The sequence below is a fragment of the Schistocerca nitens genome, chromosome 6, assembly GCF_023898315.1.
Source record: "Schistocerca nitens isolate TAMUIC-IGC-003100 chromosome 6, iqSchNite1.1, whole genome shotgun sequence".
Taxonomy (NCBI): Eukaryota; Metazoa; Arthropoda; class Insecta; order Orthoptera; family Acrididae; genus Schistocerca; species Schistocerca nitens.
Window position 1 is genome coordinate 187,853,667 of NC_064619.1, and position 288,358 is coordinate 188,142,024.

The following is a 288,358-nucleotide window of genomic DNA, read 5'->3' on the forward strand; positions in this document are numbered from 1 at the left end:
CGACTGATGAACAGCGTTCTCGCCGACCGGCTGCAGTTTCAACTCCCTCACTTGAAAGTCGAATTGGTAACATTATTCGTGCCGACGCCCGTGTGACTGTGGAAAAGTAGTTGATAAGGTTCAAGTTAGTACTGGTACAGTTGATAACATTATCTGTAACAATCTGAAGTACCGTAAAACATGTGCAAGACGAGTCCCAAAGGAGTTGAGGCGGCTACACAAGGAAACAAGGATGAGAGTGTGCACACTTAAGGAAAGTTATCAAAGAGAAGGTGAATACTTCCTCAACACAATTTTGACTTTTGATGAAACTTGGGTTCACTAGGATGAGCCAGAATTAAAAAGACAAAGCGTGGAGTGGAAGCACACCCGCTCGCCTGTCAAGAAGAAATTCAAAACCCAAGCATCAGCAGGAAAAGTCATGTTGACGGTCTTTTGAGATGCTGAAGGTCCAGTTTATTGTGATTATGTCGAAGAGCAGCATACATTGAACAGCCAACACTACTCGGATTTGCTTTGAAACAAGTTGAAGCCAGCCATGAGAGAAAGACATCGTGGATCTCAGAGGAGAGGTGTGTTTCGCCAGAAGACAGCGCACGTCCACACATTGCTCAACTAAACCGTGAAACCAGCGACAAAATGGGCCGAGAAGTACTGCCTCAACGCCCTTGCAGTCCTGATTTAGCACCTAGTGATTTCCATTTGTTTGATGCACTGAAGGACGCGTTACGTGGGAAGAGGTTCCGGGACAACGAGGAAGTGAAAAAGTTTGTGGGAAACTGGTTCAAACATCAAGACAAAGCTTAGTTCCCATCTACCGCACCCAGCCATAGTAACACCAGTTTTATACGTGCCTTTTGTCCAAAGCCAGGTGACCAATACCGCACCCCCCAACAAGAGCGACTTACCCCAGACGTCGCCCAGCCCCAGGAGCTGCCCAGACTACGAGATGTCACCTGGTTATCAACCACGAGTACTTCCGGATGAAAATTATGACATGCCACTGGCTCCCTCTGTTCCACCGGCTCCGCTGCCGAGGTTCATACCATACAACCTTCGTCCCTGGCAGGGGCGATTTCGTCCGTATGCTCCTGTGCCCCGAGTCACCAACGTCGCTGAGGACTCGGAGAAGGACCACATAGATGTGGCTTTCATTCGCGGCAGATGTTTCCCCACTTTTGTAAGAGGGAAGGTGTGTGATATCCACCACTATTAAATCTCCGCACCGAGCAGCAGCGTGCTCCATTACGCGTGGCCGACAAATGCTAACATCGCTTCAAGAGTGCTTGCTTCAAAACACAACAACTGGCCATCACTAACACTCAGCGATTGCCCTCCCAGAATATACAGCGGCTGCAGCTGTCGGCTCCATTAGCTATGGACCTATATTTAACGCCGCTCCTAACGTCTACAAGCCAGTTCGCATCGTGCTATGTTGCTACTCGACAGCTGGGAAGTGCTACGCTGCGGTGGATCTGCTGCTCGAGGTTGACTCGGCTGCGCTCTGGACTCAGAATCCGATTACTATACCGGAACTTCAACGTTCACTAGGCTTAGTATGTCAACGGACTTGTGATTTTTGACGGAATTATGCATTTTACTTTCACTTCCTGGACACTGGTATAACCACCATCAATGTATATAACTTTCCGTAAAGTGTTCATCTATAACCTTATGCTTGGTAACGAAATTATTTGTATCAGTGTTGTGTCAATAAACCGTGGAACGGTGATTTATTTAGTTTGTCATTCCTAGTTGTAACAACTATTGTCTTATTCCTAGTTATAACAAAACTATGAAGTGATGAAGTTTCAAATTAGCCAAGCAGGCTGAAAAACAAAAAAAAAACACGTTGTTGTTTCGTCTAGAGGTTACATTGAGATGTTCGTTCCATATAGTTTTATCTGCCTCACGCACGCAGAGACAACAGAGATACTGATCGTTACAGGGCTGAGTTTTATCGCCGCTATCATCACACAGAACGGGGGAACACTGCTGAGTGCTTTATATATGCACAACAAACGTTCTGTAGGACACTTAACAGCTGTACCAGCCATCGCATTCTGAAAGAAGAGACGTTGCCTTCTGGTCATACTGGCTTGAAGACCTTATTATTTACATGACGTAAGTGCATGAACATTTAGATTTTTAAAGGGCTAATTTTATAGACGTTGTCTGCTAGTTACTATACACGTATTCCGCAGTAATCTTTGGTCAGAATACGTTTTTATGAGTTATCCAGTTTTGCTTGTCACGTGCTACAGGGCTTCAGTCGACAAAAAAACCTTACTTTCGTTTTCGTCATCCACGTTTACCATAATGCATTTGTAAATTGGCTTTTCTATCCATTATAATAGTTTCTAAAGGTTAAATATGTCATCCCCTGTCAACGTTACAACGTACTCATGTTTCTATACTCTCAACACCTGTATTGGATTAATTGTAACTGAAATTCCTATTCATCATGTTGTGAAGTAATTGCAAGTAAATAGTTTTCTGATGTAGGGCTTTCATACTACGTTATTGAACCTATTCTAAGCATGGTGCTATGTGAGATAGTACATGGTTCTTTTCCACCCTTTCTGGGACGGGTGCAAGCGGCCAGTCATACAGCTCAGTGTTAAGGTACGGCCACAGTGCACTGTTGGAGGAGACTATCTAACTGTCAGCGAAGATCCAGGAAATGAACACTGACTCTCAGATTTTGCGGTCTGCCACCTGCTTGACTTTCAAGCCGCCAGTATTTATTTACCGCAATTCGGAAGTACAAGTATACACGTTCGTATATTACCCGAACGTTAGCTACTACCTTCTTCAGAACTTACTCAGGTAATCTGTGCTGGTGAATACTGTTACGTCGTGTACCTATTACTCGACATGCATTATTATTTACACGAACGGAGGATGTTGTCTGTGTTTAATGTGATATGACTACGATGTTTCATGAGTGAGAATCTGCACATCAGTTTTTAAATGTTCCGCTCCAAGCATTCACTTCTTCAATACACGTTCTCTATGACATAGAATACGCCATGAGCCGGCAACATTAATTCGATCGCATCAATGTGCTTATCTTTATTTGTTACCTACCTCAATAACACAATTTTAACATTTTTTTCTTTTATGTATGCTCTCACATTCTACGTAAGGGTCACTTTGTAGTTTTCTGTAAGTAATCCCTACTCACTCCCGAAACATATGTATTACATATTTTTTGAGTACTAAATACACCACTGAAACATTAAACTTTGGTTTTGGAGAAATTTACTGTTAAATTTGTTGATCATGAAATGTGATGCTTCTATCAGAAACCATGTCGAAAAATAGAGAATGGTAGTAACCATATTAATTCAAATGTGGGCAACCGGGGAAAGAAGGGTGTTGGTGTTCAACAACGACATTGCCAAAAACGTAGAAAATTGTTTCGCATAATCTCGGCAATGAATATAATTTTCATTGAAGGAATTTTTTCAAAGTGTATGTATTTTTGGATGATGTCAGTAAGGAGACTGGCTTGTTGGAGTTCTCCACGCTGGCGCGCCATGTTGAGCTCTCCTACACCATACATAATTACTGCAACTTGCATAAACCTTGAACCAGCGTACTTAATTCCCGCCTTTGTCTCCCTCGACTGTTTTTCCCCCGGACACTACAGTCAGTTAGGAAATTAATTATTCTTCAATGCATCAGGATGTGTCCCATCAGACTATCCCGTCTCTCTGCCAGGTTGCGCTACAAGTATCTTTTTCTCTCCAATTATGTTCAGTGTCTCCTCATTATTTACTCGACATACCTAACCAAAGCTTCTGCATTCTCCTGTAACGCGACGTTTCAAAATCTTGTAGTCTCGTGCTGTCTGTACTTTAGCTCCTCGTCCCTTCATGTCTGTGCAAAGTATGTTTCCTCGATTCACTTGCGCTTCCGAAGTAAAGAGGATATAAGGTAACATAAATTACGTCGTCAATCTTTAAAAACTCTGTTGTGGATTGCACACATTCATGTTGAAACTGTAATCAGCATTAACGCTGTGAACAGGTTCACACCACGCAGAGTTGGTCGCTGTATTTCACCAGCAGCTCAAGGCCGAATACGAAATTTTTCAAACATTCTTGTTAATTCTTCTTTTACTGACCACAAGTTCCGTAGTAATATTGTTAGAAGCATTTTTATCTTAGAATGGTAGCTACGTGCATGATTGCCTATTTCTTAATACTGTGACTGAGTTATTGTTTTCCTACAATATTTAATAGCACTTCCCTTTAATTCTGCCTGTGGCGTATTTCATTTAGTGATTGTTGTCCAACATTCGCTACGTGTGAACTTATGAACAGAAGAGCTCATGGCTGGGCGATTTGGAAACGTTTGATGGCAAAATCTTCTAGATAAGATGGCCCTTTTAGCGTGGAATTCCTCATGGCTTATCAGTGAAGTAACAGCGCCGTCGCATTTACACGTTTGATAACCAGATAACATATCATTGGTCAGATCCATCGAGAAAGTTTTATTTGACATACAATTCTTTTGGTATGAAAGAACATTTCGTGCAGCATCTTATTACTCGTTCATATTTTTATTTGAGAAAAGGGGAAACAGTTTTTATTTTGATGTCCCTGTAGCAGATTGCGTGCCATGTACTAAGTTTTCTTTATTTTGTTGTGATTTCCTCACGAGACTGAGAGGAAGTCATTGGAAACATATACAATTAGTTGCACAAGAAAGTGTAGACCGTTATCAGTATGAAATAAAAGACACTATTATAAATATATGTTTACATGAAAATACATATTATTGAACTGTTACCTAATAGTTAATCAAATCGTGGCCATTATCGATTATAGCTTGCCCTCTCTCCTCTAAATCATCCACGTTTACAACCTTTAAATACTGTCTGACCCACTTTGCAACGAATGTCTTCGACTTTGAACGAATTTTAGCAGCAGCTCCTAATAAAAGTTTCGGGCCTTTTGGATGATTTACAAGGAACACAGCTTCATGATGCTTCAGATATCTTGCAATCACTTTAAACTGCAACCGAGAGAACAAAACATTTAATTCTCACAGGCCGGCCGGTGTGGCCGCGCGGCTCTAGGCGCTTCAGACTGGAACCGCGCGACGGCTACGGTCGCAGGTTGGAATCCTGCCACGGGCATGGATTTGTGTGATGCCCTTAGGTTAGTTAGATTTAAGTAGTTCTAAGTTCTAGGGGACTGATGACCTCAGATGTTAAGTCCCATAGCGCTCAGAGCTATTTGAACCATTTGAACTCTCGAACTGTTGGTCTATACACTGTGCTAAAGCGCATTGCTTAAAGAATCGAGACCACTACAAGAGTTGCCGCTGAAGGCTTTACATTTAAAATTATGGACTACACTTTCTTTTGGAACTGTCTGTATATTGATTTCGTAGCTAAAACTATGTTGTCACCGAAAGAGATAGAAAAGTACATGTAGCTGAAACAATAACACTGTCATTAGTGCTCAGTTGTTAGCTCTGGATCCTGTCTTTATCTGCACTGGCGAGTGCTCGTAATATTCAGCACAACGATTCCTATTTAGTTTTATCTGAAATAACGTATAGTCTATCTAGTATCTCTTCATGCTTCACACCGCCTACGTTCTCAATAATATACATCAAACAAGATGTCACGTAAAACTTCCTGGAAGATTAAAACTGTGTGCCCGACTGAGACTCGAACTCGGGACCTTTGCCTTTCGCGGGCAAGTGCTCTACCAACTTTTTTTTTTTTTAATCTCATTTTGTTCACTTTCGTTCGTTGCATCTGCTCGGGGCGGATGTCGTAAGACATCCGTTTAAGTTCGTTATTGACCGATTAACTCAGTTTTTTTATTACAGAGGGCAACTAACCCTCTCACCGAACACGCTGAGCTACCGTGCCGGCATTCAACAGAGGTACCGAAGCACGACTCACGCCCGGTACTCACAGCTTTACTTCTGCCAGTACCTCGTCTCCTACCTTCCAAACTTTACAGAAGCTCTCCTGCGAACCTTGCAGAACTAGCACTCCTGAAAGAATGGATATTGCGGAGACATGGCTTAGCCACAGCCTGGGGGATGTTTCCAGAATGAGATTTTCACTCTGCAGCGGAGTGTGCGCTGATATGAAACTTCCTGGCAGATTAAAACTGTGTGCCCGACCGAGACTCGAACTCGGGACCTTTGCCTTTCGCGGGCAAGTGCTCTACCAACTGAGCTACCGAAGCACGACTCACGCCCGGTACTCACAGCTTTACTTCTGCCAGTACCTCGTCTCCTACCTTCCAAACTTTACAGAAGCTCTCCTGCGAACCTTGCAGAACTAGCACTCCTGAAAGAAAGGATATTGCGGAGACATGGCTTAGCTACAGCCTGGGGGATGTTTCCAGAATGAGATTTTCACTCTGCAGCGGAGTGTGCGCTGATATGAAACTTCCTGGCAGATTAAAACTGTGTGCCCGACCGAGACTCGAACTCGGGACCTTTGCCTTTCGCGGGCAAGTGCTCTACCAACTGAGCTACCGAAGCACGACTCACGCCCGGTACTCACAGCTGTACTTCTGCCAGTACCTCGTCTCCTACCTTCAAAACTTTACAGAAGCTCTCCTGCGAACCTTGCAGAACTAGCACTCCTGAAAGAAAGGATATTGCGGAGACATGGCTTAGCCACAGCCTGGGGGATGTTTCCAGAATGAGAAGTTTGGAAGGTAGGAGACGAGGTACTGGCAGAAGTAAAGCTGTGAGTACCGGGCGTGAGTCGTGCTTCGGTAGCTCAGATGGTAGAGCACTTGCCCGCGAAAAGCAAAGGTCCCGAGTTCGAGTCTCGGTCGGGCACACAGTTTTAATCTGCCAGGAAGTTTCATATCAGCGCACACTCCGCTGCAGAGTGAAAATCTCATTCTGGAAGATGTCACGTGGTTCACGACAAATGACTCACATTGTAGAACGGGGGTTTCTGCTACCTCCCAAAACCGATTAGGTTAATTACTGAAGCGGTTGCTTCGAAACGGATATGCCTGGCTTATTTCCTCATTCTAGTCCAATTCAAGCTTCAAGTCTGTGACAATCGCATCATCAACAGAACGTTACCCTAACATTCCCTGAGGGTTACCTGCGCCACATATCTTGTCAGTCTCCATCGATATTGCCCTCCCCCTCCCCCCCTAGTCATTGATGACAGAAATTCCCACTAATGTCTTCGAGTTGTGGGGAGACGGTGCGTGATATTTTTATTAGTATCTCTTCAGGTCTTAAATTATCGAATGCAAACGTTTCCGCTTATACAGGGTGGTACATTGATTGTGACAGGAATAAGCGTCAAAGGAAAAAACTACATAGAACGAAACTTGTCTAGCTGGAACGAGGAACCGCATGGCGCTATGGTTGGCCCGCTAGATGGCGCTGCCATAGGTAAAATGGATATCAACTGCGTTTTTCTAACTAGGAACCAACATTTTTTATTACATAGTCGTGCAATACGTAAAGAAATATGAATGTTTTACTTGGACCACTTTTTTCGCTCTCTGATAGATGGCGCTTTAATAGTCACAAACATATGGCTCACAATTTTAGACGAACAGTTGGTAACAGGTAGGTTTTTTAAATTAAAATAAAGAAAGTAGGTACGTTTGAACATTTTATTTCGGTTGTTCCAATGTAATACATGTACCTTTGTGAACTTATCATTTCTCAGAACGCATGCTGTGACAACGTGATTGCCTGTAAATACCACATTAAGGCAATAAATGCTCAAAATGATGTCCGTCAACCTCAATGAATTTGGCAATATGTGTAACGACATTCCTCTCAACAGCGAGTAGTTCGCCTTGCGTAATGTTCGAACATGCATTGACAATTCACTGACGCATGTTGTCAGGCGTTGTTGGTGGATCACGATAGCAAATATCCTTCAACATTCCCCACAGAAAGAAATCCGGTGACGTCAGATCCGGTGAACGTGCGGGTCACGGTACGGTGTTTCGACGACCAGTCCACCTGTCATGAAATATGCTATTCAATACCGCTTCAACCGCACACGAGCGATGTGCCGGACATCCATCATGTTGGAAGTACATCACCATTCTGTCATGCAGTGAAACATCTTGCAGTAACGTCAGTAGAACATTACGTAGTAAATCAGCATACATTAACCCTTTTAGATTGCCATCGATAAAATGGGGGCAAATTATCCTTCCTCCCATAATGCCGCACCATACATTAACCCGCCAAAGTCGCTGATGTTCGACTTGTCGCAGCCATCGTGGATTTTCCGTTGCCCAATAGTGCATATTATGCCGGTTTACGTTACCGCTGTTGGTGAATGACGCGTGCAAAAAACGTGTCATCGTCCCGTAATTTCTCTTGTGCCCAGTGGCAGAACTGTACACGACGTTCAGAGTCGTCGCCATGCAATTGCTGGTGCATAGAAATATGGTACGGGTGCAATCGATGTTGATGTTGCATTCTCAACACCGACGTTTTTGAGATTCCCGATTCTTGCGCAATTTGTCTGCTACTGATGTGCGGATTATCCGCGACAGCAGCTAAAACACCTACTTGGGCATCATCATTTGTTGCTGGCCGTGACTGACGTTTCACATGTGGCTGAACACTTCCTGTTTCCTTATAACGTAACTATCCGGCGAACCGTCCGGACACTTGGATGATGTCGTCCAGGATACCGAGCAGCATACATAGCACACGCCCGTTGGGCATTTTGACCACAATAGCCATACATCAACACGTAATCAACCTTTTCTGCAGTTGGTTAACGGTCCATTTTAACACGGGTAATGTATCACGAAGCAAATACCGTCCACACTGGCGTAATGTTACGTGATACCACGTACTTATACGTTTGTGACTATTACAGCGCCATCTATCACAAAGCGAAATGTGGTCCAACTAAAACATTCATATTCCTTTACGTATTACACGAATATGTAATAAAAATGGGGGTTCGTATTTAAAAAAACGCAGCTGATACCTGTTTGTCCTATGGCAGCGCCATCTAGCGGGCCAACCATAGCGTCATCTGGTTTCCCCCTTGAAGCTAGACAAGTTTAGTTCTTTGTAGTTTTTTTGTTTGACGCTTATTTTTTGAGGTATTTGGTCCGGTCACGATCAATGGACCACCCTGTATATCAAACAAGATGTCACGTGGTTCAGGACACAGGACTCACATTCTAGAACTGGGATTTCTGCTACCTCCCAAAATCGATTAGGTTAATTGCTGAAGCGGTTGCTTCGAAACGGATATGCCTGGCTTATTTCCTCATTCTAGTCCAATTCAAGCTTCAAATCTGTGACAATCGTTTCATTAACAGAACGTTACGTCGTAACATTCCCTGAGGATTACCAGCGCCACATATCTTGTCGGTCTCCATCGTTATTCCCCCCCTAGTCATTGATGACAGAAATTCCCACTAATGTCTTCGACTTTTTATTAATATCTCTTTAGGTCTTAAATTATCGGACGAATGCAAATGTTTCCGATTACATAATCATTTGTTTAATCAACTTTCTTCCCCACGCCATGATGCTAAGAGTAACACAGGTGTGCCTATCCAGAACATTAGGAGAACGAAAACTCGCCATATTCGCCAACGATGGACATAGAGGGAAGGACACAATCGCAGTTCATCTCTGGATACAGTGTGACACCATCCAACGGCAATCCATGCTCACCGGCCACAGCACCGTTCCAGACGCAGCCGTCTGTGTTGTGATGTTAACGGCTGCCTAGCCGCGCGGGGTAGCCGCGAGGTCTTGGCCACCTTGCCACGATTCACGCGGCTTCTCCCGTCGGAGATTTGAGTCCTCCCTCTGGCATGGATGTGTGTATTGTCTTTAGCCTAAGTTAGATTAAGTAGTGTGTAAGCCGAGGGACCGATGACCTCAGCAGTTTGGCCCCACAGGAGCTTACCGACTCTGAACAGCAGCCTACGCGCGGGACGATAATCCCCTGGTCCCGACTGTTCCCAGTCTCTGATAACTGATACAGAACAACAGAGAATGTTGGGTTACTTGTTCTCGGATGGCAGACCGAGATGTGATGGGGTTACGGTGTGCTTGGTGCACAATACGACGACCCTCCTTTGTTGTGGTCAGACATACTCGAGGAGAACCTTCAAGAGTGTGTCTGCTCTCATGATCCGAATCCCTTAAAAACTCTGAGTATTGCACGATTAGACTACATGCCAAATGGACACCCACAATGAGGCACCTTGCAAACTCTGTCGTGTGCTGGTAACGCCTGTAACGTTCTTTTAAAGAAAGCGTAACATTGCTTAAAAATGAAATAATGAACTTCACCAATACGTTGAATGAATGTCTGATCTGTGGAATGAGTACTGAACTCGAATAGGTGTGTTGTATGTTGTAAGTGCAAGTGTTGCGCTTACCCTGTGTTATTTTTAGCAAAACACGAATTGATTGGGCAATGCAACTCCCAATAACAATAAAGAAATACAGTCACTGCAAAATACTACATTCAGCTCCTTAGGCACTGAATCATCAGTGCCTGTTCAAAACTGATAACTTTGGCCATCCGCACATAACAAATAAATTAAATTATGTTACCTCTAGAGCAGCAAAAATGGGACGTGATGTAGTCTGGTTCAAATGGTTTAAATGGCTCTGAGCACTATGCGACGTAACTTCTGAGGTCATCAGTCGCCTAGAACTTAGAACTAATTAAACCTAACTAACCTAAAGACGTCACACGCATCCATGCCCGAGGCAGGATTCGAACTTGCGACCGTAGCGGTCGCTCGGCTCCAGACTGTAGCGCCTAGGACTGCACGGCCACTCCGGCCGGCTGTAGTCTGGTCCCTCAAAAAAAAAAAAAAAAAAAAAAAAAGTAAATTATGCTAGCTACAGGCTCAGCAGTGTGCAATGTTTTCCATAATACTTCGAAATGCACGAGAAATTCTTTTGGCTGATAAACGAGAGCATCTAAGAAAATCCAACTTCATTAAAAAAATATGTGACGTGGACCGGAAGGCGGTACTGATTATGGTGAATTACTAACAAAAATTTTTTTTAGCAAAAATATATTGCAAGTTAAGTTTATCTTTTCAAAAACATCTGAAAATTGAAGTTACATTTATCACAATTGATTCACAAACAATGAGTTTTAAACAGCAAGTACTATCTAACGTCATTAATCCAACGTAAATGCAAATCATGAAATTAAATATAGCTCTGTTGACAAATCTTAGAAACATTACAAAAGTGAAATATCTAACTAGCCCTTCCATCAAAACAATTTACGTACATTCTGGGGCTACTGAACAATTACCGATTATCAGCCAAATGTATACTAACGCGTTGGCAAAAACACTAATCATAATTATGTAACATCTTTACCTTGCTTGCATGAAGAAATCTGCTTCCATGTTCAACAATATTGACATACCTAGATTAATCTAACACTTGGTGGCTTCACATAGCACACCACAAAAACTGCCTACTCCACCGTCTTTCCCTCACAGACAGCCACCTACAACTGTGCACCAAGCGCTCTCTTACCCCAACACTATAGTTGAATTCTTTTATCTTGGCGGCTCGCGCATGCCCGCCCAGACGCGGGAGATTGCTGCGTTGCCAGTTGCACACGACGCACGCGCCAAGAGAAACAGCGCCATAGTACAGTATAGTTCGCAAGCTTACGTTTAGGGGGGAGCGCGCAGTTTATGAAGTAAAGCCACCACGGCCGCATTAACCCTTTCGCTGCTACAGAGACGTGCTCCCCGCATTCCGCGCTGTGCGCGATTTTGTCACTGCACTGATCGCCTGTGCTGACACATGGTGTTTCCGACTGCTTTGACACACTTATCATTCGATTCCACAACAACTATATGGCCCAAAAATTAGATTTTTACACATATTCTTGACTGATACCTTCCCCCCACTTCCTTTGACTGACTGAAGTGCTTTAAAATAAAGCCAAACGCGCCCGGTGTAAATAAAACTTTTATCACAGTCGCGAAAGACGGAATATTTCTTAATATTACATACGACACCTATGTGGTACTTAAATTAAATGAGATATTGTTATACAGTAAATTTTATATGAAATTTAGGTACCTTGTCCACATTTCATTCTCAACATTGTGACAGCTAAAATCGACCATACGGAAAGTATACGCTATGGACTTTTACCTCTGCAAACTCTTCAAATTTTCGTGCAATGGTTTACTACATTTAATGCTGCACAATAACTGGGTTGAACATCGAAACAAAATTAGGTCATTTATGGGGGGAAGGTATCAGTCAAGAATATGTGTAAAAATCTAATTTTTGGGCCAAATAGTTTTTGTGAAATCGAATGATAAAGTGTGTCAAAGCAGTGGAAACACCATGTGTCAGCACAGGCGAGCAGTGCAGTGATGACAAAACCGCGCACAACGCGGAATGCGGGGAGCACGTGACTGCAGCAGCGAAATGGTTAATGAAGAGACAAAGCACTAGAAATTTCAAAAAACTGCATTCAAACGAATAAAATTCGTGAAGTAAGACACTTCGATATTGTTTTAAAATAAAAAAAATATTTATCATCGCACAAGGTTTGAACTCGTTACCTATCGCCTTCGAGTCCAACGCCTTAACCATTACGCTAACGTAGCTTACCATGCAATATCGCTCCACAAGGACTCTAACATGTCACGCAAAATTCTGACAAACACTGTTGGTACGCCTATGAATTACTCGCACTTCGTCGAAGTACAATAGGAAATAAAGAATTACCGCTGTTCTTTATTGCGAAAAAGCGGTTCGTGAAATTGATACAAACACCTTTCCTTGCTATCGCCTGAATTAAGAGTGTTATTGCTTGTTTGGTTTAATTAATTAATAGAAACTGAAGCAATTGGCATAAAGAATGGTTTTTCCAAAGTTTCAAAAAACAAAGTCTGCTATCAAGACATTGCTTTTGTTCTATTACTTTATTTATGACTGAACGTTTCTAAAACTGAAGACACTCGTCCGTGCTCTGTACTACAGTCGAGATCTGGCAACGTCGTTCTCTGTTCATTGGCTGACTGTATGTTTTGACGTCAGATGCGCAGAACGAACCTAAACTCGGCCGCCAAGATATACGACGCGCACTTTAGCAGTAGCTCCGGGTCTGCGATGTAAGGCCTGTCAAAGACATACATCGTTTATAAAGTCATATTCATGTACCACATACAAATGTGCATCAGTAGACTCCTGTCACGCTACCTCGCGGGTGTGCGCGGCATTTTCGTATGCTTGACAGTGATCACTCAACATCTCACGCCGTTCGCGCACTTCGTATGTTCTACCAGGCCTGTTGACAACACTAAACACGAACAACACTACTGCTCTATGGGGGTCGTTGTACCTACTACAGACATTTTCTACTCTAATAATTTACATAACCGCCCACGACGTGTACATGTACAAAGTTACACTGACATCCGATCATGTCTTCTTGGTGTTTCACTGTTCTGTCAGCCAGTGTGTTCTGAATAATACTTGTGAAAGGTGACAACTTAGTCTATGGTCTATATTTCCATCATCTCATGTCAGCTGAAAAACCTGTGCTAGCCCAGTTCTAGATATATTCCGTTTACATGTGGTTTTAAAGACGCTAACATATTTTCCATCCATTAACTTTAGTTGGTTTGCTATCCACAGTTTAATGTTTGCAGACGGTCACACAATTTTTGGTAGGTATTTAGAATACCCCGCTGTTTGTTGTTTAACAATAAACGGAGTATACTTTAAGGGTCATCTAGTCCCAAACCATCTCTGATCTTAGTCATACACCTTAAAATCATGAATTCTACGTCGTGAAAATCACCCACAAAATTTAGATTACGAAACAGTCGCGTTCAATACCGTATAATTCACATGCACTTCTGTTTTGTTTCTTTATGAAGACTTTACGTCAGCGAATTTCCACCCTAATGGAACTGTTTTTCATTTAGAGAACTGACAAATAGTAAAGGTGTACAGGTAAACTTCCTGGACTTTTGGAGTTGTTATTTTCTTCTGTACCCCAGAAATACGTTACACTCTTACTTCTCGATAGTTCTGACTTACCACCTGTAATTCGTAACTCAAGCCTTTGAGCTCTATCATTGTTTCCTTTAATAAGTAATGCTTCCGCTCTTCGATGTCCATTTTATCAATTGTAAATTTTCCGTCGTTTTATTTTCTTTCTTTTCAACTTCATAAACGTTTTCCATACAGTCCTCGGTCGATAAATACTACTGAGTCAGTTTCATTACATTTCTGACCCTAAAAGCTATCTTTTGCTTAATCGTTGGAGCTATGTCCTTGTTTCCTTTAATAGGAAAAGCTTCCACTCTTCAATGTCGATAGTATCGGTCGTAAATTGTTCTCTCATGCTTGTTTTCAAGTTCCTTAATGCTTTCCATACAGCCCTCGGGCGAGGAATAAGGCTGAGTCACTTTCATTAAATTTCTGTCCCTGAAAGATTTCTTATGCTTTTCGTATTACCGTCTTCACTATGTAGCACTATCTTTCATAAGCATGTCGGTATTGTACGCGTTACGTTCTTTACTGGTGAGCTCAGAGAAACATACATTTATTTTTTCGTAACTGATGAGCCATGATGGACACGTCACCGTTCAACTTTAATTTCTCGACGGCGATGTCTAGCGAGGCAAGTTGGTTGTTATCGTCTTGGTTGTGGTGGGCGGATACGCGCTGCATGTAGAGCCTTCTTTCGCTATAGTTCAACCGACAGTAATCAGCAGAACGGCGAACTCACAACTCACGTGAGGGCGTTGGTGCGCGGGACGCTGACTGCATGCTGTGGATTTCCAGGTGTCTGCGATGAGGCCCCAGCATGTTGTTGGTTTCCTCCCGCGCTGGTTACAAGTACAGTAGATCGGTTTTTCTTCGATGACGTTCTATTGTTTTAAGTCGTTTCCGTTGTTTCGAGACATGCACCAGTTACAATGCGCTCTTAAGTAGGTTTCTTGCTGTAATATTTTCCTGGCAGAAGCTTGTTCATGTCACTGCTGATATTTCTTTCTTTTAAAATCTGCGATTAACTCCTGATATCGTTTAGTGCCAGAGAGTTATTTATTGTTAGATGCTACTGCAATTGTGTAAGAAAAGCACATTTTGATTTGTTTTGGTTATGAGCAAATAAAGTCGGTGGGGATAAATATTTGATTTAATTTTGTAATGTTTCTAATGAATAATACATCAGTTACTGATTATTTTAAAGTACGTTGCACACATCAGTCCAGTTCTCGGGCTCCCCATGTGCCCAGTATCACTGATGTCCTCTTTCATCCATCTTCCATTGATCGGTGCATAACATTCGCAATCGAGCGATGCGGTACACTGTTTAAGACACTGACAACAATATAATATGGGATAGTATTATGGACAATACTATAAAAGTACCCACATTCAGATAAGTTTCCCATGTACCCTAAATCCCGGAAAGCGGTCTACTGCCCTTCTGATCGTGGTGCCATGGAAGGAGAGCGTCATAATGAACAGAGCTGTGTGAAGCAAACCGATAATACCGTGCGTCATCGCAATTAGCCGCGAACCAGAAGCTGCTCCTCTCCTGAATATCATCTGCTACATCAATCTGATCCAGAACTGAATGTGTGGTAATTATGATTTCGCGATCTGCAAAGAAAAAAAAATTCGGAATAACTTCTATGGGGGCCTTGTGAATGGACAAGTGCATCAAGAACACAAGCAGATCCGTTTGGGCCTATGAAAACGTACACATTCAAATACTGTATTTCCGTAGCATATCAGCTCGTTTACTGTTACACAACAATTTTAACGTAAACTAATTGAGCGCCGTTATAAATTGTGTAATGTTTTAACAACACAACTATGTGCACACAATGTAAAGAGTTCTTTAAATTACGTAAAGAGCCAAAGGCCACTGCTTCTTTCACCAATACTTCCCAGTCAATAATACAAGGAAATATTTTACGTGATATATGATAAGTCATTCTCACAACAAAACTATGAAACTGCTGATAGCATGTGTTTAAAGAAATAGACATTGATTCTATTGTATTCTGTTTACCTTACCGAAAATAGTTTAAAACAGGAGTAAATAAGATTATTAGCTTGAAGTGATAAAATTGTACTTACACAGGGAAAACACATGTTGGCCTATTTTTCACAACCTTTTATTTCACTTAACATATTTTTCGATTTCGAAGTCCATTCTCAGAGACGTAGTTCGTGCAGTCTGCTGTAGTATGAAAGGACGAATCTACAAGCGCCAACTAAATTAAATGAGAATTTTAGATACATCGATTCCTATAATATTCAACAAAACATTAATTTATTATACGAGACACTGATAGTTCCCTATGTGAACGAAATTACGGGTTAAATTTATAGTTCACACTACAATAAATTGAAAATGCAATACTATTTAGTACTCATAGGAGTATTTGAAAAAAATGGCTCTGAGCACTATGGGACTTAACATCTATGGTCATCAGTCCCCTAGAACTTAGAACTACTTAAACCTAACTAACGTAAGGACAGCAGACAACACGCAGTCATCACGAGGCAGAGAAAATCCCTGACCCCGCCGGGAATCGAACCCGGGAACTCGGGCGTGGTCGGAGTATTTGAGCATGGAGTTTTCTTACAAATATTAACTGAACAGCACAGGGTGATTGAAAGGAAGGACGAACTAGGCTTTCCTTTAACTACGAGGCCGTGCTGAAAAGTAATAATGACTCCGAATTTTGTTATGTGAAAATTCTTGAATCTTTTTAAATAAACATCATTAATATTCCAAATGTTTATTCTTCATTTATATATACTTATTCCTCAAGAAAGTCACCCTAGCGAGAAAATTAATCCGAACGAGAGATCAGTTTGTTGGTATCAGCATTGTAGAATGTTTGACTTTGTTGACGGTGCGACAACCTCACCAATGCTTGTGCCGCTTCATCTGTGTCAAGTGAGATCCTCGAAGGTATCCTTTAAGTGCTGGAAACATGATAACCGGATGGGGCCAAGTCGGGAGTGTTATGGAGGGTGTCCCACGACAGAGAGAGTATAGCGTCGGATTGTTCAAGATGTTGCTGTGCTCGTATGTTTTCCATTGTCATGCTGAAGGAGACGGTGCTACATCTGCGGACGAGCTCTTGGAATTTGTGCTTTCAGTTTTTTGATGGTCGCGCGGTACATCGACGTAGCTACGTTACACACCGCCATGTTACATGCTAGAATTCGGAGCCCTCCAAGCGCAGAGGGTTGAAAATCGATCGAGTAATATGCACGACATGTAATACCTCAACCGATCTTCAGAACAGAATTAAAAACGCGGAGGCATTATTTTTCAGCACACCCCCTTATTTTGTTAGTATCAAAGAGCAGTGAGAAAGCTAATGCTTCGTGGTCGTTGGGTAAAGTTTCTGGATGGCCTTAAGGTTTTTTTTTTTTTAGTCATCTGTCTTCTCACTGGTTTGATGCCACCCGCCATGAACTTAACTCCTGTGCCAACCTCTTCATCTCAGAGTAGCACTTGCAATCTACGTCCTAAGTTATTTGCTGGATGTATTCCAGTCTCTGTCTTCCTCTATAGTTTTTATCCTCTACATCTCCCTCTAGTACCATGGAAGATATCGCCCGATGCCTTAACAGATGTACTATTATTCTTTTCCCTGCTTCTTGCCATTGTTTTCCATGCGCTCTTTTCCTCGGCGATTCTGCGGGGAACATCCACGTTTCCTACCTTATTATCTCACCTAATTTTCAACACACTTCTGTAGCACTACATCTTAAAGGCTTCGATTGTCTTCTGTTCTGGTTTTCCCATAGTCCATGACTCATTTCCGTCGTACAATCCTGTACTGCAAACGTACGTCCTCAGAAATTACTTTCTGAAGTTAAGACCAAAGCCTAATACTAGCAGACTTCTCTTGGGCAGTAATGCCTTTTTCGCCAGTGATACTTTACGTTTTACGTCCTATTTGCTCCGTCCTTCATAGATTACTTTGCTTCCTAGGCAGCAGTATTCCTTAACTTCGTCTACTTCGTGATCCCCAATTGTAAAGTTTCTCGCCGTTCTCGTTTCTCTTACTTCTCATTACTTTCGTCTTTCTTCGATTTCACTCAATCCATATTCTCAACTCATCACATTGCTCATTTCCAACCTACAGTGCTGCTTCACCTTCGCTGCAGAAAGCAATGTCATCATCCAATACTATCATTGATAGCCTTTGGCTGGAGTGGCCGTGCGGTTCTAGGCGCTACAGTCTGGAGCCGCGTGACCGCTACGGTCGCAGGTTCGAATCCTGCCTCGGGCATGGATATGTGTGATGTCCTTAGGTTAGTTAGGTTTAAGTAGTTCTAAGTTCTAGGGGACTGATGACCACAGCAGTTAAGTCCCATAGTGCTCAGAGGCATTGATAGCCTTTCACCCTGAATTTTAATCCCACTCTTGAACCTTTCTTTTATTTCTGTCATTGCTTCTTTGATCTACAGATTGAACAGTACAGGTTAAAGACTACATCCCTGTCTAAAACCCTTATTAATCATAAAACTTCGTTATTCGTCTTCGAGTCTTATTGATCCCTCTCGATTATTGTATATATTGCATATTACACTTATTTCTCTATAGCTTACCCCTGTTTTCCCATAAGTTCGAACATCTTTCACTGTTTTGAATTTTAGACCGCTTTGTCCATGTCGACAGATCCTATGAAGTGTCTTGATTTTTCTTCAGCCTTTTTTTCATTATAAACCTCAGACGTCAGAATTGCCTCCGCGATGCCTTTACCTTTCCTAAGGCCAAACCGATCGTCGTGTAACACGTCCTCAATTTTGTTTTCTATTCTTCTGTATATTATTCTTCAAAAATGGTTCAAATGGCTCTGAGCACTATGGGACTCTACTTCTGAGGTCATTAGTCCCCTAGAACTTAGAACTAGTTAAACCTAACTAACCTAAGGACATCACAAACATCCATGCCCGAGGCAGGATTCGAACCTGCGACCGTAGCGGTCTTGCGGTTCCAGGCTGCAGCGCCTTTAACCGCACGGCCACTTCGGCCGGCATATTATTCTTCTCAGCGGTTTGGATACATGAGCTGTTAAGCTGATTAGGCGATAATTCTCTTACGTGTCCTCTCTTTCCGTCTTCGGAATTGTGTGAATGATGTTTTTCCGAAAGTTAAATGGTATATCGCCAGTCTCATACATTCTACACAGCAAACCGAGTAGTCGTTTTGCTGCCACGTCCGCCAATGATTTTAGATATTCCAGTCGAATGTTATCTATCCCTTCTGCCGTATTTGATCTGAAGTCTTCCAAAGATATTCTAAATTCTGATTCTAATACTGGATCCCCTATGTCTTCCCTGACGACTACAGTTCTTCTTTTATCACATTATCAGAAAAATCTTCCGCCTCGCAGAGGCCGTCAGTGTAGTCTATCCACCTATCCGCCCTCTCTTCTGCATTTAACAATGCAATTCCCACTGAACTCTTGCTGTTACTGCCCTTGCTTGTAATTTCACCGAAGGTTGTTTTGACTTTCCTATATGCTGAATCTGTCTATCGATAATCATTTCTTTTTCAGTTTCCCCATATTTTACACGAAACCTCTTTGCCTTAGATTCCCTGCTTTCCCTATTTATTTCGCTCCTAAGTGATGTGTATTTCTGTATTCCTCAATTTCCCTGGATATTTTTGTTCTACCTTGTTTCCGCGATCATCTGAAGTATTTCATATGTTATCCATGATTTATCATCTGAAGTATTTCATATGTTATCCATGATTTATTTGCAGCTGTCTTCCTTGTATCTACTGTGTTCTATCCAACTGCTGTGATTTCTCTCTTTGGAGATGTCCATTCTTCTTCATCTGTTCTGCCTACTGAGCTCTTCATGATCGCAGTGTCTACAGCCTGAAAGAGCTTCAAATGTACTTCTTCACTTCTTAGTATTTACGTATTCCACTTCTCTGGACACTGATTCTTGCTGACTAATCTCTTAAACTTCGGCCTATGCTTCATCACCACTACATTGTGACCTGTATGCTCCTGTGTATGCCTTAAAATCCAATATCAGCTCTTGAAATCTCCGCCTGACAATGATGTAAATCTAACTGAAATCTCCCCCATCTCCTGGCTGTTTCCAAGTACACCTGCTCTTCTTGTGATTCTTGAAGGAGTATTCGGTATTACTGATATTTATTGGTGAACTTTTTCTTCCCTCTTTTCTCTTCTACCGAGCCCACATTCTCCTGTAACCCTTCCTTCTACTCTTCCCCTCCAACTGCATTCCAGACTCCCATGACTGATTTCCATCCCCATTTACGTACTGAATTATCCGTTCAATATCCTCATATACTCTACTGCCCATTACAATTGCTACACCACGAAGATGACGTGCTACAGCGAAATTTAACCGACAGGAAGAAGATGCTGTGATATGCTAATGATTACCTTTTCAGTGCATTCACACAACGTTGACGCCGGTGGCGACACCTACAACGTGCTGATGTGAGGAAAGTTTCCAACCGATTTCTCATACACAAACAGCAGTTGCCCGGCGTTGCCTGGTGAAACGTTGTTGTGATGCCTCGTGTAAGGAGGAGAAATGCGTACCATCACGTTTCCGACTTTGACAAAGGTCGGATTGTAGCCTATCGCGATGGCGGTTTATCGTATCGCGACACTGCTGCTCGCATCGGTCGAGATCCAATGACTGTTAGCAGAATATGGAATCAGTGGGTTCAGGAGGGTAATACGGAACGCCGTGCTGGATCCCAATGGCCTCGTATCACTAGCAGTGGAGATGACAGGCATCTTATCCGCATGGCTGTAACGGATCGTGCAGACACGTTTCGATCCCTGATCAACAGATGAGGACGTTAGCAAGACAACAACCATCTGCACGAACAGTTGGACAAAGTTTGCAGCAGCATAGACTATCAGCTCGGAGACCATGGCTGCGGTTACCCTTGACGCTGCATCACAGACAGGAGCGCCTGAGAGGGTGTACTCAACGACGAACCTGGGTGCACGAATGGCAAAACGTCATTTTTTCGGATGAATCCAGTTTCTGCTTACAGCATCACGATGGTCGCATCCGTGTTTGGTGACGTCGTAGTGAACACACATGGGAAGCGTGTATTCGTCATCGCCATACTGGCGTATCACCCAGCGTGATGGTATAGGGTGGCATTGGTTACACTTCTCGTTCACCTCTTGTTTGCATTGACGGCACTTTGAACAGTGGACGTTACATTTCAGATGTGTTATGACCCGTATCTCTACCCTTCATTCGATCCCTGCGAAACCCTACATTTCAGCAGCATAATGCACGACCGCATGTTGCAGGTCCTGTACGGGTCTTTCTGGATACAGAAAATGTTCGACTGCTGCCCTGGCCAGCACATTCTCCAGATCTCTCACCAACTGAAAACCTCTGGTCAATAGTGGCCGAGCAACTGGCTCGTCACAATACGTCAGTCACTACTCTTAATGACCTGTGGTATCGTGTTGAAGCTGCATGAGCAGTTGCACTTGTACACGCCATCCAAGCTCTGTTTGACTCAATGCCCAGGCGTATCAATGCCGTTATTACGGCCAGAGGTGGTTGTTCTGGGTACTGATTTCTCAGGATCTATGCACCCGAATTATGTGAAAATGTAATCACATGTCAGTCCTAGTATAATATATTTGTCCAATGAATACCTGTTTATCATCTGCATTTCTTCTTGGTGTAGCAATTTTAATTGCCACTAGTGTAGTTTCTTTATTTTTTTATCTTCCGCTTGTGACGTCCGCATGTATATCCAAAACTTTTTCACATTTTCTAACATTTCATGCGCAGAAATTACTTATTTTGGCATTATTCGAATGTACGATATTGCAGTGCCCGTATTATTCTGATTACGACGCCAAGTTCCTTAACACATGAATGTATGACGTAAGGAACAGGCATTGCGGTGGCTACAGCTCTTATGAAATACATTACATGAATTCACAATTGCGAATAAGGACAACCATTAGCTGTGGAATGGAATGCCGACAATGAAAATTTGTGCTGCACCGGGACTTGAACCCGGATATCCCGCTTGTTGCGAGAGGTCGCCCTACCATTCCGCTATCCGTGCATGACTCACTGCCAGACCCAATGTCGCCAACGACGCATCTACGACGTGTGCTCGTACATTCACTACGTGTATTCCTCTACTGGTCAGGCGTTGTATTTGAAAGTCGCTTGGCCGTTATCGGCAGATAAATACGATACTGCAGTGCCTGTGTTATTCTCATTACGATACCAAGTTCCTTTGGACTTTTAAGTAAATACGTCTAGGAATTACTCAATTGGCAGATTAGCCGGTTAACACTAAAACAATATACACGTACTATAAATAAGAAAAGAAGGAGAGATGAAGTAGGATTGCTATGAGACCCAAATAAATACGTAGACTTGCTATAAAAACCTGTCTTGTCAAGGCTTAGTGGACTCGGAAAGATTAAGTGGTGCAGGACCGAATGCACACAACTGGCCGTTCGCCGCGCGGGATTAGCCGAGCGGTCTCTGGCGCTGCAGTCATGGACTGTGCGGCTGATCCCGGTGGAGGTTCGAGTCCTCCCTCGGGCATGGGTGTGTGTGTTTGTCCCTAGGATAATTTAGGTTAAGTAGTGTGTAAGCTTAGGGACTGATGACCTTAGCAGTTAAGTCTCATAAGATTTCACACACATTTGAACTCTGACCGTTCGGTCGAGCCCACGCCTGGTCCACAAGTCACACAAAAAAAAAAAAAAAAAAAAAAACGCAGATGGTTTCCTAATTAACGGAGAAATACAGTTTTGAGTACAGGATTTGGGCCGGACCTCTAAATAAACCAAATGCCCCGCATGACAGTCAAAATTACAGCAACAACAAGAAAACCAAGTAAATCTTCTTTCAGTGTGTAAATGGAATCAAATCAACGAAACTAGTAAGCTGACCAAATCTGAATCTGGTTCCTAAAACACTTAGCGAGCAGGAAGTTCGACTGCCAACCACAAATTGTACAAATCTCCCGCCGCGTGGATGAGGGTAAACAAGCAAAAGCCACGCGAAGCGGAACACAAGACCCCAGTTTAATGCGGGGTGTCAAATTAAACATCTTTCAGCCCTTTAGTTTCCAAACTTGTTTTATTTGGCTGCCAGTTTCAGCGTCTTACTACGCCATCTTCAGGCCCCTGACCGACTTGTAGGAAGAATCCACCTCGGTTCTGATCAAAACAGGGGCCAGAAACAATGGTATTAACAGATTTTTGCTGTAGCGGTCACTTCAACCATGGTCTGCCATCATCTTAAGAGTCGGCAGGTGAAGGTTCAAGTGATCACTGTAGCAAAAATCTACTAATACCAGTATTTCTGGCCCCTGTTTTGATCAGAACCGAGGTGGATTCTTCCTACAAGTCGTCCAGTGGCCTGAAGATGACGCAGTGAGACGCTGAAACTGGCAGCCAAATAAAACAAGTCTGGAAACTAAACGGCTGAAAGGTGTTTCATTTGACGGCCTGTATCGAACAGCCGAGTCCCGCAACCATCTCTAGAAATATAGAGATACAGTGGCCAATATAATGCGTTCGGCTGGCTGACGAATCCATGACTAGCAGCAGATACTACATAACCTTTGGAATAACATTGGAGCAGTAACAAACGAGACTTAATGATCGAGAGGCCCCATCTTTACAAAAAAAACAAAAACATGTTTAAACTTGATAGTATGAACGCCCAATAACACGACAGATGAAATTGTGCGCTCCGGTAATGGTACATGCAAGACGTGAGACTTGAAACGCGCGCCGCCACAAATCCGATGGCTTACAGCAGCCAACCAGGAAATTGAGACAAAATCTGGCAAATAACACTAAGATTGGAGCTTTAAATAAAAAAAAAACGAATTCAGTGTGTAACACCATGGCTCTAATGCTGTACTGATTTATTTTGCCTTTTGCTTTGGTTTAATGTTACATCGTTGAGCTTCTGTAAATATTGATTGAATTGATAACACAAAACTGTATACTCCTTCCTTTGTTAAAGCTTTGATGTCATGATTTGATTGTATGCAAAGTAGTGTATCTGTCATTTAAATTCTTTGTCCCATTTGGAGGGAACAAAACATACTGTATATAATTGTAATTTTGTGTGAATAATTTTTGGTAGAAATGTCAATATGTGTTAATGTTCTGTTTTGGCTCAAATGGCTCTGAGCACTATGGGACTCAACTGCTGAGGTCATTAGTCCCCTAGAACTTAGAACTAGTTAAACCTAATTAACCTAAGGACATCACAAACATCCATGCCCGAGGCAGGATTCGAACCTGCGACCGTAGCGGTCTTGCGGTTCCAGACTGCATCGCCTTTACGGAACTTAGTAGCGCGCGCAAATTGTGGTTGGCCTAGGTAGAAAAGGTGGAACAAGAGTCAGTCGGGGACGAGCTACGAGTCGGGGAGGAGCTACCTAACTGTGAACTGCCATGTAACAGTTGCATATTGTGCTGGTCCCGAGAGAGGCTTTTTCTGCTACTTTCCAATGCCTCGGATGGATGGATAAATATCTGGAAGTATTCTGGAATTTGTATCTTTCATCGCCACAGAGAAATGACAGAGTCCAGCAATTGTACCTGCAATTCCACCTACCAACATGCAATCGCCACCTCATTGCGCAATCACTGTAATGGAGCACTATAGTAATGTACAGTGAAAGCTCAGCTTAATGGATGTGTTAGTGTGCTCAAATATAAGGTAATTTATAACTGAATTTATGTACCTACCTTGATTTTTCTCCTTATCATAACACCTCTCAGGTTCCTCTCCGTTTGAACTAAAGTGATTTCCGACTGTCCTTACTGAAAGAACGTTAAAGCCCAGTGTTTTTCTAATTGATGCCTCTTGAACATAGTAAAAAAAGGAAGTTAAAGTTAATGTGGCAAGAGAGTGAGTTAAAGTTAATGATGCTTGCTGAAAAGGATTTTCCTAGTAAAACTGCTTATTAATGTGTTGTTGCCAACTTCAAATTAAAAGTTCTTGAGACTGAGGCTTATAAAGTTTTGCTTAGTAAATGATCACATTACTGCCTGTTGTAAATCGCAGAAGGCGAGTCAGTATCTTACATATATGTTAATTTTGTCTCACACTGTAGTAAAAGTGGTAAACTGCAGTTGTGAAACGTTATATACTCATGTTTGCTAAGTGTTTGTCTCTCTTGTGTATTAGAAGTGCATATTAATAGTATAACAGGATCCACAGTTTGTCTATTGTGTTAATGCTCGGTACCAACTAACGGAAAGACCATTAATTATGAAACCATAATTTCTTTATTCAAATGATAGTGAGAAGCAACCTGTTAGTGGATTTCAATTAATTTTCATTTTAAATAGTGAAATATTTAACTGAGAGAGACTTAACCTATATCCAATTAATGATTCTGCAGTGAATAGTAATAGTAACGTTATAAAGACCATTCAGTTTCAACAAGTCCTGAAAGTAATAGAGTGTTTCTGTATCTGTTATATGTTTGCAAATAGTTTGTGCTGCTCTAGCTGCTAGCTTCAATCTTACCGTAAACATACGTATGTGTCAGAGTTTTTTGCACTCGCGTGTGACCAAGTATAGGTTATGTTTATCCGTTAAAGTTACTCATAATTACTTTCTTAAACGAGAACGTTAATCTTTCTCATGCCTAATTAGGCTGGCGACCGTTTTCGTTATTCTTTAAACAGCATAGCTAGGCAAAAATATTGTTTGCTACTGTTCGAATATTTACGTAATTCTGACTTTCATTTCCGATAAGCCATTTCCGTTAGGTACAACACGGTCAACCTAGCAAAATTCCTCTCAGAGGGTAACACTGTTCTGTTGCGTTATACCATAATTGCTTTAAGATTGTTTTAGTTCACTACCTGCCTCCAGCTTCGAAGTTATGGTGTAGCAGTAGCAGACGGTAGTGTTATAAGTAGTTTAATAGGAGAGCACACACAACTTAACTGCCTAGAGACATAAGCGACGGCAAACCTCGAACAGACAACCAGACAACTACTGAACTAAACAGTCGTAGTACTGGTACAGGAAACGGCAATTACAGCTACGGTTACTGCCGATGCTCGGCTCACTCGCACTCGATAACCCAAATCGGAAGCTTACCAGACATATCCGTACAACGATCGAGGAAGGCCAGCGTGGAGCCGACGGACGACTTCAACACAGCGGCGGTCTGCCGTCCGCCTTCAGTCGGAACACACAACCCGTTCCTTCCCTCTGTAAGCGCACCACACGTCCTGAGGTTTGCAGCCCGCCGCAAACGAAGGCCGAATGATTCGCAATCCAGGAACCGGCCAGAGTGTCTCTTGCTGGTACCACTGCTACGCTCAGAGCCAGTGACTGTTAACTGCCGAACTTGCACCAGCCATAAATTGCCGGCACACTACTCGTCTCGCCTCCTGGTTCCAACTCGGCCGCTACACCCAGAGCGAACTGTGTCACCTTATAGTTCCCACTATGAAACGTCCCCTTAGAAAAATTTAGTCAATTACTGTGCTGATAAACCTCTTACATTATTTGATTTTCAAACAACTAAGCAGAACTGAACGTACTCAGACATTTCTCACTTTACTTATTCCGATCAACACTAAACTGACAAACAATATTTTTAGCGGAACGCAATCTGACTTTCAACAATCCCTACAAAAGACTGGCCCTGACTAACAATAACCTATACCTTTAATGAATCACTTACCTCACAAAAATCTTCGTTACTCGAATCACTGCAATGCAGCGAGCGCCAATACTGCCAGCTAAATAAAAGATTCTAACTACTGAAGTCACTAACTACTGATAGGCATACTTAGCAAATGAAAGATTTTGATAGAGAACAAAAAATGTATTTACCTTAATAGTGTTCAAAAGTCATAATATATATATCAGTTCATGGCATCCAGTCTTACAAATTTACTATCTCTGATAGACACACGTCCAGATCATCCGCTCTCAAAACTCCGCCATCTCTCTCCCCACATCCACCACTGCTGGCGGCTCACCTCCAACTGCGCAACGCTACGCGCTGTTCACATCCAACTGCCCAACACTACAATAGCGTATACTCCAACAATGCAAACCAACCACAGCCTTCACACAGCACAGTCAGTGATTTTCATATAGAGCGCTACGTGGCGTTACCAACATTAAAACCTAAACAGCCTACTTACAACACTGTCACTCCTTTCGGCTCCCATCTCTCCGCGAACCACACACCCCTACTGCGAAGATATTCTACTAGACGGTGGCGCAACCTATTGATCGCGCAATGGTTCACTAATAATAACAGCTACACCTTGCTACGCCGTGTGGTGTTTTCTAGCTTTGCACCGCCTTCACCACCTAAGTTCACTGTTACTCTGTTCCGAAAGTCACTTTCGGTGGCCAACAGTATCCAGTACCAGGTCAAAGTACGCGCAAGTAACTGCTTTTGGATATTACCAGTAGACCACTGAACTCGGGCTGTGGCAGCATAGACCTGTTTCTAGAGTCATGTGAGCATAAGAAGCAGATGCAGCATAGGGCAAACAACGCTACGGTCGCAGGTTCGAATCCTGCCTCGGATATGGATGTGTGTGGAGTCTTTAGGGCAGTTATGTTTAAGTAGTTCTAAGTTCTAGGGGACTGATGACCTCAGAAGTTAAGTCCCATAGTGCTCAGAGCCATTTTTGAACCTACGTCACTGTTTTACCTCCCTCCCTGGCCATTTACTTAGGTAGTTATTTTTCCGAATAATTTCAGTCGACTACCTACGACACTATCCTCACGGGTTGCGTCACCCGCCAAGAGTGTTATTACGTTCATAGTAACGAGAAAATGATGATTTGTGTCATTTAGCGTTAATTTTTGGATACCTTGTAATGCTGAGTGAAATTACGAATATACTGATTGTCTGATATTGTCTTCTTACAGATAAACATTACAGAAATTTCCTGCAGATGGCATTGCGGACAACGGGCTGTTGGTGGAGCAGGGATCCAACCGAAGACCAGCAGCGATATTACGAACTGCTGGGTGACGTCTGCGCGTATGAACCCAATACCAGCAGCGGACTGTTGATACTGCGAAGGAAAGTGGGTTACGCCATATACGGGGTACCAGACGAAGAATCGAAATGTAAGAATGCCCACACTGGGTACAGTGACAAAAAGTACGATACTATCAAGGATGTCGTGGAATCAATAAGAGACGTAAACAAGGAGAAGACAAGACACAGAAATCAACTTGATATGGCCATTATATTTGTCTTTGTGGAATGGGAGAAGCAGGTGCTGCAGTACCCTGTGTTCAGAATAGTGCTCACGAAAACCTTGTGGAAATTCGTAGATACTAATTGTCGTGTTTATTCATCATGGGATGATTACTTGACATTTAATGAACTACCGGAAGGAAAGTTCTGCTACCCTGTCAACGGCATCTACATTGGTGGCTACGGAGACAAAGTGGAGCTTCAGTGGGGCAGAACACCTGCAGCAGAACCAGCCAGAAAGGTAAACATATTGATGTATTGTTTGTGCTTAGCTGTTATAGTTAGATTACTTATTATGTTGTCAGATTCATCTACTGGTAGTAAGTACACGACGTTCGCGTCCATAAGAAGTTCTTGCCCATATACGCATCTACGTAACTGTAACATGATTCAGTACGTAATACCCTTCGATTCCATAATGTGGAACCACACGTTGTTTAAAACGCGTTTTACCTCCACAACTTCAACTATGATAATATCAAGTGACGACTCTGTCTGGCATATGCTGTTTCAATCAGGTCAATCAGGCTTAGCTACTGTCGTTACCCTCAGTGGCATTCAAACTAGCACTCGCCAAATTAGATGAAGCGTATTAACGTTGTGTTGGACTCCGGATCGGTGCTGTTTCTCTAAACCAGATCTGTGGTTTTGCCTCGAATGCAGCAGAAATTACTTTCCTTTTTCGACGCCAGTCCCTGATGGATTAATTTACTGTGGGAAGAATCCGAACTATGTAGCCCCCTCACCCCCCCCCCCCCGCAATTGTTTACAAATTAGTAGTTGTTTAGACCGTCTGTCGTATTTCAATTACAATAAAAAGCTCTGGAGTAGTAACCCCTGCTTAACAGGAAAGTTTCCTTGTTATCCACTCCTCAAATTGCTTTTTCTAGGATAAATACTTCGTGCGTCATCCACCTTGCTCATCAAACTTGAATAAAGCTGTTCACGAAAGCCATGCAATTGCAGTGGCCAGATATGATGTATAGTTTCACTGATGAGTCGAAAATAAAAGACAAACCATTGCCTTCTTTTATTTTGAGCTTCAAGAGTGCTCTTCCCGCCCACAGAACACGTTAGTTAAACGCAGAGGCGTCGTCATTCAAGCAAGCTGCTCAGTTCTTCAGAAGTCTCGGAATGAGCACGATCTTCGTCGTAACTGCAACGTTCATTGTACATGGGGGTTTCAGTACCTCAACAGCAGTGACGGATAACTTTCACTGTAAGAGAATGAAGCAGAAAGTGGTTTAGCTGCTGCGCTATGGAACTTAAGCGAGCTTTCTCTAGGTGCCAGCGCCCTAAGAAAGCTTACGGTTGATTATCCGTGATTTAAATGCATCCAATGACATAGGTCTACTAAAAGCAAAGGCATGTAACGCATCGAAAAATCTTTTGCCTGATACACTCATTACTTCTTTAACGCTCATTCATCTACCAGTGCAGAATGGTTTGTCAGCTAGAAATTATTCTTGCACCTAGTTATGTCGCGACTTGTCTTCCTGAGAGCTCAAAGGACTTGCGCCATCAGTGTGTTTGTTTGTTAATGACGAGAGCGTGAGATCATTTGAATAAACAAAACTTAACTTATATCAAGAACCTAAATTTCCTGTTCAGCAACTCAACTGAGACGCGATCATCGAAAGCACGTGACATAATTTTGTTCAGTGATACGGTATTGCAAAACCTGCAAATAGTTTGCAGAATATATTGCGTCCCAAAAAGAGTGCACGATATACATTTGAATGTTACGTGGATCTGTTCAGTAACTCCGCCTCTGAGTGGGTGCTGGTTATTCTTCAGCCTAACTGTTGACACCAATTTTGATATTTACTGAAGTTCTGGGCCTTTAGCTTTCCGGTATGAACACCTGTCCCTGTAGCAGAGAAATAAAACCCGAGGATCCCTAATGGTTAAATTACCAAAATGTATCTCCTACTGGGTGGTGTGATGATGATGTTTGGTTTGTGGGGCGCTCAACTGTGCAGTCATCAGCGCCAGTACAAAATCCTAGTTTTTACACAGTCCAATTTTTTTCACAGTCCAGTCTAGCCACTCTAGCCACTATCGCGAATGATGATGATGAAATGATGAGGACAACACAAACACCCAGTCCCCGGGCAGAGAAAATCCCCAACCCAGCCGGGAGTCAAACCCGCGACCCCGTGATAAAGAGGCAGCAACACTAGCCACTGGACCACGAGCTGCGGACACAGGGATGTGTGATTGTTCCTGGCATATAACTGAAACATTGGGGGCAGTAAGGTTCAACAATGTTAAAAATAAACTAGAGATGGTATTAGGATCATCTAGCACCTTTAATTTCAAGTAATTTGGATTCATCCGATGACCCTAGCAATGAAACCGAACGACAACCTTATCGAGAGTAGTGAATAACGCTGCTGTAGGTGATTACCTGATTCGTTGCCTACTGCAGGTACTACTGCGGTTGTTTCTGACAGAGAGTTAAAAGTTGCTTCGCTCAAAATTCGGACAAGAATTGGGCCAGTGTGCTGAGGACGATCGCTTAAAACGGCCGGTAGCGCTCACGGCGCGAAAAATAGCATTTAGTTTCGTTGTCGATCCGAACACGGATTAACCTAAACATTTCTCCCTGAAAATTTTTTGGATCGACAGGTCCGGCACGCTTTCTTTCAATCTGCCTAACCTCCACCACTCCAGGTATGTGTATTGTGTATGTCAGCAAAATACTGACCAAACCAACCGTTTCTAATTAAACAGCCGTTGTAACGTCCGCCCAGCATACTAATTAAATTACTGTTTAATAATCTACGGTGCTTATTTGCCAGAAATTAAATATCCAGATCCTACAGCGCATAGTGACCGCGTTAGTAGCTCACCTTTCTTTCTCGCCTAGTGAGAAAATACATGTATTTATACATTAAGATTAAAGAGTCGTCAAATAATTACTTACTAAAAATCCAAATGCTGTACAGCGTTAAAGTGTATCTCACACTGTGGGATCAAAGGTAGGCGGATATCTATTAGACCCCGCCCGAACAGGCCTCGTAAATCCCAACGGCACGGACCGACCGCCGTGTCATCCTCGGCCGATATGCGTCACGGGGTGTGAATACGGTCAGCACAACGCTCTCCCGGCCTTTGTCAGTTTTCGTGAACGGAGCGTTTACACAGTCAAGTCGCTCTCCTATTGGCTTCACAATGGCTGAGTGCATCCCGCTGGCCAACAGCGCCTGGCAGACCCTGAAGGTGACCCATCCAAGTGCGAACCAAACCCGACAGAGCTTAACTGTGATTTGCCGGAACCTGTGTTAACACTAGGACTGACGACATTTTTTTAAATTATCAGGATTCCGATATATCTATATTTTTAAAAAAATACTGTCGGCTCTCGAATTTTAGTGAAGAAAATTATCGATATATCGACATACCGACGGAAGAAATATCGACATACTGGCCTATAAAAATATCGGCTGCACATTGTATATTGAAGTATTGATTTATTAGAAATTCTTCCAATGCATATGTGGCATACAGCAAACCAGTGTGTAACAGTATTGGTTAAATACAGTGTAACAGTATTGGTTAAATACAGTCTTGGTTGCAATTTTATTTTTTTATTTTTCAAAGACGCGTTTCGCCTTATTTAGGCATCTTCATGTGATCTTAATTTGGCATTTCTTAGAAGAATCCTTTAGTCAGTGTAGCCAAAGGGCATCGTCTAATATATCAGGCCAACATCGCCATCGTTAAACTCAGTAAAACTTTTCAGGTGGACGAGAGTGACACCAAGATCTGCATAACGCGTCCTCGGTCACAGGAGGACAGTTTTTACTGAGTTTAACGAAGGCGATGTTGGCCTGATAATTAGACGATGCCCTTTGGCTACACTGAATAAAGGATTCTTCTAAGAAATACCAAATTAAGATAACATGAAGATGCCTAAATAAGGCGAAACGCGTGGTTGAAAAATGAAAAACCAAAATTGCAACCAAGACTGTTTTTAACCAGTACTATTGATTTATTAATGGATATTCTGTATATCAACAAGCTAGCAGACTTCTTCTACATCTACATCTACGTGGACACTCCGCAAATCACATTTAATTGCCTGGCAGAGAGTTCATCTAACCACCTTCACAATTCTCTATTATTCCAATCTCGTATAGCGCGCGGAAATGACGAACACTTATGTCGTTCCGCATGACCTCTGATTTCCCTTATTTTACCATGATGATCGTTTCTCCCTAGGTAGGTCGGTGTCAACAAAATATTTTCGCATTCGGAGGATAAAGATTGTGAATTTAATTTCAAAAAATGGCTCTGAGCACTATGGGACTCAACTGCTGAGGTCATTAGTCCCCTAGAACTTAGAACTAGTTCAACCTACCTAACCTAAGGACATCACAAACATCCATGCCCGAGGCAGGATTCGAACCTGCGACCGTAGCGGTCTTGCGGTTCCAGACTGCAGCGCCTTTAACCGCACGGCCACTTCGGCCGGCGAATTTAATTTCGTGAGAAGATTCCGCCACAGCGAAAAATGCCTTTGTTTTAATGATATCGACTCCAAATCCTATATCATTTCAATGACACTTTCTCCCCTATTTCGCGAAAATACAAAACTTGCAGCCCTTGTTTGAAGCTTTTCGATGTACTCCGTCAGTCCTGTATTGTAAGGATCCCACATCACGCAGCAGTATTCTAAAAGAGGACGGACAAGCATAGTGTACGGCAGTCTCCTTTGTAGGTCTGTTATATTTTCTATGAGTCCTGCCAATGAAAGGCAATCTTTGGTTAGCTGGTTAGCCTTCCCCATAACATTTTCTGTGTGTTCCTTCCCATTTAAGTTGTTCGTAATTGTAATTCCCACTTAGAACAAGAACTGAAAGGAAAACGATGCACTTTCATACTTGACGGTAACCACTTCGCTAACGATGGGAACTGCATGTAAGTGGCACAATGTATGGTGTCCTACGGGTCCGTCGTAAGGTTTCGCCACAAGTCGGATTTGACTGGAACACTTCATGTCGACTTCCCAATTTTTTCCATTTCTGCAAACGCCAGTGAACTTGCAGTTGTAGTGTCAAAACTGAGTGGTGAAGTTAAACGTTGGAGTTTCTGTTGGAAGCGCCGAACGCCTACTACGGCAGCATTTCCCCTCACACGTCTCTGCCCACCGCAAAGAGCAGTCTCGTCATGTAGATTTTTGTGCACCAGTTTCAGTAACTGTTTCTGAAGAATGTCGATTTGAAGAAATAACACAATAGCTGAGTTAAAAATTGTTTTTTAGAGCAACTGGTGTGCTATTTCTTAACATAGGAAATCTTGGTATCCATTCACCCCGCCACCCCGAGTGCAATCACACTTCTTCTTTGGGTGACGTATACCTGCTGCACACACTCAAAGAGAAAGGATGGACGTGATGGGAGCTCCAAAAGTAGTAAGGCTCCTTCACATAGTGAAAGCAAAATTATGTTCTACTACTATTTAAAGAGAATAATTTCAATTATTTGCCGGTAATTGCGAAAAAAATGTAATATAAAAGAAAAATATCGACATTTGATATCGGCGTTTCCATATTGATATTTCGGTAATTCGATGTATCGGTACTTTATCAATAGCCCTAAACTCGGGTGTTGCTTTGACTTTGCTAAACAAGTGTGTGGCTTATGAGGAGCTGTTCGTCATTTGTACCTCACTCTTTTTAACTCCACGCTCTTCCACTGTCTGGCAGCACCATGGAGCTCCCGGCTGATCCCTTCCGGTGATACCGTGCGATTTCTTACAACCACCCTGAGCAAGGCTCGACGGACGCAGCACGCCAGGTCTTCCTGTTCCTCGCCTAGCTGCGGCTGTTCATTCGCATTTCCACTTCACTGTCACATAATGAACAGTCGACATGGTCAGCTTCAAAAGGATTGAAATGTCTCTCATGGATTTGTTACTCGGTTGGGCTCACTGAGCTCTCCAGACCGACACTTGTTGCTGTTATTTGTTCTCTCTTGACAAACTACTCCCAGCCTCCATTTGGACTAGTGGGTCCAACACTCATGCCATCTAGTGGTCATTTCTGAATTATACAGTAATGTCTAGATATTTCCGATCAGAGTACAATAGACGTTTCATAAGCAGTCTGCTACATTACACGCTGTGGCCTGAGTGTAAAGTGTAATGCCACAGTACCGTGTAGCCAGAGTAAGGATATTCAGCATCCACGAAGAAGGGCAGTGGAAACGATCAGAACCGTAATCTCAGGATCTTTGGAGAAAGATGCTAGTTATTATTTTAAAAAAAGCATTTTCTGTTTAAATTAAAATGTTCAAATGTGTGTGAAATCTTATGGGACTTAACTGCTAAGGTCATCAGTCCCTAAACTTACACACTACTTAACCTAAATTATCCTAAGGACAAACACACACACACACCCATGCCCGAGGCAGGACTCGAACCTCCGCCGGGACCAGCCTGCACAGTCCATGACTGCAGCGCCCAAGACCGCTCGGCTAATCCCGCGCGGCTGTTTAAATTCCTTGGCATACTTTGCAACTCCTTGAAAATGATGACTACCAAATAAGGTTACTTGTAAATGGAGCGGAATTTTATAAACTGTCATTCCTTACTTCTGTAAGCGAGCAAGAGGAGTACCTCATAGAAATGTGGCAAGGAATGTTTGACAACTTTTTAATTACTCCAAATTTCACAGCGTATGACACATATCCTCTGTATCGTAATACATTACTTTTTTATAGTACGATTCCAGTCAGCTTGATCCACCCATTGTACTACATACCCAAAAGCCATTACAAATCCAAGAGCTATTCCATTTATAGGAAATAGGTATTCTCTTAGTCTTTCCTGGTGGCGGAAAGCCGAATGATGTGGATCAGAGATAGGTCTTCAGCGGAAACGATGAAAGAAATGGAGGTCCTTTGCAGGCACGTTGAAAATGCTCATATTTTATTGATTGGCTACTCCATGGAGTGCTGTGTGCACAACGACCATATATGTTAAATTAAAAGGGAGGTCAGCGTTGGCCGTAATATTGATGTTTCATTGTTAGCAGAATCGATTTTCGATCACATAGTCATCATCTCCAGTGCTGTACAAATTAAACTCAGACACTGGTATCAAGTTATCAATAACCAAAGTGAGAAGCGATCACAATAACTCAATATTGTGATCGCTTCTCAGTTTTGGTTATTGATAACTTGATACCAGTGTCTGAGTTTAATTTGTACAGCACTGAAGATGATCAATACGTGATCTAAAATCGATTCTGCTATAAAAAAAATAAAAAATAAAAAAAAATCAATATTACGGCCAACGCTGAACTTCCTTTTAATTGCTCATATTTTGTCTGACTGCTAAGGATTTTCCTTCAAAGCCAATGCAGCTTCTACGTTTGGCGGATGGTCTGAAGCGCCTCTCCAACCTGATGAACTCATTGTACTGATCTGGACACTTTGTAGTGCCTGATCTCTTATAGTCCAGTATCACATGTTGCATCACTAACTGTATATTGAAAAGAATATCTGTTTTTTCGTTTACATTTATTTTGAGGATGCTTTGAAGCGAAACAGTCTTGCTTACTAAATTTTTCTTTATTTACAGGCAATGATGCGTTTCACCTTTTTGGGGCATCATCAGATTGAGGCAAAAATCAATGTGGGAAACCAGAATTTGTCCATTAATGCCTATATACTTCATTAAGATAAAATTTTATCAGTGTCATCGTCCTCTCGTTGGTTTTCCACATTGATTTTTACGTCAATCTGATGATGCCCCAAAAGGACGAAACGCGTAATTGCCTGTAAATAAATAAAAGTTTCCAACCAAGACTGTTTCATCTGAAGAAATTCATAACCGGTTGCTCCACCAGGCGCCTAGCATGGAAAGGAACCGTTTTTACTTCATTTTCTGAGGATGTGCTGGTTGTTGTTGTTGTGGTCTTCAGTCCTGAGACTGGTTTGATGCAGCTCTGCATGCTACTCTATCCTGTGCAAGCTTCTTCATCTCCCAGTACCTACTGCAGCCTACATCCTTCTGAATATGCTTAGTGCATTCATCTCTTGGTCTCCCTCTATGATTTTTACCCTCCACGCTGCCCTCCAATACTAAACTGGTGATCCCTCCATGTCTCAGAACATGTCCTACCAACCGATCCCTTCTTCTAGTCAAGTAGTGCCACAAGGTCCTCTTCTCCCCAATTCTGTTCAATACCTCCTCATAAGTTATGTGATCTACCCACCTAATCTTCAGCATTCTTCTGTAGCACCACATTTCGAAAGCTTCTATTCTATTCTTGTCCAAGCTATTTATCGTCCACGTTTCACTCCCATACATGGCTACACTCCATACAAATACTTTCAGAAACGACTTCCTGACATTTAAATCTATACTCGATGTTAACAAATTTCCCTTCTTCAGAAACGCTTTCATTGCCATTGCCAGTCTACATTTTATATCCTCTCTACTTCGACCATCATCAGTTATTTTGCTACCCAAATAGCAAAACTCCTTTACTACTTTAAGTGTCTCATTTCCTAATCTAATTCCCTCAGCATCACCTGACTTAATTCGACTACATTCCATTATCCTCGTTTTGCTTTTGTTGATGTTCATCTTATACCCTCCTTTCAAGACACTGTCCATTCCGTTCAACTGCTCTTCCAAGTCCGTTGCTGTCTCTGACAGAATTACAATGTCATCGGCGAACCTCAAAGTTTTTATTTCTTCTCCATGGATTTTAATACCTACTCCGAACTTTCCTTTTGTTTCCTTTATTGCTTGGTCAATATACAGATTGAATAACATCGGGGATAGGCTACAACCCTGTCTCACTCCCTTTCCAACCACTGCTTCCCTTTCATATCCCTCGACTCTTATAACTGCCATCTGCTTTCTGTACAAATTGTAAATAGCCTTTCGCTCCCTATATTTTACCCCTGCCACCTTCAGAATTTGAAAGGGAGTATTCCAATCAACATTGTCAAAAGCTTCCTCTAAGTCTACAAATGCTAAAAACATAGGTTTGCTTTTCCGTAATCTTTCTTCTAAGATAAGTCGTAGGGTCAGTATTGCCTCACGTGTTCCAACATTTCTACGGAATCCAAACTGATCTTCCCAGAGGTCGGCTTCTATCAGTTTTTCCATTCGTCTGTAAAGAATTCGTGTTAGTATTTTGCAGCTGTGACTTATTAAACTGATAGTTCGGTAATTTTCACTTCTGTCAACACCTGCCTTCTTTGGGATTGGAATTATTATATTTTTCTTGAAGTCTGTGGGAATTTCGCCTGTCTCATACATCTTGCTCACCAGATGGTAGAGTTTTGGCAGGACTGGCTCTCCCAAGGCTGTCAGTAGTTCTAATGGAATGTTGTCTACTCCGGGGGCCTTGTTTCGACTCAGGTCTTTCAGTGCTCTGTGCTGGTAGCCCACTGGAAATCAGGCAGAGTCAGAGAGACTGTTTCGTGTTTTTCCGCTGTGATTCATTACAAGCAGCGACAGTGTGAATGAAGCACCCAGTTGCATCCCACGTGTCTGTGCGTGACGTCCAGCAATCTGGCAGAATGCAGCGTGGCCGGCAGTTGTTGTAACGGTACTACGGCCATCAGCGATGTCCCCGTACTCAGCAGCAAAGGTGGCAACCAGTGACACAGCGACGGGGGCGCACCACAGTAGCCCAGCGGCCAGCGCTCTGTGCCCTGGGGCTCGGCTGCCCACTAGGTCGCTCTGTATCTCGTGACTCAGGACGGCATACCCTGACACAGGGTCAAACTGCAGGTACCGTACAGAGTTCTGGATGGCGCCCAAAGTGCCACAACCACATGATGATAGTGCTGCGATAACTAACACAGAATGATTCCACTACAAAAATGGCTAACTGTTTGTACGCTCACGGACTGCACTTGCTTGGACTTTGCTGTGCCTTGAGACATAGCAGGCATACTAAATATTTCCAGGATTGCTGGTGAGGAAAACCTTCCACCTTTTTCTGCTTAGGTACAACTGTGTCAAGTACTTCCACATCTCTCCTGGCAGGCTCGCCTCGCAACGTGCAACAGCTGTTTTGTGTTCTGTAAGAACAGAATTATTGAAATGGAATAGGACGTACATGAAGATGAGATGGGAGATACGATACTGCTCGAAGAATCTGGCAGAGATCTGAAAGAGCTAAGTCGAGACAAGGCCCCAGGTGTAGACAACATTCCATTAAAACTACTGATAGCCATGAGAGGGCCAGCCATGACAGAGCACTATCGTCTGGTGAGCAAGCTGTACGAGACAGGTGTAATACCCTGAGACTTCAAGAAGAAGATATTTGTTCCTATCTGAAGAAAAGCAAGCGTTGACACCTGTGAAAATTACAGAACTGTTAGTTTAATAACTCACAGCCGCAAAATACTAACACGAATTCGTTAGAAACGAATAGAAAAATTGGTAGAAGGCGACCTCGGGGAAGATCAGTTTGGATTCCGTAGAAATGTTGGAACGCGTGAGGCAATACTGACCCTATGACGTATCCTAGAAGATACATTAAAGAGAGACAAACCTACGTTTAGAGCATTTGTAGACTTAGAGAAAGCTTTTGACAATGTTAACTGGAATACTCTCTTTCAAATTCTGAAGGTGCCAGAGGTAAAATTCAGGGAGCGAAAACCTAGTTACAATATGCACAGAAACCACATGGCTGTTATAAGAGTCGAGGGACCCGAAATGGAAGCAGTGGGCGAGAAGGGAATGAGATAGGGTTGTAGCCTAGCCCCGATGTTAGTGAATCTGTATATTCAGCAAGCAGTAAAGGAAACAAAAGAAAAATTGGTAGTAGGAATTAAAATAAATGAAGAAGAAATAAAAACTTTGAGGTTTGCCGACGACATTGTAATTCTGTCAAGGACACCAAATGACCTGGAAGAGCGATTGAGGGGAATGGACAGTGTCTTGAAAGGAGGATATAAGATGAACAACAACAAAGTCAAAACAGGGATCATGGAATGTAGTCGAATTCAATCGGGTGATGCCGAGGGAATTAGATTAGGAAATGAGACAATTAAAGTAAGAGTTTTGGGAAGAGAAATAACTGATGAAAGTCGATGTAGAGAGGATATCGAATGTAGACTGGCAATGGCAAGAAAAGCGTTTCTGAAGAAGAGAAATTTGTTGACGTTGAGTATAGATTTAGGTAAGTCTTTTCTGAAAGTATTTGTATAGAGTGTATCCATGTGTTGAAGTGAAACATGAACGATAAATAGTTTAGACAAGAAGAGAATATAAGCTATCGAAATGTGGTGCTACAGAGAAATTCTGAAGATTAGATGGGTATATCACATAACTAATGAGGAGGTACTGAGTAGAATTGGGGAGAAGAGGAATTTGTGACAGAACTTGACTGGAAGAAGGTATCGGTTGGTAGCACCATTCTGAGGCATCAAGGGATCATCAGTTTAATATTGGGGGGGGGGGGGGAAGGCGGAGGGTAAAAATCGTAGAGGGAGGCCAAGGCAAAGGTCAAGGCCAGGGCCAAGGCCAAGGCCAAGGCGTGAATATACTAAAGGATGTAGGCTGCAGTAGTGACTCGGAGATAAGGAAGCTTGCACAGGATAGAGTAGCATAGAGAGCTGCATCAAACCAGTGTCTGTGCTGAAGACCACAAGAACAAAAACAAGGCTCAACATCTCCGCTCACATGTGGCTGGCTCTGTTTCACGCGTTTGTGGCTGAATGTGGTCACTGTGCTACATTTCCCTTCCTCATAAAAAGACAGATCTTGGTGGCTGTCCCACCTGTCTCTAGTCTGTTGTTTCAACAAAACTTTTACCATCATGTTCGTTTAAATACTACTTATCCTAAGTTCCTTAGTTTTCCCCTCGACTTAACTTACTGTTAAAGTTCTCTCTACTGGCTCCTAGGCTCTGGGAATCCAGGTCTCTAGAATCTGAACAACAACTAAGTCAGAACGTGTATTCCCCTTTTCGCTCATATAAACAAGGACTATGCTTAGCACAGTAAGTGTCGCTGCAGAGGGAGGTACGACAACAGTCAATGTTGTTTCACTCCGGTACTGATTTTACTTGTATTGACTCACATGCTTCGTCAACGTCTCCACGGAAATTCGACCCTCATTCTTGCTAACGAATATGTCTGTGGACTGCAGTAACTCGGGTTCAAAAGTCTCGATTAACATAGATTTGTAGCTGGTAAAACATCCATGCGTTTTTCTGGCCAATACAATCGAGGTCGCGAAATGCGTACATAGGTTATCACCAAAACTGCGGCAGGTAGAGGGAAAGTAGGTCCCACTATTTCACATGATGTCCCGTGTGTTAATAATCGACTCCCGTCTATAACCTTTTTGCTGTCGTGAGTTTACCACGCTCGAAACAACTGTCTACTACTACTACTTTATAAAAGGTAGAGTACAGCCAATGTGCATTTAATCTGCTGGGAGTGCAACTCAGATTTAACCACCTCGTTCTCGCAATCCTCCTCTTTCTGACCCAGCAGTATCTTCACCTAGCAGGAACTTCAGTGTCCGGGAATTCTGACCCTCTTCACTACCCGTTTGAAAAAATCGTGAGCTCACTCCTCTAACACTTCTGTATCTCCACTTCTTCCATTTACACATGCATGCTTTGTAACCAGTAACAACCGTTGTATATTTACTCTGACAAACTTCTTCAGCATCCCCCACTTAATGGGATGTAAGTAGACTACACAATATTGGTACTATCCCTGCTTTTCTGCTACTGGAAACTACTTAAATATACACGTTTGCTCCATCCTTGCTACTACTGTGGCTATGTTAAAACAAAAGAGTAAATTTTGGTGATTAGTTTCGAAGACTAACAGTAACTCCAGTGGTAGCTGTTTTTGCACTTTCTGTTGCCCCGTTTCTGTTGTTCCGATGATGACAAGGTCACTCCTTGCTGACCGGCGCAGCTTGTTACATCCCTTGTCACAACAGTGCTACCTTTCTTCAAACTTCTCACGCACTGTTGTCCAAGGACTGTGGCTACTTTGTTACCACAACTTCCACATCCAATTTTCCTACTTCAGTTTACAGGCTCGTAATGTTCTGGTTCACTGATTCAGCTCCAATTTCGGAGTAGCTAATCATTTCCCCAGTCAGCTCACATAGTAAACCAATATTTTTCAACATGTCTTTCTTCAAAGACGCGTTTTTTGTTGTATGCCACTCACTTGCTTCTTTGTTTCCTTTCACCAATTGTTTCATTACTCATACTGTGTCATTTACCCTCCTGACGTTCTCCTTGTTTGCTGTCCCACAGCTAGCTGCTGTGGCCGAGCGGTTCTAGGCACTTCAGTCGGGAACCGCGCTGCTGCTACTGTCGCAGGTTCGAATCCTGCCTCGAGCATGGATGTGTGTGATGTCCATAGGTTAGTTAGGTTTAAGTAGTTCTAATTCTAGGGGACTGATGACCTCAGATGTTAAGTCCCATTGTGCTTAGAGCCATTTGAACCATTTTTTAAATTCCTCTCCACTAAGTTCATTTGCCTTGAAGCATAGGCTACCAAGTACTCTATGCCCTCTGTTTCTTGGGAAAAAAACACAGCCCAGTCCATGGTTGGAAACATCACAACACAGGATGAATTCCTTACTGAAATCTAGAAACACTAAGATCGGACGTGATGTTAAAGCATCTTTCAGTTTTTCAGAGGCACGTTGACAGTCCTCTGGCCAAATGCATTATGAAGCTTTATTCATTAATTGCATCAGTGGTGAGGCAATAGCTGCAAATAATGATTGTAGTTCCTTCAGTGACCCAGGCAGAGAAAATACACATATAGCTTCAATCAGTATCATGTCTGTCTCAATTGCATCATTACTAAATATGTGACTAAAATATCCCACCTCTTCCATCACAGAATTACACTTTTATTTAATCAAAGTTAAATTGTATGCCCTCTGTCTCAGCAATGCTTCCCTCAAGTGTTGTATGTGCTGTTCCATATTGCTCGCATAATCGACTATCATCAAGATAAACCAAGCATTGAAATGGTTTCAGTCCTCTGAGAACTCCATGTAACAACATCTGAAACGTTGCAAATGTGTTCTTTAGTCCAAAAGCTTCCTCCTGTCCTGATAATGATCGAAAGTGGAAGTAAGATAATGTTCTTGGTCTATCTTCTGAAGCGACTTCTAGTTGATTGTAGCCACTCATAAGTCCATCGTTGAAAAATACTTTCACTGGACCAAATAGTCTATGGTTTCCATAAAGTTCGGCAAAGAGTAGGCATCTGCTATAGTCATGGCATTAAGATGTTTATAACTGCAACGAAACCTGTACTTCCGTGATACATATGCTGTCTTTTTGTGCATGACGACATTTCTAGCACTCAGATGTCGATATTCGCAACGAAACCTATGTTCTTTCGGACATGAGACACGACAAATATGTAACTGAGGCTAGGACAACGTACTGATCTCTTCAGTGCAGATACACTCCACGATCGAACTCTGAAGGGAATCTGCGAAGTGCCGACGCTAACGAGGATAATGGGCAAGGGCGCTACCTTCGTAGTGTGTGGCTAAGATGAGAACTTGGGTCTGACAGGAGGCGTGCTAGGGTTGTCCGTGCGTTTGCGATGACCATTGTGACGAGATAGCTTAGTGGTCAGGGCGTCTGTCTAGTAATCAGGAGAACCAGATCCGAATCCTGGTCTGTCACAAATTTTCAATTTCCCATTGATTTCAATCGAAGCCCATTCCCAGGCAATGTCTGTAATCCCTTTGTGCCTTAAAATCTATACTTCCGTGATCCATCCACTGACTTCTTAGGCGTGACGGCAAGTCTGGCTCACCGCGGGCTAGTACTCTCTTCAATAATCCCATCTTTCAGCTGCTGACAGATAAATGTTTCCAGAACCAGTAGGAAAAATTTCTGGGTTACATATATTTTGTGCTAAAGTGGTGGTTCATTTCCTTTTGGTATCCGGTACTGCATAAAATGTGTGGCTGACAGTAGCCTTTTTGGAAAAAATAAATTCCTAAATTTCCTGTGACTTCTCTTTAGGTGCTTTGCCTTCTCTAGTAATGTTGTTCCAGTGACTTTTGGCTAATGCCTGTTACCAACACCCCTTGTGCCCCAGTTTTCCTTCTCCAGGAGATCCACTTTGGCGATCAACAACCACTTCATTAACCTTAAAACCTTGGCGCTGAAATTTTCCACAAATACAGGTACCATTTTCCCACCGTTTACTCTCATACGCTCTCAGGACTTCTCTTCAGTGAGCACCCTGCCAGGTCGAATATTTGATTTACTTCCAACGTTTCCACCAGACATAAGCTAGACTCAGCATTAACTCAAACCGATTTCCCAGTACCCACAGGTACACAGTTGTGTGAGTCGAGTCTTAGTGTGATCGTGGTATAAGTGGTCTGTCATTCGTGATAGGTTCACCTCACCGCATCCCTACACTGCAAGCGGCTTCACCCAACTTATAAGGGTACTTTGAGGGCAGGCGTGTCAATTAGCTTCATATTAATTAAAATGGGGGGATAAATAGACTTTATTTAGGAAGAATTAAAAAGGGGAAAGTAATACGAAACTTTAATAACTGCACAGTATTACTAAGAAGCAAAATAATGAAAAGTAATATAAAGCAAAGTAGCAAAGACCAAGCGGGACAGAAAGATATAGGGGCGCGTTTGTTTTTTAATACATATAAAAGAACATGTAACACATTATTGAGCTCTCTATGGCTCTGACCACTAAACGACTCAATTTCTGAGGTCATCAGTCGCCTAGAACTTAGAAGTAATTAAACCTAACTAACCTAAGGATATCACACACATCCATCCCCGAGGCAGGATTCGAACCTGCGACCGTAGCGGTCGCTCGGCTGCAAACTGTAGCGCCTAGAACCGCACGGCCACACCGGCCGGCTATTGAGCTCTGTACCTTCAGTTATCGCGATCGGGCTACTCGATGAAAAAGTGGTACACGACTGCTAAATTCGTTATGGAGATTATTTAAAGACTCTTCAAGCGCGTTTAAAATACATTATGTGTGACGACACGATCAGAGACGTTTATTGTAGGGTGGAATGAAAATGAATCCGACAACATAATTCGAACTTTGTGTTAGCTGGGAAAAATACTCTTGGGAAACTATTATGGTTGTGGAACCCACGAAAGTTGTGCGCAACGGAAAACTATAGTTTACGTAATTCTGCATTTTATAAAATGGTGAAACGCGTGTGCGCGGAACGTTAATAGAATCTTATCCTTGGACGGTTCCGGGGGTAACTGAAACAAACAACGTGCCAGCATAAAAAATAGTTCTCTTATTAACTACCAGATACTAATTAACGGGGACCTAAAATACTAAAAAAGAAGGATAGGATCATCACCTCCAATCCCGATTCATATTTCATATTTAATTAGTGAAAAGAGAAGTGTTAATAAACTAACTACATTTCAATTTTATCCACGATTTTGGCTTCATTACGTAGTATTGACTACATGATAAACAATATCTGTGGAAGTTGTATGCAACGTATCGTCATAATAATTAGCCAACCGATATTGTAGGACACAAAAAATGTAAATGCATGAAATTGTTCTTACAGCGGATGTATAATGTGTGAGTGCGACGAACTATATTGAGAAACTGAATATCCATTACGTGCTTGCATGTTTATCTGCGAAAATGGTCCTTGTCGGTACATCAGCATAGAGTTCGAATAGAATCGCTGGAACATAGCAAACCATTCAGATTAATCGAACATCTAAATACGCATAATGCTGGTACCACCAGGATGTGTTCTTTCTCCTCACCCCCGTGGCAGCAATTGGATCAAGTCAGCCGGGAAATACATTTAAATCAATTGACGACCATTGAGCTAGCGTCACGAATTTTCAAACGTCCACTGCCATGTATGAAGGCGAGTGACACCACGAGTGTTAACGTCGATCGAGGGGTGTCGTCGTGATCGTATTGAATGACATTGAGCGGTTACAAACTGAAACATTTTCCTGTCAGGGTCCATCATATGGTACCAAAGGTCGATTTTGACACAGTGCTGATACAAGAAATCCAACCCTCACTCACATGTGGCAATACCTCTTGATATTGTTTGAGCTGAACCATACCCAGGCAAAAATCGAAGTCCACTGATCCCAACTGTGTGACACCTTCATCCGCTAACACGTAATCTGTACCATTGTGGGTTCTATTACTTATGTTCCAGCAGAACAACGCTGGCAGCCGACACATAGGACCCTGTGTCCAACAACATTCTACAATTCCCCTTTCGTTTTATCCTTCTGACAGCAAAATCCACCTCTGCATACGACTTCATAGCATTTTCTTACTGGGATTGACCATAGGTGGACCTATGGTTTCCTTTGACGTTTAATGTCTAGTTCTTACCCGGTTCTCTACCTCTGAAACTACTGAAACCTGTCGCTCTACTCCCTTTGTCCCGAGGCTGGCAGCACTGCCTCCTCATACGCCCTGTTTTGCCACATCTATAACACCTTATATTGGTTGAAAACAGCGTCTCCCTGACGTAAACTCTGACTGACATGTCAGTTTTTTCAAATTCTATTGCTAATCTGATATCTGCTTACAGATAAGTCGCACATCCTGTCCGTCTCTTCTAGACGTTTTGAAGGTCATCATCATCATCATCATCATCTAGAATAGTTTCCAACCCCAGACTGGGTATGTTTGGGACACGAGCCTCGCCATCTAGTTCTGCTTTTCCACTGTATTTCCGTTTTCATTCTGGTCCAGTCCTCGCGTCTTCTTTTATTTTATTTCTTTTTTAGCACACTCCTCCACACCATTTAGCCATGTATTCCTTGGTCATATTCTTGCTCGTTTCCTTCACGTCTCCATTTCGAGTATTTTCTTTGAAATCCTCTTGTTTTCCATTCTCTGTAAGTGCCAATACAATATTAGCGTTGAGGTTTCTGTCCTGCTATGCAATGGTTGCTCTTTCACTACGTCTCATACCCTTTCATTCCTTATCTCTCCTTGTTACTACTATCCTACATCCAAGGAACTCCATTTCCCATGCCTGTAATCTGCTAACATCTCATTTCTTCATTACCCATATTTCAGATGTTTGAGGCAATACTGGGATGTGGTAATCTATTTATAAGACATATTTTTCGTTTTGTGGGACGTCTTTGTTCCAAACCAGGCTCCTAACACTTCACAGAAAAACACTCCTGGAAATTGAAATAAGAACACCGTGAATTCATTGTCCCAGGAAGGGGAAACTTTATTGACACATTCCTGGGGTCAGATACATCACATGATCACACTGACAGAACCACAGGCACATAGACACAGGCAACAGAGCATGCACAATGTCGGCACTAGTACAGTGTATATCCACCTTTCGCAGCAATGCAGGCTGCTATTCTCCCATGGAGACGACCGTAGAGATGCTGGATGTCGTCCTGTGGAACGGCTTGCCATGCCATTTCCACCTGGCGCTTCAGTTGGACCAGCGTTCGTGCTGGACGTGCAGACCGCGTGAGACGACGCTTCATCCAGTCCCAAACATGCTCAATGGGGGACAGATCCGGAGATCTTGCTGGCCAGGGTAGTTGACTTACACCTTCTAGAGCACGTTGGGTGGCACGGGATACATGCGGACGTGCATTGTCCTGTTGGAACAGCAAGTTCCCTTGCCGGTCTAGGAATGGTAGAACGATGGGTTCGATGACGGTTTGGATGTACCGTGCACTATTCAGTGTCCCCTCGACGATCACCAGTAGTGTACGGCCAGTGTAGGAGATCGCTCCCCACACCATGATGCCGGGTGTTGGCCCTGTGTGCCTCGGTCGTATGAAGTCCTGATTGTGGCGCTCACCTGCACGGCGCCAAACACGCATACGACCATCATTGGCACCAAGGCAGAAGCGACTCTCATCGCTGAAGACGACACGTCTCCATTCGTCCCTCCATTCACGCCTGTCGCGACACCACTGGAGGCGGGCTGCACGATGTTGGGGCGTGAGCGGAAGACGGCCTAACGGTGTGCGGGACCGTAGGCCAGCTTCATGGAGACGGTTGCGAATGGTCCTCGCCGATACCCCAGGAGCAACAGTGTCCCTAATTTGCTGGGAAGTGGCGGTGCGGTCCCCTACGGCACTGCGTAGGATCCTACGGTCTTGGCGTGCATCCGTGCGTCGCTGCGGTCCGGTCCCAGGTGGACGGGCACGTGCACCTTCCGCCGACCACTGGCGACAACATCGATTTACTGTGGAGACCTCACGCCCCACGTGTTGAGCAATTCGGTGGTACGTCCACCCGGCCTCCCGCATGCCCACTATACGCCCTCGCTCAAAGTCCGTCAACTGCACATACGGTTCACGTCCACGCTGTCGCGGCATGCTACCAGTGTTAAAGACTGCGATGGAGCTCCGTATGCCACGGCAAACTGGCTGACACTGACGGCGGTGGTGCACAAATGCTGCGCAGCTAGCGCCATTCGACGGCCAACACCGCGGTTCCTGGTGTGTCCGCTGTGCCGTGCGTGTGATCATTGCTTGTACAGCCCTCTCGCAGTGTCCGGAGCAAGTATTGTGGGTCTGACACACCGCTGTCAATGTGTTCTTTTTTCCATTTCCAGGAGTGTACTTCTGTCTGTCTGCCGTGATCGCTAATCTTTTTCTCATTTCTATCACTTTCCTCTATCCCACTTCCCAAATACTTGAAACTTCATTAGTTCACCTCAATTCCTTATTCTGCTTTCTTTATTTCTTGTTATAATCAAGTTCTCTAATTTGTTTGGACTAACTTTCATCCCATACTGTCTCATAGTTTCTTTCCAAGCATCCAGCTGTTACTGAACCCCTTCTTCCTTGTTACCCAGGTTATCAAGTTATCTGCAAACACAGTTGTTATCATCTTGTTTTCTCCAGTTATTTCTGCCACCTTAGTTATTATCTGATCCAACACCACAATGAAGAGGAGAGGTGGCAATGAGCTGCCTTGTTTCACACCATCTGTTTGCTGGAACAAATCCGTCCTTACATATCCCACTTTCGCACTATTGTGTCTGCCCACTCGTCTAATATAGGGTGCCTAGGAAGCTGTTTTCTCAGATCGTTAGACAATGATTCAAGCAAATCGTATTAATGAATTTATTTAGTTAAATTGACAGTACATAAATTTGTGTATTCACAAAGGTGTGTCGCAAGCAAATAGCGACATGCAAATAATCAATGTACTTTGGTATATACAATATCAATGCACGCAAAACAATACAGTTCGTAAGTCACTGTTCAAGCGTTTGTACGACGGCTCGTCTTCCACTCTGGCCAGACTAGGCAGCGCGGCACCTGTATTATCTTCGAGTAGAGGCCGCTCCTGTCTTGGTGTCATCCTAGAGAGGGGCCCGTCAGCGTTCTATTGGCTGACGTCGTCTCACAGCCCTGTCTGCTCTTCCGTCCTTGGTCGTCGTGCCGGCGATTGTCGTTACGCCGGAACGTTCCTCCCCTCCGAAGCGACGGACCGTCGTTGTGTAGGGAGCGCGACAACGGCGAGGGAGGTCGGAGTGTGGACGCTTCGCTGGACCGGAAGCTGAGGCTGCAGGGGACGTCAAGCTTCCGGTCGTACCCCGCCATACAGCCTTCGCTCTGGCGGAAACGTCCCCTGGAAAACGACCAGAAAGGTACGCATCCACCTACTGAGACCAATAACCAGATGTAGAAGGAGTCGGCAGCTGCCGTGTGGGTGGGTCCGACTCCATCGGTAGGACGTTAAAGTAACCTCTGGCGTGCCACAGGGGAATGTTAGGGGACCATTGCTTTTCACAATATATATAAATGACCTAGTAGATAGTGTCGGAAGTTCCATGCGGCTTTTCGCGGATGACGCTGTAGTATACAGAGAAGTTGCAGCATTAGAAAATTGTACCGAAATACAGGAAGATCTGCAGCGGATAGGCAGTTGGTGCAGGGAGTGGCAACTGACCCTTAACATAAACAAATGTAACGTATTGCGAATACATAGAAAGAACGATCCTTTATTGTATGATTATATGATAGCGGAAGAAACACTGGTAGCAGTTACTTCTGTAAACTATCTGGGAGTATGCGTGCGGAACGATTTGAAGTGGAATGATCTTATAAAATTAATTGTTGGTAAGGCGGATACCAGGTTGAGATTCATTGGGAGAGTCCTTAGAAAATGTAGTCCATCAACAAAGGAGGTGGCTTACAAAACACTCGTTCGACCTGTACTTGAGTATTGCTCATCAGTGTGGGATCCGTACCAGGTCGGGTTGACGGAGGAGATAGAGAAGATTCAAAGAAGAGCGGCGCGTTTCGTCACAGGGTTATTTGGTAAGCGTGATAGCGCTACGGAGATGTTTAGCAAACTCAAGTGGCAGACTCTGCAAGAGAGGCGCTCTGCATCGCGGTGTAGCTTGCTGTCCAGGTTTCGAGAGGGTCCGTTTGTGGATGAGGTATCGAATATATTGCTTCCCCCTACTTATACCTCCCGAGGAGATCACGAATGTAAAATTAGAGAGATTCGAGCGCGCACGGAGGCTTTCTGGCAGTCGTTCTTCCCGCGAACCATACGCGACTGGAACCGGAAAGGGAGGTAATGACAGTGGCACACCGTTGGGTGGCTTGCGGAGTATAAATATAGAATTAAATGTAGACGAGATGCGGAGGAGGCGAAGGCTCCGTCTCCATGGGGTTATCCCGCGGTGTTGAGATGACACCCTCTGGCGGCTGCTGCGGCTGCGGTGTCCGCGGGATCCGTGAATCTGGGGGAGGAAATACGGAAGGATCACCGTGCACGTGGCAGTGGCCAAGTTAATTGTGATGTCGACGTTGCAGTCCGCCTGGACCTGAAATGAAATTCATGGAAGCGCCAATTCGACGGATGATCTCGCCTCGCCCCTACCGTCAAAGTATCATACGGCGCGAAGCGATACTTGCGGCCTTCCTTCGGCGCCGGATGCTGAGGAGGGTGGCCATCCTGATACAATTCCGCCGGGGGATGATCCATCTCGTGTGTGCGAAAAATAGGAGGCGAGAAACAGTTGCAATGCTTGATCCCTGGTGTGTGCGGAGCAAAGATTGGCCACCTGCTGTTTGAAGGTTCTGACAAAAAGTTCCACTTCTCCGTTTGGCTGTATCCCATTGCGTTCACCGAATGTTTCAAATTCATTTCACGAGAACTGGGGGCAGTTGTCCGACACTATGACTTCAGGTAGACCTTCGAGGCAAAAAATAGAGGACAACACCTGAGTTGTGCTACGTGATGTCACCGAGTTCATTGGAACAACAAAAGGAAACTTGCTAAACAAGTCAATCACAACCAACCATCTAGTGTTCCAAAAAGGTCCCGCAAATTCTATGAGCACACGTTGCCATGGTGATTGCGACTTACGCCAAAGAGAGAACTTTTGTGGCGGAGCAGACTGATTTTCCACACATATATGACGCTGTGCGTCATCTGCCCTCTTTTGGTGTCCATACCCTGCCAAGTACAGTGTCGACGCGCTAACTTTTTTGTACGAACAAACCCCCAGTGTCTTTGGTAAAGTAACTGCAACACTTCTTTTTGCAAAACATTAAGGATCAACACACGTGACTGTCCACTTCCAGTCTGTACAAAAATCACAACTTTCTGTAGAGCGAGGCTATGCCGATGTGCAAAGTACCGGTGCACTACAAAGTTCTTCATGCTATGCAAGGAACGAGGTGAAGATGTTCAAGTCTGAATCAGCTTCCATGGCTTGTGCAAACTTCCTATAGTCCAGAGTAAAACATTGGACCAATTAAGAATCCTTAGTATCGATGTGACAACAAGATGCAGCAGACGCGTCAAAGGCTCTATCAGGGTCTATATCTACATCTCCATACATACTCCGCAATCCACCATACGGTGCGTGCCGGAGGGTACCTCGTAGCACAAGTAGCATCTTCTCTCCCTGTTCCACTCCCAAACAGAACGAGGGAAAAATGGCTGCCTATATGCCACTGTACGAGCCCATATCTCTCTTATCTTATTTTTGTGGTCTTTCCCCGAAATGTAAGTTGGCGGCAGTAAAATTGTATTGCAGTCAGCCTCAAATGCAGGCTCTCTAAATTTCCTCAGTAGCGATTCACGAAAAGAACTCCTCCTTTCCTCTAGAGACTCCCACCCAAGTTCCTGAAGCATTTCTGTCACACTCGCGTGATGATCAAACCTACCAGTAACAAATCTAGCAGCCCGCCTCTGAATTGCTTCTATGTCCTCCCTCAATCCGACCTGATAGGGATCCCAAAAGCTCGAGTAGTACTCAAGAATAGGTCGTATTAGTGTTTTATAAGCGGTCTCCTTTACAGATGAACCACATCTTCCCAAAATTCTACCAATGAACCGAAGACGACTATCCACCTTCCCCACAGCTACCATTACATGCTTGTCCCACTTCATATCGCTCTGCAATGTTACGCCCAAATATTTAATCGACGTGACTGTGTCAAGCGCTACACTACTAATGGAGTATTCAAACATTACAGGATTCTTCTTCCTATTCATCTGCATTAATTTACATTTATCTATATTTAGAGTTAGCTGCCATTCTTTACACCAATCACAAATCCTGTCCAAGTCATCTTGTATCCTCCTACAGTCACTCAACGACGACACCTTCCCGTACACCACAGCATCATCAGCAAACACCCACACATTGCTATCCACCCTATCCAAAAGATCATTTATGTAGATAGAAAACAACAGCGGACCTACCACACTTCCCTGGGGTACTCCAGATGATACCCTCACCTCCGATGAACTCTCACCATCGAGGACAACGTACTGGGTTCTATTACTTAGGAAGTCTTCGAGCCACTAACATACTTGGGAACCAATCCCATATGCTCGTACCTTAGTTAGGAGTCTGCAGTTGGGGAACCGAGTCAAAGGCTTTCCGGAAGTCAAGGAGTATGGCATCCTTCTGATACCCCTCCTCCATCGTTCGCAAGATATCATGTGAAAAAAGGGCGAGTTGCGTTTCGCAGGAGCGATACTTTCTAAAGCCGTGCTGATGCATGGACAGAAACTTCTCTGTCTCAAGGAAATTCATTATATTCGAACTGAGAATATGTTCGAGAATCCTGCAGCAAACCGATGTTAAGGATATTGGTCTGTAATTTTGAGGATCCGTCCTTCTACCCTTCTTATATATAGGCGTCACCTGCGCTTTTTTCCAGTCGCTCGGGACTTTAGGTTGGGCAAGAGATTCGCGATAAATGCAAGCTAAGTAAGTAGCCAATGCAGTAGAGTACTCTCTGTAAAACCGAATTTGAATCCCATAAGGACCTGGCGATTTTCAACCCATTCAGCTGCTTCAGAACCCCAGGGATGTCTATGTCCTCCATACGGGAATCTGTACGAGACTCAAACGGCTGTATGTTTGTACGATCCTCCTGCGTGAAAGATTTCTCAGACGCTAAATTTAAAATTTCAGCTTTCGTTGCCAGGCCAGACTGATCAATGAGTGATTGGATGGAAGCCTTCGACCCGCTTACCGATTTTACGTAAGACCAGAATTTCCTTGCGTTTTCAGCAAGATCTTTTGCTAAGGTATGACGGTGGTAGTGGTTGAATGTTTCGCTCATCGCTCTTTTTACAGCAGCACGAATCTCTACTAACTTTTGCATGTCCTCACTCTCCCAATCTTTCTTGCACCGCGAGTGCAACTGCCTTTGCTTCCTGAGCATTCTCCGAATTGCGCTGTCAAACCACGGTGGGTCTTTTCCGTCCGTAACCCACTTTTTCGGCACATACTTGTCAAATGCTTGATTTACAATGTGTTTAAAATTTGCCCATAATTCTTCCACGTCCATCGTACCGAAAGTAAATGAACTCGATTAGGAATCGGAAGAACGTGAAAGTGCGTCCGCATTGCCATGTTAAGCTGTCGGACTATACCCAATCTCGTACCGGTATTGAGACAACAACAAAGCCCATATTCGCAGTTTTTGGGCAGTTCGTACAGGAACCGGCTTCGCGGATGAAACAAGGACTGCAATGCCTAGTGACCCGTCACTAAGTTACTCGGGACAACACTTTTGATGAGAAATCGATAAGCCTGTCTTTATCGCCAATTCAATACGAAAGTACTGCATCGATTCAGTAAGAAGAAGCGTTAACTTGCAATACAACTGGTTTGTCGGGATCAAAGTGAACTAAGCGTCGATCACTGAGCAATGCGTCTTTAAGTTTTTGAAAAGTTACTTGGTACTCCCCCCCCCCCCCCCCCCCATGAACCATATACCTTGCCGTTGGTGGGGAGGCTTGTGTGCTTCAACGATACAGATAGACATACCTTAGGTGTAACCACAACGGATGGTTATCTGTTGAGAGGCCAGACATACGTGTGGTTCCTGAAGAGGGGCAGCAGCCTTCTCAGTAGTTACAGGGGCCGCAGTCTGGATGATTGACTGATCTGGCCTTGTAACACTAACCAAAAATACCTTGCTGTGCTGGTACTGCGAACGGCTGGAAGCAAAGGGAAACTACAACCGTAATTTTTCCCGAGGGCATGCAGCTTTACTGTATGGTTAAATGACGATGGAGTCCTCTTGGGTAAAATATTCTGGAGGTAAAATTGTCCCCCATTCGGATCTCCGGGCGGGGACTACTCAGGAGGTCGTTGTTATCAGGAGAAAGACAACTGGCGTTCTACGGGTCGGAGTGTCGAATGTCAGATCCCTTAATTGGGCAGGTAGGTTAGAAAATTTAAAAACGGAAATGGATAGGTTGAAGTTAGATATAGCTGTTACCTCCAGCGTTGCCTGGCTGGCGGCAACAGGTGATGCATCGCCAAGGAGTCACCACAGTAAAGCTGTGGCCAGCACGCTATGTCCAGCGTGCTATGTCCCAGGGCTGGGCTGTCCCTGGAGCAGTCACGGTTCCGTGTCTAGTGTCTCAGACCAGGCCGCCTTGAAGCGTAGTCGAACTGTGGACCCCATACAGTATTCCTAATGGCGCCTCAGGCGTCACAGAACCAAGGTGGTGGTGCTGCGATAACCAATACAAGATGATTTCAGTGTAAAAGTGGCTAGCTTATTATTTGAACACGGGCTGTGCTTGCTTGGGTTTTGTTGTGCCTGGTGACACGGCACGTATATTAAATACGCGGTTACTGGTGTGGAAAAGCTTCCACCTTCTTCTGCATAGCTGCTACTGCGTCGTCTATCTCCTCACCTGGCCAGTTCACCTCGGAATGTGCAATGGCTATGTTATGTTTTGTAAGGCATAACCTCTGTGCTTGCCTGGAGGTGGCTCTGCTGTAATCTGCTTTCTACTTGGCATTTATGACCAAATATGGTCGGTATGCTTCAGTGCTCTTGATGTAGTGGGTTGTATTATTGTGTTTCATATAGTAAAATGGGAAGTGGCTGAAATTTCGGACCAACGTGGACCATGAAAGATCCTGCCAGTCAATGAGATAGAATAAAAATGGCGTCAATAATTTCCCGTAATCAGGATTCTGTTTTTAAACTTTACTTCATTACAGCACTCTCCAGACAGGTATGTGTACTCGGCGGAGGTTCGAGTTCTCCCTCGGGCATGGGTGTGTGTGTTTGTCATTAGGATAATTTAGGTTAAGTAGTGCGTAAGCTTAGGGACTGATGACCTTAGCAGTTAAGTCCCATAAAATTTCACACACATTTGAACATTTTTGAAGCAATGTGTACTGACAAACGATGATTTGTGATCGAAAAGAGATTGTTCGTAATGATACTAATTTTCTTGTGGTTACTTGATCTAAATGATTTCCTTGAGTCATGCGATCTCTGTCTGGTTCGAGAGTATCCCTGTCCATTTCCATTTCTTCTCGTTTAGCAAAAACTGAGAAACCAGCTGGCCATCAGTTACTGTTGGTAATGGACAATACATTTTTTTTTAAATTACCTGGTGCATTGTTACAGCAGGAAGAGATGTGAGAGCAGTGTGAGTTCTTAGGATCGTACTGCTAGCGACATGTTATAATCATTTTGTAATTTAGTGCGGGGCACAGGTAGCAGCGAAGTTGTCTGCCAGGGGGTTGTGGACTTGAGTGCAGTGAGCAATTTCTTGCAGGCAGTCATAAAAATATGCTCAAAGGAAGCAGGTTACCTCCGTACTGGAAGCAAGCGTGAGTCAACTTGAAGGAGGGCAAGGAATACCATCCTTACCCCCAACAGAGGACAGGAGGCGGACCGCTGGCTGGAATTAACGAAGTGTTCTCCGGCATGGCTGGTGGCCAACTTACTTTGTACGATTAACGCCAGCGCTCGCACGCCGGCTGCTGTGCAATCTTTCGCAAGTAATTTTAAACAAACCAATGAGAGGAAGAGATTCATTCTTACGCATCTTACTGGCTCATATGTAAGATTCACTGCGAACTTCCTATGTTTCCGTTAATGGTCACAGTTATTGTGTTGTTTCAGAGCTATCACGGTTTTGCATATTAACCACATGGCAAAATACTAATCTCTTTGTAGGCTATTTTTAACAAAAAACTAGCTTTTATCTAGCAGGAGTGCCACCCCTCAATTTAAATAATTAAATCCTCTTACTACAGATGTTTGGAAAGTTAAATTGCCATCTTCAGATCTGAAAAAAATATTAGAAAAAATTTTACTATCTAATAATCGTTGCTCATTAAAAAATGAAATTCTAATACATATATTACATACCTACAGAGACCATTGTGTCTCTCTTTGTAGTGCATGGTCATTTAGTCATGGGCGTATACAGTCCTAATGAAGATAAAAACGGTTATGGAAAATCAAAACTAAAAAATATAAAACGTAACATGCCTGAGATGAACATACCTCGTTGAAGATCACGCTCCAGTGTAACGTTACACCTTATACAAAAAACCATGGTTGTGGCAAACACGTACAAAAATTTCTGGTAAAGTATACTGTTTACGGCTCATAGGATATTGCCTAATGATTCCATGTTCACTGCTGACAGCACAATGCCAAGCAGTAGTCGAACGGACTATGTGGTGTTCAGGGATAGTGTCAGGTGGCAGCATTCTTGTATACGATTACTTAGAAACATAATAAATAAATGTTTTCAGCGTTTGTACAACACACAAAAAGATGGCGATAATCTGCGATTAAAATGTTTCATGATTACAAACAAGGGACATGCATTTTCCTTCTATTAGAAGATAAGAAGTGACAGTGACAATCAGATACAATAGGAATACAATTTGAAAGTATTGTACAGGCAATACAAGTTACTCAAAACATTATCATTCCAACAAATCTGAAGATTAGAATCACAGGATAAGGTGGACTATGCAGGTGGAAACAAGGAACTTGTCAGAAGGCGGTTCCTCTCCATGAACAACGAAAGATTAGCATACATTAAAGGGTAACATAGGCAAATATTTAAAATGTTTGTGAATTACATCGAAAGTATAGCGATAAAATAAAAGTAGGGTTCACAATTGCTTTTGGGTATTATATGTACAATAGACCTATACTACTGAAACAGTCAGCAACTAGCTGTTACAATTAGGGTGGTACAACGATTTATCAATGTAGACGATATGAAATTCAGTATTAAAATTTTTTTGTACTGAATAACTATTATTAAACTATAACAATTTTTATAACACTTCTTCAGCTTTGTAGGTGGTAATTTAATTTGCTGAAACTAACTGTCATATCGCGGTATGAGCAAATAAACTTATCTAATATAATTTTGTTTTTATATCTTGGACAGGTTGTTGTTGTTGTTGTGGTATTCAGTCCAGAGACTTGTTTAAAGCAGCGCTCCATGACCCTCTACCCTGTGCAAGCTCCTTCATGTCCAAGTAACTATTGCAATCTACATACTTCTGAATCTGCTTAGTGTATTCGTCTCTTGGTCCCTCTCTACGAATTTTACCCTCCACGCTGCCCTCCAATAATAAATTGGTGATAGCTTCTACCATCCCTTCTTCTAGTCAAGTTCTCCCACAAATTCTACTTTTTCACAAACCTGTTCAGTACCTCCTTATTAGTTACGTGATCGACCCTTCTAATCATCAGCATTCTTCTGTAGCACCACATTTCGAAAGCTTCTATTCTCTTCTTGTCTAAACTATTTATCGTCCATGTTTCACTTCCATACATGGATTACATTACACACCATATAAATACTTTCAGAAAAGACTTACTGACGCTTAAATCTTAACTCGATGGTAACAAATTTCTCTTCATCAGAAACGCTTTCCTTGCCATTTCCAGTCTACATTTAATATCCACTCTACTTCGACCATCGTCAGTTATTTTCTCCCCAAATAGCAAAACCCATCTTTAAGCGTCTCATTTCCTAATCTAATCCCCTCAGCATCACCTGATTTACTTCGACTACATTCCATTATGCTCGGCCGGCCGGAGTGGCGAAGTGGTTCTAGGCGCTACACTCTGGAACCGCGCGACCGCTACGGTCGCAGGTTCGAATCCTGCCTCGGACATTGATGTGTGTGATGTTCTTAGGTTAGTTAGGTTTAGAAAGTTCTAAGTTCCAGGGGACTGATGACCTCAGTAGTTAAGTCCCATAGTGCTCGGAGCTATTATGCTCGTTTTGCTTTGGCTGGTGTTTGTCTTATATCCTCCTTTCAAGACACTATCCATTCCGTTCAACTGCTCTTCCAGGTCCTTTGCTGTCTTCGACGGAATTACAACCGAGCGAGGTGGCGCAGTGGTTAGCACACTGGACTCGCATTCGGGAGGACGACGGTTCAATCCCGTCTCCGGCCATCCTGATTTAGGATTTCCGTGATTTCCCTAAATCGTTTCAGGCAAATGCCGGGATGGTTCCTTTGAAAGGGCACGGCCGATTTCCTTCCCAATCCTTCCCTAACCCGAGCTTGCGCTCCGTCTCTAATGGCCTCGTTGTCGACGGGACGTTAAACACTCACCACCACCACCACCACCACGGAATTACAATGTCGTCGTAAAACCTCAAAAATTTTCTTTTGTTTCCTTTACTGCTTGCTCAGAGTACAGATTGAATAACATCGTGGATAGGCTACAACCATGTCTCACTCCCTTCCCAAACACTGCTTCCCTGTCAAATGACGTAATGTGCACCACCCGTAGGATAATAGCGACCTCCATTTTTAATTGCAAATTATTGTAATTTCGTGCAGTACGTTACATAATTTCTAAATTTCGCTACACCTATGACCACTAACGAAATGATAGTCAGTTTACTATTAGGTTAATAAGTGAGGGTATAAGATACGAAATAATAATTCTTATTACCATGTAGTTTCATTAAAATCATCAAGAAAGTATGCAGAGCAGCCACCATGCGCTGACCTTTGACCTGTACTGGTGCGGCTGCCGGGAGGTCAAGCATTCTCTATTCGCACCAGCTAGGCTCATAGAACTGTGTCTGTCAAGCCGCGAAACGGCGGCCATCGTGTGGGATTTCCTCACAATTAGGCGCACCAAGCCAAATTCCCGCTCACTGATTCTCGGAAGCTATGGATTCACTCAATCAGAGCAAATAAAATGATTATAAGTTCCACAATTCGCATGAAATTTAATCATGGATCATTCGCTAGCGATCGTCACGGAATACACATTCAAGATAATCCTTACTGTGAGTGTGATAGTATGACACTAAAAGAGAAATACAAGTCGATGAGGAATAAAATAAACAGCAGATGCATGGAAGCTAAGACGAAATGGTTGCATGAAAAATGTGCATAAATCGAAAAAGAATGATTGTTGGAAGGAGTGACTCAGCATATAGGAAATTCAAAACAACTTTCGGTAAAATTAAAAGCAAGGGTCGTAACATGAAGAGTGTACCGGGAATTACACTGTTAAATGCAGAGGAGAGAGCGGATAGGCGGAAAGAATACACTCGAGGCCTCTTTGAGGGGGAAGATTTGTCTGATGTGATAGAGCTAGAAACAGGAGTGGATTTAGAAGAGAGAGGCGGTCCAGTATTAGAACCAGAATGTAAGAAAGTTTTGGAAGACTTAATATGAAATAAGTCACAAGGGGTAAATAAGATTCCATCAGAATTTCTAAATTCATTGTGGCAAGCGACAACAAAACGACTATTCACGTGATCCACACAATTCCCAAGAATGCAAGGGCTGAGAAGTGCGGGAATTACGGCACAATCACCTTAGCAGTTCATGCACCAAAGTTGATGACAAGAATTTTATACAGAAAATTGGAAAAGAAAACTGAGGTAGTTTTAGATGACGATGAGGCACCAGAAAGGCAATTCTGACGTTGCGGTTGATAATGGAGGCAAGACTAAATACAATCAAGACACGTTCATAGGATCTGTCGATCTGGAAAATGCGTTAGACGATGTCAAATGGTGCGAGATGTTCGAAATTCTGTGAAAAACAGGGGTAAGCTATAGGGACAGACCGGCAGTATACAAATGTACAAGGGCCAAGAGGGAATAATCAGAGTGGACGACGAAGAACGAAGTGCTCTGGTTAAAAAAAGGCGTAAGACAAGGGTGTAGCCTCTTGCCCCTACAGTCAATCTGTACATCGAAGAAGCGCTTATGGAAATAAAAGAAAGGTTCAGCAGTGGGATTAAATTCAAGGTGAAACATTATATATGATGTATTTCGCTGATGACACTGCTAACCAGAGTGAAAGGGAAGAATAATTACATGATCTGTTGAATGGAAGGAACAGTCCAATGAGTACAGAATATAGATTGAGAGTAAATTGAAGAAAGAAGAAAGTAATGAGAAGTAGCAGAAATGAGAACAGTGAGAAACTAAACATAATGAGTAATGTTCACGAAGTAGATAAAGTTAAGAAAATCTACTACCTAGGCAGCAAAATAACCTGTGACGGACGGAGCAAGGAGGATATCAGAAGCAGAGTAGCACTGGCAAATGGCAAAAAGGGCATTCTTAGCCAAGAGAAGTCTACCAGTATCAAACTTAGGCCTTAATCTGACGAAGAAATTTCTGAGAATGTACGTTTTGGAGCACAGAATTCTATGGTAGTGAAACATGGGACTGTGGGAAAAACGGAACAGAAGAGAATCGAAGCATTTCAAATACGGTGCCATAGACAAATGTTGAAAATTAGGTAGAGTAAGCCGGCCGCTGTGGCCGAGCGCTTCTAGGTGCTTCAGTCTGTAACCGCGCGACCGCTACGTTCGCAGGTTCGAATCCTGTCCAGGGAATGGATGTTTATGATGTCCTTAGGTTAGTTCGGTTTAAGTATTCGGTTTAAGTAGTTCTAAGTTCTAGGGGACTGATGATCTCAGATGTTAAGTCCCATAGTGCTCAGAGCCATTTGAAGGTGCAGTGATAAAGCGAGGAACGAGGATGTTCTACGCTGAATCAGAGAGGAAACTTTGTGGATGCAATGCAGGTTCCGCTCTGTTACCGATGTTTTCTGGAAAAGCAATGTTTCACTTTACAGCATGTCCCGAATCTTGCAAGTTAAAATGGTAATTTTGGTAATGGAACGTAAACGGAGAACGTTGGAATCGGCAGACGTTCCGTTGACATACTCAATGTACGTACGTCTTGTAGAAGTAACTCAGGCTCATAGCAAGTGTTCAGATTGACGACAGATTGTAATTAATGCACTAAATACACCAGCGAATATAATACATTCTCGAATATACCAGTTAGTTGTCGAAAAGCAGGCTGGCGTCCAAAGTCATTTATCAAGATGTGTGCCGTCAATGTTCTCGTATTAACTCTAGGATTTTCTGGGATTCGGTCTAGGGAACGACCGTAGAGACAAAGAGCGGCTCTAAAATCATAATGGTGGATTGCTGTTCATATGTCCTAGTAACAACATCAGCTGTTTACAGTAGGTTTTGTCAGGTAAGTATTTATTTACACACATGAAGTTTGGATCACATTGCAGTAGTTACCGAATTAATACAATCAGTCAAATATAATTATTGAAAATTCTGTGGAAACAAAAAGATAAAGAATGTAGTCAACACAGTGGCGAAGGCGATTAGAGTACTGTAACTCATCAGCCAGACTACTATGACCCCTTACGTAATAGCCGGTATTTTCACGTTTTACACGGAGAACAAAATGGTTCAAATGGCTCGGAGCACTATGGGACTTAACTTCTGAGGTCATCAGTCCCCCTAGAACTTAAAACGCGACGCGTCGTGGCATGGAAGCAGTGAGACCTTGCTAGGTCCCTGGAGGGTATTGGAACCACATCTTCTCACACAAGCCACCTAATTCCCACAAATTCCAGGGAGGGGTTCGGTGAGCTCTGGCGCCACGTTCAGTCACATCCCATATGTGGTGAGTTGGGATGGGAGGAGGGGGGGGGGGCAGCACATCAATTGGAACTCATCACCATGTTCCTAAAACCATTCCATCATACTCCTGGCCTTGTGATATGGGGCATTATCTTGTTGAAAAATGCCATTGCCGTCGTGAAACATGATCGTCATGAAGAGGTATACGTGGTCTGCAACCAGTGTACGATACACCGTGGCCGTTATGGTGCATTGCACGAGCTTCCTGAACCCATGGATATCAGGTGAATGTTCCCTAGAGCATAACGAAGTCGCCACCGGCTTGTCTCCGCTCCGCAGTACAGGTGTCAAGGAGCTGTTTCATTGGAAGACGACGGTTACGCACCCTCCCATCGGCATAGTGAAAACGTTATCGGGATTCATCAGACCATGCAACGTTTTGCAGCTACTCAACATGCAGTGCCGACGATCACGTGCCCCTTCCAGTCGTAGTTGCTGACCTCATAGTTAACATTTTCACATACATGAGTCGTCGGCTGCGGATGCCCATCGTTAGTGTTTGTGCACTGTGTATTCAGACACACTTGCCCAACGTTAAAATCTATGTCAGTTCCACCGCAGTTCGCCGCCTGCCCTGCTTTACCAGTCTGCCCAGGCTACGACGGCCGACATCAGTAACGAGGGGTGGGCGCCCAGCCCCACGCAATCTGGACGTGGTCTCACGTCGATTTCGCCACATATTGAAGACTCTCTTCACAGCACTCCTCGGATACCCGACAAGTCATGCAGTTTGCAAAATGCTCGTTCCGAGCCTCTGGGCCATCACAATCTGCCCTCGGTCAAGCTCAGATAGATCGTGCGTCTTCCCCGTTCTACACACGGAGAGCACGATTACTAATATTAATTGCGCTGTGCGTCTGTCTGATTAGCAGTCATTGCTCGCTAGGTGACGCTGCTATCACCTGGACGGGATTATATCGATAGTAGGAAGGTGGTCATAATTTTCTGGCAGATACAAATAAATATGGTAGCCTTACATAAAATAGTTAAATTCGCTGTTTTCGCGTAGATGTTAAAGAATTATGATCGCAACTAACAATAAGTGTCGTAAAGGCTGTGCGAATAGCGAAAAAAGATTTGGCAGTAGCTAAAAGCAAACCGAAAGTCCAAGTCCTAGTATGTGCTAATCCTAAGTTCCTCAGTGTTGATTCTGCCTAAAGTACGTAATGAAATAGATCAACTCTGCTGCAAAGTCAGACTTTCCGTCGCGAAAACATACAACAGTTGAAAGAAAACTGAAAATATCTAACTCCCCACGTACTACCCAGAATTCTATCACTTGTAAGATTTTTAAAGCGTTGGAATGTTGCCGCTGGATTGTCGCCCAGGCACTGAGTTAAGTGCCTACAGAAAACTACCGAGTGTCATCACCAACTGCCCACCAGACCCATCCGCACCAAATAGCCTGCACAAAAGACTAGCATACTACGAAAGACACTGAGGTCCAGCAGTGGCGCGTATTCATAACTTCGGTAAATCAGGCCATTCACGTTTACAGCTCCTTAAAATATTTCAGTCGTTTCGTCATCACTGAAAGGATAATGCTTTTCTTAAAACTAAACACATTGAAATGAGCACCTCCCCATACTGATCACTTTTCGCTCAACAAAAAATTCTTGAGCATACATTGTGGTCCATTGATAGTGACCGGGCCAAATATCTCACGAAATAAGCAACAAACGAAAAAATACAGAGAACTAAATTCGTCTAGCTTGAAGGGGGAAACCAGATGGCGGTATGGTTGGCCCGCTAGATGGCGCTGCCATAGGCCAAACGGATATAAACTGGGTTTTTTTCAATGGGAGCCCCCATTTTTTATTACATATTCGTGTAGTGCGTAAAGAAATGTGAATGTTTTAGTTGGACCATTTTTTCGCTACCTGATAGTTGGCACTGTAATAGTCACAAACGTATAAGTACGTGGTATCACGTAACATTCCGCCAGTGCGGACCGTTCGCCGGATAGTTACGTTATTTAAGGAAATAGGAAGTGTTCAGCTACACGTGAAACGTCAACCACGACCTGCAACAAATGACGATAGGAAATCGCGAATCTCAAAAACGTCGGTGTTGAGAATGCTACATCAACATCTACTGCACCCGTACGATATTTGTATGCACCAGGAATTCCATGGCGACGACTTTGAACGTTGTGTACAGTCCTGCCACTGAGCACAAGAGAAATTACGGGACGATGACAGATTTTTTGCACGCTTTCTATTTAGCAACGAAGCGTCATTCTCCAACAGCGGTAACGTAAATCGGCATAATATGCACTATTGGGCAACGTAAAATCCACGATGGCTGCGACAAGTGCAACATCAGCGACCTTGGCGGATTAATGTATGGTGCGGCATTATGGGAGGAAGGATAATTGGCCCCCATTTTATCGTCGGCAATCAAAATGGTGCAATGTATGCAGATTTCCTACGTAATGTTCTACCGATGTTACTAGAAGATGTTTCACTGCATCACAGAATGGCGATGTACTTCCAACATAATGGATGTCCGGCACATAGCTCGCGTGCAGTTGAAGTGGTATTGAATAGCATATTTCATGACAGGTGGATTGGTCGTCGAAGCACCATACCATGGCCCACACGTTCACCGGATCTGACGTCACCGGATTTCTTTCTGTGGGGAATGTTGAAGGATATTTGCTATCGTGATCACCTGATAACGCCTCACAACATGCGTCAGAGCATTGTCAATGCATGTGCGAACATTATCGAAGGCGAACTACTCACTGTTGAAAGGAATGTCGTTACACGTACTGCCAAATGCATTGAGGTTGACGGACATCATTTTGAGCATTTATTGCATTAATGTGGTATTTATAGGTAATCACGCTGTAACAGCATGTGTTCTGAGGAATGATAAGTTCACAAAGGTACATGTATCCCACTGGAACAACCGAAATAAAATGTTCAAACGTACCTACGTTCTGTATTTTAATTTAAAAAACCTACCTGTTACCAACTGTTCGTCTAGAATTGTGAGCCATATGTTTGTGACTATAACAGCGCCTTCTATTACAAAGCGAAAAAAGTGATGCAACTAAAACATTCATATTTCTTTACGTGCTACACAAATATGTAATAAAAATGGGGTTCCTATTTTTAAAAAAACGCAGTTGATATCCGTTTGACCTATGGCAACGCCGGCCGGAGTAGCCGAGCGGCTCTAGGCGCTACAGTCTGGAACCGAGCGACCGCTACGGTCGCAGGTTCGAATCCTGCCTCGGACATGGATGTGTGTGACGCTCTTAGGTTAGTTAGGTTTATGTAGTTCTAAGTTACAGGGGACTGATGACCTGAGAATTTAGTGCTCAGAGCCATTTGAACCATTTTTAGAACCTATGGCAGCGCCATCTAGCGGGGCAACGATAGCGTCATTTGGTTTCCCCTTCAAGCTAGACAAGTTTCGGACTTTGTAGTTTTTTCGTTTGACGCTTATTTCGTGAGATATTTGGCCCTGTCACAACTAATGGACCACCCTGTATACTACACTAGATACTAATGTAGACACGATATAGTACCACAGTGCACAACGTTTAAAACAAGAAAAATGGAACTAAGTGTTTCTGCCTGTTCATGAGTGTCATACCAGAGCAGAGCACAATTTCCTGCTCCTTTACGTGGTCTTATTTTTATGTAGGACACTCACCAAATTTGAATTACGGCCGATTTAATCTTGGTCTGTTTCATAATACTTAGTCTTCCGTATCTTCACACACAAACACAAACACACACACACACACAAACACAAGTTGAGCACGACGGTAAAGGTATAGGGTAAAGTATGAATCGGTCTGTTCTAAAAGGGCGTAGGTCACTACTTTGAATACGTTGCTTTTTACTGTGTTTCATATGTTACGAGGATACATCTACCATTTGTGTTTAAAAAGGCGTCTGCAACATGTGCGGCTGCCTTGTAAAATGGAACTGAAAATCCCATCTTGTTTTAAATGGGTGAAAATCACTGAATTGCGCCCTTTTGAAGCTGAACAGTTGGCAACGGTCTGGTGAGTGCAAACATCGAGGACACGAAAAGGGGTCAAGCACATGAAGGAAGAGATGGAAAGGGTGCCAATGAACTGGGTTCCTTTTTATTTGATTATCTGAAATCCATCCCCGAAAATAAAACGGAGATTCGATTGCTCTGTGCTAGCTGCACGAGACAGAACAAAAACCATACGCTCTGTAGATCCCTACTTCCACGACAGGTTGTGGACGTCTCGGACTTATTCTGCAGTATTTCCCAGTGAGAGGAAACAGCTTCTTACAGTGCGATCGAGACTCTGTCATCATTTCAAGGAAGCTTCAATAGAATTACAGGATGTTCAATGTTCATAAAATAACACAGCATTGTCTACAAAGTAGCACAGAACGTAGGAAGTTTATAGTTACGGACGTTGAAACATCTAACATTCTGGATTTAAAAGCTGATGGACAAAATATTACAAGAAAAAGACAGTTTATCAAGATACAATAAACAAGCCCTGATGTGACAGATATAACTTTGCAATGAGCAGTTTCTCTCACTTTGCGTATTCGATTCCAGATTTGGGTTCATCGAAGGTTGGAGGTGTATGAGCGGGTTAGTGAGTCACACATTCTTCGTGGCGCATGAGGGAGAACCTGTTCCTCCACCAACAAGCCGCCCCTACCCAGTAGGACGAGCGTCAATTAAAGCGCAAAAAATCCAAGAGTTAGAAAAGCCGCAGCAGTTAATTCCAAATAACCACAAGCAATTCTACGAAGAACTTTTGAGCTGGACTACTGACAGTAGTACTGCATATCATAATTACTGAGGAACAGCTTGTAACGGAACATATTAAAGGCTTTACTTTAATGAAGTATGCGATCCCTTCCAAATTCAACCAGTTTAACGAGTATTTATGATTATAGAAAAGTTATTGTGTATGTTAACAATGATTGCACAACATGTCTCCATAAACAGTCAACCCATTAAATTATACTGAATAACTAACCCACACAAAAGTTTATATCACTTGATCACTGATACAGCAAATGTCATCATGAAAAACACTAAGTTTATCTTAAATAATTAATATGAAGTACAAAAAATAGTGGCCAACTTAGGTATTTTGGATCTCCTTAAATAAAAATCACCCAGTGAAACCTATTTGTTCACTAGGAGCGTTTTCACTCAGTATTCACGTAATCAATCCTATTTTAGACGAAAACCAATGTAATTCTTCATAATTCACGTTACTTACTTATTTATGCAAATTAGAGAAGTCAATTGACAAACTTCTAAAAAACGACCTTTTTGTAACAAAGAATTATTCTGTCAAGTCAACAAATCTGTCTGTCATTTTAATAACATGTTAAATTATGTCACTCGATGCAAATTAACAACTTTTCTGCACAAATTATGATAACAGATGTACATGTGACTTATAAACTATATCTCTTTTTAGTAGTTCTTTGACAATGTTATAAATACAAGCAGTCGGAGGCAGTCCGGGGTCAGTCGGAATGTCACTTTGGTGAAGTGTGTTTCTGTGTTATTGTTTGGCAAAACAAGGCAAAGAACATGTAAAGGAAGTACTACTTTGTGTTGTGTTATGGTCTTTGGTGGACAGTGGAATTAATATGGCCACTAAAGTAATAAATATTTGATGTTTACATACGTGTTGGTTTCGCTTGTTCTTTATCATCAAAAGCACATGAAAAACACAGGACCTCATGTTTTTTAACCCTAGACAACCAGATTTAGAGCCAGCATCAGCATCGAGACACAGCAGCGATCCAGCAAGCAGCAGCGATTACTACAATGGCGCCAACCTAACAACAAGTGCTAACAAGCTCCGAAAATTGGAGTGAAATAGTGCGTTTACAGCAATTAGCAAGATATCAACGACTTAGGCGGACCATTACAAGCTCTTCATAAGTGAAAAGATTTGAGTTTTATGTGCCTTTACCAATATTTTCACATGTTCCTTTTGCAATGCAACGGCCTTGCCGCAATGGATACACTGGTTCCCATCAGATCACCGAAGTTACGCACTCTCGGGCGTGGCCGGCACTTGGATGAGTGACCATCTGGGCCGCCATGCTCTGTTGCCATTTTTTGGGGTGCACTCAGCCTCGTGATGCCAATTGAGGAGCTACTATACCAAATAGTAGCGCTCCGGTCAAAGAAAACCATCGTAAAGACCGGAAGAGTGATGTGCTGGCCCCATGCCCCTCCTATCTGCAACTTCAGCTGAGGTTGACACGGCGATCGGATGGTCCCGATGGGTCACTTGTGGCCTGAAGACGGGGTGTTTTTCTGTTGCAAGTTTAAAAGTATTACTTTCCTTTTCTATGGCTCAGAGTCCTCCTTGTAACATTTAATTCACTAATGTGGCCAAATCTCAACATTTTTTTCTATGTCTTCTTCCTATGACACCAGGCGTCTGTTTTTTTGTTTTTTTTTTTTAGAAAAAGGGGCTGATGTTTTCATGTTTTGAATGTCCATAACGTTCCAAATATTACAATTTATGTAACAGTTAAAATATACACCAATGAAGGGGACATTTACTACTAGTTCATGTGAGCAGACTTTGTTATTTCTTGGTATTTCTCTTCGAACATAGTTTTCTTTTTAATTTATCCGCTAAGATGGTTTCCCTAATTTAAACCCTTTTAAAAAAGACCGATTTATATGTTTTTCTCTTGACATGTGTGATTCTGGGCTATATTTGGTTTTGGTAAATTTAATACAGTGGTTTCGATGAAATAGTCTACACGCTAGATTTAGTTAAATTTCAGCCAAGCTAAGGTAGTAAGTGTTCACTATACAGTTAAGTTCCGCTTATTCATGACAGTGACTGTTATGATTTACCAGTAATGTTTCTGTAGTTATTATTTATGCAAATCGAAGTCAGTTGTCTGATATCTGCATTTATTACACATATGCACTGGATAAAAATTTAGTGCTTTTATATATAACCTTGACCAGTAATATTCTGTAGAAGCTACGACTTGGACTCACAGTTGTCAAATTATTGTTCGTCAAAGACATCTTGAGAAAAATGCCGTTGTATTCTCTGTCTGAAAAATAGACCTAGTTACCTTTCAAACTCTGTTTCCCTTGACTGCACCAGGTGTTTAACTTGTGCAATTTTTTCATTTTCTTACAGGCGATTGAGACTGTGGATAAGGTCAGTGGTGCGGCTACCCTTGCAGGGACAGCTGTGTGCGTCATCGGTCTGTTTACGCCTTTGGGTCCACTGATGGCTGCAGCTAGTACTTGTACTGCTGTTACTGGAATGTACAACGCAATACGCAGTAGCTCAACACTGATCGACCGTGGTGCTCACGGCCAAACTATCAACCCCTTGAACGATCGTCAGGTAATTTATCTGTGGTAAATCGTAGACTTGTGTCCTCCTACAGGTGGACTAAAAATGTAATGAGAAGTTTCTCCGTAGAATCTGCGGGTGAAGAAAGATCAGAATGATAGGAGATGTGTTATGACATCAGGGAATAACTTCCCTGGTACTAGACGGAGCTGTAGAGGGCATAAACCGTGGGGGAAGAGACGGATGGAAACACATCCAACAAATAGTTAAGGCCGTAGTGTGAAAGTGCTACTATGACGAACAGGTTGGGACAAGTGAGGAATTCGTGGTGGTCTACATCGAAACAGTCAGAAGACTGTCTCACAGATAGTGTTTTTGGCACTGTTTTTCTTTAGGTAATCATTCATGATAAATCTCCATGAATATAGTAGCTTCACCGCATAAGGAGTTATAATTATGTTCTGACATTCCACCAACGCTGCGTGAAGAAGTCCGTCCTAGATTCGCGTACTTCTCGTGAAACACTGGTTTTAAGGTTCTAGTTAACAAATTTCGACACACAGATACACACACACACACACACACACACACACACACACACACACACATACATACATACATACTCCATTATGTACTACTATCGTACTTCTTGTGAATAACTGCAGCAAGAACCTTTCTTCAACATATCTACTGAAACATGCCTCATATGTATCTACATTTTTCGGGAACCGAACCTAATTTTCTCAGGGTGGGCTTGTACCAGATCCCCATTCTACTGCTAAAAATTCTTGTCAGTATCTTGAAGCCGCGGCTTATGCAGTGTTTGTGGGGATTTGCTTCATAACTGTTAGCCCTATCATGATGGCCCCAATTCGGAACAACGCCACTCATAGCTTCTTAAAGTAATTACTGGAACTGTGCTTGACTCGGTTTACGAAGACAGAAGATTAACTGTGTATGTGTCAGCGAGAGGTAACATTATTAGACACATCTTCTTTATTACGTGACTTGTGTTATGGCAGAGGTGGTGAAGAATATGTGTTCGTTAGATGTGATTTCTCAGAATTGCCGGTATTTCTAAGAGAACTGACCATGTTTCGAAATATGGTGGAATAGTCTCTTCAGCACATTTACGAGTCTGTATTTCGACATACCACATGGCACATGGATATTTCACGCTATTCCTCTCGTCGGCACGGTAAATTCCGACGTTTGGGCTCACAAGGCAAAGAACATAATTTTATATATTTTTTTTAAATCGGTAGTCTTTCGCGTAGTTTGACATTGCACTCTATCCTGTTCTTTCTTACGCTCACATTTGCTTTCGTATGCAAATGTTGCTCCCTACGTCTTCTGTAATCTGTTTTTCATATTTTACTCTTTGCTGCCTCTGCTGTTTCTCCCCTTACTGTTCATGCATGGTACAATGGATGCCTCACTAACGAGTCCCATCTTCAAGTAACGCTCTTTCTCAACTACAGTTATTAGAACTTCTTCCTTCTGTACTTCGTCTGCGTATCTCATATTAAACAATTTTCTATACCACCACATTTCAAACTTCCCAGTTTCTTCTTCCACACGTTTCCGATGATCCATGATCTACCTCCACATAATACTTTCTGGAGCGTCTTTATCACCATATCAATCTGTCAGCAGAAGAAAGCTTTCTATTTCTGGCATCTTTCTTGCTTTGACTATTCTGTGTAATATTGCTTCTCAAAAGTAGTTTTTTCGCTTCTTTCATCACTGTGTCAAACTCAATTTGGATGGTTAGAAAACATCAATTATATTTTGGGGTACTCTTAAAAACCTTACTCTTTGTTGTCCTGAAGCCACCTTTCGCCCACGCGAAGTATAATGTTCATTCCATTCGACGGGTTTTTTGTTTTCCTTACTCCTGCCTAAAGCCTGCTAACTTTAGTGCTTGTATCCGGCGCCTCGCGTATTTACTTCTCTACCGAAAGTTCCTTTCACTTACTTCATTGCATGTCCCCTCTAACATGTCTGTTTCATCAAGCTACCGCTTGAGGTAAGTATCAATTCCCAACTTCATGTCAGGCACGCCTTCTAAGAAAGAAAAGCAGCACACTGGTCCAAAGAAATACTCAGTTTCAAGTGCAGTATACAACACAAGTCGTAACAGTACTGTCAGAGAGTAAGTCCAATTTCACAAGGCGATCTCTGTAAACTACATCGAAGTGTGTCGCACTTCGGTTCGATACACGATGCGTCTATAGCTGTCGTGGCTGGCTGTGGACCTACGGAACATCTGCTGAAATCTCTCTTGGGGAACTGTCCAATTCTGAACCCCAGAACAGCTCTCAGGAACTGCACTTCAGAACTGTTTTCGGAACTGACTGCTAGCTCACACGTGGGGCGCGTCTTATATATTAGCATGGAGCTTTACTATGGCTCTGCTCTGTTGGTTGCTAGGTTGGAGCGATAGGAGATCTTTGCACGATTGACTCCACATGACAAGTGACCTGCAACGCAGCCCCTTGCCATTGTGGAGGGCTACCGGAATACTGCCGTCCTAGCATTGCCTGGTGCGTGTGCAGTCCCATTTGCTACCGATGGCTCAGGAATCGAACGGACTGTGCAGTAGCGTTTGTGACAGACTCACATCGTCATTTTAAAAATTGGACGAGAGTGGCGATATTCTGCGATTCTGGCTTTCACCATTTTCAGTCCGAAATGGCTTTTCTGGACCTTCCAGATTTTTACTCGTAAATAACTGTTGAACGAAGACACTGATCTCTTTCGTAGTAAATGACGATTACATTTCTAGTGAATCTGATGAGCCCAGTCAAATATATCGGCAGTTCTGGATGATTGTCATAAAAAAATGAATAGGTAAATGCCCAATTACGCTGGTAAAATCAAAGGCTTTGGATTTCCTCAGAAAGACACAAGCACAACCAACATAACATGTTAATCACTAAGCCCGATATTGAGGTGAATAGCGATTTCCTATTTTTCTTGCAGTTCTTGGCTTCATTCCGGGGTATAGTTTGATGTAGTTCTCCTTACTACTCTATCCTGTGCACCTTCATCTCCGAATAAACACTATAATTTTTGACCCCATACGTCCCTCCAAAACTTAACTCTTGATCTCTTCATGTCCCAGAATGTGTCGAATCTACTGATCCCTTCTTTAGTCAAGTTAAACCACAAATTTTTTTTCGCCAAATTCTATTCAGTATCTCCTCATCTGCTAAGTGATCTACCCATCTAATCTGTAGCATTCTTCTGTAGCATCTCATTTCAAACCTTATGTTCTCTTCCTTTTCTGAACTGCTTAACGTCAACATTTCATTTCCATACATGGCCACACTCCACACATACCCACAGAAAAGACTCCCTGACAAATTTATCTCCGAGTTTAACGAATTCATCTTCAGCAGAAACGCTTTTCTTGCGCTGCTAGTCGAAATTTGACATCCTCTCTAATTTTACCATCATCAGTTATTTTACTGTCTAAATAGCAAAAGTTGTAGTGCCTCATTTCCTAATCTACTTCCATTATTTAATTAGTCCTCATTCCATTGCCCCTGTTTCGATTTTACTGATGTTCGTCTTATATCTTCCTTTCAAGACACTGTACATTTCAGTCAACTGCTTTCCCATATCCTTTGCTGTTTCTGACAGATTTACGATGTTAACTGAACATTTTTTCGTTGTTTTAATTTCCTGCTTGCTCAACGTATAGATGAGTAGTATCGGGGACTGGTTACAACGCAGTCTGTCCTTTCTCAATCACTGACTTACTTGCAGGCCCTACGAAACATAACAGCCATCTGGTTTTTGTGCAAGTTGTAAATAACCTTTCACCCCCTGAATATTACCCCCCTCCCTACCTTCAGTATTTCATGGCAACGGCCTTGCCGCAGTGGCTACACCGGTTCCCGTGAGATCACCACAGTTAAGCGCTGTCGGGCGTGGTCGGCACTTGGATGGGTGTCCATCTAGGTCGCCATGAGCTTTTACCATTTTTCTGGGTGCACTCAGCCTCGTGATGCCAATTGAGGAGTTACTCGACCGAATAGTAGCGGCTTCGGTCAAGAATACCATCATAACGACGCGGAGAGCGGTGTGCTGACCACACGCCCCTCCTATTCGCATCCTCCACTTAGGATGACACGGCGGTCGGAGGCCCCGGTAGGCCACTCGTGGCCTGAAAACGGAGTGCTTACCTTCAGTGTTTCAAAATTTCAAAAAGTGTATTTCACAAATGTATTGTCTCAAGTTATCTATAAGACTAAAAGTGCTGTAAACGTAGGTTCACCTTTCCTTAACATATCTTCTAAGAGAAATCGTAAGGTCAGTACTGTCTCATTTGTTCCTAGGTTTCTCCAAAGTCGAAACTGATCTTCCATGATGTCGTCTTCTACGAGTTTTTCCATTCTTCTGTAAGTCATGTCTGTCAGTATTTTGCAACGATGACTTATTATACTGAAACTTAGATAATATTCACACCTGTCGGCACCTGCCTTTTTTGGTATTCAAATTATTACACTTTTGTTGCACTCTGATGGTACATCCCCTATCTCATACATCTTGTACACCATGTGAAATAATTCCGTCATGACTAGCTCTCCCAAGGGTTTCAGTACTTCTGAAGGAATGCTGACTTCTGCAAGTACCTCATTTTGACTTGGGTCTCTCAGTTCTCTGTCAAATTCTCGTAGTATCATATCCCCTATCTCATTTTCATCTAAATCCTCTTCCACTCCTATAATATTGCGTTCAATTTCATCTCACTTGCGTACTCCCCCTGCCTACTCCTTCTACTTTCCATCTTTCCCTTCGTTGCTTAGGACTGATTTGCTGTCTTGATATTCAGACAGCTGCTTCTTTCTTCTACAAAAGCCTCTTTAGTTTTCCTAGAGGGAATATCGTTCTTTCTCTATTAGTATGTGCTTGTATAGCTTTGCATTTATCCTCTAGTCTTTGCTGATTAGCCATTTTGCACTTTCTGTCAATCTGATTTTTTGGAGATCTGTGTTCCCTTTTTTATCAACTGCTGCATTTTTACATCGTCCCCTTTCACCAGTTCACCAGTTAGTATCTCCTGTTATAAGCAAGGATTTCTACTAGGCCTTGTCTTTTCGTTTGTTTGATCATCTGCTGCCTTCACTATTTCATCTCTCAAAGCTATCCATTCGTCTTCTTCTCTACACTTTTACCAGTTTCAGTCAATTCCTGCCTAATGTTCCGTTTCAAACTGTAAATAAGCTATGGTTTGTACCAACTTATCCAGGTTCCGTCTCTTTAATGTCCTATCTGTTAAATTGACGTCAGAGTCCACATCTACCCCTGGAAATGTCTTACTGTTTAAAATCTTGTTCAGATATCTCTGACTTATCATCATATAAACAATTTCATACGTTCCGGTGTCTCCAAGTTTCTTCCACGTATACAACCTTCTTTCATGATCGTTCAGTCAAGTTTAGCGGTAGTTAAATTATATTCTGTGCACAATTCCAGCAGGCCGCTTCCTCTTTCATTCCTTTCCTCCAGTCTGTATTCTCCTACCATTTTTCCTTCTCTTATGTTTCCTACTATCGACTTTCAGTCCACCATCACATTTAAATTTTCTACTTTTTCCCTTAACTATCTGGACAGTTTCTTTTATATCATCATACATTCATTCAATCTCTTCATCTGCTGCGCAAGGTGAAATACAAATTAGTACTATTGTGGTGAGTGTTGGCTTCATACTTATCTTGGCTACCATAATGCTTTCACTATGCTGTTTACGGTATCTTACCCAGATTCTTATATCTTATCCGTTAATATACCTACTCCTGCAAATACCCCTATTTAATTTTTTAGTTATAACGCTGTACTCTCTTGATCAGAAGTCCTGTTCCCTTTGCCATCAAACTTTACAAACTTTGCAATGACTGACATTTACCTATCCAATTTCCTTTCAAAATTTTCTAACCTACCTGCCTGATTAACGGATGTAACATGCCACTCTCCAACCCTCGAAATTCCAATTACGACTGTAGTTTTCCTTGCTTTCAGCTGTTCACAGAACCAGCACATCAAGACCATTTTGGTTGATGTTATAAAATCAGTTTAGTTAATCATCCAGACTATTACTCATGGCACTACTGAAAAGGCTCTTGCCCCTCTTCAGGAACCACATATTTGTCAGGCCTCTCAACAGATACAGTCAGTAGATAAAATAGATACAGATATGTAGCTTCCAGGGGTGATAGAGTGCAATGTTATCATTAACGATATTGTCTCTAGAATGAAATTTCCACTCTACAGCGGAGTGTGCGCTGATATGAAACTTCCTGGCAGATTAAAACTGTGTGCCGGTCCGAGACTCGAAATTGGGACCTTTGCCTGTCGCGGGCAAGTGCTCTTCCAACTGAGCTACCCATGCACAAGCAGGTTGGGTAGCTCAGTTGTTAGAGCACTTGCGTGCGAAAGGCAAAGGTCCCGAGTTCGAGTCTCGGTCTGGCACACAGTTTTCATCTTCCAGGAAGTTTCATCAACGATATTGTTTGCTGAAATGGCATGAACGGTTTAAAATTTATTAATTTCGCAGTTCACTGTGAAAATATTTAGTCACTATAAATTACTGACCTCTGCAGTTTTCAAGATACTGAAAATATTGTTATCTCACTGAAGGCGAGTCTTTCTCCTGAGATCTCAGATGTCTTCAGATTTGCTCTATTGTTGAGCTGTGGTTTTTTATTGAATTTCTAATTGGTGTGTGTAGCCATGTTTTAGACTGCATTAGACTGCGCCGTAACAGGTACATCTCCTGCACTCAAGCCAATTTACTGTCGTATGTCATACCTGCATTGGTCATATCAGATAAGCCCCTAGTTTTATTTTGTGTAACGAGCAACCCCCACATTGGGGTTGTGGAACCTTAGAGATAGTAGATCACATCCTGGTGGAATGCTCTTCCATCTGGACTTCCCTCCTGAGCATAGTTTCAGGATTCTTTGCCTCTAATATAGACGACGGCTCATTGACAGTTGAACTGGTTTTCTCTACCTCTATGAAAATGGATTTTATTCTCAGCTTAACATTTAAAAATATTTTAGGAGTAGTGTATTTGGGCTTGGGATGTTCCTATTTACATGCTGGGTGTGGGTGACCTACGACCCAATCTCATTCGCCAGCTGTCTCGGTCACCCCTGTTTTACTTCTGCTTTTAGATACTGTTAACAACTTGCTTACGCCACAGGCAAGCAGAGCCTTGGGTGATACTCGTATGGCACTACCTTGTCCGCTGACTTGATTATCTCTCACCTTGTCTTATCCAGCCGATATCCTTTACATTTTTAGCCTTCTCAATTTTACTGTTACGACTCTCCTGGCTAAAAGGCATTCTTCACTCTGCAAGTACCTCTGCCCTTAGTAGAGTTGGCTGGGGTTCGGATGGTGTGGGATTTTTCTTGCAACAGATGAGTCCTGGGAGACGTCTTGTCTGCCATGACCCACGTAGTGACCTTACCCAGATACTTTAATTTCTAAGTTCTGGCATCAATATTTTTTTCAGTGCCTTGATTTTACCACTCCTACTTACAGTATGGTAATAAGTAATCCGACACTGTTTCGAAAGCTGCAGTGTGGGGTGTATACATCGCAGAAAACTAAGACGTGGTAGGTAAGTTCATTAATAGGTGCGCTTGCGGAGTGTGTTGAAAAAATAATAGTTCCAATTTCTGCCACCACTTGCAAATAAGGCGCTCTAAGCAGTCAGAATGTGAAACTTTCCGGTTCTGATATCAGTATGCTGTTTGTCACGTGGTGACGCGTGTTGATTTCGTTTGTGAAGTGACCGTTGGTGTAAAGGGTTAAAAGGGTTGAAGTTTTCCGTGCGAAACGCAACGGCTATTGAGAAGAAAGGCCGTGCTCTGCTTGCAAAATTAATTTTTCAAAACGGCAGCAATTACAGCGCTGCATTGCAGGAATATCGCTCCAAAGAGGTGGGCTAAAGCACATGATCAAGAAATTTGAAGAAACGGATGAATTAGGTGGTGCAGCAGGGAGATGGAGGCCGCCCATATCCATGGCAGTTGCTGATGAAGTTGCCGTAGCTATAACCGACCGTGCAGTACATGGCTCAAAATCCTTAGCCGGTGCTCGATTTGAGTCATGGGAATTGTTTCTCCCCGGTCAACATTTAACAAGATTTTTCGGATTACACTGGTATCCCTACAGGATTCAGAATGTGTACCAAATGCAGCCCCAAGAAAGGCTACAACGCCGTGACTAGGATGACTTGAGGCCAAGGAACATTCTTTGGATGGACGAGGTACATTTAACTCTGCACTGTGCCGTGAATGCACACAAATGTTGCGTATGGTGTTCTGTTGTGCAGGAACTGCACTGAATTTACCTGACTGTGGCGTGGTTTCACAAGTTCCTTCAGTCTCGTCCTTATTTCTTCAAGGGGGCTGGGTTGTTTTGGGGGAAGGGACCAAAAATCGAGGTCATCGGTCTCATTGGATTAGGGAAGGATGGGGAAGGAAGTCGGCCGTGCCCTTCCAAAGGAACCATCCTGGCATTTGCCTGGAGCGATTTAGGAAAATCTCGGAAAACCTAAGTCAGGATGGCCGGACGTGGAATTGAACCGTCCTCCTCCCGAATTTTTCTTCAAGAAAATTACCCTTTGAGGACCTGCTGGTGTCCAGTGACATCTGAACGTCCTTGTGCAACACATGGTTCCAGCCTTACAAGAACGCAACTGTAGCTACAGCACCACTGTCATGCAAGATGGAGCTGTATCACTTGTCACTTAGCAGGTCAAAGAGTTGCTTCGATAAACCTTAGGTAACGACCTAACTGTGTGGCCTTCAATACTGTCCGACCTAACATCGTGTGATTTCGGGTTGTGGGTATATCTGAAAGATCGTGTTATCAAGGTCGTATCCGGATTCTTTCTGGTCTGAAGGATAATATACGCCGACATTTGGCGCTGATTACTCCGAGCGCGCTGTGACCAAATGTCAACTATACCTGGTTGGACGTGCACGCTACAAACTAGAAAAACTGATACATTTATTTCAGTCATAGTCTAACTTAAGTTAACTCAGTTCCACATAAAACTGAAAAACTCAGTCACGGACAAAGGTCACTGTTAAAAATAAGATGACATGAAATGGAAAATACTTTTTGCGAACGGAATTGGGTTCCTTCGACTTTACCCCGAGATCCTAATGATATTTATAATGTACTGAAGGCACTGTCTCCCAGATTTCAACTCGGGACATTGTGGGAATATCAACAAAAATATTTTACGCTTTGCTTTTTTGCTGCTTCATAGTTTCCGAAAAAAATTGCTGCATTATGCTAAGGAATACGGGAAAAAACTAGGAGCTGTATTCGACCGAACAGATGATTATTAATGCCATTTTAACTCTATATGGTAGCTGAAAGGGATGCGTGTGATCCCGCGGTCTGCCCACAGTGCCGAAGAGAGGCTTGCAAAACCCTACTCGTGTAAAAGAGAAGCACCACGACCATGAAAAGACACAGAGAGCAAAAGTATCACACATTCTACAACTATAACAGTTTCGAACAGCGATGAAGAGTCAATTAGGGACAGCTGTGTGAAAATGTGTGCGTCGGATCTACGGCTATTCAACATCGTTAGTGTGGAGGGGTTTATTAGCCTTTGACAATAGCTAATCGATGTTGGTGTCAAGTGCGGGATAGTCAGAGCGCAAGAAATTTTGCCTTCTCCGAGAGCTGTCCTCGACATATACAAGATATTGCCGATGGAGTGACAAGTGAGATCTTGCCGCAAGTAAAAAAAAAATCTGTTGACCAGAGTGAGTGTTATATGACGTGCAATCGTTTGGCTGACAATTATCACAAATACATTATCTGACTGTCACATCCTACTATTATTGTAAACTCTGAGGACTGGTTTCAACTGAGAAACAATATGCTCCTCACAACGAAGTTTCTGAACGTTTCAAAAACGAGTGAAAGTATTCTTACAGAGTTATACGAAAAACTGTCTGAGATAGATATATGTCTTCTGGAACTAAACAAAGTGACATTTGTAACGGGTAAAGGGCCGAACATAAAGAAAGCTCTTCAACGCCACAAACGTCTGCCATGCGCAGTGACCTCTTTCAACACAGCGTTAAGGCACACATTCCACCACAAGTTTCTTAGACAGGAATTGCCTGACATTTATGAATCCATCTAGGCAGTGCGCAGAACTGTAGGGTATATGAAATACCCCGGCTTGGTGGCAATTTTTCAAAAAACATTACATCAAGGTGTAGAAACGAGAGGGAACAGCATGTACATGATGTTGGATGTGCTTCAGTCACAAAAATATTAAATTGAAAAAAAATCAGGAAATGATATCTCTGTATCAAACTGATGTAGTGGAGGGGAAAATAAAATTTCTTGGAACTTTTAAAAATGCGAGAAGTGACCTTGACGGTGAGACAGAACAGTCACTGCCTTTTGTGGTGCAGTGGGCGTTTAGTTTACTAGGTACATACCAAAGTGTAGATGGCAATGCAGTAGTCAAATCGCTGAAAGGACATGCAGAAACCTACCTAAAACAGAAAGCCGTTAACGAACTAAAGGATTCTCATTACATGGCTACTGCTTTTCATTCATATTTCTAGGAAAGTTTACTGCTGATTGAAAAGAGGAAAGAAAATATTTATAAAATTTTTCAACAGGACCGAAACAGTGTAGTCGTGGAAGAAGATTCCATTCCTTCTCCCGTAAAAAACATCTGAAGCTGGCGTTCATCAACACCTAAACGCAAAGATGATCTGGAGAAATATTTGAACATGGACGTCGTAGGCTATGACGTCAAGAATGTTTTGTCGCTGTCTTAGGCAAACGCCTCTGCCTTCCCCAAGCTCTTTAAAATATGACTAAACAAATCCTCTGCATTTCCGCTCGTAGCGCAACGAGCGAAAACAATTTTACCAGGGCAGGCTTAAGTGCATCGGAGAAGCGCTGCTGTATCGATCCAGAATGTGTCAATGACGTTTTGTTAATTCATAACAGTAAGAAGGACAAGGAAATGATTGTATGAAGAGACAGTAACATCACGCGAGATGGAACACAAACAATCTGTTTTAAATAGCCTCCACTTCTGTAATACACTCCTGGAAATTGAAATAAGAACACCGTGAATTCATTGTACAAGGACGGGGAAACTTTATTGACACATTCCTGGGGTCAGATACATGACATGATCACACTGACAGAACCACAGGCACATAGACACAGGCAACAGAGCATGTACAATGTCAGCACTAGTACAGTATATATCCACCTTTCGCAGCAATGAGGACTGCTATTCTCCCATGGAGACGATCGTAGAGATGCTGGATGCAGTCCTGTGGAACGGCTTGCCATGCCATTTCCACCTGGCGCCTCAGTTGGACCAGCGTTCGTGCTGGACGTGCAGACCGCGTGAGACGACGCTTCATCCAGTCCCAAACATGCTCAATGGGGGACAGATCCGGAGATCTTGCTGGCCAGGGTAGTTGACTTACACCTTCTAGAGCACGTTGGGTGGCACGGGATACATGCGGACGTGCATTGTCCTGTTGGAACAGCAAGTTCCCTTGCCGGTCTAGGAATGGTAGAACGATGGGTTCGATGACGGTTTGGATATACCGTGCACTATTCAGTGTCCCCTCGACGATCACCAGTGGTGTACGGCCAGTGTAGGAGATCGCTCCCCACACCATGATGCCGGGTGTTGGCCCTGTGTGCCTCGGTCGTATGCAGTCCTGATTGTGGCGCTCACCTGCACGGCGCCAAACACGCATACGACCATCATTGGCACCAAGGCAGAAGCGACTCTCATCGCTGAAGACGACACGTCTCCATTCGTCCCTCCATTCACGCCTGTCGCGACACCACTGGAGGCGGGCTGCACGATGTTGGGGCGTGAGCGGAAGACGGCCTAACGGTGTGCGGGACCGTAGGCCAGCTTCATGGAGACGGTTGCGAATGATCCTTGCCGATACCCCAGGAGCAACAGTGTCCCTAATTTGCTGGGAAGTGGCGGTGCGGTCCCCTACGGCACTGCGTAGGATCCTACGGCCTTGGCGTGCATCCGTGCGTCGCTGCGGTCCGGTCCCAGGTCGACGGGCACGTGCACCTTCCGCCGACCACTGGCGACAACATCGATGTACTGTGGAGACCTCACGCCCCACGTGTTGAGCAATTCGGTGGTACGTCCACCCGGCCTCCCGCATGCCCACTATACGCCCTCGCTCAAAGTCCGTCAACTGCACATACGGTTCACGTCCACGCTGTCGCGGCATGCTACCAGTGTTAAAGACTGCGATGGAGCTCCGTATGCCACGGCAAACTGGCTGACAGTGACGGCGGCGGTGCACAAATGCTGCGCAGCTAGCGCCATTCGACGGCCAACACCGCGGTTCCTGGTGTGTCCGCTGTGCCGTGCGTGTGATCATTGCTTGTACAGCCCTCTCGCAGTGTCCGGAGCAAGTATGGTGGGTCTGACACACCGGTGTCAATGTGTTCTTTTTTCCATTTCCAGGAGTGTATAAGTGTAGTATACAGGTTTGTATTCAGAAGTTCCTGTTATCAACATATTTTGTTCTGTGTTACGTTATCTTCAATCTCTACTTCATAGTCTGACTTCATTTGATCATTCATTACTCTAGTAGTTTTAATCTTATTTTTTTTATTTACGTATAAATAATATTGTTTATTCCATTAAACAGTCACGAAATGCGTTTGATTATAGTGGGAAAAAGTTTTACTTCGTGCCACGTGCTCAGCGAATAAATCGTGTGACCATTTCCTATTTCTACAAGGAGTACAACTCTGCTTCCGCCGTTTGCCGATAGGTGGCGACAACGTAGAGTAGCGGTTGAAAGATACAGATCGCAGACATCAGGCAGTTAGCTTGGACCTCGGTCAACGTAACCTCCTTCAAACATTAGTCGAATTGTGTCTGCATCATAAAGTTGTTCTTGATTGAAAATGTCAGTTTACGAGAATAAATCTCGTTATTTGCGGGAGGAGTTACTGTTTTGTTTCAATATGAAGAAAACAGGGGCTGAGTCTCATCGAATACTCTTAAGTACGTATGTTAAGGACGCTATTAGTGAAAGAACATGTCGTGAGTGGTTTCAACGCTTCAAGAACGGTAATTTTAACGTCGTAGACCGGCATAGTGGTGGAAGAGGGAATGTTTTCGAAGATGCACAATTGGAGACATTTCTGAGTGAAGGCTTGCGTCAAACTCAAGAAGAATTCGCATGATTAGTGGGAATGACACAGCAAGCCATTTCAATACGTCTCAAGGCTATGGGTATGATTCACAAAGAAGGAACTTGGGTCCCGTGTGAGATGAAACCAAGAGACGCTGAATGACGTTTGTGTGTTTGAAACAGCTGCTTCAGAGGCAAAAAACGGAAGGGATTTCTGCATCGCATTGTGACCGGGCACGAAAAATGGGTTCATTGTGATAACCCTAAACGCTAAAAATCATGGGGATATTCCGCCCATGCTTCCACGTCGATGGTCAAACCGAACATTCACGGCTCCAAGATCATGCTCTGCATTTGGTGGGACCAGCTCGGCGTCGTGTACTATACGGTGATAAAACCAAGTGAAACAATCACAGGTGCTCGTTATCGAACGCAATTAATGCGTTTGAGCAGAGCATTAAAAGACAAAATGCCGCATTACAGCGAGAGGCACGATAAAGTGATTTTGCAGCACGACAACGGTCAACCCGACGTTTGCAAAAGAGGTCCAAACGTACTTGGAAACGTTAAAATGGGAGGTCCTACCCCACACGCCGTATTCTACAGACATTGCTCCCTCTGACTTTCACCTGTTTAGATCAATGGCGCATGGCCTGGCTGATCAACACTTGCGATCTCATGAGGAAGTCACAAATTGGATCGATTCTTGGATCGCTTCAAAAGATGAACAACTTTTTCGACGCGGGATTCGTACACTACCCGAAAGATGGGAGAAAGTAGTGGCTAGCGATGGAAAATACACTCCTGGAAATGGAAAAAAGAACACATTGACACCGGTGTGTCAGACCCACCATACTTGCTCCGGACACTGCGAGAGGGCTGTACAAGCAATGATCACACGCACGGCACAGCGGACACACCAGGAACCGCGGTGTTGACCGTCGAATGGCGCTAGCTGCGCAGCATTTGTGCACCGCCGCCGTCAGTGTCAGCCAGTTTGCCGTGGCATACGGAGCTCCATCGCAGTCTTTAACACTGGTAGCATGCCGCGACAGCGTGGACGTGAACCGTATGTGCAGTTGACGGACTTTGAGCGAGGGCGTATAGTGGGCATGCGGGAGGCCGGGTGGACGTACCGCCGAATTGCTCAACACGTGGGGCGTGGGGTCTCCACAGTACATCGATGTTGTCGCCAGTGGTCGGCGGAAGGTGCACGTGCCCGTCGACCTGGGACCGGACCGCAGCGACGCACGGATGCACGCCAAGACCGTAGGATCCTACGCAGTGCCGTAGGGGACCGCACCGCCACTTCCCAGCAAATTAGGGACACTGTTGCTCCTGGGGTATCGGCGAGGACCATTCGCAACCGTCTCCATGAAGCTGGCCTACGGTCCCGCACACCGTTAGGCCGTCTTCCGCTCACGCCCCAACATCGTGCAGCCCGCCTCCAGTGGTGTCGCGACAGGCGTGAATGGAGGGACGAATGGAGACGTGTCGTCTTCAGCGATGAGAGTCGCTTCTGCCTTGGTGCCAATGATGGTCGTATGCGTGTTTGGCGCCGTGCAGGTGAGCGCCACAATCAGGACTGCATACGACCGAGGCACACAGGGCCAACACCCGGCATCATGGTGTGGGGAGCGATCTCCTACACTGGCCGTACACCACTGGTGATCGTCGAGGGGACACTGAATAGTGCACGGTATATCCAAACCGTCATCGAACCCATCGTTCTACCATTCCTAGACCGGCAAGGGAGCTTGCTGTTCCAACAGGACAATGCACGTCCGCATGTATCCCGTGCCACCCAACGTGCTCTAGAAGGTGTAAGTCAACTACCCTGGCCAGCAAGATCTCCGGATCTGTCCCCCATTGAGCATGTTTGGGACTGGATGAAGCGTCGTCTCACGCGGTCTGCACGTCCAGCACGAACGCTGGTCCAACTGAGGCGCCAGGTGGAAATGGCATGGCAAGCCGTTCCACAGGACTGCATCCAGCATCTCTACGATCGTCTCCATGGGAGAATAGCAGTCCTCATTGCTGCGAAAGGTGGATATATACTGTACTAGTGCTGACATTGTACATGCTCTGTTGCCTGTGTCTATGTGCCTGTGGTTCTGTCAGTGTGATCATGTCATGTATCTGACCCCAGGAATGTGTCAATAAAGTTTCCCCTTCCTGGGACAATGAATTCACGGTGTTCTTATTTCAATTTCCAGGAGTGTACTTTGAATGTTACATGTGTAACCAATTAGCTTCATTAAAGCCTCAAATGTTGGGGAAAAAACGGCCGAAGCCAAGTTGTACACCTTGTACAATATTTCTAAACGTAGTATAACGAAAATGCAAAGATGAAAATATTATGAAGATTAAATAATGAGTCAGCTGCCCAGCTCGTGAGCGCCTGTGCTCAGACTACGAGTTACTCGCTCCCCCACTCCCGAGCAGCTGCCATGCTCAGGATTAACGAACGAGCTTCAACCGGGTACTGACCGACTCCAGTCTGGTCGGTCCTACGTATATTTTTGGCTGTCAATTCCCTTCGTCGTTGTATGCCAGATAACGATAATTATTACAGACACCACTTCACAAAGAAACTTAGCTTACACTGTCTGTGAATAGAATGGGAGGGTCACCAAACGATAACGGTATTCTACTATTCACAGATTAGCCACGAGTATAGGTAGATTACCTCCAAATGTTATGAAGACGAAACAAATTTACATCTGATTAGAGTCTTGTAAAGCGGATGATGCTTCAGTGTTCCGTTCTTGAGCCATTGCTTTCGTCACTGTGTATCAATGCACCACCATTAAACTTTTCAGATGAAGGAAAAAATTTAAAAATGCGAGCATAAACGTAAATGTTTCAGTGTTTAGCAGAACATTACGGGCCATAAAGGGTGAAGATTGTCTGCTACAAGTGAGATAGTGAAAAATAATGTGAAAAAGTTTGACAAAGCTGCTGCGCTGACATTTTAGCATCACAAGTTGCAACATAGTACCGTAAATTGTACACTTAAAGCTTCTGCGATTGAAGACGAAGCAGTCTTTGGCATGACAAAGATATTTAGATATTACGTGAAAAGGTACTTTCTTCAACTTCAGCTTAATTGGCAGTGGATGGTCGAGTAAGTGGCACACGAATTATATTAGATACACTGTACTTTCTCAGTGAAGAGTCAAGAAGATAAGATTTTAGTTGATGAGGTTCATTCTGTTATTTTATTTCTTAGATCCTTGAGTAGTTGTTCAGATACACTGGTGTCCAAAATCAAATCACCAAACTGCTGTTTCCCCGTCCTGTGTCTCATTCACGGTACAGTCACACAAACCTTCAACGATCGTATTCTGCACCGAAGATGGAATCTCGGTCAACGGAAAACTATGCCCACGATGACGTCATGGCACCTATCAAGCGGGGTAATGTTTCCAGGCTAGAACCACATCCACAATCGTTGTGTACACAGTCGCAGACGGTGCAGTATGGCACAGAGAAGACGCCTACTGTCTCTCTGCTGTGAAAGCCATAGGAAGACTGGAAGCAGGGGGCTCGTAAACTGATGGCTTTGTGTAGATCGTTCTGTTGTTTCTCGAATGAGGCGACAAGTTTGTAGAGACCGAAACCGTATCCCGAAAACCAAGGCAGGGCCGACCACGTGTGACTTCAAAAGGGAGGACCGTCTTGAGTAGAGTGCAGGTGAATTGGCAAGGTTTAACTGCTGTTAGGTATCGTGACGACATCTCGAGACCTCATTTGCGGTTGTTGCTTGGTGCTGTAGACCCAGACTCCGTACTGATGGACGATGATGTTCGACCTCATAGGCGTTTTTTGGAAACGGAGATATTGCATGCATGGCGTGACCTGCTGGCGCTCCCAATTTGAATCCCATTGAGCACGTCTGGGATGCACAAGGGAGACGGGTTGCATCAAATCAGCATCCACCAACGACTCTCAAAGACTAGTGAGCAGCTCAGCAGAACGAATGGGCGTTATTGCCTCAAAATGAGGTTGATGACACCATTCACAGTATGCTCCATTGTTGTCAGGGGTGTATTGGTGCCAGATGTGGTCACACTCCGTAGTGAGCAGATTAACCAGTTGTCAGATTGTATGAGCAGATAACATTAAGTTCAGAAAAGAACGAACAACATTTTTATCTACCGTTATGCATGTTGCAGTTGATTATATCCGTATGCTTTACGTCGTTTCTACTTTACTATCACCTTTTTATACCGTTTTAAGGCAAAATACACCACTGGCCATTAAAATTGCTACAACAAGAAGAAATTCAGATGATACACAGGTATTCATTGGATAAATATATTATACTAGAACTGACATGTGATTACATTTTCATGCAATTTGGATGCATAGACCCTGAGAAATCAGTACCCAGAACAGCCACCTCTGGCCGTGATGACGGCCTTGATACGCCTGGGCGTTGAGTCAAACGGAGCTTGGATGGCGTGTACAGGTACAGCTGCCCATGCAGCTTCAACACGATACCACAGTTCATCAATAGTAGTGACTGGCGTATTGTTACGAGCCAGTTGCTCGGCCACCATTGCCCAGAAGTTGTCAAAGGTGAGAGACCTAGAGGATGTGCTCGCCAGGGTAGCAGTCGAACATCTTCTGTATCCAGAAAGGCCCGTACAGGACCTGCAACATGCGATCGTGCATTATCCTGCTGAAATGTAGGGTTTCACAGGGATCGAATGAAGGGTAGAGCCATGGGTCGTAACACATCTGAAATGTAACGTCCACTGTTCAAAGTGCCATCAATGCGAACAAGAGGTGATAGAGACGTGTAACCAATGGCACCCCATACCATCACGCCGGGTGATACGCCAGTATGGCGATGACAAATACACGCTTCCAATGTACGTTCACCGCGATGTCGCCAAATACGGATGCGACCATCATGATGCTGTAAACAGAACCTGGATTCATCCGAAAAAATGACGTTTTGCCATTCGTGCACCCAGGTTCGTCGTTGAGTACACCATCGCTGGCGCTCCTGTCTGTGATGCAGAGTCAAGGGTAACCGCAGCCATTGTCTCCGAGCTGATATTCCCTGCTGCTGCAAACGTCGTCGAACTGTTCGTACAGATGGTTGTTGTCTTGCAAAACGTCCCCATCTGTTGACTCAGGGATCGAGATGTGGCTGCACGATCCTTTACAGCCATGCGGATAAGATGCCTGTTATCTCGACTGCTAGTGATTCGAGGCCGTTGGGATCCAGCACGGCGTTCTGTATTACCCTCCTGAACCCATCGATTCCATATTCTGCTAAGTCACTGGATCTCGACCACCGCGAGCAGCAATGTCGCGATACAATAAACCGCAATCGCGATAGGCTACAATCCGACCTTTATCAAATTCCTTTAACGAGGCATCACAACAACGTTTCACCAGGCAATGCCGGTCAACTGCTGTTTGTGTGTGAGAAATCGGTTGGAAACACTCCTAATCTCAGCACGTTGTAGGTGTCGCCACCGACGCCAACCTTGTGTGTATACTCTGAAAAGCTAATCATTTTCATATCACAGCATATTCTTCCTATCGGTTAAATTTCGCGTCTGTAGCACGTCATCGTCGTGGTGTAGCAATTTTAATGGCCAGTAGTGAAAATGTTACCTTGCAAGATTTCCTGTTGTGCCTTTATTTTCGACCCCAGCGTATTTATCGCTGAATTCCTCATATCTTTCAGTGACATACTAAGGATGAGAGGAAGAGAGAGAGGGAGAGAGAGGGAGAGAGAGAGGGGGGAGGGAGAGAGACAGAAAGAAAGAGAGAGAGGGAGAGAGGGAGAGAGGGAGAGAGGGAGAGAGGGAGAAATGTGCCAGCAGCGAGAATGTCATTGCGGGCAGAGGGAACGTTTTTATGTTTGCTTCTAACTTTGTGTGGACAGCGCCCTGATCTCGTGCTCTGCTTCACAGGCGGCTCTGTCCTGGCTGTCCGTGGCGGGAAGCGCGGTCGGAGTGGCTGCAGGGACAGCGACCAGCAGAGCGGCAGCTCTGGCCAGGAACGGTCAAGTGATGAGCAGGACGGGCCAAATAACGTGCAACGCCCTCAACGTCACCTCGCTGGCTGTCAACGCGACGGGTATTGGTATCGGAGCCTTCAGCCTTGGCGAGCGCATCAAGGAGGGCGAGGCAACACCTCTCGAAGTGCTCCAGTTCAGTGCCTCGGTGCTATTTTTCACCCACGCAACAGTCAACTTCCAGACAGCTTCACAGATAATCAAGGACACCCAAAAGGGAGTAATAGAAGATTACCAGAAGAGTCTGAGAAGCAACAGACACAGGAGAGCGTTCAAGAAGTTGGCAAGGAACACCGCAGCTACTGGTGACAATTTGGTGGACGGCAATGCAAAAGTTATTAGGGGCATCCGTAGCATTGACAATAAGGACGATTTCTTTGCTGGCATCGTTAGGACAAGAAAAGACTTTGGTGGCCACAAAGCAATTTTTTCTGAAAATGGAAACATTATCGTGAATGGTAGTGCAGAAATACACCCAATGAAGTTGTATGAGCTGGGCAAAGAGCAAAGGAAGGAGTTCCTCTCACTGGCCAAGCAGGCATCGCAGGGCAAAATATCCGATGCCACTTTCAGAGCTCGTTTTGACTCAGTACTCAATTCTAACATTGCAGGCTCCTCTGGTAGAAACACGTCGCTGAGCAGTGACGCAACGGAGGCAATAAATGCACTTACGTCACAGCTGCAGCAGGGAATACAAGGGATAACCATAGGCAGAAATGAGCTTGTGCTTATGATGTCAGTTGTGGATGAGCTCACACACCTGGTGTGCTCGAGGACCAACAATAAATACGCAAAATGGTGGCAGCTTATCTGGTATCACGTTAGCAAGCTTGTTAGGGAAATGATGGCTACATATGATGAAACTCTGCACCTTGAAAGACAGATTCATAAGTTCGTAGATAACGACCGTTTCAACCTGGAACACGGAATTCAAATGTCCAAAGCCTTCATTCGTTATGTTCATAAGGTATATCATCGGTACAAAGATCACATTGAGGAACTGATAAATGATATAGAGAAACTGATGACAAATGCCGCAGAGAAACAGGACACAATTTGTCCATGCTGTAAACAGGCAATGTGATAAATAAAAACGGTGTACTTAGGGAATTTGTGCATTCCGAACTGGAATGGCGAAAGACAAAATATTGTTTTTTTTTTGCAACAGTTTCCGTAACACAATTGTTTTAGAGTAAATGTAACATGTGTTTTTATTATAAAGGACTTCACCAATTTTACCTTGTGATATTGTGTATAAGGTATAGTTACATGTTTATGCAAGGTAGAAGTACCTCACAATTTTGAGCTTCAGTTCATGGTACATGAAGTGTTCAACAAAGCTTTGTGTTCCTTGTAACGCAAGATTTGTGCAGTGTTTGGAATCCATTGTTGCAATCAAAGCACTATAAGTTTGGTACTATATTACTTAGATTATCTCAGTATTGTCAAACTTGCAGCACAGTAATATGGCATAGCTACAGTTTCACTTTATTTGTTTGCTTCTCATGTTAAAAAGCAACAGAACACCTAAAACGAGTAGAGATTGGACGTTCATATTTACAGGACATATAAATTAGCATGTCCTGCAGAAATGATACGCATTTCAGTTACCTCGGTTCAGCATGCATCCTGTTGCCTAATAGTCAGAGGATCCGCCATGGTCCCAGGTAACTAGTTCCGTGGATGATGCCATCGACTAGTATAAGGCGCGAATGCCGTCCTATGATATAGCCTTGGTTCAAATGGCTCTGAGCACTGTGGGACTTAACTTCTGAGGTCATCAGTCCCCTAGAACCTAGATCTACTTAAACCTAACTAACCTAAGGACAGCACACACATCCATGCCCGAGGCAGGATTCGAACCTGCGACCGTAGCGGTAGCGCGGTTCCAGACTGTAGCGCCTAGAACCGCTCGGCCACCCCGGCCGGCGATATAGCCTTTCATGCTGCGTTTACCTGATTACAATGTTCATCTGTGGCAGGTGGCATTTGGTCATAGCACTGCTTTCATCATTTCACCATATACCACACATTTTTGATTTGGTGACAAGTCTGGTAAACTGGTGGGCTAGGGCAAATGGCTGACGTCCTGTGACACCAAGAAGCCACGTGTTCGTGCATCAACATGTTTTCGTGCACTTTCTTGCTGAAAAGTGGCGCCTGGGATGTTGTGCAGATAGAATATGGCTACGGTTCACAGAATGTCATTCCCGTAGGTCACACTAGTCACAGTGCCCTGTACATGTACCAACTGTGATTTGTGGCTGTAACCAATAGCACCCCACTCCGTCAGCGCTTGAGTTGCGCTGTATGTCTTGTGCGAATTGAGTCACTGTGATGCCATTCCCGCTGTCTGCAGTGAACCAAAACATGGCAGTCATTTTGAAACAAAGAGAACCTGGATGCGTTCGAAAACAATACCTAATGCCATTCCTGTCCCCAGTCACGACGTTCCATACACCACTGCCGTCTAGCATGTTTCTGCACATTCGTCAAAGGTAGTCAGAGAAGTGGACGAGGCGCACGTAACAAATGCCGTAATAAACGGCGACGAACTGTCATTCCTGATAGTGTACGTTGTGTTACAGTGTTACTGTTGAGCCACACCCGAAGTGGACACAGATCTGTCCTGTTCGGATGAGATGTCGATGTTTACGGGGGATTTCTGGGTGGTGCGGGCTGACCCACCTAGTCGTGTTCTACGGCTTTCCACGAATCATTCTGCACACACCCGTTGCACTGCCGAAACACTTCGTCCTTCACGAGCAGCAGCTTTCCGGATGGATGCATCACATTCTTTCATGCCCACAATGCGCCCTCTTTCAAACTGACTGATTTGACCGCATGGTTCGCCATACGTCTGCGAAGAATCCTGCGTGTCGGTTATAGCTGACAATTATTGAACCATATGAAAAAAACGCAAATTAGTTACAAACTACTGTGTGCGTGCACTTTATTCAACATGTAAGCGTCACTACAGATATTCGAATTTAGCTTATGACATGCTCTATATGCCTGCCGTCACTGGCGATGATGTGGCGCAGAAAAATAGCGAAATTATGCATGAGCCTCTGAAGTGTAGGATCACCGTTGCTGTCGTTCACCTCCTGAATAGCTGTTTTCAGCTCAGAGATTATTTCTGTATACCTTGTCATTAATATAGCCCGACAAAAAGGAGTCGCATGTGTTGAGATACGGACAATAATACCGCCAATCGAGGCCCTTGTCAGGGGACTCTGGGGACTCCAGAGCCAGAATGCTGTCCCCTAAGTGCTCCTCCAGGACATCATTCTCTTGCTTCGATGGGATCGAGCTCCGTCTTGTATGAACCACTTCTTGTCAAAATCAGGGACGCTTTGGATAATGGGGTTGAATTCGTCCTCCGAAACCTTCACGTCTCGTTCTGTAGTCACTGTGCCATCAAGGAATATCGCACCGATTATTCTGTGATTGGGCTTTCGCTCATTGACGAATGCATCCGAATGAAAGTGGGCTTTGTCGCTAAACCAAACTACACTGCTGGCCACCGTAAATGCAACACCAAGAACTACAAGAGGTAGCACAACAAGATTTATTTTGTAGATAACATGTTGACCAAGTATCAAATGATTACGTTTACAGACGTCTGTGACATGTGGTTCCTGCCAGAATCAGTAGCCAGAGTAGCCGCCATTGTTGGAGATCACCGCTGCCACACGTCTCGGCATTGAGTCAAAGAGACGTTTGATGTGTTCCTGGCGTACAGCAGCCCAAGCAGCTTCCACACGTTGCCAAAGATCATCTGGTGTGGCAGCTGGGGATGTAATCTGGGTCACTCGTTGAGCAACCATGGACCACATGTTTTCTATCGGCGAAAGATCCGGAGAGCGAGCCGGCTAGGGAAGCAATTCAATCTGGTTATTGACGAAGAACCTTTGGACAATGCGTGCCACGTGTGGTCGCGCATTATCCTGTTGAAATATGGCTGTGGCCGAGCCCTGAAGGTAAGGAAGGACAACTGGCTCCAGCACCTCGGATATGTAGCGCCGGCTATTAAAGTACCGGCAATGCGTACTAGAGGCGTGCGAGAGTAATATCCAATACCGCCCCATACCATAATACCCGGTGCAAGACCAGTGTGGCGGTGCATAATGCAGCTGTCCAGCATCCTCTCTCCACGGTGTCTCCACACTCGAATCCGACCATCGTGGTGCTGCAGACAGAAGCGTGCCTCGTCAGTAAAGACAACGTCATTCCATTCTGCCGTCCACATCCGTCTGTCATCACACCATTGGCGACGGAGACGTCTGTGGTTCTGCGTCAATGGTAGACGAAGCAATGGACGTCTTGCGGACAGACCACTCTGCTGTAAACGGCGTCGAATGGTACGCGCAGACACTGGATGATGCGTTAAGGACGCAATGTGCTGTGCTATGGTTCGGGATGTCACTGAGCGATCCGTCACTGCCATGCGCACAATATGCCTATCAGCACGTGCAGTGGTGCACCGAGGTGAATGCGATCGACCACGTCGGTCCGTCGTACCCTCCTGCATCCAACGGTCACATATCCGCATTACAGTTGTTTGGTTTCGTTCAACACGACTAGCGATTTCTCTGTATGATAATCCACAATCTCGGTAAGCCACTATCCTTCCTCTGTCGAACTCGGATACTTGATCAAAAGATGTTCGCTGTTGTCCACGAGGCATAACTGATCGTCTTGTGGATCAACAACGAGGTAAACACACGTGCCGAACGTACACTCGTCGAAATCGCCAAGCCTTAAATGGCGCTATGAGGTGGCGCCACAGGCGCGCGTGATGTGCGTCTGCGCTGAAATTCTAATCAGTTGCATATCTCATCGCCGCAAACCCATGGTGTAAATTTCACTTGATTCGGATGCTTCCTTCAGGGTGTTGCATTTACGGTGGCCAGCAGTGTATGTTCACATCAACAATTTCCATCATGCCCCGCGACCAACCGTGCAATTTGAACGTCCTAACGCCAACCGTTCAGAAGTTATGACCATTGTATTTATGATGGTTCAATAATTGTCACCCTGTAAGTCACACTAATCCCTTAGCTTCGGTTTATAGCGACAATGAGAGATTCAGGCACATTTTATCGGCAGGTGAAGTTGCGGCTCGAAATCGATGCATGATTTCCCTAAATCATATCAGGCAAATGCCGAGATGGTTCCTTTGACAGGTCACGGCCGCTTTCCTTCCCCATCCTTCCGTAAATCGAGCTTGCGTTCCGTCACTAATGACCTCGTCGTTGACGGGATGTTAAACACTAATCTCCTCCTCCTCCGATATCGGTGTTGACCTCGTACCCACGTGTCAACATGGTTGAAATGCTAATATTTTCTACAGAACATACTAATGTACATGTCCTGGTAATATGAACGTAATATCTGTAGTCGTTCAAGGTGTTCTGTCATTTCTTAACATGAGTGTATTATTATTATTATCAATCCTTTTTTACTGATTACCTTTTGTTACTTTTTGATTTTTGGGTAATACTTGTTATTTGTAATTTGCAGCAAAAGAAATGATTAATTTTTTGTTGTGCTTATGTGGATATATAGAGAAAGAAATGAGTGGACTTTGTATGTGACAGAGAGAAAGAGGTGGTTTGCATATTATTCCGCTGAGAGAAAGGACAGTGAGTCACATACTAAGCTAAATAGCGGAGAGAACACAGCCAAAAGTCTTAAGGGGTAAAAAGGCATCACAGACGATATGGGATCCAATGGAAACAATTATACAGATGAGATATCTGTGCAGTTCAGAAGAAAAAGTCAGTTCCCTTAATTCACTTGAGAATCAATGTCTTCTTCTGAAACCACTCATAAGATTGATTCAATAAAAATGTTTAGTTATCTTAAGAAACTCTGTTACTTTGTAGAAAACTTTTTCTTACTTATTACAAGTTTCACACAAGATGACATATTTTTCATATTAACTTCCATTTTGTATTAAAAGTACTCTTACTGTTCAAGCTGTTTTATTTTGTGGCTTGTTGAGTCACAGTTGTCACATCATTATGAGTATTAATGCACTTTGCATATCTAAATCACGTTTTGACTGTGTTAAATCTAAGACATAATTAATCTTGTAAATAAAAAAAATCATGCAGACATTGGTTTATTCATTGATCAACGATAGAACACGCAATCGTTTATAAGACTACATGTGAAACAAAATGTACTTGGATTATACTGATGAAAAATTTTCTCATGTTTATTATAGGAGATATTCTACCAACACAATATCATTGTCGACATTACTGATAACTACAGTATTCGAACTTCACTGTGTATGCTGATTAGTGTTCTTGTAACATATGGTAGAGCAGAAATCAGTATTTTTTCTTGAGAACTTTTGGGTGCTCTAACCACTTTTGCCAATAAGAGACTGAAGGCAGACTGTTCTCAGTTATATAGGTGCTACGATTTATGATTGTTGAAAGTCTTGAGTAACTGAAAGAGATAAGTAAGTAACATATGACTTTCCTGTTCCTCTGGTGCTGACTAAAATTACGTGGTTGGTTAAAAAGTCATTACTAGTCATGATGGATCATATCTGGATAGATGTGCACCTCAAAGATGGTGTTGCAGTGAAATAATGCTTAAATGCACAACAAAGACAGCAGAGATTACATTAGCGTTTCCTTTAAAGATCAACATTAATGTTGTTAGGGTGAATATATATTCATTTAATGTACACGATTATGTGTTTACCTTTTTGGTAAACTTCCAACGTTATTTTATGTAGACAATAGTGCTAGTATTTTCCTAAAGATAAGATTTTCCTCAAAAGTATTTACCTGATATACGACCAATTAATATATTCTCAAGTAGGTTAGTTGTCACCTTGTTTTATCACCTTATTTCATATGTTCTGCTACAGCTTCTGAGTACTTAAATAAATGTTTTACAACTGATGATCAGTAAGTTTTCATACTCCACATAAAACTGGGGAGAACTGTGCTTCACAGGACAACCAGATGAGGAAATGGAGAGGTTAGTATCTCACATTTGGAACCGTCAGCAGACAGTCATTTTGGTAATGGAGGTAAGTCTGTAGAGAGAACGTGGAGAGTGGGATCGAATTTTGACTGCAGTTAGCAGATTCAAACAAATGTATGTGAATGTAGCTATGCAAACTTCTCAGTAATTAAAAAAAAATTATTATTGTGTGATGTCATTATATTATCCACTGTAGCCTTTAATCATTTTCAAACCCAATTACATTACTCATTCTGGTATTTGACAGAACTTCATCGTTGATATCTAAACAGTGCATAAGTTTATATAGATTGGTATTTCTGTTTGGGATTGGGAAGTAACAGGAAGTATTACCTGGTAGATTGGGAAGTCTCATATCCTCATTAATCACATTAATAAATGGAAGTTAACACGAAAAAACAGATAATATCAAACATCATGAATAAGAGCTGACTTCCAATAGGATAATGGGAAAGAAAGGTAGTTACAAATTCTGAAGTGCATATTTACTATAATGACATCAACAATTTTATACACACTTTTTCATTCTGTGCATTTCATGTTCATGTAAGTGCAGTTAAACTGGGACACATCTGTTCGCATCTCAGTGCTTCAAAAATTTATGAATGCGTATGTTCACACATGTAATCATTGACTGAAATTCTGTATTCAAAGGACTGTTATTAAACAATTTTGTGAAAGTTTAGTTTCATATAACAAGTACAAACTTCTCTTCCACATAAAATTCCTATGGCCATGAATTGAAATTGTTACCCATTTGCTACTTCTCTCCATTACATATCCTTACTATCTAGTTTCTTCTTATGTCTCTACCCCGCTTTCACCAGTTTCGTACTGGACCGCCCTGTATTTCTCACCTGCTAATTACTTTCTGTAGGCTCCTTTTCCTCTTCTTCTCATTACATTGTTGAACTCTCCTGCAAATGTAGTGTTTGCCACTACAGTCTACAGTACTTCTGACTTACCTCTCACCTATTTCTTCTTCTTCTATTTTCGTAATTGTCAAAATCCTGCTTTCAAGAACAATTCAATTGTAATTTGTGTCAAAATGGTTATTCCACTTCTGAGGCTATAATGCTGGAGAATGACATGGCTTCTGTCAGTTAAGCCCTACTGATAATGACGCATTTCTGGTCAGAGGTGCACTCAAACGACACTCTATATCCCATCACCCCTGACTTTTATTCTCAGTTGCTGAGAAAGGGTCTACATGTGTTTGTAGTTCTCCCAGTGTGATGATCTCTACTGCTTACTCAGAAAATTTTGTATTTATATTGTGAACAAGATTTCAAAAATTCGAAGTAAAAGTTCTCTCTTTTGTCATGATAATTTTGATGTAAATATTGTAGAACATACAACCAAGCAAATTGATGCCTCATACTGAAATATTATTGTAGACAATTTGTCTCACTGTGAAAGGGAAGAGGGTAGAAAATAGATGATGCCCAACTAATCAACTGATGTTAAGTAAACGTTTCTGTGCTGTTATACTGTGTTTGTGAACGGGTGTCATTTCACGAAGAGATTATTATATGGTTCAAATGCTGAGTCAACAAATCCTAATTCACTGATTCCAGAAAAATATCTATTAATATTTAAAACTAGACAATTATTTTAATGCTCCTATGGTTTGCTTCAAAGTCACATTATTTTTGAAACCCTAGTACATAAGGATTGTAGGTCGACTCTAGTATGTCTCGCCCTCCAGTGAGGACATGTGATGTTAATTCACAATTATGCATCAAAACTCAATGCCAATTGTAGGTGAGGACAAAAATTTTGTTAGTCAACACAAAACTGAATATGTTGGTTGTAGGCATTACTCTGAGGTTGACACACAAGAGGAAGTCGTGGTGAGTCACATCAAAATAGTTAGATGACTAATAAACAACAGTCTCCCTTCCCAATCCTCTTTAAAAACCACTCCCTCTCCCTCCTTCTCTCTCTGTCTGTCTCTCTGTCTCTCTCTCTCTCTCTGATCCCCAGGATGAGTTGTGTGGCCATGACCATGATGTTACTAGCAGACACTCATAATCAGCTGATTATAGAAACCTATATAGTGTTTTCGTGTCCAACATTTCGCCCTTATGAGGGTCTATGGACACTGCAAGAAAACGAAATCTTAGGAGAACCATTCTGATCGACGACTGCTAAACCTCCATTCCCAATACATTCACACTGGTCGGATTGGGTCCATGTTTTATGCATCTTTCTTGATGGGCCGGCTGAGTGGCCGAGCGGTTCTAGGCGCTACAGTCTGGATCCGCGCGACCGCTATGGTCGCAGGTTCGAATCCTGCTTCGAGCATAGATGTGTGTGATGTCCTTAGGTTAGTTAGGTTTAAGTAGTTCTAAGTTATAGGGGACTGATGACCTCAGAAGTTAAGTCCCATAGTGCTCAGAGCCATTTGAACCATTTTCTTGATGGTCTCCGTGGATTGATAAATAGGATTCAGTTCAGCCATCATCCAGGAAGCGACAGCGCATCAAAATATTGTAGAGTAATCCTCACTGTATGACAAAGTTCGAGGGTCTATGGATGGTGTGTATACTGTCAAGTGGAATGCCTTGCCTGGTGTTATTTTCCATATGGGAACGGACTCATCTAATTATGGCTTAGGAGTAGAATAGTTTCAAGAGGTAGGAGAAGGAGAAAATAAAGAACACAGAACAGTCGCGTTCGCAAGCCGAAAGTTGGCGAAATGTTTTCTCAAATGACCAGCCACACTACTGAAAGAAGAACATTTGAATAGGTTGAAAGAGAACTGACAAAGGCTATGGATATCTTGGGGACCTAGTACGAAAAAAATCACCTGCAACCTAATTCAGAAAAAAAATTAAGTAAGCGCATTAGACCGGAGTCATAGAGAAGCATAGAGATAGCTGGAAAAAGAACGGAGAGGGATTAGGCTACACCACTGCACCAAAGAAAAATACTTCGGAATCAACCTGGACCATAAACTATCATTTAATAAACACTGCATTGATCTAAAAGGAAAAATGTGTGCTAAGGAGAATATTATTCGTAAACTGAATCAACCTGGGGAGTACAGCCTGAACTTTTTCGATCACCAGCAATAAGATGCTGTTTTGCAGCAGGAGAATATGCGACACCGATATGGGAGGCATCCTGCCACGCCAAACAAGTGGACGACGGTTTAAATGAGACAGTCAGGATTGTCGCCGTATGCCTGAGGACTACACCTTACCCACTTGCGGTGATAACAGCACCAAATATCAGATGAAAAGTGTGTAAAACCACCAAACAATTCCAACTCGTCTTAAGTGAAGGAAGACCATTATCCAACGCACAGTACCGCTAGAAGGACGATCGTCGACTCGCAGTGTATTGTTATAGTCGGTCTCTCTGCACTGTACAAACCTGTACCCCAAAGAGAAGATGGTATAAAGGCAGCAACTACATAGAAAATAGTGGATAGATTAAGATCATAAGATCAGGACCCTCAAAACACAAAGCAGGGCTACACTGAAAATGACCAGTGTGAATGCTTAGCAACACATACGATTGAACATTTGCTGCCATGCACAACAATGGAGTTTCTTTGCGCAATGGAAGATCTATTTTTAAGCAAGGTCGTTAGGAAGAAGAGAGTTTAAATTTTCTATCTCGAACACGGAAAGTAAGTGATAAGATAAGCGTATGCTACAAAGAAATGATCTATTGCATTAATATAGAAGAATGTTATCCACACTTTGGACTTCATTGCAGATCATTATATGCACGGTTTCACAAACATGCTATACCAGCGTCCACCTCTTTGTCTGCTATGTTAGTGGCCAGATCTTTTCATTTCTAAAACTTTTCGTGACACTTTAGGCACCCAACAAATTTTGCTCTCTTCGGAAGAGTTATTTTCCATCTGTATCCTTCTCATGTCTCCAAAAGTCTGTTTAATTTCTCACTGTTTATTTTCCATCGTTCCTGAAATTATGTCTGTTGAATTTCTTCACATTTGTTCATAAGGCTCAAATTGTCGGTGACGTCTTTCCTAAGCAATTTATTTCGACTGTTTCCTACGCAATTGTTTGTATATCTATGTTTATTTATGAGGTCCATTCATGAAATGCTTTAACTGCTGCTTCCTATGCGCATATCTACTTCTGAAACGATAAATGATTTCATTCTGTAATTATTCCATATCTTTTTTGCGGAATAACTTTCAGAGTATGTGTAGTACTCATCACTGAGTCAATACAAAAATCTAAAATTCACTCTATCGCCCCTTCATTATACAACGGATGCTTCATTATTTTTAAATGGCTCAACAAATATTCTCTGTAACCACTAATATCTTCATCACGTAAAGTAGGTAACTTTTTTCGGGTTGGTTGAGCCACAGTCTTATGCCGGCTCTGTTGTACCAGATAACGCCATACATACTGATACAATAAGATTTACGGTGTGGTAAGATGGCTGTCTCGGTTCTTGGCAAGTTAGACATTTAACGGATTGTTGTGGACTATACTTTTGTACTGTAAGAGCTCTTCCTCGTGTAGATTTCAATCTTTAATACAGTTCCCTTTTAATATCCGTAAGAAACATTTTAAGATTTCAGATACTGTTTTAGAAACTTGTTTACTTTTTACCTCGTATCAGGTCTTGGGGAGATATGTGGCAACAGCCTAAATACCAAGATGACGAACACCATTATTCACTGTCCTAATTAGTAGCGATGTTATTAAAAAGACTCCATCTTAAGGAACCCACAGGCTCAAACGTAACCACAATTGCTTGCCCAGTACAGACGGTGAAAATACCTACATAATGTTCTTATGCCAAGGAACACATTTCATGAAAAAGGTGAGCAGAACTGAACTTTAAATAATAGCAGATGACACAAGTCAACTACTCAACTCAAAAACACAATTTTTTGTGGAGACTGCAGCATGTATGAATTTTATATAGCAGATTACACACTGTTAACAGTACATTACATTTCATGATTTCTGACTTCGAGAATTCAAGAATCAGAGAGTCAGACCAACGCGACATTAAAGTGAGAAGTGGATCCATACGAGCAGGAATAAAAAAGGTCTAACTGTCACCTTCAAGAAACTGAGTAGCGAAATAAATTCTGACTTTGTAGGTAAATGTCTGCAGTCACGGTACACATTCAAATCCCAGCGCCACCGTACCGCAGCACACCACTAGAAAAGCGAAAGCGAAGTGGCGCACCTCACTTTAAATTTGACTATCGTGCGTTAATTTGTTTTCGGCAGCAACGGAAATGTTACAACCGTGTCAGATTAAACCAGAAGGCTAAAAATATCACCTGTATTGGTCTCACACGGCTACGACATTTCCGCAATTCGGCCGCCAGTAACAGACAGTATATGAGGAAATATTAATCGAACAGGTGAGAAGGAGCTTAATTAGGTATTATAACGTAGTTTGCATAATGAGATTCTGGCTTAATAGACAAAGAGTTCTAAGTGCTACGAGAAAACCTTGGTTGACACAGCGTTCACAGTATACTTACGGCGGGGCGGGGTCGTTCGTCTGCATTCTCTCTCTTACAGTTATCGAAAGTCCACCTGCCTCGATATACTTCTTTCCGACGTCCCTTCACTCTGTAGTAGCAGATACGATCTAGGCAGTATACAGCAGCGTTGATGAAACCACTACCTACACTACTGGCCATTGCTACAACAAGAAGAAATGCAGATGATAAACGGGTATTCATTGGACAAATATATTATACTAGAACTGACATGTGATTATATTTTCACGCAATTTGGGTAAATAGATCCTGAGAAATCAGTACCCAGAACAACCACCTCTGGCCGTAAAAACGGCCCTGATACGCCTGGGCATTGAGTCAAACAGAGTTTGGATGGCGTGTACAAGTGTAGCTGCCCATGCACCTTCAACACGATACCACAGTTCATCAAGAGTAGTGACTGGCGTATTGTGACGAGCCAGTTGCTCGGCCACCATTGACCAGACGTTTTCAGTTGATGAAAGATGTGGAGAATGTGCTGGCCAGGGCAAGAGTCGAACATTTTTGTATCCAGAAAGACCCGTACAGGACCTGCAACATGCGGTCGCGCATTATCCTGCTAAAAAGTGGGGTTTCGCAGGGATCGAAGGAAAGGTAGAGCCACGGGTCGTAACACATCTGAAATGTAACGTCCACTGTTCAAAGTGCCGTCAATGCGAACAAGAGGTGACTGAGACGTGTAACCAATGGCACCCCATACCATCACGCCGGGTGATACGCCAGTATGGCGATGACGAATACACGCTTCCAATATGCGTTCACCGTGATGTCGCCAAACACGATACAACCATCATGATGCTGTAAACAGAACCTGGATTCATCCGAAAAAATGACGTTTTGCCATTCGTGCACCCAGGTTCGTCATTGAGTACACCACCGCAGGCACTCCTGTCTGTGATGCAGCGTCAAGGTAACCGCAGCCATGGTCTCCGAGCTGATAGTCCATGCTGCTGCAAACGTCGTCGAACTGTTCGTACAGATGGTTGTTGTCTTACAAACGTCCCCATCTGTTGACTCAGGGATCGAGACGTGGCTGCACTATCCGTTACGGCCGTGCGGATAAGATGCCTGTCATCTCGACTGCTAGTGATACGAGGACGTTGGGATCCAGCACCACGTTTTGTATCACCCTCCTGAACCCACCGATTCCATATTCTGCTAACAGTCATTGCATCTCGACCAACGCGAGCAGCAATGTCGCGATACGATAAACCGCAATCGTGATAGGCTACAATCCGACCTTTATCAAAAAAATGGTTCAAATGGCTCTGAGCACTATGGGACTTAACATCTGTGGTCATCAGTCCCCTAGAACTTAGAACTACTTAAACCTAACTAACCTAAGGACATCACACACATCCATGTCCGAGGCAGGATTCGAACCTGCGACCGTAGCAGTCTCACGGTTCCAGACTGAAGCGCCTAGAACCGCACGGCCACACCGGCCGGCCTCTATCAAAGTCGGTAACGTGATGGTACGCATTTGTCCTCCTTACACGGGGCATCACAACAACATATCACCAGGCAACGCCGCTCAACTGCTGTTTGTGTATGACAAATCGGTTGGAAACTTTTCTCATGTCAGCGCGTTGTAGGTGTCGCCACCGGCGCCAACCTTCTGTGAATACTCTGGAAAACTAATAATTTGCCTATCACAGCATCTTCTTCTTGTCGATTAAATTTCGCGTCTGTAGCACGTCATCATAGTGGTGTAGCAATTTTAATGACCAGTAGTGTAATAACTACCACACAGAGGCCGTGTAACTCGAGTTGAAAGTCAGTTCCTGAAAGATCATTTTTAAAGAATCGAGTGTTCGGAGGATGCAGTCTACTTGCAGGAAGCATTTAAAATTATATTGAATCCGCTTGTTATTCATATGGAAACACATTAATATGGCTATCAAGTCCGTATTTAATGTAGTAATGCTTTATCATTCAAATTTCACTTTCTTTACAACATAGTTTCACTCGAAAAAGCAGCCAGAATTTTTGCACGCCCGACCCGACCAAATTTCATTCTACCAGTCACCGACCCACGACTATTCGCGAGTTTAGCATTCGGTCGTTTCAGTGGTATTCTTCATAAGAAGTGCTCGCCAAAGTATTCTGTACAGATCACGAAACATGCCATGCGGAATTTTTACCACTACTACTACTACTCTCAAACTACCTAATTTAGAAACACCGAACTTTCATTAAAATGTTCGTAACTCCAGCCGCTTCAGTCACGAGGTATTCGAACCGCAATTAACTCACCATTTCTTCATTTTTCAGAATATTTTTACTGAGTTATGTAACATGTGGTTATCTATAGGCCGGTTAAAAAGTGACTATCTCGAAATATTCTGCTCACTACCCAATCCACTATATTAGTGCGGGAACAGCTTAATTGTGATTCGCTGTTGATCTAAGCGACCAATCACAATGTTCCTTCCAGATCATTCTCGCGGCAGCAGTTACCTTAGCCAATCAATAATATGACAGTAATTAACGTCATTAAGACTTAAATCTCTGGTATATTATTTAATCAAAATAAGCTAAGTACGAATTATTCTCCAAATTGATAGCCGGCCGCTGCGGCCAAGCGGTTCTAGGCGCTTCAGTCTGGAACCGCGTGACCGCTACGATCGCAGGTTCGAATCTTGCCTCGGACATGGATGTGTGTGATGTCCTTAGGTTAGTTAGGTTAAAGTAGCTCTAAATTCTAGGGGACTGATGACCTCAGATGTTAAGTCCCATAGTGCTCAGAGCCATTTGAACCATTTTCCAAATTGTTGAATAAACGTATTCCGTCTTCCATTCCGGCTGCTTTTGTACAAAAGCAAGCTCAAACCGACATACGTCATCTTAATCATGGTTGCACCATAATTTTCCGAAGGGTATATTTGTTCAAGGTTTTATGAAAAATGACATATTAAGTTTTAACATATGTCCCACATACACTCTCTCAGACATTCTCACGCACTCACAAAACAAAATATAATGAAATAATAATTTTGACGGGTTTTTGTATTACGGAATGCACAGTGACCAATGTGTTTAAAAATAAAATTGTAACTACACTACTGGCCATTAAAATTACTACGCCACGAAAATGACGTGCTACAAACGCGAAATTTAACCGACAGGATGAAGATGCTGTGATATGGAAATGATTAGCTTTTCAGAGCATTCACACAAGGTTGGCGCCGGTGGTGACGCTTACAACGTGCTGACATGAGGAAAATTTCCAACCGATTTCTCATACACAAACAGCAGTTGGCCGGCGGTGAAACGTTGTTGTGATGCCTCGTGTAAGGAGGAGAAATGCGTACCATCACGTTTCCGACTTTGATAAAGGTCGGATTGTAGCTTATCGCGATTGCAGTTTATCGTATTGCTACATTGCTGCTCGCGTTGGTCGAGATACAATGACTGTTAGCAGAATATGGAATCTGTGGGTTCAGGAGGGTAATACGGAACGTCGTGCTGGATCCCAACGGCCTCGTATCACTAGCAGTCGAGATGACAGGCATCTTATCCGCATGGCTGTAACGGATAGTGCAGCCACGTCTCGATCCCTGAGTCAACAGATGGGGACGTTTGTAAGACAACAACCATCTGCACGAACAGTTCGACGACGTTTGCAGCAACATGGACTACCAGCTCGGAGACCATGGCTGTGGTTACCCTTGACGCTGCATCACAGACAGGAGCGCCTGCGATGATGTACTGAACGACGAACCTGGGTACACGAACGGCAAAACGTCATTTTTTCGGATTAATCCAGGTTCTGTTTACAGCATCATGATGGTCGCATCCGTGTTTGGCGACATCGCGATGAACGCACATTGGAAGCGTGTATTCACCATCGCCATACTGGCGTATTAGCCGGCGTGATGGTATGGGGTGCCATTTGTTACACGTCTCGGTCACCTCTTATTCACATTGACGGCACTTTGAACAGTGGACGTTACATTTCAGATGTGTTACGACCCATGGGTCTACCCTTCATTCGATCCCTGCGAAACCCTACATTTCAGTAGGATAATGCACGACCGCACGTTGCAGTCCTGTACGGGCCTTTCTGGATACAGAAAATGTTCGACTGTTGCCCTGGCCACACATTCTCCGGATCTCTCGCCAACTGAAAACGTCTGGTCAACGGTGGCCGAGTAACTGGCTTCTAACAATACGTCAGTCACTTCTATTGATGAACTGTGGTATCGTGTTGAAGCTGCGTTCGGCAGTTGTACCTGTACACGACATCCAAGCTCTGTTTGACTCAATGCCTAGGGATATCAAGGCCGTTATTCCGGCCAGAGGTGGTTGTTCTGGGTACTGATTTCTCAGGATCTATACACCCAAATTGCGTGAAAATGTAATCACATGTCAGTTCTAGTATAATACAATCCTGGAAATGGAAAAAAGAACACATTGACACCGGTGTGTCAGACCCACCATACTTGCTCCGGACACTGCGAGAGGGCTGTACAAGCAATGATCACACGCACGGCACAGCGGACACACCAGGACCCGCGGTGTTGGCCGTCGAATGGCGCTAGCTGCGCAGCATTTGTGCACCGCCGCCGTCAGTGTCAGCCAGTTTGCCGTGGCATACGGAGCTCCATCGCAGTCTTTAACACTGGTAGCATGCCGCGACAGCGTGGACGTGAACCGTATGTGCAGTTGACGGACTTTGAGCGAGGGCGTATAGTGGGCATGCGGGAGGCCGGGTGGACGTACCACCGAATTGCTCAACACGTGGGGCGTGAGGTCTCCACAGTACATCGATGTTGTCGCCAGTGGTCGGCGGAAGGTGCACGTGCCCGTCGACCTGGGACCGGACCGCAGCGACGCACGGATGCACGCCAAGACCGTAGGATCCTACGCAGTGCCGTAGGGGACCGCACCGCCACTTCCCAGCAAATTAGGGACACTGTTGCTCCTGGGGTATCGGCGAGGACCATTCGCAACCGTCTCCATGAAGCTGGGCTACGGTTCCGCACACCGTTAGGCCGTCTTCCGCTCACGCCCCAACATCGTGCAGCCCGCCTCCAGTGGTGTCGCGACAGGCGTGAATGGAGGGACGAATGGAGACGTGTCGTCTTCAGCGATGAGAGTCGCTTCTGCCTTGGTGCCAATGATGGTCGTATGCGTGTTTGGCGCCGTGCAGGTGAGCGCCACAATCAGGACTGCATACGACCGAGGCACACAGGGCCAACACCTGGCAACATGGTGTGGGGAGCGATCTCCTACACTGGCCGTACACCACTGGTGATCGTCGAGGGGACACTGAATAGTGCACGGTACATCCAAAGCGTCATCGAACCCATCGTTCTACCATTCCTAGACCGGCAAGGGAACTTGCTGTTCCAACAGGACAATGCACGTCCGCATGTATCCCGTGCCACCCAACGTGCTCTAGAAGGTGTCAGTCAACTACCCTGGCCAGCAAGATCTCCGGATCTGTCCCTCATTGAGCATGTTTGGGACTGGATGAAGCGTCGTATCACGCGGTCTGCACGTCCAGCACGAACGCTGGTCCAACTGAAGCGCCAGGTGGAAATGGCATGGCAAGCCGTTCCACAGGACTACATCCGTCATCTCTACGATCGTCTCCATGGGAGAATAGCAGCCTGCATTGCTGCGAAAGGTGGATATACACTGTACTAGTGCCGACATTGTGCATGCTCTGTTGCCTGTGTCTATGTGCCCGTGGTTCTGTCAGTGTGATCATGTGATGTATCTGACCCCAGGAATGTGTCAATAAAGTTTCCCCTTCCTGGGACAATGAATTCACGGTGTTCTTATTTCAATTTCCAGGAGTGTATATTTGTCCAATGAATAACCGTTTATTATCTGCATTTCTTCTTGTTGTAGCAATTTTAATGGCCAGTAGTGTAATTGATTTTTATGTACTGGTAATTTTGTAATGGCATCATTCTGTATTTGTTCATAATACGGTTTTAAAAAACAATCATTGGTAATAGGACTTCCAGGTAGTTTTCTTTGTCTCCGACAGTATAATAAATAAAAATCTAAAATTTTGACAGCATCATTCCATTAATAACAAAAGGCTGGGTACCAAATTTGAAGAAAATGCGATAATAACAAATACGGCTTATTTAGATTCGTAGAGGGTACGAATCTTCGTATTGACTGACTGTTACGGCATTCAGTTCTCACGGCAGGCATCGTCAGCTACGCTATGAGCAAAGCGACAAAAAAACGTAGCCATCCTGCAGGCACCGTACCAAACGGCTGATTGCCTTACTGTAACGAATGTCATCTCGTAATAACTTGCCACGTTACATAGTGATCTCGTAGCTAAGTAGGAAGGCTTGGTTTAACATCAGGTCGAGTATGAGATCATTAGAGACGGAGGTAAGAATGGATTGGATGAGAATGGGATAAGGAATCGAATTTGTTCTTTTCGGAAGAATAGTACTGGCATTCACCTGAATCGATACAATGAAACAATGCAAGCCATTAAACGGGATGGCCTGACGTGATTTTGAGCACCGCTTTCCCGGACGTGAGGACACTGCCGGAACCCTGAAGCGCCTCACTCGCTGGGAGGATCTGTGCGATGGGAGAGAAACGATAAATGTTGGTGTTCTGTGGTAGGATCCCTCTCACTGTAGTAAACATGATCTCACGAAATCACTAGGGGAAACATATCCTTAGAAATGACCGGAAAACACGGAAAAATATCAGCTCTTTTACGCCATGTCAAGTCGAAGGTTTAGGAGGCAAATACAGGACTGCGAAACGTACCCAGCTGCGCACATAGTAACTATTTCGCTCGGTCTCTTGGAATTATGTCGGACGCGGTAAGTACCACAGCATTCCTTGTGTCGAGAGATAAAGTGGGAGTGAAATGTAATCCCTGTCTTTATCTGCTGGCGTTATCTGTAGCTTACAGCTGTCCACTTGCTTTTCTGAAATAACAAGTGTAGCGTTAATGTTAAATCCCGCCTAGTCGTCGAATATGGGGTGTCTAAGAAACCTGCTTTGTCGGGTCCGTTAGACAACAATTCAACCAAATCGCATTAATGAGTTTTATTACGAAAAAATAAATGACAATACCGAACCCTGAATATTACAAAGATTTATCCCAAACAAAGAGCGAAATGCAAAATAAAACGTTCTCCAGTATAAACGATCCTAATACAAGCAAAGTAATAGAGTTTACGCTCCTAATCAGGTCGCTAGTCTTGAACCTTCTCTTCGACTGGGCAGCGACCAGTCGGGCGCACTGCTTATGTCCTCTTTGCCTAGAGGCCGCTGCTGCCGCGTTGTTGTCCTGGACAGCATGCAATTGGCCGACCTCTTCTCCCAGCCCTCTCTGCTCATCGTTCGTGACTGGCGATCCGGCGCTTGACTTTACGCCATAACAGTTAAAGACCATATTAAAATGTCTGACGAGTCAAATATTTTTCACTCATTTGCCCAGTTGCCTTTTCGAACAACTTTCTGAAGTGCAACGGACAGTAACATTTATTTTCGTACTTCTGTTTGTTAAGCAGTATATCCAGTAGAGACAGAAGGAATGTTTTTGGTATTACACAAAAAAACACCAGATACAAATCAAATTTTGCACTCAAATGAGTTTTGCATTGACAGCAACATACTATTGTAAACAATCAAGATGTTGCCGAGCCATCCCACTCAATGATGTATCTATATTGGACAGAAGAATTGTTGTCACACAGATCTGTAAGTCCGGAATGTCCATCCAATGAGTGCTGGCAGGATTCCTCTAACGCAGGGAAACATAAATAAAACTCTAGGCCCTATCTGGAAAATATGACGGAAGTTCTCTAACAACTGCCCCACGCTTAACCACGAAATTATACACGCAGATCTCACTTTTGAGGTTGTCGTCGGCGTGCTACAAACACCACTTTTCTTCCACGCACAACTATGGTCGAAGGCGCTGAATTTTTGAAAATTTTTGCAAACTTCCACATAAAATTTTGCACTGAAGATTGGATTGATGCACGATTTTCCGGTGGACTAAGTCTTCGTAAACGAAGTGATTCGCCAAAGAATCTTCATATTTGACTTTAACAGATGATTCATTTTAGGCCGGTGGAGAAGAGAGCGGACATCATTCCATTGTCATTCAAAATCTGGAACGAACCGATAGCACAATGTCTTGTTTCCCATAAAGATGAATTGCAGCAGTTTCTGTCTGTACTGCCCTCTCTGTCCATCAACTCTCTCACCCTCATTTCTCTCTATAACTCTCCTTCTTCCCCTTCTCTCTTCACCATCTCATTCTGCCCTGCTTCCTACGATACTGTGCCAACACAACATGTCTGTCATGAAGGGCAGCCAATACGCCAGGGGCCTGGAAAATTTCGTTTTGCATATATCTCTGCTCCAATAGGAGCTAGGTAGTTATAAACCTCACAGTTGGTTCAAACGGCTCTGAGCACTATGCGACTTAACTTCTGAGGTCATCAGTCGCCTAGAAATTAGAACTAATCAAACCTAACTAACCTAAGGACATCACACACATCCATGCCTGAGGCAGGATTCGAACCTGCGACCGTAGCGATCGCTCGGCTCCAGACTGTACAGCCCAGAACCGCAGGGCTACTCCGGCCAGCAAACCTCACAGTGTTAACACTTTTGTGGGCTGCTGTTTTGTGCCAAATTTCCTTGAAATCGATCCAGGAGTTTGGGAGGAGATCCTGGACACAAACACACACACACACACACACAAATAGTAAGTTGTTTCAATTACGTGCGTAATATAGTAATTTAGTTAGCGCTTTATTTGCCTAACTTTTAATGTATTTGTATTTAAGTGCAGAAGATTGCATACTGCATTTCATTTGACCACCTTTTGTAATTATGTGTCACTATGTAGTTACTAAATATGCTTGTGCTGCCCACTTGGCGTTATCCATTCGGTTCTGGTTACAGTGCACTAATAGAACATTTAATTTGTTCAGAGTAATTCTCAATTCTCTGCTTTGTAATTGATTTTATAGCGCAGGCAACTGTGACTGAAGTACTAACACAATCTTACTTCCACATTCCATTCTGCTTTATGAGTAAAAAATGTTTAATTTAGGTTTCACTACAAATTACACAAATTTAAAAATCATCTTAATTCACTGAATGCCTAAGGACTACAACTACAAAAAATTAATTTTAATTATTGTACCAATATGATTGTGGAGAGGTCGAACCATACTGCATTTTATTGCCAGAACCCTTTGGAGATGCAACAGATCTACTAAACAGACTGCCTACACTGAGCTTATCTATCCACTACCCTACTACTTTTGCGTCGTTGAAGATCATTACTGGAGAGGAATGGTGGAGGATACCGAAAAAATTCAAGGAGGGAAGAGAGTGTCCCACGTGTTATATTGGTGTGGGAATCACTAAAAAGACCTTTTTCGTAGTGGCGAGATCTTCTCAAGTAATTTCAGTCGTCAACTATTCTCCTCAGAACGCCAAAATATTTGTGTTGACTCCGATCTCAAATGGTTCAAATGGCTCTGAGCACTATGGGACTTATCATCTGAGGTCATCAGTCCCCTAGAACTTAGAACTACTTAAACCCAAGTAAACTAAGGACATCACACATATCCATGCCCGAACCTGCGACCGTAGTGGTCACGCGGTTGCAGACCGAAGCGCCTAGAAACCGCTGGGCCACACCGGCCGGTGACTCCGATCTACTCAGAGAGACATGAACATAGTAAAAAAAGAAGAGAAATCATGACCTGACAGGGCAAAAACTCCCACGCACTGCTTAGCCATGGGTTGCAAGAGACTGGAACACCAGCACTGTCCAGCCATTACGATTAACGAACTGTGGGTTGGGAGGACACACCCAGTGTCTGTCTCTCACCTGGGCTCAGTTCAACTCGGTGCCAAGCCACTTCAGGGTAGTTGCTGCTGCAAGAGGTGGCATTTCAGCGCTCTAAATTCAGCACCCGGCAAAACACTAAATCAAACTGAACTGAATCATAAGTTCTTTCTCCTATAATGAATGCAAACAAGAGGTAAAACTTAGTTACTTGTTGTTTTCTCTGCCGCTGCTATTTTAATAGCCAATACCATAATTTGTAGTGGGTCCTAGAGACGTCTGCCACTGTCTTCCAATAGCAGACGATGCCGCGCGTCTCACCTACCAAAATATTTAGAAAGCACCTCTGAACAAACTGGGAAATTTTGTCAGTCTAGTTATGCCTTTTAACGAATGCTTTGGATTATCATTCTTACTAAAAGCACCTTTCATATTTTAGCTGGACATACAGGTACGTCATTCAGTAGAGAAACTCTATTTGTGTAGTTTATTGTTACTTTTTCAGCTACTTATTAAATCATGCTTCTACAAATCTATAATATTCTACAGCTCTAGGAGAGACACAGTATTCAGTGTTCTAAATGTGTTGCCGACATCATACACTCCTGGAAATTGAAATAAGAACACCGTGAATTCATTGTCCCAGGAAGGGGAAACGTTATTGACACATTCCTGGGGTCAGATACATCACATGATCACACTGACAAAACCACAGGCACATAGACACAGGCAACAGAGCATGCACAATGTCGGCACTAGTACAGTGTATATCCACCTTTCGCAGCAATGCAGGCTGCTATTCTCCCATGGAGACGATCGTAGAGATGCTGGATGTAGTCCTGTGGAATGGCTTGCCATGCCATTTCCACCTGGCGCCTCAGTTGGACCAGCGTTCGTGCTGGACGTGCAGACCGCGTGAGACGACGCTTCATCCAGTCCCAAACATGCTCAATGGGGGACAGATCCGGAGATCTTGCTGGCCAGGGTAGTTGACTTACACCTTCTAGAGCACGTTGGGTGGCACGGGATACATGCGGACGTGCATTGTCCTGTTGGAACAGCAAGTTCCCTTGCCGGTCTAGGAATGGTAGAACGATGGGTTAGATGACGGTTTGGATGTACCGTGCACTATTCAGTGTCCCCTCGACGATCACCAGTGGTGTACGGCCAGTGTAGGAGATCGCTCCCCACACCATGATGCCGGGTGTTGGCCCTGTGTGCCTCGGTCGTATGCAGTCCTGATTGTGGCGCTCACCTGCACGGCGCCAAACACGCATACGACCATCATTGGCACCAAGGCAGAAGCGACTCTCATCGCTGAAGACGACACGTCTCCATTCGTCCCTCCATTCACGCCTGTCGCGACACCACTGGAGGCGGGTTGCACGATGTTGGGGCGTGAGCGGAAGACGGCCTAACGGTGTGCGGGACCGTAGGCCAGCTTCATGGAGACGGTTGCGAATGGTCCTCGCCGATACCCCAGGAGCAACAGTGTCCCTAATTTGCTGGGAAGTGGCGGTGCGGTCCCCTACGGCACTGCGTAGGATCCTACGGTCTTGGCGTGCATCCGTGCGTCGCTGCGGTCCGGTCCCAGGTCGACGGGCACGTGCACCTTCCGCCGACCACTGGCGACAACATCAATGTACTGTGGAGACCTCACGCCCCACGTGTTGAGCAATTCGGCGGTACGTCCACCCGGCCTCCCGCATGCCCACTATACGCCCTCGCTCAAAGTCCGTCAACTGCACATACGGTTCACGTCCACGCTGTCGCGGCATGCTACCAGTGTTAAAGACTGCGATGGAGCTCCGTATGCCACGGCAAACTGGCTGACACTGACGGCGACGGTGCACAAATGCTGCGCAGCTAGCGCCATTCGACGGCCAACACCGCGGTTCCTGGTGTGTCCGCTGTGCCGTGCGTGTGATCATTGCTTGTACAGCCCTCTCGCAGTGTCCGGAGCAAGTATGGTGGGTCTGACACACCGGTGTCAATGTGTTCTTTTTTCCATTTCCAGGAGTGTATTAAAGCTTGGTAACGAATTTTCTAGTTTAGTGTTGGACACTGAAAGACATGTTCATTGTGACGTTTGTACATTTAATGTTTCTCTGTAGTCTTACAAGTTCCTTCAGATATCGTCATTATGAACAAAGTTTTACTCAACACTAGATTTATTGATGGTTGAGTAATTATCCAGTGGGTATTTTTGCTTACTCGTTACTGTAAAAAGAAATAGGTGTTGTGCACTACCCGCAAAATAGTAACAAAATAACTTTTCAAAATATGTCGCTTAACTGTGGTACTCAACTGTAATTATTTTCCTTAGTTTCTGCCTACCATGTTCTTCCATGTATCCTGAAAAGTTTGTAAAAGCAAAAGAAGCGTCAGAATGTTTATGGAGAAAGTACCTTTATAGCATAAACTCTAAGTCCATTTATGTAGCCACATTAATGATAAATTACAGTTATTACACAGAACCAGTATGACGAAAGTGTTTAAGAATCGATCGTTTCCCAATTCTCTGTTTGGAATGTCTTAATATTCACGACCATTAGTTAAAATATGCAGCACGCAATAAAAAACGAAAATGCGTCTTGTGAGCAAATACTTGTCCCAACATGCGTACCCTGCATGTACACGCTGCAAACTGCTATGATCTGCACAGTCCACTTCTCACTGCAGGGTTTCACGTATGGAGTGCTGGAGGAATGTGTAATTAACCTTGTCTTCGCGATCCCTGCGGGAAGGATAAGTATAGGGTTGCAGTATATTTCTAGATTTCCCTCAATTTTAGATCCCTCACTTAAAACTCGTTCTTCAAACGTTACAAGTAGGCTTTCACAGGATAATTTGCCATTTCAAGAGTCTGCCAGTTCAGTTCTTTCAGCATCTCCTTGATGCACTCCCAAAGGGTCAACCGAAACTGATCACTCGTGCTGTCCTTTGTCTATAATATCTCTCGTTACTCCTATTTGGTATGTGTCACCCAGTTTTGAGCAATATTCTAGAATACTCCGGACTCGTATTTTGGGTCCAATTCCCTTTGTATGATTGATTTTCTGCTTGTTTTACTTGTCGTTTGTACTTTGGTAACCATTGTTACTACTACAGCCTCATGGTTACCGATATCAGTTTCAACATGGTTATGTTCAGAGATATTAGGTCTGTTTGACGATATTAGATCGAGTTACATCATTTGGTATCTATAGCACATGTCTCCTGGTAACCCCCCCCCCCCCCCCAACACAATCCTTTCGCAGCAGCTCCAAATCTTGTGATATCAATCAGAACGGTTTCTAATTGATTACGGACATCAATTAACTCATCAGGTGCAGGAGAACAGTATTCTTAGTGAGACTGCTTTATGATTGATGTTTAACAGAACAATAAATATATGACTTTAAGCCTGTTTATAGTCTTTTAAATTCCGGAAGTTTTATGATACAAATTCTAAAAGTTTTTTGTAGGAACTGAAGCGATTTGCAAATAGCGAAGAGATTACTGTTGTGGCAAGAGAGAGACCTGAGATAAAATTTACTGATTCTGTGAAGCTAATTGTAATTTGTTTCGTTCTCGAGGTTATGTTCAGCAACCAGTTCAAGTAATATACTCGAAAAAGCGTAAAATTGCAGTAAATATTGATGACACAACTAAATAGATCTCGATGTGATAGGCATACAGCTTTAATTTGCCACGAAGTTTCATGTCGTCACACTCACCACTGCAGAGTGAAATTTCATTCTGGAAACAATCCCCCATACTGTGGTTAAAACCACCATGAGCACTACTCCCGCAAGCTTCGCAGGGAGAATATCTGGGAAGTTTGTCAGATAGGAGATACGGTATTAGCGGAAGTAATGGTCGTGCTCGGATAGCTCAGTCGGAAGAGCAGTTGCCCTCGAAAAGAAATGGTCCCAGGCCAAAGTCCTCGTCCCGCTCACAGTTTAAATCTAATACGTCATGACCAACATTCGTAACTTCCATATCTCGTAAGTTCCAAAAAGTCTCAAAAACAGGACTATTCACATGGATATATACTGAAATTTTAAGTGATGGAATTTTTGAACGAAGATGTTTCCATCAAAATTCAATAAAGTATAGATTCAGGAAGCAGGTTATGGTGAAACATGAAGATCTTCGTGGCATGTAATGTTCTGAAATACGCAATATATCACAACGAAAGCGCGTGATTTGATATAATCAATTCGGAAAACGCTTTTTTTTTTTTTTTTTTTTTTTTTTTTACATGAAGTTTCCGCGTCTACAGTTTCGTAGCGAATTTATCTGACACATGTTATTTTACTCGGACTATGGTGGAGAAGATAAACGCTACAGCGTCAGTAGATCCCAAAATAAAAAACAATGAAATTCGTAGGGCACAACAAACCAAATGTCCAACTTCGGACGATTATTACGCGTGTTAGTTACCATAATCGGTAACTGCCATTGACAAGCAATGGCAGTAATAAGGTTCAAATGGTTCAAATGGCTCTGAGCACTATGGGACTCAACTGCTGCGGTCATCAGTCCCCTAGAACTTAGAACTACTTAAACCTAACTAACCTAAGGGCATCACACACACCCATGCCCGAGGCAGGACTCGAACCTGCGACCGCAGCAGCAGCGCGGCTCCGGACTGGAGCGCCTAGAAACCAGTAATAAGGCGCTTCAGTGATGCCTCCCTGGCCACGATTCATATCCGAGAGACTAACAGTAATAGTCCTATGGAATTTCACGTGGGGACCTTATCAACGCGTCAGTAGTATGGAATTTTTACTCTGCAGCAAAGTGTGCGCTGATATGACACTTCCTGACAGAGTAAAACTGTGTGCCGGACCAAAACTCGAGATCAGGATCTTCGTCTTTCGCGGACAAGTGCTCTGTCGTTCGATATAGCCAAGCACGACTCACGACCCCTCCTCACAGCTGTTCTTCCTCCAGTATCTCGTCTCGTGCCTTCCAACGTACGCAGAAGCTCTCCTGCGAAATTTGCAATACTGGCACTCCTTGCGTTACTTAGTTGTTAGTCCGAGGTGTTGGATCAGTAACGTCCATTGCGGGTGAGTGATTGACTAGATGATTATTGAAAGAGCAAGCCATCTAGGATCAAAGAGAACACGGCAGCCTTGACACAAGGTAAGGTGCCGCAGCGGATAAACCAGGATATCAAGATGGAGAATGTAGCTCGCTCGTGCTATTCATTTCCACCTTCTTTAATTTGTTGCCGTGCATATAAAAATTCATGCCATTGCCTGGGCAGGCGAAATCGGAGCACCTGTGATGGAAGAAAAATCCGTTGATATTTCCCCTATATGAATGAATTCTAACTTAGAATTTGTGACTCATTCCGTGTCGAAAATCAAGCATATCCACCACGATGTACTATAGTTCAACTACGGATCTGTATGAAACTTTGAAATAATACAGATACTTTGCAATGAAAGAAGTCTTAAGGACTATAATAGGTATATACTGCTACGAGTAAAGCATGGTCACTTCTTCGCTATGAACCGATGATGTTTCGAGTTCGGTAAACAAGCTGCAACAACAACCACGTTGTCGTCCCGTTTCGGAGTTACAATGACGTGTTCGTCCCTCAGAGCTTTATCGGCCGCACGTACGAAGACAGATAACAGAGATACCGCCCGTTACAGGGCTACGTTTTATCACTGATATCATCACAAGAAACGGGGAAGAACTGCTGCCTGCTTTATATCAGTAGAGCAAACGTTATGTAGGGCAATAAACAGCAGTATCAGCCTTCACGTTCTGAAAGAAGGGACATTGCGTTTTTGTCATATGACTTGAGCTCCATATTATTTACTTGAGGTAAGTACATGCAGATTCACAGTTTTGAAATAATTATACAGATTTCATCAGTCCGAAAATTGCTATACTCGCATTTCGCAGAAATCTTTGACCACAATACGTTTATACCAGTTATCCAGTTTCACTCATCACGTGCTACAGGTCTTCAGTCTACAAAGAAGCGCTACTTACTTTGTCGTGATGCACATTTACGACAGTGCATTTGTAAATGGGGTTCTCTAGCGTTTACAATGGCTTACAACGGTGAAATACGTCGCCTCCCGTTTTGGCTTGCAACATACTCATATTTCTACACTCCCAATGTCTGTATTAGAGTAACTGTGACTTAAATTTCTTTCCTTTATCTAGTGAATTATTTGCAAGCAAATAGGTTCCTCATGTATTGCTTTCAGATTGCTTTATTGAAGCTGTCTTAAGCATGGTGCCACGTGAGATGGTACATCCTTCTCGTCCACCGACATGGGACGAGGCCAACTGTCTAGTTGTACAACTTTAAGTGAATGCACTACCACGTCTAGTTACACAACTTTAAGTGACTGCATTACCACAGTGCGCTGTCAGAGAAAACGAATTAACTGCCTGCGAACATCTTAAATTCAACCAGAAAATGAAACCCGTCTCTTTTTGATTTTGCGGTCTGCCAACCGTGAAACTATGAGTTTCAAGTTGTCAGTATATATTTACTACTGTTCAGAAATATTAAGTATACGTGTTTGTAGATTATCCATACGTTAATTACTACCTGCTTCAGAACTTGATCAGGTAGCCTGTGTTGTGGTGGTGGTTAGTGTTTAACGTCCCGTCGACAACGAGGTCATTAGAGACGGAGCGCAAGCTCGGGTTAGGGAAGGATTGGGAAGGAAATCGGCCGTGCCCTTTCAAAGGAACCATCCCGGCATTTGCCTGAAACGATTTAGGGAAATCACGGAAAACCTAAATCAGGATGGCCGGAGACGGGATTGAACCGTCGTCCTCCCGAATGCGAGTCCAGTGTGCTAACCACTGCGCCACCTCGCTCGGTGGCCTGTGTTGGTGAATACACTAGTGACTTGCACGTATTACTCGACATGTATAATTATTTCCACGGATGAAGGAACTTGTCTGTACTTAATGTGATACGACTGTCAGTGCTTCATGAGAGAGAATCTGCTTGTCGGTTTTTAAATGTTGCACTTCAAGCATTCACTTCTTCAATATACACTCCTGGAAATTGACATAAGAACACCGTGAATTCATTGTCCCAGGAAGGGGAAACTTTATTGACACATTCCTGGGGTCAGATACATCACATGATCACACTGACAGAACCACAGGCACATAGACACAGGCAACATAGCGTGCACAATGTCGGCACTAGTACAGTGTATATCCACCTTTCGCAGCAATGCAGGCTGCTATTCTCCCATGGAGACGATCGTAGAGATGCTGGATGTAGTCCTGTGGAACGGCTTGCCATGCCATTTCCACCTGGCGCCTCAGTTGGACCAGCGTTCGTGCTGGACGTGCAGACCGCGTGAGACGACGCTTCATCCAGTCCCAAACATGCTCAATGGGGGACAGATCCGGAGATCTTGCTGGCCAGGGTAGTTGACTTACACCTTCTAGAGCACGTTGGGTGGCACGGGATACATGCGGACGTGCATTGTCCTGTTGGAACAGCAAGTTCCCTTGCCGGTCTAGGAATGGTAGAACGATGGGTTAGATGACGGTTTGGATGTACCGTGCACTATTCAGTGTCCCCTCGACGATCACCAGTGGTGTACGGCCAGTGTAGGAGATCGCTCCCCACACCATGATGCCGGGTGTTGGCCCTGTGTGCCTCGGTCGTATGCAGTCCTGATTGTGGCGCTCACCTGCACGGCGCCAAACACGCATACGACCATCATTGGCACCAAGGCAGAAGCGACTCTCATCGCTGAAGACGACACGTCTCCATTCGTCCCTCCATTCACGCCTGTCGCGACACCACTGGAGGCGGGCTGCACGATGTTGGGGCGTGAGCGGAAGACGGCCTAACGGTGTGCGGGACCGTAGCTCAGCTTCATGGAGACGGTTGCGAATGGTCCTCGCCGATACCCCAGGAGCAACAGTGTCCCTAATTTGCTGGGAAGTGGTGGTGCGGTCCCCTACGGCACTGCGTAGGATCCTATGGTCTTGGCGTGCATCCGTGCGTCGCTGCGGTCCGGTCCCAGGTCGACGGGCACGTGCACCTTCCGCCGACCACTGGCGACAACATCGATGTACTGTGGAGACCTCACGCCCCACGTGTTGAGCAATTCGGCGGTACGTCCACCCGGCCTCCCGCATGCCAACTATACGCCCTCGCTCAAAGTCCGTCAACTGCACATACGGTTCACGTCCACGCTGTCGCGGCATGCTACCAGTGTTAAAGACTGCGATGGAGCTCCGTATGCCACGGCAAACTGGCTGACACTGACGGCGGCGGTGCACAAATGCTGCGCAGCTAGCGCCATTCGACGGCCAACACCGCGGTTCCTGGTGTGTCCGCTGTGCCGTGCGTGTGATCATTGCTTGTACAGCCCTCTCGCAGTGTCCGGAGCAAGTATGGTGGGTCTGACACACCGGTGTCAATATGTTATTTTTTCCATTTCCAGGAGTGTACATTGTCTATGGCGTATAATAGGCGATAGTCTAGGTACATGAATTCAGTCGCTTCAGTTTGGTCACATTTATTGGTGCCCTACCTCCACAGCACTATTATAACAATGTTTTTTCTTTTATGTCTGCGAAAAATGATTTTAACTCCCTCACACTCTACGTGAGGGACACTTTGTAGTTTTCTATTAGTCATCCATACTCTCTTCCTAAACATATATATTACGTATGTTTTGAGAACACACCACTAAAATAAGAAATTTATGTTTAGGAGTAATTTATTGTTGAATCTGTTGATCATGAAATGTACATCTTAGTTTCTACCAGAAACCATGCCGAAAAATTAAGAATGACAGTAACCATGTTGATTCCAGAGTGGACAACCGGGGAAAGAAGGGGTGGCGGTGTTCAATCTGGTGTACACATCAAACAAAGACATTTCCAGAAACGTAAAAAAACTGTTAGGAATGACCTCGGCCATGAATTTAAAAAATCTACAGGGTGTTCGCTTTAAGTCAAGACCTGAAATATCTCTAACACTACAAATCGGATTAAGAAAGTTATAATTCCAAATTGTTTGTCTCAGAGGGGGACACGCAATGGTACCACACCCGACCCCCACGCCACCCCGTGAGTTTGTGGGAGTTGGTGGTGAGGACAGGTTTGAAATTTTCAATGGGAAGGTCCGTTTTTTTACAGGAGATTACGATTCTACGTCAAAATCTACATATTTTTTAAATGAACACACCGCTATTTAATTATGATCCTGGTTTCGGCCGTTTTTGCCGTTTTCAAGTGATTGAGTTTATGTCGTTAACGTATACTGCAGCATATCAAGCTCAAAATTGACACGTAATTAAGATAAATATTGGCTCCCCACGAAATCCAGATGAAAAATCACCGTCTTGTAAGAAAAGATCATTAAATAATAGTAGGAGCTCGTCATATAGATTTACTTTGGTATTTTAAAGATTATTATAGTCTTTATACATAAAAGTATATGTGTCTTAATCATGACTGATCCGTATCTGCTGGGGATGCTGTCTTAATCAGGACTGATCCATTTCTCATTTTTGACAGCATTATGATTTATCGTGCAAATTATACACGAAACATGAGACTAACTAACTGATTAGCTGCCGAAAGAGTGGGACAAGTACATGTAACTGAAACAAGAATGAAGCCATTGGTGCTCAGTTCTTCGTTCTGCATCCAATTTTTCCTGCACTGGAGAGTGCCCGTAATATGCATCAGAAAGACGCCAATTTCATTTTATCTGCATAGGATGTAACACATTTGTCATGTCTTCATGCCTCACACCACCTACATACGATATATGGAACGCTGCTATGCCCTGTTACAAGGACGTGGCAATACTGAATACAGACATGATGGAAACTTCCTGATCTTTGATTCCCAATTAAAATATACCTTTAGCCTTAACTGCTAATCTACTGCTGCCTCTACTGCCCCATTTCGTCTAGCAGGATTTTCTGATTGCTAAAGAAAATTGTTCTAGGAGGAAACAGGAGAATTCTGCAGATCGGAAATCGGGCATAGATGATAAGAACTTGTGTGCTTGTAAAATGTCCCAAAATAAAGTTTGATGACGACTTACCCAAGTACATTTGGCAAGACTTGCAACAAAAACGAGCGGTTTGCTAACTCGTCCAGTCCTTGATCAGAGACAGAGAGAGTACACTGGCACTTTCCTCGAGATGATTATTGCCACAAAAATTGAGGAGACTCAAGCTCAGGAAGGGGCAGGGCAAAGTGCTATTATGTCAGCATGGCTAGCGTCATCGTGCCAGCCGACTGCGATACAAATCGTTGTACTTCTACGAATACAGGACTGAAATAGTCCCGGTTGCTTTCTAGTGCAAGCGAAACGGCGCAAACACAAGCTATCAGGTCCACGACTGCCACTAAGAAGAGTAAGCATGCACCTGGGCAGATAAAAGACGGCAAACCTGCGCGTTTGAAGATAAGGAATCAACTCCAATCAAAAAGTACAAACGACCGTGGACGAGAAGGCGTTCCTCGTCAGTTTTGTTACCGAGTAAACCAAAAAGTGAACACTCGTCAGTTTTGTTACTTTTCTTCTCGAGGGTACTACATCTCACCATGTGTCCTCTGGCAGAAAAAGCCGCCGTGCCCAACCTATACGGAGTGAAAGTTAGGATTTCTTTCGGCCAATAAGGCCAGGTCTCGCGGTTCAGTGACTGGGTTTCCTCGTGTGGCGGCAGTTCTGGGAAAGGTCGGGACAGTCTACCGTACCCGCTAGGATTAGTATTGAAATATCTGCGCTAGCAGAATAGAAATGCGGAAAACACAAGTCTGAAAAGAATTCACCAAAACGAAACAATAATACAATCTCCAAGAGAACAACACACCCGATCCCAACTGCAGATCGTTACGAATATAAAATAACTAATAATAATAGAAAGGACTCGAATTCACGGTCAGAGATCACAATAAAAGAATTCTACGATGCCTAGATGTTCGTTGACTATACCAAGACCATGTAAAGCAGCTATGTTTACTTCAAAGCGGTGAGTCGAACTGCTCTTTGCCGGCAGTGCGCCGCCCTGTAAAGCCCTTTTTTGGGATGTATCTGCCGGAACTATTTGCGATCACGTGCCTGGAGTATCAAAGTAGTTCCTGGACTACCTGCGACCTTTGGTGAAGCAATTCTGCAGGCACCGCGAATGGGTAGCGGTCCCTGGCGGCAGTCGGTGGAAACCTGGTGTTGTGTTGTATTGTGGTCGCCGGTAAATATTTGTGTTAACAACACAGGCGACGTATTTTTTCCTGGTAAATATACGCCACGTGATGCAGGCATCTCGCGTTGTCTGGACTTGAAGTGGAATGCCGATGCAGTATGCGCTACGGCGTATGAAGTGGGCGCCCACAGCAAGTATGGCATTGATATATTTCCGATATGCGTGCGGAAAATGCGGAAACGTGAGCTATGGTGACATTATTACCAAATGCGCCGAAGCACTACCAACACGCAGTTAACCCTTTCGTGGTTGCCGTAGGACAAACACCGGTAGAGAATGAAGAATGTGTATAGGGCAACTGCGGCGAAACTTCCGGGAGAACTGGAACAACGGGTTTTGTTGCTTCACTATAGAAGCACTCCTCATATACGGAAAGTCGTAACGCAGAAGTTACAGCAACTCAAGTGCGAGATACTCGAGCACCCTGTCTACATGCTGATCTCTCCCAATGTAATTACCACGCCTTTGGTCTGTTGAGAAACACCTTGAAGGTTGGACGGTTCCTGTCAGACGAAGATGTGCAACAGACTTCGTCACCCACCAGGCCCGGTGTTTTACCTAAGCGTATCTTAAAACCTCGTCTGTCAGTTAGATCAATGCCTCAATGATCGTGGCAATTTTTCCTCGCTGGCATAGTGATTCTGGATTGTACAGCCTCCTAACGGGAAGATTTTATTCGGCCCTGTATATCTAACGATTTACATTCAATTTGAATCTACCATCGGAAATGCAAATTATGATTTACTGGAACACACACTTTTCGTCAGGAAGGTTGGACAGCTCAGCAGTGTTCCTATTGCACACTTTGTGTTAGGCTAGAAAAACGTCGCTGTTCTACATACTTTCTCAGTAACATACAACAAGCAAGGTGGTTTTCGATACTGGACTCACATTCCAGAACTGGAACTTTCGCCGTCCTTCAAAATATACTATTGCAAATGCCGAGACGGCTTCTCCGAAAAGGGTACACCTGGCTTACTTCCTCATTTTAGTCCGATGCAAGTTTTAAATCCGTCACTAATAACCTCTTCATCAAAGGAACATCAAATCCTAACCCTTCTTTACGGTGACTTGTGGCAGTATCTCTCTGTCTCCGTCGTCACTCCCCCCTGTACTCAGTATGGCGAGAGAAAACGTGTGACGCACAGTTGCCACTATTCGACATGTAACTGCAGTGGGCCAGTGGCTGGCGGGCGTGGGAGTGGGGTGCCATGCTTCGGCCCCACGGAAGCCAGGATTATAGAGGCTAACAATGCTGCATGATTCATTGCTGCATTCTTGTTGGCAGAATTGTACAGAGGAATGTGTTCCATGATCAAATGTCTTTATCATGCACTTGCCTCCTTGCACAAACACACACAGACAGATATTCGACATTAACAAGGCACAGCAAAATCCAAAAACTTAAGGGGTAAATTATTAATGAAGACCTTACCTGTATTTTTCGTGCGAGAGAAACGAAACTCCAAGATCATCGCCTTCTGATTGATCATCTCTCGCCACGACCACACAGGCCTCGGTATCTTCGCTGCATCTGTCCTCGTCGTCTGACAACGAAATTACAATATTTTTTTATACATTCTTCTCTTAGACCTTCTTCTATCTTCGATCTTGTAGTCTCTTCCCACACACGTTTCACGACGTTCTTCAAATTTTCTGGCGTTACTCGTGTGACCGCCTGGAAAACTTCTATGTCGACGTATTGGCAGAGGCACCGTGAAAGACAACGTACAAAATTGTAGCTGTGGTTCTCTGCTGAGGTATCAATTACATACCGCTTCTTCTCTGGCTTCACACCGTTTCACTTATTCCAGAAGTTTCGCTTTTCGCATGTTTTCTTCAAAGCCTCTTTTATGATCTTTCAACCAGCTGACTATTTCTTCTGCCTTTGAAGCAGCCGTTTGCGCCTTATTTGTCTGTACAGAATGGTACTGCGCACGTTCCATTACCAAAACACTACCAGAACTTACATGTGGTAGCAAATGAGTAACGAACCAGTATTTGAATGTATGTGCACTCATTTCCCAGTGCTAATGGACAGATTTTTTTTCTTTTGCTGAAACATCATCATAGCACAAAACGATCCTTAGAGCCAGCCTTAAAAATAATGAGTCAGCCTTTTCTTACCAGTTCGCACACTCTTAGTTCTGTGGCGCGTTTCGTCTTCCCACGTGACGCATCGTGCATGGCTCAAGTGGATCAGTGTTTCGTCAGTCCATCTTACAATCTTCTGTTTCGGTGTTAGCAGCTCAAGCAGGAAACGACATCTCCATGCCATAATACCTCCACCATCCGTTAGAACCTTTACATCTGTAAACTTTTCCCACCGGAAGGCAATTTTTGTTAAACAATGGAAAGACCTGTCGTTCTGCTGTAAACAAACCACTGTAAGACAGGGAAGCCACCACATTTTTAAATGTTGTTACTCCTTCCTGATGTAGTACACGTGTATATGTTGCCTGATAACACTTTAGTCAAAGTTGTCTGTTTCAGTCAAATGGTTCAAATGGCTCTGAGCACTATGGGACTCAACTGCTGAGGTCATTAGTCCCCTAGAACTTAGAACTAGTTAAACCTAACTAACCTAAGGACATCACAAACATCCATGCCCGAGGCAGGATTCGAACCTGCGACCGTAGCGGTCTTGCGGTTCCAGACTGCAGCGCCTGTAACCGCACGGCCACTTCGGCCGGCTGTTTCAGTCACATGGTATGATCTCTTCCCTGACTTTCCAGGAGGCACAATAAAAGGACTCCAAGCTGAATCTGCAGCCTCTGGATAACTTGTGATACTCTTCACTGTCGATGTAGACATGTTCGGTGTTGCTGCCACCATGTCAATAGCTTTACTCACTGACTGACAGCGGGAGTCATCTAGCACTGTGGCAACATTCGGGCCTTTCCACGTTAACGTAAACAAAATCTCATGATCTGATTGGCCGTCGTGGACTCGTGAAGCACGTGCGGCAATACCACTTAAACTGTCAGAGCTCTTCTCTCGCCGTATAGTTACAGATGGGAGAATTTACCACTAATTCCTTCGACCTGTTGGGGGACTTTCTCTTTGACTTCTTCCCAACCTAATATCTTTCCTTATATCTTTCCAGATTTTAAATTATCGAATTCTGTAAGTTGCTTCAGAGTAATAATGGTACTATTCGATCCTCTGGTAGACATTTGTAGTTTTACAGCCGGCCGTTGTGGCCGAGCGGTTCTAGGCGCTTCAGTCTGGAACCGCGCGACCGCTACGATCGCAGGTTCGAATCCTGCCTCGGGCATGGATGTGTGTGATGTCCTTAGGTTAGTTAGGTTTAATTAGTTCTAAGTTCTAGGCGACTGATGACCTTAGAAGTTAAGTCGCATAGTGCTCAGAGCCATTTGTAGTTTTACAAACAAGAGAAACGTCATCCTTTCCTGTTATGAGAACAACTAGGGAAGGAGTCGTTTATCGAGCCAGACTTTTGTAAGTGTGTTATTTGTGTGTTAAATGGTACTTGTCTACCGCAAATTGAGTTTTACACTAATTTCTCTCATGTCCTCAGAGATGTTGGAGTAATACTTGATAAAAAGCTAATGATTCATAATTTCTGTATGCATCTTCTCTGTGGAAATTATAGACGGATTTTCTCCGGAAATATGTAATGAAAAAAATTTATAAAGCATGGGATATTCCAACAGAAATTTATAGCAACTAGTAATGAGTTAAAACAGCTAATTTGCTTCCATTTCAATTGTGAAATTGTTCAGCTGCTTAAAATCGATTTTGTATAAATGATATAAATAAAACATATGGCTGCATCAGGTCAACAAGGACCTCTCAGAGGCGTCAGGCAAGCGAAACTGCTATCATCATTCTCAGAGTAAATTTTCACACTCATACCCTCAGGAGACGAAGAAAGAATGGGTCATATCTGAAATATATTTGAGTTTCCTGCCAACATTTTACCGGTTGCTTCTAGCGCAGATTAACCTCAAGAACGAACTGAGTAGTGTAATATAGCAAATCTAAAAGTAACTATACAGCTGTAGAAAAAAAGTGCAGCGCCCTCAAGGACTGTATTCAGCGCCACCTGGGTATAACATGTGCGTACTGAGGGGTTGTGATATTACTGAATCATTTTTCATCGTCGTCGGCGACCACATGGCGCTTAGGATGAATTTCTGTGCACCCTCTATTATGACTCTACATACTGTGACTGTGCCTTTATAAGTAAGTTGTGTTTGCAACATTCATTCTACGATACAACCATGCCCCACTGATGAATACATGCTGCTGTTGGCTGTCTGTCGGCTGTTGAACAGCTTGAAGCATTTGAATGAGGTCGCACTGTGGTCGTACGGAAAGCTGAATGGACGCATCGGCGGGCTGCTGCACAAGTTGGGCACAACGTACCCGTGGTGTGTCGCTGCTTGCAACATTGGCTTGCAGAACATTCCCAGACTTGAACACCAGGTTCCATACGTCTGCGTATTAAAGACGCAAGTCATGATCGACGCACGGTGGCCGACCGAACAACATCCAGCTACGAAATCCAGTCACTCATTGCACCTGCTGGTCATCAGGGACCACCGGGAATCGTCTGCTTGCAGAAGCATTAAAGTAACGCGTTCCTCCGGCCAGGCTACGATTGAAACCGCGCAGCAGCCAAGCATGGTTCCTTAGGTCTCGTAAAAGAGCTGACGTGAGATGTCCGATCCCAGGCTTCATGACGTTGGGAGCCACCAGTTACAACTCGTTGTCACATTTGGTGTTTCTGGAGGGTAAAGTAACCAGTGGCCGATACATTGCACAGGCTGGTTCCCCGTGTCACTGGCATTTCTTCGGCAAGTAAAAAAAATGTTCAAATGCGTGTGAAATCTTATGAGACTTAACTGCTAAGGTCATCAGTCGCTAAGACTGCACACTACTTATCCTAAATTATCCTAAGGACAAACACACACACCCACACCCATGCCCGAGGGAGGACTCGAACCTCCGCCGGGACCAGCCGCACAGTCCATGACTGCAGCGCCCTATACCGCTCGGCTAATCCCGCGTGGCTTCGACAAGTAGATGAAGTACTGTCTCAGCAGGACAATTCACGTATACATACGGCTGCTACGATACGTCATGCTCTTCGTTGGGTACATCAACTACCTGTCCTACTAGATCTCTCGTACGGTACACGATGAAGTAGGAACTTAGTCGACCTCTAGTCCTGCAATAACCACTGTCAAATTGCAGCAAAAGGAGCAAGATAGGTATTATATCTGCTTTTTGTGCCATTTAAGGGAAAGGGGTACGTAACAAAAATTCTAAGCTTAAAAAGAAAGGGCACTTTAATTCATGTATGCATTTCGTATGCTCTTGACAAATTCTACATCATAACAGTTACCGTGACATTGATCAATGGAACACGTAACTAACTACCTTACTAACTAACTAATGCTTCGGACAATCTACCGAGGGTGTCAAACGGCATCTTTACGATAGCTAGAATCCGAGAATACACTTCTGCGCTACCGCCAGAAGGGGGGAGGGGATAAAAAATGTGTTAATGCGGTTGTTTGGGTACTATTTACTCCCTGACACGTATGTTTCATTTGGTCTGAATTTTTTATCATTCACTCATACCAAACTATCAATATAATAAGTCATGGCTGCAAAGTACTAGAATGAGTTATTTACAGACGAATGGAAAAACTGGTAGGAGCCGACCTCGTGGGAGATCAGTTTGGATTCCGTAGAAATGCTGGAACACATGAGGCGACACTGACCCTACAACTTACCTTAGAAGATAGACAAACCTGCTTTTCTAGCATTTGTAGACTTAGAGATAGCTTTTGACAATGTTGACTGGAATACTCTCTTCCAAATTCTAAAGTTGGCAGGTGTAAGAAATAGGGACCAAAAGGCTATTTACAATTTGTACAGAAACCAGACGACAGTTCTAAAGGTCGATCGGCATGAAAAAGAAGCAATGGTTGAGAAGGGAGAGAGACAGTGTTGTAGCCTACCCCCGATGTTATTCAATCTGTACAGGGTGATTCAAAAAGAATACCACAACTTTAGGAATTTAAAACTCTGCAACGACAAAAGGCAGAGCTAAGCACTATCTGTCGGCGAATTAAGGGAGCTATAAAGTTTCATTTAGTTGTACATTTGTTCGCTTGAAGCGCTGTTGACTAGGCGTCAGCGTCAGTTGATGATAAGATGGCGACCGCTCAACAGAAAGCTTTTTGTGTTATTGAGTACGGCAGAAGTGAATCGACGACAGTTGTTCAGCGTGCATTTCGAACGAAGTATGGTGTTAAACCTCCTGATAGGTGGTGTATTAAACGTTGGTATAAACAGTTTACAGAGAATGAGTGTTTGTGCAAAGGGAAAAGTTATGGACGGCCGAGAACGAGTGATGAAAATGTAGCACGCATCCAGCAAGCATTTGTTCGCAGCCCAGGAAAATCGACTCGCAGAGCTAGCAGAGAGGATGCAGCGCCACCACATTGGCACTTATCTGTCCGTAACTACCTGAACGTCAACTACCCGAGGCGATGGATCGGCCGCCAGGCAGCCCGTGACAGAGCACTTCATCACTGGCCTCCAAGAAGCCCTGATCTTACCCCCTGCGATTTTTTCTTATGGGGGTATGTTAAGGATATGGTGTTTCGGCCACCTCTCCCAGCCACCATTGATGATTTGGAACGAGAAATAACAGCAGCTATCCAAACTGTTACGCCTGATATGCTACAGAGAGTGTGGAACGAGTTGGAGTATCGGGTTGATATTGCTCGAGTGTCTGGAGGGGGCCATATTGAACATCTCTGAACTTGTTTTTGAGTGAAAAAAACCCTTTTTAAATACTCTTTGCAATGTTGTATAACAGAAAGTTATATTATGTTTCTTTCATTAAATACACATTTTTAAAGTTGTGGTATTCTTTTTGAATCACCCTGTATATTGAGCAAGCTCTAAAGGAAACAAAAGAAACATGTGGAGTAGGAATTAAAATCCATGGAGAAGAAATAAAAAGTTTTGAGGACTGCCAACGCCATTATTATTCTGTTAGAGACAGCAAAGGACCTGAACAGCAGCTGAACGGAATGGACAGTATCTTGAAAGGAAGATGTGAAATGATCATCAACAAAACCAAAACGAGGATAATGGAATATAGTCGAATTAAATCAGGTAATGCTGAGTGAATTAGATTAGGAAATGAGACAATTAAAGTAGTAAAGTAGTTGTGCTATTTGGGGAGCAAAATAACAGATGATGATCAAAGCAGAGAGGATATAAAATGTGAACTGGCAATGGTAAGGAAAGCGTTTTTGAAGAAGACAAATTTTTTGACATAGAGTATAGATTTAAGAGTCAGGAAGTCGTTTCTGAAAGTATCTGTGTGGAGTGTAGCCATGTCTGGAAGTGAAACATGGACGAAAACAGTGTAGAAAACTAGAGAATAGAAGTTCCGAAATGTGGTGCTACATAAGAATGCTGAAGATTAGAAGGGCAGATCACGTAACTAATGAGAAGGTATTGAATGGAATTTGGGAGAACAGGAATTTGTGGAACAACTTGACTAGAAGAAGGGATCGGTTTGTATGACATGTTCTGAGGCGTCAAGTGATCTCCGATTCAATATTGAAGTGTGGAAGGTAAAAACCGTAGAGGCAGATCAAGATACGCATACATTAAGCAGATTTACCAGGATGTAGGTTGCAGTAGTTATTCGGAGTTGAATAGGCTTGCACAAGATAGAGTAGCATGTAGAGCTGCATCAAACCAGTCTCTGGACTGAAGACCACCACAACAACAACACTCCTACAACGATGAACTACCTGTCAATTCACTTGTCAATAAAATGAACTTGTTGTTGAGCATCACGCTTTCTTTTCTGTCAATGTGGATTTTGTGTTTGTTGAAAACTTCCGTATATTCAGATAGGACAACCTCGTAGCCAAGAAACGATGAATTATTCTTATATCTGGACTCCAGCTTTGTTATGCAGTTTTGACCACTATTTCTATGCTTTATTAATATGTAAACTAGCTACAAAAAAGCGAAGTACAGCGAAGGAGACCGGGAAACGAAATGGAAATTTACCGTCTCAGAGGGGATGTGTTGGTATGACAGGGATTGCAAAATCGGATCAAATTTACAGAGGACTTTCTGTAACAGTCCATTTATCAGTATGATGTTGCACTCTCCCTGGCCTAGACACAAACTCTGATTCGATCGGAAATGGTGCCTTAAAGACATTGCATTATCTCCTGAGGCAATGTGGCCCACACTTGCTGTCACTTATCCTCCAGATCCTGGATACTGGCTCCACGCCGGAGCTCATGCCGAACTGATCACACACATACATTATCGAGCCCAGATTTGGGGACCTTGCTGACCACAGGTGTATCTCAGCATCATTTCGACAGTTTTCAGACACGTGACGTGTGTGGACGAGCATTGTCCTGTTGAAAAATAGTACCACGGCACTGCCACATGGGAGATAAGGCAAGACATCCGTGACGTACTGTTACAACGTCCGAGTTCCCTCGGTCATTACCAGCTGTTACCGAAAGTCATGCACACCATGACGCCGGGATTAACACAGGAAGTATGCCTCCCAGAAACACTAGAAGAATGGGACATCTCTACAGGTCGCCGCCATAGTCGCGGACGATGGTCATCCAGGGTAGTGCTGCAAAGCTCTTCATCTCTGAGTACAGTGTGACGTCATTCATCAGAAGTCTAAGCGCAGCCGTTTGTGTTGTGGTACTAACGGCAGCCGACGCTGCTGCTAGTCTCCGACCAGTGATATGGGATAATACAAAATGTTGCGATACTTGCCCCTCGGATGGCACGTTGCACGTGTGAAGGGGTTACGATGAGCTCTGTAAGGAGTGCGTCAGAACTTTCCATTACAATATAGCCAAATTAACGCTTTTCTTTGCATTGTGCAAGCACACTCAGCGATAGCAACAATCTGAGAGCGAAATATGGGAGTACGATTCTAAGGATTGTTGTGAGACGAGGTCGCGATCGACACTACTACTTCCACTCTCGCAGACAGACCTTGTCTCACAACAATGCTTCGACGCGCGCTCCTGTGTTTCGCTCTCATGCAAAGAATAGCGTTAAGTTGGCTATATTGTTTTTAATGTAATGGAGAGTTCTGACACACTCCTTGGCATGACGCACCAGAACGTTGACACTGAGTATATCTGCCCGCAGGCCTCGACGGTTCTAAATCGGGTGCCTGTCACATCTGAATCCGTGAAAAATCTGAATACTGCACGATTAGACTAGACGCCAAAAGAACACCTACAAGGAGGTACCTTGTAAACACTGTGATGTGATGACAACGCTGTCTCAGGAGTGTACGCGGTATTTCCGTATGCTCGAAAGTGATAACTCAAGATCTGGCGCATATCGCGCACTTTATATTGAAAGGAGTCTACTTGAACACACTTATCTGTGGCACCCGAATATGACAATAATATTAATGTAAATTAAAAAGAAACTATTATACTACTATAATCGATATGTATCTCTGATAGGCCTTATAGCGCGGATCATTGACTGTGTACGACAACAGAGCCAAAGATACTGTTTCTGGTCTGAGATTATAGTGTTGGAGCAAGAGAGCGCTGGACACACATTTCTAGGTAGCTGTCTGTGAGCGAAAGAGGGTGGTGTAGACAGCTTTTGTGGTGTGCTCTGTGAAGCCACCAAGTGTTAGACTAACTAAGGAATGTCAATATTGTTGAACATGGAAGCCGAAGTCTTCATGCAAACAATGTAAAGATGTTAATTATGATTTTAGTTTTGACAGCATGTTAGTATAGGTGAGTTTGCTGATGATTTATAATTGTTGAGTAACCCCAGAATGTGCGTAAAGTGATTCGATAAAAAGTCTAGTAAGATATTTCACTTTTGTAATGCTTCTAAGATTTCCTAACAGAGCTATATGTAATTTGATGAATTGCATTTATGCTCAATTAGTGAGGGTGTATAATACTTGCTGTATAAATCACATTGTTTGTGGATCAATTAGTAAATATTATATATTATTCTAAGCAATGTAACTTCGGCTGCAGATGTTTTTGAAAAGATAACTTGGAACATAATTTTGCTAAAAAAACTCAGTAATTCACCACAATCAGTACCGCCTTCCTGTCCAAGTCATATGTTTTTCAAAGAAGTTGGAATTTTCATAAATGTTTTCATTTATCAGCCAAAATAATTTCATATGTATTTCAAAGTATTACAGCCAGAATTGCACATCGTTGAGCCAGTAGCTAGCATATTTGTATTTTTTTTAATAAGAGACCAGAATATGTCGCCTTCCAGCGTTGCTGCCTTAGAGCTAAGACAACTTAATTTCTTAGTTATGTGCACAGGGACCAAAGTTAGCAGTTTTGAACAGGGCTAGAGGATTCAGTGCCTAAGGGGCTGAGTGCATTTTGCAGTGACTATATTTCATTATTGGTATTGGGAGCTGTTTTGCCCAATCAATTTGTGGAAAGTTTTGCTAACAATAACACGGAGTAAGCACACCCCTTGCAGTTACAACACGCTACAACAATAATTCAAATTATGTATCCATTCTGCAGTTGAGGCATTTATTCTACGTAATCGTAAAGTTTTCCTATTTAAAAGAAACATTACAATATATCCTACCAGGCCAGTCAACAAAACTAAAGACGAAGAACACTAGTGCTCTCAGGTGGCCGCTGTACCTGTCACAGACATTTGCAACTCTAATAATTTACAAAACCACCCTTGGTGTGTACGTGAGCAACATTACACGGACATCCGACCATGTCTCCTGTGTGCTTCACTTTTCTGTCAGCCAATGTGTTCTGAATAACGCTCGTGAAAGTTGACGACTTAGTCCATGGACCTTATCTCCAACATCTCATTTCAATTGGAATACTTGTGCGAATCCCAGTTTTAGATATATTCCGCTTACATAAGCTATTCAAGAAACTGACATCTTTTGCAAGCATAAAATTTTGCTCATTTTCTGCTCACGAATTAGTTTTTGTAGAGCATCACACAGTTTTTGTTTGGTGTTATGCGTATCTTGCTGTTAGTTGTTTAAACAGATTACATACATATGATCATCTAAAACTTCTCTAATCTCAATTCTACAACTTAAAAATCATTCATAACATATACAGGATGATTCACAAAGATATGCAAATAATTCAATGTGTTATTCTACAAGTAAACTAAAAGAAGTTCATGAAAACATAGGTCCGCAAATATTTAGTTACAGAGTAACTGGTAATAAAAGACTTTGCCTGAAATTCAGCAACATCGCTAACATGAAGCCATCGCAAAACAGTACGAGGTTAAAGTAAAGCACGATTTCCACTTATTTTGTTGTTAGTGATCTGGTGGATCTAATGAAATATGTCCCAGGTTTGTAGCTGCAGCAGTTTTCCAGAACATCCGGAGAAGCAAAGCTGTACTTTCGTAAAATTTTTATTTTATTAACTACTTATCCCAATTTGTTTTTTAAATTCCAGAGAACTGCACAATGTTTTCAGCAGAAGTTGTAGAGAATTTAATTTTGGAAAAATAATGGTAATCACATTAACTGAAACTGTGTGAATCCCTATTTCATAAGTAATCTACGTACTACAACAGTTACTATGTGGTTTTACTTAAATACACTGTTGTTATTATGTTTTTTCACTGAACAGTACAGAAAACTAACTCCTTTCATAGTTAGGAAACGACTGAAACAGCTCCTTAACGATTGCCAACAATGACATAAATGTTTCTACGTTTTCATGGAAGGTAAACAAAATTACTTGTGTAATAACCTTTGCTTCTCTTTATGCTCTGGAAAACTACTGCAGATACACGTCTTAGATATGTTTCATTACATTCATTACATTCACCAGACCTTTACTTTAACATCGTACAGTTTTGCGATGGCTTCGTATTAGCGAAGTTGCTAAATTTCGTTCAAAATCTTTTATTAGCCGTAGCTTCTAACTAATCGTTTGCGGACCTATGTTTAAACGAACTTTCTTCTTTAGTTTTACTTGTAGAATAACATATTAAAATGTACTAAAATTATAAACAGCTGACCATTGCAACTGGTCGGATGATTATTATTTTATTACGTGAAGCCGTTGCTGTTGTGCAGCTATGTTTAAAATATATTAAAATGTTTGCATGCTTCGTGAATCACGCTGTAGAAGACGAAGCAGTTGCATTAATTACTGTATAATCCGCAAATATGTTGATCCAATTTTTATATAGATTTTACGTCAGCGATTTCCGCCCTGATGTTATTGGTTTTATATGTAGATATCTGAGAAATATATAATGACTGTAATACCATTGTAGGTGCTTATTTGTAGAGCTGTAAAGCTATACCTCTTGGACCGTTCGAGTTATTTTCTTTTGGGCTCCAGCAATATATTTTATAGTTGCCTATCATCAGCCCTTATTTACGGCCTATAAGTAATGCTCCCACTGTTGCATGTCTGTTGTCTCAGTCGTCAACTATTCCGTCCTGTTCGTTGTCCAATCCCTTAATGTTTTCCATGCATCCCTCAGTCGAGAAATACCACTGCACCAATTTCATTACGTTGCTTACCTTCAGAGATATCTTTGTTTTCGTATTATTGTCTTCGCTATGTAGCAGTAACATAAACATGTCGGTATTGTAGGCGCTATGCCGTTTACTACTACGCTTCAGACAGATATGCCATTCTTTTGTCCGATTGTTGTCCCGTGATGGGTACGGCACAGTTCAACTTCAATCTCCTGACAGCGATACCGAGCGAGGCAAGTCAGCGATGTCGAGGGCGCTTTTATCACGGCCTTGACTCAGGTACATGGGTATGCTCCTCCCATGTAGTCCTCTTGTGCGGAGTCTGAGTGACAGCAACCAGCACGGCGGCATCCTTACACCGAGGCGCGACTGATAGGTGCGCGGGACGCTGAAGCTGCGACGCTGCTCACTTGCATGTGCCAGCGACGTTGCCATAAAATGTTGTTGGGCTCTTCATTGCTGGTTGCCTGTATTTCCGATCAATTGTTGTTCGAAATGGTCCTATTGATGTAATAATTACTTTTGTTTCGCGACTGTCACCAGATGCGACGCAGCCTCAAGCAGCAATTGCTCGCCTTAATATTAAGCTGGTAGAAACTTGTTCATGTCCTTGCTGAAATTTTATCTGGTAACATCTGCAATTAATTTCCGATACCCAAAACATCTTATAACCCTACCACTACTATTGTAATTTAGAATGCTTCTACCTAAATAACAGAAACCCTGTCTCTATAATAATTGCTGGAGCTCATCTAAGATCATCCTGCAGACACTTATTTAAAGAGCTAGAGATCTTCACTGTAGCCTCACAATATATATACATTCACTTATGAAATTTCTTATTCACAATCCTAACGAATTCAAAAGTAATAGCAGTGTACATGGCTACAACACTAGGAGAAAGGATGATCTCCACTACTCAAGGTTAAATCTAACTTTGGCTCAGAAGAGGGTAAAGTATGCTGCCACAAAAGTCTTTGGTCACTTACCTAATGGCATCAAAAGTCTGACAGATAGCCATATAGCATTTAAAAGGAAATTAAAAGAATTTCTTAATGGCAACTCGTTCTACTCATTAGATGAATTTTTGGATATAGTAAGTGGGTAATTTCACCAACCCCCACAAAAACATTAAAAATATTAAGTGTCATGTAATATTTTGTCTAATGTAATATCTTGTATAGATACCTTTTATTAACCTGACACGTTCCACATCATTACGAAGTGTCGTATTCATGATCTATGGAACAAATACTAATCGAATATAATCTAATCTATATTGCCATATGTAACTCCCTCACTAAATTTAGTTTCCAAATAAAGTACTCTACGGAAGGACATACTGTTAATAGGGAAAACTAATCAATAGAGTTACCTCTTTTACAAGATTTGACCGTGTGTTACGTCTAATGGATAAGTACGTCAGACTATTCGATACTTTCCCTAAAATCTTACCTATCAGTTAGATAGAAACGCAGTATGAACAGTATTGTACTGAAGCCAGGTCAATTCAGTTCCACATTCATTTACTGGTTTAAAACATGTTCTAACGGTCCTCAGACTATCCAGGCAATAAAACTGTGAAGCTCTGGAAAAGCAGAAGTATGAATTTTGCCTAGTTTCTTGCAATTTCTATTTGACTACTACACTCTTATACATTAGGTCTACGTTTTTAACAGAGAAAAAGTCCAGTAGATAACTTCAAGAAAGCTGGAGGCTCTAGAAAAGCTCTTCCCAAAAGAAAATATTTTAAATTCTAGAACACTTAGATAGTAAAACACACATTTTCTATACTGAACAGTCCACTTCAAGAAAACATTTTCCTTACCGGAATTTACTTTCAAAAGCTATCACTCTTTGAACTAACACCGTATAATCATTTAACATATTTTAATAACTTGGCTTCACGCTGATTGAATTTTATGTAAGCAAACTTTTACTATAATACTTTGCATTAGTTAAGAAAACTTATAAAACAAGAAAAGTTTCACTATATTTCTCTGTAATGCACTATTTCATGGACGTGTTGTTACTGTAAATACAACTAAGGCAACTTTATCGCAAAAAGAATTTAAATGGTGCCTCTTTATACTAACTTGGCACATCATAAGTCTGTAAAAAAGGACACTCGGATTTATCAAACACCAGGGAGGAACAATTTATATGTGTACGAGTAGGATGATTTCACAGGGTGAACCAGTTCCGTTAAAGTTCAAGAATGGTTATTCTCTTATAAAACACAGTTTAAATTAATGGCTGACGCTGTACAAAAGTAAAATATTGGAAACATCTCATCTGGTGGCTGTAGGATTGGGTGTGGCGAACGATTATGACGGCTACACTACTCACAGTACGGCATGCAAATATCTTGGCGTCGTTAAATTTTGCATACAGTATCCTAACAACTCGCAGCTATACCGTACGCCATTTGCAGTCTTCATCCGAGGCATTTTTGTACAAAATTGCAGGCAAAGCGTCTCCTGCTCCACAAGGGAGTTGCCTCAATCACTGCTGCCTACAGCCGCACCGAGTGGCCGCGTGGTTTGAGGCGCCATGTCACGGATTACGCGTCCTCTCCCACCGGAGGACGAGTCCTCCCTCCGGCATGTGTGTGTGTGTGTGTGTGTGTGTGTGTGTGTGTGTGTGTGTGCATGTGTGCTTAGCATAAGTTAGTTTAAGGAGTGTATAAGTTTAGGGACCGAAGACCTCAGCAGTTTGGTCCCTTAGGAATTCACACACATTCGAAATTTGAACTGCTGCCTACAGACTGTGTGCTTGAACTTCCCACACTTGCTCTAGGTAACGCGCCAGTTCGCCCTTATCACCTTTCCCACTCCCCAGAACTACTTCCGTTTCAAACAAAAGCATACTGGCTGTTACGTAAGACCTATTTCTTATATTGTTCCTTAAGAGTGACCATTTCCTACAATTGTCAAATTTACATCAATATGAACAGTTTATAGACACAAATAATTTAAATACAAAATTTCATCAGACAACTATTTAACGTAATAAACAATCTTCATAGTATTTTACATACAGTACTCACACACCATGCAAAGTACTTTAACCTCCAGTTTAGTACACTTTTCTTTACATATGCATAAAATATAGTACCAATATGCGAAAATTTTAAAGTAAAGAATTATAAAAAGTTTAGATGAACCATAAACAAATAGTGTTATAGTCTGTGTTTGCGAGTTATTTATTGTTAAGTGGTGGTGTTTTGAAGAACGGACATTATTCCATCAGGTCTTGTTTTAAATAATTTCATTTGCATTACTTGTTTCGGGCACTGTCCATTCTCAAATGCATTTATAGTTGGACACATGGTCTTCATTTCGTTAGGAAACCACATGCCATGCGTATTTGTGCACAGCACGGTCGTCAACCGTCCTCATATTGCAACGTTTACTACAGATCATCTTATATACACACAACGATCTTCATATTGTAGCGTTTACTGCAGATCACATTATATACACGCCGAGGAAAAAAAGAAAGAAAGGAAAAAAAAAAGACGACGCTCATTGAAGAAGTTATCCGAACGGGACGGAAAGCGGTAGATGTGACCTACAAGTACAGACAAACAAATTACTACCAAATCAGAAAAATTGGATGTTTTATTAATGAGAAAGAGCTTCACACACTGAGTATGTCAACAACGCGTTAATGTCGCTCTAGAAATAGAGTTATCGGATATCGTGGCAAATTCTGTCCAACTGGCGCGTTAGATCGTCAAACTCCAGAGTTGGTTGGACTGCTCTGTCTATAAAATTCCCAAAGTCCTTAATTGGGGAGATCTTCCCGGCCAAGGTAGTGTTTGGTTAGCACGAAGACAAGCAGTAGAAACGATCGCCGTTTCAGGGCGGCAATTTTCTTGTTTAAATGTAATCCCTCGATAGCTTGTCTTGAAGGGTACCGTTGTGCTGTAAGTGTCCGACGGATGACAGTCAAAAGGGCCTTCCCATGAGATGAAATGCCATCCCAGACCATAAATCCGCCGGCCGCGGTGGTCTAGCGGTTCTAGGCGCTCAGTCCGGAACCGCGCGACTGCTACTGTCGCAGGTCCGAATCCTACTTCGTGCATGGATGTGTGTGATGTCCTTAGGTTAGTTAGGTTTAAGTAGTTCTAAGTTCTAGGGGACTGATGACCGCAGATGTTAAGTCCCATAGTGCTCAGAGCCTTTTGAACCATTTGAACCATAAATCCAGACTGTCGAGCGGTACGGCGGGTGACAGTCATGTTGGTATCCCTCTACAGTTTGGGTCTCCTTCAGACACGTTTTCGCTGGCCATCGAGGCCTGGAATCTCATTTACTGGAGTAGAACTGTGTCCAGGAATGAGTCCTGCTTCGAAATGAGCTCCGATGGTCGTATTCTTCAGTGTGTTGCTTAACTTTTCAAAAAAGTTGTAGAATACAAGTGGTTGTTGTTGTGGTCTTCAGTCCTGAGACTGGTTTGATGCGGCTCTCCATGCTACTCTATCCTGTGCAAGGTTCTTCATCTCCCAGTACTTACTGCAACCTACATCCATCTGAATATGCTTAATGTATTCATCTCTTGGACTCCCTATCCGATTTTTACCCTCCACGCTGACCTCCAAAGCTAAATTTGTGATCCCTTGATGCCTCAGAACATGCCCTACTACTGGTCCCTTCTTCTTGTCAAATTGTGCCACAAAATCCTCTTCTCCCCTATTCTATTCAATACCTCCTCATTAGTTACGTGATCTACCCATCTAATCTTCAGCATTCTTCTGTAGCACCACATTTCGAAAGCTTCTCTTCTCTTCCTGTACAAACTATTTATCGTCTATTCTTCACTTCCATACGTGACTACACTCCATACAAATACTTTCAGAAAAGACGTCCTGACACTTACGTCTATACTAAACAAATTCCTCTTCTTCAGAAACGATTTCCTTGCCATTTCTAGTCTACATTTTATATCCTCTCTACTTCGACCATCATCAGTTATTTTGCTCCCCAAATAGCAAAACTCCTTTACTTCTTTAAGTGTCTCATTTCCTAATCTAATTCCCTCAGCATCACCCGACATAATTCGATTACATTCCGTTATCCTCGTTTTGCTTTTGTTGATGTTCATCTTATATCCTCCTTTCAAGACACTGTCCATTCCGTTCAGCTGCTCTTCCAAGTCCTTTGCTGTCTCTGACAGAATTACAATGTCATCGGCGAACCTCAAAGTTTTTATTTCTTCTCCATGGATTTTAATACCTACTCCGAATTTTTCTTTTGTTTCCTTTACTGCTTGCTCAATATACAGATTGAATAACATTGGGGAGAGGCTACAACCCTGTCTCACTCCCTTCCCAACCACTGCTTCCCTTTCATGCCCCTCATCTCTTATAACTGCCATTTGGTTTCTGTACAAATTGTAAATAGCCTTTCGCTCCCTGTATTTTACCCCTGCCACCTTTAGAATTTGAAAGAGAGTATTCCAGTCAACATTGTCAAAAGCTTTCTCTACGTCTACAAATGCTAGAAACGTAGGTTTGCCTTTCCATAATCTATTGTCCAAGATAAGTCGTAGGGTCAGTATTTCCTCACGTGTTCCAATATTTCAACGGAATCCAAACTGATCTTCCCCGAGGTCGGCTTCTACCAGTTTTTTCATTCGTCTATAAAGAATTCGTGATAGTATTTTGCAGCCGTGTCTTATTAAACATAGTTCAGTAATTTTCACATGTGTCAGCACCTGCTTTCCTTGGGATTGGAATTATTACCTTCTTCTTGACGTCTGAGGGTATTTCGCCTGTCTCATACATCTTGCTCACCAGATGGTAGAGTTTTGTCAGGTCTTTCAGTGCTCTGTCAAACTCTTCACGCAGTGTCATATCTCTCATTTCATCATCTTCTAATTCCTCTTCCATATTCACAATATTGTTCTCATGCACATCGCCCTTGTATAGACCCTCTATATACTCCTTCCACCCTTCTGCTTTACCTTCTTTGCTTAGAACTGGTTTTCCATTTGAGCTCTTGATATTCATGTAAGAGGTTCTTTTTTCTCCAAAGGTCTCTTTAATTTTCCTGTAGGCAGTATCTGTCTTACCCCTATTGATACATGCTTCTACATCCTTACATTTGTCCTCTAGCCAACCATGCCTAGCCACGTTGCACTTCCTGTCTATCTCATTTTTGAGACGTTTGTATTCCTTTTTGTCTTCTTCATTTGCTGCATTTTTTGTATTTTCTCCTTTCATCAATTAAATTCAATATTTCTTCAGTTACCCAAGGATTTCTACCAGCTCTCGTCGTTTTACCTACTTGATCCTCTGCTACCTTCACTACTTCATCCTTCAGGGCTACCCATTCTTCTTGCACTGTATTTCTTTCCCCCATTCCTGTCAACTTTTCCCTCTGGTTTAGTCAGTTTATCAAGGTCCCATATCCTTAAATTCACACCTTTTTGCAGTTTCTCCAGTTTTAATCTACAGTTCATAACCAATAAAAAGCTACGGCCAAACTTTCAAGAAACATTTCTCACACACAAAGAAAGAAAAAATGTTATGTGGACATGTGTCCGGAAACGCTTACTTTTCATGTTAGAGCTCATTTTACTACTTTTCTTCAAGTCACATTTATCATGGAATGGAAACACACAGCAACAGAACGTACCAGCGTGACGTCAAACACCTTGTTTCAGGAAATGTTCAAAATGTCCTCCGTTAGCAAGGATACATGCATCCACCCTCCGTCGCATGGAATCCCTGATCCGCTGATGCAGCCCTGGAGAATGGCGTACTGTATCACACCCGTCCACAATACGAGCACGAAGAGTCTCTACATTTGGTACCGGGGTTGCGTAGACAAGAGCTTTCAAATGCCCCCATAAATGAAAGTCAAGAGGGTTGAGGTCAGGAGACCGTGGAGGCCATGGAATTAGTCCGCTTCTACCAATCCATCGGTCACAGAATGTGTTGTTGAGAAGCGTACGAACACTTCGACTGAAATGTGCAGGAGCTGCATCGCGCATGAACCACATGTTGTGTCGTACTTGTAAGGGCACATGTTCTAGCAGCACAGGTAGAGTGTCCCGTATGAAATCATGGCGGTTAATCGAGGAAGTACAGTACAGACTTACGAAATTAAATGAGCTCTAACACGGAAATTAAGCGTTTCCGGAAACATGTCCAGATAACATCTTTTCTTTATTTGTGTGTGAGGAATGTTTCCTGAAAGTTTGGCCGTACCTTTTTGTAACACCCTATATAATCTGATAGCTTTTGGTATCTCCAGGGTTCTTCTTTCATGATTCTTGAACCAAGTGATAGCTATGATTAATGTATGCTCTGTGCAAAACTCTACCAAACGGCTTCCTCTTTCATTTCTTTCCCGTAATCCATATTCACCTACTATGTTTCCTTCTCTTCCTTTTCCTACTCTCCAATTCCAGTCACCCATGACTATTAAATTTTCGTCTCCCTTCACTGCCTGAATAATTTCATTTATCTCATCATACATTTCATCAATTTATTCATCATCTGCAGAGCTAGTTGGCATATAAACTTGTACTACTGTAGTAGGCTTGGGCCTCGTGTCTTCTTGGCCACAATAATACGTTCACTATGCTGTTTGTAGTAGCTTACCCGCACTCCTATTTTTTTATTCATTATTAAACCTACTCCTGCATTACCTCTATTTGTATTTGGATTTATAACCCTGTATTCACCTGATCAAAAGTCTTGTTCCTCCTGCCACCGAACTTCACTAATTCCCACTATATGTAACTTTAACCTATCCATTTCCCTTTTTAAATTTTCTAACCTACCTGCCCGATTAAGGGATCTGACATTCCACGCTCCAATCCGTAGAACGCCAGTTTTCTTTCTCCTGATAACGACGTCCTCCTGAGTAGTCCTCGCCCAGAGATCCGAATGGGGCACCATTTCACCTCCGAAATATTTTACCCAAGAGGACACCATCATCATTTAACCATACATAAAGCTGCATGCCCTCGGGAAAAATTACGGCTTAGTTTCCCCTTGCTTTCAGCCGTTCGCAGTACCAGCACAGCATACAAGTAACTAAAATAAATGGCCAGCATTATTAAACAGTGTGTTTATAAAAGAAAAATTACTTTTACTTCGTTTTACAATCTTTTATGTCACATAACACAAGTCTGGGCTTCTAAACCCCTTGTCAAAGATGCAATTCGAACCATCTGGTGCACTATAAAATGAAGAATCTACAACATTCAACGAAATTAAGTCATAATGCTAGATACACGCCACAAAAAATTAATTTTTACGTAATACGAGTCACTGATTATTTATTTGTAGTTTTTGCTACCAGTGACTTTCATTTTTATTTGTTTTATGTTTAATCTAACATAATAAAACGCTTTTCAAACGTGTTACGTTCATCATCAGGCGTTTATACATTCATGCAGAGAAATGTTACTCAAAAATGAATTGTCTTAGTAAATTACCTTAGAACTTTTTGTCCGATGTTGACGTGGCATTTGGGGAGGAGAGGGTCAGTGGAAGACCAGAAATCGATGGCAGTGATTTTTTCTTGTTGTTGGTTATGTATGACATCACAGCCTGTATAGAATGCAGATAGTTTTGCATCTATAGCGTGTTGCGAAAGTGGTTGAAAGGCTTATATATGACAGTTGATCACTTACGATTTTATTGCCTTGTAGCCTCACTTCCACCACTGGGGCAATGGCGGAGCTGTGAAGTAACATTAAACTACTGCAATTCGTATTTTGTCACTGTTTTCCGACGTAATTCACTAAACAAATTAATTCAAGATACATGTAACAATTATGCAGTTGATAAAAGATGGAGTACTTGTAACAAGCGAGTCAGTATCGATTATCGAGAGTTTGTATCGATGTTCTTGGTACTAACAGATTTGTAGTCGTTTATTTACATTGACACATCTTGAATCTATTGCGTTAGAACTGGCTTAAGACTGATGAAGAATTTAAAGTTTTTATATTCGGTTGTCTCATTAAGAATGTTATCTCCATGTTTTGTATTGTGAATGAAAGTTTCCATTTCTTCCATGATATCGATTCTGTTACTTTTCCTGTTTAACCACACAATCACTGTTTTTTTGCCTTGTTTCACAATTTAACAAGGCTAAAAAACAGTGTCTGTTTAGATAATTTACAATGTTTCAGCAAGAACCCACAGCTGATTCAAATGAACTGATTTTTCCTTTTTTCTGCAAAAGTTCGAGTTTGTCTTCGATTTTCAAATGGTGGCCTGTATCTTTAATGTGAGATGCTACTGCTGATTTGTTACATTTATCAAGTCTGTAGCAGTCTAAATGTTCTTTGACTCGAGCTCTGACATTTCTGCCTGTTTTGCCTATGTAGTATTTATTGCACTGGCTGCAGGCAATTTTGTAAATGCCAGATGCATCAAGACATGTATCTGGTGGTTTTATATTGTGAAGAAGCTTCCTACTTAGGTTGCTATTGGTGCTGAAGGTGATTTTTACATCTGTGTTTGTGACTAGTCTTGCCGATTTGTCGCATAATATTCCAAGACATGACATTTTTACTTATTTGACTGCTGGTACACTGTCAGTTGTGAGTGTAGTTTGATGTTATTTGTTCAGTTTATTTTTTATCTGTTCTGACATGGTATTAATTAGTGAAGGATCATATCCATTGTTTATAGCGGTATATTTTATGGTTTCTATTCCTTGGAGTTCTACATGTTCAAGTGGAAATTTGTGTGCTCTGTACAGCATTGATCTACAAGCAGCTTTTTTGTTAGAGGAGGGATGTATTAGAGGAGTTTGGTATAGTGGTGTCAGAGCCAGTAGGTTTTCTGTAAACGTTGAAAGCTACTTTTGGTTCTGTTTTGATATTTTCATGTCAAGAAAAGGTATGGTGTTATTCTCTTCTTGCTCAGTGGTGAATATAATATTTTTATGTGGGCTACTGAATTTGTTAAAAAGATTTGTCACTTCATCTTCTGTGCCATCAAATAATATTAGGACGTCATGTACATATCTTTATAGAATTTAACTTTGCTTGTGATGTTATCATTTAGTGTCAGTATTTTGTTTTCTTCGTAGTTGATAAGTATTTCAGCTTTTATGCCATTGAGAGGGTTCCCCTATGTTAGTCCTAGGTCCTGCTTGTAAATTTTTTTGTCGAAAGAGAAGTAATTATGTGAGAGTATTACATTAAGTACATCTATAAGCTCATCACTGACATCGATTTCTGGCCATCCACAGGCCCACCCTCCCCCCCCCCCAAAAAAAAGCCACATCAGCCACTACAGTAACGAACATCGGACAAAAAGTTCTAGGTTGATTTATTTCGAGACAGTTTATTTTTAAATAACATTTCTCTGTATGTATGTATGTATGAACACCTGATGATGAACAGAACATGATAGAAACATGTTGTATTATCGTAAATTAAACATAAAACAAACAAAAAAATAAAAGTGACTAGTAGCAGAAATTAGAAACAAATAATTATACCTCACAGTCACGGTTCACAAATGTATCCACTATGACAGAAAATAATTATGAGTTACTGATAGTTCAATATTTAAATGAAATTACAGATTAAATGCGTAGTTTCACCCTACGACAAATTAACAATATTTATCACTGAGCAGAGTCAAGGATATTCGGTTATTCTCACAGTATTTAAGCATGAGGTTTTCGTACAAATATTAACTTAAATAGCACTGGCTGGCGGAGAGAGGGAAAGACCAACTAGGTTTTCTTCTAACTACTTTTCCACTATCCAAAAGTGGTGAGAAAGCTAAAGCTGCGTGATCACGTCCTAAAATTTCATGATGGCCTTGACAGACTTAGTTTTTTTATTTGTCGTCTAATATTTCATGTCAAGAAAGTAACTATCTTACATCACAAAATTAATTAATGTCTTTTTGTATACTGTAAACTCTCTAAGTATTTAGATATGTCACGTGGGCAGCTGAAGGTTGCTTGTTTCATTGTACATCAGAAAGTATGAGTGACACCTTCGGAACAGAAACGTAAGAAAATAGTCGTGAGATATGAGATGTGAAACAGAAAGTTATTAGTTATTTTCTTGCATTGTATATAAATGTTTTATCGAGAATCCATAATGAAGGCAATATAGTAGCATGTATTCTGTCTTTTGCAGAGATCTCACCATCGAATATTGGAGCCAGTCTGAAAAAGCTGCTAATTGACCATATTGTTGGTGTAGGGTGTTCAACTGATCACTAAGCTAGGTGGTATACCACCTCTATAATACAGTCAAAGACAAAAAAACCGACACACCACTAGGGACTTACGCAGATAGGTCACAAATTTTTATTCATGCAGGCACCGGTAGAAAATGCAAAATTTTAAACGGTGGCGGCCGATGGACGAATGTGTTGCAGTGAAGCGCAATTTCATCACGCAGCTGGCAAGGATAGTAAACAGTGGACAGGTAGATACCAGGACCTGTGTGTGTGTACAATATACGCTGATGTTATCATTGAGAGAGGAATGTAGTTGGGCTTAAAGTAGCCCGTTGGAGTAATCGACGAACAGCTCGGCGTTTTAATAGGAGCGATGGCACTATTCGATGATATTGGCAGGAATTGGTGAACCGTGGCCTAACAGTGTCAAGATGGAAGCAGACGAAGGCACAACGAAGGGACATAGCTACCGTCAGAGAGGCACTCAGAGCCTTATATTCACCATTACTGGTGCTTCAGTGACTACATGGATGAAGAATAAGCGGCTCACAGTGAAGGAGCTAAGTTCGCGGCACCCGTTTCGCCACCAACCATTCACCCCTGTACACCAACAAGCCCGTCTGTAGTGGTGTCGGGTATATTCGCCCTGGAATCTCGTTGGCTGGTGTAGAATTGTCTTCTGCGGTGAATCCCGCCTCGAACTGAGCTCCAACATTGCAAGGCGTCCCTAGAGTCGCCCCAGATAGTGGTGGGACACCAGTATGACTGTCACACGCCAGACGGTTCGACAACCCTTAGTTGTCATTCATGGCACCCTACAGCACAGCAGTACGTCGACGGTATTCTACACTCAGTCTTGTTGCCCTTTGCAAGCCATCCTAGGTTTACATTTCGACAATATAATGCCCTCCCGGATACTACTGCTTGCCATAGTACCTGTCAAGCCCCGTCTTGGACAGAAATGTCGCCGGATCTCTCCCTAATTTTAAACACCTGGAGTGCTATGGACAGGGCTTGCAAAACAGTTGTGGTCTACTACAATCTGATCCGCCAATCAGACAATATTTTTCTTGATATCCCTCTGGAGAATGTCCAACTATTCTATCAATCAATGCCAAGCTGAATATGTGCTTGTTGTTGTTGTGGTCTTCAATCCAAAGACTGGTTTGATGTAGCTCTCCATGCTACTTTGTCTTCATTTCCGAGTAACTACTACAACCTAGTTTCTTCTGAATCTGCTTCGCCCCGTCTACGGTTTTTACCCCCCACACTTTCATCCATTAATAAATTGCACTTGCCCGCGAAAGGCAAAGGCCCCGAGTTCGAGTCTCGGTCCGGCACACTGTTTTAATCTGCCAGGAAGTTTCACATCAGCGCACACTCCCCTACAGAGTGAAAATCTCATTCTGGAAACATCCACCAGGCTGTGGCTACGCCATGTCTCCACATTATCCTTTCTTTCAGAAGTGCTAGCTCTGCAAGGTCCGCAGGAGAGCTTCTGTTAAGTTTGGAAGGTAGGAGACGAGGTACTGGCAGAAGTAAAGCTGTGAGGAGAGGGGCGTGAGTCGTGCTTGGGTGGCTCAGCGGTAGAGCACTTGCCTCCGAAAGGCAAAGGTCCCGAGTTCGAGTCTCGGTCCGGCACACTGTTTTAATCTGCCAGGAAGTTTCACATCAGCGCACACTCCGCTGCAGAGTGAGAATCTCATTCTGGTCCTTAGGTTAGTTTGGCTTTAGTAGTTCTACGCTATAGAGGACTGATGACCTCAGATGTTAAGTCCCATAGTGCTTCTCTTGCGATTGCCTCTCTACATTTTATATCCTCTCTAACTCGACCATCATTAGCTATTTTGCTTCCCAAACAGCAAAACTCATCGAGTACTTTAAGTGTGTCAGTTATTAATCTAATTATCTCACCATCACCTGGTTTAATTTGACTACATTCCATTAGCATCATTTTGCTTTTTTTGGTGATCATCTTATATCCTCTTCTCAAGACATTGTCGATTTTGTTGAATTGCTCTTCCATGTCCTTTGCTGTCTCTAACAGAATTACAGTCTCATTAGCAAACTCGGAATTTTTAGTTCTTCTCCCTGGTCTTTAATTGCCACGCAAAATTTTTCTTTTGATTTATTTACTGCTCCTCAATATACAGACTAAACAACTCTGGGATAGTTTACAACTCTGTCTCACTCCCTTCTAAACCACTGCTTCCCTTTCATACCGCTCGACTCTTAGAACTGCTATCTGGCTTCTGTACACACTGTAAATAACCTCCCTGTATTTTACCTCAGCCACCTTTAAAATTTGAAATAGTGTATTCCAGTTAACATTGGCAAAAGCTTTCTCAACGCCTACAAAAGCTACAAACGTAGGTTTGCCTTTCCTTAACCTATCTTCTATGAGAAGTCGTAGGGTCAGTACTGTCTTGCGTGTTTCTACTTTTCTCCTGAATCCAAACTGATCGTACCCGAGGTCGGCTTCTACCAGTTTTTCCATTATTCTGTAATGGGCTCGTGTTAGTATTTTGCAAACGTGGCTTATTAAGTTACTAAATTGATAGTTCGGTGACTTTCACATACATCAGCACCTGCTTCCTTTGGAATTGGGATTATTATATTCTTCTTGAAATGTGAGGGTATTTCGCCTGTCTCATACATCCTACTCACCAGATGGAAGAGTTTTGTCATGGCTGGCTCTCCCAAGGCTATCTGTATCTCTAACAAAGCAATTACATCATCTTTTCTGATAGCGATGGTTCACATGCAGAATAGCAAAATTTGGGCGACTGCGCTGTAGACACTACTATAACTGTTGTTGTAACCTCGCGTGTATGTTTCTTCCATTAGTCGTGAAGTTTTACATACCACTGACCGTAAACTTTGGTCTGAGTGATGGTAAGTGTTTCGGAACCTATTCATCTTTGTTTAGATGACTACAGTATCGTATGAGAACGTGCTCAAAAGCAGTGACACTAAATTGTTTTGGGAAAACTCTTAAGGCTTTTTAAATGAAAGAAACTTTATTAATATTCTGCATCTTCATTCTTGGTGTCTATAGATTTGGAGCCCTGTACGGCTCCTAGAGGACTCGTATTAGCAGCGCGTAATATGGCTGTGTGTAACTTAACTATGTCGGTGTGTGAGAAACAACATGCCGAAGCAGAGTTTCGATTTCGAAGAGTTCGTCCGCACATGGGGCACCCCCTCCTTCAGCATGACAACGCCAATCCACACTTGGGCGCTGCAAAGTCTGCAACAATCGGACACCTTGTGTTCACCGTCATCGAGCATCCTCCATACAGTCCGGACTTGGCCCTAGCCGATTTTCATCTGTTTTCCAAAATTGAAGACCACCATTGAGGGCCTCACTATGAAAGTGATGAAGTGGTGCGAGCAGAGGTTGGGTTGTAGCTGGGTCAACAGAACCACACACTCTAAAATGACGGTATCGGCAAACCGGTCTCTCGTTTGGGGAAATATGTTCGTCGCCTGGGTGACTATGCACATAATGCACTCCGTCTTCAGGCCACAAGCGGCCCATCGGGGCCATCCGACCGCCGTATCATCCTCAGTTGAGGATGCGGATAGGAGGGGCGTGTGGTCAGCACACCGCTCTCCCGGTCGTTATGATGGTTTTCTTTGACCGGAGCCGCTACTATTCGGTCGAGTAGCTCCTCAATTGGCATCACGAGGCTGAGTGCACCCCAAAAAATGGCAACAGCGCATGGCGGCTGGATGGTCTCCCATCCAGGCGCCCACCACGCCCGACAGCGCTAAACTTCTATGATCTCTCTGGAACCGGTGTATCCACTGTGGCAAGGCCGTTGTCCCTGGGTGACTATGCTGAGATATAAATATGTAGACATGAAGAACAAATACCAGGTGATCAAAAAGTCAGTATAAATTTGAAAACTGAATAAATCACAGAATAATGTAGGTAGAGAGGTACAAATTTACACACATGCTTGGAATGACATGGGGTTTTATTAGAACCAAAAAAAAAATACAAAAGTTCAAAAAATGTCCGACAGATGGCGCTTCATCTGATCAGAATAGCAATAATTAGCATAACAAAGTAAGACAAAGCAAAGATGATTTCCTCGAAGAAAAAAGGCCCGATAACGATAGATGTGGTAAATCCAACTCATACCGTGATTTTCTCGTCGTGCAATGGAGTTTCCACGACAGCTCTAGGATTTTCGATAGCCCAAATTCTGCAGTTGTGGGCGTTGACAGACCCTCGGATCGTGAAATGAGCTTCGCCGGTCCACAACACGTTACCCAACCAATCGTCATCTTCCGCCATCTTTTGAAACGCCCACACCGCAAATGCCCTCCACATCACTAAATCGCCAGGTAAAAGTTCATGACGCCGATGGATTTTGTGCGGAAGGCATCGGAGGGTACGCCTCAGTGCCAACCAAACAGTAGTGTAGGGAGTGTCGGTGCGACGTGCGACTGCACGAGCGCTGACTTCCCCGTGCATAGACGAACCCGCTACTCTCTCCATTTCCTCCTGCAGCATTTCTTTCTCAGCAGCATTACGCCTTGTGCTCGGTCGGCTACTACGAGGTCTATCGTCTAAACAGCCCGTGGCTTCGAACTTCGAAATCATTTTCGCCACAGCTGCATTTGTCAACGGACCTTTACCCGTTCGAATCCCCTTCCTATGGCGATAAGAGCGTAACGCTGAACTAGCACATTCCCCATTCTGATAATACAGCTTCACTAAAAGCGCCTTTTCAGGTAACGTCCACATGCTGCGACTGCTGGCGCATCTGATTCCCTCTCTCATAGCTGCCTTTATACAAGATTGTCATGCGCAGTCACTGACGTTTTGCTGTCCAGCGCTATCTGTCGGACATTTTGTGATTTTTTTTTGTTCTAATAAAACCCCACGTCATTCCAACCATGAATGTCAATTTTTACCTCTCTATCTACATTACTCCATGGTTTATTATTCAAATTTGTACTGACTTTTTCATCACCCGGTATGTTGAATGTTAATGCTGTTTCTTAAGAGCTTTCACACAAAATGTTCTGAGACATTACTTTTCATCACACCCTTATACATGGTTCTTTACAGAGATTACTTAGTCTATACATTGAAATGAAAGGATATAGTGTTTTTTATGTGATGTCTCATTTTACGTCAAATGATTCCTTTTAGAAATAATGAAAATCTAGATTCCATCAACGAACGTGTTATACTTTCATATTTAAACTCTACAGCATAAAGTAAATTATAAATTACACTCCTGGAAATTGAAATAAGAACACCGTGAATTCATTGTCCCAGGAAGGGGAAACTTTATTGACACATTCCTGGGGTCAGATACATCACATGATCACACTGACAGAACCACAGGCACATAGACACAGGCAACAGAGCATGCACAATGTCGGCACTAGTACAGTGTATATCCACCTTTCGCAGCAATGCAGGCTGCTATTCTCCCATGGAGACGATCGTAGAGATGCTGAATGTAGTCCTGTGGAACGGCTTGCCATGCCATTTCCACCTGGCGCCTCAGTTGGACCAGCGTTCGTGCTGGACGTGCAGACCGCGTGAGACGACGCTTCATCCAGTCCCAAACATGCTCAATGGGGGACAGATCCGGAGATCTTGCTGGCCAGGGTAGTTGACTTACACCTTCTAGAGCACGTTGGGTGGCACGGGATACATGCGGACGTGCATTGTCCTGTTGGAACAGCAAGTTCCCTTGCCGGTCTAGGAATGGTAGAACGATGGGTTCGATGACGGTTTGGATGTACCGTGCACTATTCAGTGTCCCCTCGACGATCACCAGTGGTGTACGGCCAGTGTAGGAGATCGCTCCCCACACCATGATGCCGGGTGTTGGCCCTGTGTGCCTCGGTCGTATGCAGTCCTGATTGTGGCGCTCACCTGCACGGCGCCAAACACGCATACGACCATCATTGGCACCAAGGCAGAAGCGACTCTCATCGCTGAAGACGACACGTCTCCATTCGTCCCTCCATTCACGCCTGTCGCGACACCACTGGAGGCGGGCTGCACGATGTTGGGGCGTGAGCGGAAGACGGCCTAACGGTGTGCGGGACCGTAGCCCAGCTTCATGGAGACGGTTGCGAATGGTCCTCGCCGATACCCCAGGAGCAACAGTGTCCCTAATTTGCTGGGAAGTGGCGGTGCGGTCCCCTACGGCACTGCGTAGGATCCTACGGTCTTGGCGTGCATCCGTGCGTCGCTGCGGTCCGGTCCCAGGTCGACGGGCACGTGCACCTTCCGCCGACCACTGGCGACAGCATCGATGTACTGTGGAGACCTCACGCCCCACGTGTTGAGCAATTCGGCGGTACGTCCACCCGGCCTCCCGCATGCCCACTATACGCCCTCGCTCAAAGTCCGTCAACTGCACATACGGTTCACGTCCACGCTGTCGCGGCATGCTACCAGTGTTAAAGACTGCGATGGAGCTCCGTATGCCACGGCAAACTGGCTGACACTGACGGCGGCGGTGCACAAATGCTGCGCAGCTAGCGCCATTCGACGGCCAACACCGCGGTTCCTGGTGTGTCCGCTGTGCCGTGCGTGTGATCATTGCTTGTACAGCCCTCTCGCAGTGTCCGGAGCAAGTATGGTGGGTCTGACACACCGGTGTCAATGTGTTCTTTTTTCCATTTCCAGGAGTGTATTTTTGTACGTGTGCTCTACATACACAACATTATTCACCTGCCGCTACTTCTGAGTTTTAAAGCGGTATGCAATACCTGCAAATTCCTTCCACAAGATATTCATATTCTCTCGCTTGCTAAGTGGAAAATGTTAGGCCTCCAGACAAAAATGCACTGGATTTTTTTGTGGGAAAGTCAATGTCGCTAAATTTTATACTGGGATACGTTTTCACTGTATGCCACAGTTTTTTGGTTATTCACAAAAAACATATTTGATGGTCACTGTTGTACGTTTTTCTTGAACTGTTCGAAAAATATGACCTCTAGCAAAAACGCATCAAGGTACAAAATTTAACTACACATAAAAAAAAAAGTTTGCACTACCTCGGTTCAGATAGTTCCGGAACCTGTACAGAAAATTGGAATAGATATGAACACAAACATCATTTCCGCCCTTTTTATTGCTCATAAAAACCATACATTGCATGTTGTACCACCATACATCGAGACCTTCAGAGGGGGTGGTCCCAATTTCTGCAAACACCGGTACTTCTAATACCCAGTATCACGTCCTCTTGCATTGATGCATGCCTGTATTCGTCGTGGTATACTATCCACAAGTTCATCAAGGCACTGTTGGTCCTGATTGTCCCACTCCTCAACGGCGATTCGACGTAGATCGCTCAGAGTAGTTGGTGGGTCACGCCGTCCATAAACAGCCCTTTTCAATCTATCCCAGGCATGTTCTATAGGTTTCATGTCGGGAGAGCATGCTGGCCACTCTAGTCGAACGATGTCCTTATCCTGAAGGAAGTCATTCGCAAGATGTGGACGTTAGGTGCGCGAATTGTCGTCCATGAAGACGAATGCCTCGGCAATATTCTACCACTATGATTGCACTATCGGTCTGAGGATGGCATTCACGTATCGTACAGCCGTTATGACGCCTTCCATAACCACCAGCGGCATATGTCGGCCCCAAATAATGCCACCTGGAAACAGCAGGGAATCTCCACCTTGCTGCACTCGCTGGACAGTGTGTCTAAGGTGTTAGGCCTGGCTGGGTTGCCTCCAAACACGTCTCCGACGATTGTCTGGTTGAAGGCATATGTGTCATTCATCATTGAAGAGAACGTGATGCCAACTCTGCGTGTTCCATTCGGTATGTTGCTGGGCCCATCTGTACCGTGCTGCATGGTGCCGAGGTTGCAACGAAGAACCTCGCCATCGACGTCGGGGGTGAAGTTGCGCATCGTGCAGCCTACTGCGCACAGTTTGGGTCGTAACACGATGTCCTGTGGCTGCACGAAAAGTATTGTTCAACATGGTGGCATTGCTGTCGGGATTCCTCCGAGCCATAATCCATAGGTAGCGGTCAACCACTGCAGTAGTAGCGCTTGGGTGGCCTGAGCGAGGCACGTCAGCGACAGTTCCTGTCTCTCTGTATCTCCTCCATGTCCGAACAACATCGCTTTGGTTCAATCCGAGACACCTGGACACTTCCGTTTTTGAGAGCCCCTCCTGCGGCAAAGTAACAATGCGGACGCGACCGAACAGCGGAATTGAGTGTCTAGGCATGGTTGAACTACAGGCAACACGAGCCGTTTACCTCCTTCCTGGTGAAATGACTGTAATTGATCGGCTGTCAGACCTCCTCCATCTAATAGGCGCTACTCATGGATGGTTGTTTACATCTTTGGGCGGGTTTGGTGACATCTCTGAACAGACAAAGAGACTGTGTCTGTGATACAATATCCACAGTCAGCGTCTATTTTCAGGAGTTCTTGGTACCGGAGTGAGACAAAACTTTTTTTGATGTGTGTATTAAATTAACTATGAAGAGATCCTGTTCATTTTTTCTGTAGGACTAATAGTTTGCGCATACTGAGCGAGAGAACACGAAAACCGTGCACATTGTATTCGACAGCCTTGTTGGTTGCATAAAACCCAGCAGTAAGGGCAGCTGAATCACATTTTATATGCATTTCCCGTTATGTAAACTATTTGTATACCCATCACATTGTATATTAAAATGGTGGTTTCAGATGCACTCGATAAAGACCGAAAGTGGCCGTGTATAATTAATAAATTCTAATTATGCAAGTGGGGAGGATTTGAATTAATTGAACAACACTTGCAGAATCAAATGCCTCTGAGCACTATGGGACTTAACATCTGAGGTCATCAGTTCCCTAGAACTTAGAACTACTTAAACCTAACTAACCTAAGGACATTACACACAGCCATGCCCGAGGCAGGATTCGAACCTGTGACCGTAGCAGTCGCGCGGTTCCGGACTTCGCACCTAGAACCGCTTGGCCACCGCGGCCGGCCTTGCAGAATCAGCACTCTGAGAAACGAATAATGAATTAAACCTTTTGAAACGGGGACTATAAGGTGCCTTTTGTTTGTTTATTATCGTCATTTCGAGTCAACACTCACTGGGTAATAAACTTGCGAGTGAGTTGGCTAGCGACGTAGGTGCATGACTGAGACCCCTACTGGCAACCTACTGAACTGCTACTTCCGACTGCTGCTAAAATAAATTTTTAATTTCTTAAATGAAAATCCATACCATCTTTTTGAAACACCCTGTATTATAATAATCTAATACAGATAACTTCTGTTCCAGATTAACGATTCGCATCGTGTTCAGCACTGACACAGTACTACCAATGGCATCCGGTTGGACTGAGGATCCATATCCGCGTCAGCAGTCGCATTATGAGCTGCTGTCGTACACGGATTTCGATCGGTACGAGCCGCACACGGAGAAAGGGCTGACAATCCTCCGCAGGAAAGTGGGTTATGCCTTCTTCGGTCCACCGACAAAGTGGCCAGACCTCAGAAACGGCTACACCGGATACAGCGGGAACCGACTCGAGACGGTCAAAGCCGTAGCTAGTTGCTTAATAGAGCTGAACGGGAAGAAGACATCTGGAAACAGAGATCAACTGGATATGGCCTTTGTCTTCGTCTTTGTAGACTACAGAGACGAGGTACTGCAGTTCCCCGTCTTCCGAGTGCGGATGTCAGAATCGGAGTGCAATTTCGTCGACGCCAACTGCCGTGTGTACTCTACGTGGAACAATTTTCTGGAAACTAATGAGCTGCCCCCGGGAAGGTGCTGCTGGCCACTCAACGGCGTCTACTGCGGCGACGCGCAGGGCAATGTACAAGTGGAGTGGGGCGTCACACCTGGAACAACTAATGAAATACAGGTATACAGCATTTTAGCCTTCTTTTCTGATTACCCTGTTTTCCTTATTATTTGTTTCATTAATATTAATTACTGATTTACACTATTGGATACCTCAAGGTGATATGATTGCTTTGACGAGAGTCGACTGGATGTAGGTCCTCGTCAGGAGAAGAAAATCGTTACGTCATATTAACTATTTTTATGTGACTGGATACAAATCCCACACAATGGCTCAGAGTGAAAGAGGGTTTTCGCCCCATCGTCGAATTTTCATATCTCAGCTTTGAACGTTTTGTAGAATAATCCCAGACATGTGATGAAATTTAAAGACAAAGCAACCGGAATCGGCCGTTGCAATGTAATCACCACAAAGTGAGCGTCTCATGCCATATGTAACCGTTAAATTTTATTTTGTTGTTTTATGTTGTTGTTATAACTTAACTGGTTTCCTATTCATAAACTTTCGTGCATGTTTGTGTTGTAATGTTAATGCAGGCAGTGTATTCACATAAACGTTATCTGATGAAAAGAATCGTCAAATCCTACTGAAACTGTAGATCTGTGTTAGAGTAGTATAACAGGGCAGGTTGTCAGGCAAATCACGTCACTGATGACATCATCGATAAGTCATGGGATCTCCTCACCCCAGCTGTCAACCTCCAATCTCAACCCCACCCCCAACACCAACCCCATCCCCAGCTCCACTGTCGCACCCACCTCTACCTTCATCAGACATAAGCCAGTCGCCGTATGTATAAAATGGTTCAAACTCAAATTTAGGTGGGAAATTCACAGTGTTATTTACCTTCATGAGGGAGCAGATTTCATGCTAAAATTGACGTGGAAATTCAATCACTTGTTGCATGTATGATACCTGTCGTCATTTAGAAATCCTATGGAGGCGGATGATCTGAAGTATGCACGATAAAAGTTCGTGTATGATCCACAACATATTTCCAGAGTGCTGTCAATTTCACTCCTGACGCCACTATCGAGTTATTGCGTTTGTATTTCCTTATTATCGGAGCTAAAATCCTGTGTATGTGGAATCTTATGAGACTTAAGGTCATTAGTCCCTAAGCGTACACACTACTTAACCTAAATTATCCTAAGGATAAACACACACACCCATGCCCGAGGGAGGACTCGAACCTCCACCGGGACCAGCCTTACAGTCCATGACTGTAGTGCCCTAGATCGCTCGGATAATCCCGCGCGGCCGCTGAAATCCTGAGCTGCGTCACTGGGCAATACAACAGTCGTCAGTCACTAGTCGACGTAGCAGTCTACTGGTCATGACAGTTTAGTTTCTCGTCTCAAAATGTTTTTTACAAGTATGGTGCAGAAAATTACTCTTGTAAGATTTCAGTCTTTTTCATTGTCTATATTTACCACATTTTTGATGGATATGATTCAACTTGTCAATACGAATAAGCGTGTTTCATTCTCAAATGTTGATGCTACATGGCTTCCACATATACGTTCGTATGGTCGGTAACTAATGTTGGTTATGTTATTGTTGGTAAACATCGGCCATCCGTTCTAGATTCGATTTATTATTTTGATGAATTTTGCAATCATAGAATCGAAGTATTGTTTCCCGCTTGAAAGAGGGCGCACGAGTATCTGCCGTCTGGAGGACGAATGCGCCTCTCAAGACTTTAAATTTCCATCCGGAATGTAGGTGTGTTGGGTTATACTTCTCACTAGCTACGTCAGTAGTCCTCTTTCATTCCCTGTTGAGATCTGGCTACAGCATCAATCTAGTGCCTCTCAATCCCCACATTCCTTATTCACTCCCCTGCATTTACCCCTTCTCTGTCACTTGGGTTAAAGTACAAGTGTTTTCATGTTCCTGGACATTTTATCTCGGGACCCTATAAGTTACATGGTACGGCTCTTAGCATCTTTACAGAGATCACTTCTTGTTAAAAAATATTACTCTGCCGTGTAATACATTACTTAGAAGGTAAGGAATGGTGGAACTGTAACTCGGAATGTAGGCAATGTGGACATATAATTTTGTTTAATTACGTCTGGACAGCAAAAGTAACTGATAGTAGCCAATAAAAAGAAAACTGATTAGTATTTATCTATCTCAAACTCATGATAAATAACGTGCGAGTAAACGATGCAGCAACCTTACCTGAATATCTTCACGCTTCTGAAATCAGTCTCCACAAAATCATATTTCCGAAACGCAACGTCCTCTGCATTTGCATACCTGTGTTCTGCTAGTTATGTCCAGACCACTCAGCAGCGTAACCAACACCCGGTTCCTTTACTTATTTATCAATGAATGCTACTGGCCACGACACTGTTGCCGACATCCTAAGATCACACTGCTTATACTCAGAAACTCCGTTTCGTAAGATATCGACTATTGAAGACTTCAGTTTGAAAAAAATATGTAGTGTCCAAATATGAAGCATGACACATAACTTTCGTTGAAATCCAAAACCTTACATAGGCTACGTCGTATTCTCATATTAACGTCAAGCGACTGGTGAAAGAAATCGTTTAGCTGCTTGTTTGGCCAAATCCTCTTCTTATCGCTTTATACCTGGGCAAATTACTGCATGAAAAAAGAAAGAAAAAAAAATGTTATTTTGTAACCAGTAATGAAATGTTACAGAGCACGTAAGGTCAAACCTAAGATATGCTATGTTGTGTCTAGTTCATACAGTCTAGACACAATGAGTGGCTAGGTGCACGCGAAACTAACGCAGACGGGCGTGAAGTCTGGAACATGAGACTTATTAATGCACTAAAGAAAAGTACGTAGCGTTTTTAAATCTTTATTCTCTTGTTGGAATACATCTCTCTTGAATATTAGTAAGCTATAATCACTGATACAAATGGCGCCTTGCTAGGTCGTAGCTATGGACTAAGCTGAAGGCTATTCTATCTGTCTCTCGGCAAATGAGAGGAAAGCTTCGTACGTCTGGTCGCAAGCAATGTCGTCCGTACAACTGGGGCGATGTCTAGTCCGTGTCTTGTGACCTGCCATGTGGTGGCGCTAGGTTTGCGATTACCCAGTGGCGACACGCGGGTCCGACATGTACTACAGGACCGCGGCCGATTTAAGTTACCACCTAGCAAGTGTGGTGTCTAGCGGTGACACCACATTCCTCCCCCTCAAATCGGCGAACGGTCGTGAGATAAGGCTTCCGCCCGCCGTGGGGAGGACCCCATGTTGACGTATGCGATGAGGTGGGGAGCCTAACAACAGGCGAAGCTGTGCCACCCGCACCCGGCCATTCGGTCCGAGGGGAGCTAGGAAACGCCTGCAAACCTAGTCCAGGGTGCACGTCAACATGCGGTGTATGCGCACGTAATGAGACAGGAGGGGCCGAAGGGTCGACCTCCATTGCGTCGGGGAAGCCGACGCGCGACGACGACATCTGGTCCGGAGCGGGCAAGAGGTCCATGGCGGAGGACGGCTGGTCACGGGAAGCGAGCGGCGGCGCGTGACCCAGGGAGGCGCCAGGCGGTTGCAGCGACGCGTCCACTGCGGGCGGCGCCGACGGCGGCTGCGGCGGCTGCTGCGGCGGCGGCGCGACGCCATGGGGCAAAATGGAAGGCAGCGTCGGGAACACCTGGGGATGAGGCGAGCCAGTAGATGGGTCCCCAGGGCGCTGACCTGACGGCTCCGTCGCTGAAAGCATACGGGGAGCGGCAGAACCCAGGCGACGACAGAGGCGCAGCTGATTGAGATGCCGACGCACCTCACCAGAGGCCCCCAAAACCAAATACATCGCGTGGCCGAGGCAGCGAAGAATGCGCCCTGCGAGCCAACGCCGTGAACCGCGATAGTTGCGATAATAGACAACGTCGCCAGGAGCAAAAGCAGGAGTCTGCCGCTGCACAGGAACCTGATGCGGCGGATGCAGCAAAGACATCAGGGTGCGATGAGGACGACCATGGAGCAATTCAGCCGGCGAGCGACCATCGCGGGGCTGAGAGCGATACGAAGACAAAAAGAGCAACAAAGCGTCCTCCCGAGAATGCGACTCTTTCAATTTCAACATCTGTGACTTGAAAGTCCGGACCAATCTTTCAGCGGCACCGTTGGACTGAGGCGAAAACGGCGCGGACGTCAGATGTTGAATACCATTGGCCTTGCAGAATGACTGAAATTCTGCGGACATGAATTGTGGGCCATTGTCGGAAACAATAGTCTGCGGAAGACCCTCAATGCAAAAGATAGCAGACAAGGCTTGGATTGTGGCAGAAGACGTCGTGGAAGACATCCGGACAACAAAAGGAAAATTACTGAAAGCATCGACCACAACCAACCATCGAGCATTCCAGAATGGACCAGCAAAATCGATTTGCAAGCGTTGCCAAGGGGAAGTGGCTTTCGGCCATGCAAAGAATTTACGTGGCGGTGCGGATTGTTGTTCGGCACACGCCACGCAAGAGGAGCACATATTCGTAATCGCAGCATCGATTCCGAACCAAGTACAGTGCTGACGAGCAAGTTGTTTCGTACGCACTATACCCCAATGTCCTTGGTGAAGAAGCTGTAAGACAGAGGACTGCAACGAACGTGGGACCACGACTCGGGATTGATCATTATCAGAACGCAACAACAAAACACCACGTCGTACAAAACGGCTCTCCTTGTGAGCAAAAAAACGGCGAACCAACGGATCCGCGATCCGTGACTTTGACAAGGGCCATTGCGTAGCAACAAAACGCAAAACAGTAGCAAGGACAGGGTCAGCAGCTGTGGCTGTAGCTACACGACGAAAATCAATCGGAAACGATGCGACCACGTCATCGGTTTCTGAATCAATGAACATGCAAGCAAGTTCGGAAGAATCGAATGCTTTATCCTCAGCAACAGGCAAACGGGACAACGCATCAGCGATTCCGTGCTTAGCAGTGGACCGATACAAGATATCGTAGCGGTACTGCGAGAGAAAAAGTGACCAGCGAATGAATTTCTGCGCTGTACGCGGAGGTACAGGCTTGTTCGGATGAAAAAGCGATGTCAACGGTTTGTGGTCTGTGATGATGGTAAAGTGACGACCATACAAGAAGTCATGGAACTTGGTAACACCAAACACGAGAGCTAAAGCTTCTTTCTCTATTTGTGAATAATTTCGTTGCGCAGATGAGAGCAATTTGGACGCAAAGGCAATAGGGCGATCATGCGAGCCATCCTTGTGCGCAAGCACAGCACCGATCCCGAAATCCGATGCATCTACCATCAACAAAAGGGGTTTTCGGGGATCGAATGGCGTAAGGCAAGTATGTGAAAGTAACACCGATTTCAACTGGCGAAAGGCGCGTTCGCATTCCGTCGTCCAGACGAACGGAACACCTTTACGGCGTAAACGATGAAGCGGAGCTGAAATGGAAGAAGCATTGCGCACAAACCTGTTTGGAATTAATGCTATAATAAAGCAGGTGTGGATGCACACCCGAATGGCAGTCTTTTGATGCGATACAAGCCAAGATGCGTGTTTACCACTAAGACGCGCTGGGAGTCTGCGTCCACAGGTATCTGCAAGTACGCATCGGCGAGGTCCAGTTTTGAAAAATATTTTCCCGGGCACAGTTTGTCAAAAAGAGCTTCCGGGCGGGGCAAAGGAAAAGCAGCAGTCACAAGTTGTGGATTCACAGTTGCCTTGAAGTCCACACAAAGTCGCAATTTTCCGGAAGGTTGGGGCAAAATGACTAAGGGTGAGGCCCAGAGAGAAGCCTGCACACGTTCAATTACACCTTGAGATTCTAAATCGTGCAATGTTCTTGCGACCTCATCACGCAATGCGTGGGGAACATTGCGCGCTCTGAACAATTTCGGATGCGCGTTGTCTTTCAGTTCCAAATGTGCAGCATAGTTCTTAGCGCAACCAAGGCCCGGTGCAAAAATGTCTGCAAATTCTTCACAAAGACTAGAAACACTGGCGGAGGGCACAGTCTCATTCACTGATAGGACCTGATTTACTATAGACAAATTAAACAATTGAAATAAATCTAAACCAAACAAGTTCACTGCAGAAGTAGAACGAAGAACGTAAAATGATACAAGTTTTGTTTGTCCCTTGTATGTTGCAAGAAGGCTGCACTGTCCTAACACAGGGATCGGCTGTCCTGAGTAACTAGTTAACTTAACATTTGCGGCACGCAATGGCGGTTTGCCCAGTTGTTTGTACGTGTCGTGATTGATCAATGAAACTGCAGCTCCGGTATCGAGCTGGAAGGGGATCACTTTGCCTGCAAAGTCTAAGTCCACAAAAAGTTTATTGTCCTGTTGACGACAAGAGCGACTGTCACGTGCAATTTGAACTGATACAGGTACAGAAGCACTTGCGACTTTACGTGATTTTCGGCGACGTCGACGCACACTTTTGGTGGGACGAACACAGTCACTGTTAGCTAAAGTGTCACTGGACGGGTGGGAATGAACTACATGAATGTCCATGGGTGAAGGTCCACGAGCCTGATTGTCCTGGGTTTGATTCCGGCGCGAAGCAAAAGGCCTGGAATTATTGTGATTGTCTGATCTAAGCTTTTTCTGGCAAACACTTTGAACTTGTCCCTTCTTGTGACAGTAAAAGCAAATAGCTTGGCGTGACGGGCAATTTTCACGCGAATGTCTAGTTGCACACCGCGGGCATGATTTCACTGCAGTTGCTTGCTTACGCGGCGCACGTGTTTGCAAGGTAGGCTGCCGCTGCTGCGACGGGCGCGAGGGCCGCCTAGCGTCCTGTGCAGCGGGCCCGGCAGGCCGGGTAATGTGACACACTGCTGGCGAAGTTTCAAATGAGTCCTGAGCAAAGTCAAGTGTGTCTTGCCTATCCAATATGTCTATCACTTGTTGGAGGGAGGGATTTACTAGTTTCAAAATCTGTTCCCTTATACGAACATCAGAAACGTTCTGTGCTATTGCATCACGCACCATAGTATCTGAATAAGGGAGGCCACAGTCACATTCAAAGGCACACTCCCTAGTAACTCCTTGCAATGTTGCAACCCACTCCCTATTAGTCTGACCGGCCGTACGTTTTGTACGAAAGAACGTATACCGTTTAGCAACTACATTTACTGTTTCTTTGAAATAGGCATCTAAAGCAGACAAAATTTCTTCGTAGGACAGAGTTGCTACGTCGCGTCGGGGAAACAATTTCACTATCACACGGTAGGTAGACACACCGACACAAGAAAGCAAAAACGGCTGCCGCTCTTTACCTTGAATTCTGTAGGCTGCTAGATGAAAGTTGAACTGGCGAGACCACTCGTGCCAGGTCTCTTCGGCCGCCACGTATGGCCGAAAGGGAGGTGCAACAGCGTTTTGTGGTAGCGGTAGCGAAGAAGCGGCGGCTGCAGCATCGTTTTGCAGCGCACGTTGTCCCTGGACGAGCTGTCCAAGGGCTTCCAATAACGCCTGCGTCTGCTGATTCTGCAAGCGAAAAAATTCGGACAGTACATCTGGAGATTGTGGCGAAGCCATGACACAAGCAAATCAGAGCAAAGTACAATCAATTAATGCAACGTGGGCGCGGCACCACTCCTCGTCGCCAATAATGTTGTGTCTAGTTCATACAGTCTAGACACAATGAGTGGCTAGGTGCACGCGAAACTAACGCAGACGGGCGTGAAGTCTGGAACATGAGACTTATTAATGCACTAAAGAAAAGTACGTAGCGTTTTTAATACTTATCTTTATTCTCTTGTTGGAATACATCTCTCTTGAATATTAGTAAGCTATAATCACTGATACAAATGGCGCCTTGCTAGGTCGTAGCTATGGACTAAGCTGAAGGCTATTCTATCTGTCTCTCGGCAAATGAGAGGAAAGCTTCGTACGTCTGGTCGCAAGCAATGTCGTCCGTACAACTGGGGCGATGTCTAGTCCGTGTCTTGTGACCTGCCATGTGGTGGCGCTAGGTTTGCGATTACCCAGTGGCGACACGCGGGTCCGACATGTACTACAGGACCGCGGCCGATTTAAGTTACCACCTAGCAAGTGTGGTGTCTAGCGGTGACACCACATGCTATACGTTTCAGGTATAACTGGATATGTCGCTTATTTGTGACAACAGGGATTTGAGAAACTGAACGCTGCCAACAATTCATTTAACAACAGGATCTGACTTAAATTTTCATAATACACTCCTGGAAATTGAAATAAGAACACCGTGAATTCATTGTCCCAGGAAGGGGAAACTTTATTGACACATTCCTGGGGTCAGATACATCACATGATCACACTGACAGAACCACAGGCACATAGACACAGGCAACAGAGCATGCACAATGTCGGCACTAGTACAGTGTATATCCACCTTTCGCAGCAATGCAGGCTGCTATTCTCCCATGGAGACGATCGTATAGATGCTGGATGTAGTCCTGTGGAACGGCTTGCCATGCCATTTCCACCTGGCGCCTCGGTTGGACCAGCGTTCGTGCTGGACGTGCAGACCGCGTGAGACGACGCTTCATCCAGTCCCAAACATGCTCAATGGGGGACAGATCCGGAGATCTTGCTGGCCAGGGTAGTTGACTTACACCTTCTAGAGCACGTTGGGTGGCACGGGATACATGCGGACGTGCATTGTCCTGTTGGAACAGCAAGATCCCTTGCCGCTCTAGGAATGGTAGAACGATGGGTTCGATGACGGTTTGGATGTACCGTGCACTATTCAGTGTCCCCTCGACGATCACCAGTGGTGTACGGCCAGTGTAGGAGATCGCTCCCCACACCATGATGCCGGGTGTTGGCCCTGTGTGCCTCGGTCGTATGCAGTCCTGATTGTGGCGCTCACCTGCACGGCGCCAAACACGCATACGACCATCATTGGCACCAAGGCAGAAGCGACTCTCATCGCTGAAGACGACACGTCTCCATTCGTCCCTCCATTCACGCCTGTCGCGACACCACTGGAGGCGGGCTGCACGATGTTGGGGCGTGAGCGGAAGACGGCCTAACGGTGTGCGGGACCGTAGCCCAGCTTCATGGAGACGGTTGCGAATGGTCCTCGCCGACCCCCCAGGAGCAACAGTGTCCCTAATTTGCTGGGAAGTGGCGGTGCGGTCCCCTACGGCACTGCGTAGGATCCTACGGTCTTGGCGTGCATCCGTGCGTCGCTGCGGTCCGGTCCCAGGTCGACGGGCACGTGCACCTTCCGCCGACCACTGGCGACAACATCGATGTACTGTGGAGACCTCACGCCCCACGTGTTGAGCAATTCGGCGGTACGTCCACCCGGCCTCCCGTATGCCCACTATACGCCCTCGCTCAAAGTCCGTCAACTGCACAAACGGTTCACGTCCACGCTGTCGCGGCATGCTACCAGTGTTAAAGACTGCGATGGAGCTCCGTATGCCACAGCAAACTGGCTGACACTGACGGCGGCGGTGCACAAATGCTGCGCAGCTAGCGCCATTCGACGGCCAACACCGCGGTTCCTGGTGTGTCCGCTGTGCCGTGCGTGTGATCATTGCTTGTACAGCCCTCTCGCAGTGTCCGGAGCAAGTATGGTGGGTCTGACACACCGGTGTCAATGTGTTCTTTTTTCCATTTACAGGAGTGTAGGTGTGTAGGATTTATATGATTTGAAAAAAAATACTTGGTGGCATTCATTTTACATAATACTGTATAATACAATATAGTCTTAATCGTAAAATACTCTATTCTCTATTCTCTAGTTAAAACACAGATGCACGTTACACTTCCATCAAATGTATACTGTCTATCCTTTACAATTTGGTCTTGTGTCCGTAGTTTGAGACCAGATATCAACTGCATTAATTCGCGTGGACAAAATTCTAATCGGATGTAGGATCCTGGTGCTTCTTGGTTAGTAATTCTGCCCATATACTGGTTCAAGCTCTATTTCTCTTCATATTTGTCATGCATTTTCTGTGCTAGCACAGTGGCTCTACAACTGTGGATTTGAATTCTCGCAGATCATTTTGTTCACCACGGGGAATTTTGAAACACTCACACACCATCTCCCCGGATGGTACATACACTTTATTATGAACACAGCTGGTCACTGTAGTAGTATGGAGCTACAAATCAACGGAAATATTTGTTTTCACCTCATTTGCTTTCACATCTTGCATGTACCAACAAATGTACAACAACCTACTGATGCGTATTTTACACAAAGAGTATTTAGAAATAACTTCGACGTGCATCTACTTTATTATATCAAAATGTAATTTACGTCACGTCTTACATACCATACAACAAATAAATAACCCTCAGGACTGAATTTCTCTTTTTGTCCAGCTGTATTTGTCCAAAAATTGAAGATAAATTTTCGTGCATGTATCATGTGCGATCGGCCAGTGACCCTTCAAGTACACGAAACACGCAGAAGACGGAATCACATGACAGACCCTTCGTTAGCTTTGTGTGGAATCTTTACCTACGGTCAGTGCAACCCCTTTACCTACGGTCAGTGCAACCCAAAAACAAATAACCTTCAGTTTGTCAGCGTCCTTTAGATATTATGTAAATTTACAGTCCTTGTATTGAGGGATTAACATAAATGTAAAATACACTCCTGGAAATGGAAAAAAGAACACATTGACACCGGTGTGTCAGACCCACCATACTTGCTCCGGACACTGCGAGAGGGCTGTACAAGCAATGATCACACGCACGGCACAGCGGACACACCAGGAACCGCGGTGTTGGCCGTCGAATGGCGCTAGCTGCGCAGCATTTGTGCACCGCCGCCGTCAGTGTCAGCCAGTTTGCTGTGGCATACGGAGCTCCATCGCAGTCTTTAACACTGGTAGCATGCCGCGACAGCGTGGACGTGAACCGTATGTGCAGTTGACGGACTTTGAGCGAGGGCGTATAGTGGGCATGCGGGAGGCCGGGTGGACGTACCGCCGAATTGCTCAACACGTGGGGCGTGAGGTCTCCACAGTACATCGATGTCGTTGCCAGTGGTCGGCGGAAGGTGCACGTGCCCGTCGACCTGGGACCGGACCGCAGCGACGCACGGATGCACGCCAAGACCGTAGGATCCTACGCAGTGCCGTAGGGGACCGCACCGCCACTTCCCAGCAAATTAGGGACACTGTTGCTCCTGGGGTATCGGCGAGGACCATTCGCAACCGTCTCCATGAAGCTGGGCTACGGTCCCGCACACCGTTAGGCCGTCTTCCGCTCACGCCCCAACATCGTGCAGCCCGCCTCCAGTGGTGTCGCGACAGGCGTGAATGGAGGGACGAATGGAGACGTGTCGTCTTCAGCGATGAGAGTCGCTTCTGCCTTGGTGCCAATGATGGTCGTATGCGTGTTTGGCGCCGTGCAGGTGAGCGCCACAATCAGGACTGCATACGACCGAGGCACACAGGGCCAACACCCGGCATCGTGGTGTGGGGAGCGATCTCCTACACTGGCCGTACACCACTGGTGATCGTCGAGGGGACACTGAATAGTGCACGGTACATCCAAACCGTCATCGAACCCATCGTTCTACCATTCCTAGACCGGCAAGGGAACTTGCTGTTCCAACAGGACAATGCACGTCCGCATGTATCCCGTGCCACCCAACGTGCTCTAGAAGGTGTAAGTCAACTACCCTGGCCAGCAAGATCTCCGGATCTGTCCCCCATTGAGCATGTTTGGGACTGGATGAAGCGTCGTCTCACGCGGTCTGCACGTCCAGCACGAACGCTGGTCCAACTGAGGCGCCAGGTGGAAATGGCATGGCAAGCCGTTCCACAGGACTACATCCAGCATCTCTACGATCGTCTCCATGGGAGAATAGCAGCCTGCATTGCTGCGAAAGGTGGATATACACTGTACTAGTGCCGACATTGTGCATGCTCTGTTGCCTGTGTCTATGTGCCTGTGGTTCTGTCAGTGTGATCATGTGATGTATCTGACCCCATGAATGTGTCAATAAAGTTTCCCCTTCCTGGGACAATGAATTCACGGTGTTCTTATTTCAATTTCCAGGAGTGTAATTGAATAGCTTAATAACTAATGTATTCCAAACCAAGATACACTACGTGATCCAAAGTATACGGACCCATGGCTGAAAATTACTTACAAGTTCGTGGCGCGCTCCATCGCTAATTCTGGAATTCAGTATGGTGTTGGCTCACCCCTAGCCTTGATGACAGCTTCCACTCTAGCAGGCATAAGTTCAATAAGGTGCAGCAAGGTCTCTTGGGGAATGGCAGCCTATTATTCACTGAGTGCTGCACTGAGGAGGGGTATCGATGTCGGTCGGTGTGGCCTGGCACGAAATCAGCGTTCCAAAACATCCCAAAGGTTTTCTATAGGATTCAGGTCAGGACTTTGTGCAGGCCATTCCATTACAGGAATGTTATTGTTGTGTAACCACTCCACCACAGGGCGTGCATTATGAACAGGTACCGGATCGCGTTGCAAGATGCAGTCGCGTCCCCGACTTGCTCTTCAACAGTGGGAAGCACGAAGATGCTTAAAACATCAATGTAGGCCTGTGCTGTGATAGTTTCACGCAAAACGACAAGAGGTCCAAGCACCCTCCATGAGAAACACGGCCACACCATAAAACCACCGCCTACGAATTTTACTGTTGGCACTACACGCGCTGACAGATGACGTTCACCGGGCATTCGCCATACCCACACCTGCCATCGGATCGCCACATTGTGTACGTGTTTCGACACTCCACACAACGTATTTCGACTGTTCAGTCGTCCAATGTTTACTCCTTTTACACCATGCGAGGCGTCGTTTGGCATTTACCGGCGTGATGTGTGGCTTATGAGAAGCCGCTGGACCATGAAATCCAAGTTTTCTCACCTCCCGCCTAACTGTCATAGTACTTGCAGTGGATCCTGATGCAGTTTGGAATTCCTTTGTGATGATCTGGATAGATGTCTGCCTGTTACACATTACGACCCTCTTCAACTGTCGGCGGTCCCTGTCAGTCAACAGACGAGATCGGCCTGCACGGTTTTGTGCCGTATGTGTCCCTTCACGTTTTCACTTCACTATCACATCGGAAACAGTGGACCTAGGGATGTTTAGGAGTGAGGAAATCTCGTGTACAGACACAAGTGACACCCAATCACCTGACCACGTTCGAAGTCCGTGAGTTCCGCGGAGTGCCCCATTCTGTCTCTCACGATGTCTAATGACTACTGAGGTCGATGATATGGAGTACTTGGCAGTAGGTGGCAGCACGATGCACCTAATATGAAAAACCTATGTTTCTGAGGGTGTCCGGATACTTTTTATCACACAGTGTAACTTGACACTCCCATTTCGGTTAGGCAAACTTGTGAGATAATCAATTGGTTATGTGAAAATCAGTTGGTGCTGAAGCTGATTTTTACTTTTGTGTTTTTGAATAGTCTTGCTAATTTGTCAGATACTACTCCAAGATATGGCATTTTTACATATTTGACTGCTGTGGCACTGTCAGTTTTGAGTGTAGTTTGATGTTGTTTGTTCAGTTAATTTTATATCTGCTGTGACATGGTGTTAATGAGAGAAGGGTCATGTCTGTTGTTTATTTCACTGTATGTTATGGTTTCTATTTCTTGTTGGTGTTCTGTATGTTGAAGTTGAAATTTGTGTGCTCTGTACAGCACTGATCTATAAGCAGCTTTTTTGTGGGAGGAGGGATGTGTTGAGGAGTTTGGTATAGTGGTGTCAGGGCCAGTAGGTTTTCTGTAAACATTGAAAGCGACCTTTTGGTTCTGTTTTGATATTTTGCTTTGTTTTGTAACATTATGTCCAGATATTTAAACGACGTTATTGTGTCAAGGAGGACACTAATAATGCTATAACCGAACATTATGGATTTGTTTTTGCTATTTATCCACATTAATACATTTTTCTGCGTTCGGATCTAGCTGCCGTTTATTCCACCAACTAGTACTTTGCCTAAGTCGTCCTGTATCCGCACTCATCTTCGATCTTGACAGGTGACAGCAAGGAACAGGATTGCTACAGCCGAGGGATCGAACGCAGCTGGCGATATAATGTAACAGTATTCTTTATTTAGCAGAACATTGGTAACAGCGAGCTCTTAGCCCACAAAAATTTAAAATCATCTAATGCATAAAAACGTAAATCCAGAAGTCAACACATGACCACAGTCTCTTCAACTTGGAGCCTGACTGCAAGCAGCTGCACATTATGGAAGAGGCAACCAGTTAGGGGTGCTGCTGCCAGCAACACTTTACCGTCCCCTACCCCTATCCTGCCATCCCTCCCCTCATTCTTGACAGTGGTTAGATTCGACTGTGTACAATTTGGGACTTTTTATGGGTGCTGACGAACGCGAAGTTGAGCTCCCCACAAACCAAACATCATAACCAACCATCCTAGCCCGCTCCATTAAAGCGTCACGCAGCCAATCACACCACAGCAAAGGTAAGCCAAATGACAGAGCCGACACACAGCGAGATCCAAAGATAAAGAAAAGGCGCTACGTCTCACATACAGTCCCGTATACTACAATATCATCAGCAAACAACCGTAGACTGTTGACCACCCTGTCCACCAGGGCATCTATGTATAAAGAAAATACGCTCAAGAGCCAAAGAAGCTGGTACACCTGCCAAATATCGTGTAAGACCTCCGCGAGCTCGCAGAAGTGCCCCAACACGACGTTGTACGACTCGAATAATGTCGGAAGTAGTGCTGGAGGGAACTGACACCATGATTCTTTCAGGGCTGACTATAAAGAATGCAAAGGCGTGGAGATCTCTTCTGAACGGCACTTTGCAAAGCATCCCAGATATGCTCACGTCTGGGGAAACTGGTTTCTAGCGGAAATGTTTAAACTCAGAAGCGTGTTCCTGGAGCTAGTAGCATTTCTGGACGTGTGGAGTGTCGCATTGTCCTGCTGGAATTGACCAAGTCCGACGGAATGCACAATGGACATGGACAGATGCAGGTGATCAAACAGGATGCTTACAAACGTGTCACATGTCAGACCCGTATCTGGACGTATCAGGGGTCCCATATCACTCCAACTGCACACGACTCAGCCCTTACAGAGCCAGCTTGAAGAGTCCCCTGCTGACATGATGGTCCATGGATTAGTGAGATTATCTCTATACCCGTACACGTCCATCCGCTCGGTATAATTCGAAACGAGACTCGTCCGACCAGACAACATGTTTCCAATCATCAACACTCCAGTGTCGGTGTCGACGGGCCGAGGCGAGGCGTAATGCTTTGTGTCGCGCAGTCATCATGGGTACACGAGTGGGCCCATATTGATGATGCTTCGTTGAATGGTTCGACCCACTGACACATTCCGATGGCAAAGCAATGAAATCTGCAGCAGTTTGAGAAAGGGTTGCAATTCTATCACGCTGATCGATTCTCTTCAGTCGTCGTTGCTTCCGTTCTTGCAGGATCTTTTTCCGGCCACAGCTATGTCGGAGATTTGATGTTTTATCGGATTCTTGATATTCACGGTACAGTGGTGAAATGGTCGTATGGGAAAATCCCACTTGATCGCTGCCTCGAAGATGCTGTGTCCTATCGCACGTGCGTCGAGAATAACACCACGTTCAACATCACGTAAATCTTGATAACGTGCCACTGTAGCAGCAGTAACCGATCTAACAACTGTGCCAGACATGTGTAGTTTCTTATAGGTATTGTCGACCGCAGTGCCGTATTCTGCCTCTTTACATATCTCTGTATTTTAATACGCATGCCTATACCAGTTTCTTTGGCACTCAGCAAAATAGCGGCCCTATCAAACTCCTCAGGGGCATTCCTGACTATACCTCTGTCTCTCATGAACACTCGCCGTCGGTGAGAACATGCTGACATCTATTACGTAAGATGTCTTCGAGCCCACACATATATCTGGAAACCTTTTCCGTGTGCTTGTACCTTCTTCAACAGCCGGCTGTGGGGCACCGTTTCATATGCTTTTCGGAAATCTAGAAATATTCAATCTGTCTGCTGCCCTTCATCCGTAGTTTGCAGTACATCATGTGAAGACAAGCTGAGTTCCGCACGAGCCATGCTATCTAAAACTGTGCTGATTCTTGGACATAAGCTTCTCTGTGGCAAGGAAATTTGTTACGTTGGAACCGAGAACACTTTCAAGAATTCTGCATTAACCCGATTTAAGGATATTGGTATGTAATTTTCCTTTCTTTTACCATCCTTTAAACAGGAGCCACCTGCGCTTTGTACCAGTCGCTTGGGACTTTGCGCTACGCGAGTCATTCTCAATAAATACAAGCTAAGGAAAGGGCCAGAGCCGTAGAGAACTCTTTGCATACACGAACTGTAGTTGCAACCGGACCTGGCTACTTATTTGTTTATAACTCTTTCAGTTGTTTTTCTACGACAGCTGTGCTTCTTACCATGTCGGAGTCTGTGCGATAATCAAAAGACGCTACGTTTGTACGATTCTCCTGCATGAACAATTTCTTAAAATCGAAATTTGAAACTTGGTCCTTCATTTTGCTATCGTCTACTGTCAAATCAGACTGTTCAACGAGCGACTGACGAAAGGAAGCGTTAGGCCCGCTTAGTGATCTGACGTAAGATCAGAACTGCCTCGGATTCTCTGCCAGATGTTTTGCTAAGGTGTGACGGTGGTAGTTGTCGTATGCTTCGCGCATAAATGTTTTCACAGACGCACGAATCTCAACTAACCTTTGTCTTATGAACCGAGAATGTAAGAACTTGTGTTTCCTCAGAATTTTTCGAATTTCGTTGTTAAACAATGGTGGGTCTTTTCTGTCTTTTATCGATTTACTAGGCACATAATTCTCTAGAAAACTATTTATAATCTCCTTAAACTTTGACCATATATCCTCCACATCCATCTTACTGGAACTAAATGATGTCAATTCACAGTGTAGCTGAGATCCTAACAACCGCTTATCTGCTCTGTCTAGCAGAAACACTCCCTTAGCCTTCTAGACCGATTTTTTAACTTTGTTAGTCATAGTTGGTATAATAACGTGATGACCGCTAAATTTCGATTCTATACGGACGTTGTCGATAACGTCAGGCGTATTCGTAGCTACAAGATCTAAGATGTTTCCGTCGCGTGTGGGCTGCCGAACTAGCTGCTCAAGAAAGTTTTCTGGAAACGTGTTCAAATGTATTTCGCTTGACTGTCTGTCTGTACCCTGTGTGATGAGTCCATAGGCATCCCAGTGGTCGGTTAATGTCGCCTCCGACAAGTATTGCATAATCCGGGTATTTACGGCGCTACTGACCATTGACTCACATTGAGATTTCTCCCTCCTGTAGACGAATACAGTCGTATGGTCGCATGTACTGTTGGGAATTTTGTGTATTACTGACTCAAATGAACTTAAGAAGGCTATTTATAGCTGATATCTGGATATGTAAGAGTAATAACAAACCAGTGGCACTGCGACTGATTGTTGTATTCCTATCCGTCCCTATGCGCTACAGACTGCCTGAAATTATACATGCAGTTAAAAATGCGAGATTACACCTCTAAATAGAAAAACAAGCTTGAAATTTAAGACATATACGAGACTTACGGGAAAAAATTAGTGCACCTGGCAAGACGACGTGTATTTCGATCTGATGATGGCATATGACACCGGGGAGATAGCAGATGTACAGGGCTATTACAAATGATTGAAGTGATTTCATAAATTCACTGTACCTCCATTCATTGACATATGGTCACGACACACTACAGATACGTAGAAAAACTCATAAAGTTTTGTTCGGCTGAAGCCGAACTTCAGGTTTCTGCCGCCAGAGCGCTCGAGAGCGCAGTGAGACAAAATGGCGACAGGAGCCGAGAATGCGTATGTCGTGCTTGAAATGCACTCACATCAGCCAGTCATAACAGTGCAACGACACTTCAGGACGAAGTTCAACAAAGATCCACCAACTGCGAACTCCATTCGGCGATGGTATGCGCAGTTTAAAGCTTCTGGATGCCTCTGTAAGGGGAAATCAACGGGTCGGCCTGCACTGAGCGAAGAAACGGTTGAACGCGTGCGGGCAAGTTTCACGCGTAGCCCGCGGAAGTCGACGAATAAAGCAAGTAGGGAGCTAAACGTACCACAGCCGACGGTTTGGGAAATCTTACGGAAAAGGCTAAAGCAGAATCCTTACCGTTAACAATTGCTACAAGCCCTGACACCCGATGACAAATTCAAACGCTTTGAATTTTCGGCGCGGTTGCAACAGCTCATGGAAGAGGATGCGTTCAGTGCGAAACTTGTTTTCAGTGATGAAGCAACATTTTTTCTTAATGGTGAAGTGAACAGACACAATGTGCGAATCTGGGCGGTAGAGAATCCTCACGCATTCGTGCAGCAAATTCGCAATTCACCAAAAGTTAACGTGTTTTGTGGAATCTCACGGTTTAAAGTTTATGGCCCCTTTTTCTTCTGCGAAAAAAACGTTACAGGACACGTGTATCTGGACGTGCTGGAAAATTGGCTCATGCCACAACTGGAGACCGACAGCACCGACTTCATCTTTCAACAGGATGGTGCTCCACCGCACTTCCATCATGATGTTCGGCAATTCTTAGACAGGAGATTGGAAAACCGATGGATCGGTCGTGGTGGAGATCATGATCAGCAATTCACGTCATGGCCTCCACGATCTCCCGACTTAACCGCATGCGATTTCCTTCTGTGGGGTTATGTGAAAGATTCAGTGTTTAAACCTCCTCTACCAAGAAACGTGCCAGAACTGTGAGCTCGCATCAACGATGCGCCGAGTGTGGGAGGAACTTGATTATCGGCTTGATGTCTGCCGAATCACTAAAGGGGCACATATCGAACATTTGTGAATGCCTAAAAATTTTTTTTGAGTTTTTGTATGTGTGTGCAAAGCATTGTGAAAATATCTCAAAATAATAAAGTTATTGTAGAGCTGTGAAATCGCTTCAATCATTTGTAATAACCCTGTACTGATACTGATTTCAACATCGTCCGCCAACAGAGAGCGTAGTGGCGTATTTACCGGAGCTAGATGTGTGCCCTCCCTTTAATATAGGACGGTCACACCCAGAAGACTCAGTGTGGTGCAGACGTGTGAGTGACTTTGAAAGGGGTCAAATTGTGGCCTTCCGAGTGGCGGGATGGTTCTTTCGGAGATCTGCCACACAAGTTGGACGCGGTTTCGCCAGTTGTGCAACTATTCTGGCATCAGTAGTCACGCGAACATTCTCACAATCGTTGACGAGGTTCTGGACTTCCACCCAGCACAGGCAGCCGACAGGATCGTTGTATTTTAAAGGCAGCAGTGACAGATCGTACAGCTACCACAGCACAGATAAGGCTTCTGCGACCACACGTGTCAACACGAATCGTTGCCAACCGGTTGTTAGCAATGGGAGTACGGGCAAACACACGTCTAGGCCGTCTTTCACTAACGTCATCGACACGCACGGATCGACTGGTGCCGTCAGAGGATCACTTGTAAGATGGAATGGCGCCCCGTGCCTTTCAGCAACGAAAGAAGATTCTCTCTGTATACAAGTGAGTGTGGTTTGCGCTTACGACATAGACCTGGTGAATGCTGTCTTAGAGTGCTTTCCTCCAGGACACACTGGTCCCATCCCAGGCTTTATGCTCAGCGGTGCGATATGCTGCAACTCTCCTTCACCTTTGGTGTTTCTGGAGTGGTCGCTAGCCAGCGCTCGGTATGTGTAGAATGTTGTTAATCTCTTGCCGTTCTTGCAACAGGAAGGTGACGCGCTGTTCCAACAGGATAACGCTAGCCCACATACCTCCCGTGAAACTCAACGACCTCTTCAAGTCGTGCAGCAATATCCCTGGCCAACACGATCTCGGAACATATCTCCAATCGAGAACATGAGGGATATGATGGGGTGAGAAGTGATTCGCGATACTCGTCAACCAACAACTCTTACATAACTACGTGAACAGGTCGAGCATGCGTGGCATAACGTATTCCAGGACAGGATTCGCCAGATGCCAGAGCCAGCGCATGCATTGCCGCCCGTGGGGGCCACAGCACATACGGGTGTTTCACCATGAGTCGATACCTGGTACCTCAGAATCACTTGTGTTGTCGATATGTAATTGTAGTCTGGAAACCTCTAAAAGGGTGTACTAACCCTTTTTCCAGCAGTGTATTATAAAAACACAGAAACAGCTAAATACGTAATCTTCCGCTCTGGAGACGTGAACAGTCTCCACCAGGGAGCCGGACTCATACATAAGCATTTAGCAACGTCGGCTAAAGCCATTGGGGAGACTGAAATAACTGGTCGCACAGCAAACTTCCTTGCCCCTAGAGCACAAAGTGTGGTACGACGAAGTTAACTAGAGTAAAATTTCGAAACAAACTGCTAGGGAACATAGGTTGACGTAGGTATGAGAGCCGCTGCTGCCCCCCCCCTTCCGCCCCCCCCCCCATCCCCCACGCCCCGGTGGTCGGAGTTCCTCTCTTCTAGCCTATGTCCACAAGAACGCTGCTACGACGATAAACGTCAAGCGAGTTGCTCCACTCAGTTGGCCACACTCCCGACCGTAAGAAGCCACGGCCAGTACCTGGATGGATTTTGGCGACGAACCACGGACCCACAATACGAGGCTACTCTAGCCAGCGCGGAGTAAAATTATGACCCACTCCCAGCTCTGTTCCTCGGCGAACCTCACTGACGACTGAAAGTCAAGACAGCTAGCCTCCTGTCCACACAGTGTATCACTCCGGCAGCCACACCCTCTGGCCAAAGATAAATACACTTGAGAGCATTACATGACCTATCGTTTCACTGCATGGCTTGGCCTCCTACCTGCAAACTCTAACCCCCATTATACGGCACCTCAATAACATTATTTATTTGCTATTTTCTTTTAGTCTGTTATTTGCATAAAAGAACAGACCGAATGTTGCACATGAATATAAAGTTTTAACATAATTTCAAGTGTGTAGCAATAACTAAGCATTATGCTTATGGGGAGGGGGGGGGGAATCTACATAGAATAACTACATTAAAACAAAAATACTACTACTAATAATAATAACAACCAAGAAAAAATTCTGTGTGCTACCATTTCCACACCCGGTGCAGAGATATCTGTTCATCTGCAATACTGAAGGCACTCCCTATGGACTATTACGCTATGCGGCAATGATAGATCACAAATTTTGTAACTTATATTTCTGGATTATACTACAACAACATTATACTACACAGCACTACAGTACACAACATTAAACTACTATACTTGGTATCAGAAGCAAGCTGGATCTCTCATTAGTCTCGATGGCTATCACCGGCGCACTCAGGATTCTCAGGTGCTGTGCTGCTGTGCCACCCAAGGTGTAGAGATTGGGAGATGGCTGTCCGGGTCTCAGGAAGTCCTTCCTGGCAGTCTCCGAGGATCGTCTCCTCATTGCTGTCAGATGGCTGTTGTGCCGTGGCGCGTCTCGCTAATATGATTTAAGGCCTCAATGACGACAACACAGACCTCTTCTTTCCCTTCAGGGCTCTCATTGTGGAGACGTCCCACACCTTCCTCTTGAAACATGTGATTGAGGATATTATCCACCACTTTCTCTGGCCCTCTTATATGTCTAACACAGAAATGGAACACCAAAATGTTTACAGCCCAGCACGAAATTCGACTAGTCTTAGAGGTACGCACTAAGACCAAAGAGAGCACCTAATTTTACGTCTCGAGCAAAAATTCGCTGTGTTCCAGGTATAATTTACATATGAGAAAAAATACTACCACAGCTGTTGTCTCAAGATACAGCTGTCGTACATATCAGCCATGTAGCAGGATGGACATTCATAGATACAATTTACATTTTTCAAGTATGAAAAGTACTACGAGAACATCTAGCTGTTAGGTGGATTAACGACTCTCCGTTGGGGACAAAGATCTGGATACGTAAGCTACTGGCTTATGGTTACCATCTCGTTCCTACAGTAGCACAGCAGTGACACCCACGTTTGAAGCGTGTGTCTGGACGGCGAACGGACACTTTCAGTCCAGCACCATCAACAAGGTAACGTTCCTGAGGGCAGTTTTTAGTGCCTCAAACGCCAACTTTTGATGTCGGTCCACGTGAACGGCTCACCCTTCTGCCGCATCTTTTCCGGGGGTGCAACTAATTCTGCCAATTTAGGCAAAATTTTCCCAAAACAAATTTTCCATGCCGTCAGCCGGGCTATCTTAGGCGGCTGGAAGCTGTTGATCGTCTTAAAAAAAAAAGTTCAAATGGCTCTGGGCGCTATGGGACTTAACATCTGAGGTCATCAGTCCTCTAGAAATTAGAACTACTTAAACCTAACTAACCGAAGGACACATCCGTGTCCGAGGCAGGATTCGAACCTGCGACCGTAGCAGTCGTGCGGGTTCCGGACTGAAGCGCCTAGAACCGCTCGGTCACCACGGCCGGCTGATCGTCTTAGTGCGTGAATTATCTATCCCGATATTTCCCTTGAGAATTTCGAGATGTTCATGAATCGACTTATTACAAGCTTCCACTTCATCGACGTAATATTAATCGACCTTTAATTTAACATCGGCAAGAACAAAGTCGAGAAGCTAGACAGCGTAGTGGCTCCATTAGATAACCCATACAGCACCCAATTAAAATCATAAAGGTTCAAGTCCGCGACAAACGCTGTGACTGTCTTGGAGTCCCATTAGCAAGATTTGGTAACAGACATGATCGCGATCAAGCACTGTGAAAAACCGGACCATAACAAACCAGATAAAACAGTGTTATAAGTCAGGAAGAGGAACGGACTCCCAACTAGCCTTTTGATTTAGGTTAAGGTAATCAGCCACCGGCCCATAGCTCCTACCATTGCCCTTGGCTACAAGAAAGATGAGAGAAGTATAAAGTGAGGCAGATTTAATAACTCCGTCACTTAACATACTTCCCACGACCGTAAGACTTTCATTTTTGGAGGGTAGAACCCATAATGCGACTGCCGAACTGGCACCTGATCCGTAAGCTGACTGCTATACTGTGTATTACTAGTTACACCGAACCTATCTGTTAGTACCTCTAGTGCTTCGCTAGCCAATAATAGAGCGATTCAAACCCCCAGATTCAGTCTCCACTTTGCAGATGCCCAATGACTTGGAATGTCGGCATAACCTAAACCTTTGTAATGGACAGAAACCAAATTTAAAAAACCTACACGAGCAGTCCAAGACTAGCCCGATATTTTTAACAAAATCGTCTCCCAACTACAGCTTAATACTCAACCCATTTGCCATAAATAAATCTAAAGGCCATGGGATATCACTGGTTGTACAGTTAACCCGAGGTAAGTGGTTTACCATTAACGGTACTATGAATCCGAGTAAAAGGAAAAAAAAACCGAAAATTTACAAATGTACGGTACTTCAGATACCACTCATAATTCAGCAATGAAATACAGATTCCTGAGTCCAGCAGGGCACATACTGACTCGTGGTTGATACCAGCTCTGTTACAAGCGGTCGCTAAGGCACAAATCTGAGAAAAACTGCGGCTCTTCTAGCTTCAGCTTTTAAACTTCTGTTCGGAACGGCCTGGACAGCAACGTGTCCAGCATCATCAAAACGATAGCAGCTAACTCTACTTGTTAACAAAACATGGAAAACCATCCTCAAGAGTGACGCCAGCCTCTCAACGAACAAAACACGAGAGCTATCTGGTTTCGTCCTCTGTAAGGTAAAAGCTACGACCGCGCACTCCAGAAACTGCACTTCAAAATGTACCGCCGCCATGGGCATCTCGTCTATATACTTAATCAGAGACTCCCCCAAACGTTGAACCCGGAAGAAATATTGAGTAATTAAATCATTTTATTCCTAGCTGACATAATCTCTCTCATCCAATTAACACAGGGAACCTTGCTCCGTCAAGACCACGCTCACCATCTAGGCTAAGGAGCCACGACACACAGACAGAAAGGGTACAGAAGTTGTAAAATCACCTCCCAAAGAACGTTCAACGCATTTATCTGTCTCTCCAAGAAAACTGAAAACCACAAGAAATTTTTTAACTGTTGATTGAAAACCCTCCTACATCTCCGGCTAATTAAGCTTTTCTATATGACCGTGTACCTAAAGTCCCTAATCTGTGGGAAAAAGGCATCTACTCCGAAGAATAATGCAAAACGGAGAGAAATAGATGAAGTTATAAACAAATCGCCACTGCTCGGTACTTTAGCAAAGAGTTTTAGAAACATTGTTCGGTTAAGTTCTTTTTATATTTTTACTACTTAAACTAATTTTTAATTAACAGTAGTTAGTGGAAATTTTGGAAAAAAGGTCTTCAAAGTATGTCATTAATGAATATAACTAACGGTCACCAGTTCCTCACCGGAAGAAGGATAATGAAATTGAAGCTTAACTTTATACTCGTAAGCAGTTTTAAGTAAGAATAGTTATTGGCGTCATGACATAGGAACAGAACCTATTGCAGACTTTCAAGTATTTCACACCATACATGTCACAGTAGACAGATAAAAATCAAAGAGCAAACACATACGACATATTATGTTAATTTTCAAAGATCAATTAAAGAAAGATTGTTTACTGGCTGTGGATAGAAACTTTTTGTTACGTTACTCACCATAACACAGACTGTCGTAATTGTAGGATGCAGAAAGATTGTTTGAGTTTACTCATTGGTAAGGACTGTCATTTAGCTAGCAGTTATTCTGATATTTCTTTCTAATATAAGTTATAAACTATGCCACAAGCTATAAATCAGAAACTCTGCTTTGACAGTGAAATTCAGTGTCCAAGTTACGTAAATTCTTATTACCAATGTTTTTGCATCATTCCATTTCAGACATTATTCATACTGCAGCCAAAGGTTTCATTATTACGTAATTGTCCACAAATTGGAAAAATTATCTTTTGATAATCTAATAAATTAATGTTCACTTCATTTTCTGATTATCACAGTTCGTACAAAGGAATATGATGGCTACTACTTGGATAACGACTTAAGAAAATTATTTACGTGACAATATGCACGAAAACAATGTTATTTAAGTAATAAAATGGCAGCTACGCTGGTCAGGCTATTACACTTCTAGTTATAAAAAGTCTAGACCTTACTTCACTTTAAGATGGCGTTGGTTTGTCGAGTGGCTTCATTTAGCAGTAAAATATGCACAGGTTGATTTTCTTGCCATACCATAGCCAATAACAAGGGCCCACAGTACTCTCGATGTTACGTGAATTACTCTTGCTGCATTTGTACTATACCCAATAAATGCCATACACATAGGTTGCCCATATTAAACATCAGCCGAAACAATCATTTCAGTTTTCGCTGCTCCGCACTTCCGAAACAGACTTTTTATCACCGCACTCTTGCATAACCAAACCGGCGAATACACACAATCAACGGCAACAACAGTCTCCTCGCCACTCCGAACTTCTACTTTTTTGGCGTGTTCGCATGCCTAGCGATAATGCACTTACACTTTAATACAGTCTTTGTCAATAGTTTTTCCCTGACTAGGCGGGCGTATCTACTTACAAAATGTTAACACTGCATGAGTATTCTCTTTCTCAAATAACAAATAGCAATTGTAACTTGGCAACATATTTACAAGAATAATATGTAGCACAACTAATAAATGAATATCAAGAGCTCAAATGGAAACCCAGTTCTAAGCAAAGAAGAGAAAGCAGAAAGGTGGAAGGAGTATATAGAGGGTCTATACAAGGGCGATGTACTTGAGAACAATATCATGGAAATGGAAGAGGATGTAGATGAACATGTAATGGGGAGATACGATACTGCGTGAAGAGTTTGACAGAGCACTGAAAGACCTGAGTCGAAACAAAGCCCCAGGAGTATACAACATTCCATTAGAACTACTGACGGCCATGGGAGAGCCAGTCCTGACAAAACTCTACCATCTGGTGAGCAAGATGTATGAGACAGGCGAAATACCCTCAGACTTCAAGAAGAATGTAATAATTCCAATCCCAAAGAAAGCAGATGTTGAAAGTTGTGAAAATTACCGAACTATCAGTTTAATGAGTCACAGCAGCAAAATACTAACACGAATTCTTTACAGAGGAAAAGAAAAACTGGTAGAAGCCGACCTCAGAGAAAATCGGTTTCGAATCCGTAGAAATGTCGGAACTTGTGAGGCAATACTGATGCTACGACTTATCTTAGACAATAGATTAAGGAAAGGCAAGCCTACGTTTCTAGCATTTGTAGACGTAGAGAAAGCTTTTGACAATGTTGATTGGAATACTCTCTTTCATATTCTGAAGGTGGCAGGGGTAAAATACAGGGAGCGAAAGGTTATTTACAATTTGTACAGAAACCAGATGGCAGTTATAAGAGATGAGGGGCATGAAAGGGAAGCAGTGGTTGGGAAGGGAGTGAGACGGGGTTGTAGTCTCTCCCTGATGTTATTCAATCTGTATATTGAGCAAGCACTAAAGGAAACGAAAGAAAAATTCGAAGTAGGTATTAAAATGCATGGAGAAGAAATAAAAACTTTGAGGTTCACTGACCATTGTAATTCTGTCAGAGACAGCAAAGGACTTGGAAGAGCAGCTGAACGGAATGGACAGTGTCTTGAAAGGAGGATATAACACGAAAATCAACAAAAGCAAAAGGAGGATAATGGAATGTAACCGAATTAAGTCGGGTGATGGTGACGGTATTAGATTAGAAAATGAGAGACTAAAAGGAGTAAAGGAGTTTTGCTATTTGGGGAGCAAAATAACTGATGAAGGTCGAAGTTGAGAAGATATAAAATGTAGACTGGCAATGGCAAGAAAAGCGTTTCTGAAGAAGAGAAATTTGTTAACACCGAGTATGGATTTAAGTGTCAGGAAGTCGTTTCTGAAAGTATTTGTATGGAGTATAGCCATGTATGGAAATTTAACGTGGACGATAAATACAGAGCAGAAGCTTTCGAAGCGTGGTTCTACAGAAGAATGTTGAAGATTAGATGTGTAGATCACGTAACTAATGAGGAGGTATTGAATAGGATTGGGGAGAAGAGAAGTTTGTGGCACAACTTTAGAAGAAGAAGGGACCGGTTGGGAGGACATTTTCTGAGGCATCAAGGCATCACCAATTTGGTATTGGAGGGCAGCGTGGAGGGTAAAAATCGTAAAGGGAGACCAAGAGATGAATACACTAAGCAGATTCAGAAGGATGTAGGATGCAGTAAGTACTGGGAGATGAAGAGGCTTGCACAGGATAGGGTAGCATGGAGAGCTGCATCAAAGTAGTCTCAGGACTGAACACTACAACAACAACAACAGTAAAAGAAACTTCGTAAAACATGTATAAAACGTATAATCATCCACACAGTTGTGGTGTTATACATAGAGTCGATAGAAATGCATTCCACACGACGCAGGACAGTTAAGAGAGAGTTTGGAAATTTAGCAGATGGGCACATCATCCCGCCAACACTCCATCTAACTTGAGAACTTGAGTAGGACATCCGTCTGCAGCCTCTATTACCAAAGAGTTTTCTTCGCTCGCCCCTGGGCTCTCACCTCATTGTAATGCACTCACTTTCATTTGCATTTGCAATACTTTGGCCTGTAACTAACCAATTGGCTTCTGTTGCGGATCCGTAACTATGAGAGTAAAATCTCCAACCCAGAGGAAACAGTGCTTAATCTATATCCGTAACCTATATAACTGAGCGCGAAGGGTGACTTCCTTCTAAGAACACAGTGTTCTTTTCCACGTCCGAGAGAGAAGCAGTTCAGCGCTCAACTGCTGCACTCACCCGGCTAATCCGGGTCGCGGTTGCCTGTACCGTACATGCAGCCGCACCACTCAGCTGAGAGTACATCTCCGCCATGTCCCCTCCTCCAGCCTACCACATACACGTAGCTCGTATCTCAGTTGTCTTTCTTCGGGAAGCCGACGACCACCAGAATCCTAGGTACCACGGTACCACAGAGCGCATGTGCAAATACACCACTCAAGTAAACTCAGGCAGGACAAATATTTGTACTCCAAAAAGAGGAACTTAAATAATTTCGTGTATCACGAATGACGCTCAGTTAAGATAAGTTTGCTAGCCTGAGTTCCAGAGACCACCTACCATTCTGAAATTCGGCCAGGTGCTTGGTTATCCTGGGGATGGAAGGACTGTGTAAACAGAGACTGAACTCCATTTGTGACACAAATTTTAAGATGTAAAATTAGAAGTGCAAATTAACAATGTCAGCTGAAATTGGAGAGAATAACCTTAATTCCCGTCGCCTTCGGCTAACTGAGATGCTTCACAAGTTAAGCTGACCATGTAGCTCAGACACTACCTCACTCTAAAACATATACACAAAACAACATTGAAACGCATGCAACAGCAATGGACGCTGCACGCTGAAATTGGTCACAAGAGTCTCTTTCTATTAAAAAGAAACGAAATTTATCCTCTAAAACAATCAAAACCAAAGAAGTTTGACAACTTACGTGCGTTCAAAACGGTGATCAGGACAGACATTTTACATGAGTTATTAATAGGTTCAGAAAGGAATTTGGGTATGCACAAAGATTAACAAAAATGTTCTAATGTGTGTGAATTCCTAAGGAACCAAACAGCTGAGGTCATGGGTCATTAGAGACTTACACACCACATGCTAAGAACAACACACACCCATGCCAGAAGGAGGTTCAAAATGGCTCTGAGCACTATGGGACTCAACTGCTGAGGTCATTAGTCCCCTAGAACTTAGAACTAGTTAAACCTAAGGACATCACAAACATCCATGCCCGAGGCAGGATTCGAACCTGCGACCGTAGCGGTCATGCGGTTCCAGACTGCAGCGCCTTTAACCGCACGGCCACTTCGGCCGGCCCAGAAGGAGGACTCGAACCTCAGGCGATGGATGCCGCGCAGTCCGTGAGATGGCGCCTCCAAACGCGCGGCCACTCCGCGTGGCAAACGTTTAACAGCAACGGTTTCATAAGCCCACGAACGCAAATACGCTCAAACAAGAGTTACAAAGCTCGCTTCTGATTACTCAGCAAGCTTGAGAGGGGAATTAACTTGAAATTGATATAAAACCTAAGAGATTGTAATGAAAACAGCTGCGCTCTCACTAGAAGTGTAGGGCATGGTCTCAATTGGTTTAAAACACGATTCTCAAGAGACTTAGATAACCAATGCACAGGCGCCGAAGCAGCCATTAGAGTAAATACCAAGAATTAAAGAAGGGTCCAGTTTTTTAACAAAAGGACTAAATTCAAACACAGGCAGTAAACAGGAAATTGGATACGCACACCTGCTTCTTCGTATGAACAATAGTTGAGGCTTACAGAATCGTAGGTTATTGTCCGAAATAAGGAGGGCAATTCCCGTCAGCTCACGAAGGAACCGAGCAGAATTTATTCACACAATTTTTACGAGTTATCCTGATTAAATTGTCCATTCAGAAGAAGCACAGGCGGAGAGTGAATCACAGAAATCTCTTACGAACTACCACATTAACTGGGAGAGCTACTTAGTAAACATATTAAGTACAGAAGCCCGAAATACACTTCAAGAGTGACTGAGTTACACCACACACAAACGTATCACTTTAAAAGCCACTTGTCGAGCCTCGGAAAACCAAATGGTTAACGGTCAGCCAACACAGAGTAAATCTGTGGCCCACCCCGGGCTCTGCTCCTCAGCGAACCTCTCTGACCGACGGCCGAACGTCAAGAGGGCAAACCCGTTGCCTGCGCGGCGTGTCAGGCCACTGGACAAACCCTCTGACCAAAGATAAATACACGTCAGAGCGTGACACGACCTATCCATTCGCAGCACGGCTCACTACACTCTTACAATATGTACAGTATATAAAAAAATAAGTGACAGAGAATATACCATAAAATTACGATATAGACTGTAACACTTCAGATGCTAAAGCGTCGAATACTGAGTCATTAAAGCTCTGTGTTCTAGGATGCTGCTATTTAAGATAAGGACCAACGTACATCTGCTAGGGGACACTACAGTATTCACATTTTCATAATTAAATTTATTGCATTTGAAGAAATTTAAACAAAATACACTAGAGAAAGAACTGAATACACTACAATATGAGGATAGTGTATGAAAAGGTGAAACAGTTACTATAATGAGCTGGCTATTAAATGATAATGAAAGGTGCACCTCGTTAACTTTTGTTGTTGTTGTTGTGGTCTTCAGTCCAGAGACTAGTTTGATGCAGCTCTCCAAGCTACTCTATCATGTGCAAGCTTCTTCATCTCCTAGTACCTACTGCAACCTACATCCCTCTGAATCGGCTTAGTGTATTCATCTCTTGGTCTCTACGATTTTTACTCTCCACGCTGCCGTCCAATACTAAACTGGTGATACCTTGATGACTCAGAATATGAACTACCAACCATTCCCATCTACTAGTCAAGTTGTGCCTCAAAATTCTCTTCTCCCCAATTCTGTTCAATACCTCCTCATTAGCTATGTGATCTACTCATCTAATCTTCAGCATTCTTCTGTAGCACCACATTTCGAAAGCTTCTATTCTCTTCTTGTCTAAACTATTTATCGTCCACGTTTCACGTCCATACGTGGCTACACTCCATACAAATACATTCAGAAACGACTTCCTGACACTTAAATCTATACTCCACGTAAACAAATTTCTCTTCTTGAGAAACGCTTTCCTTGGCATTGCCAGTCTACATTTTATATCCTCTCCTTCGACCATCATCAGTTATTTTGCTCCCCAATTAGCAAAACTCATTTACCACTTTAAGCGTCTCATTTCCTAGTCAAATTGCCGCAGCATCACTCGATATAATGCGACTACGTTCCATTATCCTCGTTTTGTTTTTCTTGATGCTCATCTTATATCCTCCTTTCAAGACACTGTCCATTCCTTTCAGCTGCCCTTCCAGGTCCTTTGCTGTCTTTGACAGAATTACAATGTCATCGGAGAACCTCAAAGTTGTTATTTCTTCTCCATTGATTTTTATTCCTACTCCGAATTTTTCTTTTGTTTCCTTTACTGCTTGCTCAATATACATATAGAATAACATCGGGGATAGGCTTCAACCCGGTTTCACTCCCTTCCCAACCACTGCTTCCCTTTCATGCCCCTCGTCTTTAATAACCGCTATCTGGTTTCTGTACAAATTTTAAATAGCCTTTCGCTCCCTGTATTTTACTCCTGCCATCTTCAGAATATGAAAGAGAGTATTCCAATCAGCATTTTCAAAAGCTTTCGCTAAGTCTACAAATGCTAGAGACGTAGGTTTGCCTTTCCTTAATCTATTATCTAGGATACGTCGCAGGGTCAGTATTGCCTCACATGTTCCAACATTTATACGGCATTCAAACTGATCTTCCCCGAGGTCGGCTTCTACCAGTTTTTCCATTCGTCTGTAAAGAATTCGTGTTAGTATTTTGCAGCCTTCTCTTATTCAACTGATAGTTCGGTAGTTTTTACATCTGTCAGCACCTGCTTTCTTTGAGATTGTAATTATTATATTATTCTACAAGTCTTAGGGTATTTCGCCTGTTTGATACATCTTGCTCACCAGATGGTAGAGTTTTGTCAGGACTGGCTCTCCCAAGGCTGTCAGTAGTTCCAATGGAATGTTGTCTACTCCCGGAGCCTTGTTTCGACTCAGGTCTTTCAGTGCTCTGTCAAACTCTTCACGCAGTATCGTATCTCCCATTTCATCTTCATCTACATCCCTTTCCATTTCCATAATATTGTCCTTAAGTACATCGCCCTTGTATAGACCCTCTATATACTGCTTCCACCATTCTGCTTTCCCTTCTTTGCTTAGAACTGGTTTCCATCTTAGCTCTTGTATTGATGCGAGTGGTTCTTTTTTCTCCAAAGGTCTCTTTAATTTTCCTGTAGGCAGTATCTATCTTACCCCTACTGATACATGCTTCTACATCCTTACATTTGTCCTCTAGTCAACCCTGCTTGGCCACTTTGCACTTCCATTCGACCCGATTTTTGAGACGTTTGTATTCCTTTCTGCCCGCTTCATTTACTGCATTTTTATATTTTCTCCTTTCATCAATAAAATTCAATATTTCTTCAGTTACCCAAGGAATTCTAGTAACCCTCGTCTTTTTACCTACTTGATCCTCTGCTGCTTTCATTATTTCGTCTCTCGAAGCTACTCATTCTTCTACTACTGTATTTCTTTCCCCCACTCTTGTCAATCGTTGCCTAATGGTCTCCCTGAAACTCTATACAACCTCTGGTTCTTACAGTTTATCCAGGTCCCATCTCCTTAAATTCCCACTTTTTTGCAGTTTCTTTAATTTTAATCTACAGTTCATAGCTAATAGATTGTGGTCAGAGTCCACATCTGCCCCTGGAAATGTCTTAGAATTTAAAACCTGGTTCCTAAATCTCTGTCTTACCATTATATAATCTATCTGACACATTCCAGTATCTCCAGGCTTCTTCCATGTATACAACCTTCTTTTATAATTCTTGAACCATGTGTTAGTTACGATTAAGTTACGCCCTGTGCAAAATTCTACCAGGCGGTTTCCTCTCTCATTCCTTAACTCCATTCCATATTCACCTACTACGTTTCCTTCTCTTCCTTTTCCTACTATCGAATTCCAGTCACCCATGGCTATTAAATTTTCGTCTCCCTTCACTATCTGAATAATTTCTTTTATCTCATCATACATTTCACCAATCTCTTCGTCATCTGCGGAACTAGTTGGCATATAAATTTGTACTACTGTGGTAGGCATGGGCTTCGTATCTATCTTGGCCACAATAATACGTTCACTATGCTGTTTGTATTAGCTTGCCTGCATTCCTATTTTTTTATTCATTATTAAACCTACTCCTGCATTACCCCTATTTGATTTTGTATTTATAACCCTGTATTCAACTGACCAGAAGTCTTGTGCCTCCTGCCACCGAACTTCACTATTTCCCACTATACCTAACTTTAACCTATTCATTTCCCTTTTTAAGGTTTCGAACCTACCTTTCCGATTAAGGGATCTGACATTCCACGCTCCGACCCATAGAGTGCCTGATAACAACGTCCTCCTGAGTGGTCCCCGCCCGGAGAACCGAGTGGGGGACTATTTTACCTCTGGAATATTTTACCCAAGAGGACGTCATAATAATTTAAGCATACTGTAAAGCTGTATGCCCTCGGGAAATATTACGGTTAGTTTCCCCTTGCTTTCAGCCGTTCGCAGTACTAGCACTGCAAGGCCGTTTTGGTTATTGCTACAAGTCCAGATCAGTCAATCATCCAGACTGATGCCCCTGCAACTACTGAAAAGGGCGCTGCCCCTCTTCAGGAACCACACGTTTGTCTGGCCTCTCAACAGATACCCCTCCGTTGTGGTTGCACCTACGGTATGGCTATCTCTATCGTTGAGGCTCGCAAACCTCCCCGCCAACGGCAAGGTCATGGTTCATGGGGAGGGGGGGGGGGGCGTTAACTTTTACAGAAGTAAAAAGAATTCGTGGTTTGCCGCATCAATCCAGTCACAAGAATGATAACAGAGCAAAACAAAAAAAAAAAAACAATCCTTTCACACAGGTATATGAGGTTCATTCCAGTGAAACCTGGCCAGTGCGTCTACCTTTGCCTTACACGTAAGTTGGTACCACGTAACTGCGTGTATGGTGGCGCCATCTGTTGGTAGAGAGACTGAAGTGTGCACACCGTTTGATTTTGCATAGTGCCAGTGAGTTTTCACGCCGAAGAGAAGGTAGTCACACAAGTTATCGTCCATTACCGAACATGCAGGCGAGTAAGCAGGAACGAGGAATGATTCGATTTTTGGAGGCAGAGTGCGCAAACTACTCCTTCAGGGGCACGAGTCACTATAAGACCAAGGCGGTGCTCGTCCTGGACAGGCTGATCATGGCATCACACCGGAAATGGTTTCGTAAGACAATGTTCTAGTGTTGCACAATCACAGAATCACCGTGGACGAGACCCGAAGACGAGGCATGTTGTCCAATGGCGTTATCCTCCTGCATTATATTGCCCACCCACACATGGCCAATGTGGTGAAGACGACACTTCAGCAGTTTTGGTGGGAAACTCTGCAACATCCAGTGTACAGTCACAACCTTTCACCGTGTGACTTTCGTGTGTTTGGACCTCTAAAACAAGCTACTGGCAGACATTGAGTCGCAATGGATGACGAAGTCTGTGACTGAGTCCAGGCGTGGACCGGCAAGTGTCGCAATGGGATAAATGTGCCAACAGTTTTGGCGACTATTTTTGAGTATGTGTACTGTGTGTAACGACATTTACACTAGTGTCTGGGTTTCATTTGAATGCCTTTTATACAAACCAACTCTTCGAGATGCTATTTCACTTGAAATACTATTTATACTACTGGCCATTAAAATTGCTACACCAAGAAGAAATGCAGATGATAAACAGGTATTCATTGGACAAATATATTATACTAGAACTGACATGTGATTACATTTTCACGCAATGTGTGTCCATAGATCCTGAGAAATCAGTACCCAGAACAACCACCTCTGACCCTAATAACGGCCTTGATACGCCTGGGCATTGCGTCAAACAGAGCTTGGATGGCGTGTACAGGTACAACTGCCCATGCAACTTTAACACGATACCACAGTTCATCAAGAGTAGTGACTGTTTAATATCTTTTTTGTGTGTGGAATCTAAAAATTTTAAAAACCTCTCTCACACCGGCCTGATTTAGCTTCACTGATCAGGATAGTAAAAACATGCGTATATTAAGGGAATTTTCATTGACAAAGCAGGCTAATCACATTCACACAGTTCAATACTGTTCTATCCTGATTAAATTAAGCTTAACTTAAATTCCTTAAGGCAGTGAAGCAATTTCGAAGTCTCGGTGCGACGAAAATTGTCAGTCGATCTCTTGGAAACATTTGTAATAATTATTAACTTTCGGTGATCACATGGGGAAGACCGGAGATCTGCTGGTAAGACCGTGATAGCCCATTTATTTGAAGTAACTGGATATCTTGAGTATACAAAACGGCAGGTTCGTTCAGTGTAAATCAGACGTTCCCCACTGATCCCGTGCAACACAGCGTAGTAAGCAGACACTGTCAATAATAATAATCCGTTAAATAATACGCGAACACACTTACTTTAGTTTAGTTCATGTATTAAATTCCTTCTCATACAGAATCTCATCAAGATGGCGACTAGCTCAACAATACATACATATACATCCTTCTTTCACGACTAATCGGCAAGAAGTCCTCTATTCTTTTTCCTAAGAGAAAACATAGATAGCAGAGAAGCTATTCCATGGAGTAAATGGACGCTCCAAGGAATAATTGGGCTTCAAACTACTTTGCATTGATAATCGGTAAGATAAGAACAGATATTTCGAGATATGTACTGAGTTATATAATTTATAAAATTTCTGAAAATATCGCGGAGAGACCGCTGCAAGAGACATTACAACTGGCGTATTGTGACGAGCCATTTGCTCGGCCAGCATTGACCAGACGTTTTCAATCGCTGAGAGATCTGGAGAATGTGCTGACCTGGGCAGCAGTCGAATATTTTCTGTAACCAGAAAGACCCGTACAGGACCTGCAACATGCGGTCGTGCATTATCCTGCTGAAATGTAGGGTTTCGCAGGGATCGAATGAAGGGTAGAGCCACAGGTCGTAGCACACCTGAAATGTAACGTCCACTGTTCACAGTGCCGTCATTGCGAACAAGAGGTGACCGAGACGTGTAACCAATGGCACCCCATACCATCACGCCGGGTGATACGCCATTATGGCGATGGCGAATACACGATTCCAATGTGCGTTCACTGCGATGTCGCCAAACACGGATGAGACCATTATGATACTGTAAACAGAACGTGGATTCACCCGAAAAAAAATGACGTTTTGCCATTCGTCCACCCAGGTTCGTCGTTGAGTACCCATCGCAGGCGCTCCTGTCTGTGCTGCAGCGTCAAGGGTAACCGCAGCCATAGTCTCAGAGCTGATAGTCCATGCTGCTGCAAACATCGTTGAACTGTTCCTGCAGATGGTTGTCTTGCAAACGTCCCCATCTGTTGACTCAGGGATCGAGGCGTGGCTGCATGATCCGTTACAGCCATGTGGATAAGATGCCTGTCATCTCGACTGCTAGTGATACGAAGCCGTTGGGATCCAGCACGGCGTTCCGTATTACCCTCCTGAAGCCACCGATTCCATATTCTGCTAACAGTCATTGGATCTCGACCAACGGGAGCAGCAATGTCGCATTACGATAAACCGCAATCGCGATAGGCTACAATCCGACCTTTATCAAAGTCGGAAAGGGTGATGGAACGCATTCCTCCTCCTTACACGAGGTATCACAACAACGTTTCACCAGGCAACGCCGGCCAACTGCTGTTTGTGTATGAGAAATCGGTTGGAAGCTTTCCTCATGTCAGCACGTTGTAGGTGTCGCCACCGGCACCACCCTTGTGTGAATGCTCTGAAAAGCTAATCATTTGCATATCACAGCACCTTCTTCCTGTCGGTTAAACTTCGCGTCTGTAGCACGTCATCTTCGTGGTGTAGCAATTCTAACGGCCTTTAGTGTATAATTGTAAGTTGAATATACAAGCAATAATTCCACAAAGCCTTAAAACCCTTATATTCATTTTGAAACACCCTGTACCTACCTCGCCCGGAGCAGTGTTAGTGGCAGATTATTATTACTGACAGGTGTCTGTTGTTTATTAGTCTCAGAGCTATTGGTTGTGTTATTGGATAGCTCTGCATTACCTGATGTGCTCGGTACCTTTCGTCAGGTCCGGTTGCCAGAACTGGAAACGGTGGACGTTGTAAGTGCGGTGTCCGCCATTGGAACTTCGGCCCTCTGCGTGGCGGCGATGGTGGCGCCAGTCTCGGCGCCAGTGATGGCGGTGGCTGTCGCAGCCGCTGCCGTGTCAGGGCTATACTCTGCGATACGGAGCGGGCGGACGCCTGTCGACAGCCATTGGCACAAGCCGGTCTCCAGCTTGCTGCGCGATCAGCAGGTAGGCCTCATTAACGTTAACACCTCAGGGTCGTTAGTCTTACGTGGCCTCCTAGGCATCTCGACAATAATACACTCCTGGAAATTGAAATAAGAACACCGTGAATTCATTGTCCCAGGAAGGGGAAACTTTATTGACACATTACTGGGGTCAGATACATCACATGATCACACTGACAGAACCACAGGCACATAGACACAGGCAACAGAGCATGCACAATGTCGGCACTAGTACAGTGTATATCCACCTTTCGCAGCAATGCAGGCTGCTATTCTCCCATGGAGACGATCGTAGAGATGCTGGATGTAGTCCTGTGGAACGGCTTGCCATGCCATTTCCACCTGGCGCCTCAGTTGGACCAGCGTTCGTGCTGGACGTGCAGACCGGGTGAGACGACGCTTCATCCAGTCCCAAACATGCTCAATGGGGGACAGATCCGGAGATCTTGCTGGCAAGGGTAGTTGACTTACACCTTCTAGAGCACGTTGGGTGGCACGGGATACATGCGGACGTGCATTGTCCTGTTGGAACAGCAAGTTCCCTTGCCGGTCTAGGAATGGTAGAACGATGGGTTCGATGACGGTTTGGATGTACCGTGCACTATTCAGTGTCCCCTCGACGATCACCAGTGGTGTACGGCCAGTGTAGGAGATCGCTCCCCACACCATGATGCCGGGTGTTGGCCCTGTGTGCCTCGGTCGTATGCAGTCCTGATTGTGGCGCTCACCTGCACGGCGCCAAACACGCATACGACCATCATTGGCACCAAGGCAGAAGCGACTCTCATCGCTGAAGACGACACGTCTCCATTCGTCCCTCCATTCACGCCTGTCGCGACACCACTGGAGGCGGGCTGCACGATGTTGGGGCGTGAGCGGAAGACGGCCTAACGGTGTGCGGGACCGTAGCCCAGCTTCATGGAGACGGTTGCGAATGGTCCTCGCCGATACCCCAGGAGCAACAGTGTCCCTAATTTGCTGGGAAGTGGCGGTGCGGTCCCCTACGGCACTGCGTAGGATCCTACGGTCTTGGCGTGCATCCGTGCGTCACTGCGGTCCGGTCCCAGGTCGACGGGCACGTGCACCTTCCGCCGACCACTGGCGACAACATCGATGTACTGTGGAGACCTCACGCCCCACGTGTTGAGCAATTCGGCGGTACGTCCACCCGGCCTCCCTCATGACCACTATACGCCCTCGCTCAAAGTCCGTCAACTGCACATACGGTTCACGTCCACGCTGTCGCGGCATGCTACCAGTGTTAAAGACTGCGATGGAGCTCCGTATGCCACGGCAAACTGGCTGACACTGACGGCGGTGGTGCACAAATGCTGCGCAGCTAGCGCCATTCGACGGCCAACACCGCGGTTCCTGGTGTGTCCGCTGTGCCGTGCGTGTGATCATTGCTTGTACAGCCCTCTCGCAGTGTCCGGAGCAAGTATGGTGGGTCTGACACACCGGTGTCAATGTGTTCTTTTTTCCATTTCCAGGAGTGTATATGCAAGACGGAGACAAAGATGCACATGGAAGAAATTAATGAAGGTGACATGCTAAAAAAATTCGAGAAACTCAGTACTTCCATTTCGTTTCTGGTCCCAGAGAAAACGTTCTCGGATGTATGACACAATGTAAGATTTTTTTTTGATTTATAACTGTCTCATACACAATGTCTCACACAGACAGGGGTGTGGGTTAAGTCTCAGGGGCGACAGTGTGCCATTCTTGAGCCAAACGATGTTAAAAATTTAAATACAGTAAAATTTTTGTGAAAAACTGAATGTCCTGACAAAAACAGAAATATACTGTCTCATCAAACATGTGTAAGTGAACATTAATGTGCACTGTGTACATCCTTCGCCGTTATGACCGCTTGAACTCTGTTTCAGACCCTTTCAGTAAGGTGTGTGAAAGTCTGCGGAAGGATGTAAGGCCATGTGGAAGAATGTCAGGCCATTCTCATTCAACTGCCAAAACCAGAGAGGGTAGTGATGTTGGACGTTGGGTTCTGGAGCAGCATCGATGTTCTAACCCATCACTAAGCTGTTCCATTCCGTTCAGGGTGGAGCTGTATACAGTTCAATCGAATCCACGGATGTTGCTTTAAGACAGGGTGCGTGGCCATTTGTTGACACAAATGTTCATGATCTCCAGACTGTTCCCTTAATGTATGCAGTACCCCTCCTCATTTAGCATTTTCTTAAGTGCAGTAAGGGTATGACACCCTAATCCTCATAAACACTCACACACCATATTAGTACCATCTCCTTCATATTTCACTGCTGGCACTACACCTGAAGACAGGTAAAGTTCTCCAGGCATCCACGAAACACAAACTGTAACATCGGATTTCTAAAATGTACAGTGTGATTCATCAGTCCAAATCACTCATTCCCAGTCTTCCACTGACTAATTGTTTTACAAGCACCCTCCATAATGTCCACTGTCTGTCAGTACCTGAGGCTTGTGTTCCCTGTGGTTGTTCCTTCGTGTATCCATTTGGCAATCGCTTGACCAACAGTCATCTTGGACAGCTTTAGAAGTTCTGGGATGTTCCCGATGAATATGTTACTCAAGCGATGTCCGACGACTAGCTCTCGTTCTAAGACACTGTGCTCTCCTCACCCAACCATTTTGCTGTTACTACCTTTCCAGTGACAACACAGTACTCTCCGTCTGGCTTTATACTGGCGAATCCGTGTCTTGTGACTTCTAGTGGTCAATTCTGCATTACTTAGAGTACAGATGATCAGTTGCGATCGTTACGACGAAAAGCTGATTTGTTGATTCTTTAATATATTTACACAGAGGAGAAATAGTGAAGAGTTGATGTAGGCTTCCAGGGATAGAGAAATTATGGAATTTAGATTTTGGGTGGTTTACAGTGTTGGATTTGTGTGGGTAGGTGTTTGGCTCAGGCATGACAATGATGAGGGATAGGTCCCCAAGAAGAGGGTTAGGGATGTAATTGGACAGAAGTGGTGAGGATGTGTGCTCTGACAAGGGATGGAAAGGCACATTCTGCTGGATCTGGTAGGACAGCGGATTTCATGGTCAGGTAAGGGGAGACGATTAATTTTTTCGTTGGGAAAGATCTTTGACATTGTGAAGTTGCAGTTTTGGGGGAATGTGTTGGTACAAATGTGGTAGGGTACTAGGATCGGCGAGCAGGACTGGAAGGAGGTCCTGGGGATGGAGATGGGGGGGGGGGGACGAGGAGGGCGGGAGGTGGGGAGGTAGTGGAGGTGAGTGTAAAGTCTGTGAGAAATGTGAGATGCTTGTAGGTGTTCAATATTTCTTCCAAAACGGCAGGAGGAGTCCGTAGCGTTGTAGGTCGTATAAGAATTGATAGAATATTGGGGACAAGAAATCCATGTTACATCAGTATTTCAGTGTATTCATTCATGGGTATGGGTAGTGTGGAAAGGTGGAATCACCATCCTCGCTCAGTTACTACTTTTAGAAGTTTTAATAAGATTTCCAAAAGCCTGCGTTATTCCTATTCTCGCCAGACCATTAAGTCCAACAGGCAGTGTCAATCTTCTCCTTCACCGGGATTAGGATCTCAACAGCAAATCATATGGATGATATCCTTTCATCCTAAATTTTAATTGCACTCCTAAACCTTTAATTCCTGTCATTACATCTTCAACGTATAGACTGAAGAGTAGGAGCGAAAGAATGCTTCAGCGTCATGCACTGTTTTAATCTAAGTGCTTTGTTCTTGGTCTTCCGTTCTCGTTGTTTGCTCTTTGTAATTCTACACATGGTATATTATCCATATTTGGTTACAGCTTACACCTATTTTTCTAGAAATTTTGCAAATAGTGCACCATTTTACTTCATCAGATGCTTTTTCTAGATCTACGAAGCCTGTGAAGGTGTATTGATTTTCCTAAAAAGTCTTTCTTCAATAGTAAAACTCTACTTCAGAGCTGATTTTTCTTTCCCTAAGGACGGTCTGATTGTCATGTGACATATCCTTAACAGTCTTTTCTGTTCTCCTGAAATAGTTGTCTGTACCATGGCTGCATGATATGGCATAGCCACAATGTGATAGTTACTGCACTTATCTGCCTTGCGCTGTTTGGTGCCTGTATGGATGATATTTTTCAGGAAATTTGATGCTACATCTCCAGACTCTAGGATTCTGTACCTCACCTTTGACAGTCGTCTGCTTGCCAATTACTTTAATCGGTCTAGAAATTCCAAAGGAATGTTGGCTTACTCTACCTTCATTATTTGACCCAAGTCTTCATAGATACCGAAATACTTGTACTTATTTTAACGCAAGAGTTTTGTGCGTGGCCATCATACGCAGCAAATATATTTATATTCGTTTTAGAAATTCATACTTATTTCGCTTAATAAAGCATATTTCATTTGTCCTAGACACATATCTCCCTTTGCGTTAAGGCATCTACAGTGGACTTATCTGCAATAATACAGTTTATCTTTTACTTATGATGCTTATAGATTACAAAACAGTTAACATCATAATTCTTAAATAAACGAATTATTACATAGTTATTCCTTTTCGCGGGCGAAATCTGCATTTCCTCTCATCTGGTCGTACATTAGTTATCACACTGTCACTTCACTTATGGAACACCGTCACGATCGTTCGTTTTGTAGTTTCCGTATCTCGTAAGCTACCTGCTGTGGAACACCATTTCTAGTATGGCACTAACTGCAGATTTTACGTACGAGACTTATGACTGATTAGTGTCATGACTGTGCTTGTGTAGTATCTCTCTTCTCACTTGTTTGCATAAGTGTTGCTAACTTAGAGAAGAGCGTTATGCGAACCTAATGATGGTTCGTTATTGAAATCTCGAAGAACGTTATGCGAACCTAATGATGGTTTGTTATTAAAATCTCTCTATCTATATATCTATCTGTGTGTGTGTGTGTGTGTGTAAGTGTTTGTGACAATGATTAACTGTTTTGTGATTTGTCTTAGTATAAAGGTAAGATATTTGTGAAGATGGGATTATGCCTAGTGAGGCATACTTGAGTGTGGCTTTTAATAGAAAGAGTGGGTAAAAGCCTAAGGTGTTCATATGTTACATTTTTTTTCCTTTTGAGGTTGTTTGGAGATCATCATGGAAGAGTGAAGAATGGGGTAGTGTGGCATTGATTTGATGACTGTCTGTTACCGTGTTACTATACTAATTTATTTATTAATGTAAGTAGTGTGTTGATTGTGCGATACACTTGTTCACTCGGAAAGGTTTTGACTTTGGATTTTTGTATACGATAATTTTTTTGCAATGATAGAATGCATCTTATATTGTTTATTCTGAATATTCTCTTGTGTTTTCTCTACAGGTTGACTTTAAACTGCCTTTTTTGAAATGCTCTGCAAATCCAGGGTGATTTCCCATAATTCCAAGCACTTATGTCGTCTTTGTATCTGACATTGAATGTACTACCAGGTTGCCTCACATTTATACCATCATATGTGTTACATCGTAATTGTGTACCTACTTTCCAGTATACTCAGTATATGTCAAGGTCTCGATTCAGTTTTGGGATGTATTTTGGATACGTTTGTTTGTTGTGTGTGCTAATGCTACATTTATGCCTTGTCTTTTTAAAATGTTGGTGATACTGCGTGTGAATTTTTGTCTGTCTATCTCACTACATCGTCTTGTGTCTTCTCTCACATTGTCCAAATTATGCAGGGTTGTTGGTATGGTACTGAGTGTATGTGTTTGTCGTGGGTTGTGTTGTGTTGTTGTTTGCAGTTTTGTTTCCACTATCATGGTTTTTCTCTTAACTCTGTTGTTTAAATTTGTGCAATGTTACTACTGAAGCCAATGTTTGTGGCTGTCTGCATCGTAATATTCAGTTCTTTTTGCTAGTTTTCTTTGTTGATTTGGATTGTATTGAGTATGGAGTATATGTTGAAGTGTTGCTTGTTTCTGTGAGTAAAATCATTTTGTTTGGTTGGTTTTAGGTTTGATCTATGAATGTGCCACTTGTTGGGTGTTTACAAAAATTTTGAATACTCGCATTTTGTTTTGGTTTTCGATAGTTATTGCAAGGAAGCTAATTTGATTACCATGTTCTTCTCCAATTATGAATTTCATCCTTTTATGTAATTTCGTGACATCAGTTTGACATTTATAAACATCAGTTTGTAATTTATCTATTAAGCAAATAATGTAATCCATATATCTGAATTAGTATTACATGCTGTATTCCATTTCAGATAATTTTTTGAAAATGATTTATTCAACACAATTTTCAAGTAAATTTGCTAATGCTCTAGAAAGTGGGGAATTTATTGGTAATCTATCCTCTTCTAAATAAAACTCTTTGTTGAATTGGGAAGAGTTTTTCACTATAAGCATAACTAATTTGAGCATTTCATTTGTTTCCTTAATCAGAGAGTTGACTATACTTCCATATTTTTTTTAAATAAATCGTCTACTGTTTTTGTTCTTGGCATATTGGAATACAAGCTTATTAAACGAGGGGAGCGTTGCTGTGTCTGTAAATTTTACATAGTTTATGTGTAATAGTAGCTGTTTACTGTTTTTAATGATTCTATAGTCTTGTACTTTAATGTTTTCATACAGTAATTTCAACATTTATCCTATAAGTGGTGCTTTTCTGAAGTTTACTGTGACTGGAACGGTTGTCTTGCAGCTTGCTGGTTGGTATTGGAGGACTCATGTAGTGGCATTATCCTGCATCAGTTTTCATTTTTATACGTCATCTATGTATATTGATATACACAGACAGAAAAAAAACCGCCAGACCAAAAAAGTAATTAGTGTTTAGTACTGAAATTCTGGGACACAGTTGTCAAGGAAACATAGTTAAATGATTAACGTTGAAAGATCACAGGTTGATGTGATTGCAAGATAAGCCATTGCAGATGTCAAATGCTGGTACGCTAATAACTGGTATAGCTGCCAGAATTTGAATGCAAACATGCATTGTTTTGTACAGGTGCCGCATCTTAGTTTGTGGAATGGAGTTCCATGCCTGTTGCGCTTGGTCGGTCAATCCAGGGACGCTTACTGCTAGTTGTGGATGACGCTGGACTTGTCATCTAATGATGTCCCGTATGTCATCGATTGGAGACAAATCTGGCGATCGAGCATGCCTTGCAAGACGACGACAACCTGTAGAGTATGTTTGGTTACAACAGCGGTATGTGGTTAAGCGCCATACTGTTGAAAAACACACCCTGGAACAGTGTTGATGAATGGCAGCACAAAGGGTTGAATCACCAGACTGACGTACTATTTTGCAGTCAGGATGGGTATGATAAAGACGAGAGCGCTCGTACAGTCATATGAAATCGCACCCTAAACCATAGCTCCAGGTGTAGGTCCAGTGGCGTGTTGATAACGGCGTCTTCGTTGCCTTAAAGGCATTCTCGACTAACATCAACTCACCACGTCCAATTTCAAAGATAACTATCTCAAAAATAACTAACATACACGACCATTAGAGCATGTATTCAACGCAAACCAGATTTACCTCCTCACAGTGGTACTACTAGCGTCCCTATTATGTGACTGGCGCGAAATATAAATAGACTTCATCTTTCTGATGTAGAAACACATCTATTTCCTGATGCAGCGATTTTTTTCCGTTAGCGTATTTCAGATCTTTTTCTTCTCTTAAGTTTTTGTCTGTAATCTTTTGGTGGGCCTGTTTTAGGTTTGTAGTATTATTTTGTGAAATGAATTATTGTGTTTTATCAATTAATTTTCCTCTGTCCATAGTACTGCCGTGTTTCCATTCTCTGCTTTTGAAATAATGACATTCTCATTTTGAGGCTTTTTCTTAAGCTCATTGACTGTTGTAGATTGTGTTCTTGTGTTGTTTCTGTTTCGTTTTCTTTTCATATCTGTTGTTATAATATGGATTTCTTATTTTACTGGTGCTCTATTTAGTCCAACATTGACATCTTATTTCCTGCCTTCCGCTGTCAAAACTAACCCTGCATTTACATTACATTTTAATCTGTAATCTTTCCCCCAACAGCTTTGTTTAATGCTTATTTGCTTGTATGTAATGTTCACCCTTCTTGGGTAGAATTTGTGTTTTTCTTGTGGTTGTGTTTACAGTTGCCGTTTTGTGATTGGAGTGTTTTCAGTTGACTTACCTTTCTTTTACCCACTGTTTCCATTCCTTTCGTGGAACTTATTATGTGACTATCAACCGTGTTAAGCAAAAGGGACAAAGCTACCGTATATATTAACGGTGTCTTTAAGTTACAGATGTGTATCATATAACTGATAATTTAACTGTTATTGTTTAGAGTAAAGCAATTTGACGTCGAATTTTAATCACATTTTCTTGGCAGAATGCATTCCTTCCTGAAATCTAGGAGAACTGTTTTTAATCATTACATTCACTTAGTTTCATACAGGACGATTAGATTGGTTTATGGCATAGACTTTCATGTGTTCTCTGACTTTACGAATGTTGAGATGGAGTCTTCTGAATTTCGGGTAGGAGCGACAGCGAAACCCCAAGCATGGCGTATATAGCAGGGTTGTTTACATGGACAACATTCCGCAGCAAGTATGTAAGTATACGTTTCATAAATTCAGACTACTTTTTCTTGCTGCAGGTTATTTTATTCGTTAAAGATGAATTCTCTTTTTACATTATGGCATCTTCAGTGGATTTAATATTACAGATTAGGAGACTGTTCATGTCATATTTTTCCCGTAAATAGATTACTACTTCTAATTAGTGGTTTTTCTGGCCGAAATCGGCCCTTCTTGTCATCTGGACATAGGTCAGAGGTCATGAATCACTTAAATATGGATACAATTCAAGTCAGGATCTTTCGCTTTGTATATTACATATTTTGTAATCTAACTGCTGTGGAATACTATTACTGGTCTGGCACTAATGACACGTATTTCTTGCGAGACCTGTGATTGTTTTCTGCCTTAAGTTTGTGTTTACTTGGTGTCACTTTTCTTACTTTTTCACTTAAGTGTAGCCAACTTAAGAAGTACACAATGCAAACCTAACTACTGTTCATTTCAGATTTCTCTCTCTCCCTATACCTCGCTTTGTTCCTGTATGTGTGAGTGCAGCTGATTAATGTTTTTTAGATCTTAAGATTATGTTAAGACCTTTTTGAGGCTCGGATTGTTCGTGACCAGGGAAGGGGGTTGTACAAATTTGGGTGTGGATTTAATAACTGTCAGAGAGTGAGAAATAAGTTGTAGGTGATCAGATGATAGAAATTTTAGATATTATTTGGAGGTGATCATGCAAGAGTGACGGGCAAGTGATATGGTGGCATTATTTTGACGATCGTCTGTTGCAGTATTATTCTGTTAATTTATCCCTTAATGTAAATTTGTGACATACACTTGATCATCCATAAATGTTTTGTTTTTGACTATGGTCTTTTTGTATACGATCATTTTCTTGCATGAATAGAAGGCAGATAGAAGGCACCTTTTGTTGTTAATTTTGAACGCTTTCTTGTCTTTTCTCTACAGGTTGACCTTTAATTATTTGAGATGCCCTACAAATACGGAATGGTTTATCTCATACTTCCAATTATATGTTCTTTGTATCTGGCATCGAACTTTCCACCTGTTCGCCACACATTCCTGCCATCATATGTGATATATTCTGAGAAATATACCCCTTTTCAAACATATTTCTATGTCTCTTGTCAGTTTCGAAATGTATTTTTGGACATAATTGTTTGTTGTGTATGCTATTTTTATGCATGGCCTTTTTGAACTGATGGTGATCCTACGTTTATGTACGTGTATCACAGTACACTATCTTGTGATTTCTGTAATATTTTCCAGATTATTTTGTGATTTTGTTATTTCACTGCGTGTATGTATTTGCTTTCGGTTATATTGTGTTTTTGCCTGTGGTTTTGTACTTTTGTCGTTACCTTGCTTTTAATTCTATTGTTTACATTTGTGAAAAGTGTAAATAAGTGTGTGTGTGTCTGTGTGTGTACGTACAATCTAACTTCTGCACCATTTCAGTGCAGTGATGTAAATAAGTGTGTGCGTGTGTGTGTGTGTGTGTGAGTGTGTGTGTGTGTGTGTGTGTGTGTGTGTGTGTGTGTTTGTGTGTGTGTACGTACAATCTAACTTCTGCACCATTTCAGTGCAGTAATGTGTTCATTGTAAATAAGTTTTATAGTAGTTGTATTACACGTTTATTACCTTATAAATAAATAAATAAATAAAACTTCTTTATTTTAAATTCAGTGCATTAGTATTTGTAAAATGATTCTTTCATATAGTGTTCATTAAAAAATGACGATCATTCCACTTGGGACCTGTGGAATGGTACATTAACTTATTTGTTTGAGTTGTAAATATTTATCATGTATTATTGTTTTTCTGACATGTTCTACGTCCTGGAGGACCTCCTCACTACGGATCAATTGGAATGAAAGTAAATCTAATCTAATCTAATCAACTACTCGCGATTAATTGGATGTGGTCATTCAACTTCAAACAGCTCTTTACGCACACTCTTAGATATTTTCTGGAACTAACTGCTTCCAGTGATCGTTCTCCAATTGTGTAATCATGCAATAAAGGGTATTTGTGTATCTACTCACTGTACGCCACAGTAATCTTGTGGCTCAATTGACCCTCCCTACCTTCTGCTGCAATTTGCTATCCTCGCGACTTCTCTGTATACAACGTCATCATCCACGAAAACCCTCAAAGAACTTCCAAAGTTACCTATTAGATCATGTACAGTAACGGTCCTATAACACTCCCCTGCGGCTGGCCCGAGGTTAGTTTTACGTCTGAGGACTTCTGTTTGTTCAGAACGACACTCTGTGTTCTGCTTGCTAGAACCTCTTAAATCAAATCACACGGTTGGTCTGATATGCCATACACTCGTATTTTGTTCGTTAGGCATTACTGCCATACGCTCGTATTTTGTTCGTTAGGCATTACTGCGGAATTGTATTGAATGCCTTGTGGAAATAAAGGAACACGGCATCTATCTGGACACCTGTGTCTATTGATTTCTGTGTCTCGTGGACGAACAGCTATATTTCACAGGATCGTTCTTTTAAGATCTCAGGCGTGAAGCATGTTACAAAACTCTATATCCAATTGATTTCAAAAATATAGGCCTATAGTTTTGTGGCTCTGCTCGACGACCCTTCTTGAACACGTGAATCACCTATGCTTTATTTCAGTCATCAGGAACATGTCACTCCGGCAAAGATCTACGGTAGGCCGTTGCTAAAAGGGGGGAAGTTCCTTCGCACACTGTATGTAGAATCATACTGGTATCCAATCATATCCAGTGGCCTTCCCTGCCTTGAGAAAATTCTGTTCATTTTCTGTCCCAGGTTGACTTATTTCTGTATTAGCCACTTCGTGGTTCATGCAACGATTTAATGGGGGCACTACAGTGCGACTTTCCTCTGTGTAACAATTTTGGATAAAAAGGTTCAGTATTTCTGTGTTTTCTGTGTCGTCCTCCATTTCACTCCCATTGTGGACACAGATTGTCTGGTCAGATGGCTTCGACCCGTTTACTGATTTAACGTAAGGTTAAAATACCTTAGCATTTTCAGTCAAGTCGGTAGACAAAGTTTTATTGTCGAATTCGTTGAAAACTTCTCGCTTGGCTCTCCCACCCAGAGATTCGATTCGCGACACCTCTCCCCCCCCTCCCCCCAAATGGTCGCCATGTACCAACTGGCAAGGAAGTGTGAATCGGAAAATGAAGCGACATGAGGGATCTCAGGCGACAATGTAGGTTCCAGAGACGCCAAATCATTCGTCTCAGGCGCCCAACGCCTCGACTGTGGCCAACACAGCTTCCAACTGCTTACAAACACTGGGAAAGTACCTCGCGTCCATACACAAAAAACGCTGTCTTTATCCATATTTAATCAGTTATTTTCTGAACCACAGGTAATATACCCCTGACCTAGGAATTAACACAACGAACTGAAAAGTACACAAACTATTACATCGAAAGTAAATAACAATACTAAATAATGAGTTACTGTTCACTTCTACTCAGAAGTAAGTAGAATATCACTAAAATAAATGATATATACAATCTGTGTACAAACGACAAGATGCTACTGATCTCCACTTCGCTACTATTTGAAAACAGGAACAGAAGAAGCTAACCGAACCGAGCAAAGCTTAACAAAACATCCAGAACTTGGGAGGGATAATGCAAAACACCATAGATGACCTTGACTCAATCCTTAATGAGATTAGTTTCGAAAATAACAAAACGATGCCTGCCAAGAGGCCACGTATTTTTGATGGGTATAAGAAAAAGAGTTGCCTTGGAAGTGTACCAAGCCATCGTTTCTGAAATGAAATTACGTTTTCAGTTTACTGCATACCTCATTGCAGCCCACGTATCTGATATAAATCATTTTGAGAAATACACCACAAATTTTCCACACAAATACCTTGAAATTACACAGACGTACACATTTCTGGAAGAAAGAAGAAGGGTGAGCTTCAAGTCTTCTATGCTAGCCTGAGTTGAGAACAGTTTCTGGCACAGTTCCATTTATTTCGCTGATTCTAGAGAATGAACTTTGTGACACTCTGGACGAGAGCGTTAAGATTTTGAAACTGCTTATCACGACGCCTATAACGACGTCAGAAGCTGAGCAGTGCTTTGCAGTGCTCAAGAGAATTAAAACGTTCCTACAAAACACCATGAATGAAGAACGTCTGAGTGCCTTAGCGATGCTACCTTGAGAAAAGTCATTCGTGTGTAATGTTGAAGATTTCAATTTAAGAGTGACACATTTATTTTCAAACAAGAAGGAGCGACGAATGGATTCCGATACCGTTCCTAATAATTATTTTGAAGCGGTCTTCCCAAAGTCATGGAGTTGGTGCTTTTAGTTTTGAATGTTGGTAATTTGATTACAAGTTCGAATAGTTTATACATGCTCTATTATTTCTCGTACTGGCATTCGTGTTGTATCGGACACTTTTATGGCAGTCGGCCGCTAACGTAAAACAAACGAGGAGTTCTGGCTGTTGAGGGGAGAAGAGTGGAGTGGAGGGACAAGCAAGGCCTCCCTCTCACATGGCTGGCAGACTACGTCCGTTTTCTGTGCTACTGGGAAGGCAGAACCGATATCATAATGAATATATGGATCGCTGATTCCATCTGGTGTTGTGAGTGTCGTATTCGAAGCCTGTGACAGAGCTAGACTGTTCTCTGCACTCATTTCAAAATAAGGAAAGGAAACAACCAGCAAGCACAACTCAGAGCAAAACGGAGCACATATATCATTCGGTAACGGCTAGTTGCCGTTAGCTGCTGTTGGCAGTGTCGTTAACGTGGTAGTTCAGGCCCGATCTCCACCGGGATCTTAAGCAACCAACCATCAAAACACCCTCTACCGAGGACTTCCACGTAAAAGTGGATGCACATACCCCGTGAACAGTGAAGAACTGTGCTATTGACATGTGTGCTCGTGCGTACACTTGTGTTTGCGAGAGAGATTTTCGCAGTTAGTGATGCGTTTTATATCTCGTGCACACATGCGATAGAGATAGCTAAAGCAACCACTCTGTCTCTGTCTCTCTCTCTGTCTCCTATATAGACCCTAGCTATCATGTTCTCAACTCTTGCTGCGCGTAAAAAGGGTGCTCTTGTAATAAATGTTTATTTCTGTTTCCCTATACCTTTCTTTCTGGTATAATGTCTTATAAAATATATGAATTATTGGCAGAATTCCGTAATACGTTCGATGCTACTAAACTAATTTCTTTTTGGGACCACCAGTGGAATGCCTCAGTGGCCGTCGCTGCTCTAAAGCAAAATATGGAACATCCGAATACCTAAAACTTTTTACTCATTGTATGACAGCCGTTCAATCCATATTAAGCTTTGTACAACCCGCTCTCTGGCTAGTAAAAATCCCATAATCCCAAATGTCTTAACATATCTTAAGATCTTAAAGAAATTTATCGGTTTCAAACACACATTTATGACATTTGTGCAGACCAACGAAACAAGGACGGACAGAAAGACACACATACACACACACACACACACACACACAAAATGGTTCAAATGGCTCTGAGCATTATGGGGCTTAACAAGACTGAAGCGCCTAGAACCGCTCGGCCACCCCGGTTGGCACACACACACACACACACACACACACACACACACACACACACACAAAACACAGGCACTAACACAGCGATAGATACAGAGAGAGAGATCAGAAAACAACAGTCGTTAGGTTTGCATGATGTACTTCATTATTTTGGCAACAGATGCCGAAACAAGTAAAAGAAGAGAGACACTAATGAAACACAGATGTAACTTGTGTCGGTTATTAAGGGAGTTAGCGCCGGCCGCGGTGGTCTAGCGGTTCTAGGCGCGCAGTCCTGAACCGCGCGACTGCTACGGTCGCAGGTTCGAATCCTGCCTCAGGCATGGATGTGTGTGATGTCCTTAGGTTAGTTAGGTTTAACTAGTTCTAAGTTCTAGGGGACTAATGACCTCAGCAGTTGAGTCCCATAGTGCTCAGAGCCATTTGAACCATTTTTTAAGGGAGTTAGCAGGGACACAAAGAAGGTGACACGTTGCGATGGCCAGTGGCAGGAATCAACAATGATATACATCTACATATATACTCCGCTAGCCACCAAGCGGTGTGTGGCGGAGGGCGCCAAAAGTCGTATTCACCCCCCCCCCCCCTGTAGCACTCGCGGATCGCGCGAGGGAAAAACGACTGTCTGAACGCCTCAGTACGAGCTCTTAATTCCCTTATCTTTGAACGGTGATCATTACGCGATTTGAAAGTTGGTGGTAATAATATGTGCTCTACATCGTCGGTGAAGATCGGATTTCGGAATTTAGTGAGCAGCATCTTCTGTTTAGCGAGCCGTCTACCTGCAAGTGTGCCCCACTTCAAACTTTCTATGAGATTTGTAACGCTCTAGCGATGGCTAAATGTACCAGTCACGAATCTTCCCGTTCTTCTTAGGACCTTCTCAATCTCCTGAATCAGACCCAACTGGTAATGGTCCCATACAAACTAACAATACTCGAAGACTGGACGAACTAACGTATTGTAAGCTATTTCTTTTGTTGGAGGACTGCATTGCTTCAGGATCCTACCAATAAACCGCAATCTAGAGTTTGCCTTATCCGTTACTTGTGTAATCTGATCATTCCATTTGAGATCATTTCGAATAGTCACACCCAGATACTTGACGGATATTACCGCTTCCAAAGACTGGGCATTTACTTTGTGCCCTTACATTAATGGGGATTATCACCTTGTTATACGCAGTAGGTTACACTTACTACTATTGAGAGATAACTGCCAGTTATTAGACCACGCATTTATTTTCTGTAAATCCTCATTTATTTGTTCACAACTTTCGTGTGATACTACTTGCCTGTAGAGTACAGCATCATCGGCAGACAATCTAAGGCCGCTGTCAATACCATCAACCAGATTGTTTATGTAAATCGTAAAAAGCAGAGGACGTATTACGGTACCCTTGGGCACACCTGAAGTTACGCTTCTTTCTGTAGAAGTAACCCGTTCAGGACGACAAACTGCTCCCTGTCTGTTAGAAAACTTTCTATCCAACCACATATGTCATCGGATAGACTGTATGCGCACACTTTACGTAGCAAGCGACAGTGCGGAAATGAGTCGAACGCATTCCGAAAGTCGAGAACTATGGCATCAACCTGGGAGCCGGTATCTAGAGCCTGTTGTATATCATGCACAAAGAGGACCAGCTGCTGGTTTGCGCAGATGAGCTTCTCAGGGTCTAGAAAGATCGTAATGTCTGAACACAAAATATATTCCATGATTCTACAACAAATCGATGTCAGTGAAATTGGCCGGTAATTATGTGCATCCGATTTTCTACCCTTTTTATAGATTGCTATGACGTGGGCCTTTTTTCCAGTTGAGGCGTAGCGCCGTATAACGATCCTGCCTTAGAGGCAGTTAAGTGGGAGATGTGTCTCAGAGGTGGAAAGTGACAGATGGTGACGCGAGACTGGACGCACACGTAGTTTATGTTTCAGCCGAAGGAGGACAATATTGGATAGGGGGACTGTGATTTTAGTTTCGATTGTGCCCACTAGAGTGTACTAAAGTAAAATAATGTTTTTCATAAACTGTTCTAGTATTTTCATAAAGTGTTATTATGTCTTTTTGTGTATGTAAAATGTTATAAATGTGTTTTAGCAGTATGAATGATGCGTGAGTGCGGTTTAAGGTTAATGTGAAGATAATTGTTTAACGAGTTATGTAGTAGGATTTAGTGTGGGAATATTTAGAAGAAGTATGGATGTGGACAAAGGGGATTTTTGCAGAATTGTTTTGTAAAGTAAGTTTATGGTAAAGGAAAAGTTAATTCAGGTATAAATAACAATAGTAAATAACTTTATGCATAAGCAAAACTTCAGTATATTAGATAATTACGTAGGTAAAAAGTGCAGTCGCTAGGTTTACTATTTTGCGATTGATTATTGATGAAAACCGCGGACTGACGCGGGAGAATGTTGTTTTTCTATTGATTGTTGAGTAAACTGACCAATGGTAAAGCAATATTCTTTGCGCGCCTTTCTCTGCTGGTAGAGAAGACTTCGAGTATTCTAGAGAGGAGTCGAAACCTAGCCATGAACGAGATCGGACCTCTGGGCCAGATGCCTTCCTGGCGTCTACGGATATTAATTGTTTTAGAATCCCATAAGCACTAAGCACTATGTCAGCCATCCTTTCCTTTGTTCGATAACTGAAAGGAGGAATGGTGCTGCAGTCCTCTACTGTAAACGAGTTTTTGAAAGAGAGGTAACACTGGACGTAACACTTCCAGATTAATAGAATATATTATTTCTGAAAGGGAAAGAAACATAATTTAAGATCTCGTTATGAGCTGATTTGATGCGCTTCCTGTGCAAGTACAAATGTCCAAATGTGTGTGAAATCTTATGGGACTTAAGTACTGTGTCCAGACTAAGCGCCTGCAACTCTCGCTTCCCGCGAAGCAGACCGGTACAGCGGGCCCCGGAACGAGTAGGGGTCAGGCTGGCCGGTCGTCCCGGAAACACAGACGCTTCCCAGAGACGACCAGGAGGCGTCCGCGGCGCCGCAAGAGGTCGCTACAGCAGCGGACCTCTTTCCTTCCGCTCGACACGTGATTGCAAATAGAGCCAGCCATATCCATGCGCCGAGCAGTATTTAGGCTGACGCAGGAGCCTGGAGAGTCATCATGTCACTCGGCTGAAGAGCGGCGGATTGTGCTGCTGCCAGCCCTCCCCTGCCCATATGGGGCAGGGGAATGAAATCACAATAAAGTAAAAAAAAAAAAAAAAAAAAAAAAAAAACCTGGAGAGTCAGTTCACGCCGAGCGAGCCCACTGGGGTCATCGTCCACCGCCGCCAGAGTACCCGATCCATCCCCGCAGGGCCTCCACTCGTCCTCGGATTCAGATGACGGCAACGTGGACTCCGCCTGGTGGTCTCTGGGAAGCGTCTGTGTATCCGGGACGACCGGCCACGCTGACATCTACTCGGTGCGGGGCCCGCTGTACCGGTCTACTTCGCGGGAAGCGAGAGTTGCAGGCGCTTAGTCTGGACACAGTATTGGGAAGCGAGAGTTGCAGGCGCTTAGTCTGGACACAGTATTAACTGCTAAGGTCATCAGTCCCTAAGCTTACAAACTACTTAACCTAAATAGTCCTAAGGACAAACACACACATACCCAAGCCCGAGGGAGGACTCGAACCTCTGCCGGGACCAGCCGCAAGGTCCATGACTGCAGCGCCCTGTGCAAGTACTGTTACACACTATTACTCCTCGCAGAACGCCGGCTAAGTATCGTCTTCCTGTTACTCAGCGTCGATGCCCTCGAGTCTGCAGCTGGACAGGCTCCGACCAGCGATGGGTGGCTGGTTAAATCAGCGTTGACAGCGGGCCCTGATCTCTGTCTTATCTGAGATTTGGCGCTGCCCGTTCTTTTCATTGCTGATCGCGGCGCTGCGCTGACTGGTGTGCAGTCGATGCCTTAGGACTGCACAGAGCTCACTCACAGGCCTCGTAAGAGAAATGCACAGCAAGTGCCAGAGTAGCACTTGTGTTCCACAGCAGCCAGGTTACGAAATATGAAAACTCAAAAACAAAACATCGTCATGTGTAAATGTTTCTACACTCCTGGAAATGGAAAAAAGAACACATTGACACCGGTGTGTCAGACCCACCATACTTGCTCCGGACACTGCGAGAGGGCTGTACAAGCAATGATCACACGCACGGCACAGCGGACACACCAGGAACCGCGGTGTTGGCCGTCGAATGGCGCTAGCTGCGCAGCATTTGTGCACCGCCGCCGTCAGTGTCAGCCAGTTTGCCGTGGCATACGGAGCTCCATCGCAGTCTTTAACACTGGTAGCATGCCGCGACAGCGTGGACGTGAACCGTATGTGCAGTTGACGGACTTTGAGCGAGGGCGAATAGTGGGCATGCGGGAGGCCGGGTGAACGTACCGCCGAATTGCTCAACACGTGGGGCGTGAGGTCTCCACAGTACATCGATGTTGTCGCCAGTGGTCGGCGGAAGGTGCACGTGCCCGTCGACCTGGGACCGGACCGCAGCGACGCACGGATGCACGCCAAGACCGTAGGATCCTACGCAGTGCCGTAGGGGACCGCACCACCACTTCCCAGCAAATTAGGGACACTGTTGCTCCTGGGGTATCGGCGAGGACCATTCGCAACCGTCTCCATGAAGCTGGGCTACGGTCCCGCACACCGTTAGGCCGTCTTCCGCTCACGTCCCAACATCGTGCAGCCCGCCTCCAGTGGTGTCGCGACAGGCGTGAATGGAGGGACAAATGGAGACGTGTCGTCTTCAGCGATGAGAGTCGCTTCTGCCTTGGTGCCAATGATGGTCGTATGCGTGTTTGGCGCCGTGCAGGTGAGCGCCACAATCAGGACTGCATACGACCGAGGCACACAGGGCCAACACCCGGCATCATGGTGTGGGGAGCGATCTCCTACACTGGCCGTACACCACTGGTGATCGTCGAGGGGACACTGAATAGTGCACGGTACATCCAAACCGTCATCGAACCCATCGTTCTACCATTCCTAGACCGGCAAGGGAACTTGCTGTTCCAACAGGACAATGCACGTCCGCATGTATCCCGTGCCACCCAACGTGCTCTAGAAGGTGTAAGTCAACTACCCTTGCCAGCAAGATCTCCGGATCTGTCCCCCATTGAGCATGTTTGGGACTGGATGAAGCGTCGTCTCACCCGGTCTGCACGTCCAGCACGAACGCTGGTCCAACTGAGGCGCCAGGTGGAAATGGCATGGCAAGCTGTTCCACAGGACTACATCCAGCATCTCTACGATCGTCTCCATGGGAGAATAGCAGCCTGCATTGCTGCGAAAGGTGGATATACACTGTACTAGTGCCGACATTGTGCATGCTCTGTTGCCTGTGTCTATGTGCCTGTGGTTCTGTCAGTGTGATCATGTGATGTATCTGACCCCAGGAATGTGTCAATAAAGTTTCCCCTTCCTGGGACAATGAATTCACGGTGTTCTTATTTCAATTTCCAGGAGTGTATGTTCTATAAGTGAAGTGACACTACTACCTCTAATGTATGACGAGGTAAGAGGAAATGCAGATTTCGGACTGGAAAAAGAATAACTCTGAGCTTTAATTTATTCATGTAATTATTTTATTGTGAACTGTTTTCTAATATACAGGGTGGTCCATTGATAGTGGCCGGGCCAAATATCTCACGAAATAAGAATCAAACGAAAAAACTGTAACGAAAGAAACTCGTCTAGCTTGAAAAGGGAAACCAGATGGCGCTATGTTGGCCCGCTAGATGGCGCTGCCATAGGTCAAACGCATATCAACTGCGTTTTTTAAATTGGCACTCCCCATTTTTATTAAATATTCGTGTAGTACGTAAAGAAATATGAATGTTTTAATTGGACCACTTTATTCGCTTTGTGATAGAAGGTGCTGTAATAGTCTCACACGTATAAGTACGTGGTATCACGTAACATTACGCCAGTGCGGACGGTATTTGCTTCGTGATACATTACCCGTGTTAAAATGGACCGTTTACCAATTTCGGAAAAGGTCGATGTCGTGTTGATGTGTGGCTATTGTGATCCAAATGCCCAACTGGCGTGGGCTATGTATGCTGCTCGGAATCCTGGACGACATCATCCAAACGTCCGGACCGTTCGCCGGATAGTTACATTATTTAAGGAAACAGAAAGTGTTTAGCCACATGTGAAACTTCAACCACGACCTGCAACAAATGATGATGCCCAAGTAGGTGTTTGAGCTCTTTGTCGCGGCAAATCCGCACATCAGTAGCAGACAAATTGCGCGAGAATCGGGAATCTCAAAAACGTCGGTGTTGAGAATGCTACATCAACATCGATTGCATCCGTACCATATTTCTATGCACCAGCAATTGCATGGCGACGACTTTGAACGTCGTGTACAGTTCTGCCACTGGGCACAAGAGAAATTACGGGACGATGACAGATGTACTTCCAACAACATGGATGTCCGGCACATAGCTCGCGTGTGGTTGAAGCGGTATTGAATAGCATATTTCATGACAGGTGGATTGGTCGTCGAAGGACCATACCATAGCCCGCACGTTCACCGGATCTGACATCCCCGGATTTCTTTCTGTGGGGAAAGTTGAAGGATATTTGCCATCGTGATCCACCGACTACACCTGACAACATGCGTCAGCGCATTGTAAATGGATGTGCGAACATTACGGAAGGCGAACTACTCGCTGTTGAGAGGAATGTCGTTACACGTATTGCCAAATGCATTGAGGTTGACGGACATCTTTTTGAGCATTTATTGCATTAATGTGGTATTCACAGGTAATCACGCTGCAACAGCATGCGTTCTCAGAAATGATTAGTTCACAAAGGTACATGTATCACATTGGAACAACGGAAATAAAATGTTCAAACGTACCTACGTTCTGTTTTTTAATTTAAAAAACGTACCTGTTACCAACTGTTGGTCTAAAATTGTGAGCCATATCATTGTGACTATTACAGCGGCATCTATCACAAAGCGAAAAAAGTGGTCCAACTAAAACATTCATATTTCTTTACGTACTACACGAATATGTAATAAAAAATGGGGGTTCCTATTTTTAAAAAAACGCAGTTGATATCCGTTTGAACTATGGCAGCGCCATCTAGCGGGCCAACCATAGAGCCATCTGGTTTCCCCCTTCAAGCTAGACAAGTTTCGTTCTTTGTAGTATTCTCGTTTGACCCTTATTTCGTGAGATATTTTGCCCGATCATGATCAATGGACCACACTGTATAAATATCACATATAAAAACAAAAAATCTACTGATAATTCCTTAATGTAACAGCTCAAATGCCATTGGAATACATAAAATAGAATGCAACACGAAAAGCGCGTTAAAATTTGTAACATTCTTTATTTTACCGTATCTTCCAAATTACGATACCAGACCAACGGTGGTTTTCCTCTTCTGCTACTGTTCCATTGCTATGACAACCCACCACAGCATCAGATCAAAGACGCACGCTTGTGCTTTGTTGCTCCACCATATTGCACTGGGTCGGACACCTGCGGTGGAAGATGTCTCCCGAAAAAAAAAAAAAAAAAAAAAAAAAAAAATTTCACTCTTATATGGTCGGTGAGAGGAGGTGAAACGGTATTCTAAGTGTCCTAATCGCTAGCATCATGAGTTAAACCTCAAATCTCTTTGCATTGTCTCATGAAGTGAATGTAAGTGACAGTGTTGACTGTGAGGCCTCTGTTGGCTCGGGACGTTTGGCTCTGTTGGGGGTATTCGAGAGGAGTCAGCTATGTGCCTACATCAGGTTTCGTCATCTTCCTTCTCTCTAATGATCAACCTCAGAAGCTTTTAACAAAACTATTTGAACATTTTCCTGGTTTGTTACAAGAATATAAAATATGCTATCAAATCAGTTTTTCTATGCAATAACCCTGTTTTTAATGCACTTTGCCCATAGTTATACTGATGCTGAGGGAATTAGATTAGGAAATGTGACACTTAAGTAGAGAGGATATAAAATGTAGACTGGCAATGGCAAGGAAAGCGTTTCTGTAGAAGAGAAATTTGTTAACATCGAGTATAGATTTAAGTGTCAGGAAGTCGTTTCTGAAAGTATTTGTATGGAACGTAGCCATGTATGGAGGTGAAACATGGACGATAACTAGTTTGGACAAGAAGAGAATAGAAGCTTTCGAAATGTGGTGCTACAGAAGAATCCTGAAGATTAGATGGGTAGATCATATAACTAATGGGGAGGTATTGAAGAGAATTGGGGAGAATAGGCGTTTGTGGCACAACTTGACAAGGAGAAGGGACCGGTTGGCAGGACATGTTCTGAGGCATCAAAGGATCACAAATTTAGCATTGGGGGGGGGGGGGGGGGGCAGTGTGGAGGGTAAAAATCGTAGAGGGAGACCGAGAGATGAATACACTAAGCAAATTCAGAAGGATGTAGGCTACAGTAAGTACTGGGAGATGAAGAAGCTTGCACAGGATCGAGGAGCACGGAGAGCTGCATCAAACCAGCCTCAGTACTGAAGACCACAACAACATATACAAGTATAATTGCGTAGGCTTCCGCGGCCAGAGTCAGTCGACATAAAAGTTTTCTGGGTTGGGTACCGCGTCATAATGTAAAAACTACTGCTGCTATAGAGAAGCCAACGTTTCGGCCACGATTGCAGCGGCCTTCTTCTGGGTCTATTGGTGAGTTCTAGCTGTGTAGTGTCCTTTATATTTTGTTGTTAGGGTTCTCTGCGCATGCCATTACGTCATAATTTTAAAAAGGTAGTTAGTTTATTGGTCACTTAAGGAAGAAGGAGGGGGAACTTTATTTTAATAGGTTATTGCGGAGGAGGGAGAACGTGACCTCTGTTGTCCATTGGCTCCTGTGTTATGTACCATGATTGGTGGCCCGAGTCGAATGAGAAGTTTGCTGTTGTTTTCCAACTACTGGACGTCGGCCGCGCGGCGGCAGTTACTCGCCGGTAGTGCTCGTGCCTCGTGTTGACAGTGCGGTCTGCTGGGCTCTGATTGCTGGCAGCCAAGATGGGGCAAGCCTGAGTCCATCATACCTGTTCATGCTATTAGGGTGTTTAAGCATTTCGATGGCCTCTCTGATTTTGTTTTTCGTCCTAATTGGCTGCTTGACCAACACACTGGCTTCGTTGAATTTTATTTCTTTTCCGCAGTCATGGTGATGTTCTGCCACTGCGGATTTGTTGTGCTACCCTAGACGAATATAACGCTAGTGCTCCCGAATGCGTGTTGCTATTGGCCTACCAGTCTCGCCGATGTATGCCTCTCCACATTCGCATTCCACCTTGTAAACGCCTGCAGTGTGTAATGCATCCACCTTGTCCTTAGTGGAGCCTAGCACGTCCTGGATCCTGCGACCACTATAGAAGAAGGGTGCACCCCAACGCGGCGAAGGTGTTTGCCTATTCGGTCAGTGACGTTTTTCACATAGGGTAAACGTACTGTTGGCTGCAGTTTGTCTATTTCCTGCTTATCTTTCTTGCTTGTGTTCATCGACAAGGCTGTGTTTATCGACTTACGGCTGCAGCCATTGCCTAAAAACGTTGTGCGTAACCTTTTAAGCTGCAGACGTCGAAGTGTACAGCAGAACGGAGGGCACACTGGGGCACAGAGTAAATCGTAAGCCTACACATACTGACAGGTATCTGCACGCCCAATCCTATCACCACCCAGCGCAGAAGAACTCTGTCATCCGCTCTTTGGCAATCCCTGCTCAGCGCCTAAGTGAAGCTCAAAACATCACACCTGAGCTTGAAAGGTACCAAACTTTTATGTCAACATATACAAGCTTTCCAATATTGACAGTTTGAATAAAGAGTATTAGCCACGTAACTAACTCCAGTCGGCTTCTTGATGACATTTTTCAGGTCCTGGAAAAAAATTCCGTTTACTATTTGCAAAAAATATTACCAGTGACGACAATTTAACCATGCACTCTTATCACTTCTTCTCTTTCTTTCATCAGCTAACCTACAATGGACTCAACGTCACGGCCACAGGTGTCCGCTTCGGCTTTCGTTCTGTGCCGGGTGTCTTCCCGTTCGCCTCGTCAGTCCTCTTCTTCATGCACGCATCAATAAACTTCAGGACGGCCGTAAGTATAATGCAGGAGGTGCGGCAAGGGGTGCTACAAGATTACCAAGAGGCCCTCAGAAGCAATGAGAACAGAAAAGAGTTTCGGAAATTAGTCAGAGATGCCGTAGCTGCGAGCGAGTCTGTGGTAAACGAGAGATCAAATGTCATCAGGAACGTCAGAAACGTAGAGAACAAGGAGGACTTTTTCGCCGGAATGGTCAGAACGAGAAGAGATCTCCGAGATTACACAGTCATCTTCTTAGAAAATGGGAATATTATTGTCAATGAAAGGGCAGAGATCGATTCGGTGGAATCCTATAACCTACGAGGTCAACAGAGTCAAGAATTGCTAACAATGGCGAGACAAGCAGTCCAGGGTACTATTTCCGAAGTGACACTCATTTCCCGTCTCCAGAAGGCCGCGCGCACCGGTAGCTGGGTCTCCAGTGGCAGCCCAGCGTTCGAAGCAAGCGACCGGTCGACGGTGGCCGTTACTGCCCTAACTGGTCAGCTACAGCAGTTCTTCCCGGAAATTCGCGTTGGCAACATTGAAGTCATGTTGGTAGTGATGGTGGTGGACGAACTCACCATACGAATATACGACGACAGCCGTAGGAATTTCGTGCGATTGTGGAAATTGATCTGGAAGCATGTCATTAACCTTACGGGTCAGAAGATAAAAGCTTATGAAGAACGTAAACGGATTGCGCAAAAAGTTGGAGATTTCTTGGACGACCGCAATTTTAACCGTCAGCAAGGTATAAATATGACAAACATATTTGTTCATTACGTAATCAATGTGTTTAAGCGCTACAGTGACCATATTAACGATTTAATACGAGACGTAACCAACAGAGAGAGCAGTGACGATTAGCACAGTTTCGATAGAGTTAAATAAGATGAATAGGATATTGCTTTGGATCGCTTGCAATGTGAGTAACCGATACCAATATATATATATATATATATATATATATATATATATATATATATATATATATATATATATATATATGAGCTGGAGAATGGTAAACGAAACGGCATGTACATCTGTTCAAAATCCTATTCACCAGACTAAGTCTCAGTATTTATCATCTCTTGTAATTCAGAGACTTTGTAAGAAGAGAGGAAACATACTAGTTTCTGATCACATACCGAGTAACGTATTAGAATAGAACAAAGAAGCCGGTTTGGTGTATGGTTGCAAGTGTTTTTGAGATGCAGTGGGCAATGAACCATTTTTCCTACTACCTAATCCAGTACCCATAGCACCGATGGTAGTGATACAGAATGAAATTGATAAGTTAATCGAAGGGGATATGGTGAAACACGCAAAAAGTGTAACAACCCCCAGTCATTGTGGCAAGTTACTGATGTTCGAACCTAGAATGAGATCGAGTAGAGATTATTGTCTTCACAACTAAAGGGTATGAGGCAAAGAAATAACCGAACATATTGATCATGACACATAATAAATCGAACGAACTAGTAACGAAATCTCGAAGTTCAAATTTGTTTTCCAAAGATATTTCAAATTTTGGCGCACAGCACAAGAGCGCTTAACTTTTGCCGTATCCGAAGTGATGTAGAATACTTGAGATACACAGTGATATAGATATGATGCTGATGGACAGGCATTAAATGAGAGAGCGTGTGAGTATGTAAGACATTTTATACATTTCTTCTATCGTCTTGTTTTATTACTAAGTAGTGTACGATGCTTTTCTTCTGACTATAGTAAACATTACCTATGTAGTTCTTATTTGCAATGAAACCAAGTTTAGTTTTCCTATTTTTTCTTCTTTACTGCGTACTGAGCAGACTTTAAAATGATTACACCAAGCATTAGTTTAAAGAAATATTATGCTGTAGTGGTAGATGTAGCTGAAGGATGCCTAAGAGTAAGAAATTTTATATGTTTTGTGAATGAAAAGGTTATATACTCAGACAACTGTACAAGCTATAGGTGAAAAAGTCTGTCTTTGGCTGCTGTGAGTAATCCAGTAATTGTGATAAGAAATGCCATTTCAGTGACATAATAAATGGTAGATGGAGGTAACCTGGTGCAAAATTAAGTGATGAGATGTGGTCACGTGGGGCATATCTAAGAAAATATGCTAAAAGACAGTTTCCTATGGACTGAGATAAAGTTTGTTGATACAAGTGTCGAATGCGTGGAATGAAAAATATAGTACATATGCAATTCTTTTGCAGAATATATCTATTTAAATATTTATGTTTTCAACTAATAACAGAATTATGTATATTTCCATTCAGAAACTGTACTATATCATGCATATTAATAATAAATCTGTAAAATCGTCGTGTCTGTTTGTCACTGAACACACAAATCTCCAACACTACATGACGAATTTTCATGGGTTTTTCGCCGGCAACTTGAAGATAGGTTAGAGCACTGTACGAGCTATAGTTAACGAAATCGTTTCGCGACAAAAAAAAATGATATGGTGATTTGAAGTTTTGCTAAAACTTTCTTGTCTGCCTTTCTGAACACACTAATCTCAAAACTACGAGATAGATTTTTGTGGGGTTTTCGCTGGTAGCTTCAGGGGTACCGTACAGGCTATATATTTTCATCAAAATCAGATCACGAAAACAACACATTCACACATACTAGAAAAGTGTGTGTAATTACACTACCGTTCATTAATTTCAACACGCCCTGGTATTTCATATTTGCAACACAAATTAAACGATATTTCTCACAAAATATAATTGTGTTAACTTCCACATATATAATACAATCACAATCATTATATTTTACTTTCATCAGAGTATCCTCCTTTGGATTTAATGACTGCCTCACAAATTCGAGGCATGCGGTCAGTCAGCTTTTGTAGGAGATGTTCCTTGCTGGATATATTAACTTCCCTGATAAGTCTGTCCACGTCATCCCAGCCCATTTCAGTGGGATTACAATCGGGGCTTTGGAATGGCCATACCATATCATTCATTACTTTTTGTTTTTCCTTTGATGTAATGTTCGTACAGTATGCCGACCGATGTTTTGGGTCATTATCCTGTCGTAAGGTGAACCTTTTCCTATTAAGGGCAATCCATCTTTCCCCTACAAATAGGCGAAAAAATATTCTACTTCTGGTTCCAAAAATCTCGAACTTCACTTCATCGGCGAATAACACCTTCGTACACTCTTCCGACGTCAAATTACGATGTTTTCTAGCCCATTCAAGTCTCTTCTGTTTATCAATGGACCTCAGAGGAAGTTTTCTAGCTGTGACACATCCTTTCAAGCCGGCTTCAGTCAGTCCCCATTTTACTGTTGCAACAGATACTGCTGTTGTGTTCATTTCTACAAATTCTGTACGAATTTGGGGTTTTGTTTTGAATCTGTTTCTCTCACAGGTAATACTGATATATTTATCAACACTTTTAGTTGTTTTACGAGGTTGGCGAATAGATAAACCTGTTTGACTAAGTGCTACAATTGCAGTACGTTTTTCTATGGGTATCTCCACTCGTGGAGTCATACTAGCGATCTGCACACCTCAATGTCACGAAGGAACTGACGTGCAGGAACCAGATGTTATGTATCGTAGCAATGCTTGCCGTTCGCTGCGGACATCACATCACTACAGGGAATAACACAGGTACACCAAATGTGGCGTCCGTCAGCAAAGAGGTTAAGAAACATATCAGATAGGTACATAACGTTTATGTACACAAAATTGTTGTTGGATACTATTTTGTCTCGATGACCACAAACAAAAATCATGACATGTATACAACTGTTGCACTATTCCTTTGCTTCCTCAATCGTACCCACGGTATTAGACCTTATGTACAGAGAAGTAAATGTCATTTATTTGCGTGTATTGAAATTAATGGGTGGTAGTGTATGTATATTCCAAATCTCTTCCGAAACCACTGGACCGATTTCAACCAAACTTGGTACTCTGTCAAGGGCTTTTGGGACAGAGTAGCTGTGGGTGCAAGAACCACATACCTATCAAAGCGAAAAGGGCGGGGGTGAAAAAGAAGTGTAGGCCACGCTCGCGGACACCCAAATTTTATGCATCCAGTATATGAGAACGAAAGCACTTAGTGACTTGCAAAAATGGTACACACTGCTTCAAACATTTAATACAATTTTTCAGGCTTAGAACGCCCCACAAAATGACGCAAGGAAAAAAAAGGCTGTCGCTTACCACTTTTTCACAGTTCATGCAATAAAACTGCCCCATCAGGCATGATGTTTTGAATGGTTACTTCTTTACTCCTAACTGTACTCACGACACATTTTTCAGGCAGTGTTCACATATGATAATGGATATAAATGCAAGATGATCCCATTGTACAGCATATACACATATCAAAAAAAGTTTTGCATCACCCGGTTCCCAGAACTCCTGAAGAAAGACGTTGACTGTAGATACTGTTTCACAGACACAGTCCCTTTCACTGTTCATAGATGTCACTAAACCCGCCCAAAAATATAAACAACCATGCATGAGCAGCGTCTATTACACTTAAGGGGTCCAACAGCCGATCAGTTCCGGTCATTCCACCAAGAAGGAGGTACACGGCTCGTGTAGTCCGTAGTTCAATCGTGCGCAGACAGTCAATACCGCGATACGATTGCATCCGCATTGTTACTTTGTGCCAGGACGGGCTCTCAACAAGGAAGTGTCCGGGAGTCTCGGAGTGAACCAAAGCGATGTTGTTCGGACATGGAGGAGATACAGAGAGACAGGAACTGCCTCGCTGAGGCCGCCCATGCGCTACTACTGCAGTGGATAACCGCTATCTGTGGATTATGGCTCGGAGGAACACTGACAGCAACGCCACCATGTTGAATAATGCTTCGTTTTACGACTCAAACTGTGCGCCATAGGCTGCAAAATGCGCTACTTCCGTCCCGACATCCATGGTGAGGTCCCTCTTTGTAAACACGACACCATGCAGCGCGGTAGAGATGGGCCCAACAACATGCCGAATGGACAGCTCAGGATTGGCATCACGTTCTCTTCACCGATGAGTGTCACATATGCCTTCAACCAGACAATCGTAGGAAACGTGTATGGGGGCAACCTGGTCACGATGAACTCCTAAGACACACCTACGTCTCTAGCATTTGTAGACTTAGAGAAAACTTTTGTCAGTGTTGACTGGAATACTCTCTTTCAAATTTTGAAGGTGGCAGGGGTAAAATACAGGGAGCGAAAGGCTATTTACAATTTGTACAGAAACCAGATGGCAGTTATAAGAGTCGAGGGACATGAAAGGGAAGCAGTGGTTGGGAAGGGACTGAGAAAGGGTTGCAGCCTATCCCTGATGTTATTCAGTTTGTATATTGAACAAGCAGTAAAGGAAACAAAAGAAAAATTCGGAGTAGCAATTAAATTCCATGGAGAAGAAAAAAAAAAACTTAGAGGTTCGCCGATGACATTGTGACTCTGTCAGAGACAGCAAAGGTCCTGGAAGAGCAGCTAAACAGAATGGACAGTGTCTTGAAAGAAGGATGTAAGAGGATCATCGAAAAAAGCAAATCGAGGATAATGGAATGTAGTCGAATTAAATCGGGTGATACTGAGGCTGTTAGATTAGGAAATGAGACACTTAAAACTGTAAAGGAGTTTTGCTATTTGGGGAACAAAATAACTTATGTTGGTCGAAGTAGAGAAGATATAAAATGTAGACTGGCAATGGCATGGGAAGCGTTTCTGAAGAAGAAAAATTTGTTAACATCGAGTATAGGTTTAAGTGTCAGGACGTCGTTTCTGAAAGTATTTGTATGGAGTGTAGCCATGTATGGAAGTGAAACATGGACGATAAATAGTTTGGAAAAGAAGAGAATAGAAGCTATCGAAATGTGGTACTACAGAAGAATGCTGAAGATTAGATGGGTAGATCACATAACTAATGAGGAGGTATTGAATAGAACTGGGGAGAAGAGGAGTTTGTGGCACAACTTGACTAGAAGAAGGGATCGGTTTGTAGGACATGTTCTGAGGCATCAAGGGATCACCAATTTAGTATTGGAGGGCAGCGTGGAGGGTAAAAATCGTAGAGGGAGACCAAGAGATGAATACACTAAGCAGATTCAGAAGGATGTAGGTTGCAGTAAGAACTGGGAGATGAAGAAGCTTGCACAGGATAGAGTAGCATGGAGAGCTGCATCAAATCAGTCTCAGGACTGAAGACAACAACAACAACAAATAAAAAGCGACATAGATTTAATGTTTCCTGTCTATTTTGTACGAAGTACACTTTATTTTAAAATATCGATTCTTGCAGTGTTAATACGAAACAATTCTAGTCACTCGGATGTGTCACAGCAGAGAGAACTGTAAAGGTTATGATTGCTCTGCCTTTCTAAATAATTTTGAAACTGGGCGTTTGCGAATGTGCCATGCTGCCAGAGAGGGTTCCACCTGTAGACAGCCGGCCGTGGTGGTCTAGCGGTTCTAGGCGCTCAGTCCGGAACCGCGCGACTGCTACGGTCGCAAGTTCGAATCCTGCCTCGGGCATGGAAGTGTGTGATTTCCTTAGGTTAGTTAGGTTTAAGTAGTTCTAAGTTCTAGGGGACTTATGACCACAGATGTTAAGTCCCATAGTGCTCTGAGCCATTTGAACCATTTGAACCTGTGGACACGTAGTTGACAGCAGGCCAGACTCATAAGAAACGAACTGGGCTCTCCTGAATTTGTGAGGGACGATATAACAGCGCTAGCAGCTGTGAGCCTTGTGCGCTGCAGCGGGCAGGGAACAAACCTCTGGCAACAGTTTATGGCATTACACAAAATTAATGAATTGTCGCTAACTTGAGATATGGGGCAGTTCTGGACCACTGTCGCCGCAGATCGTCTCCTGCATAATATTTCGAATAGGGCAACCTCATGAAACTGTAAGATTAACACTTAGAATCTTTAATAATATAAGTGACAAAATATCCAAAGTTTCATTCACTTTATTTTTATTTGGACACTGCTATGATAGGGTCAGTGATATTAAATTTTGCACTGTATAATGAGACTGACAGTTTGGCAGCTTGATAGGACTTCGATGTAACAATATGTGTTCACGACGGTTACATGTAGTTCGCTGACTGTCAAGACGTGACCAGACCATTCACCGCCGCAGTACGTTGCTGAAATTGGTTATCTGCAAATATCCGATCTGTGACTTCTAGCAATAGAAGTAACTCATGGCTGAACTGTCTTTTGGACGGCAAACAAGTGATTAATCTTAAATATAACAGTTTATTCAGCTGTGAATAAACACAGCCCCAGGACGCCTCCCCCCCCCCCCACCTCCTCACCCCCCACCCCCTAGTGGTATGCTTTTGGACCGTCATTTTATCAGTTACAGACAATGTTAACCTTTTGTAAAGGGTTTAGCCAGACCGTGACTGTACCTAATGACAAAAAATCATGCTATGATTTCGTAATTGCGAAGAAAGTGAAACAAGAACAGTAGCAAAACAAATGGGTTTTGCATTTACGTTCTACTAATACGAAAGTAAAGTGTAATTATATTTACATGCGGTCGATACCCTAGTTAGGCAATGTGGAGCCACGTTTTATGGCAAAGTGGTATTAAACTTGACTTAAGAAAACTAACCTCACTTTATACTTAAGTTAATCTCTTCCAACACAGTTACACTCAATATTATACAGTAACTTGCTCTAGCAAACTACGTAACAGCTAACCCTTGTTCAGAACACAGAATGGCCAATAAATATAAATACATCAGTACACGCTGGCTCTCAATAACGTTTCCTAATGGTAAAAACGACTGTGGTGTATAATGAACAAATGCAGATGAGCATACAAACCTGCTAACAAAGTCTGACTAGCAGTAAGATGGACTAAAATTATTTTAATTAACTATTACGAAAAATATCATGTTTCGAAACAGTACTGATTACTATGGGCCTCAGAAATTTGTACATGAAGTTTCTCTGCATAAATGGGCAGTATACTTATTAATTATAAGAAAAGGTATGGAGCAGAATAAATGATTGTACTGATTGCTACACTTGCTCAGAGGGCGCCTTTAGTTTCATTTATCACATAAGTTCAAATGGTTCAAATGGCTCTGAGCACTATGTGACTTAACATCTATGGTCATCAGTCCCCTAGAACTTAGAACTACTTAAACCTAACTAACCTAAGGACAGCACACAACACCCAGTCATCACGAGGCAGAGAAAAGCCCTGACCCCGCCGGGAATCGAACCCGGGAACCCGGGCGTGGGAAGCGAGAACGCTACCGCACGACCTATCACATAAGTGAAGTAGCTTACGGGGCCCCCAAAATTGGTATGATTTGAAGAACCATAAGAAATAGTAAATGGTAACACACAAAATTAAAACAATAGGAGATACCTTTAGTAACAACTTTAAGTATAATAAATAATGCAAAAGTAGGTCAACAGTTAACACGGACAACTAGCAACTAGTCTCTCATTGGACTCAAAGACGAACTGGCTTTTTAAATGACTGCACAACTTGAAAAACCACTTTAAACAACGTATAAAAAGAAGCAAACAATTACAACTTTACAAACCTGCTCAAATTGAAATAGGACAGCTGTCTTTTCATAACTTTGACTTACAGACTGGTGTAAGCACTGCACATTATTGTCACTGAATATTTTAATGGCAGCTTCTTAGTTAGTAAAAGCTTTCTTTAAGAACACACTTTAGGAAATTTTAAGACGAATAATTCATGCGGAATAAATCTTTTACTATTGTACAGAAAACTAGCCGAACTCCCTACTCCACAAAGGTTACGAAACTGCAATACGTTTCACTGCAAAATTGTTGGTTTAATAAAAAACAGGATACTCAGAATTAATTCACTTGGAAAGAACTCGGTCTAGGAATGTGACTGGGAACAATCGCAGGTGTGCCGGCTTAATTTAAAAGTCCCACAAAAAGTTATTATTCAACACATAATACCTGGTCCATTGGATGTACATATTTAGATAACAATTCTGCAGAAGGTGGTCGCGCTGGTGGAAAATTACAGTGGCTATAAAACTGACGGTAAAGCAACCACGGCTCTTAACGTTAGCAACGTCCTCATGTAACTCTTCTTGGCGTCGTAAATTTAACCAAACAGCGCCAGTTATAATATCACGGTCGACAGACCACTTTACATTCCATCTGAGGCTAATTTACATGCTCGAAAGCTCTCCTTGCCTCATACCCATATGAACCACATAGCTGACCACGGCCGCCGCTGACCACTCAGTATCACAGTTAGAACTAGAATATCCACTGACAACGCCGTATCACAGTCAGAACTCGAATATCCCCTCGCCACTGAGGAATCAAGAGCCCTGCGCGCCAAGCCCCCATTTTCCAGTCCCCCCAAACTACTTCCGTAGCGGCGGGGCTTTACTATAGGTTTTACATTTAGCTTCCCTGCTTATGGACCAGTAAAATATACAGACTTTTTACAAATAATTACATTCCAAGAGTATTACAAATAAAACCAATGGTACCGTTAAAATTAAATTTCCTAAAACACCGAAATCATTAACATAACTATTACGTATTTACAAAACCAAAGATCTTGACTATGCAGATTCACTAGCGTATAATGTCAGCAGAGAACGTATACGGAATACAAAGATATATATCTATCATTGGTGTTACAAGACTAAAAGAGTTCTTTGTACCTGAAGTAGGCTGCTTCAGAAAGCTAACCCTTATGACATCGTGGATTGAACGAATGCAAAGAAAACAAGTTTCAGAACATTATCTGTGCTGACTAATTATGGAAATACTAAACGTGGAACACATCCTTCCTAGCTTTTAACTGTACTTTCGGCATAGGATGTTGGGTGCAGTGGTATTGCAGAGTGTACATACGCATCGCGCTGTAATTGATTCCATTTGACCATGTGACGGCACACAGTGTATTTCGATAAAAGTTTCAAGTACAGCCATTAGCTTTTTAATGATAGGGAGTGATACTGGAATACGAACAGTTTTCTCACTTCGTTTCAGCGCTTTTTTGCACATTCCAAACAATACACTGCTAATGGTGTTTTCAGTCTCAATAACACTCTCGAAGTTTGCCATGGAGAAATATTTTGGAGGGTATAAACTGCAATATTTTCACATCTACGATTACCTTAATTTAATACTGGCTTGGTTTATCCCAGTAGTAGCGAAAAGGAAATGAAATTTAGAGTAACTTGGCTTGCTGCTTAAATATACATCGACACTTACATCTATATAGATACACCACAATCCACCATGTGGCGGGTGGTGGAGGTTACACCGTACCACTACCTAGCCATTTCCCTGCTCGTTCCACTAGCAAACAGAGCGAGGAAAAAACGATTATCTATATGCCTCCATATGAGCGTTAATTTCTCGTATCTTACCTTTGTGGTCCTTACGCGTAATGTATGTTCGCGACCGTAGTAGAACTGTTCTAAAGTCAGCTTCAAATGCCGGCCCGTAACACTTGCGCGTTGTTCGAACCTACCAGTAACTAATCTAGCAGCCCGCTTCTGAATTGCTTCGATCTCTTCCTTTAGTCAGGCATGGTAAGGATCATAAACACTAGAGAAGTACTCAAGACTAGGTAACACCTGTGTCCTATACATGCGAACCACACTTGCGTAAAATTCTTCCGCCGCGCGGGATTAGCCGAGCGGTCTAGGGCACTGCAGTCATGGACTGTGCGGCTGCTACCGGCGGAGGTTCGAGTCCTCCCTCGGGCATGGGTGTGTGTGTTTGTCCTTAGGATAATTTAGGTTAAGTAGTGTGTAAGCTTAGGGACTGATGACCTTAGCAGTTAAGTCCCATAAGATTTCACACACACACGGAAAACTCTTCCAGTCAACCGCGGTCGACCATTCGCCTTGCGTAACACAATCCTTGCACTCTGTTTCCATTTCATATCGTTTTGCAACACTACTCCCAGATATTTAAACGACGTGACTGTGTCAAACAGGATGCTACCAGTGTTGTATCCGAAAATTAAGGCTTGTTTTTGGTACTCATCCGCATTTTTCTACATTTCGAGCTAGCTGCGATTCGGCACACCAACTAGAAATTAGGTCTAAGCCATGTATTCTCCTACAATCACATAACTTCGACACCTTACCGTAAACAACAGAATCACCATCAAAAAGCTGTAAATTGCTGCCCATCCGATCCAGTAAATCATTTTTGTGTACAGAGAATAGTAGCGGTCCTGTCACACTCTGCTGGGGCACTCCTGACGCTATCCTGGTTTCTGCTGACGCTATCCTGGTTTCTGGTAAACACTCGTCGCCCAGTACAAATTAAGAAACCGAGTGCAGTTATTCAGACACGACACTTTTTGTATATTAAATCAAATTGCACTCTTGGCGACAGGTGATTTCTCTACAGAGATTAACCTTCTATACCTCCCCTCCCTTCTGCTCAGTGATACCTGAAACACGGCTACGTGAACGACTGAGAGCACGTGTTACCGTTCGGTCTGTCTCCAGAGAAACCGGCAGCACGATTTTGGCAGGACTGCATTTACGAATGGCGGTGCCATAGACTGGAGATTTTTCGGCGCCTGGCGTGATCGATCTTTCATTAAATTCTTTCTCATTTTGGACACAATCACATTTGTTATGATAATATTACACATACAGTTCTTACATTTAGTACGATAATGCTTTGTTCAAGGAAAGACACCTATGGCGCATAGATTTTGATGTACAGTGTGTGATTGTAATCGGTAATGGTTATTGTAGTTATGTCATGTGATTTTATCTAAACTTAAAAGAACTGAATGCACGCTGGTTTGTAAAAGTAAAGAATCGATGTACTATTCTTGGTCGGCGGGCTGCTTCCGCTTGAATGTGACTTATTATGTTATTCACTTTGTGGTCTCTGCTTGTAACAGTTACAGATCTAAACACAAAACAGTTTTGGAACTTCAAGAATGAATATTCACTCTGCAGCTGATATGAAACCTGCTAAGACTGTGTGCTCAAGCAGAACCGAAACCGAGTAATTTGCCGGCACACAGTTTCAATCTGCCAGGAAGTTTAAAAAAAAAATGTTCAAAAAATGGTCCAAATGGGTCTGAGCACTATGGGACTCAACTTCTGAGGTAATCAATCCCCTAGAAATTAGAACTGCTTAAACCTAACTAACCCAAGGACATCACACACATCCATGTCCGAGGCCGGATTCGAACCTGAGACCGTAGCGGTCGCGCGGTTCCAGACTGTAGCGTCTAGAACCGCTCGGCCACACCGGTCGGCAAAAATGTTCGAATGTGTGTGAATTATTAAGAGCCAAAACTGCTTAGGTGATCGGTTCCTAGACTTACACACCACTTAAACTAACTTATGCTAAGAACAACACACACACCCATACCCGAGGGAGGACTCGAACCTCCAGCAGGACGGTCCGTGCAGTCCATGACAAGCAAGTTCCAGTTTTGTAGTGTATTAACAAATAATTGGCCGAGGCTGTAGTCCTCAGATCTTTCTTCCTTACAGTTGTTCCTATTATGTAGCAGTATAAAGCAGTACTTAACATTACACTGCTCATTTAAGACAAAAACCAAAGAAGGTATTTTTTCCACGTATATAACACTCTAAGTTAATTAGCTACTTATCGTCAAAATTTATGTCATATATATGGTGTTCTCCAATTAATTACTTCCTATACCCATACTAGGAAGCATTTCCAAAGCTCCCATTTTACGTGTAAGAAAAACATATTGCCTGATAGACTGATGTCGCAGTAATTCGTAAAACCACATCATGAGTCTGTGAGTAATTGGTTATCTCGGATGCGGGAAGCCCTATACTGAACATCATTTTTTTTCTTACAGAAAATTAGCGAATCTACATATGACAATGATATTTCATAGTAATTATCGACAAGAATTTTTCTCGTCAGTTGCGAAAAATATCACACTGAATGTTAAAATCTATTTGAGAAAATATTTCTCATAAAACTGTTAGGAACGTGGCTCAATGTGCATAACAATGTAGGGTGCAGTAATCTCCCCTCTCTATTTTCATATCTGATCATGATGGTTAACAGTTGCGCTTCACTTGTCTCTATATCTCCAATAGCATCACAAAATGCGACTTGATAGATCCTTCCAATCAGTTCGGTGTAAGAAGCTTAATTCAGTTTATCCACAGCAGATAAGAAACTAGAAGACTGCACTCTTCTCAGTAACGTCAGTACGGTTTTACCTCAGTGAATTGATATGTGAAACTTTTTATTGCTTCATTAACATTGCTTTCACTCTATCCGATATTATTTCAATCTAAGGTTTGTACGCTCTACTTACTGAGGTTATTTGTGCTCATGTAGATTTGTTTACATTTATGCTTCACGCAGAGGAATGTTATCGCATGGGACGAACGTACAGCACCGAAGATGTGAGGATATATACTGCTTATAATGATGGAGTTGACCAACTTAGGCAGCCCAAGGGCAGACAAGGAAATAATCCAAGCTTTAAAACAGTAATTTAAAGAATGTTACCTTAAAACATGACTACCGGTGTTTTACCGAATCTGCTATCAACAGGAGTATATAAAGAGTTGAGAGACAACTAAGTAAGGGTAAGTATAAGACATTACGTCACCACACAACGGACAAGACGAGAATTTGAATAAGAATGCCAGGTGGGCTCATGTAAACTACATGTACTCAGTTGCTGTATGCACAAACCAACCCATGTACTGAAACCCATCTTGACAACGCACTCTGTTACTAAACAGAAGTTTATCGGACACGTATGGTTGCTGTCTTCACTGCACTGCAGAGTTCTAATTTGTTATTAGTCAACAATACTTATAGGGAACCTTGTATTTACAACTATTCTGACACAACATTTTCTGCAGTTAGTTCAAATGGTTCAAATGGCTCTGAGCACTATGTGACTTAACTTCTGCGGTCATGAGTCGCCTAGAACTTAGAACTAATTAAACCTAACTAACCTAAGGACATCACACACATCCATGCCCGAGGCAGGATTCGAACCTGCGAACGTAGCGGCCGCGCGGTTCCAGACTGTAGCGCCTTTAACCGCTTGGCCACCACGGCCGGCCTGCAGTTAGTGCCTCACTTCTTGTAAGCAATATAATAAGTTCTGTGACTACATTTACCATTCCACTTCTTCCATCTGCAAGCAGTTGCTATGTTTCAGTCTAATTAACAATTTTGACTCGATCTCTAAACAACTACTCTGCTAACACAAAATTACTAAAAACTATATACACAAATTCCTCCGCTGACAACTTCATACGTTAAGTTCCGTATTCTGCAATAAAGGTTTTTTTACCATATTTGAAAAATAGAACAGCAGATATTTTCGCGGTCCAGCAACTTAATCAGAAACTGAAGAAACATACTAAGAAATACAGCACATACATGGTCACTTATAAAAACGTGGGTGCATGCGGGCCTCTGCAGCTATAAAAATGCGTCTAAATAACTCATCACAGGTATGTTTGATCGCAGAAAATAAATCTAAAGCAATACAAAATATTATTTGCGGTCACATATTGGTAGCTGAGACACACTTTCCGGGCTCCTGGTCGGCTTGAATCACGAATCTGTTGAGAAATTCACCTATATTACATCACAAAATTTATCCAATTTCATACAGTCCATTGATTTCCAAGCTCCCTTTTCAAAATCCTCAATCCCTAGCTGTAATAATAAAGAAACCAGTAACACAATTTGGCATGCATTACTGAGAAAACAGTACTTGCTTCTTCCTCACTCTTAATAATAACAGTTGATAATCCTGATTACCAAGCTGTACGTATATCTTCACTCCTTCCTCATAGAAATGGTTCGTCGTGATTGTTTCACCTCCGTATTTTGCACTCTCTTGAAAAGGTCAGTTGATTTACGGTTTGCTAAGGCAAGGGAAACAATGCACTCGTCTCCTCTGATAAAACTACGTAAGATCATTCCCCTATGCTATTTTCAACTTATAGATATTACTCGAACAGCTTGAATCATATGTGAATTAATTTTTCTATTGTAATTCACTAGAACTTCTTGTTACCAACATAATGTCAACGCTTCCTCAGTGTGGGTTCTCGAGATTACTCTCTGCATAACAACAGTTCTGTATTTTCGGTTAACATCTTAACAATATTCCTTTGTCACTACATTTCATAACCATGTTCACCAATCATAATCACTCCCTCACAACTTCACTTAATAATCTAATCGTCCTCATGCTCGTCTAAGCGGTAATCTTCATAATAGTGGCTATTCAGTAACCATGGCTACGTAATTAACACAGTAATATGATTGCAGAGCTTTTATATGAATGCATGTCCGAAAAAACACGCAGAATCTGGAGCTATGAAACATTACATGTAAATTAAAGTGGATCGTTGCCGTCAGCTCCATCGGGACATTACGTATGCCGGACGGTGTGGCCGAGCGGTTCTAGGCGCTTCAGTCTGGAACCGCGCGACCGCTACGGTCGCAGGTTCGAATCTTGCCTCGGGCATGAATGTGTGTGATGTCCTCAGGTTCGTTCGGTTTAAGTAGTTATAAGTTCTAGGGGACTGATGACCTCAGATGTTAAGTCCCATAGTGCTCAGAGCCATTTGAACCATTTGACATTACTTGCCATCAACGGCGACGAGTCAAAATGTGTACTGGACCGGAATTCGAACCGAGGATCTCCTATTTACCAGGCAGGTGAACCACTATGCCGTCATTCCTTTTATCGGAATGACCTGCTACTATCGTGACACTTCAGAAAACCATTGTCAGATCCTCATGTAATATAAGCTGCAAATGGGAGAAAAAAATTAATTCTGATAACAGAATAATAAATGAAAGGAGAAAGGGGGAAAAACGAGAACGTAGACCCCAAACCACCACCAAGCTCACATGATACGTATCAACAAATATTTATAAAAGGTTTTCGTAGTAATTTTTTTTTATTTTGTGTTGTTTATGTATTTTTATAGTTTGTATTAGAATCTAAAAGTAGAAGGAAACCGAAACCAGCTTAGATTCGAAACAGCAAACTAAGAAAATTCCTAAATTGATTGCAAGGATTGTATATGCTCATCCGTATCTATACTTCATCAATGCACATTTTACAATAGAACTGGAACGACGTTGAGTCCAAACATAAAACAAAACGAACAGGGAAACCAAGAGAGTACAGACCGTAGCAAATCAAATGGGCACACACATAACAGAGAAAAACACATATGATTAGAAAAAATAAATTAACCAACACCTCGTCGACGGAAAACAAGATTCAACATGTTGGCGAAGAGGTTCTCGATAACCAGGCATTCGTAAGTTTGTCAAATAGGCAGTGATCATGTACTGCATGAAGTTCATCTGATCTTCCCGCTCGCCTTCTACAACGTAATGAATGAAGTGTCACAGCAATCACATAACGATATGGGTTTTCGACCGTGGAAAGAAAGAAGAATCTGGGTGCAATAAGATGTCCGTAATGTACGCAGTCTCAGAAGATTGGGTGAGGAAGTCCTGATCCAAGACCAATTTGCCATATGATCTCCACAAGTAAAGCGATGTCATATTGTGTCTCGAGACGTACAACAACTACATAAATCCGTGTCACTGAGCCCAATACGGGAAAGACGTTCGTTCCTTGGAATCAAGTTATTCACTATATTTTACCGCGAGGACGCTACGCGCATTGGCAAAATCGGAAGACTGATATTGATCCAAATTGTCATCCAGGTTGTTTGCGGCGATTCTCTTTCAACGAGGTTCAGGCAAGGTGTAACCTCCCCACAAAATTTAATAAATAATATGAATATGATTCTAATTTAGTGTAACCTCCCCACAAAATAATTTTTGTGTAACCTCCCCACAAAATTCTTTCACATTTCTTGTAACCTCAAAACAGAAAAATTCCTAAACCTCTCAACAGTAAAAATTATAATTATGTAGTTCACATTCAGTGTAACGTCCCAACAAAAAAATAAATTCACTAACCTGGTAATAATACAATGTAACTAACATCTCAATTAAATTGTCGCTCACTTATGACTTTTCAATAATTGACTATGAATTTAACCTGGTAAATTTTTGGCGTCAGCAGTGCTGCGTCATGGCCCTGAAAGATCATTCTGAATAAAAAAGAGAAAAATTCTTACCTCAATGAAGTCGCCGGATAACGCATATATATCTGCTCTTACAATAAATTTTTCTGGCACAGCCCTGTGCAATGCTGGCCGATAGATTTGTCATTTATGAAAGGGAAACAACTGATTTTTCTTTTGCAATAATCGGGATGAACATGGATTGGAGAAATTAGTAAATTCTTTTTAATTGAATGAATGTTTGTTAAAAGTTTAAAAGTTACTTTTTATGAGAAAGATTATTATTAGGACATTTTTTAAAACATTTACATGGCACTTGAGATAACATTACTACATATGCGCGAGGCTGCTTTTTTTACCTTATACAATAATATTCAGGCTCCGGCATCGCTGCACCGCGACCGGCCACCCAACACGATACACCAGACCAGACCAGAGCAGACTGCAGACTAGCAACAACTTACTGCTACAGCTACACAGTTCCTACTACAGTCAACACTGCTCTCTGGTCAGAGACCTTGCATATCGCAGGCAGCGCATGGCCAGTACATCGAAATTACATCTGCTCGGACCTCTTACATAACCCTCCACTGGGGCGGGGGGGGGGGAGGGGGGCAAAATTTTGGCAGCGATGGTGAGTCAATTGGACTTGCCATGAGCAACAAATTTTTCTATAATCTACTTAATTAACTAAGTCTACAGTCACAGAGTATATACATATATATAAGTGCAGAACATGAAATGAAATAGAGTGCACATCCACTGAGTATAGAACATATCAAGAAATGACAAAATGTATACGCAATGATTACAAAACATATTAACAAATGACATAAAGTGCACACGCAGTGTATATGTAAGAAATGACAAAATGTATACGCAATGAGTACAAAACATGTTAACAAATGACATAAAGTGCACACGCACTGTATATATAAGAAATAACAAAATGTATACGCAATGAGTACAAAACATATTAACAAATGACATAAAGTGCATACGCACTGTATATATTTTTTACCTTTTTACAAGAACTAGGAAAGGAAAGGGAAGGATTGCATCGTGGTTGTAGCACAGTAGGTTGCACGTAGCTGCACTGAAAGTCCATATCTTTCTACAGAAGCAGAACACAAAGTGAGACAATCTGAAGTTCTCTTCCCTGAAGTATTAATCAGTGTAGCCAAGACACTGAAATGTCGTATTAATATTCAATGTTATCATTTTGGTAGTACATTAGGTACACCATACAGTAGGACCATAATAACATCTCCATCGTTCAAGGTGGTGGACAGCATGATGTGTCAACACCACATTCTTGTAGAATCCATACTCATTCACCATCGTAGAATTAGTGCAAAATCCTAATATAGTGCTCCATGATCATGAGGATGGACAAGACAAACGGATATTGCAGTAATTTCTGGTAATTAGGTCAGAAGGTGAAGGACATTAAGTCTTATGCTAGTCATAACTGAGAATTACACTAGTCTATGAACCGATTTGAGTAATTGTTGGCACTCATTGCCTAGTTACTACACATTTCTGTACTATGTATGGAGTATTACAGAACATTATTCATAAGTCATTTAATTATAGTAAATATTGGCACTCATTGACCAGTTACAAACTATTTTTATGCATTATTCGGAAGTGATCATTCAAAGCAAGAGTTAATGAATGGCATAGCATTTACATAATTCATCTAGTTATAGTAAACATTGGCACTCATTGGCCAGTTACTAAACATTTTTATGCATTGTTCAGAAGTCATCATTCAAAACAGGAGCTAATGAGTGTAGCATCAAGCTACTGGTATTCATATATAATAGCATGTAAGTGACATAAGACAAATTTAAAATATAAGAAACAGTGGCATTCATTGGCCAGTTACAAAGTATTCATATAGTTTTATAAAACATTATTCAGTATTATTCAGAAGTCATCATTCAAACTGAGAGTTAATTATTGGCATAGCATCTATAGAGTATAACAAACATATTATTTACAGAAATTATTGGCATAGCATTTATGCATTATTACAAAATATCATTTAGTATTACTCAGAACTCATCATTCAAGTGACATAGGACATATTTAAAATGTGACACACTATAACTATTACTCAGGGTCTGTGGTTAGAAAACATCATTCAATATTACTCAGAACTCATCATTCAAGTGACATAGGACATATTTAAAATGTAACACACCGTAACTATTACTCAAGGTCTGTGGTCCAATAATACATAGATATAATGGATTCAATACATCTAGAAATATCTCTTAAACTAGTAGCATTATTTGGGACTGGTAATACATTTTTTTGTGCTAACAATGCATTGCGTTGGGATCGATAATTAATTGCTGGGGCATGAAAATATTTGCTTTTGAATTATTGCTGCAAATAACGATTAATAACGTCATTCGTCATGAGTCAGCTGTAGCAAGGTTATGAACAAGTAGAGTATATGTGATCATATTCATGAATGACACACACAAATGGTTAAAAAAATGCAAGTACTAGAACAGATTTAATGACTAACTGCTTATAGCACATTAATTTCATGAATAGCTTCTCCTGGAAAAAATACAAAATGGATTATTCAGCTGAAAGAAGAAACGCATATTAAGCTGAAAAGTAGTGAACTTCGAATTAACAGGTAATGAAACGTGTACTCAATATGAATGTACTCTAGCTGTCCTTTCCAAAACATTCAGTCATTATACCATGCGACATAAGACATACTGTCAAAACGAACTGCAACAAATACTTAAATAACTACATAGTATTTCTTAACTAACAGTAAATATATAAACTTCATCATTATCCTCATCTGCAAAGAAAAACTTCATTATTCATATTACCATAACTTCATCACTATCATCAGCTGAAAACAAAAACCCCATTGTTCATATTAGCATATTCTTCATATAACTATTCATCATCATTCACTATCATCTGCAAAAAAGACACTTCATTATTTATTATTCATATTACCATTTACTTCATACAACTATTCATAGTATAGAGTTTCTTATTTCTAGCATATTTCATCACTAAAACTAAGATGTGTAGTTCTGTCTGACAGCCTGCATCAATCGCCTCATATTCTGAAAGAAAAATAATTAGTTAAGACTGCTATCATACGATGTTTATAGTATATTCTTGTTAATGCTTGTTAATTCTGATCCATTTACTCTTCATCACAAGGTATTGCATTTTCTTTCGTTCATTCCGAAGGTCAAATTCCCATTTCATAGTAATCCACTGTGGTTTGTTTAAGTTATTTCTTTTACACGTTATTGCTTTCTGAAAATGATGAATAAGGATCAATATCTTGCATTTAAATCATATACCAATTAAATAAAAACTTGTTTCTAGTGATATAATTAAGCATACAGCATAGCATGACAGAAAACGTATTATGTCAAAAACATAGACAGTTTTCAAGTGCAAAAAATGTACACACAGTATCATAATGTAGTGGCAAAAAAAAAATGTTAAATAGTCACGATGTTGAGATATCATAAGGCAAAATGTCAAAGTCAACTGGTGTTTGTTATATCTTAAAGATTTCGTAGTGCATACAGACAAAACAGGAAAACAATCATACATACACGAAAAATGGAAAATGTGCACGGTCTGATGTGTAACGACAAGAAAATCGACCAGCTAAACTTACCTTGCCGGGCATTTGCCAAGACAAAATATGATAACCATCAGTAAGTAGTCACATAGATAGAATTGCATAATTGGTCATAAAATAAGTAAGTTTATCTGGAAAAATGTGCACGGTCTGATGTGTAACGACAAGAAAAGCGACCTGCTAACCTTACCTTGCCGGGCACTTGCCAGGAAAAAATAAGATAATCATCAGTAAGTGTTCATATAAATATAATTGCATAAGTGATCATATAAAAATCAGGAAATGGCATTACAGTGTGATAAATCATAAAGTATGTTCATTCAATAAAGGGTTTAATATTGGAGACATGGTGATTGCCTTCGCTTTTTCTGGTGCTCAAAGTTTCGACATGTACTACATTGGGGTGAGGAATGCTGCGAATTCTATATGGACCTGCGTATAGAAGCTCAAATTTCTGCATCTACTCTTTCCTCTGTTGGATAAATAATGTGTGCGTACTAATATCTTCTGTCCAACGTGAAAGTCACGGCGTGTACAAACCCTGTCTTCTCCGGCGCTCTGCGGCACGTTTGATGTTGTTGAGTGCAATGTCAATTATTTCATGGTGGCGCAGTCGACGAGATGTAATACTAATTCTTTAATTTTGTTAGGTGGTTCAACATTTTTCAATATAACAGTCGGAGATAACATAGTAGATTCATTCGGTATGGAGTTAATTACATCCTGGAAAGAAAGTATGTGTGTATCCCAATCAATATGTTTTTTATGGCTTTCAGTACATGCCCTACATGGAATAAAAAATTTTTACAAATGCATTCGAAACAGATTTAGCAGTAGCTTTGCGTAACGGAGTGAAGGTAAAAAATTTGGAAGTGAGTTCAACAGCGACAAAGATGTAACAAAAACCTCTATTAGATCTGGGAATCGGACCGAAAATGTCTACAGCGGCCATGTGTCTCAATTTAACAGGTACAATGGGATGTAACGGAGAAATATGTGAAAACGTGTCTGACTTAGCTTTCTGGTAGATTTTACATGACGCTAAAACTCGTCGTATACGTTTCTCCATGTTGGCCAAATATCAGTTCTGTCTCAGTATAAGAAAACATTTTCTGGCTCCGTAATGTGCGTAACTTAAATGAGTATACCAAATTAATTTGTTAACCAGTTCGTCAGAAATGCATAGTAACCAGTTGTTGCTGTCAGGGTGAGAGCGGCGAAACAGAATATTATTGCGTACAGTGTAATGGTTTCTGATGGTAACATTATTCCTATCGTGCCAAAGGTGTTTAATTTCCTTCCATACGTTGTCTTTACTCTGCTCTTGTGCTATGTCTCGTAATGATGCCGAAATAAAATTTGCGAATGCAACTTGTTGAATATAAATGACGCTAGAATTTGCTTGGCAGAAGTTGGTTGCGATGTCTTGCTGATTGTTGCTGAGAGAACGGGATATTGCGTCTGCTACAGTATTTTGTATACCGGGAATGTGAACAATTGTAAAATTAAATTCCTGTAAATAAAGTTTCCATCTGCTTAACCTGTCGTGTGTAAATTTTGCGGAAAGTAAAAGCTGTGTAGCTCTATGATCTGTGTAAACGGTCGTATGTCGTCCATAAAGAAAATGCCGAAATCTCGTAAATGCCCATACAACACACAATGTTTAAAGTTCTGTAACAGAATAATTGCGTTCAGCAGGTGACGGAATGCGACTCACAAAGACGATGTTTTTAATTACTGTAGAACCATCTTCTTCAATTTCCTGAAAAATATGTACGCCTGAAGCGGCGTTAGAACTGTCGGTGGCAACTGAAAAATTTCTAGTAAGATCCGGATGAGATAAAAGTGGTGCGTTTAACAAAGCTTGTTTCAGATTGACAAATTCAGACTGCGCTTGGTTATCCCAGGACCAAATAGTGTTTTTACCTGTCAATTGTCATAATCTAGGGGTGTCTAAAGCAGAGTAATGAATAAATTTACGAAAAAAGTTAATTAATCCCAGAAAGCTGCGTAGTTGTTTCTTCGTCGTAGGTACAGTAATGTCACGTAAAGCTTGAAGTTTTTCCGTGTCAGGCGCAATGCCGTCTGCTGAAATTACATGTCCAAGAAATTTTATAGAAGTTTTGCCAAAGTGTGATTTACTGAGATTAACTTTAAGTCCTTGTGCACGAAAAGTTTGTAAGAGTTGTTCAAGAATCAGACTGTGTTCAGACCAGTTAGCTTCTGCAATAAGAATGTCGTCTACATACGTTGTGATTCTGTCTTTAAGTTCTTTCGGAAGTATAGTATTTAAACCGTGAATAAATGCTGCTGAAGAAATAGTTAAAGCGAACGGTAATTTTCAAAATTGATACCAGTCAACAAAACAGAGAAAAGCTGTGAACTTTCTGCAGTTATGGAGCTGGATTTGCCAAAATCCCGATTTCAAATCTAATGTAGAATAAATAGCAGTACCATGAAATTTCTGTAGAAGTTCTTCTAGTGTTTGAGGGCGATCTGTTTCATTAATAATATTGTCGTTGATGTGACGCGAATCAAGTACGAGCCGAAGTGAACCATCCTTTTTCTTAACAATATGGAGCGGGTGTTTATGTACGGACTAACTGCCAGTTCAATAATTCCTTGGTCAAGCATAGCTTGCAATTCTTTCTTAACTTGATCTCTGTGAATGTATGGAATAGGATGTTTGGCCTTAAACGTGTCGTGCTGTTTAACTTGAAATTCATACTTAAAACCGGACATAGTACCAGGGGTGTTGTCAAGAACTGGAGCTTGCTGTAAAAGAATTTTGCGTAGTTGCGTGCGTTCGTCGTCTGTATTTGCACTGCCCTGTTTTACTTTATCAGAAATCATTTGCGTAACGTCATAGTCGGCTTCGTCTGGAGTATTATAGTTGTGTACGTACGTATCTGTGAACAATGTGGAATGACAGTCTATGTTACGTGATGCAGAAATGACCTCTGTCCGATTAATTGTTTGTTCTTCTGCAGATAAAGAGTGCTGAAATGCTAATGCCAGTTGTACATTTTCATCCTTTAACATTAAATACGAATTTTGAAAGTCGATAATTGCGTCATGTTGTACCAGAAAATTCGTACCTAAAATAACGTCTGTTGTCAATAAGGGAACGATCCAAAAATTTGAGTGAAACGTATGACCTGTAATACAAAATGATAAGTGTGTCTGTAACTTTACATCTACTCCTTTACCAGATACTGCTCCTTTTACTTTAGTTTTGCCTAATGGTAACGTAGGATAGGTATTCTCTTTGTTACATTCGTTGAAAGTTTCCTCATTTATAACTGACATAGGTGATCCAGAATCTATTAAAGCTGAAAATTTGGATGATCCAATCTTTACTTCAATGACAGGGTGTGAAATGGTTTTTTGACTAGCTGGTTTTTCTTGTAAAAGAGTGTCTCGGATGTCATCAAAAGTAATAACATTTTCGTGAACAAGATTCTTTGTGTCAAAAGTATTGCTTGCGTTGCTGGAAGATTCATTCTGCACTATATCTAGTCAAATTATTTCTGACGTGCTGTTATTTTCGGGAGGATGCTGTGGCAATACAACTATTTGTACTGTTCTGTTATTTCTTCCTGACGTATTACGTTCGGGATGATATCTACTGTATTGTTCATTCATGATAATCTGTTGTTGCGGATGATTTTGCTGCTGGTAAGACCGACTGTTATTAAACGTACGCTGGAAATTGTGCTAATTACTTTTACGTCTGTCATGATAGTCATTTCTATACGGTGCATTGCGATATGAGTTGAAATGATGTGTTTTCTGTACGTACTGATTTCCTTGTTGATGTGCGTTACTATTTGGTGGAGCCGACGCAATACGTGTAGGCGGCGAAATATTAGAGCTTGGTTGACCTTGCACATTACATTGTTGGTTAGGTATGCTAACCGGCTGGTTTTGTTGCTGTTGTTGGGAAAAACCTCTATTGTTACCAAAATGTGGTTCCTGTTGCTGTTAATTTTGACGATACTGCTGATTAAAGTTTTGTCTGTTATTGAAGTTCTGGTGGTTGTCGTTCCTGGATCGTCTATTACCTTTGCTATTGAAATAGCGTGGCTGATCGTAATTACTGTATGTTGGTTGGCCTTGGTTATGATGTGAAAAATTTTTGTTTATGAAGGAATAATCTGATTGCTGAACTTACAAAAGCTGTAACAGATCTCTGAATGCCGAAATATTTTCTTTCTGCTGACCTGTTAAAAGTGATACTCTTAAAGATCGTGGTAATTTAGAAATACATAATTGGATAAGTGCAGATCCACTGTATGGCTCTCTTAAGTACTGGTTTTGTTGGACCATGTGTTAAAAAAATTGCGTTACAGTGGGAAAATTTGAGTTCTCATAATTCGGTAAACTAATTAATTGATCCTTGATTCCGCACTGTGTCGTCTTCGACCAATACGCTGACAGAAAAGCATTCTGAAATTCTTCTACCGAGTAGCATTGTCTCGCGATCGGTCTCATACGAGTTGCCGGTTCGCCTTCCAAAAAAATGGAAATAAATTCAAGTTTGTGTGTTACGGACCAAGTTGGTGGAAAAGCAAAGCTAAATTGTTGTATCCAATCTAAGGGGTGAATCTGTGTTCTGTCATTTTTAAATACCTTAAATTTTCTCACGGATAGAAAGTGCTTGTAATCAAAATTTTCGTCTCTGAATGTCTGAACAGGTTCAGGATTGTATGCTAATCTGTTTGTCTGTGACTGTTGGGAATCTAACTAACGTACTGTCTGTAAATTACCTAAATTATACTGGCTGTGTGAGTCTGACAAATGTTCGGAAAGTGGCGTATGCTGTGATGTGTTAAAGGCTGAAATATTTTTCATCTCCCTCACTTCTTGCTGTAAAGTTGACAATTTTCTACATAATGTATTATTAGACGAACCTATCTCACTGATCGTCTGCTGTAAATTTTGGAATTCGGGTGTTTGATTAAACGAAACAGGTGACGTATCGTCTGATTTGATGTCATTATTACTTTCGATAATGTCAATACGACTGGCCAATTCATCATATTTTTCAGTCAGTGCTTTTACCTGATCATCGTTTTTAGTATCACAAGCATTAATTTGTTTTTGTATTTTTCGTGTGGTTTTGTTCAATTTCTTAACGTCTGCTTTAATGGCATCGGGATCCTGTATTAGTTTCAACTTTTCAAGTCTGTCGGTCATTGTCTGAAAGTCTAATGTGTGTGTGTCTGTTTTTGTTTTAAGATCGGAGATTTCATCATGCAATTCGGTTTTCAACTGTTTGATTTCGTCCGATACTGTAGCAATATTGTTGTCTACGTATGTTTTTGCTTTCGTAAACAATTTACGCTTATCTTCCTGTCTCTGTACAGTAATTGTTTCCATGACTTGTTGCTTTACTTTATTCTGTTCCTGTATAAATTTCCTGTAACGTGTTTCACTGTTTTGTAGGTGGTGATTAAAACGTTCGTCAATTCGGCTGTTCTGTTGGTCAAATTTCGCGTCTACATTCGCATCAAGCGTGCGTGAAAGTTCTGCTGACATTAATTTAAACTCGTCGCGTAACTGTGTTGCGTTTTCAGAGCATTGTTTAGCGACTGCACTAATTTCATCTCTACGTAATTTCGTTGTGGTTGCATGTGTATTACTTAATTCTTGTGCCACAGATCTAATTTCTTCACTACTATTCCTAGCACAAGCCTTAATTTCCTCACGTAATTGTTCTTTAGTTTCATGACATGGCGCGGCAACGGCTGTAATCTGTTCACTAAGTTGTTTGAAATTGTTGTCTTGTTTTTCATTAATTTGTTTGTTCGATTCATTAATTTGTTATTTGAAATTTTCATTAAGTTGTAGCAATAATGCCATAACTTGATCCATGCCAATATTACCTACTCTATCCTCTGTGCTGTTTGATGGCGTACCTGCAATTGTCACGTTTTGTGTAACCATTTGGTCATTCTGTGATTCTCGAAAAGGTTTGCCAATCGGATGTGCACTGTGGGTCTCTACCTCGGAATCAAATAAATCTGACGTATTTTGACTACATTGCTCATCTTTGTGAGAAAAATTTATGTGTTCACTATGCAAATTTTGCAAATCACGCGTGTCAAACTGGGCAGCGTTCATTGTATCGGAACGTGCCGCGTCATCAATTGTTACATTTACTGTGGACATAGTTGAATTTGTTTGTTCATCATTAGGATCAAAATCATTACTAGTGGTCGGTACGCACTGATTATCAGTAATTAGAGGATTATCGCTATTACACTGAGTGCCGCAAGTATTATCGATCAAATTATTCGAGTCGGCTATTTCACTCATTGCACATCGCGATGTACTGTTAACAGTTTTTCGCGGCATTTTTCACAAATCAGAATTAAGCACAAAATGAAACAAAGACGAAGCGAAATGGAACAAACACAATTACAACAAGGAGCAATAAATTGCCGATGATCTGTGAAAGAAAGAGTGACAAATTAGTAAATGCGTTGCGCCAGATGCAAACTACATTTAAGTAAATAAGAGCAGACATATGACTACTTCTCAGAAATTCACAAAGAAATACGATCCTGGCCGGTTGTCGCCAAGTGTAACCTCCCCACAAAATTTAATAAATAATATGAATATGATTCTAATTTAGTGTAACCTCCCCACAAAATAATTTTTGTGTAACCTCCCCACAAAATTCTTTCACATTTCGTGTAACTTCAAAAACAGAAAAATTCCTAAACCTCTCAACAGTAAAAATTATAATTGTGTCGTTCAAATTCAGTGTAACGCCCGAATAAAAAAATAAATTCACTAACCTGGTAATAATACAATGTAACTAACATCTCAATTAAATTGTCGCTCACTTATAACTTTTCAATAATTGACTATGAATTTAACCTGGTAAATTTTTGGCGTCAGCAGTGCTGCGTCATGGCCCTGAAAGATCATTCTGAATAAAAAAGAGAAAAATTCTTACCTCAATGAAGTCACCGGATAACGCATATATATCTGCTCTTACAATAAATTTTTCTGGCACAGCCCTGTGCAATGCTGGCCGATAGATTTGTCATTTATGAAAGGGAAACAACTGATTTTTCTTTTGCAATAATCAGGATGATCATGGAAAGAAGAAATTAGTACATTCTTTAAATTGAAATGAATATTTGTTAAAAGTTACTTTTTATGAGAAAAATCATTATTATGACATTTTTTTAAAATATTTATATGGCACTTGAGATAATATTACTACATATGCGCGAGGCTGCTTTTTTTACCTTATACAATAATACTCAGGCTCCGGCATCGCTGCACCGCGACCGGCCACCCAACACGATACACCAGACCAGACCAGAGCAGACCGCAGACTAGCAACAACTTACTGCTACAGCTACACAGTTCCTACTGCAGTCAACACTGCTCTCTGGTCAGAGACCTTGCATATCGCAGGCAGCGCATGGCCAGTACATCGAAATTACATCTGCTCGGACCTATTACAAAGGGACTGCTTCCTAACGAGTCTTTAGGAATTTCATTGTGAGAACAGGTCTCTGTAAGATGTCAGCGCCCAAGTAGCTCACCGCACGACAGAAGTCACTAATGAGTTTAAATTTATAATTTATGCAACCACCGTCAACAGGGGGTTCAAGACTAGCATGATGGACTCAGAAAAATAAACCAGACGTTATCGTGTGAATTTCTTGAGTCATCGTCAAAACAGTAAGACGCACATATAGCGTCTGCGTCATCCTTCGTATATCAGTCAGGTCCAGCCCACCAAAGGAACGAGGCTTCGTGATCACCTCATATGGTAAGGGAAATATATGTCTTTTCAATAAGTAACGACCAGACAATTGTTGTAGTTTCTTCGCCAACATCGAGGCAAGTGGAGAAAATTGGGCCTCGTAATAAGCTTTCTATAAGACATATGTATCCAGTATTCGGACTTTCTGGAGCAGAGTAAGACAGCGCCTTTCATGCTCTAGTATCGCTCCCTGAATTTTTTCCGTAACGGACATCCAGTTGAGCGCCGCCATTTTGAGTGGACAACCATCAATGATGATACCGAGAGACGTATGCCGATCCACCGCGGTAACCCATGGAACAACCGCGTCATCAAAACCTCGCAAGGGATGAAGTTTGCATTTATCTTCATTAAGTTTTGCACCTAAACTCCGACAAAAATCATCGATTACAGCCTTTAGTCGATTTATCTCAGCAGGACTGCGAAGTAGAACCACCACGTCATCCTCATATCCATGAACAACTGTAATTCCGCCGGAAAGCGTCCAACTTGGCAGCTGCGATGCTAGCATCCGAAGTAGGGGCTCCAGAGACAACAGAAACGAAGTTGTTGACAGCGGGCTTCCTTGAGGCACTCCCCGACAGATATTTATCGGGTGCGTCAGTTGGCCATTAACAACCATCGAAGCCGAAATACCCTTAAACAGATTTGAGAGCACTGTCTGTGTGTCAACAGTGAAACCAATTGCCTGCAGAATCCGAAGCAGAAAGTCGTGATTAACACGATCAAATGCCTTCTCGAGGTCTAGAAAAGCAAGGGCAGAAGGGACGTTACAGCAGAAACCGAAACCACGTCTCGACACTCGACTATAGGGGTAATAATGGTACGACGGGGTACGCAGCTTTGATGTTTGGAAACAATAATATTCATCACAGCTGACACCCTACTATTAACTCCCCTCGTGACAGTCTTATAATCAAAGTTTAACAAAGTAAGTGGGTGAAAGCTATCAGTGGCAGAGGGTCCAGTGCGTCTCGGGATGAAAATAAATTTTTCCCTGTTTGAATGAGGTCAGCGTTACTCTACTCTGTAACACTTCATTCAAAAGGGAAGTAGAGGTAACACCCAACAACGGCCAAAAGCGCACGTAAAATTCCTTGGGAAGTCCGTCTAGACCCGGAGACTTTTGAGAAGGCGATCCCACCAGAAGTTTGTAAATTTACTCAGGCTGAAAGGCAGCTAAGAGTGTTGCATAATGTTCAGGTGTAATTGTCGTGTACAAGTTGCTGACAAGTTGGTCGTAAAAGGTTTCATTGGACTCATCGATGTCACAGACATCTACATAGTACTGGTATAAAATACGCACTGTATCAGCTTGCGCCATTACGTTACGTCCATCATTTGTCGTGAGAGAATGAATACAAGCGCATGGGCAAGGGGTCTCGTGCCAAAGCAAATGATATGAGGAATTCTGTTCTGGCAACTATGAACGCGAGCCGGCCGCGGTGGTCTCGCGGTTCTAGGCGCGCAGTCAGGAACCGTGCGACTGCTACGGTCGCAGGTTCGAATCCTGCCTCGGGCATGGCTGTGTGTGATGTCCTTAGGTTAGTTAGGTTTAAGTAGTTCTAAGTTCTAGGGGACTAATGACCACAGCAGTTGAGTCCCATAGTGCTCAGAGCCATTTTGAACTATGAACGCGGCTTCGATCGGATTTTCAAACTTTCCATTTGTATTCTCTTCAAGTTCAACATTTCTGCCTTTACACGCCTTACAACCGCATTCCCCAGACGGGCGTGATCCGAAGCAGCATAAAGTTAACTCAGGATGGAATAGTAATATTCATAAGTTCTCCGAAAGTCTCGCGATTTGGCAGCAAAGGAAAGTATCAGAGTTTGCCTGAGCTGCGGTTTTGCTAGCTGTATCCACCAGTCAAGGGTGGAAGAGTATTTCCCAGTGTACCATTAAGTACGATCCCACACGACTCGCATCACATCATCGAGGGAGGCGTCAGCTAGGTGAGCGACGTTTAACATCCACGGAGGGCGAAACAATTTGACCTGTTGCAGTTCAAGATGGAGAGTTGTCGCCACAGCACAGTGATCCCTAAAGGAAGCTGGGATGACTTCAACATTAAGAACACTATCGCTCAAGCAGTCTGATAAGTAAAACCTATCTAATTTACTACTACAAGTCGCAGTAAAGTGTGTAAATTTAATTAACGTCGGGTACTTACATATCCAGACGTGTTGTTGGTGTAAGGGGCTGACTAATTCATGTAATTCACGACAGAAATTAAAATATGGAGATCGATCTGCAGCACGCAATACACAGTTATAACCACCACCCAACAGAAAACTCGGAGGACCTTTACGCAACAAATAAACAATATCCTCTTTATAAAAAGGCGAACGATCCACTGTGCGACCAGTGCCAGAAGGGACACATAAAAGAATCAAGGTAAGTTTAAAAAGTTGACAACATATGCCCCTGCCAGGATCCAACATTTACACCTCAGCGATACGAATGCCTTCGCCAAAGAATAAGGCTATCCATTTAAGTATATAGTTCTGGCAATACCGGTCATGCCCTTCCTCTTCTGTGCGGATGCACACATATTACCGGAACTCTTACGGGACTTGGTAAGAATGTCTTCCACGAGTAATGAGTCTGTTGGGTAGGGACACTGGGAATGTAGTGTGTGGACATATAAGATGAGAATGTGGGTCTCGCGGGAGGCGTGTGCGAGATAATCCCTGCAGTCGCAATATCCTCTGTGCCATCGGTGGCTCAGATGGATAGAGCGTCTGCCGTGTAAGCAAGAGATTCTGGGTTCGAGTCCCGGTCGGGACACACATTTTCACCTGTCCCCGTTGATATATATCAACACCCGTCAGCAGCTAAAGGTATGAAGAAATAATTATAAAGAATGAGCCGGTCACCATAAAATATGCGGGTGCTACTTCAAAGATTATACGAAAACCAGGTAAGGAGAAAAAAACCAAATAACACCTACCGTAAGAAGATTATGTCTGCACATGAATCATAAATGAACCGACGCAGCGACGCCAATAGCAATTCTGATTCCATACGATTAACATGTAAGGAAAGGAACGTGTAGCTTGGGTCATTGATCACAGCTATACATGGATGTACGGAACGTATTGGGCAGAATAAGCTGAGGGTCAAGGTCCATTTCGGAGTCCGCAGACGAATCAAACCCCCATCATCATAACCTTGTTTTCTTAGATATCTTACGTGCTATCGCAACCTCAGGTTGTAACGCTGTTTTTGTCGGCTACGTGGCATGGCGGCCTCTGCAGGCGGAGGTGTCGGAGATGTCATAGGCACGGCTTCCTGCCCCTCAGAATTAGGGTCACGTAATGCTGTTCCAGTCACTAAGGCGAAAGCATCTTATGCAACTACCTGTACAACAGCTGATACATGGTCGCTAATTTCATTCTCCTCAGGCTTTGTTAAAGGCGGAAAATTCGGGAAACCGTTGGCGTCTGAAGACGAAGGATCAGGAGAACATTGCGTTGTCTCAGACTGTAACGGAGGACACAAAGACTCTACTCCCTCTCCACACACAGGCAGCTCAGAAGGAGTCACTTCGCGAGCAGGTGGGATGCTGGAGACTTCTTCGCCACTCACCGTACCACAGATAGAAGGTATCGTAGCATCGAGAGGAGCAGGGGACACAATCGATGCGGAGGAGGTTGGGGCAGAAGGTTCAGCCAAATCCCCAGGCTCACCATCTTGAGTGCGACGTCGCTTGTTTGTCATTGTTACAGGTTCTCTCCTAGGCGGAATAGGATTCTGAACCTGTAGCGGAGGTAATGGCGGCAAGCCATTGACACGATTATCAGAACCAATTGTATGATTACCATGATCTGAGTCAGAAGTGGGTCCAACGTCAGGAGCGGCAGTACCAAGATCAGAAACCGCCAATTTGCGACGCCGCATTAATGACGGCTTTAATACAAAAACTCTTCGCGGGCTATTAGACCGAATGTGTCCATTTTCATTACATAGGAAGCAGGTTCCCTCTTGACCAGTATACATGACCCGAAAGCGATAACCACATACTAGTAAATGTGATAGAATATTGCGTTTGACATGCGTTTCCATGGAACGAATACCACTATAACATTGTAATCTGTGTTGAGTAGACCAATGTTCGAGACAAACGTTTTTTACGTTACCATAAGGAGTCAATATGTCCTGTAGGAAGTTATCATCAACCTCCGGCGTGAGGTTGAAGACTCGAACAGTGGTATAGGCCATTTCAGCATCTGCGAGTGACACCATATTAACGGAATTATCGCGATGCTTGAACGGGACGTGAGAACCATGTCGAGACAGTAACATTTCAACGTGAAGGGGACCCATAAACTGCACGTAAAACACGTACTCGTCTGCATCAAAGTATGCTGTGTGAACCTGTTCAGAGTTCACATGAATTGCATCGAAAAACCAATCGTGGATTTCTAGAAACCCGGGCTGCACGTGTCTTGTGTACAGCTCACAGTATCTTTTGGTGGAATACACGTGGAAGCCATGGTAGCCGTAGCGAAGCGGGCGACGCCGCTGCAAGTACACGAACACAAACAGATAGTAAGGTGGAGCCGAGGCGTTACGACTCACTCGGCAGCCAGAACAACACTAACGATTAAAAGTTCACACAAGCGACGCTGCGGCAAGTGAAATAAACAAGAACCTTCCCGGTCGGCGCTCGAAGCGGGACTACCGCTCGGCTACCACGCCCGGCCGCTCACCTTGTGTTTCTAGCGGGAGTGTCAACAAGCGCGAAACGAAACGGCAGCGTTTCATCAAGTAAGCAGATCAGGCGGAAAGCAGGACATCATCGCTTTGCGCGATCTGGGTAGCTAGCATCAGCAGGAGCTTAATAAAGCAATACCACTGACAAGTATCACGACAAGTATCACGACATGTGTAAGTAGACTGTTTAGGTTCGTATATTGGTAACGCCACGTAGCGCTCTGTATGAAAATCACGGACTGTGCTGTGTGCAGTCTGTGGCTGGGTGGCATTGTTGTAATATTCGCTATTGTAGTGTTGGGCAGTTGGCTGTTAACAGCGCGTAGCGTTGCGCAGTTGGAGGTGAGCCGCCAGCGGTGGTGGATGTGGGGAAAGAGATGGCGGAGTTTTGAGAGCGGATGATCTGGACGTGTGTCCATCAGAGACAGTAAATTTGAAAGACTGGATGTCATGAACTGATATATATAATGACTTTTGAACACTGTTAAGGTAAATACATTGTTTGTTCTTTATCAAAATCTTTCATTTGGTAACCATGCATATCAGTAGTTTGTGCCTTCAGTAATTAGAATCTTTTATTTAGCTGGCAGTACTGGTGCTCGCTGTATTGCAGTAGTTTGAGAAACGAAGGTTTTTGTGAGGTAAATGATACATGAAAGGTACAGGTTAATGTTAGTCAGGGCCATTCTTTTGTAGGGATTATTAAAAGTCAGATTGCGTTGCGCTAGAAATATTGTGTGTCAGTTTAAGCACAGTCATTTATCATTTTTCCAAGGGGTCGTTTCATATGAACAAACAATGTATTTACCTTAACAGTGTTCAAAAGTCATAATATATATCAGTTCATGACATCCAGTCTTTCAAATTTATTGTCTCTGATGGACACACGTCCAGATCATCCGCTCTCAAAACTCCGCCATCTCTCTCCCCGCATCCACTACTGCTGGCGGCTCACCTCCAACTGCGAAACGCTACGCGCTGTTAACAGCCAACTGCCCAACACTACAATAGCGAACATTACAACAATGCCAACCAGCCACAGACTGCACACAGCACAGTCCGTGATTTTCATACAGAGCGCTACGTGTTGTTACCAATATAAGAACCTAAACAGCCTACTTACACATGAAGTAAGGGGACGTGCCGCTAACGCAAGATTTCGTAGTGAATATTGCTACGGACTAGTGTCTTGGTATAATAAATGTGTTAAGCATATAGTACGCGCAATGAATCGCTGATACATTCGTATTAGGAAAGCCTACGCGGTCATTACAAGTGACATTGGGTGAACAGCAGCCAATATTTCAGCTATAACTACTGAGCATTTGAGTTCATACGGGAGTTGGTCAGAAGGATCTACAGGGTACAGGACGCGCGTACGCGATTCCCTGGCACTGTATGAACTGTTGTAGATTTCCTGCTCGCACTCAGCACCGCCAACAGCCGCCGGAGATATGTCTTCCTCTCCGCAAGCACCAGTCACGAGTTCGGCACTGCTGACAGCTTCCAACGCAGATGGGAAGGCCTGAGAGTCTACCGTGTCGATTTAGGCCAGGGCACCAGTGCTCATGACACTGCAGCGGTGCCACGGGGCCTACCTTCACGGCAGGCCAGGGTTGGCGCACTTCTCGACCGCACGGCAGCCGTCATCGCAGTTCAGAGAGCAGGCATGAGCCACAGTTGCGGGAGGGGATCGTGGATCTCCTAGGCCAGCGTGTGTAAGCCACACATGCACGCGCCATCTTCTTCGAGTGCGGAGGATAGAGACACACCATCCACTTCCTGAGTAGCTGTCGGGCGCTCGCGGCGCAACCGGACAAGCAGAGGCCAAGGACCGCCGTAGCATCACTAAGGAGAGATGTATTTGCAGAAATAAATGGTTAAAAGTCACTCTTCTTTTACTGCGCTCACCGGCGTACACAGGTTACAACCACCTCCTCTTCCCTGAGGAACCGGCAAGTGTCGAACTTGGAGAAGGCCTCCTGACACACCATCCATCTGACACGCCTCCCAATAGTCGCCACCTGCAGGTACCTTGTGAGACAAAATGAGGTCTATACTCACCGTCATCAGTCTCGATACTTTTTAATCACGCACTTGGCGCTGCGTGCCACGGATATCAGTGCAAAGTACGCAATCTCTGTTCGTAACACGGTTCTTCCAACTCCGTCCTTTCTGCTTATTATTATCGCCAATGATTCCGAATTCGTCAACCGCATGCATTTTCCGTTCATCCCTGTCCACGTTTGTTTGCCACAATTCTAGCAACGCTTCAAAACAGCGTCTGTAGACTTTTCGTTAGTTCAACTGGCTCTAATCATTATGCGACTTAACATCTGAGGTCATCAGTCCCCTAGACTTAGAACTACTTAAACATAACTAACCGAAGGAAACACACATCCATGCCCGAGGCAGGATCGAACCTGCGACCGTAGCAGCAGCGTGGTTCTGGACTCAAGCGCCTAAAACCGCTCGGCCACAGTGGCCGGCGACTTTTTGTTGCATCTTCATGAACCACAGTAGTTACTGCACCGCATTACCACCACCGACAGCCACTGGTTGGTTACTATCTGAGACAACCTAACTCCTCAAGGAAATATGTCCTATTGCATTTGCAACTACTTCAAGTTTGTCAGTGACCCTGCTAACTTCAGGCCAAACTTTTGGAAAATTTCCCCATTTTGGCAGACGCATTCTAATGCCTTTTCCTGCTGTAAACAAAACTTGCCCATCATTTCTTTGATTCGATCTATATCCACGATTTAACCATCAAAAGGCCTCTGTGAAATCATACTCATTCGTTGTTACCCGATTCTCAAGTCGTTTGGCTACTTCCTCTTGGCTTTCCTGAATCTTATTAATCTTTTCCATTCTAATTGAACGCTAGCAACCTTGTGGCAGTTCTATTCTGCAGTACTGGGACACTTCACAGCAACTGAATCTATACTAATTCCTAATTCATAGAATCTTTAGTTTTGCTATTGTAAGTCTTTTACCTATCTCTTCAGTTTTTATTCACCTCCTGAAATTATCGTTTCTGTTCATCCAATTTGGTGTGAATACACCATTTTTGTCCTTGAAATTCTCTTCTCTTTTCGCCAACTCTTAACAATACCATCATTAATTTATGACAACATTTTACTGCTGTCGAGCGAAAAACATCCCTAACACAGATGCAAGACGAAACAGGGCTGTTTTGAGGAAAACAGTTTGGGCTCCGGAGAAATGTTCAAACACACGAGGCAATACTGACCCAACGAGTTTACCTTAGACGATAGGTTAAGGAAAGACAAGCCTATGCTTATAAAATTTGTAGACAGAGAAAACTTTTGACAATGTTTACTGAAATATCATGGAAACTTAAGGGGGAAGGGAGAGAAATGAAAGGAAAAGGAAGGAACTTTTGATATTCGCTGCATTGGGACTCCATTTGGAATTAGCGGCGATGAGTGAAAATGTGGTCCGGACCAAGATTCGAGTGCGGGAGCTCCTACTTATTAGTCACGTGAGTTAACCACCGCGCCACCCGGACACAAAGTTTACCGCAGTTGTGCAGACTATCTCGGCACACCCTTCGGCTGACGCACATTCCTAATTAGTGCCTCTATTCAATGTCCATGTTCTGTCCGTGCTCGCTACTTTGAGATTTCCACAGGAGGCAGAACGTAACTGTACATCCGCAGTGAAGGTGGTGGATTCATTTCCCTTCGGGGAGAATCAGTTATATGAATTCGTGGTACAAAAGGACAGTGACAACGCATTCGTATAATTGACTAGAATACTGTCTTTGAAATTCTGTAGGTATCAGGGGTAAAATACAGGGAGGGAAAGGCTGTTTACGACTTGTACGCAAACCAAACAACAGTTATAAGATTCGCGTGGCATGAAAGGGAAGTATTGGTTAAGAAAAGAGTGAGACAGGGTTGTAGCCTAACCTCGTATTACAGACATAGTTCGCCTCCTGTATTCTCAGATATGGAGGGTGGTGTGGGAAAAAGGCAACAGAAATAGTTCACACAGAACTCGCATAAATCAGCTTGCTAGGCTTCAGAAGTGAAGTTGCCAGTATCCTGAGGGTGCTCATCTGTTATAATCAAACCCATTGAGTAAAAGCAGGAGGAACACAGACATGTTACTCTTCAGATACCAAAACGGCGGAAAATAGGTTAAATTCTATAAATGCAGGACGAGAAAAATATTGTTACGCACGTTGATACCTGTCCTGTCAGTAATTTCACTCATTGCAATACGAATCACTGTATTGGTTACTAGATATAAGATCAAAAACATGTGACAGGGTGTGATCACCACAGCTATGTTCAGTACTGAAGGAAAACTTATAGCCCGCTGCTGGTGGCCGAGCGGTTCTGGCGCTACAGTCTGGAACCGCGCGACCGCTACGGTCGCAGGTTCGAATCCTGCCACGGGCATGGATGTGTGTGGTGTGTGTTGTCCTTAGGTTAGTTAGGTTTAAGTAGTTCTAAGTTCTAGGGGACTTATGACCTCAGCCGTTGAGTCCCATAGTGCTCAGAGCCATTTGAACCATGTTTGAAAATTTATAAAACTGTTCAGAAAGGAAGAATGCAGAATCACTAAATTAGATCGCTGAGAGCGATGGTATTTCAGTTTAAGAAACTCTGAATGGACTTCGACTGGATGCATTTATATCCACACACACACACACACACACACACACACACACACACACACACACACACTCCACAAGACGTAGCATGGTGTGTGGCGGAGGGTTCACTGTAACACTACTAGCCATTTCCTATCCTGTACCTCCCGAAAAGTAGAGCGTGGAAATAATTACTGCTTTATGCCTCCAAGTGAGTCCTAAATTCTTGTGTCTTGTCTTCGTAGACTTTAAGCGAAATGTATGTTGGCAATGGTAATACACTCCTGGAAATTGAAATAAGAACACCGTGAATTCATTGTCCCAGGAAGGGGGAACTTTATTGACACATTCCTGGGGTCAGATACATCACATGATCACACTGACACAACCACAGGCACATAGACACAGGCAACAGAGCATGCACAATGTCGGCACTAGTACAGTGTATATCCACCTTTCGCAGCAATGCAGGCTGCTATTCTCCCATGGAGACGATCGTAGAGATGCTGGATGTAGTCCTGTGGAACGGCTTGCCATGCCATTTCCACCTGGCGCCTCAGTTGGACCAGCGTTCGTGCTGGACGTGCAGACCGCGTGAGACGACGCTTCATCCAGTCCCAAACATGCTCAATGGGGGACAGATCCGGAGATCTTGCTGGCCAGGGTAGTTGACTTACACCTTCTAGAGCACGTTGGGTGGCACGGGATACATGCGGACGTGCATTGTCCTGTTGGAACAGCAAGTTCCCTTGCCGGTCTAGGAATGGTAGAACGATGGGTTCGATGACGGTTTGGATGTACCGTGCACTATTCAGTGTCCCCTCGACGATCACCAGTGGTGTACGGCCAGTGTAGCAGATCGCTCCCCACACCATGATGCCGGGTGTTGGCCCTGTGTGCCTCGGTCGTATGCAGTCTTGATTGTGGCGCTCACCTGCACGGCGCCAAACACTCATACGACCATCATTGGCACCAAGGCAGAAGCGACTCTCATCGCTGAAGACGACACGTCTCCATTCGTCCCTCCATTCACGCCTGTCGCGACACCACTGGAGGCGGGCTGCACGATGTTGGGGCGTGAGCGGAAGACGGCCTAACGGTGTGCGGGACCGTAGCCCAGCTTCATGGAGACGGTTGCGAATGGTCCTCGCCGATACCCCAGGAGCAACAGTGTCCCTAATTTGCTGGGAAGTGGCGGTGCGGTCCCCTACGGCACTGCGTAGGATCCTACGGTCTTGGCGTGCTTCCGTGCGTCGCTGCGGTCCGGTCCCAGGTCGACGGGCACGTGCACCTTCCGCCGACCACTAGCGACAACATCGATGTACTGTGGAGACCTCACGCCCCACGTGTTGAGCAATTCGGCGGTACGTCCACCCGGCCTCCCGCATGCCCACTATACGCCCTCGCTCAAAGTCCGTCAACTGCACATACGGTTCACGTCCACGCTGTCGCGGCATGCTACCAGTGTTAAAGACTGCGATGGAGCTCCGCATGCCACGGCAAACTGGCTGACACTGACGGCGGCGGTGCACAAATGCTGCGCAGCTAGCGCCATTCGACGGCCAACACCGCGGTTCCTGGTGTGTCCGCTGTGCCGTGCGTGTGATCATTGCTTGTACAGCCCTCTCGCAGTGTCCGGAGCAAGTATGGTGGGTCTGACACACCGGTGTCAATGTGTTCTTTTTTCCATTTCCAGGAGTGTAGATGGACCATATCTGATTCGTAATGTGGTTCTTGGAGGACAAATTCTAAAAAGTAGCTTTTCTCCACATTCCTCCAAACCGCTTTGGCGTTACGCTACATACAAACGTAGATGAAGAGATTTTCAACGATGCTACTTCTTTGATTTGGTGGTGCCCTCTATTTTGTTGCAACAGGTGTTGTTGTGTACTTTCTGTTGTAGTTAGTTGCTACACCCTGTTCAGTATTTGTTTCTGAGTTGTAAATTCTTACTCATATTTAGTGGTGTATTTTCTTTTCACACAAATAAGAAAAAAATGGCTCTGAGCACTATGGGACTTAACTACTGTTGTCATCAGTCCCCTAGAACTTAGAACTACTTAAACCTAACTAGCCTAAGGACATCACACACATCCATGCCCGAGGCAGGATTCGAACCTGCGACTGTAGCAGTCGCGCGGTTCCGGACTGCGCGCCTAGAACCGCTACACAAATAAGAAATTTTTGTAAATATACTACCCCTTATGTAAAATTGAAGACGTGAAAATTATTATTAATTGCCTCTTGTTCTACCCAGTTATAAATAAATGTAATTTGTGCTTTTAATTGAGAGGAAGGATGATGATTAGAATGGAAACAGTCTAGAGTGGATGGTTTACAACATTTTATGGGGAGGAACTGTTGTGGATTGGTATCCGGGCGGTGAGTTGTTCAGAAGAGTTTAAAAGAAGTTCTTTCACTGTATAGGATAAAGTGGAGTTGCATTAGGGTGACGCAGTGGAGTGATAAAGACTAATTGATATATCGATGCGCAATGGCGGTGTGTTAGAGCTGCCTGGTGCACTTTGCAATGAGTCATTGTTTATTTAAAGAATACAGTGACTATGGCTGTCTGGAAGGAAATCAGAAAAGAGGATTGAAAAGTGAAGAGTGGAAAGAGATATTTGCTGATGAAATCCATGAGCAAGAACACAAGAGTCGTAGGTAATGTGGAAGCACTGAGTGGTGAAATCGTGTGAGTAAAGTGCGAATAGTTTAGTGACTCATCGATACTGACTTAAGACGTACGGATGGAAAAGACGTGAAGAAAAAATTACGGCCATGAATTACTAATCTTCTTACCTAATCTTCTTACTCAGAGAGCAAACATGTGCATGGACAGCGACCTGTGTCCCTGGGAAGATTAAAACATCACGCAAACATTTGAGTTTTGTAACAAAATCCGCTGAAGAGAGAAAATTCCATTCTGAAAACATGCCGCAATCTGTCGCTAAGGCATGCCCAAGCGGTATCCTTTCTTCCATTAGTGCTAGTTCTGCATAGCTCGCAGGAGAGGTTCTGTGAAGTTTGGAAGGTTGGAGGCCAGGTACTGGTAGAATTAGGGCTGTGGGGACATTTCGCAGGGCGTACTTGCGTAGCTCAGAGCACTTTACAACTGAACGGAAATGTCCGAAGTTGGGTCGTCGTCCGGCACACAGTTTAAATCTGCCAAAAAGTTTGTATTGTGGAAGGTTACGTAAAGACAGGCTCCATCAAATGATTCAAGCGAAGTATCATGGTGGGAATCCTCCGACGACTAGCACTATTCAGGATCTATAGAAGAAATGGGGTGGGAGTTGAAAAAGAGCGAAAAAGAGTTAACTATTGTAATTGTCTGTTTACGTCAACTGCTAACGGTTACTCGGACATCTTGCTTTACTTCATGTCAGATAAGGCCTGGTTTCATTTGTCAGGTTATGTAAACTCCCAGAATGGCAGATACTGGTCGCAGGACAGTCCACCTTCTCTCTCTCTATTCAGAGGAGGTAGGTGTTTGGTGTGCTTTTCCCGGCATTTTCATTATTGGCCCCACAGTTTTCAATCACACCTTAGTCAGTCCAGGTATCTACAGATCGTTGACCCTTTCTCTGCACAATTAACAGATGCAGAGAAGGCGTAAACAGTATTGCAATGAGATGGAGCAACCGCTCATACATCGAACCAACGTATGGTCCACATCACGAGTGTGTTCCCTGAAGACAGACTTGTCAATAGGGACCTGTGGCCTCCCAAAGTTCTCGGACTTAGTATCTTGTGATTTTAATGTTCGGGGCACATTAAAAAGCAAAGTATGTACTGATAACCCTTGCACAACAGACGGTATGGAACAGAATATTACTAGAGAAATAAACAACATGAAGCCCGCAGAATTTCAGTGTGTTGCCGGTAACATTATCACACGAATTGAGCGATGCCTGGACGCCCGTGACCATCACTTCTAGCATCTCTTATAACATGTAACTGCATGATTTTTAACGTCACTACTACGTATTCTCTTTTAGTTAGTTCGTTGTTACTTGAATATCGGATGTGAGGCGTACTGATTTTATGTGGGACACACTGTATTTTAATGAGATAAACTCAGGTATCAAGGAGAGAGATTTTTACAATTTTCATCGAAATTTACTGTAATGAACTGAGGTGTTTATTCTGGCATAGTGAAAACGTAAAACTGTCTCATATGTAGAACTTTTATAAACTTCTAAATTAATTTTTTCACGATAACTCCAAAATTAAAGTTTGTAACTTTTATTGTGTTCGACAGTGGAAGAAAAGTTAAAAAAAAGTTCAAATGTGTGTGAAATCTTATGGGACTTAACTGCTAATGTCATCAGTCCCTAAGCTTACACACTACCTGACCTAAACTATCCTAAGGACAAACACACACACTCATGCCTGAGGTAGAGGATTCGAACCTCGGCCGGGACCAGCCGGAAGAAAAGTTCACATAATATTTTTGCTTAACTTCGGCGTACAGAATATATTAAACTAAATAAAAATTTCTTCTCTTTGTAGTCTGAGCAACAAATAAGCAGTTTCACTATTAACATACTATTAACATTAAACACATATTTTAATTTTGATATCTACAGATGTCCGTAGCTTATGACATACTTTTTCCAGTAGATAATTTTTCATAATATATTAGTCAGAAGTGCTTCTGGTATGCTTGACTGAACGAGGGTGATTATGTGGGTAATCAGTATACGTATTAAAAAGTAGAAGTCATACTTGAGAAGCGCACTAATTATCTAATGTTTATTGGTTTTTCTAGCTTTCTATATGAAGGAGGAGGAGGTGAGTTTCGTGCGTACCATAGCGACTTCTGAGCAGCGTACTTGAGCCTCTATACGACAGTTTAATAAAGACCGTGGCCATTGGCTGCCTATAAAACAATATAAAAGTTAATTTTTGTCATTTATTTGACGTTCTGTCTCCTGAGAGGTGACTGGGGAGTGTAATAGAGAACTGGAGTAGATGCTAGGTAACGCCGTAACGGTATCAGGTGACTGTATGCAGGTAACAATTCAGATAACATTGTTATTATACTATAAGTAATCGTCGTCATAACGGGCAATTCGTGTGGTCTCTGTGAACCATCACACCTAGTATTGATACATTTTTGCGACAGTAGTTTTGTGAAACGCGCTAGTCTGAACTGAGTGACCTAATATGGGAGCTAATTCAGAAAGCACGCGACGTATTTGAGCTGTCAAAACGAGTAGTGCTCTATACACAACACAGTCAGTGGCCCTCGGCACTGATGAACTCTGGAGCTAATGTTCAGTAACATATAGTCATATTTCTTTATCGTATCATTTTAGTTACGTAGGATATGTGAGGGTAACGTCAAATATAATTTTATTTCACTAATTTAAGTATTAACACGTGCTTCACCCTTTCATATTTGAACAAGTATTTGAACAACATAATAGACCTGTTTTCGTGGCGTGAAAAACTACCCTTTATACAGGTAAAATGCAAAGTTCATTGAGTTCCCAAAAAGCGAATTGTCAATATGCTAAGTCAGCTACGAAGTAATGTGCCAAGACTGTCACCCCTTTGAGGCAAGTGCTGTTTCGGTAAAATCTTACATTTTCGTTAATGTTTGTAAGGAGCCAGTCTCGTGTGCATATGGTTTTTCTTTAGTAATTTCTGTATATCTTCACTGAAGAGCCAAAGAAACTGGTATACCTGCCTAATGTCGTGTAGGGCCCTCGCAGGCCCGCTGAAGTGCAGCAACACGACGTGGCATGTACTCGAGTAATGTCTGAAACATGAGGGAACTGACACTATTAATCCTGCAGGACTGTCGTAAATCCGTGAGAGTACGAGGAGGGTGGAGATTTATTCTGAACAGCATGTGGAAAGACATCCTAGATATGCTCAATCATGTTCATGTCTGGGGAGTTCGGTGGCCTTGGGAAGTGTTTAAACTCAGAAGAGAGTTCCCAGAGCCACTCAGTAGTAATTATGGACGTAAGGAGCGTCGCATTGTCCTGCTGGAATTGCTCAAGTCCGTCGGAATGCACAATGGACATGAATGGGTGCAGGTGATCAGACAGGACGCTTACGTACACATGTCAGAATCGTGTCTAGACGTTTCAGGGGTCACATCTTACTCCAACTACACACAACCCACACCATTACAGAGTCTCCACCAACTTGAACAGTCCCCTGCCGACATTCTGGGTCCATGGATTCATGAAGTTGTCTTCAGACTCGTACACGTCCATCCGCTCGATGCAATTTGAAACGAGACTCGTCCGACCAGGCTACATTTTTCCAGTCATCAAGAGTCCAATGTCGGTGTCGATGGGCCCAGTCGAGGCATCACGCGGACACAAGTGGGCCTTCAGATCCGAAAGCCCATATCGATGATGTTTAGTTGAATGGTTCACACGCTGAAACTTGTTCATGGCCCAGCACTGAAATCTGGAGAAATTTGCGGAAGGGTTGCACGTCACGTTGATCGATTCTCTTCAGTTGGCACTTGTCCCGTTCTTGCAGGATCTTTTTCCGACCGCAGCAATGTCGGTGACTTGATGTTTTACCGGATTCCTGATATTCACGATACACTCGTAAAATAATAGTACGGGAAATTCCCCACTTCATCGCCACCTCGGAGATGCTGTGTCTCATCGATTGTGCGCCGACTATAACACCACGTTCAAACTCACTTAAACCTTGATAACCTGCCACTGTAGCAGCAGTAACCGATCTAACAACTCGCCGGGCATTTGTTGTCTTATATAGGCGTTGCCGGCCTCAGTACCATATTCTGGCTGTGTATATACCTCTGTATTTGAGTAAGTGTGCGTATATGTGTTTACCGAGCGAGGTGGCGCAGTGGACTTGCATTCGGGAGGACGACGGTTCAATTCCGAGTCTGGCTATCCTGATTTAGGTTTTCCGTGACTTCCCTAAATCGCTCCACGCAAGTGACAGGACGGTTCCTGTGAAAGGGCACTGCCGAGTTCCCTCCCTAATCCGATGAGACCGATGACCTCGCTGTTTGCTCTCCTCGCTCAAAGAACCCAACCCAACTAAACAACTGCCTATAATTGTTTCTGTCGCGCTCCAGTGTAGTTGTTCAGATAAACGTAGTTCTAGTGACTATGTACTCTTGGACACTGTACTGAAAGTTTATGAATGATCAGCGATTTTGATATGGCCTGTTGCCGAAACAGAAGAGAAAATGTTGAAATGTTGAAATGTTTGTTAAATCTTATGGGACTTAACTGCTAAGGTCATCAGTCCCTAAGCTTACACACTGTTGTTGTTGTGGTCTTCAGTCCTAAGACTGGTTTGATGCAGCTCTCCATGCTACTCTATCCTGTGCAAGCCTCTTCATCTCCCAGTACCTACCGCAACCTACATCCTTCTGAATCTGCTTAGTGTATTCATCTCTTGGTCTCCCTCTACGATTTTTACCCTCCACGCTGCCCTCCAACACTAAATTGGTGATCCCTTGATGCCTCAGAACAGGTACTACCAACCGATCCCTTCTTCTAGTCAAGTTGTGCCACAAACTTCTCCCCAATGCTATTCAATACTTCCTCATTAGTTATGTGATCTACCCATCTAATCTTCAGCATTCTTCTGTAGCACCACATTTCAAAAGCTTCTATTCTCTTCTTGTCCAAAATATTTATCGTCCATGTTTCACTTCCATACATGGCTACACTCCATACAAATACTCTCAGAAATGACTTCCTGACACTTAAATCTATACTGGATGTTAACAAATTTCTCTTCTTCAGAAACGCTTTCCTTGCCATTACCGCCGGCCGCGGTGGCCGTGCGGTTCTAGGCGCTTCAGTCCGGAACCGTGGGACTGCTACGGTCGCAGGTTCGAATCCTGCCTCGGGCATGGATGTGTGTGATGTTCTTAGGTTAGTTAGGTTTAAGTAGTTCTCAGTTCTAGGGGACTGATGACCTAAGAAGTTAAGTCCCATAGTGCTCAGAGCCATTTTGCCACAGCCAGTCTACATTTTATATGCTGTCTACTTCGACCATCATCAGTTATTTTGCTCCCCAAATAGCAAAACTCCTTTACTACTTTAAGTTTCTCATTTCCTAATCTAATTCCCTCAGCATCACCCGACTTAATTCGACTACATTCCATTGTCCTCGTTTTTCTTTTGTTGATGTTCATCTTATATTCTGCTTTCTAGACACTATCCATTCCATTCAACCGCTCTTCCAAGTCCTTTGCTGTCTCTGACAGAATTACAATGTCATCGGCGAACCTCAAAGTTTTTATTTCTTCTCCATGGATATTAATACCTACTCCGAATTTTTCTTTTGTTTTCTTCACTGCTTGCTCAATATACAGACTGAATAACATCGGGAATAGGCTACAGCCCTGTCTCACTCCCTTCCCAACCACTGCTTCCCTTTCATGCCCCTCGATTCTTATAACTGCCATCTGGTTTCTGTACAAATTGTAAATAGCCTTTCGCTCCCTATATTTTACTCCTGCCACCTACAGAATTTGAAAGAGAGTATTCCAGTCAACATTGTCAAAAGCTTTCTCTAAGTCTACAAATGCTAGAAACGTAGGTTTGCCCTTCCTTAATCTAGCTTCTAAGATGAGTCGTAGGGTCAGTATTGCCTCACGTGTTCCAACATTTCTACGGAATCCAAACTGACCTTCCCCGAGGTCGGCTTCTACTAGATTTTCCATACTTCTGTAAAGAACTCGCGTTAGTATTTTGCAGCTGTGACTTATTAAACTGATAGTTCGGTAATTTTCACATCTGTCAACACCTCCTTTCTTTGGGATTGAAATTATTATATTCTTCTTGTAGTCTGAGGGTATTTCACCTGTCTCATACATCTTGAAACCAGATGGTAGGGTTTTGTCAGGACTGGCTCTACCAAGGCCGTCAGTAATTCTAATGGAATGTTGTCTACTCCGGCGGCCTTGTTTCGACTCAGGTCTTTCAGTGCTGTGTCAAACTCTTCACGAAGTATCGTATCTCCCATTCCGTATTCATCTACATCCTCTTCCATTTCCATAATATTGTCCTCAAGTACATCGCACTTGTATAGGCCTTCTATAGCCTCTTTCCACCTTTCTGTTTTCCCTTCTTTGCTTAGAACTGGGTTCCCACCTGAGCTCGTGATGGTCATGCAAGTGGTTCTCTTATCTCGAAAGGTCTCTTTAATTTTCCTGTAGGCAGTATGTATCTTAACCCTAGTGAGATAAGCCTCTACATCCTTACATTTGTCCTCTAGCCATCCCTGCTTAGCCAGTTTGCACTTCCTGTCCATCTCATTTTTGAGACGTTTGTATTCCTTTTTGCCTGCTTCATTTACTGCATTTTTATATTTTCTCCTTTCATCAATTAAATTCAATATATCTTCTGTTACCCAAGGATTTCTACTAGCCCACGTCATTTAACCTACTTGATCCTCTGCTGCCTTCACTACTTCATCCCTCAAAGCTACCCATTCTTCTTCTACTGTATTTCTTTCCCCCATTCCTGTCAATTGTTCCCTTATGCTCTCCCTGAAACTCTGTACAATCTCTGGTTCTTTCAGTTTATCCAGGTCCCATGTCCTTAAATTACCACCTTTTTGCAGTTTCTTCAGTTTTAATCTACAGGTCATAACCAATAGATTGTGGTCAGAGTCCACATCTGCCCCTGGAAATGTCTTACAATTTAAAACCTGGTTCCTAAATCTCTGTCTTACCATTATATAATCTATCTGATACCTTCTAGTATCTCCAGGATTCTTCCATGTACACAACCTTCTTTCATGATTTGTGAACCAAGTGTTAGCTATGATTAAGTTATGCTCTGTGCAAAACTCTAACAGGCGGCTTCCTCTTTCATTTCTTAGCCCCCAATCCACATTCACCTACTATGTTTTCTTCTCTCCCATTTCCTACTCTCGAATTCCAGTCACCCATGACTATTAAATTTTCGTCTCCCTTCACTACCTGAATAATATCTTTTATCTCATCATACATTTCATCAATTTCTTCATCATCTGCAGAGCTAGTTGGCATATAAACTTGTACTACTGTAGTAGGCGTGGGCTTCGTGTCTATCTTGGCCACAATAATGTGTTCACTATGCTGTTTGTAGTAGATTACCCGCACTCCTATTTTGTTATTCATTATTAAACCTACTTCAGCATTACCCCTATTTGATTTTGTATTTATAATCCGGTATTCACCTGACCAAAAGTCTTGTTCCTCCTGCCACCGAACTTCACCAATTCCCATTATATCTAACTTTAATCTATCCATTTCCCTTTTCAAATTTTCTAACCTACCTGCTCGATTAAGGGATCTGACATTCCACGCTCCGATCCGTAGAACGCCAGTTTTCTTTCTCCTGATAACTATATCCTCTTGAGTAGTCCCCGCCCGGAGATCCGAATGGGGGACTATTTTACCTACGGAATATTTTACCCAAGAGTACGCCATCATCATTTAACCATACAGTAAAGCTGCATGCCCTCGGGAAAAATGGCGGCCGAAGTTTCCCCTTCCTTTCAGCCGTTCGCAGTACCAGCACGACAAGGCCGTTTTGGTTAGTGTTACAAAGCCAGATCTACATCTACATCTACATCCATACTCCGCAAGCCACCTGACGGTGTGTGGCGGAGGGTACCCTTAGTGCCTCTATCGGTTCTCCATTCTATTTCAGTCTCGTATTGTTCGTGGAAAGAGGGATTGTCGGTATGCTTCTGTGTGGGCTCTAATCTCTCTGATTTTATCCTCATAGTCTCTTCGCAAGATATACGTAGGAGGGATCAATATACTGCTTGACTCTTCGGTGAAGGTATGTTCTCGAAACTTTAACAAAAGCCCGTACCAAGCTACTGAGCGTCTCTCCTGCAGGTGGAGTTTATCTATCATCTCCGTAACGCTTTCGCGATTACTAAATGATCCTGTACCGAAGCGCGCTGCTCTCCGTTGGATCTTCTCTATCTCTTCTATCAACCCTATCTGGTACGGATCCCACACTGCTGAGCAGTATTCAAGCAGTGGGCGAACAAGCGTACTGTAACCTACTTCCTTTGTTTTCGGATTGCATTTCCTGAGGATTCTTCCAATGAATATCAGTCTGGCATCTGCTTTACCGACGATCAGCTGTATATGATCATTCCATTTTAAATCACTCCTAATGCGTACTCCCAGATAATTTATGGAATTAACTGCTCCCAGTTGCTGACCTGCTATTTTGTAGCTAAATGATAAGGGATCTATCTTTCTATGTATTCGCAGCACAATACACTTGTCTACATTGACATTCAATTTTCATTCCGTGCACCATGCGTCAATTCGCTGCAGATCCTCCTGCATTTCAGTACAATTTTCCATTGTTAGAACCTCTCGATATACCACAGCATCATCCGAAAAATGCCTCAGTGAACTTCCGATGTCATCCACAAGGTCATTTATGTATATTGTGAATATCAACGGTGCTATGACACTCCCCTGCGGCACACCTGAAATCACTCTTACTTCGGAAGACTTCTCTCCATTGAGAATGACATGCTGCGTTCTGTTATCTAGGAACTCTTCAATCCAATCACACAAATGGTCTGATAGTCCATATGCTCTTACTTTGTTCATTAAACCACTGTGGGGAACTGTATCGAACGCCTTGCGGAAGTCAAGAAACACGGCATCTACCTGTGAACCCGTGTCTATGGCCCTCTGAGTCTCGTGGACGAATAGCGCGAGCTGGGTTTCACACGACCGTCTTTTTCGAAACCCATGCTGATTCCTACAGAGTAGATTTCTAGTCTCCAGAAAAGTCATTATACTCGAACATAATACGTGTTCCTAAATTCTACAACTGATCGACGTTAGAGATATTGGTCTATAGTTTTGCACATCTGTTCGACGTCCCTTCCTGAAAACGGGGATGACCTGTGCCCTTTTCCAATCCTTTGGAACGCTACGCTCTTCTAGAGACCTACGGTACACCGCTGCAAGAAGGGGGGCAAGTTCCTTCGCGTACTCTGTGTAAAATCGAACTGGTATCCCATCAGGTCCAGCGGCCTTTCCTCTTTTGAGCGATTTTAATTGTTTCTCTATCCCTCTGTCGTCTATTTCGATATCTACCATTTTGTCATCTGTACGACAATCTAGAGAAGCCACTATAGTGCAGTCTTCCTCTGTGAAACAGCTTTGGAAAAAGACATTTAGTATTTCGGCCTTTAGTATGTCATCCTCTGTTTCAGTACCATTTTGGTCACAGAGTGTCTGGACATTTTGTTTTAATCCACCTACCGCTTTGACATAAGACCAGAATTTCTTAGGATTTTCTACCAAGTCAGTACATAGAACTTTACTTTCGAATTCATTGAACGCCTCTCGCATAGCCCTCCTCACACTACATTTCGCTTCGCGTAGTTTTTGTTTGTCTGCAAGACTTTGGCTATGTTTATGTTTGCTGTGAAGTTCCCTTTGCTTCCGCAGCAGTTTTCTAACTCGGTTGTTGTACCACGGTGGCTCTTTTCCATCTCTTACGATCTTGCTTGGCACTTACTCATCTAACGCATATTGTACGATGGATTTGAACTTTGTCCACTGATCCTCAACACTCTCTGTACTTGAGACAAAAATTTTGTGTTGAGCCGTCAGGTACTCAGAAATCTGCTTTTTGTCACTTTTGCTAAACGGAAAAATCTTACTACCGTTTTTAATATTTCTATTTACGGCTGAAATCATCGATACCGTAACCGCTTTATGATCGCTGATTCCCTGTTCTGCGTTAACTGTTTCAAATAGTTCGGGTCTGTTTGTCACCAGAAGGTCTAATATGTTATCGCCACGAGTCGGTTCTCTGTTTAACTGCTCAAGGTAGTTTTCAGATAAAGCATTTAAAAAAATTTCACTGGATTCTTTGTCCCTGCCACCCGTTATGAACGTTTGAGTCTCCCAGTCTATATCCGGCAAATGAAAATCTCCACCCAGAACTATAACGTGGTGGGGAAATCTACTCGAAATATTTTCCAAATTATCCTTCTGGTGCTCAGCCACAATAGATGCTGAGCCAGGGGGCCTATAGATACATTTCACCCAAATCATTTCACATTTCGTATCTCCGTCAATTTCCTTCGATACTATTGCACTTCTTATCGCTATATACACGCCTCCCCCTTCACTGACCAGCCTTTCTCTGCGGTATACATTCCATTTTGAGTTTAGGATTTCATTACTGTTTACGTCTGGTTTCAGCCAACTTTCTGTCCCTAGTACTATATGGGCGTTGTGACAGTTTATTAATGAGAGCAGTTTTGGGACCTTTCTATAGACGCTCCTGCAGTTTACTATTAGCACATTTATACTGTTATTCCCTGTTGCATTTTGCCTACTCCTACCTTGCCGCGTCTCAGGAGGCGTCTTGTCGGGCCTAGGGAGAGAATTCTCTAACCTAAAAAACCCCCATGTGCACTCCACACGTCCTCCGCTACCCTTGTAGCCGCTTCCGGCGTGTAGAAAAGCTGAACACAGGTCGAGCATGAAAACAGCAGGAAGGTGCAGTGGACTGTGAAAAAAAATGTGCAAAATAGAAAAAGTGAACTGTCCAAGAACAAGAAATGTAATACTGAGCAAGCGGGGAGTACAATAAAGTCGCGGTTAAGCGGTTACTGTGTTAGACTGCCAAGAGAACAAACAGTGTTAAAACCTGCCGCGTCCTTTTGTATCCCGCTGTTCCATATTTACAAATTTGTGTCTGTGTCGTGGTGTAATGTACTTTTGCAACAACGATTTGTAAGATAGGGACCTATATTGACGGTTCATTCTGCCCAACTACTCTATTAGCAGACGAAAAGAAGTGGCTTTCGAATGGGAAACCACAAAAGTTTGATAACAAGGCGACAAGTCAACCGAAACCCCCATCGAAAAACACGTCTGGTGTGCCGTTCATTCACGGCATTAGTGACAGTACGTGTGTCAAATGATAGGATTCTCTTACCGGCGCACCTAATTTGTACGACTGGTTAGTGAATGACATATGCCTCCTTGCCCGATATACACTATGTGATCAAAAGTATCCGGACACCCCCAAAAACATACGTTTTTCATATTAGGTGCATTGCTTTGCCACCTACTGCCAGGTGCCCCATATCCCATATCAGCGACTTTAGTAGCCATTAGACATCGTGACAGAGCACAATGGGACACTCCGCGGAACTCAAGGACTTCGAACGTGCTCAGGTCATTGGGTGTCACTTGTGTCATACGTCTGTACACGAGATTTTCAAACTCGTAAACATCCCTAGGTCCACTGTTCACGATGTGATTATGAAGTGGAAACGTGAAGGGACACGTAAGGCACAAAACCGTGCAGGCCGACCTCGTTTGTTGACTGACAGAGAGCGCCGACAGTTGAAGACGGTCGTAATGTGTAATAGGCAGACGTCTATCCAGACCATCACGCAGGACTTCCAAACTGCATCAGCATCCACTCCAGGGACTATGACAGTTAGGCGGGAGGTGAGAATATTTGGGTTTCATGGTCGAGCGGCTGCTCGTAATCCAAACATCACGCCGGTAAATGCCAAACGAGCTTCGCTTGGTGTACGGAACGTAAACATTTGACGATTGAACAGTGGAAAAACGCTGTGTGCAGTGACGAATCACGGTACACAATGTGGCGATCGTGGGTATGGCGAATACCCACTGAACGTCATCTGCAAGCATGTGTAGTGACAACAGTAAAACTGGGAGAGGAGGGGGGGGAGGGCAGTGGTGTTATGGTGTGGTCGTGTTTTTCGTGGAGGGGGCTTCCACCCCTTGTTGTTTTGTGTGCCTACATTGATGTTTTAAGCACTTCTTGCTTCCCACTGTTGAAGAGCGATTCGGGGATGGCGATTGCATCTTTCAACACGATCGAGCACCTGTTCATAATGCACGGCAGTGGCGCAGTGGTTAAACGAGAATAACATCCCTGTAATTAACTGGCCTGCACAGAGTCCTGACCTGAATCTTATAGAACTCCTTCGGGATGTTTTGGAACGCCAACTTCGTTCCAGGCCTCACCGCTCGACATCGATACCTCTCCTCAGTGCAGCACTCCGTGAAGAATGGGCTGCAATTCCCCCAGAAACCTTCCAGCAGCTGATTGAACGTACGCCTGCGAGAGTGGAAGGCTGAGGGTGGGCCAACACCATATTGAATTTGAGCATTACCGATGGACGGGCCACAAACTTGTAAGTCATTTTCAGCCAGGTGTTCGGATACCTTTGATCAAATAGTGTATGTGTTCGTATGAACGTGAATGTGATCACTCCCAAGGAATGTCACATAAGCTGAAGAAATGAACGCAATAGTTTCACAATCGCACAGTTTCTCAGGGGCTCTGTCAAAACATACGTCTTTAACGTTTTTGAAGTTGCGTTCCGTTTTGAAAGTCTTGACTCTTGAATTTCTTTGCTCTAACATAGTTCACAACCGTTTATTTGTTGTTTTCATTAATATGAGAAGTTTGTGTGCTATCTCGCCTACTCTCACTGGTAATCACATTTGCTTGTGACGTTAACGGGCCGACCGAAGTGGCCGTGCGGTTCTAGGCGCTGCAGACTGGCACCGCGAGACCGCTACGGTCGCAGGTTCGAATCCTGCCTCGCGCATGGATGTGTGTGATGTCCTTAGGTTAGTTAGGTTTAACTAGTTCTAAGTTCTAGGGGACTAATGACCTTAGAAGTTGAGTCCCATAGTGCTCAGAGCCATTTGAACCAGTTTTTTTTTTTTTTTTTTTTTTTTTGTGACGTTAACGTGTTCTTACACATGACTCATATTCCGTAACCAATGTTTAATATGACACCTCCATGGACTACAGAAAGAGAAGAAACATTTAAATGACCGGACGGACAGTTCATAATGTAGTTTAAAAAAATGGAACACAGCTCGCTCGCTTGGCAGTCCCACACCATGACCACTCACTTTTTCTACTTTTTTCACAATTCTATACACCTTCTTCCTGTTTTCATGATTGATCTGTGTTCCGTTTACGGCGGGCTATGCACTGGGGCATCTTAGTACTAAATAAGAGGGGGTTGCGTTGGGGGTTCTCCTTGTGAGTATGGAGCTATTGTATCAGCATATTCTGAAAGGAACTTAAATGATATTTAATCTGGACCGAAGGCCTTGCCTTTCTTAAGTGTTTTAAACTGCTTCGCTGCATCGAGGATAGCTACGTCTAAGTTATTCAATTTGACGGTTGTTCTTAATTCGAATTCTGGAATATTTACTCGTCTCATTTGGTGACGGAATTTCTGAAAATCGCGTTTAGTAACTCTGTTTTAGAGACACTGTCATCAGTAACTCCATCCCCGTATGAGAACAGTTGACCAAATTCACCGTTTCCGAGATGTTTGTTCCCCTGTCGAAGTGCTATAACAGCCTGCCAGTACTTATGGTCGCTTATGCCCGTCCATTTCCAAGTTTTCGCACTGCAGCGTCAATAAAATGATTTTTTCATCCACAAAATAAGTTCTTCCGGTTTAGCCTGTTACGTCCACACAGTTTTTCAAACGAATTGTGGAAATTGACTACATAGTCTGCAAACATTGCCATCCCAGATTTTTCGCCTTTTTGAAACATTTCATTCACTTACTCTGCAAATCACATTCAAGTTCCTGGCAGAGGGTTCATCGAACCACCTTCACAATTCTCTATTATTCCAGTCTCGTATAGCGCGTGAGAAGAATGAACATCTATATCTTTCCGTACGAGCTCTAATTTCCCTCATTTTATCTTGGTGATAGTTCCTCCCTATGTAAGTAGGTCTCAACAAAATATTTTCGCATTCGGAGGAGAAAGTTGGTAATCGTAATTTTGGTGAGAAGATCCCGTCGCAACAAAAAACGCCTTTCTTTTAATGATGTCCAGCACAAATCCTGTATCATTTCTGTGACACTCTCTCCCATATTTCGCGATAATACAAAACGTGCTGCCTTTCTTTGAACTTTTTCGATGTACTCCGTCAGTCCTATCTGGTAAGGATCTCACACCGCGCAACAGTATTCTAAAAGAGGACGGACAAGCGTAGTGTAGGCAGTCTCCTTAGTTGGTCTGTTACATTTTCTAAGTGTCCTGACAATAAAATGCAGTCTTTGGTTAGCCTTCCCCACAACATTTTCTATGTGTTCCTTCCAATTTAAGTTGTTCGTAATTGTAATACCTAGGTATTTAGCTGAATTTACGGCTTTTAGATTAGACTGATTTATCATGTAACCGAAGTTTAACGCGTCCCTTCTAGCAGTCATAGGGATGACCTCACACTTTTCGTTATTTAACGTCAACTGCCACTTTTTGCACCATTCCGATATTTCTTCTAAATCGTTTTGCAGTTTGTTTTGATCTTCTCATGACTTTATTAGTCGATAAACGACAGGCTGCTCAGATTTTCTCCTAATTTCCCTTTATATAGATAAGGAACTGCAAACGGCCTATAACACTATCTCGGGGAACGCCAGAGATCACTTCTGTTTTACTCGATGACTTTCCGTCAATTACAACGAACTGTGAGCTCTCTGACAGGAAATCACAGATACAATCATATAGCTGAGACGAAATTCCATAAGCACGCAATTTCACTACGAGCCGCTTGTGCGGCACAGTGTCAAAAGCCTTCCGGAAGTCCAGGAATACGGAATCGATCTGAAATCCCTTGTCAATAGCACTCAGCATTTCATGTGAATAACGAGCTAGTTGTGTTTCACATGAACGATGTTTTCTGAACCCATGTATACTATGTGTCAATAGACCGTTTTCTTAGAGGTAATTCATTATGTTCGAACACAATATATGTTCTAAAATCCTGCTGCATATCGACGTTAACGATATGGAGCTGTAATTTAGTGGATTACTCCTACTACCTTTCTTGAATATTGGTGTGACCTGTGCAACTTTGCAGTCTTTGGTTACGGATCTTTCGTCGAGCGAACGGTTGTATATGATTGTTAAGTATGGAGCTAATGCATCAGCATACTCCGAAAGGAATATAATTGGTATACAGTCTGGACCAGAAGACTTGCTTTTATTAAGTGATTTAAGTTGCTTCACTACTCCGACGATATTTAATTCAACGTTACTCATGTTGGCAGCTGTTCTCGATTCGAATTCTGGAATATTTATTTCGTCTTCTTTCGTGAGGGCATTTCGGAAGGCTGTGTTTAGTAACTCTGCTTTGGCAGCACTGTCTTCGATGGTATTTCCATTGCTATCGTGCAGAGAAGGCATTGATTGTTTCTTGCCGCTAACATACTTCACATACGACCAGAATCGCTTTGGATTTTCTGCCTGGTTTCGAGACAAAGTTTCGTTGTGGAATTACGTGTACGATGGTGGTAAGAAGGTGCCATCTAGCTTCATTGAAACGAAATTTATTTTCGCTTGTCTCACTCTTTGTCACTGCTAATGTTTGTTGATATTCTTTGTTTCTGTACTTGATCGCCATTCTTTACGGGATTTCGAAGATGTTATACTGCGTTGCACTGTCGAAAGCGGTCATTTTATTCGCTTCTCTTCCACATTGTTGGAGCCCTTGAGGTGACAACTATCACATTAATCAATTAAAATAGCAAAATTACATTGGGGGGGGGGGGGGGGGGGGAAGAAATCGTCTTCGTTAGCTTACTAAGCCGGCAGTATTAAAGTGTGGTATTTCTTCTGTGATTTACTACATTTCCCATAATCTATGCCGGCCGTGGTGGCCAAGCGGTTAAAGGCGCTACAGTCTGAAACCGCGCGGCCGCTACGGTCGCAGGTTCGAATCCTGCCTCGGGCATGGATGTGTGTGATGTCCTTAGGTTAGTTAGGTTTAATTAGTTCTAAGTTCTAGGCGACTCATGACCGCAGAAGTTAAGTCGCATAGTGCTCAGAGCCATTTGAACCATTTTGAACCATAATCTATGTAGCATTCTTCTTCATCTAACAAACTACGTACGTTATCTATCAGTAGCTGACGAATACAAACTAAAATACGCAAGTAATAGTTTTAAAAGTTCGCAGCATAAGGTATATCGAGTAGAAGCCGTACTGACAGGAAATGTCTATAGCGAGTGTAGACACGGATGTACCAATTCCATGTGCGTACTGCTCATATATTCTTTAATCAGTATGAAGTAGAGTTTTACGCTAACAATACCACTGAAATACGGTGGACTGTACACTAGGTAATTACAGCCTCTGACACTAAGATGGAAACCATTCACTGCACAAGATCAATAAACTAGGAACAATGACGTGTTTAGCCACTTCTATTGTCACCGCCCTTCCTCCACCGTTTTCTCAGTTAACACGAGTGTCCACTGCTCATTATGCTGGCACCTTTCCAATGAGGCGACTGGGCGTTGAGCGAGGAGATATTCGAGTGACGTAACGGAACAGGCTATAACGAGATCCAAAGCACATCCCGGTTGTTTTCTAGCCATTTCCGCCGCATAATTACGAAAGGAGAAATGCGTTAAGCATTTGACTTACTGCGTCATCTCAGAGGCCGCTCAAGCCGTAGGGGTCAAAAGATCACTAACTGTAAAATGTCTGCTCAGGGGAGACAATAACAACGGCACAGGAAAAGAAAAGACAACAACTGTGAAGAATGACAGACATTTGCCGCGAGAAGAATACGGAATGCTTCTGGTTCATTACGTATGTACACTTCCAAGAAAAACAATCCCCGTAACCATCTACCAGGTTTGTATGAAAATAGCTACTTTTGAAATATGAAGGTAGTTATTAAAAGCCGACGAGCCGCCGTGCCTCGGATGGGGCGTTACACCCTCTCATGGGTGTAACCTGTTGCAGCGAACACTGTGCCAACAAAGCTACGCCAAGTCAATGTCTTCTCGCGGCCTTGCGTTTTGTGCGACCGTCCTTCGCACAAGGTCGAATACGATGAAACGTTCTCGAAACGACATTCGTTAATACTTTAGGAAGACGAACGTGCCTTTTGCTCTGTTTCTATAAAGGTGCAAAAATTCTGTGGTTATACGGTTTCCAGAAACAACTGCAGTCATAATGAAATGAGTTGCTAGCGATTTCCCTAACTAATTAAGTCAATGACAGAATACAGTAGTGTGGAAATTCATAGCGACAAGAAGATTAAACTTTAACAGTCCACATTTATTGCTATATGTATAATACAGTTAGTAGCTTACTGAATTAACTAATGTGTCCCTGAAGTAACTAATGTGTCCCTGAACACGTTGTGGCATACATTAGATCAGGTTAGGAAAAGTGTTTGGTAGTTTGTACAGTTACTAACGTGCATTTTTTTGTTGAACAGTCCATTTTACCGAGGCGCCTTTTCACAATACTCTACAAATTCACGATTAGATTTAAGTCTGGTGAATTGCTAGACCACTGAAGAACATTAATGTTGTTTCCTTCCATGAACGGCTTGACTGCTTTAGCAGTGTGACATGAGCCCGGATTATAGTGAAGTGTTCGTTCACTACCTCCAAAGGTCTGTAGGAGTGCTAAAATGCTGCGCCTAAAGATTTCCATGTATTTGGTTGAATTCATTAAGCCATCAACTGGAACTAGTGCCCCGGCGCCACTTGCAGTGAAGAAATCCCAAAACCTTTTTTTGGGAGAATGTCCAGGAGGTCTGTTCAGGATACTCAGCTCGCACTGTCTCATAGGTGCTTCTGAAAACCCTTTCTCTGTAACCTTGAAGAATAAAATGTGACTCATCACTTAAAATTTGGAAATTTGTGGTAAGTTCCCATGGGGACCTCGGGCAGCTGTAGCCGAGCGGTTCTAGGCGCTTCAGTGCGGAACCGCGCTGCTGCTACGGTCGCAGGTTCGAATCCTGCCTCGGCCATGGATGTGTGTGATGTCCTCCGCCGGGTCTAAATCTTCCATTTTCTTCTTGTCTGAACTGCTTGTCGTCCATATTTCACTTCCTTACAACGCTACATTTCAGACAAATGCCTTCAAAAAGGACATCGTAGCATTTGAATGTATGGTCGATGTTAACGAATTCTTCTTTTCCAGCAATTCTTTTCATCTAAAGCAATTTTGCATTTTGTATTCTCTCTACTTCGCCTATTATTCATTTTGTTGGTCATCTATCATTACTAATGTCTTGTTTACTAATTCCCTTAGCGTCGACTACATTCCATTATCATTGTTTAACTGGTCTTCCTACTTGTTTGCAGTTCCGATACAATTGCAATGTCATCGCCAAATAAAAAAGTTCTCCTTATTTCTCCTTTTTGAACCTTAATTCCATTTCGATATTTCTCCTTCGTTTCCTTCACAGCTTGCTCAGTGTACAGCTTGAATAACATTAAGGACAGGTTACAATCCAGTCCTACTCCCTTCTCAACCACTGCTTTCCTTTCATGCCGTCGATCATAACTGGCGTCCGATTTCTGTACAAGCTGCAAATAGCTTTTCGCTCCCTGTATTTTACCCATACTACCTTCAGAATTTCAAAGAGAGCATTCCAGTCAACATTATCAAAGTTTAGGTCTACAAATGCTATGGATATAGGTTGGCCTCTTCACGTCTGGTTTAGTGCAGCCTACCTCCATTTGGACATACTTAGAAGTTAATGTATTCAAGCTTCTGTCCCACATGTTTGGCAGTACTGACCCTACGACTTCTGTTAGAAGACAGGTTAAGATATCTTCTAACAGAAATCATAGGGTTGGTACTGCCTCGCATGTTCCCACATTTCACCGGAAAACAAATAGATCTTCCTCGAGGTCGGCTTCTCTCAGTTTTCCCATTCTTCTTTGAATATTCCGTGTCCATATTTTGCTATCGTGAGTTTTTAAAAGAGATAGAAAAGTTATTATGGCAGGTTCTCTCAAGGACCCCCATAATTATATGGCAATGACGTGTGCTACAGGGCCTTCTTTCTGCTGCTCTGTGGTTTGTCAAATCCGTCTTGTCGTCATGGAGGTCCTACAGCTGTCTCCGCATCCCGCATCCCTATCGCAAACACCTCGATATAGTCCCTCTTCCCCACCCTCTTCTAATCCCCTCTCTCGGTCGCTTGTTAGATAACCCTTACCCACCCTATTCGTGGTCTTCCTTTTATTTTTCTTCCACGAAGTTACCACGAAAATGCTATCTTTGGCAGTCCGTCTTCTTCCATTCTTTTGACATCTCGTAACCATCCTAGCTGTCTTTCTTCCGTCCTGTCCGTAATACTGTAGTGGATCTGCGGCCTTCCTCTCATTTCTTCGTTTCTTACGGGTCAGATCGGGAAATTCTACGCACCCTCTACAGTATCATATTGCCCTGAGCTGTAATGGTGGCATATTGTCCCCTCAAACTCCACAACCAACAGCAATTGTTATGCAGTATTTTACATTTCTGGAAGATGCTTGAAATATCATTTTGTATATTATTTCTCAGGTCAACACCGTTACTTGTACAGGGATGAATCTGATATACGAGGGGCGTTCAGAAAGTAAGCTCCGATCGGTCGCGAAATGGAAACGACTATGAAAATCCGATAAAGCTTTGCACAGATGTGTTGGGTAGTGTCTCTAATATAACCCCAGTTAGCATCACGTCGCTCTTCTCATTTCTGAGCTCGCAGTGAGTGCGTAAAGATGTCTAGAAAATAGTGTCTGCCGCCAAGTACGAGGGCCTGGTGAGAAATTTCGCCTGAAGCTATGCAGCTAACATTACATAACTGTCGTGCTGTTTCTTCTTCAAGACAATTCTCAGCCGCATTCTGCAGGGGCAATGAAGATGCTCCTGCATCGTTTTCAAATGGAAATGTGGGATTACCCACAATACAGTCCGCAATTGTCTCCCCCTGAGTTTCATCTCTGGTCACATGAACCGCTGCCTTTGAAGACAACATTTTGACACAGACAACGAGGTGTAGGCCAGCGTGGAGAATTGGCGGAAAGCACTGGCGGCTGCCTTCTATGATGAGGCTATTGAAAAGTTGGTACAACGCTATGACAAAAGACTAAGTCAGAACGGCGACTACGTAGAGAAGTAGCTGAAAGGTGTAGCTAATTGTTACAAGTAAAACATTTCTGATGTTCACTGTGGTTTCAATTTGGCAATCAATCGGAGCTTACTTTCTGAACAGGCCTCGTAATTAAGGTACTTCTAACGGTGCGTACCGATTTTGCGCTGAAACTTACTGTTTGCGGGAAGTTTTAACATAAAAGAAACATGTAATTGTCATAGGCAAAAGAGCAACATGGAGCCCAACGTCAGACCTATATTTTACGAAGCTAGCTTACTAGTTACGAATAAGAGACCGCCTTTTCATCTCATCTTATTACCCCAAATACCATTTTATTTGTTTTAAAGTAATTATTAACTAGATAAATTCTGTACAGCATTGTGTATATATAATAACCGTGACTACTGGGGTATTCCGTTACCTCTGCTCATCGTACAAGTTGACATTTCTAAACGAATATATTTTCCGAAACGGCAAACATATGGGTCATTATCGCCTTGAACTGTGATTTGTCTATTGCTACTATGGAATAAGGTGTTCACTATAATTGAATTTTCTTCACAATTATATGTTTACAAGAATGTATCATAAACTCATGACTGTTATTTCGCGTCGTGTGGGTCATTTAAAGATATTCTCTTCATTCCCACAGCTGCCCTTATCCCAGCGACTACACTTATTCCATTAATGTCATTATTTGAATTTTAGAAAGCGCGAAATTTTCGCACTGATGCCCTGGTGTATGCTGTGGAATGTTGGATGTTTGTTTAAATATCTCCAATCTCCGACTAGGAAATCCATTCTGGCTGCACTTCGGTGTTTGTAATAAATGTACTTTCAGTGCTAAGTGTTATATTTCATCGAAGACTCCGCTTTCGAGTTTGGACTTGAGTGTGGTTAGGTATGACAATATCTCCCATCTCATATTCGCCCAGTTACTCTTCTCTTTATATGATAATTCTATGATAATACCATCAACGTCTTTTCCCTTTTAGAGACCCTCTACAAATTCCTTCCACCTCTCAGATGTCCCTTCTTTGCTTAATAATGAATTACCATCTGAGCTTTTGATACTCATGTAGTAGCTTCTCTTTTTTCCACGGGTATACCCGGTTATTATATACGTGGCAGCTATCTGGCATGCATGTATCCAGAGCCTTGCATGTGTCTAGCCGTTCCTGGTAGACATGTTGCATTTTCCGTCAGTATCATATTTCGTTTCACCTGCATCATTTACTACATGTTTATATTTCTCCACTCGTTTTTATTTTTTTATCATTCAGCATTCTGTGTTCGTTGTGGTATCAGATACTGCCCTTCTAATATTAGATTGCGAAATTCTCTTCGCGTGGCCATTACATTATCTTTTGCTTCAATAGTTAAGTACGTTACAGTTTTCAAAACTTTTGTTGTAAAGTGTTGGAAAGTTACAATTTTGCGAGTAACCTGAATCGCTTACTAAATGGACTTATTTCTGTTTTAGCAGCTTTCTCATGCTTATTATCAGTCTACATTTTCACATCTGTTACGAGTTTATCACAAACGACGTTAAGCTACAACATTACACAAAATTTATGGTTTGCTCGTGGTGTAGTGTTGAGTGTAACTGGGGACGTAAGTAGAAGTCTTTGCTTTGATTTCCCGTACCACTTCGATTTCTTCAACGGTCAGCCCACAAAATATGTGAAATGCATTATGCCTGAATTAAGTATTCAATTAAATTGTCCAGCAGTCCATCGAAATGGAGACCGATCGAAAACTTTGACCTAAATTGTAAGCTATGCCATATATCTTAACCTGTTTTTAAAAAGAAAAAGAAGTCAACATTTTCCGACTGTTGAATGAAGCACATACTTGATAGACACTTTCTCTCGTGACAATGCACGAAAGTAGTTACGTTCTGATGTTATACTACACAACTTACTGCTTTACTGAAAGCTCATCGTAGTGATGTTTCCAAGTATTAGTTGGTTCAAATGACTCTGAGCACTATGGGACTTAACATCTGAGGTCATCAGTCCCCTAGAACTTAGAACTACGAAAACCTAACTGACCTAAGTAAATCACACGACATCCATGCCCGAGGCCGGATTCGAACCTGTGACCGTAGTGGTCGCGCCCTTCCAGACTGAAGCACCTGGAACCGCTCGGCCACACCGGTCGGCTCAAGTATTAGTCACATCCAAAGAGCATCAGCGGTGGTCGCAGCCATGCTTCAACGCACTCTGCGTAAATTGATAACTACTAGAAACGTATTGATTAGGTGGAGACCAAAGATTTAAGAACGATGACGAATTCCACGTACAACTGACCACGCCAGTGACTTGTACGGTAGCGAAAACGTTGGGTAGACAACGCACGGCTGCCGATTTTCTCACAGTTACTCTTTCAGTGAAGCGCTATATAGAGAGCGCTATAAATTAAGATGCCAGTCATTTAATTACTATAGTTGCTAAAACATCTGCCAACGGCCTTGCCGTAGTGGTATCACCGGTTCCCTCAGATCGCCGAAGTTAAGCGCTGTCGGGCTCGGCTAGCACTTGGATGGGTGACTATCTGGACTGCCAAGCGCTGTTGGCAAGCAGGGTGCACTCAGCCCTTGTGAGGCGGAGCTACATGATCGAGAAGTAGTGGCTCTGGTCTCGCAAATTGCCATACGGCCGGGAGAGCGGTGTGCTGACCACATGCCCCTCCATTTCTGCATCCAGTGAACGCCAGGTAGTTGACGATGACATGGCGACCGGTTGGTAGCGTTGGGTCTTCATGGCCTGCTCGTGCGGGGTTTAGTTTTAGTTGAGTAATAGAACATCTGTATCTACATAATTAATGTTTCTCGTAACTAGCCCAATTTCAACAAAAACAGTGCCATTGGCTAATTAGAGGTGCACACCACTAGACAATCACGGGCTTGGTTACAGACTTTACCATGTTCGACTTGTTGTTAACTCCTCGGCTAATATACTTTCTTGGTCTATCAATTTCTTTACTCGGTTTAGGTATTTTCTCGTCCATAATGCAAATGCAAGCTATCAAAATCCGTTCTGCTGCTTCATTACTATTCTGTCATCATTTTTATTTGATACGCTGTGAACAAAGGCGTCCGCATTAGAATCACATGTCTGTCACACGTGCCTTTATCGAGTAACGAACAATGGTTACGTTCTTTATAATCTGCACGAACATCAACATGTAATATTTTTGGCATTACGGAGATGCTATTACATAGCATTTAATCCCTTTCTCTTACTCGCAATCAAATAGCCCACCCATATTAACTGCGCCTGATGTATTTCTATGTGTGTACAATCGTTGCTGTGGAAGTAAAGCATTTTTGTTGACATACATCGGTTCACAGTCGCAGTACCCCATTTTTTTTTCTTCTAGCAGTAGTTACATTAGAACGTGTAGACAGTTTTGATTCTCTTGTTTTTACCACGGTTTCACAACTGAGTATTTAGTTATCAGAATCAGCAAATGTGAGCGCTGTTGAGGCACTTAGAAGCCGTTCGCGCTTAGTATTTCTGTTGACGAACAAGCCTTCACAGAAGTTTCATTCTTGGCCTGTTGTATTGCATGAGCGTATCGCGGCACGGTGTTTATAGTGCACATGCGTAGGTGTATCACTTCCATAATTACATAAAAGGCTTTCCAGTGTAGACATGTACTACGTGTGTTATATCACGCAGGTCTGTAACATTTTCGTATTGGTCTTTGTCAGGCAGATATCTGCAGGTGCTAATGTTATACTGGAATCGACAACGCTTGTTTACTGCACTGGAATCAAGGCGTATACACAGGTTTGGAAGTGACGCCATGTAACACCTTAATCCACTATTAAAAGAATTCTTTAATGAACTGTCCGTTTCGTTCAAAGATGATTTTCAACGCTATGAATACAGAAAATGTAGATGAAATAAATCATCGTTTCAAAATCGTAGCTTAAATTCAAGGCATATTTACGATTTGGTTTAAGATGGAGAGTTACGTTGGAATACAACGATACACGAAAGGCCTTTTGAACACTAGACCAGTAAACAAGAATGTGCAGTCCAAAGCCCCAAAGATAACATAACATGTGTGATGTGTAATAATTAAACAATTTACGTTAACTCTACAGGGAAATGAAACATGCTAATATGCTATGGAATACGTAAAAGATAAACAAACGAGAAACAGACGTAGTCTCAAACATTTCAGAGCCTTATTCGTGCAGAGTGGCGCTATACACATGATACCAACCAGGAGAGAGCACATCATCACGTTCCACATAGCATAAACTGTCCCACTACCAATGAACACAGGTACATGATGCTCCACTACGCAGCATTAGACAAATTTGTTGCAACGTAGCTGTTGCTGTCAAGCCAAAATGTAAGCGTTACTTTTATTTTGCTACAGTTTTGAATCACACTTTGTCACCTGTTTTCTCTGCATCCATATCGTCTTTATTACAGGTGTTGGAAAAGGTCGCTTATTTAAGATGTTTAAGAATACCTTTACTGGCAGTTTACGGTGTTTGATGATATCTTTTCTTAATTTTATCAAAAAATGTAGACAACAGCCAACAGAAAATATTTTGGATACTGAAATACTGATCAAACTGAGAAATGAACCTTACATCTTTACTGTGTCGCCGTTTGGAAAAACCAAACTCGGTCATCAATTTGTGCAACATTAACTGCGACCTTCCATTCGGTTAAATCTTTATCAGTGGGTAGTGCATACAATGAAATTGGTAATTCTCAGTTCTTTAGATGATCAGATACGGTTTTTGTTTCTTAGATCCACTGCGAGAAGATCTTCAAGGATGTAAAACATGTTATACCACAAAAACACACAACACATATCTACAAAAGGAAAGTGATGTACTGCTGTTGCTTCCACAGACGTTAAGTGAAATAGTACATCGGAAATGTACCGCAATTTCGTTTAAGAGCTAATAGCAAACTTGTCAGAATATGTGTCAATTTATATTGTATGAAGTTTCATATGGTGATTCTTAGAAGCATAATCAAATCAGTTGACTTTGTTCACATTATTGCATTGATGATGTGCAAAAGTCAAATTTTATGTAACAATCACGTCATTTATATTCTTCTTTTCTTCTTTCTTCATTTCGGCCAACTAGGGACCACGCCAATTGAATTGTCCCTTTTCCGACCATTAAGTGCCACTCAGTGCTACTGAATTCATTTCCGTTGTCGTTTTCTCGCTTGGATTCACGCCTTCGTTTGGTTTTTTTATCTTGAAAGTCGGTTAAAATCATTTTAAATACCCTTGCTGGGATCAATCATGTTACGTGAGCATAGAAGGCGAGCCTATGTGATATTATTGATAATATATACTTCAATTGATTCTACTATGAAATTTGTCATTGCAGTAGCTGGAACTGGCCAAGAAGAAATACTTTAGGTTCACCATTTACAGAAAAAAAAAGAAAAATAGAGACGGAGAGCAGTCATCAATTCGAATATTGAACAACACAGTTCAGGCACGGTTCTGTCGCAGGTGTTAAATGAGATACCTAACTGCGTTGCGACTCGTTGTTCTTTTCCACGTCAACAAACACTGTCAGATAGGAAAGAAGAAGTGAATGACTGATACAAGTCCTAGGATTACCCAGGTATTCAACCCGAGGCCTTTGGAATTAGAGTCTGCCATTTTACGACTGATATTCACTGGCACCTAACAAATTTACCAGATGCTGATAAGTTACTGAACATGTTTGTTCCCTTTTCTGGACCAATGTAAGTGACTTTAAATCTTTATGTAAGTAATCTTATTTTTAGTATAAATTCCATGACCTGCACTGTTGGTTTGAAGAAGGAGTATATCATTTATGACAAATTTTATTAACTCTTTCATGGTAAAAATTATTTTGCACATATTTAAAAATAAAAGATCAAAAACAGCCTTCCTTTGCGATAATACACTTTCACTACAAAAAAATTTTTAAACTGACGACTTTGAAACTCGGTGAAGTGGAACTCATGTGACCCACAAACGTAACTAGACACATGTTTTCAAGGGAACCTATAAAAAAGTATAGCAAATCGGTACCAAAGCCCATTTAGCCTCCTGACAATGAAAAACTTATAATATGACTCACAAGTCTTCAACATAACATTCGAAGATGTCTTTGACATATCACACACCAATGTTTTCCACATTCGTTTCGCTACTTACAAATAATGAACAAACCCGCTGAATTACTGATGTATTTAGTAGTGTTTGAAACAATGTCGATGATGATGAAGTAAACACAATCAGTCGCTTCAGACATTCTTGGAAAGGAGGAGGTGGCGATTCGATCTGATTTTCTTGAAACAAGCCCACTGTGCCACCCATAAACAAACGCCGGCCCAATTGATCATTCACAGCCTTCTGTATATCCACTCTATGATCCATGGAATTTTTCTCCACTAACACTACACAGATAAGAGATATAGATGCTCCAGCACTCAAAAACGCATATTGCTTTAGTGTGTTATATGTATCCGATCAACAACGATAGGAAACTTCCTGTGTGCCGCACCGAGTTTTAATATGCCAGGTAGTTTGATATCAGCGCACACTCCACTGCAGAGTGAAAATTTTATTTTGGAAACAAAAAAGGATTTCTCTCGATGCCTGTTACAGGCTTCTAGGAGTTGTAGAGGCGATTCAGTAGATGAAGTGTTGATGAAGAACTCATGTGTGCTCTACAAGGCAAGGCTGATGTTTCGAAATCTCGTCGTCGGGTTGTCTTCTACGTGACGTCCACCTCAAATTTTAGATTAGCAGGACGAAAATGGTATGTGATGTCGCAATTACAGGAACTGACGACGGCTTTCACTTCTCCGAGTGTTTGGGTATCATGAAGTGGGACATCTGAAAATGATTCAGTCTTCAAACTTATTTTATGTCCGAACGGAACACTTCCAGATACGGGTTACTTGTTAAAACGTTACCAAGACTTTATCAGTTCCCCTCTGCAATCCCTTGGAGCCAGAAACAGGAATTTACAAACAGGCCGTATACTGGGAATCAATAGTTAATATACAAAGTTCCTTGAACAGGCCTCACCTGGACGTTCTTGAAATCACACCGCAAACTATTTGTGTTATAATCTTTAGCACTCTGGAAACTTTAGACTGGCTTGATGAGTTACGTCAGAAATATTGACCCCATATGAGATTATAGAACGAAAGCAAACAAAGTAAGATATCTCTTTTACTGCATGTCATGTGTATCTGCCGACATCCGCAGTGTAAATAATGGTTTGTTGGATATCGATCTACTCATAAATGTTCAACAAATTGTCAGATATCGTTGTGGACATCTAACACTAAAGGAGTATTTCTTAGTGACATAACTATTAGAAATTTCTGGTAAAAATTTTAAATTTTAAGTGAGAATGAAATTATTTCTTCCCTTTTTTCAAACGTGATGTACCCTTTTCACATCGATAAAACTCGTTCATTAAAATAACAAATGAAATCAAAGATTATGGAAAAAGAACAATGAAGACATTATTATATAGAGAAGAGTGCTATACTTAGTGTTACAGGACACTCTACCTAGGACTATGTGTTCGGTAGTTTGGTTTAGTGACAGACTTAGTCACGTGAAGGAACGCACACTGGAGACCGCCATCAGCTGTTTCCGCTGTTTTGTACAGATTTTGTTGTTGTTGCGCACAAGGTTGTGATTTTGTGCAGATTTTTGTAAATATATCGCATTAAAAGTATTTAATTTCTGCATAATATATTAAAGCGATTTAGAATATATCGTTAATTCTTTGGGTAAAGAATTTTGTGATGATTCCTTACAGAGTATGCTGATACAATAGCTCCATACTTAACAATCTTATACAACAATTCGCTCGACGAAAGATCAGTATCCAATGGCTGGAACGCTGCACAGGTCACACCAATATTCAAGGAAGGTAGTAGGAGTAATCCACTAAACTACGGGCCCGCATCATTAAAGTCGCTGTGCAGCAGGATTTTCGAACATATATTCTATTAGAAATTACACATTACCTCGAAGAGAACGGTCTATTGACACACAGTCAACAAGCAACATGCATTTAGAAAACATCGTTCTTGTGAAAAACAACTAGCTCTTCAGTGATACGACGTGCTAAGTGCTATTGACAAGTTATTTGTAACTGATTCCGTATTTATAGATATCCAGAAGGCTTTTCACACCGTACCGCACAAGCCGCTAGTAGCCAAATGCCGTGCTTATGGAATATCGTCTCAGTTATGCGACTGGATTCGTGATTTCTTGTCAGAGAGGTCACAGTTTGTAGTAACTGACGGAAAGTTAGTGTCACTCAAATGATACAGGATTTGGAGTGGACATTGTTAAAACAAAGTTGTTTTTCGTTCGGGCGGAATCTTCTCACGAAATTTCAATCACCAACTTTCTCCTCCGAATGCGAAAATATTTTGTTGACGCCGACCTACATAGGGAGGAAAGATCATCATAATAAAATAAGTTAAATCAGAGCTGGCACGGAAAGATACAATTCTTAGTTTTTTCCGCGCGTTGTACGGGCTTGGAATAATACAGAATTATTGGGAAGGTGGTTCGATGAACCATCTGCCAGGCACTTAAATGTGATTTGTAGAGTGTCCATGTAGGTGTAGAATAAAATGCTACATATTTTAGAATTATTTGTATACATATGGCTAATTAAGCCATACTTCGTCGCTCGTGCACAATTTGTACCTTGGAACAGAAGGTCTTTCTCCACGGACCACGGACTATGTGATACTTGGAAATGAGTTTCGTTCATGTGTAAATAATTTTACCTGTCTTGAAAATGGAAATTTATGTTGGTTTCCAATAACTTCTGTTTCAAAATGGCCGGTCGCTGTGGCCGAGCGGTTCCACGCGCTTCAGTCTGTAACCGCGCTGCTGCTACGGTCGCAGGTTCGAATCCTGCCTCGGGCCTGGATGTGTGTGATGTCCTTAGGTTAGTTAGGTTTAATTAGGCCTAAGTCTAGGGGATTGATGACCTCAGATGTTAAGTCCCATAGTGCTTAGAGCCATTTTGTTTCAAAATGTGTTTAACTTGTAACTGGTTTTTGATAATACGAGGGTTATTCTCAAAGTAAAGTCCACTTGCTCGCGGAATTAAAATCACAGTGAAAAATCAGATTAAGTTTTGCACATATTTGTTGGGCGGTGTCTGTAGTATGCTCGTCGATAGCGTCACTTCGCTCTTTTCAGTTCTCTAGCCACAATGAGGACCTAACGACGCCTAGATAAAAAAAAAATTTCTCCCACCATGTATGAGGGGCTAATGAGAGATTTGGAATGATGTCATGCAGCCTACATAACAGAACTGTCATGCGTATTCTTCTTCGTGACAATTCTCGGCCGCACTCTGCAGGGGCAATGAAGATGCTCCTTCAGCGTTTTCGATGGGAAGTGTTTGATCACCCACAATGCAGCACTTAACTGGGTCCCCTTGAGTTTCACCTCTTCTCACACGAACCTCTGGCTATTAAGACAACATTTTGACACAGGCAATGAGCTGTAGACGCTACGAGAAATGTCTAAGTCGGAGCAGTGACTATTTAGATAGTTAGCTGGAATGTGTAGCTAGCAGCTGCAAATAAAACATTTTTGATTTTCAATGTTTCCCATTTCCTGACCGATCGGACCTTACGTTCCTAACAGCCCTCGTACTTTGCTTCATTTTATTTCTCTTACTGATTACTGATGCGTAATAGAGCAATAATGTAACAAATTATGAAATACACAAAACTGGTAAGATTTTGTCCATTGGAACCTTTTGTACCTAGGTACATGACCATGTTGTACGTTAGAACATGTTTTCACGTATGGTAAGACCTTCATACTTTGGAAAAAATTTTTTAATTTATGAAAAGTGAATGCCATCATTTAAGAATGGACTAAGAAGATATATTGAACTTTTACGTTGTATTGAACTGGTCCGCTAGAAACTGTAACTTTTCTAAGTAAAAGTGTTGGTTGTTGTGGCTGGAATGGTTTTCTGTCATAAATTTCGAGTGTGTGTGTGTGTGTGTAATTTCGAGTGTGTGTGTGTGTGTGTGTGTGTGTGTCTGTGTGTGTGTGTGTGTGTCTGTGTGTGTGTGTGTCTGTGTGTGTCTGTGTGTTTGTGCGTGCGTGTGTTTTTGGTGGTGGTGGTGTCGTTGTTGTGGTACTTAACAACGGAAGTTGTATAATTACGAAATGCTCTCTGATAAAGCGAGACACCAAACTATCTCAAACTGTATAACTTTATTTCTATTAACATTCACCAAAACGATCAGAAATTTTGAAACTGTTCATCAAAACATCTATGCTGTGAAAGTCTGTGTTGTACAGTGTAATACGCAGTGCTAGAACGTGTGACGTCACATTACGTGACTTGCAGGCCAACACACAGAATAAAAGTACTACACAAAACTACAAAATGAATTTTGATTGAATAGATAACCAAAAGGTTTAGGAAAAATCCCCTGTGACTTTACGTGCACAAATTGGTCATGAAAATTGCAAACATTAAATAATAACCACATAAATGACACTGCGCTTTGAAAATAAGTGCATATGAAAGGGAATCTAAACAAACTTCACTTAATCTCACTCTGGAAATAATTTTGAAATGTGACTTCTAAATGTGAATGATATTACTATCCTGAATATAATGTAACTGTCCATAACAATTTTTCATGTCTTCCCTGTGGAAACGGAAACTCGGTACTGCTCGAAGTGATGAAAAAAAGAAAAAGATAGTGCATAGCTGAAGGAAACAAAGCCTTGTGTAGTGCACTGCAAATACAAACCACTATTCTGAGTAGTTCATGCTTTAGTTTTTGCCACTGTCTTTCCCTCAGTGCACTGAGGAGATACACATAGACAGAAAATAAACTTTCATGACGAGACGATGGTACAATTTAATCTTGTTAAATGACAGAAGGGAAATTACCTAAAAACCCTATACTATGAATACTGAAACACATTCTTTGACGTTTACAATGATCTTTTAAAAAAATTACAAAAAATAACAAATATTACTCTGCTATGAGATTAATTACTGACATAGTAAAGAACTAGTGCACTTATGGACTCTGCGGTTGGTCCCGGCGGAGGTTCGAGTCCTCCCTCGGGCATGTGTGTGTG

General features: G+C 43.1%; 2 protein-coding genes across 3 annotated transcripts; both read left to right on the forward strand.

Annotated features, from left to right (window-relative positions):
• Window positions 1-2,048: 2,048 nt before the first annotated feature.
• Window positions 2,049-92,104, forward strand: LOC126262586 (uncharacterized). The gene is made up of 4 exons (XM_049959323.1): window positions 2,049-2,124; window positions 27,955-28,532; window positions 68,706-68,918; window positions 88,021-92,104. The coding sequence occupies exons 2-4, from the start codon at window positions 27,981-27,983 to the stop codon at window positions 89,206-89,208; spliced, it is 1,953 nt and encodes a 650-aa protein (XP_049815280.1). The 5' UTR covers window positions 2,049-2,124; window positions 27,955-27,980; the 3' UTR covers window positions 89,209-92,104.
• Window positions 92,105-116,204: 24,100 nt separating this feature from the next.
• On the forward strand, window positions 116,205-217,359 carry LOC126262733 (uncharacterized). 2 transcript variants are annotated; one of them, XM_049959536.1, is made up of 4 exons: window positions 116,205-116,305; window positions 154,726-155,314; window positions 191,995-192,222; window positions 216,309-217,359. In XM_049959536.1, the coding sequence occupies exons 2-4, from the start codon at window positions 154,769-154,771 to the stop codon at window positions 217,290-217,292; spliced, it is 1,758 nt and encodes a 585-aa protein (XP_049815493.1). In that variant the 5' UTR covers window positions 116,205-116,305; window positions 154,726-154,768; the 3' UTR covers window positions 217,293-217,359. The 2 variants fall into 2 exon arrangements, with proteins under 2 accessions (XP_049815493.1, XP_049815494.1); XM_049959537.1 differs by lacking the exon at window positions 191,995-192,222.
• Window positions 217,360-288,358: the final 70,999 nt, after the last annotated feature.

Coding starts and splice junctions, on each gene's coding strand:
- LOC126262586 (XM_049959323.1), top strand. CDS start 27,981: ATGGCATTGCGGACAACGGGCTGTTGGTGGAGCAGGGATCCAACCGAA. Junction 28,533..68,705: donor CAGCAGAACCAGCCAGAAAG/GTAAACATATTG, acceptor ATTTTCTTACAG/GCGATTGAGACTGTGGATAA. Junction 68,919..88,020: donor ACCCCTTGAACGATCGTCAG/GTAATTTATCTG, acceptor TCTGCTTCACAG/GCGGCTCTGTCCTGGCTGTC.
- LOC126262733 (XM_049959536.1), top strand. CDS start 154,769: ATGGCATCCGGTTGGACTGAGGATCCATATCCGCGTCAGCAGTCGCAT. Junction 155,315..191,994: donor GAACAACTAATGAAATACAG/GTATACAGCATT, acceptor ACCTTTCGTCAG/GTCCGGTTGCCAGAACTGGA. Junction 192,223..216,308: donor GCTTGCTGCGCGATCAGCAG/GTAGGCCTCATT, acceptor TTCTTTCATCAG/CTAACCTACAATGGACTCAA.